The sequence below is a fragment of the Chlorocebus sabaeus genome, chromosome 20 (assembly GCF_047675955.1).
Source record: "Chlorocebus sabaeus isolate Y175 chromosome 20, mChlSab1.0.hap1, whole genome shotgun sequence".
In the NCBI taxonomy this organism is placed as follows: domain Eukaryota; kingdom Metazoa; phylum Chordata; class Mammalia; order Primates; family Cercopithecidae; genus Chlorocebus; species Chlorocebus sabaeus.
In genome coordinates this window covers 15,591,430-15,835,222 of record NC_132923.1, presented here as the reverse complement: position 1 = coordinate 15,835,222, position 243,793 = coordinate 15,591,430, and the positions used below count along the sequence as shown (strand labels likewise).

At 44.6% G+C, this 243,793-nt stretch overlaps 11 protein-coding genes and 2 pseudogenes across 22 annotated transcripts; 5 read left to right on the top strand and 8 right to left on the bottom strand.

Moving 5' to 3' along the window:
- Positions 1 to 2,440: 2,440 nt before the first annotated feature.
- RNF115 (ring finger protein 115) lies at positions 2,441 to 83,795 on the bottom strand. 2 transcript variants are annotated; one of them, XM_007977299.3, is made up of 10 exons: positions 83,684 to 83,743; positions 48,142 to 48,200; positions 46,200 to 46,251; positions 43,734 to 43,791; positions 30,167 to 30,375; positions 9,022 to 9,093; positions 7,481 to 7,553; positions 6,448 to 6,541; positions 4,055 to 4,170; positions 2,441 to 3,045 (listed from the first exon to the last, which is right to left on the bottom strand). In XM_007977299.3, exons 2-10 carry the CDS (start codon positions 48,149 to 48,151, stop codon positions 2,914 to 2,916), a joined length of 816 nt encoding a protein of 271 aa, XP_007975490.1. In that variant the 5' UTR covers positions 48,152 to 48,200; positions 83,684 to 83,743; the 3' UTR covers positions 2,441 to 2,913. The 2 variants fall into 2 exon arrangements, with proteins under 2 accessions (XP_007975490.1, XP_007975489.1); XM_007977298.3 differs by lacking the exon at positions 46,200 to 46,251 and having other exon boundaries at positions 83,684 to 83,795.
- On the top strand, positions 23,853 to 24,777 carry LOC103224065 (ribosome biogenesis protein NSA2 homolog pseudogene; annotated as a pseudogene).
- Positions 83,796 to 84,166: 371 nt separating the features above from the next.
- POLR3C (RNA polymerase III subunit C) lies at positions 84,167 to 104,134 on the top strand. 4 transcript variants are annotated; one of them, XM_007977300.3, is made up of 15 exons: positions 84,167 to 84,275; positions 85,637 to 85,803; positions 86,324 to 86,579; positions 86,690 to 86,875; positions 89,008 to 89,096; positions 93,547 to 93,651; positions 93,777 to 93,869; positions 96,771 to 96,851; positions 97,092 to 97,143; positions 97,832 to 97,892; positions 98,348 to 98,498; positions 100,144 to 100,245; positions 100,345 to 100,394; positions 101,149 to 101,298; positions 102,048 to 104,134. In XM_007977300.3, exons 2-15 carry the CDS (start codon positions 85,657 to 85,659, stop codon positions 102,127 to 102,129), a joined length of 1,605 nt encoding a protein of 534 aa, XP_007975491.1. In that variant the 5' UTR covers positions 84,167 to 84,275; positions 85,637 to 85,656; the 3' UTR covers positions 102,130 to 104,134. The 4 variants fall into 4 exon arrangements, with proteins under 4 accessions (XP_007975491.1, XP_072864179.1, XP_007975493.1 ...); XM_073008078.1 differs by having other exon boundaries at positions 84,242 to 84,349; XM_007977302.3 differs by lacking the exon at positions 84,167 to 84,275 and adding an exon at positions 84,282 to 84,385.
- A 109-nt stretch (positions 104,135 to 104,243) lies between these two features.
- Positions 104,244 to 108,763, top strand: NUDT17 (nudix hydrolase 17). Its single transcript, XM_007977306.3, has 8 exons — positions 104,244 to 105,579; positions 105,769 to 105,952; positions 106,186 to 106,211; positions 106,351 to 106,443; positions 107,048 to 107,146; positions 107,392 to 107,528; positions 107,919 to 108,070; positions 108,183 to 108,763. The coding sequence occupies exons 1-8, from the start codon at positions 105,388 to 105,390 to the stop codon at positions 108,284 to 108,286; spliced, it is 987 nt and encodes a 328-aa protein (XP_007975497.2). The 5' UTR covers positions 104,244 to 105,387; the 3' UTR covers positions 108,287 to 108,763.
- PIAS3 (protein inhibitor of activated STAT 3) lies at positions 108,329 to 119,529 on the bottom strand. Of its 2 annotated transcripts, none has more exons than XM_007977308.3 (14): positions 119,365 to 119,529; positions 116,249 to 116,666; positions 116,007 to 116,091; positions 115,714 to 115,764; positions 115,388 to 115,478; positions 114,411 to 114,545; positions 114,121 to 114,226; positions 113,465 to 113,538; positions 113,156 to 113,316; positions 110,826 to 110,959; positions 110,577 to 110,745; positions 110,259 to 110,392; positions 110,038 to 110,075; positions 108,329 to 109,523 (listed from the first exon to the last, which is right to left on the bottom strand). In XM_007977308.3, the coding sequence occupies exons 2-14, from the start codon at positions 116,661 to 116,663 to the stop codon at positions 109,257 to 109,259; spliced, it is 1,860 nt and encodes a 619-aa protein (XP_007975499.2). In that variant the 5' UTR covers positions 116,664 to 116,666; positions 119,365 to 119,529; the 3' UTR covers positions 108,329 to 109,256. The 2 variants fall into 2 exon arrangements, with proteins under 2 accessions (XP_007975499.2, XP_007975498.2); XM_007977307.3 differs by lacking the exon at positions 119,365 to 119,529 and adding an exon at positions 118,650 to 118,766.
- A 6,721-nt stretch (positions 119,530 to 126,250) lies between these two features.
- ANKRD35 (ankyrin repeat domain 35) lies at positions 126,251 to 135,180 on the bottom strand. The gene is made up of 8 exons (XM_007977297.3): positions 135,074 to 135,180; positions 134,153 to 134,337; positions 133,477 to 133,514; positions 131,305 to 133,308; positions 127,854 to 127,943; positions 127,562 to 127,627; positions 126,976 to 127,081; positions 126,251 to 126,451 (listed from the first exon to the last, which is right to left on the bottom strand). Exons 1-7 carry the CDS (start codon positions 135,160 to 135,162, stop codon positions 127,019 to 127,021), a joined length of 2,535 nt encoding a protein of 844 aa, XP_007975488.3. The 5' UTR covers positions 135,163 to 135,180; the 3' UTR covers positions 126,251 to 126,451; positions 126,976 to 127,018.
- Positions 135,181 to 150,218: 15,038 nt separating this feature from the next.
- Positions 150,219 to 168,600, bottom strand: ITGA10 (integrin subunit alpha 10). Of its 2 annotated transcripts, XM_007977289.3 has the most exons (30): positions 168,345 to 168,600; positions 166,325 to 166,436; positions 166,021 to 166,130; positions 165,716 to 165,807; positions 165,379 to 165,493; positions 163,660 to 163,787; positions 163,031 to 163,179; positions 161,814 to 161,964; positions 161,457 to 161,622; positions 161,249 to 161,322; positions 160,881 to 161,025; positions 160,525 to 160,673; positions 160,144 to 160,287; positions 159,800 to 160,003; positions 159,028 to 159,158; positions 158,144 to 158,310; positions 157,905 to 158,047; positions 157,427 to 157,540; positions 157,136 to 157,221; positions 156,828 to 156,969; positions 156,562 to 156,654; positions 156,326 to 156,402; positions 156,085 to 156,174; positions 155,581 to 155,665; positions 155,296 to 155,409; positions 154,941 to 155,021; positions 154,592 to 154,705; positions 152,867 to 152,962; positions 152,173 to 152,286; positions 150,219 to 151,875 (listed from the first exon to the last, which is right to left on the bottom strand). In XM_007977289.3, the coding sequence occupies exons 1-30, from the start codon at positions 168,583 to 168,585 to the stop codon at positions 151,810 to 151,812; spliced, it is 3,693 nt and encodes a 1,230-aa protein (XP_007975480.3). In that variant the 5' UTR covers positions 168,586 to 168,600; the 3' UTR covers positions 150,219 to 151,809. The 2 variants fall into 2 exon arrangements, with proteins under 2 accessions (XP_007975480.3, XP_037853310.2); XM_037997382.2 differs by lacking the exons at positions 166,021 to 166,130; positions 166,325 to 166,436; positions 168,345 to 168,600 and having other exon boundaries at positions 159,800 to 160,000; positions 165,716 to 165,803.
- A 1,142-nt stretch (positions 168,601 to 169,742) lies between these two features.
- Positions 169,743 to 176,816, bottom strand: PEX11B (peroxisomal biogenesis factor 11 beta). Of its 2 annotated transcripts, none has more exons than XM_073008083.1 (4): positions 176,695 to 176,816; positions 175,765 to 175,880; positions 174,879 to 175,080; positions 169,743 to 170,936 (listed from the first exon to the last, which is right to left on the bottom strand). In XM_073008083.1, exons 1-4 carry the CDS (start codon positions 176,748 to 176,750, stop codon positions 170,531 to 170,533), a joined length of 780 nt encoding a protein of 259 aa, XP_072864184.1. In that variant the 5' UTR covers positions 176,751 to 176,816; the 3' UTR covers positions 169,743 to 170,530. The 2 variants fall into 2 exon arrangements, with proteins under 2 accessions (XP_072864184.1, XP_007975479.1); XM_007977288.3 differs by having other exon boundaries at positions 176,699 to 176,785.
- LOC140709285 (gonadotropin-releasing hormone II receptor-like) lies at positions 176,749 to 182,818 on the top strand (annotated as a pseudogene).
- A 96-nt stretch (positions 182,819 to 182,914) lies between these two features.
- Positions 182,915 to 184,670, bottom strand: RBM8A (RNA binding motif protein 8A). 2 transcript variants are annotated; one of them, XM_007977282.3, is made up of 6 exons: positions 184,542 to 184,670; positions 184,201 to 184,260; positions 183,992 to 184,069; positions 183,665 to 183,801; positions 183,229 to 183,365; positions 182,915 to 183,119 (listed from the first exon to the last, which is right to left on the bottom strand). In XM_007977282.3, exons 1-6 carry the CDS (start codon positions 184,606 to 184,608, stop codon positions 183,074 to 183,076), a joined length of 525 nt encoding a protein of 174 aa, XP_007975473.1. In that variant the 5' UTR covers positions 184,609 to 184,670; the 3' UTR covers positions 182,915 to 183,073. The 2 variants fall into 2 exon arrangements, with proteins under 2 accessions (XP_007975473.1, XP_007975474.1); XM_007977283.3 differs by having other exon boundaries at positions 183,992 to 184,066.
- Positions 184,671 to 189,958: 5,288 nt separating this feature from the next.
- On the bottom strand, positions 189,959 to 214,152 carry LIX1L (limb and CNS expressed 1 like). The gene is made up of 6 exons (XM_007977284.3): positions 213,754 to 214,152; positions 203,705 to 203,868; positions 198,573 to 198,713; positions 193,786 to 193,881; positions 193,116 to 193,193; positions 189,959 to 192,761 (listed from the first exon to the last, which is right to left on the bottom strand). The coding sequence occupies exons 1-6, from the start codon at positions 214,043 to 214,045 to the stop codon at positions 192,519 to 192,521; spliced, it is 1,014 nt and encodes a 337-aa protein (XP_007975475.1). The 5' UTR covers positions 214,046 to 214,152; the 3' UTR covers positions 189,959 to 192,518.
- Positions 214,153 to 215,542: 1,390 nt separating this feature from the next.
- On the bottom strand, positions 215,543 to 219,641 carry ANKRD34A (ankyrin repeat domain 34A). The gene is made up of 2 exons (XM_073008080.1): positions 218,536 to 219,641; positions 215,543 to 217,994 (listed from the first exon to the last, which is right to left on the bottom strand). The coding sequence occupies exon 2, from the start codon at positions 217,866 to 217,868 to the stop codon at positions 216,378 to 216,380; it is 1,491 nt and encodes a 496-aa protein (XP_072864181.1). The 5' UTR covers positions 217,869 to 217,994; positions 218,536 to 219,641; the 3' UTR covers positions 215,543 to 216,377.
- On the top strand, positions 218,525 to 232,458 carry POLR3GL (RNA polymerase III subunit GL). 4 transcript variants are annotated; one of them, XM_073008081.1, is made up of 9 exons: positions 219,745 to 219,769; positions 220,137 to 220,241; positions 220,701 to 220,864; positions 228,845 to 228,974; positions 230,663 to 230,731; positions 231,073 to 231,129; positions 231,367 to 231,440; positions 231,572 to 231,685; positions 231,975 to 232,458. In XM_073008081.1, exons 1-9 carry the CDS (start codon positions 219,760 to 219,762, stop codon positions 232,059 to 232,061), a joined length of 810 nt encoding a protein of 269 aa, XP_072864182.1. In that variant the 5' UTR covers positions 219,745 to 219,759; the 3' UTR covers positions 232,062 to 232,458. The 4 variants fall into 4 exon arrangements, with proteins under 4 accessions (XP_037853320.1, XP_072864182.1, XP_072864183.1 ...); XM_037997392.2 differs by lacking the exons at positions 219,745 to 219,769; positions 220,137 to 220,241 and adding an exon at positions 218,525 to 218,609; XM_073008082.1 differs by lacking the exon at positions 220,137 to 220,241.
- The last annotated feature ends 11,335 nt before the right edge of the window (positions 232,459 to 243,793 follow it).

Sequence of the window (243,793 nt, the reverse complement as noted above, 5' to 3'; positions counted from 1 at the left end):
TCAGAGCAAAAAAAGTGAAGAAAATTTCATATAACTTAGTCTGATGCTGTTTGCTATACTGTGTAAAAAAGGCAGACCCCTATCCAGCACTTTGTTTCCACCCTTTGTAAAGCTGCTCAGATCCTCTAGTTCTCTAGGCATTGGTTCTCTAGCTGTAAGTAAAACTACAACTGCCTTTCCTGGCATCTCCAGACACTGACAAGCAGATAAATATGTCCAGGCTGTCATAATTTTTCTGAGATAACTGATATTGTGTACTTGAAAACTGCAACGTGTCCCAAGTTCAACACAGCCTTCCTCCATCTAAGTAGTGGCCAAATATTCATAATACACCTCTAATTTCCTTCCATCGTCCTCCCCAATTCAAAACCAATGTGTATTCTCAAGCTACATTTCAGGGGCTACACACAGTAAGTAGGTCTCATTCCCCAAACAATAATCACTACAGAGGTGTAATACAGGAGGTATATGAAAAAACATATTTTATTCCCTCTGGGCCCAAATGAATCATACTTTCTGGTCACAACTTTTAGATGCAGGCTATTATTTCAGCAGGCCGCTCTCTCTCTTTTTCTTTTCCCTCTCTGACTCCTTCATCCTCTACCAAAGTACAGAAAAAAGTATCCCTAGCCCCCTTCTGTCACCCACAAATCAGTGTATGATAGTCAACAAAAACTGAGGAAAGACTCCTAGCCAAGAAAGAGACCCACTAAAGAGTGGTGTTTTTGTTCTGATCATTCTAAACTATACAAGGCTGATGTGACAATACAAATGGTGCCCCTCTGTACCTTTCTTTTTGGTACACCAACAGTTGTTCTATGTCCCCATAATTTCCTTTTGAGACCTTGAAGTTTCAATAACATTCTTGACCTTACTGTATTCAATGTTAAACACTTGAATGCTACAAAGAGCATGTGCATGGGACGCTGCTAGGCTGAAAAAATAAGGCCTACCTCTCCCAGGCCAAGCTGTTTTGGACATGATCACACTGATCAGTTTGAGTCCAAGTATAGCCAGAGAACAAAGCAGAAAAGGAAAGTTTCAGAGATGAAAAATAGGCTTAAAAATTAAAATGTGGCAATGTAAAATCTTAACTCCTGAAGACCAATGAATTACCAAAAACAGTGAACTGGCTGCAGACGCTCACTGCCTCTATTTCTGTGAGGCAAATTATTTTACGATTACTAGGAAAAAAGACAGTAAACAATGAGTTGAGCACTTTGAGAGGTTGAGGCAGACAGATCACTTGAGCCCAGGAGTTTGAGACCAGCCTGGGCAACAAGGCAAAACCCTATCTCTACAAAAATACAAAAATTACCCAGGCATGGTACCCAGGCATGGTGGCAACATGCCTGTAGTCCCAGCTACTTGGGAGGCTGAGGTGGGAGGATCACTAGAGCCTGGGAGGTCTAGGCTGTGGTGAGCTGAGATTGTGCCACTGTGCTCCAGCCTAGGCGACAGAAAAAAAAAAAAATCAGTGAGTTGGGGATTTGTTTTTTCTTTTTTTTTTTTTTTTTGAGATGGAGTTTCATTCTTGCTGCCCCGACTGCAGTGTGATGGTGTGATCCTGGCTCACCGCAACCTCCGCCTCCCGGGTTCAAGTGATTGGTCTGCCTCAGCCTCCCGAGTAGCTGGGACTACAGGCATGCGTCACCACGGCCAGCTAATTTTGTATTTTTAGTAGAGACAGGGTTTCTCCATGTTGGTCAGGCTGGTCTCGATCTCTTGACCTTGTGATCCTCCTGCCTCGACCTCCCAAAGTGCTGAGATTACAGGCGTGAGCCACCATACCTGGCAGGAATCATTTTTTAAAATCTCAGAGGCAAAGATCTCAAACATCTGTCTTTCTGTGCCTGTATGCTGCCCAACTCATTCCCAAAAAGGAATGGGAATTAAAATTCCTACCAACATAAGGCTCCCAATATATGTTATGTAGGTTTCTGTGGAAACTACATCAACTGAAGTAGTCTTTAAAAATTAAAGTAAGACGCCAGGCGCAGTGGCTCACGCCTGTAATCCCAGCACTCTGGGAGGCTGAGGTGGGCAGAGCACAAGGTCAGGAGATTGAGACCATCTTGGCTAACATGGTGAAACCCCAATCTCTACTAAAAATACAAAAAATTAGCTGAGCATGGTGACAAGCGCCTGTAGTCCCAGCTACTCGGTAGGCTGAGGCAGGAGAATCACTTGAACTCGGGAGGCAGAGGTTGCAGTGAGCCGAGATCGCGCCATTGCATTCCAGCCTGGGCAACAGAGCAAGACTCTGTTTCAAAAAAACAAACAAAAATTAAGAAAACCAAAGCACACAATGATGAACCACTTTTCTCTTCTCGCTGTAATTTTTCTTTGATTTGCTCTCTGGGGATCAAGACAAAACAAAATCATTAGTCTTAGATTCCTGAATTTGACCTCGCCTCATAGCTAATGTGAGCAAGAGTAGTTTTTTTTTTTTTTTTTTTTTTTTTTAATACAATTAAGACAAAAGGACTTTATATCAGCAGGACTTTAGGGCTGTGGTTCCACTGTTTTTATAGTAAAATACACTAATGGTGGGGTAGAGGTTGGAGAAGGAGGTGGAAACACCCATTACAAGGCAACATGACAGATAGCAGGACCCTAACTAGACTTTCAGGAATTAATTCTATTCAGGTGGGGGGAGTCCTACATAATTAAGTTTCACACTTATAAAATTATCACTCTGAATTCAGGGATAAGAGCCATTTGGTTGTAGACACAATTCCATCTGTAGATACTAACTTTAAATTTAGAGAAGAAAAACATTCATTGCATTAATATTATGTGTTGAGTTTCTTACATGATTCCTAAATCCATCTACTAATTTTTTGTTTTGATACAATTTACAGCTATGGTAAGATGATTACCACAGCCCAGATTCAGGTGTGGTCTTTAGCTTCAGAAAGTCCATCGGTCATGTAACTGACTGTCATTGCTAAATCTGTTGCTTGCAGAGGCCTCAGAGCTCTGGCTTTGCCGAGTAGAGTCCTCACCATTTAAGCTCTTCCTACATACAGGACATGTGTCATGCTGAAACAGAAAAATATTAGTCTATGTGAAGATCCTGGCCTGAGAAGTTGGGAGTACTGCACACTTAAATAACCCTGAGAACTGTCACATCAAAAATTATGACTTGGAATAGAAAAACAATAGGGAATGCATCCTCATACAGCATGCACTGGCCTCTAAGGTGTGATACCAGGATATCTCCCAAACAGAACTTTAAAGCAGAACTGACAGGCACAATTCTAGGCCAGCACGTTAATAACAGCTAATACATACCACCAAACAGAACCAACCAGAAACAGTGAGTGATCTATGACAAGAGGGTAACTGCCCATTACTTCCCATATGGTCTAGAGCAGAGGTCAGCAAACTTTTTGTTTAAAGGGAATGGAAAATTGGCCGGGTGCACTGGCTCACACCTGTGATCCCAATACTTTGGGAGGCCGAGGCAGGAGGATCACTTGAGGTCAGGAGTTTGAGATCAGCCTGGCCAACATGGCGAAACCCTGTCTCTACTAAAAACACAAAAATTGGCTGGGCATGGTGGTGCATGCCTGTAATCCTAGCTACTCTGAGAGACTGAGGCACAAGAATCACTTGAACCCAGGAGGTGGAGGTTTCAGTGAGTTGAGATCATGCCACTGCACTCCAGTCTGGGTGACAGAGTGAGACTCTATCTCAAAATAAATACATAAAGGGACAGAAAATAAATATTTTAGGCTTTGCAGGCCACACTACGGCTGTTACGACTAATCAACTCTGCTGATGTAGCACAAAAGTTGCCACAATCTATAAACAAATGAACATAGCTGTGTTCCAATAAAATGTTATTTACAGTAACAGGTGGCAGGAAACAATGACCTGTAGAACATAGTTTGCAACCCTTGGTCAGAAAAGTTCCAAACAAATAACAGTACCAGAGTTAGCCAGGGATTTATGGGATAAAATCTGATCTACTTGGATCTCGAGGAACTGTTAACTATATCTTTACTCTGAATCATCCCCCCAAGAAGCCATGACTTGCTGTACTCACCAGTTCCAGCCATGGCACAATACAACTGCTGTGAAAGAAGTGATTGCAAGGTAACTGCCGGACTTCCTCTTCAACTGTGTAATCTTCTTTGCATACTGGACACTCTAAACCCATATCTGTTGAAGAAGGTAATGCCTTTTAAAGTAAACAAGCAAAAGGAAGGAAGAAAAAACTAACCCAATGTCTCTACCAACCCTATGAATGCATAAAGACACAAGAGACAAAAGAAAACGTACACCCAAGTAGCCGGCAGCTAAGAGGCATGACTTTATTTCAAAACGAGGGTAAAGGTATAGTAGACGGAGACATGAAAAGGAAGAATGACGAATGGGGCCTACTCCAAAAAGGCCTACGTAGGAATTATACAAGGCCTATTTTTTGATGTAAAGAGTTGGAAGAAATAAACCGGGGCTTAGATGATCTGTTCAGTAAAACGGAAAAACTTCTTCCTAAATGTGTGACAGCCCCCTGGGCAGTCAGTTTCCACTGTCAATCTGTCCACCATAGCCAAGGGATTCATCTCAGCAACCTTGGCAGTTCAGTGTCTCAAGCCACTTGCCACTTTCACCATGCTCTTTTCAGCATGGGATAAAGCACTCTATTTCAGAGTGGCTGCCCTAAAATCCTCTGTAAAAATTGTTAATGAGGGCGAAGGCGGGTGGATCACGAGGTCAGAAGTTCAAGACCAGCCTGGCCAAGATGGTAAAAACTCTGTCTCTACTAAAAATACATAGATTAGCTGGGAGTGGTGGTGGGCACCTGTAATCCCAGCTACTTGGGAGGCTGAGGCAGAGAATTGCTTGAACCCGGGAGGCAGAGGCTGCAATGAGCCAATTCGCGCCACCGCACTCCAGCCTGGACAACAGAGCAACTCTGTCTCAAAAAAAAACAAAAAAACAAAAAAAATTGTTAATAAAAGCTATACCAGAAAAGAAGCTATACCAGAAGTGGTGCTGCAGAACTGCAAAGTTGAAGTCTAGCTCAGGTCACTAAATCAAGAGACAGAAAACCCTCTTCTCTGAGAAGCATCAGTCACCAACTATATTGGGAATTTCAAGCAGCAAGTTTTGAGTTTCCCAAATTTGGCTAATACTGTCAGCTAGTCTACATGCCTAGTGGCTGGGATATGCTCCATGAACCAACAGCAGATAAGGCATTTGGGGCAGTACTACTACTTAACCGATTTACTCCTTACTCTCCATTCTTACCACCTTAGCCTTAATTATTTTACTTCTCATGCCTAGTCTGCTGCAACAGCCTCCCAGCTAGTATCCCAGATTCCATGATCTTAACCCTCCAAATATATCCTATACTTTGCTACAACTTAATTTTCCCTCAAACCAGCTCCATAGCAATCCCCAGCTCCTCTTCACTTCGATTCTCAGCTGGCACCTCAAAAATCAACGAATTTAAAATGTAAAACATCACCTCATCTCCTTACCCAAACCAGGGCCCATTCACTATTTCCCCAGCTCTTAAGATGTCAGCACCATGTTTACAGTTACAAAGCTGTGAAATCTCAGAATTATCTTTGACTTTCCCCTCCTTCATCCCATTACGCAATCAGTGAGGAAAGCCTCTCTCCAAAATGATTTTCTGAATCTACCCTTTCCTTTCTGTTAGTATTGTCACCATCACCTGAACCTCACCTGGACTGCTGCGACAGACTCTAAAATCCCTGTTTCTGCTATCTCGCTTCCAATGTGCTACACACTGTCCCTAATCTTCCCTAAAGACCACTTTACCTGACTCACACACCACGTATATTAGTTCATACTTTTCCTTAAATAGAATGACCTAAGATGGCCCACCTTGTCTTTGAAATCTCTAACTCTAAACCCAAACTGATGGGAACAGAAACTCCCAGTCCAGAATGTTGTCCCTTGTCACTAAATTCCTCCAGTGCTTACAAATAAAGTAATATCTATGACTAATATACCTAACTGTACCTGACACAAAGTAGATCTGAAACAAATTCCCAGTCTCCTATTTTTTCTCTTCTCCTTTCCCCAATGTCAGTATCATGTGTCCAACACAGTTTTTAATCATTTGATGAGTTTTTCTTCAACTTATTAGAATCAAGTCTTATCTATCTCTGTACCTCTTTATTCCCAATGGCACCTAAAAAAGAGACATAATTGCTTAGGAAATACCTACTGACTAACCTAATAAAGGGGTAGGAACTTTCCAGATTTGGCACCCAGGTAGGAATTTTAGAGGGCCATAGCTTCACTTAAAGGTCCTTAATATAGGAAGGTATTGGGATTTTTTTTCTTATCTATCTTTTTTGTCTTTTTATTTTGTTCGTTTTTTAAACTTTTCACTTGTCAGAAGATACTGGGATTTTGAACAGAGATCAGAAGATGACAGAGTAAGTATAAAAATGAACCTACCAACTTGTTCCTGAGTTACTGTCACTGTTGGAAGAGATGTGATCTTTTCCTTGTCAGCTGGGGGAGGGCCTGTGTTTTCCAGTTGTCCTAAAAGCTACAAAAAAAGAGAAAGAAAAAGATGAAGTGGCAGACATCTCAATACACCTGGAGAGGGAGCTGCTCCAGCTGAGAACCAACAGCGCAGACATTAGGTATGTTAGTTACTCTTACTTCTGCTAGGCTCTGAGAGGCTTGGGTTTCCCCTTTCCTGCTGCCAGAACACTCATAATTGCTTTACAATTTCAGAGTGACATTGCATAAGCCTACAGACAAACCCATGATTGCAAGGCCCACCTCTGGCCATAAAGCAACTTCAGGGGCAGCAAAAGGGTTGTGATGTCATGAATAAAACTACAGCTTAATAAAAAGTTAATATGTAACTGGTCCAAAAGCTTCATTCTGCTGGAATAAGAAAAAAGCGAGAGTATGAAAAGTAGCATAATGTAAGCCAAGAAATAGGTAAATTACCGCCTATAAGAAGACTGAATATAAAGGACATGCTTTCTAGTCTCAGAAATCCACAAGGGAAATGAAAAACCAATCAAATTAAAATGAACATAAACAAGTGGAAGCAATTATACATGGCATGGGAATACCTTTTTCTCTGCTTCCTTCCCCTACTTTGCTCCATCTAGCAGAAATCCCTGCTTCAACATGTGAGGAAATCCTCCTTTTTTTGTCAAATACTTGTCAACAGAATCCTTATAGGACTGAACAAGAAAGACCAAAAATACAAAATACAATTTTTTATAGAAGTCTTTTCTTCCTACGGAGATGAAACCATCTTCTAGAAATTCCCTCGGACCTAGGAAGTGCATGGATGCTGAGCTAACCCCATAAATCATTCATCCCTTTAGTAAAATGGAAACCCCAAAACTCAAAATATTAGAGAAAGCAGAATGACTGCCATTTCAGAAAGTAGCAGAAGGAAAGCAGGAAGCCTATGGAACCATGAGACACACTGAACAGACACCCTCAAAAGGCAGCTCCTCACCTGGGTTACAATGGCATCAAGCCCTGTCTGACCCCAGGCATAGTCCCCAGGGTTGGAGTGCAGCATCCCGCTCCTATACATGAGATGAGACAGACAGCATTAGATGGAGTGACCAGGCTCTGCCTTACACCACAGAAAAAAAGTGGCAGAGGGATCCTGTTCTCTCTCAGAGCTGGAAAGTCACTAGTCCTCCAGGATCAAGAGGCAAAGAATTCTGTATATTTTCAAGATCAAACAAACTATCCAGAGATAGTATCTCATTCTCTAGGAATTTTACTTAACTAGAACATAAAATGTGAAGCTACCTAAAGTACCACATGACATGCCAGAACAAAAAGAGTGACTCATTGCCTGTTGGTTTCAAAAATTTGTCTTTTCTGTGCCCACTTATATTAAACACAGATGGAGCTGCTTTTTAAGGAGAGTTTTCCCTTCATGACTGGTCAAAATCTACAGCAAACATCCCTCATTATAAGAGGCCGCCCACAGTTCTGGACAATGAGGAGCTTTCAAGTAGAGAAGCAGCCATAGCAGTCTCTCTGAATCACAACTTAGAACAATTACAAAAGGGACTTGGCAACACCTTCCTCCCGCCCCACCCCCGCAGAGCTGCTGGTACACTACCAGCAGAGGTCCAGACTAGTGGATGACAGAGGTCCTAAAAGGACTGAGGTTCCTTTGAGCAAAGAAACCTTCTGGGCCACAGTCAGAAGCGGCAAATAATTTCTCTGACAAGAAGAAATTCCATCTTTAATCCCTATCATACATAAGTGTCACTCTGATACTGAATTACAGCCTATTGTTTCTTCTGACAAATCCTCTTACTTTGAAAAAAATAAAGTTCAGCATAATGTTTTCAACTTCAGAAATTCTTAAGGAGTAAAATATTCCTGTGTAGTCTACTGGGGAACCCACAAATCAGATACCAAGCCTGGCAGGGACCATCTCATTCCCTACCTCAACACAACTCTCAGACCTGAATATAAAAGGGATCAAGACATTTCTAGCAACCAAACATTCTGGGGGACCAGGACAGCCTTCCTGAGCCTGAATAATAAAAAAATAAAAGTTCTGATTAAGTTTGGGCTTAGCAGATAATGGCAGTCTAGCAGCCTCCAGTTATAGCTACATACTCACCTATGCAGTTTTTTTGTTTTGTTTTTTGAGATGGAGTCTCGTTTTGTTGCCCAGGCTGGAGTACAGTGGCACGATCTCGGCTCACTGCAACAACTGTGTCCCGGGTTCAAGTGATTCTCCTGCCTCAGCCTCCAAGTAACTGGGACTACAGGCGCGTGCCACCACGCCTGGCTAATTTTTGGTATTTTTGGTAGAGATGGGGTTTCATCATGTTAGCCAGGATGGTCTCGATCTCCTGACCTCGTGATCCACCAGCCTCGGCCTCCCAAAGTGCTGGAATGCGATTATGGGCGTGAGCCACCACGCCTGGCCTATGCAGCTCTTTTTCTCTACTGCACAGAAATGACAGCACCTAAAATGATGTCACTCCAATAGAGTAAGATAGAAAGCAATTAGTTACTTACCAGGAAAAAGGGTGTGGAGATCCAGGAATGGCAGAATTTGCAAAGAATCCTGCAAAGATGTGTTGTAGTATTCTGTTAGAGAAGAAAAAATTAGGTAAGACAACAGACTAATGAAAGTACTCTACAGATATCCATGGCTGCCTAATTACCAACTACTTCCCTAAACCAAAATAGTTTTTCATTGGCTATTACACAAGAGACAGCAACAGAAATCAGCCTGCCACACGGCGGTGTGCTATTTTGCTATTATGGCTATCTTCCTGAACTCTGCTATCTTATAGATTAATAGATTTTTGTGAATTAAGCTGGAAAGGGATCTGATGGTATGGTATAGTTTTTCAAACTATGTTCCTTGTTCCACCAACAAGGAACTATGTTCCACCAACATAAGGAAGGGTTAAAAGGGATGCCGAGCCAGTAGAATTCTGGACCCACCTTCCTTTAACAAGGGTAGTTCCATTTTTGTATGTTGTACACATTGGGTTTCTGAATAAGATATCATTTAATGGGTCCTTCAAAATAAAAGTTCAAGCAATAATTCTATTTTAAGGTTGTTTTAGATGATTATAACACAAACACATATAAACACACACATGCTTAGCATTTGTCACTCTGAATACTTAAGATGGCACAGGTACACAGTTCTTTATACGAATGAGTCTTTGTTACCCAAAGAGATACTGGAGTGATGCCTCAGCAAAAGAAAAACCTGAAGAAATTGTTCCCCTAGATCTTCTGTGCTCTGGATGATACGTAATTTTTTTTTCTTTTTTGAGACAGAGTCTCGCTCTGCCGCCCAGGGTGGAGTGCAATGACGTGATCTCGGCTCACTGCAACCTCTGCCTCCCAGGTTCAGGCAATTCTCCTGCCTTAGCGTCCAGAGCAGCTGGGATTACAGGCACCTGCCACCACACCCGGCTAATTTTTTGTATATTTAGTAGATTTAGTAGAGACGGGGTTTTACCATGTTGACAAAGCTGATCTTGAACTCCTGACCTCGGCCTCCCAAACTGTTGGGATTACAGGTGTGAGCCACTGCGCCCAGCAATGATATGCAATTTTAAGTCCCTGGTTCCCACTTTACTTATTAGGCCAATTAATGTAACAATGGCAGTAGCCAACATTAGACTTTCCCTGCTATTAAAGTTCAACAGCAGCTAACTGCACTATTCCGTTTGTTTGCTTGCCTTTTTGTATTATTTTTCATTATTTATTTTTAACTGACAAAAATTGTATATATTATGGTATAGAACATATTTTGAAATATGTAAGCATTGTGGAATGACTACATCAAACTATCAACATATGCATTACCTCACAAACTTATTTACAACAATAACACTTAAAATCTACTCTCTTAGCAATTTTCAAATGTACAAAACACTGTTTTTTGTTTTTTTTGTTTTTTTTGAGATGAAGTCCTGCTCTGTCACCCAGGCTGGAGTACAGTGGCACCATCTCGGCTCACTGCCAACTCTGTCCCCCAGGTTCAAGCAATTCTTGTGCTTCAGCCTCCCAAGTAGCTGGGATTACAGATGCACACCACTATGCCCAGCTAATTCTTGTATTTTTAGTAGAGATGGGGTTTCACCATATTAGCCGGGCTGTCAAGTAATCTGCCTGCCTTGGCCTCCCAAAGTGCTGGGATGAGCACCTGGCTGAAAACATTGTTATTAACTACAGCCACCATGTTGTACAACACATCTCTTGAACTTTTAACTGAAATTTTGTATCCTTCAACATCTCTCTAATCCACCCCCTCTGCCCCACAGCTCCTGGTAACTACCATTCTACTCTCTGCTTCTATGAATTCACTGGCTTTTTCAAAGAATGCTTCGTGTTGTTTTAAAAATATGTCCAAAAAGTATTTGATAATCTTCCCTTCAGTGTGGGCTTGACTTAGTGACTCACTTAACAATAGAATATGGCAGAACTGATCACCTGTGACTTCCAAGACAAGGTAACAAAGCAGGAGAAATGGCCAGGTGTGGTGGCTCATGCCTGTAATCCCAGCACTTCGAGGTGGGTGGATCACTTGTGGTCAGGAGTTCGAGACCAGCCTGGCCAACATGACTCCATCTCTACTAAAAATATAAAAATTAGCGAGGCATGGCGGCACATGCCTATAGTCTCAGCTACTCAGGAGGATGAGGCAGGAGAATCACTTGAACCCGGGAGGCGGAGGTTGCAGTGAGCCAAGATCATGCCATTGCACTCCAGCATGGGTGACAGAGTGAGACTTTGCCTCAAGAAAAAAAGGTGGTGGGGCGGGCGGGGCGCATAGTGCTTTCTCCTTGTACTTCTGTTGGATCAATCACTTGCTCTGGGAGAGTGCCATATCAAGCAGTCCTATAGAAAGGTCCATGTGATGAGGAACTGAGCACTCCTGCCACCAGCCAGAACAAACCTGCCAGAATATGTGTAAAGCCTAGTCACCCCTATACTGCAGCAGTGGCCAACATCTTGACTGTAAGCTCATGAAATCCTGGGCCAGAATCACTCAGCGACGCTACTCCCAACTGAACCTGTTCCTGACCCAGTGAATCTGTGAGATAATAAATATTTGTTTGTTTTAAGCCACTCAACTCTGAGATAATTTGTTATACGGCAATAGGTAACATACAGATTTTGATATCTGGATACACGTGCTACCATAATAAAGACCTAAAACGTGAGAGTACCTTTGGAACCCAGCAGTGGGGCAGAAGGTAAAAGGACTTTGAGGAGAGCATCAGTAAAGTTTGAAGAGCCTTGAAAAAAAAAAAAAGCACTATGGCCTTTGAGGAAGTTAAAGGTGAGATTAAGAAAAGGCAGAAAAATCTTATTAGAAACTGGAGGGAAAAAGATCCTTGTTATATACTGGCAAAGCTGCTGCCTTACCATAACATGGAAAGTAGATGTTGCGGTCCACAAACTGGTTGATAATCTAGCTAAAGAGATTTCCACTTTTGAAAGTACCTCCTGGCTTCTTGTTGCTTACTTTAAAATGCAAAAGTGGGATAAATTAAAGGAAGGACGAACAGTTAAACAAAAAGGACAGAATTATATAATTCTGAGAATTCCCAGCATCTCCAGATTAGTAAATGACACTAAAATTAAGAAATGGATTTCAAGCAAAGATCAAATCCAAGGCACTGCCAAAAGACTGATTTCAGATGAAGCCAAGGATCAGACTATAACAATTCTTTGTTAAGACCTCAGAAAGGGCCGGGCGCAGTGGCTCACATCTACAATCCCAACACTTTGGGAGGTCAAGGCAGGAGGATCACTTGAGGCCAGGAATTTGAGACCAGCCTGGCCAACATGAAGAAACCCGTCTCTACTAAAAATACAAAAATTAGCTGGGCATGGTGGCGCACACCTCTAATGCCAGCTACTCGGGAGGCCGAAACATGAGAATCACTTGAACCCGGAGGCAGACGTTGCAGTGGGCTGAGACTGTACCACTGCACTCCAGTCTGGGTGACAGAGTGCGACTCTGCCTCAAAAAAAACAAAACAAAACAAACAAAAAAAAACCCACAACCTCAGAAAGATCTAAAATAGTACCTAAAGAATCATTCAGTTAGAAAATTGGACTAAGAAGTTTAAGGGTGTTACTGCTATAACAAACTACCACAAACTGGGTAGCTTAAAACAAAAAGAATTTATTCGCTCACTGATTTGGAGGGTGTCAGTAGGGTTAGTTCTTTCAGAAAGTTCTGAGGGAGATTATTTCCATGACTCTTTCCCGGCTTCTGGTGATGGTTGGCAGCAATCTTTGCCATTCCTTGATTTGTAGACGTTATGTCCCCCCAGTCTCTGTCTCTGTCATCACACGGCTTTCTTCTCTTTGTCTTCTGTGTTCATGTCCAAATTTCTAGCTTCCTCTTTTTTTTTTTTTTTTTTTTTTGAGGCAGAGTCTCACTCTCGCCCAGGCCGTAGTGCAATAGGTGCGATCTTGGCTCACTGCAACCTCTGCCTCAAGGTTTAAGTGATTCTCATGCCTCAGCCTCCTGAGTAGCTGGGATTATAGGCATGGGCCACCACGCCTGGCTAATTTTTGTATTTTTAGTAGACATGGGGTTTTACCACATTGGCCAGGCTGGTCTCGAACTCCTGACCTCAAGTGATCCTCCCACCTCAGCCTTCCAAAGTGCTGAGATTACAGGAGTAAGCCGCCGCACCCAGCAAATTTCTCTCCTTATACGACTATCAACCGTTGGATTAAGGCCCTTCCTGATCCAGTGTGATCTTCTTATAACTTGACTACATCTGTAAAAACCTTATTTCCAAATAAGGTCATATTCACAGTGACCTTATCAGGGTTAGGACTTGAATACAGCTTTCTGGGGGACACAATTCTACCCATTACAAGTGGTATCCCTCAGCAATCCCAGCAGAAACCCAAGGTGGAAAAAGCCTAATTAGAAGAGATTGGTGGACATGGCTTTTGCCTAATTGCATGAATCCCAGTGAGATTCACAGGATATCAAAGTTTAAAAAGAAACACTGACAGCTTAAACTGAAAGGTGGAAAGATAGTACAAAATGAAAACAGGTCTCTGGGCCCTCAAATTTCTACCAGCAAGAAGCATGCTAAGAAAGCTATGCAGCTACAAATATGAACTACTTTTAATGGAAAAGAAAGGATGACTAACAAGGTGGACTCCAGAGTCACAGAGAAGAACTCCTGGGCAGAAACAGAAGTCCTAGTCAAGGAATTTCTGACATTAGTCTAGACAACTATCAGAATTGCTATGAACCAGCAATTTCTTTGTGCCGCCATTTTTCCCTTTTGGAACAGGAAATCTTTATACCTGTTCAGAATCACTGCCTGTCCACATCACTGCATTTTGGGTGTGTGATAGGTAGACAACTTGTGTCTTTAGTTTACAGGTCTTCATATCAAAAGGAACTGTACCTGAGGAACTATACCCAAGAAGCCACACCCACACTTGGACCTACTTAAAGGACAGCTACCTGTATTTCAAGCTGATGCTACAGAAGAAGGAAACTTTTTTTGATAGCTCTTGGGAGGAAGAAGTGTAAATAATTTGTGGCTAGAGGGCAAACTGGTGATTTTAAAATACATCCATGAATTCTTTGGAGGTGGAGCTAATTTTCTTCTCCTTGAATGTGGGCTAGACTTAATGATTCACCTCTTACAGACAAAATGCAGCAGAAATGACAGTGTGTGACTTCCAAAATTAGGATATAAAAAGGCATTATGAGTTTTTTTCCTTCTTCCTCTATCATTCTCTTGGATCAATAACTCCAAGAGAAGCTAGCTGCCAAGTAATAGCGACATTCAAGGAGCCCTATGGAGAGGCCCAGATGGTGAGGAACTAAGGCCTCCTGCCAACAGTCATGTGAGTGAGCCATCTTGGAAGTGGATCTTCCAGGTCCAGTTAAGTGTTCGGATGACTGCAGCCACAGCTGACATGTTGATTATAAATAACCTCATGAAGCCCTTCACCAGAACCACCTAGCTAAACTGCTCCCAAATTCCTGACCCTCAAAAATAGTGAGATAATAAATACTGTCATAAGCTGTTAAATTCTGGGGTAATGTGTTACACAGTGATAGGTAACTAATAGATATCCACCTATTTGCCAGTGACAAGAAGGGCAAATTATCACATGCTTAAACTGATCAATAAGTAAATGGTAATAATCAAGTGTGAGAGATAGCCTAGTTCTTGAAGCTGTTAAAAGTCAATCCTATAGGAATGCTTGGAATTATGAGGAACAATTCACCAGCAGCTGATGAGCTGATGATTCCTCTTTCTTGGCTGCTTACTCTCTGGAAGTCAGATGTTAGTCCCATATTTTTGCAGCAGTAACAGAGACTGCTCAGGGTGGCCCCAATGCATATGAGCTGTTGCTCAGAGAACAATAGTTCATAGAGTATTTACAATGAATTTTGTTTATTTAAAAAAAAAAATCTTTTCTTGTTAAAGCTAAATGTCTGGGAGGATGTGGAGGGAAGAAAGATAGTGTATACATTTAATTTCAGAAACTTACAGAAGAGAAAAACCAACCCACTGGGTCTGGAAGGGAAGTCACGTGCTAAAACCAGGTAAGAGTCTTCACATAGTTTCCAGAGCTGTACTCTCTCTAGGTTTTCCTCGTACTTCCCAGGCTGTTTCTTCTGAGTTTCCTTTGCTTATTCTTATCTTCCAAACTTCTAAGTTTGGAAGGCCCAGGCCTCCATTCTCTGAGCTCTACTATCTCCTATCTTGACTTCTTTGACCATTTTATCCAGCTTTATAATTTTAAATACAATATATAGGCCACAACTTCCAAATTTTATCTCCAGCCAAGACCTCTGCCTACTCAACATTTCCACTTGCGTAATAAGCACCTCAAACTTATTATATCCCAAACTGAATTAACTCTTAAATATTTTCCTCCAAACTTACTCCTCCTAATGTTCCCCATGTCAGCAGATGGTGGCTCCATTTTTCTTGTTTTCAGGCCAAAAACCTTGATGTCATAACTCTTCTTTCTTTTACACCCCATATCCAATCTGTCAGTAAATCCTATCATGAATATTGCCAAACTGCATCTGAAACCAAACCATTTTTCACTACTCTCACCCAAACCACTGGTATCTCTAGCTTATATGAACGCAATAGCCTCTTAAATAGTTTCTCTGCTGTGTCTTTGCCTCGCACACCTTGCAGCCCCCCATTTTATTTTCAGCACAGCAGTTAGAGCAATCATTTCAAGATATAAATGACACCTAACTCTCCACTGGAATAGAAGTTCTTATAATTGCCAACTAGGCTTCATATAATCTAATACCCACCTCCCCATTCCTACTCCCATCAACTTCTCCTACCATTCCCCTCACCTTCTCTGCCCTACATTGGTCTCTCCTTGTTTGTACATCCCTACACTTCCTTGGTGTCTATTCAGATACTTTCTCAATAAGACATTTGCTGACCATGCTCTTTCTGAAACTTCACTTCCACCATACTCCCTATCTCCCATCCCTGCTTTTCTTCCACCATAGCACTTACTACTGCTTAACATTCTGTTTATTTTTATTGTCTATCTCTCCCCATTAGCACTTAAGCTCCACAAGGGCAGTCATTCTTGACTATTTATTGACTACTGTATGCCCAACATCTGGCACATAGTAATACACAATGTCTGTTGAATAAATTAAGAGACCTCTTATGGGGCCAGGCAAACTGGCTCACACCTGTAATCCCAGCACATTGGGAGGCCAAGATGGGAATACAAGACCAGCCTGGACAACATAAGGAGACCCTATCTCTACAAAAAAATTTTAAAATTAGCTGGGCCTAATGCTGCACACCTGTGGTCCCAGATGCTTAAGAAGCTGAGATGGGAGGATCACTTGAGCCCAGGAAAAAATTAATTAATTAAGAAATGTCCCCTAGATGGGCTCTGATATGGTTTGACTGTGTCTCCACCCAAATCTCAACTTGAATTGTATCTCCCAGAATTCCTACATGCTGCGGGGAGGGACCCAGGGGGAGGTAATTGAATCATGGAGGCTGATCTTTCCCATGCTATTCTCATGATAGTGAATAAGTCTCATGAGATCTGATGGGTTTATCAGGGGTTTCTGCTTTTGCTTCTTCCTCATTTCTCTTGCCGCCACCATGTAAGAAGTCCCTTTCGCCTCCCACCATGATTCTGAGGCCTCCCCAGCCATGTGGAACTATAAGTCCAATTAAAGCTCTTTTTCTTCCCAGTCTTGGGTATGTCTTTATCAGCAGCGTGAAAAAGGACCAATACAGTAAATTGGTGCCAGGAGTGGGGCATTGCTAAAAGATACCCAAAAATGTAGAAGTGACTTTGGAACTGGGTAACAGTCAGAAGTTATAACAGTTTGAAGGGCTCAGAAGAAGACAGGAAAATGTGGGAAAGTCTGGAACTTCCTAGAGACTTGCTCAATGGTTTTGCCCAAAATGCTAATAGTGATGTGGACAATAAGGTCCAGGCTGAGGTGGTCTCAGAATGGAGATAAGGAACTTGTTGGGAACTGGAGCAAAGGTGACTCTTGGTATGTTTTAGCAAAGAGACTGGCAGCATTTTGTCCCTGCCCTACAGATTTGTGGAACTTTGAACTTGAGAGAGATAATTTAGGATATCTGGTAGAAGAAATTTCTAGCAGCAAAGCATTCAAGAGGTAACTTGGGTGCTGTCAACCAGTTTTATAAGGGAAGCAGAGCATAAAAATTTGGAAAATTTGCTCCCTGTGTGATAGAAAAGAAAAACCCATTTTTTAAGGGGAAATTGAAGCCAGCTGCAGAAATCTGCATAAGTAGCAAGGTGCCTAATGTTAATACCCAGGACCACAGGGAAAATGTCTCCAGGCCCTGTCAGAGACCTTCACGGCAGCCCCTCCCATCACAGGTCCAGAGGCCCAGGAGGAAAAAGTGGTTTCATGGGCTGGGCCCAGGGTCCCCGTGTTGTATGCAGCCTAGGGACTTGGTGCCCTGTGTCCCAGTTGCTCCAGCCATGGCTGAAAGGGGCCAACATAGAGCTTGGGTTGTGGCTTCAGAGGGTGCAAGCCCAAAGCCTTGGCAGCTTCCCTGTGGTGTTGAGCCTGCGAGTGCACTGAAGACAAGAATTGAGGTTTAGGAACCTCCACCTAGATTTCAGAAGATGTATGGAAACACCTGGATGCCCAGGCAAAAGTTTGCTGCAGGGGCGGGGCCCTCATGGAGAACCTCTGCTAGGGCAGTGCAGAAGGAAAATGTGGGGTGGGAGTCCCCACACAGAGTCCCTACTAGGGAATCGCATAGTGGAGCTGTGAGAAGAGGGCCACCATCTTCCAGATCCCAGAATGGTAGACCCACCGACAGCTTGCACCATGAGCCTAGAAAAGCCATAGACACTCAACACCAGACAGTGAAAAGCAGCAAGGAGGGAGGTTGTATCCTGCAAAGTCACAGGGGTAGAGCTGCCCAAGACCACGGGAACCCAGCTTTTGCATCAGCATGACCTGGATGTGAGACTTGGACTCAAAGATGATTTTGGAGCTTCAAAATTTGACTGCCCCGCTGGATTTCGGACATGCATGGAGCCTGTAACCCCTTTATTTTAGCCAATTTCTCCCATTTGGAATGGCTGTATTTACCAAATACCTGTACCTCCACTGTATCTAGGAAGTAACTAGCTTGCTTTTGATTTTATAGGCTCACAGGCAGAAGGGACTTGCCTTATCTCAGATGAGACTTTGGACTTTGGACCTTTCGGTTAATACCTAAATGAATTAAGACTTGGGGAGACTGCTGGGAATGTATGACTGGTTTTGAAATGTGCGGACATGAGATTTGGAGGGGCCAGGGGCTGAATGACATGGTTAGGCTGCCGCCATGTTACAAGTGCCTTTAGCCTCCCACCATGATTCTGAGGCCTTCTCAGTCATGTGGAACTGTTAAGTCCAAATATACCTCTTTTTCTTCCCAGTCTCAGGTATGTCTTTATCAGTCTTGTGAAAACAGACTAATATAGGCCCCAATCAAATGTATCTTGAAAAATATATACAATCTATTAAGATAAAAAATATTATAAAATATGTGTAGTATAATCAATTCAATTTCAATTATATAGATGTAATTATATATATATATTTAAAAAGGTCTATAAGATTATACATCAAGGCGTTACTATGGCTATTTCTGGATAAGGTTGTCTTTTTATTCCGTACCCAAAAAAAAATTTTTTTTAATAAGGAAAAAAAAAGTTAACCAAAAAAAGTCAGTTCTCAAAATCTGAGATGTGATCAGTGGTCAGAAAACCATGGTCTAAGAATCTAGGGTTAACTTCAGAAGCACATATTCTCTAGGTAGGAAATCTTAAAATATATTCTTTACACAGCCATAAAAAAGAACAAAATCACGTACTTTGCAGCAACATGGATATAGTTGGAGGTCATTAGCCTAATAAGCAAGTTAATGCAGAAAACAGAAATACCACATGTTCTCACTTATACATGGGAACTAAACATTGGTTACACAGGGACACAAAGTAAGGAATAATAAACACTGGGGATCACAAAACAGGAGAGGGAGGGAGAAGGGCAAAGGTTGAGAAACTACCTATAGGTACTATGTTCACTGCTTAGGTTATGGGATCATTATAAGCCCAAACCCCAGCATCACACAATATACCTGTGTAATAAACCTGCTGTTCTGTGAGTTACCAGGAGAGCAAATTTTAAAAAATTTAAAAATTAAAACCAAATCTGTACATGTACCCCCTGAATCGAAAATAAAAATAATAAATTTTAAAAAGAACATATTATTTAGGTGGGACAGCTTCTTAGAAGTAATGTACCCTACAAAGCAAATCGGAAACAGCTTACTGCTAACTAAAATCAAAGAGGCTTCCTTTATATAGCCAGGAAGGAGACTAAACCACCAGGCTAAAATGCAACAAAGAACCAAAAGAGTAAAGCACAACAAAATAAAAATGGGGCTGGGTGCAGTGGCTTATGCCTGTAATCCCAACACCTTGGGAGGCTGAAGCAGGAGGATCACTTGAGGTCAGGAGTTCGAGACCAGCCTGGCCAACATGGCAAAACCCTGTCTTTACTAAAAATACAAAAAAATTAGCCAGGCATTGTGGCTCATGTCTGTAGTCCCAGCACTCAGGAGGCTGAGGCAGGAGAATTGCTTGAATCTGGGAGGCAGAGGTTACAGTGAGCAGAGATCACACCACTGCACTGCAACCTGGGAGACAGAGTGAGACTCCCTCCCAAAAAAACAAAACAAGACAAAACAAAAACAACAAAATAAAATAAAGATGGGTTTCAATGTAATAAGTGCAGACTAGTGGGTGGTAATCTCTATTACTTGTCTGGAAAATATGAATGTGCTGGTGTTGACCTAACACAAAGCAAAAAAACCTAACAAGCATTAACATTTTACCGTCCTAAAAAATTATTTGAAGTGAAATATGAGTAATTCCTTAGCATTTATCACAACCTGAATGGAATTTCTCTTAAAGATCATGCAATTTCCTTGCTGATTCTATATGTACCAAACCACCATCTGATTGCTTTTGATTTCTTGATATCTGAGAAATTCACAGACAACAGTATGCTAACAAATAAATGAGTTTTGGAGTCACTGAAACAGAATACCCTCAGTTATAAATGTATAAATTAATCTTCTGACACAGGTCAGATGCACTTAAAGTCAGATAAGATGAGCTAGTCTATGCAAGACCTAATTAACTATCATTCAAAAGCTGCAATTAGAGGATAAAGCACATACTTTAGGGACACTGAATAAATATTTGCAGAATGAATGAACAATGTGAGATTTCCCTGTCTTTGTGTTAGTAAAAAACTTTTACTCATGCCAATGAAAAAGTCAAAGAAAATGGATCTCATTTCAGGGAAACTTATTAAGTTGGTGTGAGGAACACACTAATAATCCCACAAAGGCTAATCTCTGACACCTGATTTCTTAAATACAAAGTACTTTTTTTCTTGAAATGGAGTCTTGCTCTGTTGCCCAGGCTAGAGTACAGTGGTGCGATCTTAGCTCATTGCAAGTGATTCTCCTGCCTCAGCCTCCTGGGTAGCTGGGATAACAGGCAACCACCACCATGCCTCGTTAATTTTTGGATTTTTAGTAGAGATGGGATTTCATCATGTTGGTCAGGCTGGTCTGGAACTCCTGACCTCAAGTGATCCACCCACCTCAGCCTCCCAAAGTGCTGGGAATACAGGTGTGAGCCACCGCAGCCGGCCATTAAATACTAAGTACTCTGTTTACAGTGAAACCAGTAAAATGAACAGGAAATTGAGATGTAGCCCATGGAAACCATAAATGGAATGCCCATATGTTCCTTCTCAAAGCAAGAGGACAAAACTGTTATCAGGAAGAAGCCATGCTAAAGTTTAATCAATTTTTTAAAATTTGTAAAACATGAAATTGTACTTTCAAAACATACAGTGACATCATAATGACAATTACTGTAAAGTAACAACCATATGGAACAATCTGGGCAGGCCTGCTAAGTAGGTATAGTAATAGGCCCCAAAGATATACTGTGTTTATTTATACTTCTATGAAAGAAAAGAGAAAAGAAACTGAATTAAAACCTTTCAAGTTCTATTTACTGATATACTGGTGCCTTGGAAGGAAAGTTTCTGAGAAAATTAGGGAAATGCTTAATTCTTTGGTTAAAAAATAAGTGAGAAGGCTACTTAATTTTAAATTTTTGACTTATACTAAACAGTTATACTAAAATTTTTCAGTACAAGTAAACAGTTAAAAATCTCACCAAATACAAACACTTCCATTTTTGCACTATCCTGGCTCCAATATTTAACTGCCTTTATACTCTTAGACAATTTACCTAAACGCTCTGTGCCTCAGTTTCTCTGGGAAAATGGAGATATTCACAATACCTTCTTCACAGAGTTATAGTGAGGATTAAACAAATGAATACCTGTAAAGCATTTAGACTAGTTTCTGGCACATACTCTTAGCTATTATTACTACTAATTTATATTTTTTTGTACTTTTTAGAGACATAATTGCAATTATCCACTTATTCAAAACAAACACATTTAGTAGCCACTATAAAACCGATACTGTGCTAGAAGCTGAGAATACAGAGATAAATAAAACATTACCGTACACTATTAACCCCAGAAGTAACTGAAAAGACTGTAACAGATCTAGTTCTCAAAAGATACCAGGTCCAGATGGAATTACAGGTAACTTGTATTAAACCTTTAAATAATAGGTAATTCCTGTGTTATTTAAAGTATTTCCAAGCATAAGATTACAGCAAATTTTCCCAGTTCCTTTTATGCAACTAATATAATCCTGACACCAAAACTTGATAAAGAGACTCACCCTCTTTTGAATAAATGTAAAAATCCTTTAAAAAAAAAAAAAAAAGATAAGGAACAAATCAACTCCAATAATGTATTAAGAGACTCCAGCCTGAGCAACCTAGTCTCTACCAAAAATTGAAAAATTAGCCAGGTGTAGTAGTACATGCCTGTAGTCCTACCTAGTTCGTAGGCTGAAGTGGGAGGATTGCTTGAGCCCACCGAGTTTGAAGTTGTAGTGAAACATGATCTTGCTACTGCATTCTAGCCTGGGCAACAAAGTGAGACCCTATTTCCCCAACCTCCAACCCCTAAAAAAGAGAGATTAGTGCTCCTTGACAAAGCAGCTTGAATAGAAACACTAGAAAACATTAGAAAACATACTTAATAAAATGCATTAACTGTTTAAGGGAGAAAAACTCTAAGGTCATTTTGATAGGACTGCAAAGGGCATGTGACAAAATCATTCATCATTCTTAATTAAAAGCCCCTAATAAATTATGAATAAAATTAAACTTTCTTAGTGTGATAATGCATATACTAGGAACCAAAAGCAAACATGTTTAACAAAGAAACACTAATTCATTCTCACTGAAGTCAGGAAAAACACAATGATGCCTATATTAAACAACTTTGTTTTGGTAGTATAGTCAATATAACAGATAAGAAAAATAACAGGCATAAACATTGGAAAGAGAAACACAATCAATATTTGAGGATGATATGAGTGCTAACTAGAAAACTAAAGAGAATAAAATGAAAAACTATTACAATTAATAAAAGAATTCAATTAAGTAACAAGATGAAGGGTAACAAAAAGTTTGCCAGCAATAATCAGTTAAAAAGTTAAATCGGCCGGGCACGGTGGCTCAAGCCTGTAATCCCAGCACTTTGGGAGGCCGAGATGGGCAGATCACGAGGTCAGGAGATCAAGACCATCCTGGCTATCACAGTGAAACCCCGTCTCTACTAAAAAATACGAGAAACTAGCCAGACGAGGTGGTGGGCATCTGTAGTCCCAGCTACTCGGCAGGCTGAGGCAGGAAAATGGCATAAACCCAGGAGGCGGAGCTTGCAGTGAGCTGAGATCCGGCCACTGCACTCCAGCCTGGGCGACAGAGCAAGACTCCGTCTCAAAAATAAATAAATTAATTAAATACATAACTAAATAAATAAAAAGTTAAATCAAACTATGAAACTTGACTGAATGATGAAAAATGCCCTGTATCTTCTACTCAATTGGCTGTGAACCTAAAACTGCTCTAAAAAAGTCTATTTTTAAAAAGAAAGAAGAAAGGGAGAAGAAGGAAGAAGGAAAAAGAAGGAAGAGGAAGAAAAGAGAAGGAAGAAGATGATGGAAGAGGGAAGGAGAAAGAAGAAAAGGGAGGAAGAAAAAGGAAGGAGGAAAAAGAAAGGAAGGAGGAGGAAGAAGGAAGAGGAAGAAGAATGAGGAAGAATGAGAGAGGAAGGAGGAAGAAGGATGCAGGAGGAAGGAGGAGGAGAAAGGAAGAAGAAGAAGGAAGAAGGAAGAGGAAGACAGAGGAAGAAGAAAAAAGAACCAAATAAACTGAGACCATGAGCCATAGGTCTGAGAAGTTTCAGTATTACTAAAACGTACCGGCTAGGCACAGTGGCTCACGCCTGTAAACCCAGCACTTTGGGAGGCCGAGGCAGGCAGATCACCTGAGGTCAAGAGTTCGAGATCAGTCTGGTCAACAAGGTGAAACCCTGTCTCTATCAAAAATACAAAAATTAGCCAGGTGTAGTGGCAGACGCCTGTAATCCCAGCTACCTGGGAGGCTGAGGCAGGAAGAAATGCTTGAATTGGGAGGCAGAGGTTGCACTGAGCCGAGATCACACCACTGCACTCCAGCCTGGGCAACAGAGCGAGACTTTGTCTCAAAAAAACAAAAAAGCCTTTCCTGTCCCGGCCTGCGTGGTGTGGGCTTGTGGGTCTTTGAGACCTGAAAATTGAGAGCGTTTTCGCACCCCAGGGGCTGCTTCTGGTGGTTCTGCGGCCATCACCATGCCACAGACCAAATATATTGAATTACATCGTAAACGCTATGGATACGGTTTGGATTACCATGAGAAAAAGAGAAAGGAGGAAAGTCGAGAGGCTCATGAACGTTCAAAGAAGGCAAAGAAAATGACTGGTCTGAAGGCTAAGCTTTACCATAAACAGCGCCATGCTGAAAAAATACAAATGAAAAAGACTATCAAGATGCATGAAAAGAGAAACACCAAACAAAAGAATGATGAAAAGACTCCACAGGGAGCAGTACCTGCCTATCTGCTGGACAGAGAGGGACAATCTCAAGCTAAAGTACTTTCCAATATGATTAAACAGAAACGAAAAGAGAAGGCGGGAAATTGGGAAGTCCCTCTGCCTAAAGTATGTGCCCAGGGAAAAACAGAAGTATTAAAAGTTATTCGAACAGGAAAGAGAAAGAAGAAAGCATGGAAGAGGATGGTTACTAAAGTGTGCTTTGTTGGAGATGGCTTTACAAGAAAACCACCTAAATATGAAAGATTTATCAGGCCAATGGGCTTGCGTTTCAAGAAAGCCCATGTAACACATCCTGAACTGAAAGCCACCTTTTGCCTACCAATATTTGGTGTAAAGAAGAATCCCTCATCCCCACTGTATACAACTTTGGGTGTTATTACCAAAGGTACTGTCATTGAGGTAAATGTGAGTGAATTGGGCCTTGTGACACAAGGAGGCAAAGTTATTTGGGGAAAATATGACCAGGTTACCAACAATCCTGAAAATGATGGATGTATAAATGCAGTCTTACTGGTTTGACAGCAATTTCATATATAATTATTGAGGACTACACACCAATTGAAAAAACTGCCATTACTGTGATGTTTCTGAATACTACCAAACAGCCATACATGTCTGCAATGAAGAGATTTATTAAATTGTAAACATTAAAAAGGTCCTGTTTTTAAAAAAGAAAAAGAAAAAGAAAAAGAAAAGAAAAAAAAAACTATAAGTACCAACTGTCCCCAAATTAATATATAAATTCAATGCACTTCCAATCAAAATCCTAATGGGATGGGAAAAGGGGCAGAGATTGAAAAACTGCATCTAAAATCCATTTGGAAGGGTAAACACAAGCAAAGCATTAATAAACTTGCAAACAAACTAAGAACTTTTTTTTTTTTTAAGAAAAGAACAATAATGAGATGGACCTTCCCTACCAGTTTTCAGATCACAGTATAAAATTGTAGTGCGTACACCAGAATGGTACATGAATAGAATACAAAAATAAAGATCTACAGCACATAACAGAGAATCCAGAAAGAGAAAGGTAAGTATGAAAATGTATACATAATAAAGGTGACATTTCAAATCAGATATGCTATATATTATGCTGTAAATAACTGGATACGCATATGGGGGGATTAGATCTTTAACTCAAAAATACATAAAAATACTCCCCACCCACCAAAGATTTGGGCATAACGCCCAATCAGGGCCAGAAACCTTCCACAAAAGTCGATGGATGGGCACGCCTGTAATCTCAGTACTTTGGGAGGCCATGGGTGGATCACTTGAGGTCAGGAGTTCAAGACCAGCCTGGCCAACATGGTGAAACTCTCTCTCTCTTAAAAATACAAAAAAAAATAGCTAGGCATGGTGGCGTGAGACTCTAATTCCAGCTACTCAGGAGGGTGAGGCACAAGAATTGCTTGGATCTGGGAGGCAGAGGTTGCAGTAAGCTGAGGCCACACCACTGCACTTCAGCCTGGGCAACAGAGCAAGGCTGTCTCAAAAAAAAAGAAAAAAAAATTGACAGATGGACATATCCTCTGGATGAAGACAGCCATCATAACACAGGAAAGCAGATTTGAGAGAGAAAGAATGATAGACAGATGAACATAACATATTGACTGACCATCTAGATCCATCTATAGACTTCTAATTTACATCAGTGCTTCTCAATGTTACTCCTAGGAAGTGATTTAGAAATCCAAGGGAGCAGTTTTGCTAGTCACAATAAATGGTAGGTACCATTCACATTTACTAAGCAGGAAAAATGAGTGCTAGCTACCCTGCAATAAACGGGGGGACAGCCAGGCCCAACAAAGAACTGTCCGCCAACCTGCATATTCTGAACATTCTGCCTGGACATTCATTTGGTGACAAACTACCTATATAATTAACTGAAACTAAATCCAGCTCCATTCTACACATAAACACAAATTATTTTCCATTTGGTTTTAATACATACTGAATCTTCCAGGCATGTAACTATTGTGAAAAATGAGGGACGTTTATGCTTCCCCACAAACCCCAGAAACTTCCTAAGAGTTCTTCACCATTTTGAAAAGTCATAACATTGTACCAACAATGCTTGTGGCAGATGAACTGTAAAATATAATCCTCTTGTACTGTTTGCATTTGTAGCTATCATCTTAATGATTCTATATACAGAAGTAAGCACCTAACTTTTCATTTTGTCTCCCATAATAGTTATGGCTAGGGATTTACACATTAAAACACATATATTCATATATTATTTTTATTTCTCCTTTATATTAATTGGAGAACTGTGTGTGTGTATATATATATGCATATGTGTTTTTATTATGTTTTATAGCTTATATTATCAATGAGTTTCTAATCAGAATAGTAGAGGGCATTACAAGACAATTGTTATAATAGGGAGATGTTGGGTCTGATATAGCTAACAACCATTTGAGTTATGTGAACCAACACATTCTAGTTTTTTGGGTTTTTTTGAGACAGAGTTGTGCTCTGTCACCCAGGTTGGAACAATCTCGGCTTACTACAACCTCCACCTCCCAGGTTCAAGCGATTCTCCTGCCTTAGCTTCCCAAGTAGCTGGGATTGCAGGCATGTGCCACCATGCCCAGCTAAATTTTTTTAATTTTTAGTAGAGACGGGGTTTCGCCATGTTGGCCAGGCTGGTCTTAAACTGGCCTCAAGTGATCTGCCCACCTCGGCCTCCTAAAGTGCTGGGATTACAGGCATGAGCTACCGCACCTGGCCGCTGGTTAGTTTATTCTTGTTATATTAAATTGAATTTCTATCACTTGTAACCAAAGAGTTCTAACATAACCATAAAAAGCATTAAGAAAATATAAAAATTAAATGTTAAATCTTGGAGTAAGAAGAGCTTTTTTTTTTTTTTTTTTGAGACAAGACAAGGACTCACTTCTGTTGCCCAGGCTGGAGTGCAATGGTGCAATCACTGCTCAGTGCAGCCACAACCTCCCAGGCTCAAGCGATCCTCACACTCATCCTCCAGAGTAGCTGGGACTACAGGCACATGCCACCATGCTCAGCTGATTTTTCATTTTTTGTAAAGATGAGGTCTTGCCATGTTGCCCAGGGTGATCTTAAATTCCTGGGCTCAAGCAATCGTCCCAGAAGTTTGAGACCAGCCTGGGCAACATAGCGAGACTTCATCTTTACCAAAAAAATTTAAAAGTTGGCCAAGCATTACAGGCATGGTGGTACATGCCTGTAATCCAAGCTACTTGGGAGGCTAAGGCAGGAGGATTGTGTGAGCCCAGAAGTTTGAGGCTCAGTGAGCTACGATCACGCCACTCTACTCCAGCCTGGGCAACAGAGCAAGACTCTATTACAAAATAAAGAAAGAAGAAGAAGAAAAAAAAATAATTTCAAGGGGGAAGAAAAAAGATTAAAAAGGTTGAATTCAGTGAACTAGACCTATACAATAAGGATTTTAAAGTATCCACTGGGTCTGCAATTATTAATAGAAAGTCACCAGGGACTTTAGTGAAAGGAGGGCCAGTCTACAGCAGGTAGAAGAATAATGAAAGATTAAAAAGTAAACATAAACAACTCTTAAGAAATTTTATTGAACAGGAAAGGAAAAAGATTACTAGGCAATAACTGGAACAGTAATTCTCAATTCTGGCTACAATAAGAATAACTTTAGGAGCTTTTTAAAATTACCAATGCCTGGTTTCACCCAGACTAATAAAATCACAGTCCCTGGGGATGGAGTCCAGGTACCAGTTTAAAAGATATCCTCAGTGACAACGATGTACAGCCAGGACTGAAAAACACAGAGCTAAAGAGTAAAACAGTGGCCAAGGGGCATTAACTGGGAAAGAAAGCAGGCAGAAGAAGGTGGATGATACAAAATCCCAGATGAAACAGCTAGAGAATGGGTCAGAACATGGGCTGATAGGCTTGCCTTGAAAAAAAAACAAAGGACACCTCATCTCAGGAGGCTGGAAGGAGAAATGAATGTTGATATAGAGAGCTGGGCACAGCGATTTGGGGAGTTCATGCCCAAGGCCCCAATTTTCATAAAGGAGAATATAAATCAGCTTCTAAGAAATTTGAAGAATGAAATTTAGTGAAAATTAAAATATCTGTTGAGGGAATGCAAAACAAAAGCCTAATCAAAAGCATGAAATCTGGTGGAGATTAAATGCACCTTCTATCTGCAGGGGCACGATTGGGAACATTTATGTGACTTTTCTAAAGCAGTATTGAACCATCCCCTAGTAAAGGAGCAAGGAAAAGTGAATCACAGCACTGCTCCAAAATTGGCCATTTAGTGGGTGGAATGGAGGAAAAAAAAAAAAGATGCATAGGAGGTAAAAGTTTAGACAAACCATTGTTGAGAAACTCAATAATGGGATCTCAAATCTCAAAACAGGTAGAAAAGGGAAAGTAATCTACACACAGTTTAACTGGCACAGGATATAGCAGCTTTAACTCTGGGTGCCATAAGCTATTAAAACAATGTAAGATTTCACTGATTTTTGTCCTAGACAATCTCATTAAATCAGATTTCCCATATCCTGTATTTGTTCCATGAAGTGATGTCTGCAACTAACTTTGAAATGCACAAAATATAAGATGAACTAATGGAGAGCTAGATGGATAGATATGTAATAAAGCAAGTATAGTAAAATGTAATAAAGCCTAGAAGGTGTGTGTTGGGTGAGAGGGGGAGTGTAGGCTCTAGAACAGCACTGTTCGATAGAACTTTCTAAGATAATGGAAATTTTCTATAATATGTTCTGTCAAATACTGTAACTATTAGCTACATGTGGCCAATGGGCCCTCAAAATATAGCTATTTGGGATTGAGGTCTTTGAATTCTGAGTTTTATTAACTTTTGGTTAACTTAAATGTAAACATATAGCTACATGTGGCTAGCAGCTACCATATGAGACAGTGCCACACTAGATTCATAAAGCCCTAAATTCAAGTCTTAGATACACCAATGGCTGTTATCTTATTTCTCTGAGACTCAGTTAATTATTTTATAAAATGAAAACAGCAATAGCACCTATTACTTCACACAAATTAAACAACATAAAGCAGATAAAGCATGAAGCACAGTCCTCTACATATGGTAAACACTTAATAAAATTAACTTTTATTATTCCAACTAAATGAGATCCATGAGCAAAACCATCTATTTGACTCATCATTGTGCTGCTACTGTCCAGTACAGTGCCCCATACAAAAAAGACACTCAACAAACATGTATTACATGAATGTTTTTACAGTCATAAGACTTTATATTTATCCTATTAAATTTGTTTCCTTTCTTCACAAAAAGCAGATACTTGATTCGATTTCATGTTAAGTCCATTGTTCCAATCTGTTGAAATATTTAACCCTAATGCCTATATATTTGATACCCTTTTGAAATTTTGATAAATATACGGCTATAGTTTGAATGTGCCCTCCTCAAAAATTCATGTGTTGGAAACTTAATCCCCAATGGAGCAGTGTTGAAAGGTAGAGACTTTAAGATATGAATCTCCCATGAGTGGATTAAATGCCTTCATCTCGGAAGTGGATTAGTTATTGTGGAGTGAGTTCCTAATAAAAGGATGAGTCTGGCACCTTTCTTTCTTGCTCATGCATGCTCTCTTGCCCTTCTGCCTTCAAACATGGAATGACACAGCAAGAAGGCCCTCGCCAGAGGCAGATCCCTCAATCTTGGCCTTCCCAGCCTCCAGAAATATAAGAAACGAATCTCTGTTCTTTATAAATCACCCAGTCTCAGGCATTCTGTTATAGCTACACAAAATGGACTGAGACACATATCGTCTATATATTAATCTAAGACATTAATAAAAACGTTAATCAGAGACGTATAACATTTCTCACTCTCTAGTTCATCATCAGGTGAGTACTAACATTCAATTTAGCTTCACTTTCATTCTTTCTACTTACATCCATCTTGTCCACAAAGGTAGTAAGTATGAGACACTTATAAAGATTAGATTACACCAATTTGTCCTTCACTGAAACTACCTTAAAAAATAACTTTAAAAACAACAACTCACCCTTCAATAGCTGGAGATCTGTCAGGACGAGAACTTCCTCGAGATCTGTATCTCCGACCCAATGGTAACCGTGGAGGCCTTGCTCCCCAGAAGTCAGTGTGAGTCTGGTGACCCCTTTCATTGGCTCTATTATCTTGGTCCAGTGGATTGCCACTTAGAAATGGTCTAAAATCTTGAAAAAACATTGTGTGATCCAAATGGCCCCAAAGCTAGTAAAGACCAGAAATAAGTCACGTGTTAGAAAAATCAATCAATAAACACCTGGATTGTTTACAGTTTTTTATATTACAAATGGCCACCGTGATTATTACTGGATGTGTCTGCTGCTGCAGAAGTACAAGAGTTTTTATGTTTTTGGTCTGTACAACTATTACATGATCCATACATCTTCAACTTTACTGGGTAGCGACAAATTGTTTTCCAAACTGGTTGTAGCAATTTATACACCCACCAAGTGTTTTAAGAGTTTCTATTGTGCTACATCCTGGCAAGCACTTGATATCACAGGACTTTTTTTAAAAAAAGTTTTTAACAATTTGGTGAATAGAAAATGATCTTCCAATGTGGGATTTTTGGTTTTGCTGTGTAAGAAAAATTACGAATGTTTAATAAAAATACATATGTTTTGGTCCTATGCCAAAAAGAAAATTTAATAGATCTGTGGTGAGCCTGAAGACTCCTTTTAGCATTTCTTACAGGGCAGGTCTATTAATAATGAAGCCCCCTCAGCTATTATCTGGGTATGTCATGATTTCTCCTTAATTCCTGAAAGGTAGTTTTGCCAGATTTAGAATTATTGGTTGGCAGGTCTGTCTTTCATCACCTGAAATATGTCATTCCACTGCTTTCTAGCCTCCATGGTTTCTGCTAAGAAATCAACAGAAATTCATCTTATTTAAGATCTCTTATATGTTACAAGTTGCTTCTCTGCTTCCAAGATTCTTTCTTTATCTCTGGCTTTTGAAATTTTAATTACAATGTGTCTTGTATGGATGTCTTTGAGTTTATCCTTCTTGGGTGTTAGCTTAGCTTCCTGGATGTGTACATTCATGTCTTGTCAAATTTGAAATGGTTTCGGCAATTATTTCTTACACATGTTTTCTGCACCTTCCTCCCTCTCCTTACCATGATACATATGTTGGTATCCCACACATCTCCTGGGCTCTGTTCATTTTTCTTCAATCTTTTAAATGTGTGCTCTTCAAACTGTATAATTTCAGTGGACCTATCTTCAAGTTCACTGATTCTTCTGTCTGCTCATATCTTTTGTTGAACACCCTTAGTGAATTTTCATATCAATTATTGTAATCTTCAGCTCCAAAATTTATTTGCTTACTTGTAAAAACTTCTATTCTCTTTACTGATATTCTCTATTTGTTGAGATATTATTACCTTGAATCCCTTTACTTCTTTGTCCATGGTGTCCTCTAAGCTCTTTGAGTATACTTAAGACAGCTGATTTAAACTTTTTGTCTAGTAATTCTAGTATTAGTGCTTCCTCAGGGTAGTTTCTGTTCATTTCTTTTTTCTTGTGAATGAGGCATATTTTCTAGATTCTTCACATGCTTCGTAATTTAAAAAAAAAAAAAACTGAACATTTATAATTCGTAAAAAATAAAAACAAAAAGAGATGGGTGCAGTGGTGTGTGCCTATAATTCTGGCTACTCATGAAGCTGAGGTGGATCGCTTGAGTCAACGAGTTCAAGATTAACCTGAGCAACATAGAAAGACCACATTTCAAAACAAACAAATAAACCAAAGAGAAAAAAAAAAGAAACAAAAAAAGAAAAAGACGGCCAGGCGCGGTGGCTCACACCTGTAATCCCAGCACTTTGGGAGGCCGAGGCGGGTGGATCACCTGAGGTTGGGAGTTCAAGACCAGCCTGACCACCATGGAGAAACCCTGTCTCTACTAAAAATACAAAATTAGCCAGGCGTGGTGGCACATGCCTATAATCCCAGCTACTAGGGAGGCTGAGGCAGGAGAATCATTTGAACCTGGGAGATGGAGGTGGTGGTGAGCCGAGATCATGCCATTGCACTCCAGCCTGGGCAACAAGAGTGAAACTCCGTTCCAAAAAAAGAAAAAGAAAAGTAAAATGCTCGCCAGGTCTTTGCTGATTAGCTGTTGGGGCACTCCTTCAAAACTTAGCCAGGGCCTTTATAAATCTGCCTTAATACTCACTTCCTGCTTGTGCTGAACCTAAAGACAAGCCAAGGTGAAAGCTAATGGCCTTCTCTTTTCTGAGCATGCACACTGCCCTGAGCTGTGCACTTGGCTTTCCAGTTTCTCATCCACAACAGCTTTTCAAAGCTCCTATTCCTCCACAAAAACTCACTCTACAGCTTTTCCTCTCAGGTTTTCAATATCCTATTGTTTGCCCTGGTTTTTTGTTTGTTTGGTTGGTTAGTTGGTTGGTTGATTTTTGCCCCTAGTGGCAGTCCTTCGGGGAAAGGACAAAACAGAACACATAACCCCTTAGGAGCAAGAGGGTTCACTCTCTGGAATCAGGCACCAGCATGGGGAACACAGGCTCTCATCTTCAAGACTGCAGCCATACCAGGAAGGAAGGTGAGGCTAGGGTAAGCTAAAATGCTACAAAGATCTCTTATCTTGTTTCAGTGCCCTTTCTTCTGGCGAAGTATTTGCTTGGCTGCTGTAAACCTTTGACTATCTTTCCAGAGTTTCGATAAGCTTGATTCTGACTTTTTTGTCAAGGTGTTTGGTGTTTCTGCAGAGGGATGACCCCTAGAAGCTCCTACTCTGCCATTTTCACTGACATCACCCTGTCATTGTGGTTTTAGTTTGCTTTCCCTGATACTAATATACTAATAAGGCTAAACATCCTGTCATGTAATATTTACCAGCCATTCCCATGTCTTCTATTCCCTGCTGCGTCCCCCCACCCTTTTTCTTTCTTTCTTTCTTTTTTTTTTTTTTTTTTTTGATGTTTTAGAAATCTAAAAATTTCTTTCTTTTTTTTTTTTTTCCTTTTTGAGATGGAGTCTTGCTCTGTCACCCAGGCTGGGGTGCAGTGGCACGATCTCGGTTCACTGCAAACTCCACCTCCTAGGTCCAAGCCATTCTCCTGCCTCAGCCTCCCGAGAAGTTGGGATTACAGGCATGTGCCACCATGCCCGGCTAATTTTTCATATTTTCAGTAGAGATGGGTTTCACCATGTTGGCCAGGCTAGTCTCAAACTCCTGACCTCAAGTAATCCGCCCATCTCGGCCTCCCAAAGTGCTGGGATTACAGGCGTGAGCCGTGGCACCCAGCCACATTTATTTCTTAAATTTAAAACATATTCTTGTTAAATCACACAGAGTTTACTTTTTCAGCACTCATCAGTTGTTTCAACTAAATCAGTTTTAAATCTCTATTCCTTCTCTTTTATGTCTTCTCTTCTTTCATGTCTTTTGTCCATTTTCCCATTGAACTGACTTTCTAATTGCCTTAGTATCTTTTTTTAAAATTCTGTATTTTAATAGTTAATTCCTGGTAACAGAAATGCAACTGATTTTTGTATACTGACCTTAGTATACAGAAAATTTGCTGAACTCTTAATAATTCTAATAATTTGTGTACATAGAAAACCCAAAAACAGGCTGGGCACAGTGGCTTATGCCTGTAATCCTAGCACTTTGGCAGGCCAAGGCAGGAGGATCACTTGAGTCCAGGAGTTCAAGAACAGTCTGGGCAACACAGTGAGATCCTGTCTCTACAAAAAATTTAAACATTAGGTGAGTGTGGTAGTATGCACCTGAAGTCCCAGCTACTCAGGAGGCTGAGTGGGGAGGATCACTTGAACCCAGGATCCTGAGCTCAAGATCATGAGGTCGAGGTTACAGTGAGCTATACAGAATCCTAATTATATGCTATGTTTTTTCATATACATACATACCTATGGTAAAGTTTAATTTATAACTTATAACTTAATTTATAACTTAGGCATCGTAAGAAATTAACAATAACTAATAATAGAATAGTTATAACAATATATAATAATAAAAGTTTTGTGAATGTGGTTTTTTGTTTTTTGTTTTTGAGACAAGGTCTCAACTCTGTCGCTCAGGCTGGAGTACAATGGCGTGACCATGGTTCACTGCAGCCTCAATCTCCTAGGCTCAAGTGATACTCCTACCTCAATCCCCCAAGTAGCTAGGACTACAGGGACGTACCATCACACTAAGCTAATTTAAAAGAAAATTTTTTTTAGAGATGAGGTCTAATTTTGTTGCTCAGGCTAGTCTCAAATATCTGGCTTAAAGTAATCCTCCTGCCTCAGCCTCCCAAAGTACTAGGATTGAACTATGAGCCTCTGTGCCCCACTTTAAAATATCTTATTGTAGCTGGGCATAGTAGTTCAAGCCTATAATCCCAGCACTTTGAGAGGCTGAGGTGGGAGGATCACTTGAGGCCAGGAGTTCGAGACCAGCCTGGCCAACATGGTGAAACCTTGTCTCTACTAAAAATATAAAAAAATTAGACGGGCATGGTGGCATACACCTGTAGTCCCAGCTACTCAGGAGGCTGAGGCATAAGAATCGCTCAAACCCAGGAGGCTGAGATTGCAGTGAGCCGAGATCACTCCATGGCACTTCACCGTGGGCAACAGAGCAAGACCCTATCTCAAAAAAATAAAAATAAATAAAATAAAATATCTTATTGTAGTATACGCACCTATTTTCAGGCCCTGGTTGACCACAGGGTAAGGGGGGGGCTACTGTACCAATTTAGACTCCTACCAGAGTATAAAAGCTTACATTTACCACTACTCTGACCAACATTTTTTTTTTTAAGAAGGAGTCTCACTCTGTCGCCCAGGCTAGAGTGCAGTGGCACGATCTTGGCTCACTGCATTCACCGCCTCCCAGGTGCAAGCCATTCTCCTGCCTCAGCCTCCCGAGTAGCTGTGATTACAGGCGTCTGCCACCGTGCCCAACTAATTTTTGTATTTTCAATAGAGACGAGGTTTCACCATGTTGGCCAGGCTAGTCTTGAACTCCTGACCTCAGGTGATGCACCCACCTTGGCCTCCTAGAACACTGCAATTACAGGCATGAGCCACCGCACCCAGCCTGACCAACCTTTTTTAAAAGTTTTAAAAATTCCAATACATAAGCTGAAGAACAAAAAATAATATGCAGAGTAAAAACATCAGTTAGATTTCTCGGCCAGTCACAGTGGCTCACATCTGTAATCCCAGCACTTTGGGAGGCTGAGGCGGGTGGATAACCTGACGTGAGGAGTTCAACACCAGCCTAACACGGTGAAACTCCGTCTCTACTAAAAATACAAAAAGTTAGCTGGGCATGGTGGAGCATGCCTGTAATCCCAGCTACTTGGGAAGCTGAGGCAGAAGAATTGCTTGAACCCGGGAGACAGAGGTTGCAGTGAGCTAAGATCACGCCATTGCACACTCCAGCCTGGGCAACAAGAGTGAAACTCTGTCTCAAAAAAAAAAAAAAAAAAAAAAAAAAAGATTTCTCTAAATACTGGTGACATAAAACACCTTTTCATTTTAACTGCCATTTGCACTTCTTATCAAATCTGCCTTATTTCCCTTTACTTTCTAGTTACAGTCTTCATCTATTAGAGATCACTGGTTTCTAGTCTGAAAAATTGTCTAGAACACAAGAATTCTCTTGACCCAAAATTCCAAAGTAAACGCAAGATTTAAAAACCTAAAACTATACTTGTTTTCAATAAGTGAAAAAGTACGAGCAGACTCTTCCATGTTCTCAATCATCTATCTCACTAAGGTAATTACAAGAAGAAATCTATGATTCCCTTACTATATATGATTCCACAACATTTGCTTACAGAAAATAACTCTCAAAGTAACCATTAGTTTCATTATAATTTAAAAATAAAATATTTAAAATCTTGACTGGAAGAAAAGTCAAGCACCAAGTTCATAATAATCTGCTTTGATACTAACATACTTTTAGATGACTATAAATTGTTACCACACCTAATAATATATAAAATTTCTAAAGGATCCATGCTTAAAAACAGCTTCGGCCAGGCGTGGTGGCTCACACCTGTAATCCCAGCACTTTGGGAGGCTGAGGCGGGTGGATCATGAGGTCAGGAGATCGAGACCATCCTGGCTAACACAGTGAAACCCCGTCTCTACTAAAAATGCAAAAAATTAGCCGGTCGTGGCGGCGGGCGCCTGTAGTCCCAGCTACTCGGGAGGCTGAGGCAGGAAAACGGCGTGAACCCGGGAGGCGGAGCTTGCAGTGAGCCGAGATCACGCCACTGCACTCCAGCCTCCGAGACTGAGCGAGACTCCGTCGCAAAAACAACAACAACAACAACAACAATAAAAAACAGCTTCAACATCATAACGAGGCATTTTTCAACTTGTATAGAAAGTGCAAATTAGTGCAAATTAATAATAACAGTCAATGTATTTGTGGCCTATTTTAATCTCAAAATAATAGTGTACCCTGACCAAAGAACACAGGACAGCAGAGCACACCTCACAAATTTATACCAAATCAGCACTAAGGATTAAAATAGCTTCAGGTCATTTGTCTCTGAGTAGACTTAGATAAGCATAAAAGAAAAAAAAAAAAAAAGCTCATACAACAAAACTGGGTATTTAGGACACAGCTTACGTAAGTAAAAACTCATAGGGAACACTATCATAGAGTTTTGCTAAAACAGTCTAAAGAATCACAGAGACAGATGGACAAGTTTTGCCTTGAAAACCTGAAAACATTACTCTGAATATAAGTACAATGACAGTATTTCTGAAAATATTTGGGGTGAACTACTTACACATTCAAAATAAAAAACAGGATGGACAACATCTTCCATTTAGCAGAACTTGCTCTACACTAACCATGATCACATCAGCACTTCTTAAAATATTATGGTATGGTCCTCAAAAACGTAGTTACCAAATGACCCAGCAATTTCACTCCTAGTTATATAATCAAGAAAATTAAAAACATATGATCACACAAAAACTTGTACAAAAATATTTAGAGCAGCATTATTATTTATAACAGGCAAAAAGTGTAAACAACCTAAATGTCCATCAACTGATGAACAATAAAAAAAATGTGGAATATCCATACAATGTAGTATTATGCAGCCATAAAAACGAATGAAGTACTGATACACGCTACAGCATGGATGAACCTTGAAAAGAGTATGCTAAGTAGAAAAGAGTCGGTCACAAAGGTTCACATATTACGTGATTTCATTTATAACAAATATCCTATATACACAAATCCATAGAGACAGAAAATAGATTGGTGGTTGCCTAGGGCTGAGAGAACTGTGGAGAAGTATGTAGTGACTACTAAGGTGTATGGGGATTTTTTTGGGGATGATGAAAAAGTTCTAAATCAGTGGTAACGGTTGTACAACTCTGTGAATATACTAAAACCACTTAGTTGTATACTTTAACAGGGTGAATTACATAGTATATGAATTATATCTCAAAAAATAATATTAGAGTCTATAAAGATGAGTCAATTAAGGGTAAATAATTTTGTAATTATTAACCTTAGAAACGTAATCTCGAAAAAGTTCACAGGTCATTTTGTGAAAACATTAAAGCAAAGCAAGGAAGATACTCATCACTCCGAAATGTTTCGTGTGCCTTTATAATCCTTCCCTCCTGCTCCTCCCCATCCCCAAGCAACCCCTGATCTTTCTGTGGTATGCATTTTTTAGAATTTTATGTAAAGGGCATCGTATTGTATGTACTCTTCAACAGAGGAATGATGTAGCTGATTAGTGAATGGCAAAGTCTAATCTCTAATGATTTCACATTTCTCCAGCAAGTGAAGTTGCACAAATGCAAAATAAGAAGTTCTGATTATGTGTGCCTGCTCTGCAGACTCTAATTCTCAGGTAGGTCATCCTGTATAAACTTAGGATGTCCATTTGGCCACAGTTCAACTTTGTGTTCCAATTCAGCTGAATAAAAATTTTTATATCCATCTGTCCGGTGTTCTGTTTTATTTCTCAGTATGTTGTAGACTTAGGTAGAAGAAGTATGATCAATGATCAACCATCATATATAACTAGACATGCCTAACACAGGATAATAGTTTAATAAATATAGTGTAGCCATTAAAGAATATGAAGTCCTAAAATTTTTTATTTTATTTTTTTCCCGAGACAGGGTCTCACTCGGACACCCAGGCTGGGGTACAGTGGCACGATCTCAGCTCACTGCAACCTCTGCCTCCCAGGCTCAAGAGACTCTCCCACCTCCGCCTCTCGAATAGCTGGGACTACAAGCATATGCTACTACACCTGGCTAACTTTTTATTTTTATTTTTGTAGAGACAGGGTTTTACCATGTTGCCCAGGCTAGTCTTGAACTCCTGGGGTCAAGCGATACGCCTGCCTCCACCCTCCCAAAGTGCTGGGATTACAGGCGTGAGCCACCACGTCCAGCTATAATTCTATTAACTATAGAGAGACAAGTAAAAGGTTTATGACATAATACCAAGTAAATTTTTAGAGGCAGAAATACGATATACTTTTATGACAGCAACTCTGAACAGTTATGAGGTATGCATATGAGAAATGAGAAGTATGCTAAAAAATGCATAAAGCTATAATCAAGTAATGAGAATATGGGATATTTCTTTTTTTTTTTTTTTTGAGACAGAGTCTTGCTCTGTTGCTCAGGCTAGAGTGCAGTAGTGCGATCTCAACTCATTGCAACCTCCGCCTCCTGGGTTCAAGCGATTCTCCTGCCTCAGCTTCCCGAACAGCTGGGATTACAGGTGCCCACCACCACACCCAGTTATTTTTTTATTTTTAGTAAAGCTGGGGGGGTTTCACCACAGTGATCAGGCTGGTCTGGAACTCCTGACCTCACGTGATCTGCACACCCGGCAGATATTTCTCATTTTTAAAAAAGCTTAGGCCGAGGCACGGTGGCTCATGCCTGTAATCCCAGCACTCTGGGAGGCCAAGACGGGAGGATCACCTGAGGTCAGGAGTTCCAGACGAGCCTGGCCAACTTGGTAAAATACAAAATTACAAAAAATATAAATTATTTTACTTGGTAAAATACTAAAAATACAAAAATTAGTCACGCTAGGTGGTGGGGGCCTGTAATCTAAGCTACTCAGGAGGCTGAGGTGAGAGAATCACTCAAACCCAGGAGGCAGAGGTTGCAGTAAGCCGAGATCATGCCACTGCACTCCAGCCTGGGCAACAGAGCAAGACTCCGTCTCAAAAAAACAAAAACAAAAAAGCTTAAGGTTGTTATTTTTCAGTATCTACGCCTTAGGACAAAATCTGAAAGGAAATGTATGGAAAAAGGGAGCTCTTAGAATAGCGAAACTCGAATGGGCGCAGTGGCTCACACCTGTAATCCCAGCACTTCGGGAGGCCAAGGCGGGCGGATCACGAGGTCAGGAGATTGAAACCATCCTGGCTAACATGGTGAAACCCTGTCTCTACTAAAAGCACAAAAAATTAGCGAGGCGTGGTGACATGCGCCTGTGGCCCCAGCTACTCAGGAGGCTGAGGCAGGAGAATCACTTGAACCCAGAAGGTGGAGGTTGCAGTGAGCCGAGATTGCACCACTGCTCTCCAGCCTGGACAACAGAGTGAGACTCTGTCTTTAAAAAAAAAAAAAAAAAAAAAAAAAAAAAAATTGTGAAACTGAAGATACATATTTTTAATTTTTTTTACTGCCACTATAATGCTGCTTATGTAACAAAAACAAATTTTATTTAAATACATATAAATCAGACAGCTCAGAGCACCCTGCCCTCTTGTGCATACCTGAGAGCTCTTTTTTCCAGAAAGCCATGTATCTTATTTTCTCCTAATCTGAGGCAGCCGCCAGAGCCACTCTTGCACTGAAGTGATCCATTCAGGTAAGCCGAGACTCTAAGATCAGATGACCCACTGGCACCAGGTCATGGTCAGAAGTGCAAGTAATCAATGAAACCTTCAGGTAGCTATGGGGCTCACTTTCCAGATTACCAGCAGGAGCTTAGTACAGCAATGTCTTCTCTCTACAAATTGCTAGCAACATTTTCAGATTCACTCTCCACTGGCCCTTACACATTATTCAAACATTGCTCCCATGTAACTGGCAACCCTCCCCTACCTTCTCTCTATCCCATTAGTCTCTTATCTCCTACCCCAGTCTCATTTTTTTAAAAAAAAGTCAATACCGATTTTGTCAGAAATTTTCTTGGAATGAGCCTCTTCTAATACAGTCAGTATTTTAAGAATTCAGCTATCAGTAAATGTTACTTATAGAAAATAACCACCTCATTGTACAAATAGCTCTGGCTAAAGAAAAATAGAGCAAACCTGAGCATAAGTCTTTGCTGAAATTACCAACTAAAGTGGGGAAAAGAAAAACAACTTTAGTTTCTATATATAATTTTATTTCTGTTTTTTCTTCAGGGACATAAGCATAAAACCTTACAGCTTATGAATACTATTTTGAGATAATTTTCACATCTTTGCTTATCTAAATTCCACCTACTCTTCAAGGCTCCAGTGCAAGTTTTACCTCCTCTATGAGGTCTTAATAATGGCTAAAATGTATCAAGCACTCACTACACGGTAGGCACATTGAGGTCTACACACCTAGCATGTATTAACTCAATTTAATCATCATAACATCCCTATGAGGAAAGGATGATTATTTCCCCCCATTTACAGACAAGGAAACAAGAGAGGCACTGAGAGATTCTAAGTAACTTTGCCCAGGTTACACAGCCAGTAAGTGGCAGACACAGGATTTGAGCTCAGGCAGTTTGGTTCCAGAGGCTGTGTTCTTAATCACTGACTGTTACATGACCTCTCCTCAAGACCATGGCCCACCTTATCTCTTCCTTCTACTATACTTGTTACATATATCCCACAATAAATTTATTATACTCTGTACACTTTTTTTTTTTTTTTTTGGAGACAGAGTTTCATTGCCCAGGCTGGAGTGCAGTGGTGCAATCTCCGCTCACTGCAACCTCCACCTCCTGGGTTCAAGCGATTCTCCTGCCTCAGCCTCCTGAGTAGCTGGAATTACAGGCGCCCACCACCATGCCTGGCTAATTTTTTGTATTTTTTAGTAAAGATGGGGTTTCACCACGTTGGCCAGGCTGGTCTCAAACTCCTTACCTCAGGTGATCCACCCGCCTTGGCCTCCCAAAGTGCTGGGATTACAGGCGTGAGTCACCACGCCCAGCTTTCCCTATTTTCTTAAGTGTTTCACTTGCTCCACAACTAAATTTTAAGTTCCCTTCAGGCAAGGCAACCATGACACTTACTTCCTGGCCCTATTTCTAGGAGAGTGCTATGTATGAAACATTCAATATATACTTTTAGTCAGGCACAGTGACACCTGCCTGTAATTCCAGCTACTAGGGAACCTGAGGTGGGAGGATCACTTAAGCTCAGAAGTTCGAGTCCAGCCTGGGCAACACAGTAAAGCCCCATCTCTTAAACACACACACACACACACAAACACGCACACACACACACATACACTTCTTAGCTAATTTTTTAAAAATCCCTGGCAACATCTAAAGAACACGAAGTTACAAGCTGTGAATCAGCAAAATTACTTTAACACCTGAAGGATAACTCATGCCATCAGTGTCAGATTTAGCATTACTAAAGTTAGGTAACTGACTACATATATTTATTTTTCTTCTTACTCAATGCATCTCTTCCTGGTGAGTCATATCTACAAAATTGGCAGACCAATCTATTTCCATTACCTAAAAGAGAATACTAAAGAAAAATCAAATGAAATTTCTTCTTCTGCATATGCATAATCAGTAAGTGACAATCTGTGTTATCACAAATAGCACACACAAGAGAAAAGAATACTGAAATCACAAAGGCTTCCAGGACTGGCAAACAGAATACATTTTATTTTATTTTATTTTTTTGAGATGGAGTCTCGCTCTGTCACCCAGGCTGGAATGCAGTGGTGCAATCTCAACTCACTGCAACCTCTGCCTCAAGCAATTCTCAGGTTCAAGCAATTCTTGTGTCTCAGCCTCCCATGTAGCTAGGATTACAGGCACATGCCACCATGCCCAGCTAATTTATTGTATTTTTAGTAGAGATGGGGTTTCACCATGTCGACTAGGCTGGTCTCGAACTCCAGCCCTCAGGTGATCTGCTCACCTCAGCCCCTAAGGTGTTGAGATTACAGGCGTGAGTCACCATGCCTGGCCCAGAATACATTTTAAATAACGTTTTTCAGTTCATTAAAATGAGAAAATAAAAATGGAAGTTCAAAACATGATCTGTCTGGAATCACTCTTATCAACCTGGGCAGTTCAGAGTTAACCAAAACTCTTAATACTGGATATTAAGTAGTAGTACAGACCATAAGCAGAAAAACCACCCTAAATAGAACTGGACCATTACCCACACAATGTTGGTAAATCTAACAACATCAAAATGTGGGGGCTACAGGTCTTAAAACAATTTTCAAATAATAAGGGAAAGAAGCTTAGGGTTTTACAGGCTTCTTCTTAAATATGACTTTTCAAATATACTACTAGTACAATTTCAATTTACATACAAAATAGTGAAATATTCTGCTATCTCTCTAGGCACTTCAGCTATCTCTGGAAAAGGTTAATGTGATCCTAAAACAAAGAAATCCTGATTATGGGATTTAACTTATTTCTTAATTTTAGCATCTGTCAGTTTTCTAGAGCTGAACAAGTTGTATGGCAATATAGGGTACACATACAAACAAGCAAAAGAAAAACATCAGTGTTTTTTGTAGGCTGGCAGGTTTGTACCTTCTGGGCTGTAGTCTCTAAGTGATTAAAAACAGAGAGTACTAATGCCACTGAATTATACACTTAAAAATAGTTACAATGGTTTCTTTTTTTAAAAAAAGACAACTAAAGAAACTTTAGGTCAATGGACAAAGTGAAAAAAAAAATTACTCTGGATTTAATATAAAATGGTATTCAAGAATGAAGACTAATACCCCATTTTCAAATCACAGTTAAGATTTTTCCCAAAAAATATGGACACCACATTATAAGAAGACATAGAAATTATTTACAGACCCCATCTTGGGATCTGAAAGGCAAGTAAATGTATCCTTAATCTACACCAAACTACTGTGTTGACTAAAGGTAAGCCCTGGAAACCAGTACCTCTGTACAAGGTTGAAGACTATTTCATTGTGACTTCGACAACTCATCCTGGCCTGCACTTTACCTGGTTGTCACACCACTAAAGCAGAGTCTGCAACACTGTTATTTCAAAAACAGCACAAGCTTTTTATTCTCACACTGTATGTACAATAACAAAGTAGAAAACAAGAATTTAAAACATTACCAGTTTAAAAGAATACAGCTTGAGGCTATTACTTTCTCCTAACCAAGGGTTTATCAAAGGTAACATGCTCAAGTCCCAGTTACTGAAAACACAAACCTTCCCAAGGGTTACTCTGGCCCACATTTTTTCTTATACATTCAGTTAAACTCTGATGTTTTGCCACACTGGAAAATTAGTATCTGCCATGATTTTAACACCTAACCACTTCTTAAAGAATTCCTACAGCTAAAGGAAAACTTACCTCTGCAAAATGTGTTGTTGTGCTATTGTCTATCCGACTGCCGCCACCACCTAAAAAACTAAAGAGAAAAGGAATGAGTGGTGATTCTATTCCCAGGAATAAGCTCCCCTCCCAGAAGCTAAATATAGAATGGCATAATGAGAACAAAGCCCAATAAGGAAAAACAACTCATCCCAACACAACACCTATAAAGGAAATTATGAATAACTGGCATGTAAATTAATCTATGAGAAGAATCATAAACCACAAAATCAAGTGATTTTCAAGGCTAAATCCAGTGAAAATTGGAGAAGTCACCATAGAGAAGGAAGAAGGACCCACAGCCAGCAATGCAATTCAGATTTGACCTATCAAAAGAAAAACATTTATCCTCAAAAAACACTAACAAAACAAAATGTTTCACTAAAAAACCATTCAACCACCAGATGAACAAAACATGTGCAGCTACAATAGTTAATATGTCTTAGGAATGATTAAATGTAGTAACGTAAGGGGCCTGGTACTGTATTTAAAACACTATAAAAGGATTCAATAAATATTTCTCCCCCTACCCACCTTTCAGGACCCATCTCAAATGCTACCTCCTCCATCAAGCCTTTCTGTACTCACCAACCAAATAAGACTCTTCCACAGCTCTCTGCACTCTCACTTTGATTCTAAAACCTACCTTGTATTATAAATATCTAGGATGTGCTGCATCCATTTCAACCCATTTGCCTCCTTCATCAATATAAATTCACGAGGCAAAGACTGCAATTTATTAATGCCTCTCAAATACACGTAGAGTGTTCATTAAGTGTCAGACATTACACAGTACTATCACCTTTAAAAACCCTGCAATGTCAATATTCTATATTGATACTCAAAAATAAAAGTTGTTGAATTAATCACGTGAAAATGATAAAATAACTATCTATTCCCAAAGACCCTGAAGAGTGGAGAGAAATATTAAATCCCATTGTCCTCATGAAATTTGCAAAGAACAAAGAAAACAAGCTAACACATCGAGGAAGGGGGAATGGAAAGAATCACAGGAACTGCTGGATACCACTTTTACCTCAAGAGACACACTTAAGCACACAAACATACAAACACTCACCCCAATTATAAGTTCACAAACTACTACAAATAGTTTTCATCTATAGGATTACAATACCAATGCAGGCATTGTGCTGAGCTCACTCAGGAAACACACACACCCTAGTTAGTCTGAAACCAAAAGTGAAAAAGCAAAGCTAATGCCATTCTTTATGCAATCATTCTCAAGCCTTATTCCATGATTAGAAACCATTTCAGAAAACCACTTTTGTAAAAATCACTCCAAATGTATAACAAGCCCAAAAGTACTTGTACATCTATGCTAAAAAAAGAGCTAATTGAACTACCACATACCATAAAAAACTAAGTTGAGTGGCTATGTATCCATTTGATTGCTTAAGCCCAGACAGGTTTCCAGGACTCTTCCTTCCTGCCTTTACTACACAGTTTCAGGGATTTAAATATCCTTGGTAATTGAAACTGCAACTCTTATCTTCTGGGGTTCTGCTCTCCCTGAAGCTACCTCACTGTCCGCTTTCCTTAAAATTCCTTTACATTTTAAGAGTAATAGAGCTAATCATAGAGAAGGGATAATAGAAAGCACCACATTGTTCTGAGAAATGTTACAAAGCTTAAGAAAACTTACAGTGTGCTCCTCTACATGGAAGTTTAAGAGCAGATGGAGCCCACCATCTAATATTTACATGCGAGGACCTCCTCTTACTGGTTTTTACCCTTCCACTACTTACCACTGCAACTGCTAAATATTTAAATCAGCAAGTATTTATGAACTTTATAGAAGGAAATACCATACTGCCTCTAAAACAAGGATTCTAAGAAAAAGATTTCTTCTTTCATGTAAAACACTAATCTCTTTCAAAACACACAGTCTGTATGAGTAAATTGCTACCAATAGCACCTATATAAGACAACCTTTGATCTACAAAGACACATAAAAGAATTAAGAACAAAAACCACAGAATCCATAGTTCCCTGCTAGGCAAAGATTCATCCTATAGTTATTCATTCTCACTTATAACTGTATTTGCATAAAAGTACTATCTGCCTAAAGAAACCAGGGTTACTACTTGAAAACTTGGCAAAAAATAAGCCCATTAATTGTTCCCCCACAACCAATATATCCTTTATTTAGCACATGCAGAGCATAAGTGCCTGAAATAAGTATTTGATGCAATTATAATGGCACAAACAAAAAGCTATCCCAAGTTAGCATGCCATCCACACAAAACTGCTAATTTTGCAGTCATGCTAATCTTAAAGGTTTAGTGTTGGTATTGTACTATTTAAAACCAAGATGACATTTAACTGTATCAAAATAGATCCCATGCCACAAATTGCCCCAGAAGCTCCAGCATGTTTACACATATAATCACCAATCATTAGTAAAGTAAAACTAATAGTACATACTGTAAAATGTGTAGTTTTTCCTGGTAGTGGAAGGTACCTTCAACTTTAGATTCTGCCAACAGTAACAGTAAAGGAATTACCTACTGCCATTAAAATCTCCAAAGTCACTCCAAGATTAAGATGCTTCAGATTACAGATTCTTTTTGACTAGTCAGCATTTCTTCAATTTTCAGACCAATGTTTAACCAAATAGCCCCAAAAGAACAAACGTGCCATTGTGTTTACCAAAAGAGGCCATCCTATCAATGCTATTTTAAAATTTATTAAAATTTTAGGTTAGGCCAGGTGCAGAGGCTCACACCTGTAATCCCAACACTTTGGGAGGCTGAGGCGGGCAGATCATGAGGTCAGGACTTCAAGACCAGCCTGGCAAACATGGTAAAACCCCATCTCTACTAAAAATACAAAAATTAGCCAAGCGTGGTGGCAGGTGCCTATAATCCCAGCTACTTGGGAGGCTGAGGCAGGAGAATCACTTGAACCTGGGAGGCAGAGGTTGCAGTGAGTCAAGATCGTGCCATTGCACTCTAGCCTAGGCAATAGAGTGAGTGAGACTCCGTCTCAAAAAAAAAAAAAAAAAAAAAAGATTTTAGGTTGGGCACAGTGGCTCATGCCTGTAATCCCACCACTTTGGGAGGCCAAGACAGATGAATCACTTGAGGCCAGGCGTTCGAGATCAGCCTGGCCAACACAGCAAAACTCCGTCTCTACTAAAAATACAAAAAAAATTAGCAGGGCACAGTGGCAGACACCTGTAATCCCAGCTACTGGGCAGACTGAGGCCCAAGAATCATTTGAACCCGGGAGGGAGAGGTTGCAGTGAGCCGAGATCGAACCACTGCACTTCAGCCTGGCAACAGAGCAAGACTCTGTCTCAAAACAAAAAACAAAAAACAAAAAAAAAAAAAACAAGAAAACACATTTTATAGTTTTGTTCACATAAACAAAAAAAGAATATGTAAGTCACTTCCAGAAATATTTCCCCTTTTTATCAGCTGTATACCTTTACTAAGGCCAATAAGAACAAATTCCAAGCATTGCAAACCCATATATTAATATTACACTGGAAAGACGGCCTAAGTTTGACAGCAACAATCTTTTTTTTTTCTTTTTTTTGAGACACAGTTTCGCTCTTGTTGCCCAGGCTGGAGTCTTGGCTCACTGCAACCTCCGCCTCCCAGTTTCAAGTGATTCTCCTGCCTCAGCCTCTCAAGTAGCTGGAATTATAGGCATCCGCCACTATACCCGGCTAATTTTTGTATTTTTAGAGGAGATGGGATCTCACCATGTTGACCAGGCTACCAGGCTACCAGGCTGGTCTCGAGCTCCTGACCTCAGGTGATCCACCTACCTCGACCTCTCAAAGTGTTGGGATTACAAGCATGAGCCACCACACTGGCCAAATAATCTTAATAAGAACAAGAGACTCAAGGCTTCCTCAAAGTAGAGGAACAATCAGCTTCCCTGACTAGAACAGCCTGTTTACCTGATTAGGTATCTATGTCAGAAGTCACTCCCTAACCCACCAAAGAGGTATAACAGCAGTTTACCTTCAGGCATCAGAGTGGTCACTAAAAACCAACTAATAATCTAAGATAAGCCCCCAAGTCTCAGCTAATAAATGAAAACTTACCAGATTTACTCTGACATGCGTACAGTTGTACATGGAACACCACATACAATCAGAAGCAGTGCATATCACCACATCTGCTATCTTATTACTTTCCAAATTTTCCCATTTTTCTTTCTTTTCCTCTCCCATTCTTCTGCCCTCTTTTGTGCAAGCTCATGCACTCACTAACACTCTCTTTCTCTCTCTCTCTCACTCTTGCTCTCTCTGTAGAGTGTAAGTTATAAAACAAATTCAATTTACTCAGTCCATGCTGAGAGAAAATAGTTTTGATAATATAATGTCTGACTTATTCATGAGCTTGTACAATACCTGGAATCATCTGTCACTTCTTCAATAAAGCCTGATTCACATCTGGGACAAATATATTCCTATAAAAGAAAGGAAGAAACAAAAATTTTTCATTAGAAAGCTAAGTGAGATCTGTAGTTTCAGAATAACATGCAGTATACAAGCTGAGGCTCTGAAATGCGGTATGTACTTGCTGACTCGAGTAGTATTTTTTTTCTTTTGTGATCTGTCACCCAGGCTGGACTGCAGTAGTATGATCATGGTTCACTGCAACCTCCATCTCCCAGGTTCAAGAGATCCTCCTACCTCAGCCTTCAGAGTAGCTAGGACCACAGGCATATGCCAACATGCCTAATTTTTTTTATTTTTTGTAGAGGATGAGGTCTTGCTATGTTGCCCAAGCTGATCTCAAACTCCTGAACGGACCTTCCTGCTTCAACCTCCCAAAGTGCTGGAATTATAGGCATAAGCCACTGAGCCCAGCCTAGTTTCTTCTTTTTTCTTTTCTTTTTTTTTTTTTGAGACAGAGTTTCGTTTTTGTTGCCCAGGCTGGAGTGTGCAATGGCATGATCTTGGCTCACGGCAACCTCCACCTTCTGGGTTCAAATGATTCTCCTGCCTCAGCCTCCCGAGTAGCTGGGATTACAGGCATGCACAAACACGCTCGGCTAATTTTGTATTTTTAGTAGAGATGAGGTTTTTCCATGTTGGGTCAGGCTAGTCTCGAACTCCTGACCTCAGCTGATCCACCTGCCTAGGCCTCCCAAAGTGGTGGGGTTACAGGCATGAGCCACCATACTCAGCCTTTTTTTTTTTTTTTGAGATGGAGTCTTGCTCTCTTGCCCAGGACCTCAGGAGCTAGAGTGCAATGCAATGGCATGATCTCGGATCACTGCAACCTCCACCTCCTGGGTTCAAGTGATTCTCCTGCCTCAGCCTCCCGAGTAGCTGGGATTATAAGCTCCTGGCTAATTTTTGTATTTTCAGTAGAGACGGGGTTTCACCATGTCGGTCAGGCTGGTCTCAAGCTCCTGGCTAATTTTTGTATTTTTAGAGGAGATGGGATCTCACCATGTTGACCAGGCTACCAGGCTACCAGGCTGGTCTCGAGCTCCTGACCTCAGGTGATCCACCCACCTCGGCCTCCCAAAGTGCTGGGATTACAGCCATAAGCAACCACGACCAGTCCAGTACCGGCCTAGTTTTTTCTATTATACTCTGGCAAATACAGAATTCCATAAAATATTTGCAGAATTGTTTCATAGTTACCTAAGTGGTTTCCACTGACAGCTGAAAGGTAGAGTGCCAAAGATTTTTTTCTTTATTTTAAAATTTAGGTTATTCATTTATTTATTTTGAGACGGAGTTTCGCTCTTGTTGCCCAGACTGGAGTGCAATGGTGCGATCTTGGCTCACCACAACCTCCGCCTCCCGGGTTCTCCTGCCTCAGCCTTCCAAGTAGCTGGGTTTACAGGCATGCACCACCACGCCCGGCTAATTTTGTATTTTTAGTAGAGACTAGAGACGGGGTTTCTCCATGTTGGTCAAGTTGGTCTTGAACTCCCTACCTCAGGTGATCCCCCCGCCTCAGCCTCCCAAAGTGCTGAGATTATAGGCGTGAGCCACTGCGCCCGGCCTATTTTTTTTTTTTAGACGGAGTTTTGCTCTTGTTGCCCAGGCTGGAGTGCAATGGCACGGTCTTAGCTCACTGCCATCTCTCCCTCCCAGGTTCAAGCCATTCTCCTGCCTCAGCCTCCCAAGTAGCTGGGATTATAGGCACCTGCCACTATGCCAAGCTAATTTTGTATTTTTAGTAGAGACGGGGTTCTACCATGTTGGTCAGGCTGGTCTCGAACTCCTAACCTCAGGTGATCTGCCCACCTTGGCCTCCTAAAGTGGTGGGATTACAGGCGTAAGCCACCACGCCTGGCCTAAAATTTAGGTTGGTTTTAAATTAGAATGAATTCATTGTCTAATTTTCTCTTCAAATCTAACAAAAAAAGCTCCACTATATATATATATATATAGATAGATATATAGATATATAGATATCTCAAAGCAGTAAAATATTATGATAATGACAGGTATAGAAACCACTACTTTTAGGCTGGGCGTGGTGGCTCACACCTGTAATCCTAACACTTTGGGAGGCCAAGGTGGGCGGATCACTTGAGGTCAGGAGTTCAAGACCACCCTGGCCATCAGAGTGAAATTCCATCTCCACTAAAAATGTAAAATTAGCTGGAGTATGGTGGCGTGTGCCTGTAGTTCCAGTTACTTGGAAGGCTGAAGCAGGAAAACTTCCTGAAACGAGGAGGTAGAGGTTACAGTGAGACCAGATAGTGCTGTTGCACTCCAGCCTGGGTGACAGATCCAGACTCTGTCTCAAAAAAAAAAAGTAAGAAACTGCTACTTTTTACTATGTAAAGAAAGAGACGGCTACTTTTTACTATACATACAAGAGACATAAACTGGGCCGGACATGGTGGCTCATGCCTGGAATCCCAGCACTTTGGGAGGCCAGGCAGGTGGATCATCTGAGGTCGGGAATTTGAGATCAGCCTAACCAACATGGAGAAACTCCATCTCTACTTAAAAAAAAAAAAAATTACAAAATTAGCCGTGGTGGCACATGCTTGTAATTCCAGCTATTCAGGAGGCTAAGGCAGGACAATCACTTGAACCTGGGAGGCGGAGGTTGCAGTGAGCCAAGATTGCACCACTGCACTCCAGCCTGGGCAACAAAAGCGAAACTCCACCTCAAAAAAAAAAAGAGAGAGACATAAACTGAGTAACAGCATAAATCAATTTGTAGACTAGGAACAAAGAAGCGGTACAATATTTCTAATCTATCTTCTGTTTATCAATGATTCCAAATAAAACCAAACATTCTCAAATACCCTACAGAAATGACAATTCAAATAACCAAAACAATTCCATGAAGTCAATTTCTATTTCCTTCAATAATAAATCTTTCTTTTAAATAGTATCAAGCGTTGGGGATAAGAATACACTTTAGAGACTACCTTATAGTAATTTTTTAGAGTATATTTTAACTACCTATGAAAATAGATCTGGGAAACATTTTTTTTTAACCTCATCCTGGACTCCAAAGGCACAGGAAAGACATTTTCAACCATTTTCTTTATTTATCTATTTATTTATTTTTGAGACAGGATCTCACTCTGTTGCCCAGGCTGGAGTGCAGTGGCACAATTTCGGCTCACTGCAGCCTTGACTTCCAGGGCTCAGGCAATCCTCCTGGTCTCAGCTGGGACCACAGGCACACACCATGGCCAGCTATTTGTATTTTTGGCAGAGATAAGGTCCCACCATGTTGCCCAGGCTGGTCTGGAAGAACTCCTGAGCTCAAGCAATCTGCCCACCTTGGCCTCCCAAAGTGCTGGAATTACAGGCATGGGATACTGTGCCCAGTTCAACTATTTTCTTATGCCCTATAGTTTCTGACCCTAAATTTTGTTTTACCTGAAGATGATGTAAGCTGTATTCGACTCTTCAAAGAAAGACAGGATGGCAATTCAAACACTCAAATGCTTTTTTTCTAAAGAGATGGGGTCTCATTCTGTCACCAAGAGTGGTGTGCAGTGGCACAATCACGGTTCATGGCAGCCTCAAACTCCTGTGCTCAAGTGATCCTCCCAAAGTGCTGGGATTACAGGCATAACCCACCATGCCTGGCCCTCAAATGCTTTTTAAAAAGGAAAAAAAAAAAAAAAATCCCTCATGTCAGAAAGATTAGTTTCTTGAGGAGACAGTCAAACCAAGAAACAGCGAATCTAATACAATAATTGCTATAATCAATGAACACTGGAAACAGAAACAAATACAGAGTTTGCCTGGGAGAACTAGGGAAAGCTCTGACTGAAACACAGACCTAAAATAATTTGTCCAATGAAAAAGGAAATAATAGGTTTAGGACCATGACGATCGAAAACAGCATGCATGGAGGTTGGGAGTGGTATGAATGTGGATATGCAGACAGACAGATAGGGGTCAGAATGTAGAAAACTTTAGATAACTATTAATATCAACTTTACCTACAGATCAGAAACTCAACTTTTTTTCCCCACTACACACATGAAGGATGAGACATATTCACAACAGGCATACTGTAAACTACTCCAGAAATAAAGTAATCTGAGGACCATATAAATCCCTGAGTCCTCCTCTACTCCTTCATCCCCTACCCTCCCAGAAAGCTGCAACTCCCTCCCTGTCTCTCCCATTAAGAAAACTTATCTGGTCAGGCGTGGTGGCTCACACCTACAATCCTAACACTTTGGGAGGCTGAGGCGGGAGGATTGCTAGAGCTCAGGAGTTTGAGACCAGCCTGGGCAACATAGTGAGACCTCGTCTCTATAAAAATTTAAAAATTAGCCAGGCATGGTGGCACATGCCTGTAGTCCCAGCTACTTAGGAAGCTGAGGCCAAAGGATCGCTTGAGCCCAGGAGGTTGAGGCTGCAGTGAGCTGTGATGGCACAACTACACTATAGTCTGGGTGAGAGTGAGACTCCGTATCAAAAAAAAAATGTGTGTATATATATACACACACACACACATATATACACATACATACATACATACACGAGTGTATCTGAATGCCGAATGCAAATGAGACTGATTTTGGAGAGCTAACCTTATCTATTCTAATGTCTAAGATTAAATTCAAAAAAAGAGTCAATAGTAAAATGAAACCACAGTGCTAGGCCCTCTTCTCTCTCCCTCTCTCACTCATTCCTATTGCTTTAAATATCTCTATATGCCAACTCCCCCCAAATGTATATCTCTATCCCAGGCCAGTCTTCTGAATTCCAGACTCACTCACTCTTATATGTAAGCTCTCTCACACGCTTTTTCTCTCTTACACACACACACCCCCCTCGAGACGTGGCATACCAGTTTGCTCATACTAGAAACCCAGGGGTCATTCCTAACGCCTCTCTTTCACCTCCCACCATCAAATCCTGGTACTCCAAACACAAACACATTTCCCAAATCTACATACTCCTTGTGCTGCTGCCGCTACCTTAACCCAAGCCAGTACTGGCTCTGAGCACTAAATATCTTCCCCTCTTTTTCCTTTTTTTTTTTTTTTTTTGAGATGAAGTCTTGCTCTGTCACTCAGGCTGGAGTGCAGTGGCACCATCTTGGCTCACTGCAATCTTTGCCTCCTGGGTTCAAGCAATTCTCCCACCTTAGCCTCCAGAGTGGCTGGGATTACAGGCATGTGTCACCACACCCGGCTAATTTTTGTATTTTTAATAGAGACGGTGTTTTGCCACGTTGGCCAGGCTGGTCTCGAACTCCTGACCTCAAGTGATCTGCCTGCCTCAGCCTCTCAAAGCGCTGGAATTACAGGCGTGGGCCACCACGCCCAGCCTGAGTATCTTCCCTCTTAAGTCGTGTCAGGCTTCTCATTTAGTCCTTTCCAATCTAAAATCAAAAAAGAACCATCTTTTTTAAAGCATAAAACAGACCACGTCATTACCCAGCTTAAAATCTTTCAATTATTTACAAAAACACTTAAAATTAAATTCTTTAACACGATTTACAAGGCTGGCCTGTGCTCAACTTGACAATCTCATTCTAGACTACCCACCTCTCCCCTCCCTCAGTGTGTTCTAGTCACAAACTAGCCTTCTTTTAATTCTTCAAACTCATCAAGCTTAGCATTGCCCAAAAGCTTCCTGTAACTAGAACACTATTTCCCTAACTTTCTGTATGGCAAGGGGCGTCTAATTTCTTTTTTTTTTTTTTTTGGAGACAGAGTCTCACTCTGTCGCCCAGACTGGAATGCAGTGGTGTCATCTCGGATGGGGATCACATGAAGTCCCCACTTCACATGATCCCAGTCACGGCTCTGTGTCCGGAATGTACTCCTTCCGGTGGGTTCTTGGTCTCACTGACTTCAAGAATGAAGCCGCGGACCCTCGCGGTGAGTGTTACACTTCTTAAAGATGGTGTGTCTGGAGTTTGTTCCTTTAGATGTTCAGATGTGTCCAGCGTTTACTCCTTCCGGTTGGTTCGTGGTCTCGCAGACTTCAGGAGTGAAGTCGCAGACCTTCGCAGGAAATGTCACTGCTCTTAAAGGTTGCGCCTCTGGAGTTGTATCTCCCGGTGGATTCGTGAGTTCGCTGGCTTCAGGAATGAAGCCACAGACCCTCCAGGTGAGTGTTTCAGCTCATAAAGGTAGTGCGGCCCCAAACAGTGAGCAGCAACAAGATTTACTGCCAGGAGCGAAAGAACAAACCTTCCACTACTTGGAAGGCGACCCGAGCGGCTTGCTGAACTGGGCTGAGAATGGCCCGCTTTTATTCCCTTATTTGTCCCCATCCACATCCCGCTTGATTGGTTCATTTTACAGATCGCTGATTGGTCCATTTTACAGAGCGCTGACTGGTCCATTTTATAGAGCGCTGATTGGTACCTTTTTACAGAGTGTTGATTGGTGTGTTTACAATCCTTTAGCTAGACACAGAGCTGCTGACTGGTGCATTTACAATGCTTTCGCTAGACACAAAAGTCCTCCAAGTCCCCACCCAATCCAGAAGCTCAGCTGGCTTCGCCTCCTCAGTTCTAGGAACCAGGCTGTCAACCACTACAGCTCCTTCACAGGAACATGACACTTCAGAGATATAAATCAAACTGTAGAAGTGCTCTATGGTTCTTCCTGTCATTTGGAAGTGACAAGTACTCCTTCCATTTATAAGCAACAATCAAAGCTTTCTAAATAGTTATATTTTGATTTCAGGGAAGAAAAGCCAAAACTCTTCCCAAATGCTCTGTTAATTATTCTTGATAAAAGTAGCTAATTATAAAATAAACATCACAGCCTGGACTATCCTCCTGCAATCAACATTACAGAAACAACAGAGAACTTTTTAGAATATACAAGATCTTCATTCTCTAATTATCAAAGTAAAAAATGCACATTTGTATCTTACATACTTTAGTAGTCTGATTTCAGAACAAAGTCTGGTCTCAGAAAACTATTTCACTTCCATTTCTTTAATCTGCCTCTTAGATACTTGGAAACCCCAAAATGATACTATAAAGATACTGTATTTCCTGTTTCTAGATTTTCCTTATAAAGGCTTCACATCACTCCACTTACTAGTACCACTTTTCTTCTGGATTCACACAAGTCACTAGCTTTCCCATGATTTCCAGCTATGTTAAGGGTCCACCCCTTCACTCTAAGAGCTCAAAAACTCTATCAATTGCTTCAAACTAATCAACAGACAAGGCGTTAGATGAGGACAGAAATGAAATAAGATTGGTTATAACCTGATAATTGTTGAAACTGTATACATATAGATTCGTTATATTATTCTGTCTACACATTTTGTGGTAGAAAATACATAAAAATTTGCCTTTTTTTTTTTTTTTTTCCTGAGACAGGGTCTCCCTCTGTCACCCAAGCTGGAGCGCAGAGGCATCATCTCAACGCATTGTAACTTCCGCTTCCTGAGACTACAGGTGCATGCCACTGCACCCGGCTAATTTTTGTATTTTTTGTAGACATGAGGTTTCACCATGTTGCCCAGGCTGGTCTCGAACTCCTAAGCTCAAGCAATCTGCCTGCCTGAGCCTCCCAAAATACTGGGATTACAGGCATGAGCCACCACACTCGGTCCACATTAACCATTTTTAAGTGTAACAGAAGTGTTAAGTATATTCACATTGCTGTGAAACATCTCCAGAATCTTTTCATCTTGCAAAACTGAAACTCTATACCCATTAAACAACAACAACCCATTTCTCCCCTTCATTCCCTGGTAACCACCATTCTACCTCTGTTTCTATGAATTTGTAATTTTTGATACTGACACCAACAACCCAACTGTCCCACAGAACTGATGATTATAGTTTCTTTTGAAAAAAATAGAAATTGACCCTCCCAGTCTTAAAACGTGAAAAACTTACATTTGTCTTATCTGAGTTCCTTTCTCAGGAAACCATCAGGTCTCCCAGATGGTATCAAGGAACTGAAACTTACCAGATCACTGCATCTAAATAATGAAACCTCAGACCCCTCAACGCATCATGACTGCCTAAGTGACCTCCTGCTTCCTGTTGACCAACTTCTCTTCCTTATCTCTCCCTAATTCCTGTTTTCCTGCATGTAGTTACAGCTCTTCCCTGCTATAGAAGCCCTTAATTTTAGTCAGCCTGGGAGATGGATTTGAGACTGAGTTCCTGTCTCCTCAGCTACAGCACCCAATTAAAACCTCCTTCCCTGGCAATACTCATTGTCTCAGTGACTGGCTTTCTGCGCAGCAAGCCGCATGACCTAGAATACACCCCTGGTGTTTAATTAATAATACCTAATATAAGTGAAAGCATACAGTATTTGTCTTTTTTTGACTGATTTATTTCACTTAATATCTTCAAGGTTCACCCACACTGCAGCATGTGACAGGATTTATTTCCTTTTTAAGGCTAAATAATATTCCATTGTGTGTATATACCATATTTTATTTATTCATCAAGGACATCTGGGTTGTTTTCACCTCACAGCTATCCTGAATGTACTGCTATTAGCATAGGTGTGAAAATATCTCTGAGGCCCTGCATTGAATACTTCTAGATACATATACAGAAGTGAGTTTGCTGGATTACATAGTAATTCTATTTTTAATTTTTTGAGGAACTGCCATGCTGATTTCCATCACAGTTGCACCATTTTACAGTCCCACTAACAGTGCACAAGAACGGTTCCAATTTCTCGTAATCTTCACTAACACTCATAATTCCCTGTTTCTTTTTTAATAGAAGGCATCCTAATGGGTGTGAGGTGATATCTCATTGTGGTTTTGATCTCTCTGATGATTAGTGATGATTAGTGATGTTGATCTCTCTGATGATTAGTGATGTTGAACATCTTTTCAAATGCGTCTTGACCACTGGTTTATTATCTTTGGAGAAATGACTATTCAAGTCATTTGCCTATTTTTTAATCTGTATATTTGATCTTTTGTTGTTGAGTTGTTGTTCTTTCTACTTTCTGGACATTAATACTTTAACAGATACACAATTTACAAACATTTTCTCCCATTCCACAGGTTGCCTTTTCAAGTTGATTGTGTTCATTGATGCACCACAGTTTTTAAGTTTTATACAGTCCCATTTGTCTATTTTTGCTTTTGTTGCCTGTGCTTATGGTGTCATATGCAAGAAATCACTGCCAAATCCAAAATCATAAAGCCTTTCCCCTAAGTTTTCTTTTAGGAGTTTTACAGTTTTAGGTCTTATGTTTAGGTCTTTAATCCACTTTGGGTTTTATATATAGCGTAAAATATGAGTCCAACTTTTTGTTTTGCATGTGGAAGTCCAGTTTTCCCAACACTATTTGTTGAAGAGACTGTCCTTGCTCCACAGAGTGGTCCTGGCACCCCTGTCCAAGATCATCTGACTACATATGCAAGGGTTTATTTCTGGAGTCTCTATTCCATTGTCTATATGTCTGTTGTTATGCCAGTACCACACCAGTTTTATTACCATAGCTTAGTAATATATTTTGAAATCAGAAAGTTTGAGTCCTCCAGCTTTGTTCTTCTTTTTCAAAACTGTTTTGGCTACTAGCGGTACCTTGAGATTCCAAATTAATTTTGGGATGAAACTTTTATTTGCAAAAAAAAAATGCTGTTGGGATTTTGATAGGTATTCTGTTGAATCTATAGACTGCTTTGGGCAGAATTCATATCCTAACAATATTAAGTCTTCCAATCCATGAACACAGGATGTCTTTCTATTTATTTGTAAGCTCTTTAATTCTTTTCAGCAGTATTTATGTTTTGTTTTTCGTCTTTTTTGAGACGGAGTCTCGCTCTGCCACCCAGGTTGGCAGTGCAGTGGCGCGATCTCGGCTCACTGCAAGCTCTGCCTCCCAGGTTCACGCCATTCTCCTGCCTCAGCCTCCCGAGTAGCTGGGACTACAAGTGCCTGCCATCATGCCCAGCTAATTTTTGTATTTTTAGTAAAGACGGAGTTTCACCATGTTGGCCAGGATGTTCTCAATCTCTTGACCTCGTGATCCGCCTGCCTCGGCCTCCCAAAGTGCTGGGATTACAGGCATGAGCCACTGCGGCCAGCCTCAGGGTTTTCAACAAATAAAATCATATCATCTGTGAACAAAGATAATTTTACTTCTTCCTTTCTAATTTGGGTGATTTTAAGTTCTTTTTCTTGCCTAAATTGGCTCTGGTCAGGACTCTTAATACTATTTTGAAATAGTGGTGGCAAGAATGGGCATCTCTGCCATGTTCCTGATATTAGGGGGAAAGCTTTCAGTCTTTTACCACTGAATAAGATGTTCACTGTGGGCTTTTTTTTTTGTCGGGTAGGGGGGTAGGTGAGGGTGGGAAGGGTCTTGCTCTGTTGCCCAGACTGAAGTGCAGTGGTACAATCTTGGCTGACTGCAGGCTCAACCAATCCTCCCACCAAAGCCTCCCAAGTAGCTAGGACTATAGGCGTACATCACCATGCCTGACTAATTATGTTTATTTTTTGCAGAGATTAGGTCTCACTTTGTTGCCCAGGCTGGTCTCAAACTCCTGGACTCAAACGATCCTCCCACCTTGGCCTCCCAGAGTGCTGGAATTACAGGCATAAGCCAACACGCCCAGGCCACTGTGGGCTTTTCATAAATGCACTTCGATATGCTGAGTTTCCTTCTATTCCTAGTTTGTTAAGTGTTTTTATCATGAAAGGGTGCTGGATCTGTCAAATGCTTTTTCTGCATCAATTGAGATGATCATACAGTTTTTTGTCCTTTATTCTGTTAATGTGGTATTCTCTTTACTTTGATGTGTTTGAAATTTTCCATGATAAAGTTTGTTTTGTTGTTAAGTTACAACAGTCTGAGAAACGTAGTTGGGTCAAGAAACAGTTAACCAAACCATATACTGAGCAAACTTGTGGCCATTTAAAGTAGAAGATCAGAAGTAATTTGTTATGTTAGAATTAAGGGGGGAAGTCTACTTATATTTACCAAACACAATTTGTACTTGACACTGTGCTATTCCACTTAACCACTCTGTGAGGTAAATATTGTTACTGCTATTTTACAGACAAAAAAATGAAGGAAAAAATTGTTTGTGCCCAGATGACCTTCCAGAGACAGCCCCAATAAGATCTCTCAGCCCATATATTTTTCTGCAATGTGACCTTCCCACTCCCTTTAAAGACATGGAGTCTATTTCTCAAGCCCCTTGAATCTGGGAGGCCCTGTGACTTCTTTGATACAATACTGTGCCAGTTCCAAAGCCCTTAACTGCCTGGCAACTTCTACTTCCTAACTCTTGGAACCCTGAGCAGTCACATAAGTTTAGGCTACTCTGATGGATAGACAGACCATCTCAAAGAGCACAGAGACATCAGACAAGTAAAAGGAAAAAACCATCTTGGATCCAGCCTAGGGCAGAGTCTTCAGATGGCCCCATCTCCAGGTACCATCTGACCACAACCACATGAAAGACCTTAAGGGGAGAAGTGTCCAGTTGAACCCTGTCAATCCACAGAAACATGAGAGATAATAATAAGTTATTGTGTTAAGCCACTACATTTTGGATAGACTTGTTAGGCAATAATAGAAAACCAGAACATAGCCCAAGGGATGAAAAGGAGCTTTAGGCCGGGCATGGTGGCTCACGCCTATAATCCCAGCCCTTTGGGAGGTTGAGGCGGGCGGATCACAAGGTCAGGAGATTGAGAACATCCTGGCTAACACGGTGAAACCCCATCTCTACTAAAAATACATAAAAATTAACTGGTCGTGGTGGTGGGAGCCTGTAGTCCCAGCTACTTGAGAGGCTGAGGCAGGAGAGTAATGTGAACCCAGGAGGTGGCGCTTTCAGTGAGCCGAGATTGCGCCACTGCACTCCAGCCTGGGCACAGCGCGGAGTGCAGAGCGAGACTCCGTCTCAAAAAAAAAAAGGAAAAGAAAAGGAGCTTTAAACCTTGGTCTTTCTTGAATCCAAAATTCCATCTTCTTTTCATTACACCATGTTGATTGAAAATAACTATGCTTTTAAAAGGCCAGGCACAGTGTCTCACGCCTATTATCTCAGCACTTTGGAAGGCCAAGGAGGGAGGATCACTTGAGGCCAGGAGCCTGAGGCCAGCCCAACATGGCAAAACCCCGTCTCTACTAAAAATACAAAAATTAGCCAGGCATGTGCATGCCTGTAACCCCAGCTACTCTGAAGGCTGAGGCAGGAGAATTGCTTGAACCCAGGAGGCAGAGGTTGCCGTGAGCGAAAGAGTGAGACTCCATGTCAAAAAAAAAAAGAAAAAGAAAAAGAAAAGAACTATGCTTTTAAAGGAACACTAAATCAAGAATAATAATGAATCAAATGCCAGTTATATGTCAGGCACTATGGAAATCTATCCTACACTCACATATTAATACGTCAAGTCTTCACAACAAACCTCTCCCCAAAATATTTCCAATGTATACAGTCAAAAAATCTTACCCCTCAAAATTCAGTAACTAATTTCTTTCTTTTTTTTTTTAACTGAGACAGGGTCTCACTCTGTTGCCCAGGCTGGAGTGCAATGGCACGATCTCGGCTCACTGCAACCTCTGCCTCCTAGGCTCCAAAAATTCTCCCACCTCAGCCCCCAAGTAGCTGGGACTACAGGTATGTACCACTATGCCCAGCTAACTTTTGTAATTTTTTGTAGAGATGTTTTGCCACGTTGCCCAAGCTAGTCTCGAACTCCTGAGCTCAAGCAATCCTCCCATGTCAGCCTCCCAAAGTGCTGGGATTACAGGCGAGAGCCACCACACCCGGCCGAGTCATTTCTATCATCCCATCTGTAAAAGAAAAGTATAACAAAAAACCTAAGTTACTTACCTAGAATCATTGGAAACAGGAACCCAATTGTTTCCAGCAAACTAAGTTGCTTTCCCCTAGGATCTAAAAGATTACTGTAAACAACTCTAGTGAAGATACTCAGTAGCAGGTTGTGAATCAAGAACAACTCCTTAAGCATAGCTTAGTCCTGATGCTGACCCACATAAAAGAACAGGCCGGCCCGGCGCAGTGGCTCACACCTGTAATCCCAGCACTTTGGGAGGCCGAAGCGGGAGGATCACGGGGTCAGGCAATCGAGACCATCCTGGCTAACACGGTGAAACCCCTTCTCTACTAAAAATACAAAAAAAAAAAAATTAGCCAGGCATGGTGGCAGGCGCCTGTAGTCCCAGCTACTCGGGAGGCTAGGGCAGGAGAATGGCGTGAACCTGGGAGGCGGAGCTTGCAGTGAGCTGAGATGGCACCACTGCACTGCAGCCTGGGCGACAGAGCAAGACTCTGTCTCAACAAAAAACAACAACAACAAAAAGAACAGGCCAAGAGGACACAAAGCACTAGAAATATAGGAAGGAAAGGGAAAGGGTGGTTTTAATGCATTATTTTCTTTTGCCTCCAGTATTTCAAAGGATTAGTTATCACAATATGTGACATCTTAGAGGACAAGGAGCTACAAATTCAGACCTATTTATATCAGGTTACATAATGTGAAATTTACATATTCTTGAACCCTATACAAGTTTGTATCCAATACATATTCAGTGCATCAAATGTAATATAAAGACTTACTACTTATTTCCTAATTTCACAGTTATGTTTTTCTACCTCTTCATTATCAACTCAAAGTGTTTATTTTATCTAAAACAGAAGTTCCAATGGTGATTAAAGTGTCAAAACAAACAAACAAAAAAAGCCCATTTTCTGTCTAGTCTGACTTACAATATTGTTAGTCACATTCTATTGTTCATATTCTCTTTGAGTATCACATGGCAAGACAGTCAGAAATTCCTAATGAGAAGAATTAAGAACACAAAATTTTTGCTACACATCACAGCTTCTAGGCCAGTACCCAAAATACTTTTAATCTGAAGCTAAGTCTCATCACTAGGTCAAACACCCTGCTTTTTTCTAGAGACTGGTTCCCTTTTGAAGCCAGGTTATACGTCCTCCTCCCTTTTCAAAAGCATCAAATGAACCCCAAAATAAAGACAACAGAACTTCTGAGTTCTGTTCCCAGTTCCACCATTATCTCAAGGTCTCTGTGAAAATCTGTTTCTAAAGTACAAATACTGTCCTCACTGACTTCTTTCTCTCACCTCTCCTTCAAGAAAATAAGGAAGACATACCTCTCATTCATTACAAGAAAGAGAAAGTTTCCAGTCTAAACATTTTGAAATTAGTTCTCTGAGCTCAAGGAGTTGTAAGCAATTGTTCTCTTGGCTATTAATAAGGAAAAGCAGTTTACTAAAAAGGAAAACAACAGGCCACAGTTTCAGTGTTACACAAGGATACCTATACAATTTAAATACTGTTTGAAGAGCTGTGATTCAGTTCCAGGCCAATAAAACTACCTTGATTTATTTATGGTCTCACCCCTAAGAATAGTAACATTCACATTCACAACCTTTATCTTCTGTTTTTTTTGTGTTTTTTTTTGTTTTTTGTTTTTTGTTTTGAGACGGAGTCTCACTCTATTGCCCAGGCTGGAATGCAGTGGCGCGATCTCAGTTCACTGCAACCTCCGCCTCCCAGGCTGAAGCAATTCTCCCACCTCAGCTTCCCAGTAGGTGGGAATACAGGTGCCCGCCATCATGCCCAGCTAATTTTTATATTTTTAGTAGACCAATGGGTTTCACCACATTGGCCAGGCTGGTGTTGAAATCCTGACCTCAAGTGATCCACTTGCCTCAGCCTCCCAAAGTGTTGGGATTACAGGCGTGAGCCAGCGCACCCAGCCACCTTTATCATTTTGTTCCTTAATTCAGGCCATGATTGAACACTGACATTACAGATTCCAAACAGGAGTGCATAATCAACCAAGCTTCTTTAGCTCATTGTGTACCAAAGCAGAAAATCAGGTCACAAGACAAAGTGTTACTTGATACAAGCTTGATCAGATAGTCAAGAAGCCAAATTTTCTATGGAAAAAACACACGGGACTACAAGAATTACCAGAGAAAATGTTAACCTCAGACAACATAATATAGCAGAAAAGATTTATAGTGTTTTTGGCTTGCTCACACTAAAGGCAGTAAGAAAGGAAACAACCCAGTGGCATAAATATAAAATGATAAATTGAGCCAAAAAGTATAGATGATTAGCTCTGATGTGTACCACAATCGTTTAGAAAATGTATTTTCTTGCTTTTAGCTTAGGCTGACAGAATCTTCTTTCACAAAGTGACAACATTCATTCACTCAGCAAAAATTCTAAGCTGTATATTCCAAGCATTATGTAGAAAGAAAAATAACCTGGAATTAAAAGTCACTAAAATCACCTACACAGTGTATGCTCTGATAAAATCATACTTCCCTTAACCATATTCTAGTAGTTAGGGAAGTCAAAAGGCATATAAAATGAACTTCTGAATATCCTAGTCTTAGGTACTTAGCCTCGAAATGAGAACTGAGCAATGCTTCACAACAGCATAAGTGGTTAGAGTAATGAATGTGAAGCAAAAACAAAGCTGGACTGGTAATCATTTCAATTATGTAAGTGCACTTCAAAACATCATTAATGTTTTGTCTATCTTAAATGCATGCATGCATGCACACACACACACACACACAATTGGACTGGAAACACAGAATAACCAACCAGTTGTGTGATATTGGGTTGCTCACTTCATCTAAATGAGATAGTACCTGGAATATACTAAATTCTCAACCAACTGTAGGTTCTAATAAATTATTCTGAGTGATTTGGATATGGAATATTTCTCAAACCATGTTTCACAAGATATTAACCAGTGGTTAAGGGGGGAAAAAAAACTAGATTTAGAAAAGCCTGAACTAAATATCAAACATGCTGCTTTAATGAATGATTTTTCAGAACCATTAATATGCCATTCTGTGTCACAAAAGGGGAAGTGGAGGGACGGAGACAGGGAAACAATTTGGTATGCAATATTTTACCATAATTCTGAACTCCTATTAAATCTCCTGGCACACAGTTTAAGAAACACTGATCTAGACTACTGATTCCCACACTTTTGGTTCCCATAAAGCAGTTCGATTTTTAAATTAAAAAATTGGAAACTCGCACATATTGCCAGCTTTTTTATTTTGCCAAGTATAAATTTTTTTTTAAATAACCATCTACTATCACCATCATTTCATTTTAAAAAGTACTATTTTACCATGTACCCACAGAGCAATCAGAGCTGCTGACTGAGAACTCTTAATCAAAATAAAAGTAATACTTGGAATTCTAGCACTGACTTTCCATCAATGATATAAGAGAACTTCACAAGTATGATCTAATTCAATTCACGGCAGGAACATTCAGGTCAGGAAAGATCACATACAAACTGGTTGTTAACAGTAGCCACTGACTATTGGATTAAGAAAACAATTAGTTAACTGAACAGAACTTTAAGAACAAAAGCAACGTAAATGCAACCTCAAAGCAAAACAAAGAATATTCATAAAACAGTTCTAAGAAAAAAAATTATCCCAGGCCAAGTTTACCTGTTACTGAATCCCAAGTCTTCAAAAAAAAAAGAAGTTTTAATTTATTTAGTCAACATTATCAGCATTATTGCTTTTTTTGATTTATAAAAGGAAAACTTTGACATTGCTTTGCATTATGTCCTCCATCCTAACATTTTCAAGACTGTTCATCATTATAAGATAAAATATGTATTAATAGTTTATAACTCATGAAGCAGATTATTTCAGGGGTAAAATCTAAATCCTAGTATGTTAGTGGCTACCACATGATCTATGTGGAAAAACTACAGAAGAAAATTTCCTTACAAAAAATCCAAAAATACTCCAAAGCTCAAATCACGAAACCGTAGCTAGCAGGAATAAACACAACTATCTCATTTTACAGACAAGGAAAATGAAGACCCTGAAAGGTTCAGTAATTTAACAGCTAAGATAAAACATTTTTTCCCATAGTACTATAATATTATTTATATATAATTAAAATAAATAAAATCAGCTATAAAAAGGGCTGACAACAGTTGCAAAATGAGGGCTAGTTGTTAGTTCTACAGCTTACAACAACAGTATCTCAGACCTGAAATGGGCAAAAAGGCATTTGCTCTAACCAGAGATAGCTACATTAATATGTTTAAATGAAATATGAAATTTAAGTCCAGGCGCAGTGGCTCACGACTATAATCCCAGCACTTTGGGAGGCCGAGACGGATGGATCACTTGAGGTCAGGAGTTCAAGACAGGGTGAAACCCCATCTCTACTAAAAATACAAAAATTAGCTGGGCATTGTGGCTCATGCCTGTAGTCCCAGCGGCTCAGGAAGCTGAAGCAGGAGAATCTTTGAACCCGGGAGGCAGAGGTTTCAGTGAGCTGAGATCGTGCCACTGCACTCCAGTCTGGGCAACACAGAGAGACTCCATCTCAAAAAAATAAAATAGATAAATAAATATCAAATTTAAAGAAAGCCAAAGGAGGAGAAAATATTTAAATCCTCATTTTACTACCCATTTTTCTCAACATTTTATTAATCTCCTTACTTCTTCCTGAATATAGCTGATACAGTTTGGATATGTGTCCCCTCTAAATCTCATGTTGAAATTTGATCCCCAATGTTGGAGGTAGGGCCTAGTAAGAGGTATTTAGGTCATGGATGCAGATCTCTCATGAATATCTTGGTGCAGTCCTTATAGGAATGAGTGATGTAGTTATTTAAGAGTGTGGTACCCGTCCCCTTTCTCTCTTGCTTGCTCTCTTGCCTTGTGGAACACCTGCTTCCCCTTGGCCTTCCACTATGACTGGAAGCTTCCTGAGGTCCCACCAGAAGCAGATGCTGGTGCAAAGCTTCTTGTACTGTCTGCAGAGTTAATTAGCTAAGTAAACTTCTTTTATTTGTTTATTTTTTGTTGAGACAGAGTCTCCTTCTGTTGCCCAGGCTGGAGTGCAGTGGCAGGATCTCAGCTCATGGCAACCTCCACCTCCTGGGTTCAAGCAATTCTCCTGCCTCAGTCTCCTGAGCGGCTGGGATTACAGTGATGCGCCACTGCGCCCAGCCGTGAACCTCTTTTAAGTTACCCAGCTTCAGTTATTCCTTTATAAGCAACACAAAATGGACTAATACAACAGCCTAAGTACCTAGAACAGCTCCTGGAATACAGAAGGTACCAATACAGTTACTGAATAAATAAAAATGGACTGCTGTTACTGTTGCATAATCTAGTGCCTGTTATTTTAATGTTATTATCAAATACAAACTAAATTCAAAGTGCTGTACTTCACAAATAGAGTATATGTGTGTGTCTTCAAAGAAAATATCCAGAATCAATCACTCAGGAATAGAAATAGACATACTTCTGGAAACCTTTTACAGTACTAGTGTTACAGGACGAGATAGACCTATATTATACTGCTAATCTTATTAGAAACCTTAGGAACTCTGAATCTGTCCATCTAATACTAACTGCATATTAAAATAGGATGCTAATATAATATTAAAACAACTTCTCCCTATCCATTCAATCAGCACCTGCACTTGATAGAGAATAATAAACCAACAATTTTAGTGATTAGTAAACTAAGGTTGAAAAATTCAGGAAATTAAACATTTTTATGATTCTCACTTATTAATATTACTTTCAACCACTTTTTTATTGCTACAGGTATCTGTAAATATTCATGGGGTACACGTGATATTTTGGTACATGCATATCAAGTCAGGGTATTTAGGGCATCCATCACCTTGAATATTTATCATTTCTATGTGCTGGGAACATCTGAAATCCTCTCATCTAGCTATTTTGAAATATACATTGTTGTTAACTTTAGTCATTCTACTCTGCTATCAAACATCAGAACTTATTCCTTCTATCTAATTTTATGTTTATACCCATTAATCAACCTCTCTTTATCCACATGCCTCACACCCTCTACCTTCACACACCCTTCCAGCCTTAGATATCATTCCATTCTCTACCTGCGGGAAATCAACTTTTTCAGCTCCCACATATGAGTGAGAATATGCAATATCTGTCTTTCTGTGCCTGGTTTATTTCACTTAACATAATAACCTCCAGTTCCATCCATGTTGCTACAAATGGCATGACTTCATCCTTTCTTATGGCCAAATAGTATTCTGTTGCATATATATACACACCACATTTTCTTTATCCATTCATCCATTGATGGATACTCTGATTCCATCTTTGCTACTGTGAATAGTACTACAATGAACACAGAAGTGCAAGTATCCCTTTGATACACTGATTTCTTCTCTTCTGGATAAATACCCAGTAGTGGGATTGCTGGATTGTATGGTAGTTTTTAGTTTTTTTGAAAAATATCCACTCTGTTTTCCACAATGACTACACTAATTTACATTCTCATCAACAGTGTTTAAGAGTTCCCTTTCTTCCACATTCTCATCAGCATCTGTTATTTTTGTCTTTTTAATAATGGCCATTCTAACTGGGGTATAATGGTATCTCATTCTGGTTTTGGTTTGCACTTCTCTGATGACCAGTGATGTTGAGCACTGTTTCATATACCTGCTGGCCATTTATATGCCTTCTATTGAGAAATGTCTATTCATGTCCTTTGCCCAACCATTATTTGGTTTTTTATTATAATTTCAACAACTCTTTAATCTAAAACATACAAATCAAGACTAGCAGTGAAAATTAATTTGCTGTTTGCCTTTTACATGTTATTAAAAAGTAAATGTACCATTTATAAATAGTTTTTGCACTATATCAGCAATCCAAATAACTACTTTTTTTTCAAACCAATGAAGCTAAGATATAAAAATTTATATTCCTCAACCTAACTTTTCTTAACTAGGTACACTAATACCTGTAAACATTTAGCAGTGACCATATTACAAGATCAGGATGTAATAATTGGCACCATAAATTCAAAATCAGGGAACCAACAGTTTAATAAGTTTAAGAGTAAAAGTACCTCACATTAGTACTTAGAGAAGATCCTCTAAAGAAACTTTCATTCAGCAAATTCAGCTATTAATGACTAATGAAGTAGCTCCGCCTACAAAGCCCATCAGCTGTTTATCTGAAAGGCATGCAATTATGGGATGACTCCTCTACTTATAAGCTCTCATATGCAGAAATAAAGCCATATTCCACAAGAGGCTCCACTCTACTGGCCACTAACAAATGGCAAGTGGTCCATCAAACTGCTGCTTTGAGCCAACCCTTCAGTCATTAGTCTACAGGTCTGTGCTTTGTTGCTTTGTTTTCAAGGGTTGGTTTTTTGTTTGTTTTGTTTTGTTTTGTTTTTGAGACAGAGTCTCACTCTGTTGCCCAGGCTGGAGTACAGTGGTACGATCTCAGCTCACTGCAACCTCCACCTCCTGAGTTCAAGCAATCATCCTCCCTCAGCCTCCCGAGTAGCTGGGATTACAGGCGTGTGCCACCACACTCAGCTAATTTTTGTATTTTTAGTAGAGACAGGTTTCACTATGTTGGCCAGGCTGGTCTCAAACTCCTGACCTCAGGTGATCTGCCCCCGTCAGCCTCCCAAAGTGCTGGTATTACAGGTGTGAGCGACTGCACCTAGACCCAGCTAATTTTTTTTATTTTTTTATTTTATTTTATTTTATTTTATTTTATTTTATTTTATTTTATTTATTTTGGAGACAGTTTCGCTCTTGTTGCCCAGGCTGGAGTGCAGTAGTACGATCTTGGCTCACTGCAACCTCGGCTCACTGCAACCTCCACCTCCCAGGTTCAAGCAATTCTCCTGCCTCAGCCTCCCACGTAGCTGAGATTACAGGCATGCACCACCACGCCCGGCTAATTTTGTATTTTTAGTAGAGACAGGGGTTTCACCATGTTGGTCAGGCTGGTCTTGAACTCCTGACCTCAAGTGATCCATCTGCCTCAACCTCCCAAAGGACTTGGATTACAGGTGTGAGCCACGGCGCCCAGCCTGTTTTCAAGGTTTTTATGAACACTAGTACCTCCATCATTTTCAACAGGTACAAAAAGAAGAAAGCTGCAAGAAGAAAAAGCCTACAATTAAGTTTCCTTCATTCAACCAATACTAGTTGAGTATCTACTACGTACGAAGGCACTGTCCTAACACTGATGAAAAAGAAAACATCAATAATAAGAGTGATGAGGAAATAAGAAATTTGAAGACATACAGGAATTGTCTAAAGGCCAAGTAAACCTTTGTCTTTTAGACTAAAAGACTGTGCTAAAGTAGTGAATAATAAGCAAGAAAAAAAGACCAGAGTGAATGATAAAACAGAAAAACGTTTTCCTGTATGATTAGAGGTCATTCTTAAAGAGGACAATACAATCATCTAGGGGATATTTGGGACATCTATGGAAGTGCTTTGGTTGTCACAGCAGTTAAGAAGTGCTTCTCACTATTCACAATAGCAGAGACATGGAATCAATCCAAATGCCTATCAATGAGAGGCTGGATAAAGAAAATGTGGTACATATACACCATGGAATACTATGCAGCCATAAAAAGGAACGAGTGATTACTTTGCAGGGATGTGGATGGAGCTGGAAGCCATTATCCTCAGCAAACTAACATAGGAACAGAAAACCACACATCACACATTCTCATTTGTAAGTAGGAGCTAAATGATGAGAACACATGGACATATGGTGGGGAACAACACACACTGGGACCTGTGAGGGGAGCCTCAGGAAGAACAGCTAATGGATGCTGGGCTTCATACCTAGGTGATGAGTTGATCTGTGCAGCCAACCACCATGGCACACATTTACCTACACAACAAAACCTGCACATTCTGCACATGTGCCCTGGGACTTAAAATAAAAGTTGAAGAAAAAAAAAGTGTTACTGACATTCAATTGGCAGAGGTCAGGAAAGCATAGGCAAGTCTGGCACAAAGAAAAAATGTCTTTATTCTCAAACTTCCTTATGAATAGTTAACTGGATTTTTAAAATTTGTATAATTACCAAAGCCTAGAACCTACACATAAGCACCAAATCCTTCTGCATAATTTTACTGATTTATTTATTTTTTGAGACAGGGTCTCACTCTGTCACCCAGGCTGGAGTGCAGCGGTGTGATCACGGTTCACTACAGCCTTGACCTCCTGGGCTCAGGTAATCCTCCCACCTCAGTCTCCCAGGTAGCTGGGACTTCAGGCACGTGCCACCACGTCCGGCTAATTTTTTAAAAATTTTTTTGAAGAGACAGAGTTTTACCATGTTGCTCAGGCTAGTCTCCAACTCCTGGGCTCAAGTGATCCATCTGCCTTGGCATCCCAAAGTGTTGGGATTACACACGTAAGCCACCATGCCCAGTCCATAATTTTAATATGTACTGAATGTCCAGAAAAGCAACTGCTGAATAAAGTAAGAGAAAACTGTACTTTGGGGCAGATACAGTGGCTCACGTTTGTAATCACAGCACTTTGGGAGGCCAAGGAGGAGGACAGCTTGAGCCTAATTCAAAACCAGCCTGGGTAACTAAGTGAGATCCCATCTCTACCAAAAAAAAAAAAGGGGGGGGAAGAAGAAGAAGAGGAAGAGGAAGAGGAAGAGGAGGAGGAGGAGGAGGAGGAGGAGGAGGAGGAGGAGGAAGAAGAAGAAGAAGAAGAAGAAGAAGAAGAAGAAGAAGAAGAAGAAGAAGAAGAAGAAGAAGAAGAAAGAAGCTGTATTTGAGTTTTATTTATACATTTGCAAAGAACTGTTCACTGTACTGGTTTGCTTCTCCTGGTATTTAAGTTGCAAATACCCTTACAGCAGTCTATTCAGGCAGCTGTTATGTCAAGCGAATCTGTCAGAAATGTTTTCTATTTATCCTTCATCTTACTGCAAGATAATTTTTTAAATTATATATGTAGGGCCGGGCGTGGTGGCTCACGCCTGTAACCCCAATAGTTTGGGTGGCCGAGGTGGGCAGATCACTTGAAGCCAGGAGTTCGAGACCAGCCTGGCCAACATGGTGAAACCCTGCCTCTACAAAGAACAAATAATAATACAAAAAAATTAGTCAGGTTTGGTGATGCATGCTTGTAATCTCAGCTACTTGGAAGGCTAAGGCAGGAGCATCACTTGAAGCACCCTGGAGGCAGAGGATGCAGTGAGCCAAGATCACACCACTGCAGCGCGGCCTGGTTGACAGAGATTCTGTCTCAAAAATATATATATACATATATATATATGTATGTATGTAGAAAAGTTGTATTACCTGTGGATTTCATTTCATTAAAGAGAGTATTTCAAAATACTTATAAAAAGAGGGAACTGGATCTGAGAGGTTTGAGAACTAACGGGCTAGAAGATCAGCATCACTGTAGGATGCCTGCAGGTCTCAGTTAATCCAGCAAAAGGTAAGAAAGAGCATGTAACTATAATTGTTTTTTCTTTTGAGAATGTAAATTCTAAGCATGGTGAAAGGTAAGCAAAATGAAACTTCTGGAAGATGGTACTATGGTTTAAAAGCCTATTCAAATCTATACAACATCAAAGTAAGCGGCAACGAGGTAAACATTACCTTGTCTACTAAGAAGTTTCCTGTGACACATCCTCAAATTGTCAAGGAGAGAGATTAATCTGTCTTAACAGATTTTCAAGGAAGATAAAACTAACTGGTCTGGCCAGGCGTGGTGGCTCACGCCTGTAATCCCAGCACTTTGGAAGGCCAAGGCAGGCAGATCACTTGAGGTCAGGAGTTTGAGACCAGCCTGGCCAACATGGTGAAACCCTGCCTTTACTAAAAATACAAAATTAGCCAGGTGTGGTGGTACACACCCATAATCCCAGCTACTCGGGAGGCTGAGGCACCAGAATTGCTTGAACATGGGAGGCGGAGGTTGCAGTGAGCCAAGATTGCACCACTGTACTCCAGCCTGGGTGACAGAGTGACGCTCTAGGTCTCAAAAAAAAAAAAACTGGTCTGTTTTGGGGAAAGAGTCACCAACAGTCTACTTATCATATAAGAAAAGTATGCCTGGTTTAAAAATCACTAGAGCCAACTCACTTCTGTCTTTTTCTTCAAGAGATGGGGTTTTGCCATATCACCCAGGCTAGTCTCAAACTCCTGAGCTCAAGTGATCCATCCACCTCAGCCTCCCAAAGTGCTGGGATTACAGGTATGAGCCACCATACCTGGCCTACTTCTAACTGATATACATGCATCTGGGGACCTCTGAGAAACTCCGAACTGCAAACAATTGAAAAAAGAAATTTTTAAAAAAGAAAAATTTTTCAGCACCTAAACTTCTGTGTGAAACTACAACCACCAAAATGTTTCCAATACAGTAATGGCCCTATTTCTCTGCAAATAAGGATTGCTCATCATTCTTACACTGCCTTTCAATTAGGATTATACAGATACATTCCTCATTCAAGCTTTCAATACGTGCACCTAAGTATTATTTTACAGTGGGATATACTTAGGTAAACTGAGAGGGTCAGATGACTCAGAAGTCGCCTGAAGAATTTTAGAACAAAGATTAATAACTCCAATATACCCCCTCAACCAAGAATTTGAAGAAACTAAGAGGTTAAACACAAAATTTCCAGAGCTCATGAAACTTCTGAGAAGTGTAAGAGAAACACAGAAAGTAAAACTAAAAGTAAGGCTTGTTGTCTGTTTTCACCTTGTTTTCAAACTGGGATTTCCAGCTGTCTTACTAAATTACATGCAGTGTTACTATCTCAATTAATTCTCAACTGACAAAACATGTGGATAGTTTTCTTTTAGAAGTCACCCTTACAGTATGTAACTTGAGAGGAGTAATCCAATTCCTCTGGTCTCAGTAACTCCAAAGACAGAAAGTGACTCCAACAGATATAGCTATAATGGAATCGCAGCCACTAACTGAGCCCTAGTTCCTGTTCTAAACAATCTCTCCCATCAGTGCTTTGCCTAAAATTATACGGTCTCAATTATCTTACTGAAAATTCACTGGGATCCCAAAATTAAAAATCAAACCTACACCAAAACAAACCTTAAACACCAATAGCACAAGATGACACTGACTATCCCTCTAGCTATCCCAGGGTTTCTCAACCTCAGTCCTCTTAACTTTTTGGGCCCAATATAATTCTTTGAGGGGGCTATCCTGTGCACTGTAGCATGTTCAGCAGCATCTCTGGCCTCTACCCACTGGACGACAGTAGCAGCCCTCCTCACAACCCCCAGTTATGAAAATCAAAAATGTCTACAGGCTGGGTGTGGTGGCTCACGCCTACAATCCCAATACTCTGGGAGGCCCAGGCAGGACTGCTTGAGGCCAGGAGTTTGACATCAGCCTAGGCAACACAGTAAGACTCTTGTCTCTACAAAAAATTTAAAAATTAGCCAGGTGTGGTGGTATGGTGGTACAGCTACTTGGGAGGCTGAGGTGGGAGGACTGCTTGAGCCCAGGAAGTAGAAGTTGCAACGAGCCAGTGATCACACCACCGCACTCCAACCTGGGCAACAAAGTGAGAAAAAAAAATTGTCTACAGATTTTGCCAAATGTTCCCTGGGAAACAAAACTACCCGAAATTGAAAACCACTGCTCTAGGCTATCTCCTTTATTACTCATTAGGCTGTGAAGAGATCCAGCCTGGCCAACATGGTGAAACCCCCATCTCTACTAAAAATACAAAAATTAGCTGAGCGCGGTGCCAGGCACCTGTAATCCCAGCTACTTGGGAGGCTGAGGCAGGAGAATTGCTTGAAACTGTAAGGTGCAGGATGCAGTGAGCCGAGATCGCGCCACTGCACTCCAGTCAGGGTGAAAGAGGGAAACTCCATTTAAAAAAAAAAAAAAAAGAGGCAACTAAACATAAAGAAATACAAAGTGTTAGCACATCTAGTTGGTACTTCCCCCAAAAATTCAAAAAATTCATCTGCAGTGAGTTCAATTTTCAGATTTTTTTCTTCCTTATACTGAAAAAGTCCCACACAAATTTCCCCAATATATACATTTATATTTATCAGTAGAATTTCAAGGATAAACTAGCCTCTACCTATAAGAATGCATATTTATTTCCAGATATTGCAGTGAATATATGTACTGACACTGTACATTCCAATTTCATATGGCAGCACCTGCATTTTGTACCACTGTAGCCTTTTAAAGACCTCAAAACACTGAAGTCATTACTTTTTAAATATAACTACTGGGTGTTCAACTCATCAATCATTCAATCAAAAAATATTTAATTAGCAACTGCTATATAACACCAGATAGATACCTCTCTGGGACCTTTCCAAGAATCGTGCAACTTAGAAAGGTCAGTGAGCTTAAAGGGTCACAAAGTCTTTAAGAAATCTGCTTTTTAGCTACTTTTATTATGGGTGGTTTGAACATTTTCCTGTATTAGAGTTACTACAAGTACAATTCAATGATGAATGCCTTCTGTAGCACCTGGTAGAGCCAAACTAGATAACATTACTTATTGATAAGGAAAACATTTTATTAGATCACAGATGATGATAAAAGAAGAAGATAGAGGGAGAGAAGCCTACTACATAGTTTCTTCAGGTGGAGTCTGAAGGTGAGCAGGCCTTAACCTGATCTCTTCATCTGGATTTAGGAAGATACCCTGATCTCCATAAAATACTTAAAGAACCACCCTAGTCTCATCAGTACCAAACGTAGGTTACTCTGCATATGATTTATCTCACCTGTTTAATGATGACTCTACCAAATTTAATCTCATAAGGTTACATTCCCTGACCTTGATTTAATGGGGAAAGACGGATGGTAGGGTGTAGGGACGGAACACCTTTACACTCCATGACACTGCCCTCTGTGGTGTACTACCCAGTCATTCATAATCAACGTAGCATACTAACTCCATTAGTCATGGCTTCACATTGTCTCTCAATAAGATAGGTCGAGTTTCTGCTATGGTTTTGAAAATAATACTCCGAAGTTACTTTAAGTATTTATTCTATCATCTGATGACCAAAAAATCTACAATGGCATTTTACCCAATCCTACAGAAACTTGAAATCCTGAGGCTCCAGACTATAGAATCGAAATCTGATTTTAAAATCCAAGTTTAGGCCGGGCGCAGTGGCTCTAGCCTGTAATCCCAGCACTTTGGGAGGCCGAGACGGGCGGATCACGAGGTCAGGAGATCGAGACCATCCTGGCTGACACAGTGAAACCCCGTTTCTACTAAAAAATACAAAAAACTAGCCGGGCGAGGTGGCGGGCGCCTGTAGTCCCAGCTACTTGGGAGGCTGAGGTGGGAGAATGGCGTGAACCCGGGAGGCGGAGCTTGCAGTGAGCTGAGATCCGGCCACTGCACTCCAGCCTGGGCGGCAGAGCCAGACTCCCATCTCAAAAAAAAAAAAAAAAAAATCCAAGTTTAGTACTCACAAAATTCTACTAAAGTTATTTTCACTGTAAACAGGAAAACACTTTCAATAAGAAGAAGAAATTCCTAAACAATACTCACTTGGAATGGAGACTTTTTGAAGCCTAACAGAAAACAATGCTACAAAATATGTCTTCATTTTTAAATTCCCTTCATGATTTCTCCTTATTTCTTAATATCTTCTTTCCAAATGAACCTTTTGTCCTCTTTTTGAATGGGTTTTTTTTTTTTTTTTTTTTGAGACAGAGCCTCCCTCTTGTTGCGAGTACAATGGTGTGATCTCGGCTCACTGCAACCTCTGCCTCCTAGGTTTTCAAGCAATTCTCCTGCCTCTGTCTCCCGAGCCCAGCTTAAATCACTAAATTGTTTAGATTAGAGGCGCCCACCACCACACAAGGCTAAGTTTTGTATTTTTAGTAGAGACGGGATTTCACCATGTTGGCCAGGCTGATCTCGAACTCCTGACCTCAGGTGATCTGCCCACCTTGGCCTCCCAAAATGCTGGGATTACAGGCGCTAGTCACCATGCCCTGCCCTCTTTTGTCCTCTTATCTGGGTAGATCCAACCCAAAGACACACAAAGCTAGAATTGATCAGGATTAGCAGTAAGGAGTGTTATTTTATCAAATTAAATGAATTCAGTCTACATGTGGCTTTAAAAAAAAAAAAAGATGAAATAATAAAATAATAAAATTTTTAAAAGAAGAGAAGAGTGATTAAACCTTGCAACCTAGTCCCATTGAACACAATCATGGCTCTGAAACAGTCCTTCCCATTGAATGGGTGAAGAAACCTAGTAATAGCTCATTAAAAGCTGATGTAAACTCAATACCCAGCCTCTGGTGTTCAGTGAGGACAGCACTCATAGGTGACGGGTTCTTTCTTTCTCTTTCTTTTCTTTTTTCTCTCCTCTCTCCCCTCTCTTCTCTCTCCTCCAGACTGGGTCTCTGCTGCCCAGGCTGGAGTACAGTGGCACAACCATAGCTCACTGTAACCTCGAATATCCTGGGCTCAAGCAATTCTTCCACCTCAGCCTCCCAAGTAGCTAGGACTACAAGCACATGCCACCATGCCCAGCTAAGTTTTATTTTTTATTTTTGTTGAGACAGGGTCTTGCTATGTTGTCCAGACTGGGAGAACATTTTAAACAAAGGGAGACAGAGGTCTAAAAATAGGTAACACATAGAATGGTGAGGTAAATGCTATGGCCAAGGCACAGGGCGTGTGGAGGGATGAGATGAGTTTCTGAAGCTGATTAGATTATATCATGGAGTCTTTTTCTTTTTGAGATAAGCTCGCTCTGTCACCCAGACTGGAGTGTACTGGCACAATCACAGCTCACTGCAGCCTTGACCTCCCGGGCTTGAGCGATCTTCCCCACCTCAGCCTCCTGAGTAGCTAGGACCACAGGCACACACCACCACCCCTGGCTAATTTTTTTTATTTTTGTAGAGATAGGGTCTCACTTTGTTGCCCAGGCTAGTCCCAAACTCCAGGGCTCAAGTAATCCTCTCCTGCCTTGGGTTCCCAAAGTGCTGGTATAACAGGTATGAGCCACAGCATGCCCCACTAAGTGATGGTTCTTGGTATCCAACTATCACAAGAGTCAGTACCTTCTTTGTTTACTTTGTTTTTATACAATTTATCCATATCTGATTTTGACTGGGGTATTAAGCCTTTTTATATATTGACTATAAATGGTTTTTAGGTTTTATGTCCTTCATTTTGCTCTTTGTTTTCTATACATCTTTCTTAGATTTTAGGTTTGGGGGTACATATGTACATTTGTTACATGGACAAACTACGTCAGTGGAATTTGGTGTACAGATTTCGTCACCCAGCAACTGAGCATAGTACAAGACAGTTTTTTGACCCTCATCCTCCTCTTACCCTCACCACCTCAAGTAAGCCCTCGTGTCCATGTTTGTGCCCATGTGTACTCAATGTTAGCTCCCACTTATAAGTGAGAACACGTGATACTTGGCTTTCTGTTCCTGCTTTAATTCACTTAGGATAATGACCTCCAGCTGCATCCATGTTGCTGCAAAGGTCACGATTTCGGTTTTGGGTTTTTTTTTTTTAAATAGCTGCATAGTATCCCATGGTGTATGTGTACTACATTTTCTTTATTAAGTCCACCACTGATGGGCATCTAGGTTGATTCCACGTCTTTGCTCTTGTGAATAGTGCCACAATAAACATACAAGTGCATGTGCCGTTTTGGTAAAACGATTTATATTCCTTTGGGTATATAACCCAGTAACGGATTGCTGGGCAGAATGGTAGTTCTGTTTTAAGTTCTTTGGGAAATCAAACAGCCTTCCACAGTGGCTGAACTAATTTACATTCTCACCCGCAGTGTATAAGCATTCCCTTTACCCCACAACCTTGCCAACAACTGTTATTTTTGGCTTTCTAATAATAGCTATTCTGACTGGTGTGAGATGGCATCTCACTGTGGTTTTGGTTTGCATTTGTCTGATGATTAGCGATGTTGCGCATTTTTTCATATGCTTATTGGGCCACATATATGTCTTCTTTTGAGAAGTGCGTAGACAAAAAAAAAACCAAAATCATACCAACCACACTCTTGGACCACAGCACAATTAAAATAGAAATCAATACTAAAAAAGTCTCTCAAAACTATACAATTACATGGAAATGAAACAACTTGCTCCTGAATGACTTTTGAGTAAAAACTGAAATTAAGGGAGAAATCAGAAAGTTCTCTGAAACTAATGAAAACACAGATACAGCATACCAGAATCACTAGGACACGGTTAAAGCAGTATTAAGAGGAAAGTTTATAGCACTAAACACATCAAAAAACTAGAAAGATCTCAAATTAACAACCTAACATCACATCTAGAGAAACTAGAAAAACAAGAACCAACCAACCCCAAAGCCAGCAGAATAACCAAAATCAGTGCTGAACTGAATGAAATTGAGATGCGAAAATCCATACAAATAAATGATAAACGAAACCAAAAGTTGGTTCTTTCAAAGAATAAACAAAACTGATAGATCCCTAGCTAGATTAATAAAGAAAAAAAGAGAGAAGATCTAAATAAACACAATAAGAAATGACAAAACTGACATTACCACCAATCCCACAGAAATACAAAAAACCCTCAGAGACTATTACAAACACCTCTATGCACACAAACTAGAAAACCTAAAATTCCAGATAAATTCCTGCAAACATACAACCCCACAAGACTGAACCAGGAAGAAACTGAAATTCTGAACAGACCAATGATGAGTTCCAAAATTGAATCAGTAATAAAAAACCTGGCCACGGCCATGGCTCATGCCTACAATCCCAGCACTTTGGGAGACAAAGGCAGGCAGATCACTTGAGCCCAGGAGAGACCAGTCTGGGCAACATGAAGAAACCTTATCTCTCAAAAACAAAACAAAACAAAACAAAAGAGAAAATGAGCCACGTGTGGTAGCACATACCTGTAGGCCCAGCTACTCAGGAGGGTAAGGTGGGAGGATCACCTGAGTTTGGGAAGTCAAGGCTGCAGTGAGCCGTGATCATGCCACTGAACTCCAGTATGGGCAACACAGTGAGACCCTGTCTCAAAAAATAATGAAAAGTAAAAACTTACCAACCAGAAAAGGCCCTGGACCAGATGGACTCACAGCCAAATTCTACCAGACACATGAAGAAGAGCTGGTACCAATTCTACTGAAATTATTCCAAAAAATCGAGGAGGGACTCTTCCCTAACCCATTTTATGAGGCCAGCAGCATTCTGATACCAAAACCTGGCAAAGACACAACGAAAAAAGAAAACTCCAGGCCAATATCCCTGATGAACACAGACACAAAAATCCTAAATAAAATACTAACAAACCAAACCAGCAGCACATTAAAAAGCTAATGCAGGCCAGTGTGGTGGCTCACATCTGTTATCGCAGCACTTTGGGGAGCCAAGTCAGGCAGATCACTTGAGGTTAGGATTTCAAGGCCAACCCAGCCAACATGGGGAAACCCCGTCTCTACTGAAAGTACAAAAATTAGCCAGGTCTAGTGGTGCAAACCTGTAATCCCAGGTACCTGGGAGGCTGAGGCACGAGAATCATCTGAACTCACAAGACAGAGGTTGCAGTCAGCTGAGCTAGTTCCACTACACTCCAGCCTGGACAACAGAGCGAGACTCCGTCTCAAATAAATATATAAATAAATAGCGGCCGGGCGCGGTGGCTCACGCCTGTAATCCCAGCATTTTGGGAGGCCGAGACGGGCAGATCACATGGTCAGGAGATTGAGACCATCCTGGCTAACACGGTGAAACCCCGTCTCTACTAAAAATACAAAAAATTAGCCAGGCGTGGTGGCAGGTGCCTGTAGTCCCAGCTACTCAGGAGGCTGAGGCAGGAGAATGGCGTGAACCTGGGAGGCGGAGCTTGCAGTAAGCCGAGATAGCTCCACTGCACTCCAGCCTGGGCGACAGAGTGAGACTCCGTCTCAAAAAAAAAAAAAATTAAAAAAATTAAAATAAAAAGCGAATCCACCACAATCAAGTAGTCTTTACTCCTGGGGTGCAAGGTTAGTTCAACATACGTAAATCAATAAATGCGATTCATCACATAAACAGAATTAAAAACAAAAACCACATATCAGGTCAGCCGCAATGGCTCATGCCTGTAACCCCAGCACTTTGGGAGGCTGAGGCAGGCAGATTGCTTAAGCCCAGGAATTTGAGACCAGCCAGGGCAACGTGGCAGAATCCCATCTCTACAAAAAAGAAAAAAAATTAGCCGCGCATGGTGGAACCCACCTATCTACTAATACTCAGGAGGCTATAGTGGGAGGACAGATTAAGCCCATGAATTCAAGAACAGCCTGGGCAACAAGACAGAATAAATTCTGTCTCTATTTAAAAATAAAAAAGGAGGCTGGGTGCGATGGCTCACGCCTGTAATCCCACCACTTTGGGAGGCCGAGGTGGGCGTATCACGAGGTCGAGATGGAGACCATCCTGGTCAACATGGTGAAACCCCGTCTCTACTAAAAATACAAAAATTAGCTGGGCATGGTGGCACGTGCCTGTAGTCTCCACTACTCGGGAGGCTGAGGCAGGAGAATTGCTTGAACCCAGGAGGCAGAGGTTGCAGTGAGCCGAGATCGCACCACTGCACTCCAGCCTGGCGACAGAGCAAGACTCCGTCTCAAAAACAAACAAAAAAAAAGAGAACATACTGTATAATTGAAAATTACTAAGACAGTAGATTTTAAGTGTTCTCACCACATAAAAATAAATATGTGAGGTAATGCTTGTTAAATAGCTTGATTTAACCATTCCGTGTATACATATATCAAATCATGCTGTACACTATAAAAAATACAGTATACAACTTTTAGTTGTGAAAAAAACATGATTTATTAAATGCTTCTCCCCTCTTCATCACCCTCCCCTTCCTTTTGCTACCTCACAGTCTTTGGAATTCTCAATCTGAAATGTACCTATCCTTCAAAACTCAATTTAAATCCCACTGGCCGCATCAATGCTACGAAATTCCCCTCTCTGTATCCTAAAGCACACATCCTCACCCCTTTATGCTGTTACTTTTTCCATGTTTGCCTTGTTTTTCCCCAAAAGCTGTAAGATCCTTAAGGTCAGGAACCACATATCGCTCCATATCACCTCCAGGACACTCAGCAGAGAACCTTGGATATATTTAGGAAGAATCTGGTTATATTCAATTGTGTTAGGCCTCAATTTACAAATCAGACATGACAAATAACATATCAGACCAAAAGGATCAAGAAACTTCTCTAGGCATTAAGTAAGGCTTAGAAAAACACCTACTCAGCCTTTAAAAATATCCCTTTGAAATAAGGACTTAAAGGTGAGAAGAAAATATATAATCAACTGTGGAAATTTAGACTGTCTTCTCACTCTTTTTTTTTTTTTTTTTTTTTTTTTTGAGATAGGGTCTCACTCTGTTGCCCAGGCTGGAGTGCAATGGTGTAATCACAGCTCATTGCAACTTCCGCCTCCTGGGGTCAGGCAATCCTCCTACCTCAGCCTCCTGAATAGCTGGGACTACAGGTGCATGCCACCACACACGGCAGATTTTATTATTTTTTGGTACAGATGGGGTTTCTCCATGTTGCCCAGGCTAGTCTCAAACTCCTGAGCTCAAGCAATCTGCCTGCCTTGGACTCCCGAAGTGTTGGGATTACAGGCGTGAGCCACCACGCCTGGCCAACTTCTCACTCTTAAAGGCAAAATAGTGAACAGCAAGTTAAAGATCAAAAAAGCTAAGGTTGCAATATTCAACAAGGCATCACATTCAATAACACACCCCTGGTCGGTTACACACATAATGGCTGAATTCCAGACCCCCTCTCTATGGTAAAAGAGTTCTGCAGGCTCTGATGTTGGCTGGAAAAAAACTAGGCACCTGCTCTTCCCAGCACTGAAATATGGCCAAAAAAGAAAAAAAAAAACCATAAACACACAGCAAAATCAGCAAGCAAAGCTAGCATTTAGGCGGGGAGTGGTGGCTCACGCCTGTAATCTCAGTGCTTTGGAAGCCCGAGTCGGGCGGATCACTTGAGGTCAAGGGTTCGAGACCAGCTTGGCCAACAAGGTGAAACTCTGTTTCTACTAAAAATACAAAAATTAGCCAGGGTGTGGTGGTCGCGTGCCTATAGTCCCAGCTACTTGGAGGCTGAGGCAGGAGACTCGCTTGAACCCGGCAGGTGGAGGTTGCAGTCAGCCAAAATCATGCTCCTGGGTGATAGACGGAGACTGTCTCAAAGGGAGGAAAAAAAAAAAGCTAAGTAGCATTTATACGAAACTATGACTCCGATGTTGGGGGTGAGGCAAGTAGAGAGGACAGAATATATCATAATGCCTTAAACAAAACTTTTGAGAGAGAGAAGACTATAAAACACCCTTTAAGCACTTACTCACTGGACTCCATTTGTTTCTAAGAAATAAGATATACAGACTCACTTTAGAAGGCTTCCTCCTACACTGTATCTGAGACACCATAAATATAAACATACATTATGTTGCCACTCTATGGTTAGGCTGAACCTGGACACTTCTAAGGAATGGAACAACCATGAAGGCAGTTGGCCAAAGATAGGACTGACATTCACCCTGGGGGAACTCCTCGTAGTAGCTACAACCCAAGCCAAAACAGCTTCTGGGTTTGTGATGCTGGTGCTGGCTAATAAGCTGCGTAAGTGTTGTTTGTTTTTTGTAGAGAGGAGTCTCACTGTGTTGCCCAGGCTGGTCTCAAACTCCTGGCCTCAAGCAATCCTCCTGCCTCGTCCTCCCAAAGTACTGGAATTACAGACCTGAGCCACTGCGCCTGACCTACAAAAGTGCTTTTTTCACAACCACAGCACTGCCTCTCAAGGAGCTAACAGTCTGGCAGAAACTCGTGAAAACCAATTTCATGTCAGAGGAAGCAACCCCAACATTCTATCCCGGCTCTTTTTCTTAAGTGAAGAAAGGGACAGGGCGGGGGGGCGGAACAATGGTATTAAAGACACTGGCAACATGACAACCAAAATAAACGAAGTTGAAACAGTACTGCCTTCCTCCTAAAGCCATTTCCTTCAATAGTGATAGGAGTGCAGGCCGTCTGCAAGTCATTAGTACGCTGCTATTTTCACTTTCACAAGGACCCTGGAAACCTCTGAAGAGCAAAATCCTCCTTTTCGCCTCACAGATACCATCCAACCCCTTTTCTGTGCTTCCTTCCTTCCCCAGAGAAAACCGAATAGGGACAATCCTCAGCAATCCGCTATTTTGCTTCACTGACAAGGGAGGTGGCGGGGGCGGGGGGAGTGAAAAGTGGAAAAGAACGTAGAGGAAGGTGAGAAGACACAGCGGAAGGAGTATGGGGGGAGGTCATCGTGGGGAAAAGACCAGGTATAAAAGAATGCAAGAAAATTGAGGGGAGAGTTATCAGAGGGAAACTTGCTAAGAAAAAAATAATAATAATGACAGGAGAGGTAAAGAGGTGAGATCAGGTGGAGCAGCCCAGGATGAATTAAGAGGTGGGCAGGAGGTACGGGGTCGGAGCCGTGACGCCCAGGGTCTAGGGCCAGTGGCTGGAAAAGTGGGCAGCAGGTATTCGGCGGACCAATGTCCTGGGAGTCAAGGGTGTGCGGAAAGCTCCAGACCCAGTTCCGGGACATCAGGGCCAGGAATCTATGAGGTTCCCAAGTACAGAGAACACGGGGCTCTTACCGGTAGTTTGGGGCTGACCTCGCCCTTGCAAAAGTGGCAGAAAAACCGGTGGGCGGCTACAGCGGCGCCCGAGTCCGCCCCGGCCGCCGAAGCCTCCGCCATTTTTGTCCTCCGCCGCGGCCGTCCGAGAGGGCAGCCGGCCCGTCCCTCGCCAGGCCGCTACCTCCCGGGCTGCAGTAGCCACCGCCGCCTCGGTGCGGCCCACCGCTTCAGAGCCCGCGTCGGTCACGTGAGTCGGCCAGACCCAGAGAGGCGGCGGCGCCAACAGCAACCCTACGGCCCGCCTCCCAGCACCAAACAGGCGCAGGAAGGAGAGGCAAACCGCCAGCCCGCCGGCTCTACAAACAGCCCCTCGCTGGTCCTCCAGCCTTCCAGCGAGAAAAAAGAAAGAGCGTCCCCGGAAGCCGCCGAAACTCTAGGGTAGAGCGGCACGCGCTTTTTGCCTTTCCGCGTCCTCTTCGGTGGCCGTCCTCTTCCTTGAAAGGGCGGTGGGCTCCACTTCCGCTCAGAAGGCCAGCGGGAGCCGCAGGAAGCCGTCGCGGGAAGTTCAGCAGCATTGGGGTTGGTGCCTCTGAACTGCGCTGATCCTGAGGTTAGTGGAAAATGCTGTCTGAACGTGGCAGCACTTGACTGGACCAAGAGACCAAATCCGGAATGGGAACCTGTGTAAAGGGAGTGTAGGAGCTAGGAGCCAAGCGTCTTGTAAGTCCTTTCCGAGGATGGCAAGGGATCTGGGAATGCTTCTCCAAAGACACGCGGATAGACGAAATAGGTCTCTGGTGATACTGAGGCTTCTTAGGAATTGGAAGAAATAAGTAATGTTTGGTAGCAATTTGTAATAAGGAAGTAATCGTATAATAAACTACGTCCGTTTCTGATTGTGTCCACTTTGTCAAGGAGTAGAAGTTTAAGAATTGAATGCTGTCCTGCAAACAACGTAACCTCATCTCCTATTTGACACGCCCTGTTGAGAAGCAGTCCTTTACCGCCTAAACTTCTTTTTCGAAATTATCATTTCTTTTATGAACTAAGAATAACACTGCCTGCTCACTTCCACCGGGCTGTGAACAGTGACCTTAATTCTTCCAAGCAACGAAGTGTAGAAACTAAGGTCTGTGACAGACTGCAAAATCATCTACTCCCAATCTTTAAAGAAAATCAGAATCATGCATAATCCCATAGAGGTATATTTGATGCACAGTCTTTTTCTATGCATACATTTTTCCTTTTTTTACAATAATTGAATTTTTATATTTTTTCAGCTTCTGTCACTTAATATATTATGAATAATTTTCTTCTTTTTGTTTTTTGTTTTTTTTTTTGAGACAGAGTCTCGCACTGTCGCCCGGGTTGGAGTGCAGTGGCGCGATCTCAGCTCACTGCAACCTCCCTCTCCTCACTTCAAGCAATTCTCCTGCCTCAGCCTCCCAAGTAGCTGGGATTACAGGCGCCCGCCACCACGCCAAGCTAAATTTTTTTTGTATTTTTAGTATAGAAGGGGTTCACTATGTTGGCCAGGCTGTTCTCAAACTCCTGACCTCGTGATACGCCCACCTCGGCCTCCCAAAGTGCTGGGATTGCAGGCATGAGCCACAGCGCCGGCCTATTATGAATAATTTTCTTCTACACGAATACACATGGTACTAAATAACTTTGTTGGCATAGTATGCCATTGTATGGGTATGCCATCATTTATTGTTAGACGTTAGATTGTTTCCAGTAAGTCTGTATTATAGAGAGAACTAATGACTTCATTATTATTAGCTTTTTATTCTTTCCTTGGATACAATATCCAAAAAGAAATTGTTGTTTCAAACATATGCAAGATTTTTAAGGCTTTTTGATATGTATTGTCAAATTGCCCTCCAGAAAGAATACATGAATTTACACTCAGCAGCTCTGCTTCCAGCATGAAAGACTTTCCATTGTACCGTTTTGGTGTTTTTTCCCTAGCTCTCAGACTCCTCAGTACCATGACTCAAGCAGAAATTAAGCTCTGTTCTTTGTTGCTGCAAGAGCATTTTGGAGAGATTGTAGAAAAAATTGGAGTCCATCTGATAAGAACTGGCAGCCAGCCACTAAGAGTAATTGCCCATGACACAGGAACATCACTGGATCAGGTATGTCTAAATGACATTAATTTTCTCTCATTTCACTAATTTATCTCACCCATCTTTGAATATTGTTCTTCTCACCCCAGAAAGGGAAAAATGAAGAAAACCTGCCCTGGGAGCAGAACAATGTTATTTGGGGAAGAAAAGGATGGGACTTAGGCATCAACATTTTGTTTCTCAAAGTGTTCCTAGTTCATGACAGCTTTTAAGCAAATCTTTGCTCTTCCCATGCCATACCTCATTTATTCACAATAGGTCTATTAATTTCAGTACTGCCTTTAAGGAATGAGAATGATGAAAGTAAATTGTGTTTTGAAAGATAAGGATCAGAGTAAATATAGCAAGGAATCTTCCTGATTTATTGTATTGATGTCTGATTCTTATTAGCTACTCCAATGGAGAGAAAATAAGTGCAGAAATTATCTAGCCATTTTCTGATGCTTAGTAAGTTGTTGGACAAAAAATTTCCAGCAGTAATGAGCTATATCTTCAGGTCTTTCCTCTCTTCTCTTTATGTCCCATCTAGGTGAAAAAAGCCCTGTGTGTCCTCATCCAACATAACCTGGTGAGTTATCAAGTGCACAAACGCGGTGTGGTGGAGTATGAAGCCCAGTGCAGCCGGGTATTGCGAATGCTTAGATATCCCCGGTACATCTATACTACCAAAACTCTGTACAGTGACACTGGAGAACTGATCGTTGAGGAGCTTCTGTTGAATGGCAAACTGACAATGTCAGCTGTTGTGAAGAAAGTGGCAGACCGGCTCACAGAGACCATGGAGGGTTAGTACTGTATCCATAGTTGTTAACAGAAGCATAGATCAGCTGGCTACAGGAATGGACCCTGAGCTATCTTAGGCCGTCTCATCTGCCTTTTTCCTCCTCTTATATAGATGGCAAGACCATGGACTATGCTGAAGTATCAAACACATTTGTACGACTGGCAGACACACACTTTGTACAACGCTGCCCCTCAGTACCTACCACTGAGAATTCAGACCCTGGGCCACCACCACCTGCCCCCACACTTGTCATTAATGAAAAGGACATGTACCTGGTTCCTAAGCTGAGCTTGATAGGTAAGGAATTTTAACCCCTGGAACTGTGACTTGCCTTAATTGTGGATTCTTCTTGATTGATTATCAAATGTATGAATCAGTTGAACATTTACCATTGGTAAATCAGACTGATTTACCAATCAGTCTGAACATTTGCTATGTGTCAAACATCGTGGTGTATAACAATGAAAAAATCATGGTCTCTGTCATGGGGCTTTAGGAGACATACATTAATCAGAAAATCACATCGATATATCATTAAACGGTGATAAGTACTATGAAGGAAATATTCCTATGAAGGAACTGTCATAGTATTATGACACATACATTAATCAGAAAATCACATCGATATATAATTAAACCGTGATAAGTACCATGAAGGTAAAGTATGAGGTGTTATGAAAATATATAATGGAGGCCGGGCGCGGTGGCTCAAGCCTGTAATCCCAGCACTTTGGGAGGCCGAGACGGGCGGATCACGAGGTCAGGAGATCGAGACCATCCTGGCTAATACGGTGAAACCCCGTCTCTACTAAAAAATACAAAAATCTAGCTGGGCGAGGTGGCGGGCGCCTGTAGTCCCAGCTACTTGGGAGGCTGAGGCAGGAGAATAGCATAAACCCGGGAGGCGGAGCCTGCAGTGAGCTGAGATCTGGCCACTGCACTCCAGCCTGGGCGACAGAGTGAGACTCCATCTAAAAAAAAAGAAAAAGAAAATATATAATGGAGACTTTGGGAGACTGAGGCAGGCGAATTGCATAAGGCCAGGAGTTCCAGACCAGCCTGGGCAACAAGGTGAAACCCCATCTCTACTAAAATTACAAAAATTAGCCAGGTATGGTGGTGTACACCTGTAATCCCAGCTACTCGGGAGGCTGGGGCAGGAGAATTACTTGAACCCAGGAGACAGAGGTTGCAGTGAGCCAAGACTGCGCCACTGCACTCCAGCCTGGGCGACAGAGTGAGACTGTCTCAGAAAAAAAGAAGAAAATATATAATGAGGGATGGTATTCATCTGGGAGTTTAGGCCTCATGTTTCTTTGAGAAGGTGACATTTGAGCTGAGATTTAAAGTGGAAGCTAACAGTGAGGTAACAGAGGAAAAGCATTTTTGGCAAAGGGAATAGTATGTGGTAAAAAAAAAAAAAAAAAAAACAACAACAAAAAAAAAAAACACAGCATTTGTAGACCAGGCACGGTGGCTCACGCCTGTAATCCGAGCACTTTGGGAGGCCGGGGCGGGCGGGTCACAAGGTCAGGAGATCAAGACCATCCTGGCTGACACGGTGAAACCCTGTCTCTAAAAAAAAAAAAATACAAAAATTAGCCGGGCATGGTGGCGGGTGCTGTAGTCCCAGCTACTCTGGAGGCTGAGGCAGGAGAATGGCATGAACCTGGGAGGCAGAGCTTGCAGTGAGCCAAGATCTGAGATCATGCCATTGCACTCCAGCTCTGTCACACTCCAGCCTGGGTAACAGAGCAAGACTCCATCTCAAAAAAAACAAAAAGCATTTGAGGAAATGAGAGAGTGTCAGTATAGCTAAAGCATGGTAAGCAAAGCAAAGAGGCATGAGATAAGGTTAGAGACATAGATAGGCAGGGGTCTGATATCAGAAGCTAATCAGGATCGACCTGCTTAGTACTTGGATGGGAAACAGGCAGGGACTAAATCAAGTAAGACCTTATAGAGCATTTGTTCTTTATGCTAAGAGCAAAGGAAAACCACTAAAGGATTTTTTAGGAAATGACATGATCTAATTTATACTTTTAAAAGATTTTTTGTCTACAGAAAGGATGGGAGAATGGGGCAAAGGTAAATGTTGACAGACTGGTGGGAAATGAAACAGAGGGTAAAGGAGACAAGTATTAAGAATGACATTTGTGTGTCTGACTTGCACATGTGGGAGAATGGTGATATCATTGGCCATGAAAGAGAGTATTGGAGGAGAAAGACTATAAGCTTCTTTCTGAACATGTTGAGTTTCAGATCATTTCATCCTTTACTTGAATTTCTTATAACTCTTCAGCCCCCTAAGCAACTCTGATCTAGAGGCAGCTACAGATGCCTTTGGAATGAAAGACACCTGCTCTCATGTTTGGTCATTTGCTGTCATACAGTCATACAGTCTAAGTGTTCAATTATTTGTTTGGCAGGAAAAGGTAAAAGGCGCAGATCATCTGATGAAGATGCTGCTGGGGAACCCAAGGCCAAGAGACCAAAACATACTACAGATAACAAGGAGGTAATGGGGCTTCTTGATTAGAAGTCCTCACCCGGAAGCAGGCCAGAAAGAGCACTCAGATAACAAGCCCCAAGAGAGCTTAAAGCTTCCTGAGCTAAGAAGCAGTAGGATTATGAACCTCATTAAATATTAGAAACAGAATGAACCATTCTATTCATTCACAAAGAATGAACCATTACTGTCTCCCTTCTGAGCCTTACTTCTTTCATTGAACAGAGATAACAGCTTATGTAAAAAGGGGCCTAGAAAAAGTTTAGATTGCTCAATATGGCAAGAACCTAAAAACAGTGGTGAAAAATGGGTCTAAAAACTATACATAGGCCTGAACTCATATTCAGTGCCTTCTTAGCATGCCTATAAAGATGTCAGTAAGCATCTCAAACTTAGTGTGGCCAAAACAGAATAATTGATGCCTCCTCTTAGTAAAAGACACTACCACCTAGGCCAGCCACCTAGGACACCACCGTTTCTGCTTAGGCCAAAATCCTTGGAACCCTCTAATCTCACAGTAAAACATATCAGCCCAGTTTCCAAAATTACCTCAAATCCAACCATTTCTCATCTTTTAACTGCCGTCTCTCATCAACTCTTTCCTAACCCTTTCGTTAATGGTCTCCCTAGCTGCATTCTTACCTACTTAGTAGCCAAAATGACTTTCTAAGTTCAAAACAAAACAGTACATCCACTGATTAGACTCCTTTAATAGCTTTCCTTTACTCTTAGAAGAAATCCAAGATACGGGCTAGGAAGCCTTACATGATCTAGGTCTTCATATGATCTGTTGGAGACAGGGCTCTTCAACCTCACCTCTGCCCCATCTCCGTCTTGCTCACTGTGTTCCCCCTACTGACTTTCTATCTCTTAAACATGTCAAACTCTTTCTAGTCTTTAGACTTTGGCCCTTATCATGCCTGTGGCTTCAAATGTTTGTCCCCAGATCTTCATGTAGTGGTCTCTGTTTTTATCATTTCTGTCTTAAATGCTCTTTTCATAGACTTCAAGCACCATTGTCCTCTCCTACACTAGTCCCTACCACATTTCTCATTTCATATACTTCACAGCATTTATATTTATAACTGGAATTATTTATTATTTGTGTACATGTTTGTCTAAGAGGTGTGGACTTTATCCTGAAGATAAGGGAGAGCCATTGATGGATTTTAAGCAGAGAAATGAAGTAACTGGATTTATATGTTAGAAAGATTATTATAGCATAGCAGTTCCTAACCTGTACTACTCCATGGATGGATTTCAGAGAGTCTGCTTGTACTTATGTACATTTTTCAGTGAAGCTCTCCATACCATTCATTACATTCTTCAAAGGAACTGTGACCCAAAACAGTTAAAAAAAAAAAAAAAAAAAGCACTACTCTAAGAAATGGGAAGAATGATGCAAAACAAAATTAGAAGGAGAAAACCCAGTTATTCCTTTTATAGTGTCTGCTATGTTTTAAAGGGGAAAAAAAAGAAAAAAGAAAAACTAGTTAGGAGGTTATTGTAGTAATCCAGATGGGCCAAGATTTAGAGTCTGAAATAAGGTAATGATAGGAGAGAGAAAAGTAGACATCTGATAACTATGAAGAATAGATAGAACTTGGTAATGGGATGGTAGATTATGGACAGCAAGGGACTAGGGGTGATACCCAAGTTTGTAGCTTAAGAAATTGGGTTGGCCAGCCAAACACGGTGACTCACGTCTGTAATCCCAGCACTTTGGGAGGCCGAGGCAGGTGGATCACCTGAGGTCAGAGTTCAAGACCAGCCTGGTCAACATGGTGAAACCCCGTCTCTACTAAAAATACAAAAATTAGCCGGCCATGGTGGTGGGTGCCTGTAATCACAGCTACTTGGGAGGCTGCAGCAGGATAATGGCCTGAACCGGGGAGGCAGAGGTTGCAGTGAACCAAGATTGCGCCACTGAACTCCATCCTGGGTGACAGAGCGAGACTCTATCTCCAAAAAAAAAAAAAGAGAGAGAGAGAAAGAAAGAAATTGGGTTGTCTAGGCACAGTGGCTCTCGCCTGTAATCCCAGCATTTTGGGAGGCTGACACAGAAGAATCACTTGAGCCCAGGAGTTTGAGACCAGCCTGGACAACATAGACCCTATCTCTACCAAAAAAAAAAATCCACCAGACCTGGTGGCACATGCTTGTAGTCCCAGCTACTCAGGGGCTGAGGTGGGAGGATCACTTGAGCCTAGGAAGTCAAGGCTGCAGTGAGCCACAATTGTGCCACTGCACTACAGCTTGGGCAACAGAGCAAGACCCTGTCTCAAAAAAAAAAAAAAAAAGAAAAGAAAAAAACTGGGATGGTTATAGTGCAGTTACCTGAAAACTTACAAAACAGAACAGTTTGGAGAACAAGTGAAAGTGTCAAATAGGCAGCTGAGTCTATGCATCTGAAGCCTAATAGAGGGTTCTAGGATAGGCCGGGTGCGGTGGCTCATGCCTGTAATCCTAGCACTTTGGGAGGCCGAGGCGGGTGATCACCTGAGGTGAGGAATTCGAGACCAGCCTAGCCAACATGGCGAAACCCCATCTCTACTAAAAATACAAAAACTAGCCAGGCATGGTGGCACAGGCCTGTAATCCCAGCCACTCAGGAAGCTGAGGCAGGAGAATCGCTTGAACCTGGAGGGTGGAGGTTGCAGTGAGCCGAGGTTGTGCCACTTCACTCCAGCCTGGGCGAAAGAGCAAAACTCCGTCTCAAAAAAAGAGAGGGTTCTAGGATAGAGTGACATATTTGGAAATGCACCAATAGTTGAAGCCTGGAGAGCAGATAAAATTACCCAAGTAGAGCATGTAGAATAAAAAGAAAGGAAAGGTATGGACAGAACCCTGACAAAACACCAGTATTATAGGTGGGATCTGAAAGAGGAGTCGGTGGAGACTGAGGAAAGGTGGCCAGAAAGGTTCAAAGTAGCACCAAGAAAAAATAGTGTCAGCCAGGCCCAGTGGCTCACACCTATAATCCTAACACTTTGGAAGGGCAAGGCTGGCGGATCACTTGAGCCTAGGAGTTTGAGACCATCCTGAGCAACATGGTGAGACCCTGTCTCTACAAAAAATACAAAAATTACCCAAGCGTGGTGGCACACACCTGTGGTCCCAGCTACTTGGGAGGCTGAGGTGAGAGGATCACCTGAGCCCAAGGAGGTCAAGGCTGCAGTGAGCTACGATCACACCACTGCTCTCCAGCCTGGGTGACAAAGACCCTGTCTTTAAAAAGAAAAAAAAAAATGGTGTCATAAAATCCAAGGAGCCACATAAAGTTTTAAGAAGGAAAAAATGTCCAACCATGTCATATGCTTCCAAAAGGTTAAATAAGATCAGAAGTGGAAAGTATTATTTGAACTTAACAACATAGAGTCCTCAGGGACAATTGTGGAATTTCACTGGAATGCAAGTGACAATTGACATTTCAGTACAATGGTGGAAACGGGTTAAGTAAATCTAGATAGAGATAACAGCTGGGATGGCCAACTGTTTGAGAAGCTTGGCTGTGACAGTAAGGAAAAGAAGAGAAGGCATAGGGTTGAAGGAGAATTCTAGAGTAAAAGAGATTTGGACAGGGTAAAGGCTGATAAGAAGGCGGTAGAGAAGGAAAGGCTGAAGATGTTAGAGGACAGGGTAAAATAGAGCTGGATCCCCAAGAATGAATGAGAGAGTAAGATCTGGAATACCAATATGGGCATTAACCTTAGGTAAAAGGAACATTTTTCAGCTGTGATAAAAGTAAGTGAAAATATGAGTTAAGAACAAAAAGGAAAGAAATGTGGTGAGGATGTGCACAGAGCTGAGTAAGTTCTGGCTTAGTGGCTTCTATTTTCTCTGTGAAATCAGAGGCAAAGTCATCTGCCAAGAGTGAGAAGGAAGAAGGGTCAGGTTGGAGACTTGAGGGTAATGGAGAAGAGTTAAAATAGGGAGAGAAAGGGCGGTCATGGTGGCTCACGCCTGTAATCCCAGCACTTCGGGAGTCCGAGGCAGGCAGATCACCTAGGGTCAGGAGTTCGAGACCAGCCTAGCCAACACTGTAAAACCCCAACTCCACTAAAAATACAAAAATTAGCCTAGCTCAGTGGTGGTTGCCTGTAATCCCAGCTACTCGGTAGGCTGAGGCAGGAGAATCGCTTGAACCCGAGAGGCAGAGGTTCCAGTGAGCCGAGATCACGCCACTGCACTCCAGTCTGGGTGACAAGAGCAAAACTCCATCTCAAAAAAAAAGTAAAATAATAAAATAGGGAGAGAAAGATTGGAGATGAGCTTAGAGAACCTGTTTGAAGTTGGGATTTGTCTAGACACCAATCTACATGACTGAATGATTTTTCTCCAACCAATTTAGTTGTTACTGTGTAGGAAAAGAAATGGTGAACCATTAAATCCAAGCTCCTCACCAGAAAACTTTACATTATATCTAAATGTTTCTCTCTAAATCTTTTCTCTTCCTCAGCCCATTCCAGATGACGGGATTTATTGGCAGGTCAACCTTGACAGATTCCACCAACACTTCCGTGACCAAGCCATTGTGAGTGCAGTCGCTAACAGGATGGACCAGGTAATACCTAAGTGGGTCTGTCATTGGTCATCAGGGACATTTACTTATTTGTCAGATCTGGCCATTGGCACAGAGAGCCGGTGGCAGCACTGTGATTTCTGAATTCTAGTTTACTTTTCAAACAGACGAGCAGCGAGATTGTACGAACCATGCTCCGAATGAGTGAGATTACCACTTCCTCTAGTGCTCCCTTCACCCAACCATTGTCTTCCAATGAGGTGAGTTTCGTGTTCTTGCGCTAACTTTCTGACAGATTCTTGGGTATTAACAACGTTTATTATACACAGATCCTGGGTTTGGGTTGAGGTCTGAGCCTTGATAGAGAAGGGTGTGTGTTTGATGTGGAGCAGGGATTATCTTCAAGTGGTGAGCACTGAAATGTTTGGTCTCTTAGGATCCAGCTTTTAAAAATCTACACTATTCACTTAGTCAAAGTATCTGTTTGTCAAGTACAGCCTATTCCTAATTATTTTAAGAATCCACGATTTGGACTCTGAGAGCCTTGGCATTCAGGATATTATTTGACCCCTTGTATTTAAAATACTGATATCTAATATATCCAATATGTGTTATTTATATTACTTTTGTAGTAATACAGTCATGCACCACTTAACAACAGGATACATTCTGAGAAATGTGTCGTCAGGCGATTTCATCATTGTGTGAACATCGTAGGGTGTACTTACATGAACCTAGACGGTGTAGCCTACAGCACACCTAGACCATACGGGATAGCCTATGGCTTCTAGGCTGTAAACCTGTACAGCATGTTACTGTACTGAATACTGTAGGCTGTTGTAATGCAGTGGCATCTGTGTATCTAAACATCTAAACCACAGAAAAGGTACAGTAAAAATATGGTATGAAAAATTAAAAACTACACCTTTTTAGTGCACTTAACATGAATGGAGCTTTCAGGACTAAAAGTTGCCCTGCGGGAGTCAGTGAATGAATGGCAAATGTGAATGTGAAGGTCTACATACTTAGGCTACACTGTATTTATTAAAAACAGTAACAGGCTGGGCAGGGTGGCTCACGCCTGTAATCCTAGCACTTTGGGAGGCCAAGGCTGGTGGATTGCTTGAGCTCAGGAGTTCGAGACCAGCCTGGGCAACATGGTGAAACCCGTATACTAAAATACAAAAGAAAAAAAAAATTAGCCAGGCATGGTGGCGTGCACCTGTGGTCCCAGCTGCTCGGGAGGCTGAGGCAGGAGTATCACTTGAACCCAGGAGGCAGAGGTTGCAGTGAGCCAAGATCATGCCACTGCACTCCAGCCTCACCACAAACGTGAGTAATGTGTTTCACGGCGGCACTGTGCTATGATGTTACAACAGCAAGAAATCACAAAACAGTAGGAATTTTTCAGCTCCAGTATAATCTTATGGGACCACAGCTGCACACGGTCCATTGTTGACTAAAATGTTATGTGGTGCATGACTATATTTACTTAAATATTCCTACATTTTTATATTGTTTATTTTAAAGTTCTACAGTCAGGTGCAATAACTCACACTTGTAATCCTAGAACTTTGGGAGGTTGAGGCAGAAGGATCCCTTGAGACCAGGAGTTCAAGACCAACCTGGGCAACATGGCAAGACCCCCATCTCTACAAAAAATGTTTTAAAAAAATTAGTTGGGTGTGGTGCCACATGCCTATAGTCACAGCTACTCGAGAGGCTGAGGCAGGAGGATTGCTTGAGCCCAGGAGTTTGAGGTTGCAGTGAACTGTGATCATGCCACTGCACTACAGCTTAAACAACAGAGCAAAACCCTATTTCAAAAAAAAAAAAAAAAGGCCGGATGCAGCGCCTCACACGTATAATTCCAGCACTTTGGGAGGCTGAGATGGGCAGATCACCTGAGGAGTTCAAGACCAGCGTAGTCCAACATGGTGAAACTTCATCTCTACTAAAAATACAGAAATTAGCCAGGCATGGTGGTGGGCGCCTGTAGTCCCAGCTACTTGGGAGGCTGAGGCTGGAGAATCGCTTGAACCCAGGAGTGGGAGGTTGCAGAGAGCTGAGATCGCACCACTGCATTCCAGCTTGGGAGACAGAGTGAGACTCTGTCTCAAAAAAAAAAAAAAAAAGGTTTGGTATGTATCTTTATTCAGACCTTGCATACTCTAACATATGTGTGGGTGTATGTATTTTTTAACCCCAAAATGGGACTATTCATGCTGGCTTGGCTTTTTTTTTTTTTTTTTTTTTTTTTTTCATTTTTTTGTGACAGAGTCTCACTCTTTCACCCAGGCCAGAGTGCAATAGCATGATCTCAGCTCACTGCAACCTCCGGCTCCTGGGTTCAAGGCATTCTCCTGCTCATCCTCCGAAGTAGCTGGGATCACAGGCCCATGTCACCACACCAGGCTAAATTTTGTATTTTTAGTAGAGACAGGGTTTCACTATGTTGGCCAGGCTGGTCTTGAACTCCTGACCTCAAGTGATCCGCCCACCTTGGCCTCTCAAAGTGCTGGGGTTACAAAGGCGTGATCTACCACACCCGACCTATTCATATTGTTCTATAACTTGTTTTTTTATATGACAGTGTATGTAAAACTTTTCATGTCAGTTTCTATAGATTTGTCTCACTCTTCATAATGACTGTATCATATTCCACTTAATGGCCATGCTATATTTTAGTGTACTCCTCAGTACTGGTCATTTGGGTGTTTCTAGTTTTTTACTCTTACAAACAATCCTGCTATGAATATTTTTGGACAGTTTTGTGATAAAACTAAAATTGAAACATTTTTTTTTTTTGAGACGGAGTTTCGCCCTTGTAGCCCAGGCTGGAGTGCAATGGCACAATCTCGGCTCACTGCAACCTCTGCCTTCCAGGTTCAAGCGATTATCCTGCCTCAGCCTCCCAAATAGCTGGGATTACCGGCATGCGCCACCATGTCCAGTTAATTCTGTATTTTTACTAGAGACGGGGTTTCACCATGTTGGTCAGGCTGTCCAACTCTTGACCCAAAGTGATCCACCTGCCGCAGCCTCCCAAAGTGCTGGTATTATAGGCGTTAGCCACTGCGCCCAGCCTAAAACATCTTTATTTCAGTAAAGTTAGGAGTTCTAAGTTCCCAAACCCATTTTAAGTGTCTTTTGCTCCATAGATCTTCAGATCCCTACCTGTTGGCTATAACATCTCTAAGCAAGTTCTTGATCAGTATCTCACTCTGCTGGCAGATGATCCGGTAAGTCTATTTTTGCTTTTTTTCTTTTTTCTTTAGTCTGTACTGTTGATAATTTACTTCTGCACTGATACCTAGTATCATTCTCCTGTAGAGTTATTCTCTACCTAGCCAACCCAGACAATTTCTCCACATCATTTGATGGGAGGGCTACCTGCTGCAGACTTTTGGTCAGATTTGTTCCATTGGAAACAGAATCACTGGACTTCCCATTCAGTTAACACTCTCTCTTTTTCTTAATAGCTAGAGTTTGTTGGAAAGTCTGGCGACAGTGGTGGAGGAATGTATGTCATCAGTATCCTTACCAGTTATTTCCTTAGAGTCAGGCAGCCTGACCTATAAATCAGAATGGTGCTTTAGGAAAGGAAGATTTGATAATGTTTATTACACTACATAAGTTAGAAAATTGAAATAATTGTTAAATAAATTTTTCTATGAATTTCCAGTGAACTGCATTGATGATAAAGAAGTAAAAAGAAGCCAGGCATGGTGGCTCACACCTGTAATCCTAGGACTTTGGGAGGCTGAGGCAGGTGAATTGCATGAACCCAGGAGTTCAAGATCAGCTAAGCAACATGGCAAAACCCCATCTCTACAAAAAATACAAAAACTAGCCAGATGTAATGATGCATGCTTGTAGTCCAGCTCCTCAGGAGGCTGAAGTGGGAGGATCGCTTGAGCCCAGGAGACAGGGGTTGCAGTAAGCTGAGATGAAGCCACTGTACTCCAACCTGGGTGACAGAGTGAGACCCTGTCTCAAAAAAAAGAAGTAAAAAGGACTTTTAATCAGCCAAATTGTAGTTAAGCAAAACCCTTACTTAAACACTTGTATTAAAGTTTTGGAATATTTATGTACCATAACTGAAACCATAAATTATAACATGAAAAGCAAAATAGCTTTAAAATAGAAACTTAGGAGTAAAACTCAGATCATAATAACTAGGCCAAAACATTACTGAGTGACCTTAATTCTCTACATAAAGACCTCCATAAGGCATTAGCATCCCTAGCCACAGCCACTCTGGAGTCTGTCGTACAGGAGAGGTAAGGGGGACACTGGCTTTGGGTCACATACTTCCTATCCCCAATGAAGTAATTTGATCATTATGTAAGCAACCAATATAACCACACCCTGGCACACTTTGCCCCATTTTTTCACTGGACTCCTATGGATCGCATTAATACTGCTCTTTACCCTAAAATAACCTACTGTTTAATTCCAGTTAACCAGCCTCCCTAAAGCCTTTGCTTACAAATGTAGGAACTGTGGCACTCAAATGAGTCAGCAGTTGGTGACTGCCTTATGATTAACATCAGTTGGTGATGCCTTACCATCACCAGCCTGTGGAGCTGTAGAATAATTTTCTGATCACTGTTCCTTTCTGGTCCTGGCTCGACACATGGAATAGAAGCACCCCCCCCCCCCCCCAATCTATGACTGGGAACTAAAGCTAATCTTCTATGTTAGCATGCCATTTGCTTTCTTCATTCCTTTCCAGATTTGGGTCTCGCTGTGCTAGAATATTCCGTCTAGTTTTGCAGAAGAAACACCTAGAGCAGAAGCAAGTGGAAGACTTTGCAATGATTCCTGCCAAGGAGGCAAAGGATATGCTATATAAGATGCTCTCAGAAAATTTCATGTCACTCCAGGTAACCAACGAAGGGTGTAATAATTGCCAACCAGCAATGCTGGCCTAGGGTGAGAGAAACTTCTTAGGGAAACATACTGAACCCCCAAGCAAACTCTATATCCAACTCTGAGACAGAAAAACATGATTCACAAGCACTTGGAGGATAATGTGGGGCCTTAACTGCCCTAGTAAGAAAGAGGCAGCCGGGCACAGTGACTCACACCTGTAATCCCAGCACTTTGGGAGGCCAAGGTGGGCAGATCACTTGAGGTCAGGAGTTTGAGACCAGCCTGGCCAACATGGTGTAACTCCGTCTCTACTAAAATACAAAACCATTAGCTAGGCCTGGTGGCACGCGCCTATAATCCCAGCTACTTGGGAGGCTGAGGCAGGAAGGAGAATCTCTTGAACCCGAGAGGGGGAGGTTGCAGTGAGCCGAGATCAAGCCACTGCACTCCAGCCTGAGCGACAGAGTGAGACTCTGTCTCAAAAAAAAAAAAAAAAAAAAGAGGCACAGCCAGGACATCACCCCAAACCCATCCTGTCTTTTTTCTCTTCTATTTCTGTCCTTCCTTAAGCCTTAATTCTGTAATAGTTTAAATTTATCAACACATCTGAGTCTGCAGGGCTATGTAGTAGACCCTATGAGTAAATAGAATGGATTTTGGAGTCAGATTAGAGCTCTGCCTTACCGAGTTACATTAAGCAAGTTACATTTTTCCCATCTATAAAACAGTGATGAATGGTGATAATAAAAATAATATGGTTGCCAGGCGCGGTGGCTTATGCCTGTAATCCCAGCACTTTGGGAGGCCTCGGCGGACAGATCACTTGAGGTCAGGAGTTCGAGACCAGCCTAGCCAACCTGGTGAAACCCTGTCTCTACTAAAAATACAAAAATTAGCTGGGTGTAGTGGCGTGTGTCTGTAATCCCAGCTACTCAGGAGACAGGAAGGAGAATTGCTTGAACCCGGGAGGCAGAGGTTACAGTGAGCCGAGATTGCACCACTGCATTCCAGCCTGGGCAAAAGAGCAAGACTCCGTCTCAAAAATAATAATAATATGGTTTTCTGTGAAGATCAAATAGAATTTACCTGGCACATAGAGTTGCTCAGTAAATGTTAGTTGCCTTCCCTTTCTTCCCCAGCTCAGGATGCTGACAGTCATATAAAAAAACAGGGAAGCCCAGCTCTCCGTTTGACTAAGTATGACATAAACCACAGAGACTGGGTCGAGCACAACTGTAATCTCAGCACTTTGGGAAGCCAAGGCAGGATGCTCATTTGAGCCCAGGAATTCAAGACCAGCCTGGGCAATATAGTGAGACCATGTCTCCCCCACCCCCAAAAAAGTAAAAAATTAGCCGAGCATGGTGGTGCATGCCTGTAGTTCTGGCTACTCAGGAGGCTGAGGTGGGAGGATTGCTTGAGCCGGAGGTAGAAGTTGCAGTGAGCCAATATCATGCCACCGCACTCCATCCTAGGTAACAGAGCAAGACCCAGTCTCTAAATAAATAAATAAATAAACACTGGTACTGAATGACTAGGAAACAGGAAAGTGTAAGTAAAAAAGAGGGCTGAGTAACTCCAGGTGGAATTAGTGTGTACTTTGCCAGTTCTAAAACAGTATAATTTCTGTTATTTTTCTTTCTATTGGACAAATAGGAAATTCCCAAAACACCAGACCATGCCCCATCCAGGACCTTCTATTTATATACTGTGAACATCCTGTCAGCTGCCCGAATGTTGTTGCACAGGTGCTATAAGGTAACTCCACACGGACAAGTCCCCCTCATATGCCCACTTCGCCCTGAGCTGCTGAAATAGAACTATGTACATTCCTTGGTCTGTCTTCTCTTTCCTCAGAGCATAGCCAACTTGATAGAAAGGAGGCAATTTGAAACCAAAGAGAATAAGTAAGTAACATTTTCAGTTGAGTTATTTACATTTTTCAAAGTCAAGGGCCTAAGGGGGAAATTTCCTCTAGAAATAGGAACTAACAGATGCTGGGCCTGGCAGGGTGGCTCATGCCTGTAATCCCAGCACTTTGGGAGGCTGAGGCAGGTGGATCAGTTGAAGTCAGGAGTTCGAGACCAACCTGGCCAACATGGTGAAACCCTGTCTTCACTAAAAATACAAAAATTAGCTGGGCGTGGTGGCGGGCACCTATAGTCCCAGCTACTTGGGAGGCTAAGGCAGGAGAATCACTTAAACCCAGTGAGTGGAACTTGCAGTGAGCCAAGATCATGCCACTGCACTCCAGCCTGGGCAACAGAGTGACACTCCATCTCAAAAAAAAATTTTTTTTTGAGAAATAGGAACCAATAGAGAGAGCAACCAGTCTACTTGCATTGAATCATTGGCTTAGATTAGTATAAATCATGCATTAGTCTACACTTTTCTAACATGCTCCCAGTGAAGTAATTTTTCAGATTAAATTTATGAGAAACGTACAAACGCACCAAACTTTAAGTGCAAATGAGAGGCAGTAAGAATTTCAGGATTAAAGTTATATTTCCCAGTAAGTTTGTAGAAAATGTCCTTAGAAGGTAACATTATCTACTTTGACCAGGAAAATGGTAAAAGGGTGGTGGGCTGTGCCTCAGACATACGTGGTAAGAGAATCTCCCAGGTTAGGGAACATGTTTCAGAGTTGTGTTTGTTTGACAGGCGTCTACTAGAAAAATCTCAGAGGGTAGAAGCCATCATTGCATCTATGCAGGCTACAGGTGCAGAGGAAGCACAGTTACAAGAAATAGAGGAGATGATCACAGCTCCTGAACGTCAGCAGCTAGAGACCCTGAAACGTAATGTCAACAAGTAAGCATCACAAACTTCAGACCTACATTTCAAAATACTATCCAGAAAATCCATTTTGACATCTGTAATCCTCCAACTTAGCATGAGCAAACCTAAACTCACTGTCTTCTCCAGCTAACTGAACAGAATTTAATCCACCTATTTTTGTAAACTAGCAGTTCTGAAGATGTTCTCAGCTTCTTCTCCATCACCATATACACTCTCTTATTCATCAAGTACTAGTAAATTTTTTTTAAGAGGGGATTTTGGCTGTGTTGCCCAGATTGGCCTTGAACGCCTAGGTTCAAACAATCTTCCTGCTCAGCCTCCCAAGTAGCTGGGACTACAGACAAGTGCCACTGCACTGGCTTACTTTTACTTCAGTAATGCGTCTCAAATCTGGCCTTTCTAAGTATTTTTTTGGATGCTAGGTTAGTGGTTGCTTATTTCATTTTTGGATTGTTCATTGCTAGTGTTATACAAAAACAACCAACTTTTGTGTTGTGATTTTGTATCCCACAACAATTAAGACTACCCTCCCCCAGGACAGAGGCTCAGTATTTTGCATTCTTAGCAGTTTCCATGGTGTCTGGCACATAAAAGATGCTTGGTAAATGGCAGAATGGTCTACTGGTTCTCCTGCCTTCTTGCCATCCACTCTAAGGGGTAACCAAGCAGTTACCCATGGCCACACCACCCTAGCCTCTAATCTTAAATGTGCTAATGAACATTCAGTCTAGGCAAATAAATGCTTTTACTTTTTCACTCAGGTTGGATGCCAGTGAGATCCAGGTGGACGAAACCATCTTCCTGCTGGAGTCTTACATTGAGTGCACCATGAAGAGACAGTGATCCAGAAGCATCTTCCTCAAAAGATCTGGGGGGGTGGGGGGGATGGAAAGCAAAATAAAGGAAGTACCTGGATGCATTATTTGCAGTGGGATAAGTTGCAGATTCTTCAACTAAACCCCCCTGTCTATCCCCTGCAGCCCAGGATACACCTAAAAGAATTTGGCATATTTAGATCCATTGCTATAATCTCCCCTCATCAAATCTTGGCACTGGGTAGAACCTTAAATCAACAGGATTAATCATCCATCAGATGTATCTGTATCCATAAAGAAGTTACCCACACCTATGGTTACCTACATCTCTGGCAGTAGGAAACTTCTTCCTAAGAAGTTAATTTTATTTTCAAATGTCTATGCCTGTTCTTTATTTTGTTGAGATAGATAGATAGATAAGATAAGATAGATAAGACAGAAAATTTGTTGTTGAGACAGGATCTCACTCTGTCACCCAGACTGGGGTATAATAGTGCAATCACAGCTCCCTGCAACCTTGACCTCCTGAGCTCAAGCATCCTTGCACGTCAGCCTCTAGAGCAGCTGGGACTACAGGCATGCACCACACATACCTGGCTAATGTTTTCTTTTTTTTTTTTTTTTTTTTTTGTAGAGACGGAGCCTCCCTGTGTTTCCCAGGCTGATGAACTAATTTCTAACACACACATAGTGTAGGGAATGTGAAAGACTATCACAGAGTAGAAGAAAAAGTTATTTTGAGGGTTAGCAGGTAGATTGTCCCAAGCAGTCACACTGGAATCTGTGGACTGAAGCCACATTTGCCAGCTCCAGGCTTCTAACGCATCTGAAACTACGTAGAACAGCTAGCCCAATGCCTGGCATATGATAAGCATACAGTAAATGAGTACCTTCCTCTTCTCCATGGTTCCTTAAAACTGGCAATGCTAAATTGTCTCTCTCAGTATCATGGATATAATTTGTCCCAGCAGCTTTAATTCATTTAAAGCAGTTAAATGTTGTTTTATAATATCTTCAGTTTGGTCTCACCAATGTGTTTTCTAATTCTTTAAACACTTGAGTGCCAAACAATTGCCAGCCACCATACTAAACACAACATACAAAGATAAGTAAGACACCATCCCTACCTTCAGACCAGTCACCATCATTTACTAAGCACCTGTTTTGTGCTAAGTACTGGGGTAAGCCTTGGAGATATAAAGATTAATAAATTTTGAGCATACAGTCTAGTAGGAGGAGACAAATAAGTACATAAGTACCAGGAAGTACTGGAGGTGCTACAGTAGAAGAGTAACTCCGTATGGAGAGGCCAGAAAGGGAAAAGGGTCAGGCAGGAAAGGGAACACAGAGAAAGTGACAATGTATAGTTTGAAAGATGAGGATGTTTTATTTGCAAACTATCTTAACAAGGGATTAATAACCAGAATACACAAGGAGCTCAAGCAATAGCAAAAAGAACAAATAATCCAACTTAAAAATAGCCAAAAGATCTGAATAGGTAGTTTTCAAAAGAAGATATACAAATGGACAACAGATATATCAAAAAATGTTCAACATCACTAATCAGAGAAATGGAAATCAAAATCACACAGATATGATCTCACCCCAATTAGTTACTTTTACCAAAAAGAAACAATGAATGCTAGTGAGGATGTGGAAAAAGGAAAGCCCTGCCTGGTACACTATTGGGAATGTACATTGGTACAGCCACCATGGAAGACTACAGAGGTTCCTCAAAAAACTAAAAATCTGTATGCTCCAGCAGTTCCACTACTGGGTATATATCTCTCTCTCTCTCCAAAAGGAAAGAAATCAATATATCAAAAAGATACCTGCACTCCCATGTTTATTGCAGCACTATTCATGATAGCCAAAACATGGAATCAACCTAAGTGCCCATCAATAGATGAAAGGCTAAAGAAAATGTATATATTATTCAGCCGGAAGAATGAATGAAATCCTGTCATTAGCAGCAACATGGATGGAATTAGAGGTCACTATGTTAAGTAAAATAAACCAAGCACAGAAACAAATATTGCATGTTCTCTCTCACATGGGAGCTAAAAAAGTGGATCTCAAGAAAATAGAGACTAGATTGGTATTACCAGAAGCTAGGAAGGATGGGGAGGATGAAGAGAGGTTGATTAGTGGGCACAGATAATACAGTTTGAAGAAATAAGACCTAGTGTTGGATAGATCAGCAGGGTAGCATAGTTATTAATTTACTGTACATTTCAAAACAGCTAAAAGAGAATAATTTTGATGGTGGCTCAATCCTATAATCCCAACACACTGGGAGGATCAGTTGAAGCCAGGAGTTCAAGAACAGCCTGGGCAATATAGTGAGATTTCATCTTTACAAAAAATTTAAAAATTAGCCAGGTGTGGTAGTGCGCACCTGTAATCCCAGCTACTCAGGAGTCTGAGGCAGGAGAATCGCTTGAACCAGGGAGGTGGAGGTTGCAGTGAGCCGAGATCGCGCCACTGCACTCTAGCCTGGGTGACAGAGCAAGACTCCCTCTCAAAAAAAGAAAAAAAGCCAGGCGTTGTGGTGGGCGCCCTGTAATCCCAGCTACTTGGGAAGCTAAAGCACGAGAATCGAGACTCGCTTCAACCTGGGAGATGGAGGTTGCAGTGAGCTGGGATCACGCCAGTGCACTCCAGTCTGGGTGGTGGTGCAAGACTCTCAAAACGAAACATCACTCTGGCAGCACTGTAGAGGATGAACTGGTAGGGGCAAGACTATTTGGAGACTTGCAATAATATTTCAGGCAAAATATGAGGAAGGCTTAAACTAGGGCAATGAATGAAGGCTGGAGAGAACATGGGTTTGAGGAAGTTTAAGGAGATAGCATCTGCATACTTGGTTGCCATTTGGGTGAAGTGAAAGAAGGAGAAGTGGTATCGAAAATGTTATCTGGCGTGTTTCGCTTGGAGATAATGAATTCAAAGTGATGCCTGCTGTAACAGGTGTGCACAGTGCTGTAGAGGGTGCTTACAGTTCAGCTTAGGGCTGGTAGGAAGTAACATGTGAGTCCTGAAGTCAGTCGGTCTGGGGGTCATTGTCCTAAACAGAGAAGATAGGAAGGAAATAGGAGCTGAGCATTTAGAGGTATTCTTTGTGGTTTAATATTGTACCCATGGGTCATCCTCAAAAGATGTGCCCGGATTTCCCGGGGACTTTCGGAAACCCCGCTACCTTCCGACCCCGCGGAACGCTCCCAGGGGAAGCGTCGCTAGGCCACCAGAGGGCGCCAGGCGGACCCAGCGACCTCAGAGTCGCGTTATGGCCGCGGCGCGGGTACAGCTGCTCCTGTCCGGGCGTCCGGAGTTGGTGAGCTTCGCACGGAGTGTGTGTGGCCTCCTGGGAGCCGGGCCAGGGCTCGGGCCGTGGCCCATTCACTGCAGCTTGAAGCGAGGACGGATTGTCCTCTCGAGTAGGCCCTTCCCAGGCGCCTCCGCTAGGCTTCCGCTCCAGGTCAGCAGAAAGGGGCCTCAGAGCGGGGGTGGGGGCAGTGAAGGGCCGAAGGCGGGGACTGACATCGGGTGGGAACTGGCGGCGAGGACCCCGCCTCCAACGCGCGGGGTAGCCCCATTTTTGAAAGTCACGCCCACCCAGTGCCGCCCCACTTCTGAAGCCTTAACCCAGCTGGCTTCCTTCTGCCAGCGACCCCCTTTCTGCCCTTTTGCGGCCCTGGACGAGCAGCCCAGGGTTCCTGGGGCTGAGCTGCCCACAGATCGAGGTGTGGACCTGGGTGTGGCCGTCATTCTGCAGTCCAGCGACAAGACTGTCTTGCTGACCAGAAGGGCACGCACCCTCAGCGTTTCCCCCAACCTCTGGGTACCCCCGGGTGAGTATTCTGGGGACGAGGCCCCACGTACAGAAAAGAAATTTGCCCTTTCCCCGCAACAGTGTTTTCCCCAGTCTCAAAAGGATAAAGTGGGCCCCAAAATGTGGCATCTTCAAAGCCACAAGTGACTGCAACTCCCGTGTCCACTGGAGGGGAGAGAAATGTCAACAGTGAGTGGGCGGTCCCTGGTCAAGACCACCACCATTCACCTGTTGGCCCCGCTGTTGTTGCAGGTGGGCACGTGGAACTTGAGGAGGAGGTAACCAGTCAGCTGATCCAACCTGAGCCAAGAGACTCATGCCTAGGACCACCTTGGGTGTGGGCTGAGGGAGGGGCAAGCAGGAGGACTCGGAGGAATCAGGCACTGGCCAATCTGATGTGTCCTCTCTGACTCCCAGCTGCTGGACGGAGGGCTTCGAGAACTTTGGGAAGAGTGTGGACTACACCTGCCCCAGGGCCAGTTCTCTTGGGTCCCTCTGGGTTTATGGGAGGTGAGACAAGGAGCTGGGAGAGGCCCCTTCATATTTAACCCACAGACCTCAACAACTACCCACCAAAGTCCATAGATCAGCCCCTACCTGCCTTGGCTACAAGGGAAACAATAGCACATAAGTGGGCTGGAGTCCCCAAATCCATAACCCTCACCCATGTCCCTGCTGTGTCATCTATACCATCCATGCCCTCAGCTTTTGGCCACCATTTTGTTTCACCCTAAAGCTGTATTAACAAAGTCTCAAAAAGTGACAGAAAGGGCCGGGTATGGTGGCTCATGCCTATAATCCCAGCACTTTGGGAGGCCAAGGTGGGCGGATCACGTGAGGTCAGAAGTTCGAGACCAGCCTGGACAACATGGCAAAACCGCGTCTCTACTAAAAATACAAAAATTAGCTGGGCGTGGTGGCAGGCACCTGTAATCCCAGCTACTCTGGAGGCTGAGGCTGGAGAATCGCTTGAACCCAAGAGGCAGAGGTTGCAGTGAGCCAAGATCGCGCCACTGCACGCCAGCCTGGGTGACAAGAGCGAAACTCCATCTGAAAAAAAAAAAAAGAAAAAAAGTGACAGAAAGTTCTCACTTTTGCTGTTTTCTTTTCCTAGTCTGCCTACCCTCCTAGGCTGAGCTGGGGTTTACCCAAGTACCATCACATTGTTCTGTATCTACTGGTGATCTCCCAGGAATCACAGCAGCAGCTGCAGGTAGGGCTGGCAGTGAGGGAAGAAAACAGGGCTCAGGGGAGCCCAAGCAACCTGGTTCTGCCTGTGATTGGAAGCTGGGCGGCAGGGGTGGGGGGAATGGGGCGGTGGTCAGAGATAACCATGAATGTGCAATACCCTTTCCCGTTGCGCCTGCCTTTCTCCTTGAAAAGTGCAGGTAGGTTTTGATCACAAACAGGCATCCCAGGGAGAGGCAATGACTGAGGGGACACCATGTCTGACCCCAGGCCCGGATCCAACCAAACCCAAGTGAGGTGAGCGCCCTTATGTGGCTGACACCAGATGTAGCTGCTGCAGTGGCTGCCACAGAGGATGGGACAGAGACACCCAGACTTCTCCCCCAGGACCTACCACCCTCTGTCCTGTAAGTAAGAGCTTCTCCCTCAGCCTCTAATACACCAGCATATTCATGTTGAGAAGTACAGCGTCTATCCTCTTCTCAGGATGGAATTTGGTGGTGTGGGGAGATTTAAAGAGAGTGGGTCAGGTGATCATTAAGAAGGTCCATGAGATCTAAGACACTGACCATCAAACCCCAAGGATTCGTGCTCTAACTGGCTAGCATTGAAGGTCTAAGTGTCAGTTCTAACAGAGGGGCAAGTCATTTAACCCTCCTTGAACCTGTTTCCTTTCTGCAAAAGAGATCAACACCCACCACCTCCTATGCTAGTTGGGAGGATTCGGGGACCTCACATACATGTAAGTTCTTTGTAAGCTACAAGGCACAGCCCCAACAGGAGTTGTCACTATGCAGTGCACTGGAACTAGAAGAGGATGGAAAAGCCCGACCTCTGGTCCTGCCCATGTCCACCCTGCTGCGGATGATCCCAACCATGGCAGAGGGCAAAGAGAGAGTCAGCACTGGAAGCAAGTTTGCCCTCAGGCTCTGGCTGCAACATCTGGGCAGGGAAAAGTGAAAAGGGACTGGAGAGCTCCACAGTACTGGGCTGGAATGGTCTAGTTTTTACAGGCATGGGGGAAAGGAAGGAAGGACAACCTCTCTGGGAATTCCTCCATGGAACACCCCCACCGTGTAAAAGTGCAGCTCACCTGGACCCAGGGCCAGCAAAGGAAGAATGGAACATGGACCCTCTTCCCCCAAACCAGGGGTCTGGAAAGTGAAGTGTAAAATCCCCTCCCTAGCCCACCTCCGTGACACTCACAGAACATTCACAACCTTTATTATGGGTGAGAGCTTCACTACAACTTTAGGAATAAAAAGTGAAATTACAACATAGGTCCCAGGCCTTGGAGGAGCCTGAAAAAGAGGATTGGGAAGGAGGGCACAGGGTCCTCCCACCTCCCTGGAAAGGTGCAGAATGAGCCAGGCCTAACCACAGGGCCATGAGCCTCTAGAAGCTTAGGGCGGAATAAGAAACACTGTGAACTTAAATATATAAATAGAGAGAGACCCAGGCAATAGGCCGGGCCTGACTCCCAAACCACTGGGGGATCATGGCTAAGGCCTTACATCCTCCTCTGTCATACTGGAGTAGGAGGCAGGGGAAGTCATCTTTGGAGTATTTTGGTTTTTCTTATTTATGTACAAAAAATTCCACATCCACAATCCAAAATAAAGTTCTCTGTCCATCTCTGAAACTGCCTGTCTCAGTTTTTCCACCTGTCTGTGGCCGAAGGGAAGGGAATGGAATGGACATGAAGAGACAATGGATGTGAAGAAGAAATAGAGCCATGGGTTTGGGGGATAAGAAGAGAGAGCATTTGGGGTTCAAGAGAGGTGCCCCTTTCCCAAGAGGCTCTAGACACAGTTGAGGCTGAGGGTTCAGCCCTTCTCCCAGCTCACATCCCATCCCATTTACCTTCCACTGCCTAGGTTAACATACCCAAAGGAATGTGCCACCATCTAAAGAACATTTCCAAAAACAAACCCCAATGTCCTTAAAAAGAGGTTAAATATTAACCCTTTGGGTGCTGGCCTTGTCAGGCAGAGATGAGGCCAAAAGTAGGCATCTGTGAAGGTCTGTCTGGCCTTGGCCAGAGCCAGCAGAGGGATCAGAGTAGCTGGGGTTGGGACTCCACAGCATACTTGCTCAGTGTTGGGGGACAGTGAAGTTTCCATACTCCAAGGAACTCAGTCCAGGGAAATGATGTCTGACCGACAGCCAGTCAAAGGAGGACCTGAGGGTAGGGGTCCTCCATGCCCCTCCCTCAAGGCTCCCCCAGGGGCCACAATGCTGCTGACACGGCCAGGAGGGGGCACCGGAGTGGCACTGCGGTGGGAGCTCCCCAACGTGGGGGCCAGTGGGCCCAGAAAGTGAGAAGGGGTCCCTCGGTACTGGAAGAAGTGGCCAAGGGCATCCTGTTCATCTAGTGAGGTGATGACGGAGGGGCCATAGTGCTAGGAATAATCAAGGACATAGTTTAAGATCTCATCCTGACTTCCCCACCTCCCAGTCACTCATCTCAGAAATGCCGTATGGGGGCAATCAACCCCTGTGGATCCCAAGGTATTCTCTGAGAAAAGGGAGAGCCTCTCCCTCTTTCCCCTACTTCCCCACACCCTTCCCCTTTCCCTGCCTTGAGAGCTCCTCCAACTTGCTAGGTTCTTGGCGTTGTGGGTGTCTGAAATGTGTGGAATGTCCGGTTAGGGCAGGCATGGTGCTCTAAGTGCACACGGGGGTGGGGGTGAGTAGGCTGGGGCAGAATAGTAACAGGGGATCTATGAAGGAGGCCTAAGTAGGAATCTCAGGAACTACCAGTGGGGCTGAGGAGGGTAATAAGCTACCTACACCCCACTGCCCTCACAGAAAAGCAGATTTACACCCCCAGAGATCATAAGAGAGGGAGGGGTCCCATCAGTGCCTAAAGGACACTTCAGAGATCTGAGACCTTCTGAAGAAAGAACCACTTACCTGACTCTCTGTCTGAAGAAATGAAAATAAATCTAAACCTGGCAAGAAAAGAAAAATCAAAATCAACCTCCTATCTGACCCCTTTACCACCAAAAGACAAAGCACTTTGGACTGTGGCCCCTTGCAGGAGAAGCAGGAAGCTTTGAGAAGGAACAGGGGTTCTGATGTAGCTCTGGGGAGGGTGTGGCAGTGCAGGGTCCATCTTATGATCCATGTCATACCTTGGATATCGGCTCCCAGTGGGAAGGCAGGTGGGTACTCATGTAGTGGGAGACTGGACAGGAAATCCCCACCCAACGCGCCCATGGCAGGGCTCCTTAGCACCGAGGATGGCTGGTGGCCAGACGTCAGGACTCTGTGGGTAGAGAAGAGCTGAGGCAGCCAGCAAACTACAGATGTCCTCACCCAGCTCAGGTCCCCAGGTTCCCTCTCTGTCCCCTCCACATTTCTCTTGCCCCAGGCTTTGTCCAATGATCAGAAAGCATTCCTGACTTCTTCCCCTGTCCCTTTTGCCGTAGATTCAGCCTATTTTCTCATACCCTTTGCTTCCAGGTAGGGCCGGGATGGCAGCTGAGGTGACAGAACAGTGCTTCTTGGTAGGGGGCAGATCCTCCTCATCTGATGAGCTTTCTATTGTCAAGTCAATAACTTCAACCTTCTTCTTATTCTCTGATGGATTTCCCTCCTGGACTGGGCTGTACTGGAGGCCTACAGATATTACGAAGACTATGTCTCAGAGAAGAGGCCATCCAAGATTTAGCTTAGCTGGGGAACAGGGGGTCACTCACCATCCAGCCCATACCCTGGCGGGGGGCAAACCTCAGATGCCTCCTTCTTGGGTTTCATTGGGCACCAGGATCCATCTTCCATGAATTGGATCTCATCACAATCTGAACAGGAACTAAGAATCTCCATAAATAAACTGGGGGAGGAGAGAGATGAAAATTCATGGGGCTGGGAGATGAGCGGAACAGTAGCCAGAGAGTTCTATAACTCGCCTTCCTGTACCTCAGTTTCCTCATCTGTAAAATAAGGACATTATCCATCCTACTGGACCTCTCTGAGTTGTTGGAATCAAGTAACAGAAGGTATGTAAAAGAGCTTTGCAAACTAAGTAACAGGTTTTAAAATAAATACAATCGGAGGCCGGGTGAAGTGGCTCACGCCTGTAATCCCAGCACTTTGGGAGGTAGAGACAGGTGAATCACTTGAGGCTTGGAGTTCAAGACCAGCCTGGCCAACATGGTGAAACCTCATCTCTACTAAAAATACAAAAATTAGCCAGGTGTGGTGGCACATGCCTATAATCCCAGCTACTTGGGAGGCTGAGGCACGAGAATCGCTTGAACCCGGGAGGCAGAGGTTGCAGTGAGGCTAGATCACGCCACTGTTCTCCACCTTGGGCAACAGAGCAAGGCTCTGCCTCAAAAAAAAAAAAAAAAAAAAAAAAAAAAAGACAGGCCGGCACTGTGGCTCACACCTGTAATCACACTTTCAAAGGTCGAGGCGGGTGGATCACCTGAGGTCAGGAGTTCGAGACCAGCCTGGCCAACATGGTGAAACCTCATCTCTACCAAAAATACAAAATTAGCCGGATGTGGCAGCACATGCCTGTAATCCCACCTACTTGGGAGGCTGAGGCAGGAGAATTGCTTGAACCCGGAAGGCAGAGGTTGCAGTGAGTCGAAATCATAAGACTGTGCCATACCACTCCAGCCTAGGCCAGGCATGGTAGCTCATGCCTGCAATCCCAGCACTTTGGGAGGCCAAGGTGGGAGGATCACTTGGGGCCAGGAGGTCGAGGCTGCAGTCAGCTATGACTGTGCTACTATACTCCAGTCTGGGCAACAGAACAAGACCCTGTCTCAAAAACAGACAAATAAACAAACACAAAAAAAACGTCGGGGGGGACTGGGAACAAGAACCATAATGTAGATGCCAAAAAGGGGTTAAGACTAGCAAGATCAAAAGATCAGAACTTCCAGGCCCTCAAAAGAACCTTACTGCAATGCTCAGTGGGAAGTCAGATAGTTGTTATAGGTGATATACTATGACAGTTCAGTACCGGCTCTGCCACTTAACAATGTAACCTTGAGCAAGATTCAATCTCTCTCGGCCTCAGTTTCCTCATGTGTAACGATACTACCTATCTCATAGGGTTATTGTTTTCTTTTTTTTTTTTTTTCTGGGTGAGTGTCACTAGCCAATCATAGGATTATTTCTTTTTTTGAGACAGGGTCTCAATCTGTTGCCCAGGCTGGGGTGCAGTAATGCAGTCATAGCTCACTACAGCCTCAAACTCCTGGGTTCAAACCTTCCTCCCCACTCAGCCTCCTGAGCAGCTAAGACTACAGTCATGAGCTATTATACCATGCCTGGCTAACTTTCTTAATTTTTTATAGAGAGAGGGTCTTACTCTGTTGACCAGGCTGGTCTCAGACTCCTAGCCTCAAATGATCTTCCCATGTCGGCCTTCCAGTGTTGGAATTACAGATGTGAGCCACTGCACCCAGTCCATAGGCTTATTGTGAGGATTCAATGAGATAACTCATTAAAAGTACTCAGCAAGATGCCTTGTATACACTAAGTTCTTAATATTGCCCTCCCACTCCACATACACGCACATACACACACACACACAAATTGGCAAAAGGGATAGATAAGGTGAGAAGTGGGGTTCATGTGACTAGAAGTAAGCCACATAAATTAAAAACCCTGAAGGAGGTGGTGGCTAAAAAAGAAATATAGACTGGGTATGGTGTCTCACGCCTGTAATCCCAGCACTTTGGGAGCCCGAGGTGGGCGGATCACCTCAGGTCAGGAGTTCAAGACCAGCCTGGCCAACATGGTGAAACCCCATCTCTACTAAAGATACAAAAATTAGCCAGGCGTGGTGGCACGGACCTGTAATCCCAGCTACTCAGGAGGCTGAGGCAGGAGAATCGCCTGAACCCAGGAGGCGGAGGTTGCAGTGAGCCAAGATTGCACCACTGCACTCCAGCCTGGGCAACAGAGTAAGACTCCATCTCAAAAAAAAAAAAAGAAAAAGAAAAAGAAATAACAAAGAAAAGAGGGTCCTAGTAGATGTCCTAGGTAAGAGGAAGCAAAATGGCCCTACCCATCAATGATAAGAGATTCATAGGGAGCCTTCTTGTCACACACAGGACATGTCCACGTAGGCTTCTTCTCATTCATCTGGAGATAAAGGGCAGCATCGAAGCTCTGCAGGTGGGCGCAGGTGAGGGCACGACAAGGGACAGTGAGGCGCATCTTCCCTAGCTGAGGAGAAGCAGTTTCTCTTGTCAGAGGCTCCAGTCTGGTTTCATCCCAGAAAACTTCACTCCAGTATTCCTAGGAACCCTCATCAAAGTCCACAGGCTAAACCCAACTCCCTTCCCACCCTGTTCCCTTCTCCCCTTTTACCCACCGGGCACATGAGTGACACCCGGAGACTCGTAGTGGCCACCTCACTGTCAGGGTCAGCAGTCAATTTCTCCTTGACTGAAACAAAAGTGAGGCCAGAGCCATGGGGTCAGCAAGGCTGGAGGCAGCCCAGGAGCTGGTAAGGCCAGGAACGGATGGCTCTGGCTGAGAGGGTGCTGGGTGGAGCGTCTTTGGGGGCCAGTGGGACGTCACATGGAGTGGTCTGGGATATGAATGATAAAGGCTGGGTGTGGAGGATTTTCCCATCCCTAAAGATGCTTAAACATAGCTGGGTGACACTCTGGCTATGTTAGAGATGATGTGGAGGAGTTGAAGCATCATGTGAGGGTTAGATTAGAGGACCCCTAAGATTCTTTCCAGTCCAGAGAGCCCATATTCTAGCACGGCTGGAGTTAGGGACTATGAGGTGCAAAGCAGATACATAAATGGAAATGCAAGGGTGTCACTCACTGCCTGGGAGTGGTCCAACTTCAACTATAAAGACTGGAAGACTGGTCGGGGTAGAGGGGGAGGGATGCGGTTCATGTGAGAAGGGAAGTAAGTTGTCAGAAAAGAGGTACGGGTTTAATTATGAAGACGGGAGGGCCAGGAAGACATGGATCCAGATCAGGTGGGGAAGAGAGGAAAGACGTTACTCACTCAGTGCCCGCGAGTGGTCTGGGTTCCGGATACCCTTTGCTCTAAGTTTTTGTAGAAGGGTTCCTGCGGTCAACTGCCTCACCAGGTACACAGACAAGGAGTAATTCTACTTGGAGGTAGGGGGGTAGACAATTAGCCTCTGCTTCTCATACCACCACTGCCCCCTTTTGTTCCATGAGGACCAGAGACAGACCCATAAAGAGAAAAGTGCTTCCCCAACCCAGGACACTGGATGGTTCCCCTTCACCCTCAGCAGGCTTTTCCCGGCACCCTGCTTTAGCTGTGCTCACCCGTCCGAACTCAGATGACCAATTAACCACAATGGTGTTGGGAACAGTGGCTGAGAGTCGAGCCAGAGGTGTGATGTTGATGGGGCGGCTGGGCCTCTTGGGCTCAGCCCCATTCTTGGTTGGGGGAAGGTAACCCTGGAGAAGGGAGGGACCGGTCAGTGGAGAAGTGGCTCTGGGAAGGGGCTCTGCTCTTTCAACAAAGGATATCTTGTCTCGGGTTATTCACTCCCTGGAGGGAAGGCCAACTCCCTCACTCACTGACCAAGGGGATGGAGGCCCATTCAGTGGCTCACAAAACTGGAGCACTGTCTCGGGCTGTGTGTGGGGTTCACTCCTGGGGAGAAAAAAGGAACGCACTCACTGAGTCCCTGAGGAGGAGGAATAAGGATGCCTCACCTTTTCCAACTCTCAGCTCTGGGGTCATGACTTATAAGCCTTTCTGGCCAGGTGCGGTGGCTCACGCCTGTAATCCCAGCACTTTAGGAAGCTGAGGTGGGCAGATCACCTAAGGTCAGGAGTTCGAGACCAGCCTGGCTAACATGGTAAAACCCTGTCTCTAATAAAAATACAAAAATTAGCCGGGCAGGGTGGTGGGCACCTGTAATCCCAGCTACTTGGGAGGCTGAGGCGAGAGAATCGCTTGAACTTGGGAGGCAGCGGTTGCAGTGAGCCGAGATCCCGCCACTGCACTCCAGCCTGGGTGACAGAGCAAGGACTCTGTTTCAAAAAAAAAAAAAAAAAAAAGAAGTCTTTCTTAAATCTCGGGTTGAACTAATGTCCTCCTCCGAGTTCTGACAGAACCTTTGTTCAGCCCTATCTTAATACTCTTGAGATGATATTGATTCAGTCAGTAAACTGAGCACCTACTATGTGCCACACACTGTGCTAGGCATACCTCTTTCAGAACAGGTTTGTAGTTAATATTTATGAACTGAAACGGTAAGGGATAACTGACAGAAGAAGGGGAGAGCATTTACCGGCAGGGGGCACAGTTTCCCATTGACCTTGACAAAGAGGTTGGGGGGAAAATAATCTTCCTGGGGGCAGCTGGTCTCACAGAGACAGAACCTGGTAAGAGATGAGAAAGGAAGAAAGACTGGGAAGAAATTTCTTTAGCTGAATCTGGCAGAGACAGGGAACCCCAGAAAATCAGTCATAGATGTCCGTAGCCCTCAGCATCCAACAAAAGTCCCAGGGCTGCAGTAGGCAGTGGCAGAGCAGGGACATCTTGTAAGGGTATCTGTCATACTCCTACTTCACTCCTACCCCTAATGCGTACCCAGCATAGAGAGGATGAACTCACCTTAGCTGCACCTGTATGGTATAATCACATTTGGCTCCTGGCAGAACCTCTCTGTAACAAGGAGGGAGACGAAGAGATGTCAACATGTAGCCCCCAGAGGGCAGGGGTGAAGGCACAGAGAGGCTGAAAGTTAGATGTCCGGAGGATAGAGAAGAGACACACAAAAGAACGAGAGACAAGTAGGTACAAGAGGATGGATAGGGAAAAGCGCAGGGCAGAAGAGAAGAAAGTCAGAAAGCAGAGTCCAGGGGTAACCCCCCAGGGATGAGGGAGGGAGACTGGAAGAGATGTACCTGGATGTAAGAATCTGCTGCACTTGCTGGGGTGTGAGGGCAAAGGTAAAGTGCGCTTCCTCAAACCGCTGGCTAGAAGTGGATGCTGAGGATACAAAGGGGCAGTTATTCCAAGCCCATGCACAGGCAGCCACAGAAATCACCCCCATCCCAGGTCACTGATCCCATAGGACTAAAGCCTAAGAAATGTTTGGGGAACAGGTAGGGAGTCCAGAAGACTAAGGGACCACAAAGAGCCATACCAAGGGTGGTGGGCCGGATGAGCTCCCCGTAGACTTCATAGAAGGGCAATGGTTTCATGGTGACATCAGGGTGCACAGGCTGGGCCAGAGAGGGGTGCATGTCCACCTCACGCTTGGGGCCCAGCAGGGTGCCAGGGGCCAAGAGGGTTGGGGGAATGGGAGCTAGAGGACCAGGGGAGCCTACAGGAGAGGTGCCAGGAGGCAAAGAGAGAAGGGAGAGATCAGAGGGCCCCAGGGTCTTCCGGGGAAAGCGTCGTCGGTAAAGCTCTTTGATCTTCATCTGGACGCTAGGGGCACAGCTGGACTTCAGGAGGTGCAGGGCCTTGGCCAGGAGCTCGTGCTTCCGCCCACTCTTGTTCCGGCCAGCAAAGCCAAGAAGCACCTGGAGCTCAGACACCCGGAAACTCATCACCATGTGCTGTGGAGAAGAACAGAGAAGTCTGAGACTCCTCCCTTGCACAGGCCTGCTCTGCCATGACATGGGCTGAGCTACCAGGTGGGCAGTGCCTTTTTCCCTCCAGCACTGATGGGAAAGATGATGCTTCGCAGCTAGTGGATTACTGCCAGGTAGTCAACCTATCCAAAGGGACATCTCAGTCCCACTTTAGCAACCATCAGGTCAGCATCGTCACCACCCCCCGCCCACCCCAAGCCTGAGCAACACTGTCTCCCCAGGCCTGGAAGTGGCCAGAGTGGGGCAGGGAATGGCAGACAGCAAGCCACCCTCAGACACACCTCCAAGTCTATACAGCCTCCCGCCTCCATCCCTGCCTCTAGTCTGGACTCTCCTTTAAGCTGCTTATCTCCTCTCTTGCCCTTTCTCAGACACTCAAACTCATCCCAGCCTCCTGGGAAGAGGATAGGAGACAGGGAGAAGGAGGGAGAGACAAGAGGATTCAAGCCAGACAGCCCCACGGGGAAGAAAGGGGCCAGGTGGCTGGAGGATTGTGCCCTTCAGCCCACCCCTCCAAACCACCTTAATTCCTCGGCTATTTCCCCCAAGCCTCTGAAGCTTCTGTGGGCCGGGGTTTTCAGGTCAGGGTTCAATGCTCATTACTCCCCCAGATCCTTTCTTGGAATCATTAATATAACCGCCCTCTCCCCACAACTTAGTCCTGTTTTTCTAGAAGGGAAACAGGACCAAAACTTAGGTTGAGGAGATTAACAGTGATTCACTGAGTCCAAGTATCCTGCCTGTTTACTCTATCTGCCAGGAACCATTATCTGGCGTCCTTGCTACATAGAGAAAATAATACTCCTGTACAACCTACAGCCCCCCTACAGGGGTGGAAGAGGAGAGGGCAGACCTCTAAACAGAGGCCCTGGGTGGATGAAGGAAAAGTCTCTGAGTCAGGGCACAGAATCGCAAATTCCCTGAAGGTAGCTGGGCCCAGTAGCTAGACTCCAGACTGCCCAGGACCATAGCTCCATTTCAAAGGGCAGAAGAAAACCAGGAGGCATGGGGATGAACTCGGTGGTTTAAGGTTCTATGAGATGTCCTCAGACGTGGTCACCCTCCAAACTCTGTGTGGCAGAAGGAGGGGAGCGCTCTCCTTAGAGGGAGGACTCCCTTCTGTGAATCTCTAGGAGATCCTGTCATGGGCAGGGCTTGCTAGCCCTACACAATTCTTCTCACAGGAGGCTTTGTCTTGGACCCCTTTTGTGGAATGTGATGAGAAACTTGCTCCTCTTTCTCCCCATCTTTATCTCCTCTGTCCTGTCTTATTTTTTCCATTAGCTTTCCCTATAACTTCCCTCCTTTCTATCCCATAGTTTCACATGCCTCTGCCTCTGCCCAAACATCGCGATTCACTAAGGCAGGACCTTCCTCTGAGCCTCCAGGATGCTTCTGCCCCACCCCTCGAGGTATCGGCCCGCACAGCCCCGCCCCCTGCATCTCAGCCGCCTACTGGTATTTCCCAAAGCTCGGATCCCAAGAGTAGCCCCAAAGACCCTACCCTTTCAGCTGCCTTTCCCCCGGAGCCTCCCCTACATCTGCCCCGCGGTCCCATCCCTGCATCTGCCCCCTACTGTCGCATCTCTTGGCCTCGATCGACTCGCCCCCGGTGCCTCTACAGCAGCTTTTCCCCCTGGCCCTACCCCAACAACTGCCCCTACTACTAAATCCGACTTCTACCCTTCGTCCCCGCCCCCTGCGCCTCAGCCCCCAACAGCTGCAATTCCCCTCGGCCCCACCCCTACATCTGCCCCGCAGCCCCGCCCCCGGAGCCCCGCCGCAGCCCCTTCCTCGCTCTCAACCACTTCTTTCCCATCCTCAGCAGCCCGTGCCTGCCACGTCGTCGGCGCCCACCCAAGCCCCCGGCACCCAGTCTCGGTCGCTTCCCGGACACGGCGTACCGCCGGAATCAGTCCAGATGGGGATGGGGGAGGGGGCCGGTACCTTTAATTCGCCCAGCTCCGCCATCTTGAGACATCGCAGGCGCCCTAGCCGGAGCCGGAGCTCAGGCCCAGGGACCGGCGCACAACTCTCCACCCCGGCGCCGGCCGCAAATGCCGCCTGCTCCGCCCCGTCCGGCCCCCTATACCTCCCCTTCCCGGCCCCGCCCGCCTGGCTTCGGACTAGCCCCAGCTTGAGCCCCTCCCTCCACAGCGGACCCAGCAGCTACACGTCTGCGGCCGGTTGGCAGGACGCGTAGCCCCGGAGGGAGTTTATGGCCCCCAAGATCGCGGGGTCCCCTAGGGCAACGAAGAGGAGGCGGGCCCGAAGTGCCTGGTGGAGGGGGGCTTTGCCACGGCAGAGTTGGGAGGGGACAAGCTTTTAGGGAGCCAAAGATACTTGAAAGATGGAGGGAAAGTATCGGGAACTGCTAGAGCTCAGAGAAATGGGGGAGGGGGTAGCGAAGTTGGAGCGCAAACCCTCATCTCCATCTCTACATAAGTTTAAGCAACTAAAATCGAGAGGTCTTCCAACTCGGGAAATGGGCGAGCGCTGATCCGTCTTAGGGAAGCCGTGGAGTCGGCATTCAGTTCAAGACAGCTATGCTCAATTCACCCTCTTCTCCTCCCCCCAACACGAACTACAATGCAGCTCGTGGTCCGATCGCAGGACTCAAACTCAGCAGCAAAAAAAGTTTGGTGCGGGGAGCGGGACTTACCAGCACAGTTGTGGGAAATGGAGAGAGGGTTCGGGAGGCTCAGAGGGCGGGCTGGAGAGGTGGGGGCATGGGGCTCGGCGCCGCTCCTGCTGTCCGCACGGCAGAAGTTCGGTCCAGCAGCCGGACGCGGCGGCCGCGGCTCCGCCCGGGCCGGAGCTCCGCCCGGCCTAGCGCTCGGGCTGGGGCCGCCCCCTCCACGGGAAGCCCGCCAGGACCGCCGAGAGGGAAGGGGGGCGGAGCTCGGGCGAGAGAAGGAGGGACTCAGAGCCCGGCGCTGGAGCGATTAACTCCTGGTATGAGTGAATCTGGAGAGATGAGCTTCTTGGATCCCATCATTCTCACTACCTCTGTGACCCCTCACGCTTATGTGAGGATTGGATTGGAGTGGTGGCACGCTGCTGCTAAGGCTGTGTGAACCAAGTATCTGACCGTATAAAGCAGTTTTCCTTGAAATGACAACTGTCTCTCCCTAGAGCAAAGCCTGGGCTACTGAATCCAAAGTGTACCTAACAGTAACTACTCCAGATACCCATGCGCAGTACCTGCACCAGAGCCCCCATACCTTTGGTGTAGCTGAAGATGAACAGAGGCGTTTTCTTGCCAACAAAAGGGATTTTTCTGTCCCTCTCTGAACTGCCTACTCACTCTCCTTCCTCCAAAGCCTTGGACCCTCCAGAGGCCCCATCCCAACCAAGCTGATCACTCACATGCAGGCCCCAGATTAAATCTGTTTCTGTATCCATGGAAATACCTATTTATTTATTTATGTTTGAGACGGAGTCTTACTCTGTCACCCAGGTTGCGGTGCAGTGGCGCAACTTGGCTCACTCTAATCTCCGCCTCCCGGGTTCAAGCAATTCTCCTGCCTCAGCCTCCCGAATAGCTGAGATTACAGGCCTGCGTCACCACGCCCGGCTAATTTTGTATTTTTAGTGGAGACAGGGTTTCACCATATTGGTCAGGCTGGTCTCAAACTCCTGACCTTGTGATCCGTCCGCCTTGCCTCGGCCTCCCAAAGTACTGGGATTACAGGCGTGAGCCGCCACGCCTGGCCCAGAAAATACCAACTTAAGGGAAATGTACCCTTACTACATACTGAGAAACTCACAGGATTTTATAGTTGGCTGCATATTTGTTCAATAAATATTTGAGTGCTTATCAGGGATCATTAGGTGCTGAGGACATAAAAGCCTTGCAGGAGTTCACAGTCTAGCAGCAGGGACAAGACATGTTAAACCTATAATCAGCATACCAAAAAAAGTGCTTTGATAAATTGGAAGAAGCCTTTTATTTAGCTTAAGCCTTCAGTATAATCCTCCTCCTAAGACCCTACCCAGGCCAAAGATTGAAGGTACCAGCCTACCAATATTCCCAGGCACCTGTTGAACTGGAACTAGGCCCAATGACTTTGTGGTTTTTGTCCCTAGGGAAGATACCACTCTCTCCTAACACTCAGGTTCTTTCCTTGCTGCTTTGCTACTCAAATTGGTGAGCGCTTCAGGCTAAACTTAGACTCAACTAATTCTAAATTCCAGCTGCTCCACTCCAACACCTGAGTCTTCATCAGGTCCTGAGATCTTTTTTGCTGTTGTTCTGTTTAGTCCTCTAGATCAAAAGTTACTATAGTTTGTATTTCTGAGAATTTTCAGTAGTTGCGGGGTAAGGAAGGTAGGGAGGATTATTAAAAAGAGACAAAGCGGGGACCTTTGGGAAGTGATGGATATGTTCATTATCTTGATTGTGTAATGGTTTTACGGGTGTATATACATATGAAAACATCAAATTGTATACTTCAAATATATGCATTTTACATGGAGAGACATATCGGCATATATCAATTGTACATCAATAAAGCTGTAAATGCTGGGCGCGGTGGCTCATGCCTGTAATCCCAGCACTTTGGGAGGCTGAGGTGGGCGGATCACCTGAGGTCAGGAGTTCGAGACTAGCCTGACCAACATGGAGAAACCCTGTCTCTACTAAAAATACAAAAAAATTAGCTGGGTGTGGTGGCACATGCCTGTAATTTCAGCTACTCAGGAGGCTGAGGCAGGAGAATCGCTTGAACCCAGGAGGCGGAGGTTGCAGTGAGCCAAGATTGCACCACTGCACTCCAGCCTGGTGACAAACCAAGACTCCGTCTCTAAATAAATAAATAAAATAAAGCTGTAAACATTTAAGAGAAAACCTCTCCTTGAGTTCTAGTGATTTCATGAAGGAGGAATCTCCTTTAAAAGTTAATTTGGGCCGGGTGCGGTGGCTCATGCCTATAATCCCAGCACTTTGGGAGGCCAAGGCGGGCGGATCACGAGGCTGGGAGATCAAGACCATTTTGGCCAACATGGTGAAACCCTGTCTCTACTAAAATACAATAGGCCGGGCGTGGTGGCACGCGCCTGTAATCCCAGCTACTTGGGAGGCTGAGGCAGGGGAATCACTTGAACCCGGGAGGCGGAGGTTGCAGTGAGCTGAGATCGCATCACTACACTCCAGCCTGGCAACAGAGCAAGACTCTGTCAAAAAACAACCAACCAAACAAACAAACAAAAAAGTTAATTTGAAGGCCAGGCATGGTGACTCAGGCCTGTAATCCCAACACTTTGGGAAGCCAAGGCAGGCGGATCACTTGAGGTTAGGAGTTCAAGACCAGCCTGGCCAACATGGTGAAACCCCATCTCTACTAAAAATACAAAACTTAGCCAGGCGTGGTGGCGCATGCCTGTAATCCCAGCTATGTGGGAGGCTAAGGTGGGACAATCACTTGAGCCAGGGAGGCAGAGGTCACAGTAAGCCGAGATCACACCACTGCACTCCAGCCTGGGTGACAGAGCAAGAATTCACCTAAAAAAAAAAAAAAAAAAAAAAAAATTTAGTTAATTTGAGGTTAGCAAAGTTATTGAAAGAGAGAAAAAATAAATTGGAAAAAAGTTAATTTGAGGTTATAAGTTCTAGCATCCCTACAGGATGATGGAACTGGGGCACCTGAATCTTATCCTGCATGCAAGCTCCAAAAGGGTAAGAAAGTTTTCTGTGCTGCCTCTACACTATTCCCAGTGCCTGACAAATAGTAGACTCCTTAAATATCTGTTTAATAAGTTAATGTCACCAAAGGAGGGAAACTGTGAATCAGAAGCAAAGTTCCAGATTGAAGGCATTCAAAAACATAGTCTGAACCCAATCATGGTCCACCAGGTTTCACCTACTTTCACCCACATACTCCTACATCTGAAGCCTTGGGAATGGGGTGGGGAGATGAAGCAGGAATCATAAGTCCCTACTAACTCCTGTTAGAGAGCCCAGGAGGAATAAAGAGAACATTAGGATTAGAGCTACTTTGGGGAAAAAAAATTATGAACTCAAGAAAAATTTTAAGACTAGGGCTGTTGAGGTAACAGTTTGTGGAGTTTTAGGAAGGGAGATTGGGAAAACCAGGGGCTAAGGAAGTTTCTACTTCTGTGTTAACATTAACATCACTCACCACTCCCATAGCTCAGCCCATCCTGGGATCAGTTTCCAGGAGCCCCAGAGGAAGCCAAAGGCCTGGCTTCCATTACCAAAGCTGCTTCCTGACTCATTCTTGAGTTTAGCCCAATGATCTCCCCCTTTCTGGACCCTTCTCTCTACAGTTTCTTAATTCTCCCCACCCTACACATCATGTATAACAAGAAATGTAATAGTCCTTTAATATGCGTGGGTAATTGAGAGCAGGAAGGCAAGGAGAGGTTCTATTCCCCTTAATAGAAATGACTGAGACCCTTTTGATGATCTTTCTTTGATAGCTGCACCTCTTCTCCCTTTCTCCATCAATCCCTCCTTTTTCCATTTTCCTAGCCTTAAAGCAGTCCCGCGCTTATCCACATAAAACCTCTGCACCTTCTTTAGGATCTGATCCGGATATCTCAGATGCTCTTTTTCACCCTTGGCCAAACTCTGGAGCCGCCTCTGCAACCCTGTCTTCCATGGCAGCCCCTCCCCACTCTTTTTCCTCAACCCAGCCTCTTTACTGCCAAAACTGCTGCTGTCTGACCCAGTGTAACCCAGCAGAGGGTGGACTGAGAGAAGGAATGGGGAGGGATCAGTGTGTGGGCCACCAAACTGCAATTCCAGATTTTAGAGGAATTCACTGCCTCATTTTCACCTAGCAGCCTGGCTGGTGGAAGGGCAGGAAGGGGAGGAGACCCGGGGAAGTGACCAAGAGAGATATATATATTTTTTTCAGTCTGAGAATGGAATCACAGGCAAAAATGAAACTTGGGTATCCCTTCATTCTCTACCCAGGAATCAGACTTTTCATCCCTTTTGTCACCTGGGACACAGAACAGTGAGACCATGTGTGTCAAATATAGACACATTGTTTAACACTTGGTAAAATATTTTAGATAGCATATCTTGAAGAAAATCCAGGTCTCTCAATCTCCCCTTTAAAAAAAAAAAAAAAGTCATGGATTCAGCAGTCCTAAGGCAAAGAAAAAAGATTAGAATTGTGGCAGATTTGAGAAAGAGGAAAGGAAGAGTGTCAAACCCCATTTTCACTGAGGGCTATTTTTCAAACTGTGGGTCTTCATCCATTAGTGGATGCATTTTGATGGAGTGTATTAGCAAAGAATAGAAGAGAAATAGTAAAGTATTATTTGAGGTATGTCTACACAAGATACAAAGTGTATTTCTTGGCCAGATGCAGTGGCTCATACCTGTAATTCCAATACTTAGGGAGGAGGATTACTTGAGGCCAGGAGTTTGAGACTAGCCTGGCCAACATGGGAAAACCCTGTGTCTTCAAAAAGTACAAAAATTAGTCACGCATGGTGGTGCACACCTATAATTCCAGCTACTCAGGAGGCTGAGGCATGAGAATATCTTGAACCTAGGAGGCAAAGGATGCCGTGAACTGAGATCATGCCACTGCACTCCAGCCTGGGCGACAGATTGAGACTCTGTCTCAAAAATTTTTTTTTTATTTCTTACTAGGGATCAAAAAGTTTAAAAGTTGCTGACTTATAGGGCCATTTGTGAATTTCACTCAAAAACAAATACTTGCCAAGGCCAGGCATGGTGGCTCAAGCCTGTAATCCTAGCGTTTTGGGAGGCAGAGGTGGGTGATCACCTGAGATCAGGAGTTCGAGAACAGCTTGGCCAACATGGTGAAACCCCGTCTCTGCTAAAAATACAAAAAAATTAGCTGGGTGTGGTGGCATGCACTTGTAATCCCAGCTACTCAGGAGGCTGAGGCATGAGAATCGCATGAACCCAGGAGGCGGAGGTTGCAGTGAGCTGAGACCGTGCTACTGCACTCCAGCCTGGGTGATAGAGTGAGACTCTGCCAAAAAAAAAAAAAATTACCAAAGCTGGGAAACAATCAAGATGTCCTTCAGTAGGTGAATGGATAAATAAATTGTGAAGGCCGGGTGCGGTGGCTCAAGCCTGTAATCCCAGCACTTTGGGAGGCCGAGACGGGCGGATCACGAGGTCAGGAGATCGAGACCATCCTGGCTAACACGGTGAAACCCCGTCTCTACTAAAAAAACACAAAAAACTAGCCGGGCGAGGTGGCGGGCGCCTGTAGTCCCCGCTACTCGGGAGGCTGAGGCAGGAGAATGGCGTAAACCCGGGAGGCGGAGCTTGCAGTGAGCTGAGATCCGGCCACTGCACTCCAGCCCGGGTGACAGAGCAAGACTCCGTCTCAAAAAAAAAAAAAAAAAAAAATTGTGACACATTCAGACAATGGAATATTATTCAGTACCAAAAATAAGTGAGTTATCAAGCCATGGAAAGACATGGAGGAAATTTAAATGTATATTACTAAGTCAAAGAAACCCATCTGAAAAGGATACATACTGTATAATTCCAACTAATCACAACTGGAGATGGGAAAAAGATCAGTGGTTGCCAGGGGTTAGCAGGGATGGGGAGATGAGCAGACAGAACACAGAGGATTCTTACAGCAGCGAAACTACTCTGTGTGATAATATAGAGGTGACCAGGCACAATGGCTCATGCCTGTAATCCCCAGCACTTTGGGAAGCTGGGGCAGGTGGATCGCTTGAACCCAGGAGTTTGAGACCAGCCTGGGCAACATGGCAAAACTTGGCCTCTATTAAATGTACAAAAAAATCAGCCAGGTGTGGTGGTGCTCGCCTGTAGTCCCAGCTGCTTGGGAGGCTGAAGTTGAAGGATTATTGGAGCCCAGGAAGTTGAGGCTGCAGTGAGCTATGATCATGCCACTGCACTCCAGCCTGGGCAACAGAGTGAGACCCTGCCTCAGAAAAAAACAAACAAAAACAAAAAAAGATAATATAATGATGGATACATTTCAATATAAATGTGTCCAAACCAACAGACTCTATAACACCAAGAGTGAACCCTAATGCAAACTATGAACTCTGAATGATAATAATGTGTCAATGTAGGTTCATCAATTATAACAAATACACCACTCTAGTGAGGGATGTTGATAATGGGGGAGGCAGTGCCTGTATGGGGACAGAGGATATATGAACATCTCTGTACCTTCTGCTTAATTTTGTTGTGAACCTAAAACTGCTCTAAAAAATAAAGTCTGTTTGTAAAATAAAAAACAAAATCTACCTGTATCCCGGGCATGGTGGCACACGCCTGTAATCCCAGCTACTTGGGAGGCTGAGGCACAAGAATCACTTGAGCCCAGGAGGCAGAGGTTGTAGTGAGCTGAGATCGTGCCACTGCACTCCAGCCTGGGCAACAGAGCAAGTCTCTGCCTCAAAAATATATCTACTTGTAAAAAAATGTTTTTAAGAATAAAGACATACTGTTAATATTTTTTCCAGGAAAAAAAAAAGAATAAAGGGATGAAAGGTATTCCTTTCCCCACTCCCCTTTAGAAAAAAAAAAAAAATTACACTCAGCCCCATTCCCTCCTCATGCTTTATTTTCCATACAGCTTGTTTCCATCCACACCTCCTCTGGTCTCATCCATGCTGATTCCAGGGTCCAGGTTCAGATCTGAGGTCTGTAATGGCAGGTGAAGCCCTGCCCATACCATTTCCTAGTGGCCAACACCCCCACCCACCACAGCCTGATGAAGCATCTGTCAAGCAGCGTTTCTTATTCCCTGAAAGAAGAAATTAAAGGATGAAATACACACACTTCCATATCCTCAGTCTCCTCCCATTCATGTCAATATGCTAAAAGGGACCCTCATCTATCTGGACTGGAGAAGGGGACTATCTGCATTGGGGTGGGGGGAGGTTTGGGGGATGACTGCTCTTTGAATGAATGGTATCAAAGTGAAGAGATTCTGGATTTTGTAGAGTTCTGCCCTAAGGAACAACTTTGTACCACTATCCAACCATCACTCATCTTTTACTGGCATCTCCCTAATCCAGACCCAACCCCTCTTTTCAGTCTCCATCTCATAAGTCAGCCCCCTTAGTCCACCTGCTCACTGATTCCTGACTCCACCCAGTGATTCTCCATGTTCTGTCTTCTCAGTCACCTCAAATGCTCTATGGCCCAAAGGGCTCCCCAGTGTCAGCTACCACAGGGGCAAAAGGGACCAATTTCATTCCATACACCTCCTTTCCCAAGCCCTTTCTCCCAAGCTCCTTCCCTCGTCACCCTTAACCCACAACTCACAACAGAGAATCTCGTATCCCTGAGGGCACACAGTAAGGCTGCCTCACTCCTCTTGCATGCTAAGGATTCGCAGCAGGATATTGTACACTTCATGTTCCATGTAGCCCTGTAGATGGCAGGAAAGGAAGAAAAGGAGATGAAGAACAGAAAAGGAAGATAATGATGTCTACTTTTCAGGATTGCTGTGAGGGCTACAACCATGAACATGAAGCAAAGCACCAGGTACACAATAGGTGTTCCATTCTTTGTAGTTATTATTCTTAACAAGGGAGCAAGACACCAACCTCTTCTTCCCTGTTTAGGACTAAGTGGCTCCAGAAGGAGACTGAGACAGGGTATTGGGGACAGGAAAAGTCCTTACTATAGGCCAGGGAATTGAAATGGAGGGGGAAACACCTCTCCTTCTCACATTCATGCACAACCTCTCTTGATCTACCAAATGAGATCAGAGACCTGGCACTGGATCTGGCTTTCTGAGAAATGGCAAGTATGTACAGGGATCCTGGAGAAGAGAGAGGGACCCTAAATGCAATACCCTGTACTCAGCTTTATGTCTATATGTCCCTCAAAACTCCACCATGCTCACCCGAGCAGCATTCAGTAGATGATTCCTGTAGGTGGAGATGATCTCTTCATTGTTCTTTTGGGAATCCTGGGAATGAACATCAATGGGAAGTCACATGTCCACCCTCACCCAAGCATGAGGAACAACACAATGAAGTGGTCAGCAGTACCAGGTGGGCTCCTTGGCCCATCACTGGCCTATCCTGGACCACTGCCTAGCCAGGCCTCTGTAATTCCTAGAATGTCTCCCACATATACATCACTTTCACTGCCGACATTCTTCTCCAGCACCATCCCTGACCGCCAAAACATACCTGCAGCTGCAGGGCAAGGCGAGCATTTTCTCCCCGAATTGCTAGAACCTCTTCTGAAAGCTGCTCCAGCTTCTTCAACAACTCCTTGATCTGAGGCCAAGAGGAAAGAGGCAACTAATGAGGCTCAAGGCATTTCTCCCACAAACACCACCCAGGGTCAAGGTCAGCTTCCTTTTACTGAGTATTTAATATGTGCCAATTTTACACAAATTGTCTCATTTAACACTCAAAACAGCTTTTCTTCTGCATGGTGTTCACTAAAAGTAGGAATAACAATGTAAAAGCTAATTAAGGTCACAAACTTCAGTGAAACCCTTAAAAGTCCAAATCTTCTTCATATTGTGAACTGTACACCTTCCAGTTTAGTTTCTTCTGGACTTTCCTCACTTAATTGACAGTTACCTTTTACAATTTGCAGACATTATGATTAAAATTGGGCCTCTGCTATGATGATTCCTATTTCCTCTCATGTTTTCAAGTGCAGACTAACATTTAAGTGAAAATTAGCATCAAGTAGTGCAGATATTTGTATGCATTTCCTTGATTCAATTTGTGACCTTACCAGTTTTGAATTGGAATTGAACCATTTCTTAGATAAAGGAAACTAAGTATATTGCTGCACTTTTAAGTTTTCAAAACAGTGTTTAAAAATTGCATTGTTTTTATTTTTATTTTTTAACTCAGTTTAAAAAGACTAAAACGTTCTTTCAAAAGAGGCATCTAAATGCTTTCCTAATTTTGTATATGGGCTTAGGTTTTGTAACTAATAAAAAAGGCTGCTATCAAATATGATAAAACATTGAAAACTTAAAAAAAAAATAAAACAACTTTTCTTCTGAGAGGAGCAATACTTCTCTGAAGGAAGTTTGGGTTTTTTTGGGGGGGGATTTGTTTGTTTGTTTTGTTTTTTTGTTTTTTAGACTGAGTCTTGCTCTGTCACCCAGGCTAGAGTGCAGTGATACCATCTCTGCTCGCTGCAACCTCCGCCTCCAGGTTCAAGTGATTCTCCTGCCTCAGCCTCCCAAGTAGCTGGGATTACAGGCATGTGCCACCACGCTCGGATAATTTTTTGTATTTTTAGTACAGACGGGGTTTTGCTATGCTGGCCAGGCTGGTCTTGAACTCCTGACCTCAGGTGATCCACCCACCTCAGCCTCCTAAAGTGCTGGGATTACAGGCGTGAGCCACTGCACCCAGTCTGTTTTGTGTTTGGAGGCACAGTCTCACTCTGTCACCCAGGCTGGAGTGCAGTGATGTGATCTCAGCTCACTGCAACCTCTAAATCTGGGCTCAAGCCAACCTCAGCCTCCTGAGTAGCACAGGCACAGGCACGTGCCACCACACTCAGCTAATTTTTGTATTTTTTTGTAGAGTTGGGGTTTTGCCATGTTGCCCGGACTGATGTCAAACTCCTGGGCTTAGGCGATCCATCCACCTTGGCCTCCCAGAGTGCTGGGATTATGGGCATGAGCCACCGTGCTCCGCCTGAGGGAAGTATTATTATCTACATTTTGTAGATAAAGAGACTGAATTAAGTAATTTGTCAAAATCACACAGCTAATAAGTGATGAAGTCATTATTTAAACCACAATCTCTTTGACTCCTTGGCCCATGCTCTTAACTTGGTACTGGATCCTAACCTACTTCTGGCTACTGACCACTAAGGGAAATGGAGATGAGTCCTTGTGGCTTATTGAGGCAGAGGCACAAACACGGTTAATGGTAACTAGCAGTAATAGGAATAGTGGTAGTAGGAATAATGATAGCTACCTTTTATTGAGTACTTACCATGGGCCAAGAGTTCCAAATCTTTTAAATAAATATAATTTCTTATTTAATGTAATCTTCACAACCATTTTATTATCCTCATTTTATAGATAAGAAAACTGAGGACTAGAGATGTTAAATAACTTGCCCAAGATCAAACAACCTCGGTCCAGAGAACACATTCTTAACCATGACACTATATTTGCTTTTACTCAATTGTCTACTTTCATCTTCTCCTTCAGTGCAGCATAAAAATACTTTCTTTAATTAACCTCAGCCTGCACTTATTCCTATTCTGGATAATATTCCTTCTATTTTTATGGACTCCACACTATAGAAAACATATATTCTTTTATATATATATAATTTTTTTTTAAGGAAGAGGAGTCTCACTCTGTTGCCCAGACTGGACTGCAGTGGTGTGATCTTGGCTCACTGCAACCTCCATCTCCCAGGTTCCAGTGATCCTCCTGCCTCAGCCTCCTAGGTAGCTGGGATTACAGGCACATGCCACCACACCCAGCTAATTTTTGTATTTTTAGTAGAGATGGGGTTTCACCATGTTAGCCAGGCTGGTCTCGAACTCCTGACCTCAGGTGATCCACCCACCTCGTATGGCTCACATATGTGAGCCACCATGCCCGGTCTCTTTATATTTTTTAATCATTCTAAATTTGACCATGTATCCAAGTTTTAATAAGAAGTCTGAAATCATTCATTTCACAGGTAAGTCTGGAACTACTGAATCCATGTGTAAATTGATATTTAGAGTTCATAAAACATGTCTCACAGAAACATGTAGACTCACATTTAGAGCAAGCGTTAGGAAACTCTGGTATCTAATAGTGGTTTTCAAGCTTTTTTTCTTTCTTTCTTTCTTTTTTGAGACGGAGTCTCGCTCTGTCACCCAGGCTGGAATGCAGTGGTGCAGTCTCGGCTGACTGCTACCTCCGCGTCTCTGGTTCAAGTGATTCTCCTGCCTCAGCCTCTTGAGTAGCTGCGATTACAGGTGCGTACCACCACGCCCAGCTAAGTTTTGCATTTTTAGTAGAGACAGGGTTTTACCATGTTGGTCAGGCTGGTCTCGAACTCCTGACCTCAGGTAATCCACCCGCCTCGGCATCCAGAGTGCTGGGATTACAGGCGTGAGCCACCAGGCTCGGCCTCAAGCTTTTTTTCTTTGCGTTGGTGTCCTCTTTGCCAATGAACATCGTTTTGTAGAACCCACTCTGAAGTGGAGGGGAGAAGAGCAGCTATCACTGGGTCTACTTTTCTTAACTCAGTAGTTCCTGAGTCACCTCCTCAGAACCTCAGTGAAACCACAGCAACCCATCATGCTATTAGGCCTCTTCCCAGGCTAATATGTAATTCAAGTCCAAATGCTAATAAACGATGGTGCTGCCCTGGTGGCAGCCCTAAGCACACTGCTTCTGAATCTGGGTGCCAAATTTTAGTACCTAAGCCCCCTTCTCTCTTCCACTTATACCTTACCTCACCTCCAATCTCACCAACCCCCTCCGACCCACCAGAACATAGCAGTGTGGTCCCTGCAAAGGACTGGTGCTCCGTTTGGGGTATTGATCTGACCCACTGCTGCAACAAAGGTAGCTGGATTCAGGTTAGCAAAGTCCCAAATACACAGAAACTTTCCCCAGTGCTCCCCAGGGCTACCTCAGCTCCTCACCTTGCCCTCCTTGTCTCGGCAAGCCCCAATGAGATGTTCCATCTTCTCTTTCAGCAGCTCTGCTGTTTTCTCAAACTGCTCGGAGCGCCCCCGCATCTCGCTGGCCTGGCGCTCTTGTTCGGCTGCCTTAGCGGCCAGGTCCCCGCTCCGGCGGCGCTCCTCGGCCACCGCCTCCCGCAGCCGACCCATTTCCCGGCAGGCCGTGTTATACTTTTCCAGCAGGGCCTTTAGCTCCTGGCCCCAAGCCTGGGCCTGGGCCACCAGCGAACCCCGAGTTTTCTCGTGTTGCCGTAGGCTGGCTGCCTCCCGGGCCCTTAGCTCAGCCACTTCCTCTGTGGCTTGGTAGAGCAGCTGCTTCAGCTTTCCGATCTCCTGGCTCTTCCCGCTCATCGTGGCCTGAACTGCCCGCAGCTCTTCCTCCAGCTTTCCCAAGTCTTGCTCCAGAGCGGCCACTTGGGGGGATGCTGGGGCCTTTAAGGAGGTGCCTGGCTCCCGACATGGGGACAAGGACCCCCGCAACTGCCGGTTTTCTTCTTGCAGCCGAGCCAGCACCTGCTGGGCCTCCCGGTGCCGATCTACCAGGGTGGTGATGCAGGCCCGCAGCTCCTCCAGCGGCTCCGCTGCTTTGCTTTGTGCACTCCTCTTGCCCACTAGGTCTGGAGGCAGGCAGTCCCACAGCCCTCGGAGACCGCTGCTCTGGGCGGCCAGGAGCTTCCTCAGCTTCTCTGTGGCCTCCTTCTCCACCGCCAGTTCATCTGTCAGCAGCCCCACACTCTGCCGCAACTGCTGTAGCTGGACCTGCGCCTCTGGCTTGGGCACAAATTCCCGCTGCAGCCGCTGGCTCAGGGACTGCAGCTCCCTCTGCAACCTCTGCCGCTCCCGCCCCAACTCCCCTAACTCCTCCACCAAGTTACTGTTGCTCAGTCTCAGTGCTGACACCTCCTTCTCCAGCTGTCCCTTTGCCAGGCCTCCTAGGGCCTTTTCCCCTCCAGGGGCGCCTAGAGGCTCTCCGCGAGCCCCAGGAACCCTTTTCTCCTTCTCTTCATCCTCTTTGATGCTCCCTGGGGCTGCCTTTAGGGCTCCCTCTCTGGACTCCTGGGAAGGAACCTCAGGTTTCACCTGTAGTCCCGCCTTTGCCCGTTCCAGCCTTGCCAGCACACACTCCAGTCGGGCCTCCATCTTCTCCCAGGCAGCTGCTGCTGCCTCAGCACGGGGAGTCCCCAGGGCTCCCTCCATGACTGGTCTTGACAAAGCCCCCCGGGCAGCATCCTTTTCTCGCCACACTGCAGCAAGCTCCTCCCTTAGTTGTAGCAGAAGCTGGTTCATGGCTGCTGGGCCCACTGGTTCAGCCACTGTGCCTCCTGGTTCAACTCCTAGAACCTGGGAACTCTCCTTCTGGCCAGCAGGCAGCTGGTCAGCATCATCAGGGCCAAAGGTCTGTGCACCACTGGTAGTCAGTTGCTGTCCTGTGGTTTTCCTGATGGTCTCAGACTCTGGGCTCTGGGGTGGCCCCTGTTCTTCTTGTTGGGACCTTCCATGGACTTCATACTGGATCTCTCCTGGGGCTGAGTCCTCAGCCTTCTTCAGAGCTGATACTGGATTTACTGTGGCTGCTGCCTGCTGCTGCTTCTTTAGCTCTTGTATACGCTCAGCCAGCAGGTCCATAGGACAACCCTGCTCCATGCCATCCCCTCCAGGCCGGAGACTAGAGCCTTGCCTTCCTGAAGCTCTGGGCTCCCAGGATAGGAGGAGCCCTAGCTCCTGCACCTGCTCTTGAATCTGGTTCTCAAGTCTCAGACAGGCTGCAGCTTGAGTCTTACACTCTTCTGTCTTTTGCACCAACTCCTGCTCCAACTGAACAACTTTCCTCTGCTCCTCTTCATACTTCCACCTCCACTCCTCCGAGCATGGGTCTTCGTCCTCCTCTTCCTCTTGCTCCTCTTCAGGCTCTGCTCTCCATGGCCTCTTAGGTGGAGAATCTGCCTGGGGCTCAGATGGAGAGGCCTATGGTGGAAACAGAATAGTAAAGTGTGGCCACTAGGCAACAAACTGAGCCCCAGGAGTGCCTTTTTTCTCTTAAATGTCTTGACACCCCAAGAACCTCTGGGAGTAGTCATAGTGGGATAGCCTGGGGTGTGTCAAAAGCAAAAGGGGAGGCACTTAGGTTCTTACCTGGGATGCAAGATCTGGGTGCTGGACTAGCCTCTGATCTATAAGAAAAGATATGAGGAAAATGAGAGAGAAGACAGGTTCCATGTACTTCTAGCCCACATTCTTATCTTCAGACTTTTTCTCAGAGAAGTGGCCTCTCTGTGATCAATCTCACCACACATCTTCCTGGTGCCAGAAGCCAGTCTTGTTTCGTGGATCCCTAACTATCCAGCAACTTTGGTGTCCTCTCCCAGAAATGAGTCTCCTCATTCATTTTGTTCACTCATTTATTTATTGGTCACTGTGTCCAGCACTTTAATAAGCACTAGAACTTCAATGGTGAGCAAAACAGAAATGGCCTGTCACCTAAGCAGATTACAGTCTGGTAGAGGAAAGAGAGAGTGACCAAAAAATCACACAAATAGACGTACAATTACAACTCATAAATGCTAGAAACAACACTAGCCAGAGTTGTCCTCAGTGAGAGACCAGGCTGCATTGAAGAATTTTGTGATTATACTTTTGGGATGGGAATTTGGGGTCCTCTCACAGTAGCAGCAATAAATACGTAAATTCTCAACTCAGGTGACAATTATTTGTCAGATAGATTACTTCCATGGAAATAAATGGGACTCTAAGAAACTTCTCTGATTCTAGGGCTATCAAGGAGAACCTGGAAGTTACAAAAGGGCTTTACCGCCCCGCCGTCGCCGGTTCAGGGCCTGCTGTAGCAGCCTCCATAGTGACTTGTCTTGCGTGTGCAGAGCATAGTGCAGAGCATCATGACCTGTGCTGTCCACAGCCCCCGCATCTGCTCCGTGGCTCAGGAGCAGTTCAGCCACCTCGGCACTGCCTTTCTCACAGGCCAGGATCAAAGCCGATCTGTGGGTTGAGACAAATCTGAGCATAGACTTTCCCCCATGGAATCCAGAAGTCCTGGTTCCAGACATTCCACTCATAGGGTAAGCTCTCACTCAGTGGGATCAGGAGAACAACAGACCAACATTAGACCAGACTAGTTTCTTTTTTTTTTTTTTTTTTTTTGAGACGGAGTTTTGCTCTTGTTGCCCAGGCTAGAGTGTAATGGCGCGATCTCGGCTCACCACAACCTCTGCCTCACCACAACCTCTGCTTCCCAGGTTCAAGCGATTATCCTGCCTCAGCCTCCCAAGTAGCTGGGATTACAGGCATATGCCACCACAGCTGGCTAATTTTGTATTTTTAGTAAAGACTGGGTTGGTCAGGCTGGTCTTGAACTCCCAACCTCAGGTGATCTGCCCGCCTCGGCCTCCCAAAGTGCTGGGATTACAGGGATTCTACATACAATTTTTATTGGAAAAAAGGATCCTCTTGCTTAAAAGATAATTTGAAAACCAGTAAATTCAGCCAATGGGTCCAGAGCATGGATTCTACTTCCGGGGTCATCTATCTATGAAGGCAGTGGTGGCAGCAGGCAGAGTTCTTCAGAACCTCCACTGGGAAGGAATGAGGTTCCCAAGAACACAAAGACCAACCTAACTTCTTCCCCAACACACATACACACACACACGTTGCCCACTGGCTTCTTTCTAAATTGGTCAAGCATGGGAATTGGGGTGGGTAAACGAGGAGAGCTCACTTGTCATTCTTGTCTGTAACATTAACTCGGGCGCCTCTCTGCAGCAGCTGTGAGCAGATAGCTGTGTGCCCACCCAGCGATGCGATCATCAGGGGTGTACGTCCATCCTGCACAGATCGTAGGAAGGGGTTCATGAGGAGCCAGGGACTGCCAGAGGCTTGACACAATCCTAACGGCTCCCCTCCCCTCACACCACTCCAGAAAAAATAAAAGCCCAGATCTTGGGTCTAAACACTCCCTTTTGGAGGGTCAGAAGCTCTCCAGAAGATAAGGCTTAACCTCTCTGTGAGGAAGAAGAGGAGAAGCAGGAGGAGAAGGAAGAGAAGGGTGGTGCTAACACAACCCTAGGTCATGGAAGTTGGCCAATCAAGCTCAGAGAGAGCAGCAGCTTGCCTGTGTAGGACACTGCCCACTTGCCCATCTGACACTCACATTATCCAACACGTCCAGGAAGGCTTCGTGGTCACACAGCAGGAGTACACTTGAGGCACAGCCAGAGGAGGCTGGGAAGGAGATGATTGGGTTGAGAGGAAGCATGAACAAAGCCTGCTCAGACTATAACCCAACATCCCTTCCAACCATTTCATTGGTTGGCCCTGGCTGCCCTTCCCTCCTCACACCTCCCATTTCCCACCCTGTAGTCCCTGCAGCCCTGTTCCCATGAGTCCCCTGCACACACCTGCCCAGTGCAATGGACTACGGTTTTCTGCATCCACAGCATCTTCATTAGCACCATGCTGCAAATGGCCACAAAGGGAAGTAGCATGGAGCTTGGTGTTAACATCCTCATCCCATACCCCCATTGGGTTACCAATTTCCATGGTAATATGAGGAGGGGCAGGAAGGCCACTTTGGAGAAGGCTGTCTACTAGGCAAGCCCAGTTCATTCATTGCTGATGATAGGCAGCGTTGATTATCAGCCCTGGTTTCTAAACCAAGGGGCTAAGAAAAATCAGATGGTAGATAAGTAAACGTGTTAAAAATCAGATGGTAGATAAGTAAAAGTGTTAGGGAAAATGACACCCAATGTTCCCATGGCTGGTAATTTAGAAACATAATTGTGAAACTTGGAAAGGATTAGGAAGAACAAAAGCAGAACATTCATTTGCCTGATGGTTGGTTAAGATATCTGCTTTTTATTGTTGTTGAGAGGAGTCTTGCTCTGCTGCCCAGGCTGGAGTGCAGTGGTGCAATCTTGGATCACTGCAAGCTCCGCCTCCCAGGTTCAAGCGATTCTCCTGCCTCAGTCTCCCAAGTAGCTGGGACTACAGGCACGTGCCACCACACCCAGTTAATGTTTTGTATTTTTAGTAGAGATGGGGTTTCACTGTGTTAGCCAGGATGGTCTTGACCTCTTGATCTTATGATCTGTCCGCCTCAGTCTCCCAAAGTCTGGGATTACAGGCATGAACCACCATGCCCGGCTGGTAACTGCCTTTTGTACTTTTGGAAACTCATTTATAAATTATCCACATGTCATTGTACATGTATATTTCTCTTTATACTACTAGACTATAAACTCTTCAGAAACAGACAGTAGGGCTTTGGTTTAATTTGAACATCTCTGTCCTCCTTCCTCTTGCCCCTCATCATAGCAGGAAGTCTCTGCAGTGGCTCTGCTAATGACAAAATCGATAGTTCCTGGCAACTCTGCTTTATAACCTGCCCTCAAAGGCAATATCAAACATGGTGCCTGTACATAGTAGGTGTTAAATAAATGTTTGCAAACAAATGATTATCAGCCCTCCTATTGGGTATGAGGCGAGTACATTTGGCCAATGATTCCTTATAAGTATGAAATGAAGTTAGAAAACTCTGGGACCACTTCTTCCCTTCTCAAGAGTAGTATCAAGGGGCTGCTCTTACCTGAAGCAGGACCTTAACACACTGTGGCTGGCAGGAGATGGTGGCCAAGTGCAGGGCAGTGCTTCCTGGAAACAGAAAGAAGGGGAGAAGGAGGGTAGGTGGCCCCATGCATGCTGATGACTCACAGGGAGGGAAGGCAAGAGACGCACAGATAATCAGGAGATTAGGGAGAGAAGCTTTCAGCCACACAGGGCCAGAAATTCCTGTTCCCCAAGTGCCTGGTACCTGTGATGAAGGTGGGAGTGGGGGTGAGGTGTGCCCAGCTGACAGGGAGGGGACCTCCTGGAGGGATGATGACCAGAACTTACTGAGGAGAGAAGCAAGGGACCAGAGTAGGAATGTCCAGCAGGGCCCAGCACCGCCGCCGACTGCTGCCGTACCAGGGGCAAGCAAGCAGCGTGGCCCGGGCTCCGGCTCACTCACCGTCCTCATTCTTGCTGTTGATATCAGCCCCATTTGCAAGCAGTAGAGTCAGACATTCTGTCAGTCCTTTAGAGGCTGCCAGATGAAACCTACCAGAATCAAGGCCGAGAGGCAGAAGGATAAAGGGACCAGGGATGAGGAATGGGAGAATCTTGATAAGCCCTTCTTGCTATGCTCCCTACCCCAAAGCCAATCCTAAAAGCAGAAAAAGAAGCTCCCCTAGCTTGAATTTCTGAGAAAGAGAAGTCTATACGCCCTCCAATCATAAAAGGTGCTAAAAGCAAGAAAGAAATAAGAGCTGCAGGTCCCAAGGAATCTCAGACTATTGCAGGGATGTCTAGGGAACACATAATTACCTGCCTTTCTGAGCACAGAACCCTTAGCAGAAGTGGAAGAATCACAGAAAGAGTCAGTCAGAGCAGAGCAGAAGGCTGGATGTTTGAAGGCTTTGGGTAGAGACCAGGGATAACATTTCCCTTGACTTAATCACTACTCCCTCTAGCCATGTGACTCCTATGCTACCACTTCATTTCTAATTTCCCAAGCATACACACCCTCCTACCTGTGCAATGAAGAAATACTCTACTTAGTGTATATATTCATTTTCTGTTTGTTTAATGGGCTTTATGTACTTTACAAGTCAGTGGTGTCAATCTGGGTTGTGAGATGGATGGAGCTCAGGAACAATATTTTCTTTCCTCACTTTGTGTAGAACTTATATGTAGCAAAAAGCTATTGATATACTTGCTGATTAAGACAACGAAAAGAGCTCTGAAGCTGTAGGCATTCCCTGGTCCTATGTTATATTGGATTTGGGGGCCTCAAAAGGGAGCCACATGTAAGGGGCAGGGGCAGGAGGACTTACTTACGGGGACTGGCCGTTTGAGTCTAGCTTGGTGGGTCGGGCAGATTTCCTGGAGGCCAGGGCAGCCACGCGTCCCACATCTCCCCGCTGCACTGCCTCCAGCAGCTTCTGATCACGGCGGTTCCATCTCTCCACCTGGTCCAGAGCCACATGTTGTGTGAATATAGGGGATGGGGGTAGCATGGAGAAAAAAAAAGAGGCAAATGGTTAGGATGCCAAACGAGAGAAAAGGAACATCCCTGAGGTCCTTTTTCTTTTCCACAAGTCACGCATCCTAGATCATTTAGTCCTCCTTAGGTGGGCCTAGCTAAATCTTAACCAGCTAATATGCCACCAAGAACTATTGCTCATTATTTCAGCCCTGAGCCAGAAGGACCCTGGACCACTGAATTAAAAATCATTTGAGTGAATGCATAGTATTTTAAGCTGAATGCATAGTATTTCAAGTGTCCTTTTATCATCATTACAATTCGAGTTGTTGTTGGGTGCCCAACCTGAAAGCAATCCTTTCCCTTTTGCTCTCTAGGTCTTGCTGGAGCAAATGGAACCAACCTGACCACTCTTGAGGGCTCACATTGCCTCTCACCGCGGCCTCCATCCCTGAACCCCTGCTGCTCTGCTTTTTGTCATCAGTTGTTTGAGAAGTACATCAAGGCACCGAGCTTCAGGTTACGTTAGGAGTCCCAATACCTAACCATTCCATCTCTTTTCATTGGCTTTGGGCCCCAAAATTAAAAGAAGAAACTGGAGTTTCTGTTTTCCCATATCATATCTAGGCCCTTTTGAGTGTCTTTCCCCTTTCCATGGCAACAACAACCAAAAGGCAAAGAGGTTTCTAGCTATGCTTGAGGAAGCAGCAAGAGGCAGCTCCCCTTCTCCTCCCTCCCAGTTTCCCTGGCAGGGAGCAGCTGTCTAGACAAGAGCCACACCTGGGCATGCATTGTTCTATCATTCCAGCTTGGGTTTTGCGGGCGGTGGGGTAATTACAATAATTGAAGTGCTACAGGGCGTGAAAGAGATAGCTAGGTAAAAACACCCAGGGCCAAAAGTACAGAAAAGCCTGGTTTTGTCCAGAGAAGGGAATGAAAAGGAAGAGATAGATGTAAAGATCTGTGGTCTGATGTAAAGTGTGCCAGACGAGCATTTCATTGACTGGCCTGAGTTTGGGACCTAGTTCAGCTACATTCTCGGCTATGTGACCTAGAGTAAGCCATTAAACACCTTTAACCTGTTTCCTCTTCTATAAAATATGACTAATAACAACTACCTCATCATGCTGTGACTATTAAACAAGCTAATATACACAAAATCTCTTTATAAACTGTAAAGAGCCATACAAATGTGTGGCACCCTTGTAACAAAACAGGAAGTAGTGGGGGGTTGGTGGTGGCACATAGCATTTTATAAGGTATAATCTTAACAAGAGGCTATAGAAGGGGGTGAAGAAAAATAGGGTCTGTGGAAGCCCAATAACTCATTTTCAAGCACTGTTTATGTAGCCAGGGCAAATTGTGAATCAACCACAGGAAAGCTTTAAATGTCCAAACCATAAAATTATCTAAGGTAGATGGATTCTGAGGTAACGCTCCTGTACGGAAGTTGTAACTTCTCACAATCCTTTCACGTGCTATTTCAATTAGTTTCTCAACATCCCTGGAAAGTAGTTAGGGCTATTATTCCATCTCTTTGACAGAAGAAACGGAAGTATACCGAGATTAGATAACCATTCAAGATCATGAAAAAGAGTGGCAAAACTGGAATTAGAATCCAGGCCACGGCTGGGAGTGGTGGCTCACGCCTGTAATCCCAACACTTTGGGAGGCCGAGGTGGGTGGAATCACCTGAGGTCAGGAGTTCAAGACCAGCTTGGCCAACATGGTGAAACCCCGTCTCTACTAAAAATCCAAAAAATTAGCTGGGGGTGGTGGCTGGCACCTGTAATCCCAGCTACTCAGGAGGCTAAGGCAGGAGAATCGCTTGAACCTGGGAAGTGGAGGTTGCAGTGACCCGAGATCACGCCATTGTACTCCAGCCTGGGTGACAAGAGCAAGACTCTGTCTCAAACAAATAAACAAAAAAAGAACCCAGGCCACCTGATGCCAAATCCTAGCTCTCACCACCAGACTACACTACTACAAGCTATAGAAAAAGGTTTACTTATTTCCAGATAAACAGTCTCACATTCCCTCCAGGGCAAAGACACCCACCCTTAGACTCTACTGCCTGCACGGAGTCTCCAAACAGGTTAACTCTCAAAGGACAAAATAAGCAAAATGACTCCTTCACATACTAACAGACTCTGACATGTAAGAACGCATTTCCTAATGCCCTTTGGAGACCAGGTCACCCCCAGGAAAGCAGAAAGCTAGAAGTATACCACACGACAGGGTGCTGCCATCAGCTGACCTGAACCTTCAGTTCTCTGTTTAAAGTCTTGACTTTAACACTGCCTGGCTCTGTGAATTTAGGCATGTAACAACATCTCTGAACCTCAATTTCCTAATACTATAACAACCTATAAGGCCTCTAGCTCTGTGTCTGTCACATAGTAGATGCACAATAAATGTTATTTCCAATCCCCATCCTTCCTGGGCACATTTTAGATGTTCCTGGGCTCAGAATTCTCCAGCCAGGGGAGTGGAAGGGATCTTGCTGATATTATCCAGTAAATAACAGCCAAGCTATATAGATGGTAAAGATGTTTCTTAGCAATATAGATACTTTTCTTTCCACTTCTTTTGATTTCTTTTTTCTTTTTTTGACAGAGTCTTGCTTTGTTGCCCAGGCTGAAGTGCAGTGGCATGATCATAGCTCACTGCAGCCTGGACCTCTGGGCTCAGGTGATCCTTCCACCTCAGTCTTCTGAGTAGTTGGGACTACAGGCATGCTCCACCACACCCAGATAATATTTTTTTTCAGAGATGGGGTCTCACTGCATTGCCCAGGCTGCAGTGCCTCACTGCAGATGGGGTCTTTTAGAGATGGGGTCTCACTGCATTGCCCAAACTCCTGGGCTCAAGTGATCCTCCACACCTCAGCCTCCCAAACTGCTGGGATTATAGGCATGAGCCACCACACCTGGCCTGGATACTTTTCTTTCCAGCTAGATAGTTCTAAATCCACCCAATTTACTTCCTATATAATACTATATAATACTTAGTATTCTCATTATACTAAGTAGAGTTTAGAATGGGTGGAAATTTTTCATGGCCAAGCCTCTGCAGAGCTGGAGTAAAGGACAGAGAGATGCTTTCAAATGTTAAGACAGACACTAATGTCTTAAATGTACAGACATTTCAAATGTCTGTAGCTTACCCCAGCACGTTGGAAAGGAGGCACTAGATTACCATCACAGCCTCAAGGGAGCAATCACCAAATTAATCAGCAGACTCAATAAGTATAAGCTTTGTATTTCTATAGGTGAGATTAGAGGACTTTTGTAGAAGTAATCGTACCTTCTCCTTATCTCTCTGACAGTGTACCTATAAGCATCCTATAACATGGAAGCACACCAGCAAGTAGAGAGAGAAGGCATGACTTCTGCTGTAGGTCAGGTGAGTGGAAACAGAAAGCCTATCCTGGGGGAACCAAGACCTAATTCTCAATGTTTTAATTGCAGTAGACAGTGCTAATTTTTTTGTTTGTTTGTTTGTTTTTTGAGATGGAGTCTTGCTCTTGTTACCCAGGCTGGAGTGCAATGGCACCATTTTGGCTCACTGCAACTTCCACCTCCCGGGTTCAAGCAATTTTCTTGCCTCAGCCTACCAAGTAGCTGGGATTAGAGGTGCCTGCCACCACACCCAGCTAATTTTTGTATTTTTAGTAGAGACAGGGTTTTGCCATGTTGGCCAGGCTAGTCCCAAACTCCTGACCTCAGGTGATTACACCCACCTTCAGCCTCCCAAAGTGCTGGGATTACAGGCTTGAGCCACTGCGCCCAGACAATCCAGTGCCAATTATTTAAAGCTCTCTTCTAGTCTACTTCTGGTCTACCTAGGCAGAGTAAGCTCGTATGTAAGATACCCTCAAGGATATCCTCTACTTGACTAAAATAAAATGGGATTATAGGAGTTGGGTTTTTGTTTGTGGATTTTCCTATATACTGGATAACTTAGATTAGCTTTAAAATGATCACTGCTTTTTCAGTCCTTACTCAGACTGAAGGTGCAGAGCTCTGGCCCTGGACCTAAGTGTGTGAGTGGAGATGGGTAGAGGCAGTCTTCCAGCGTGACTGGGAAGCCAGGCTTTTAGAGTGGCCAGAAAGACTGCCACACTACTTCTCTGACAAATGGTTCCAGAGTAGTTTGCTATCCAAAACAGTGGAGGAATTTCTCATGAGAAGTATGGGGAAATTTCATGAGGAACAAATTTACAGCTGAAACTGGCCAATTTACAAGCTTTCTATGACTCCAATCTATCTGAAGAAACAGTTTTCTTTCCAGCTAGATAATTCTAAATCCATCCAACTTACTTCCCATAATCTCATTATAGTAAGATCTTGTTATACTAAAAGTTTAGAATGGGTGGTCATTCTTTATGGCCAAACCTCTGTACAGCTGGAGTCAAGGAGGACAGAGGGATGGTTCCAAAATCCAAAAGCCAGTCCACTCACTCCAGCACCTTGGAAAGGAGGTACTGCCCAAGGTTTGGGGGATCAGAAAGAATGAAATAGTTTCCCCATTCCTAAGGAGCAGGCAGACTGCACAAACCTGTAAGGGAAAGGCAACATTGAATACTTTCAGTAACTAAGGAAGAGGCCATATGAATTTCTAAAAAGTCATTATGAGTTAAGACTGAGTCTGGGCAGCCTCAGTTTCTGGGGTGTAGAATAGTAAATACCTTTTGATTGGTTGATCAATGTGTGGAAACTAAGTAGAGATGCAAATGTAAGTGGGACAAGGACAGGCCTCAACAGAATTCATACTCTTGCCTCATAGCTTGCTTCCAGGACTCTGTAACCTGCCCATGCAGAATGAGCTAATTGAACGTTTCTCATATTTGCTTATGAACGATACCACTAAGTCAAGTTAGCAAAGCAATATTGCTACAAGTAGCTGGCTAATTTGCTTCTAAATTAGCCATAACCCCAACCTCTACAGAAAATTCCACTTCTAGATAAGGGGGCTCTCTGTAAGAGATCTTTAGAGAAGCAGCAGCAATATCCTCCCTAAGCCACCACCTTCTATAATCTTATGGTTTTTTTTTTTTTTTCTGGGAGAACATGGGGAATAGAGTGACTTCTACTGGGAACTCTGAGCCTGCTCTACCCTCTTCTCTCATCATCACTTTCCTCCAACTCAACCAAAGGAAACAGAGAGTATCATTCCTAAACAACTGGGCAAGGGTTCAGGAAATGAATAATCTGGGGAAAAGCAGGAAGAAAGGCCTTGAGCCTTGACTGGCCCAAGAACCAGTCTAATGATCAGATACTGCAGTGAACTGGCTTGGGTGGATTCTGCAGGCAACTCATCCAGTCCCTTGGGGAGCAGTCAGGCAACTGTGCATCCTCTGGCAGTGCCTGTGAGGCTGACAAGACTGCAATATTAACTCACAGCAAGCAGACAGGAGGAAAAGTGGGACCTGCGACCATTGGGCAGAGTAGGGCAGAGGTTGGAGGGGAGAGCAGAAGGTTGCTCTTGTGGGAGCATCAATTGGAAAAAGGTTTGGAGTGATGTCTAAGGAACAGCAGTGCTGGTGAGAGATGGGAATGAAAGTGGCATGGGGCAGGAGGGAAGCAATGACAGAGGAGATTGTGAAAAAGGGTTAACAGAAGGCACAGGGCTGGGAGTGCTTGTTGAACTAACAGTAAACAGCAAGGACAGAGCTACGTGGGAAGGCAAGATTGTGGAGATAGGACAGGGATGAAATATGGGGCTCTGGGACATAACTTGGTGGTGTAGAATGGAGCTTGGGGCCAGGCAGGGGCCGGGGAAGATGCTTGGGGGAGGTTTGGTACTGGGAGATGGAGCAGAAGTAGGGCCAGCGCCATGGGAAGGAGACAGAGCTGTAGAAAACGTACCAGAAATCGAGGGTGTAGATGCTAGGAGGACAAGAAAGGGGCCAGGGGAAAGGACCCTGGGGAGGGCAGAGGTGAGGAAGGCAAGTCAGAAGCTGCATTGAGATGGGACTAAGGACTTCTGTCACCACAGAGCTGGGACCCCAGCCCCATCCTCCCACACATTTTGGCACCTACCGCCACCTGTGAGCTGGAGCAGGAGAAGATACGCTTCATGGCCGGGGTCGAGGCCACGGGGGACGGGGACGCGCAGAGAGCCGGGCCACAGGTTCCCGAACCCACCGGACTTGGCAGCGGCTGTGCAAGAGACAGCTGTCAAAAAGCAGAGCGGGCCCCGCCCCAAGATACGCCTCAGAACCCGCACTGCCCAATCAGAGGCAAGAACCCAAGGGCTGGGCTCAAAACTCCGCCCCTGGCCCTGCCCTACCCCGCCCCTGCAGAGGCGAAAAGCCCGCAGTCTTAGGCTGCGACGGGGGCTTGGCCTCAAACCTCGCCCTTCAAATCTGAACCCGCCCTGCGATCCGACCTGCTCAATCAGGAAAGGAACCAGGTGGGCTACGGCTGAGACTTCTCCCGGGCCCGGCCCCCGCCCACCCGCAGTTCGAGGCGGGGCCTCCGCCCCAAGCCCCGCCTCAGCCCTGCCCCTTGGAGAGCTGTAGCTAGAGGCAGGAGGGTCCCAGCTTCTACCGTGGGCTTCGGTCTCACGGACTGTCGTATTTGCATTTAATCACCGGCGAAGTTACCTCTGCCCCCTCCAACTCCCCCTGCCCCACCCTGCCCCATTCCGCTGCCAAAAACCCAAGCAAAAAAGAGCATTTGAAGAGAGCAATTCGAAAATAGGAGATTGTAGTGCTAAGCAGATCACGGATAATGCGCGGCCCGCGGTAACCTGGGGGACAAAACCTAAGGAAAGGGGATCAGGTTCAATTTTATTTTTTGTTTCTTTTTTTCTGAGACAGAGTCTCACTGTGTCGCTCTGTCGGCCAGGCTGGAGTGCATGGTGCCAGCATAGCTCACCATAACCTCCAACTCGTGGGCTTAAGGGATCCTCTCACTCCAGCCTCCCTAGTAGCTGAGACTACAGACATGCGCCACCACGCCTGGCTTTTTTTTTTTTTTTTTTTTTTTTAAAGAGATGGAGTGTCGCTTTGTTATCCAGTCTGGTCTTCAACTCCAGGCCTCAAGCGATTCTCCTCACTGTAGCCTCCCAAAGCGCTGGGATTATAGGCATGAGCCGCCACTGTCCCTGGCCCAGGCTCAATTTTTAAACGCAGTACTGAATTGGAAAAGAGCAGAGAGCGAGGAGAGCACTTTTATTTTAAACCGCCCCCCGCCCCGCCCCCGCCTCAGCATAGAAACAGAAAATAACCAAACAAAAAACTGTCTTCATTATTTCCACTGCCCTTGAAGTTCAGGCTCTTGGTAATTCTTGAAATCAGTCTCCGCCCATCGGTCTTCCTGTCTCTCTTTTCTCCTATCCCCGCCAGAGAGAGCTCACTAAAATGCATATGAAAACTTACAGGGTAAAGCCCAAAGTTCTTAAGCGGTTTACAAGGCTCTTTAGGAGTCATATGCTGCTGCCCTCTTTTCCAGTCCCATCTCTCATTACTTTCACACAAAAGAGCCACTCAAGCTGTTTCTTTTTTTTTTTTTGAGACAGAGCCTCACCCTCCCACCCGGACTGAAGTGCAGTGGCACGATCTCGGCTCACTCACTGCAGCCTCTGCCTTCCTGGTCCAAGCAATTCTCCTGCCTCAGCCTCCTAAGTAGCTGGGATTACAGGCACGTGCCATCACGCCCGGTTAAGTTTTGTGTTTTTAGTAGAGACAGGGTTTTGCCATGTTGGCCAGACTGGTCTCAAACTCCTGACCTTAAGTGATCCACCCTTGGCCTCCCAAAGTACTGGGATTACAGGCGTGAGCCACTATGCCTGGCCTTGTTTTATTTGTTTTGAGGCAGGGTCTCGCTGTCACCCAGGCTGGAGTGTGATAGCATGATCACGGTTCACTGCAGCAGCCTTGACTTCTTAGGCTCAAGAGATCCTCCCACTTCAGCCTTCTGAGTAGCTGGGACTACAGGTGCATGTCACCATGCCCAGCTAATTTTCATATATTTGGTAGAGACAGGGTTTCACCATGTTGCCCAGATGGGTTTTGAACTCCCGGGCTCAAGCAATTCTCCTCGCCTCAACTCCCAGAGCACCAGGCCTCAAACTGTTCTAATTTATAATTCCCTTTGAAGCTGGTGATTAATCCTCCCAAAAATGCCTCCTGTCACATTTGATCCCTGTGGTGGAAAAGTTAAATATTAAATTTGAACTCAATTGAACGTGGACAGAAACAATGGTCACCGAGTCCCAGAACAGGTTGTGTGAGCCCTTTTGAGGTGTTCATCCAGCACTGTTTTGGAGAAATCTCTATTTCAATCTATTCTTATACGTTAGTTATTGAAAAACAATAGGCCGGGCGCGGTGGCTCAAGCCTGTAATCCCAGCACTTTGGGAGGCCGAGACGGGCGGATCACGAGGTCAGGAGATCGAGACCATCCTGGCTAACACAGTGAAACTCCGTCTCTACTAAAAACACAAAAAACTAGCCGGGCGAGGTGGCGGGCGCCTGTAGTCCCCGCTACTCGGGAGGCTGAGGCAGGAGAATGGCGTAAACCCGGGAGGCGGAGCTTGCAGTGAGCTGAGATCCGGCCACTGCACTCCAGCCCGGGCAACAGAGCAAGACTCCGTCTCAAAAAAAAAAAAAAAAGAAAAAAAAAAAGAAAAACAATAGACAATTACAAAAATAAGTTGAACATTTTGTGTTTCTTGAGCCCAGTTGCCAAGGGCCTTGTGACTGGGCCTCATGCCAAACAACTCGTTACAAAAAGAGGTAGGGTCCCAGACTGCGCCAAAACTTCGTGAGACCTCTTCTCATCTGTGCATGGACCAGTGGCCAACTCTGGAGCCCAGGCTCTTGCTTCTCAGTCTGGTGGTGAATCCTCCATAGTCTGGTGAGTGTAAATATCTTTTCCCTTCTCCCCTTCCCATTGCAATTTGCTTATTATATCAATCTGTTTATTATATCATTTGCTTATTATATCATTTGCTTATTATATCAATTTGCTTATTAATTTGCTTATGCCATTTGCTTATTATATCTGCATTGCCATTTACGTGGATAAAGCTTGTTTACCCTTAAAGGTATTGTGTGTGTGTCTTTTCTTCTCCCTTTGCGTGTTTCCTGCACAGAACAACCCCCAGGCCAAATTTCTTTTTTCTATAAAGTTTTCCCTTACAACCCTGTCACCCCCACTGCCCAAGAAAGTGTGCCTCTTATATGACATACTCCTAGTACTTGTTGATATATAGCAACCACCTCTTTGCATTTGCCTTTTTTTTTTTTTTTTTTTTTTTTTGCTTTTGTTTTTGAGATGGTGTCGTACTCTGTCACCTAGGCTGGAGTGTGGTGGGGTGATCTCGGCTCACTGTAACCTCCACTTCCTGGGCTCACGCCATCCTCCCACCTCAGCCTCCCAAGTAGATGGGACTACAGGTGCGCACCACCGTGCCCAGCTAATTGTTTTTGTATTTTTGTTAAGGACGGGGTTTCACTGTGTTGTCCAAGATGGTCTCGAACTCCTGAACTCAAGTGATCCGACTGCCACGACCTCCCAAAGTGCTGGGATCACAGGCGTGAGCCACTGCGTCCAGCCTGTATTTGCCACTATTTGTTTACATGTTTGTTTCTGCTACTAGATTGGACTCTTTGATGGTAGTTGTGTTTTATATTATTGCCATTGCCAAGCACATATTATGAGCTTGATATCTGATGGATAAATGAATGAAAAAATTAATGAAGAAGCAAAGGACTAATACTATTGCAAATAAAGGGATAACAAGATTGGGGTTAGAGAAAGTCCCAGTCTGGTGCTGAGGATGGATAGGAGGGGTATCTCTAGGTGGAAAAATACATTAAAAATGCTCTCTTAATCATATGGATAAAGAATTACATGAGGTCAGGCACAGTGGCTCACACCTATAATCCCAGCATGTGGATAGGCCAAGACAGGAGGATTGCTTGAGGCCAGGAGTTGGAGACCAGCCTAGGCAACATAGTGAGACCCCCTCTCTAAAAAAAATTTTAAATATACACATATATATGCATATATGTGTAAGAATTAGATGAACCAGTCCTCAAGGAAACCCACCTCCATTTGGGGGCTGACTGAGGGTAAAGAGGAGAGGAGAGTCTGTCAACATAATACGGTTGCAGTCTCAGCCCTAGAAACTCTGTGCTCCATAAAGGCTGATAACGTTACAGCCTGTATGAAGTGCACTGAGGGTCATGATGGAAACTCTTTCCTGTCACAAAACAACTCAGCAGGTTGACAGAGAATGGTGTTCATGCCAAATAGGCCAGACAGGCCACAATTCTCAGGGTTAGGCAACAGAGGCAGAGACTGGGTCTCTAGAAGGCCATTGCTTAAGTGCACGTGTTCCCTCAGGGTACTGGAAAAACTCTGGGTGTTTCAAGAGGAGCCTAGAAGATACTTGCTTAATAGAATCAAATAGATTTGATCCCTACCATTAGAACCTTAAATTCTTCAGCTAATTATCACCTTAAAGAGCTCAAAGAGGCCGGGCGCGGTGGCTCAAGCCTGTAATGCCAGCACTTTGGGAGGCCGAGACGGGCGGATCACGAGGTCAGGAGATCGAGACCATCTTGGCTAACACGGTGAAACCCTGTCTCTACTAAAAAATACAAAAAACTAGCCGGGCGAGGTGGCGGGCGCCTGTAGTCCCAGCTACTCGGGAGGCTGAGGTAGGAGAATGGCATAAACCCGGGAGGCAGAGCTTGCAGTGAGCTGAGATCCGGCCACTGCACTCCAGTCTGGGCGACAGAGCAAGACTCCATCTAAAAAAAAAAAAAAAAAAAAAAAAAAAAAAAAGAGCTCAAAGAGCTTATTTCAAAAGGGATGAGGCAGGCCAGGCACAGTGGCTCACGCCTGTAATCCTAGCACTTTGGGAGGCTGAGGCAGGCAGATCATGTGAGGTCAGGAGTTCAAAACCAGCCTGGTCAACAAGGTGAAACCCTGTCTCCAAAAATTAGCTTGGCATGGTGGTGCACACCTGTAGTCCCAGCTACTCAGGAGGCCTGAGGCAGGAGAATCACTTGAACCCAGGAGGCGGAGGTTGCAGTGAGCTGAGATCACGCCACTGTACTCCAGCCTAGGAGAAGAGAGCGAGACTCCAACTCAAAAAAAAAAAAAAAAAAAAAAAAAAAAGGTGATGAGGCATAGGACAAGATTTAGTGGATGAGACAATAGCACATAGAAGAAACACACCTTCACGATCTGGGAGATGGGTCAGAGAGCAGGAACGCCACCACCTGGTGCTCCAGTATACTTTCTCCCTTAATCCTCACAAGGCATGATACGGTAGATTATTTTATGACAAAATAGTTTTATAATCATAGTTACCATTTACTGAGCATTTACTAAATGCTCACTTTTCTTGGATTATTTCATTTTGTCTTCATGACCCTAATAGGTTTAAAGATGAGAAAGCCAAGACTTAGAGAAGTTAAGTGTGTCCTAGGTGAAACGGACTTTTTAAGTTGTATAGCCTAGATTTAAACCCAAATCTGCCTTCATTGTTAACCAGTGTAATACACAGCCTCTTATTATTATCTGAGCCTCAGGGAAGTTATGACTTGCTGAAGGCCATACAGTTAATAAATGGCAGACAGGATTTCAATCCAAGCCTCTGTGCTTCCCAGACCTTTATACTTTCTGGTCACTTAAGCAGGTGAGAATTACAGGAGGCTAGAATACATCTCCTGTGGGAGAGCCATAGAAAACATTTAAAATATTTCTTAACTTTGCCTTCCAGGGACTCCACTCTGTAAAGTCCCAGGCAAAACAAGTATCTACCTCTCACTATTACTGAGCAGTCTATATCCTAGGGAACACATATAGAGCCAAAGGTCATTTGACACTGAACTTTATTTGTTCTGACCATCTGATATACTGTCCACCCTGCTGGGAAACAGAGACAATGACCATGAGGGTGGGCCTCTGCAGAAGGCCAGAGACATGCCAAAATAGACACTGTGGTCAGGCCTCAGGAACAGCCTGGGAGGACAGGTTCTGTGACTGCTAGTCAACCACCCAATCAGGTCTTCTCTCTTCTCAGCTCTAAATGAGTGCTGATTCTTCAAAAGGCTCTCAGAGCTGCACTCTGGAGATCAATAACTGACTTCGATATCTCAAGTCTTGATTACAAAGAAATATAAGTTACCCAGTTGTCTATGAGACTCCAACTGCCTTTACTGGCCATGACCCAAATATGGAGTGGGTTGGGGAGGGGTCAGAGATAGAAATTAACCTGGAGATTTCCGCTAAACATCAAGCAAGGGCTGGCAAACTGATTCCACCAGAGAAACCCTGCAAAATATGACCAAGGTTCTATAGGGTTGCCCCAGAAACATTTTCCTAGGAGCTATTTGTGCTACATAACCAGTGCTGAGCAAGTAAGGGCTTGCTCCCCACAGTCCCACGCCACCCTCGAAGGCTTCTTAATGCAGACCCCTCACGTTAGATCCCATGGGGCTGCTGCTTCCCAAAGCTGGTAAAGTGAAAGCATTTCCCATCATCAAGCAGCAGGACTCTCTCTCCTGTCTGCTTTCTAAGCAGGCCCTAAGTAGGGCTCAAGAGTGAGTATAAGACTTGAGGGAAGTAGAGAAAATACTGCCTACGTACACCCAGTCCTCCCTGCTATTCCAGCTCCAGCCACCTGAGGGCTCCTGGCTATAGAAAATCAGGCACTAGGCCCTGGCTTTGCTCCCAGAAAAGGCTTGGAATCAGGAAGCCTATGCCCAGCGAGCCTGGGGGCAGCTCTGTTTCACCAACACCTGAGGGCGGGCGAGTGCACCACAGGTCTCAGGTTTCAGGGGGGATGGCAGTTGCCTGTCTAAGGCTTCTCTGTTCCTTGGAATTGTACAGAATGTCTCTTGTGGCTTTTCCTCCTCCCTCTTTTTTTCCTGTTGACTCTCCCCATCCGGCACTATGAATCACCAGAGTCCACAGGAAAGCAGCAGATGTTGACTTTACTCCTTTCGAGCCAACGTCAGCTCCCTCCTGTGGAGTGGGGAACAGGCAGGAAGGTGAGAGGGTGGAAGAATGGAGGAAGATAACTCTTATCCTTTCCAAACTGTGAGGGAAGATTAAGAGGGAATCTGAATGGAGTCAGGCACCTAGGCAAAAAAATGATTGGTTCCTGGGGATAAAAGGACCCCAAACAAAGGCCCCAGTGTTGGCTATGGAACCAGGATCATGAAGAGGAGGGAAGCAGAGGGTGGGAGCATGGCTAGTTTTGGTGCCAGCTCTTCTTGTCTGAGGTAAAGCCTCTTCTCTAGCCAACAGCATCCCTAGGACTCAAAAGTCAAGTCAGGCTGCTGGTCTGGGGCGATAGTCCAGAGGCGGCTTCTTGTCCCATCTGAGCCCCCAAACCTCCGCTTTTATGCAAGTGTCTTGAAGAAGCTGCCAGGGAGGACTTTCTAGACCCTTATTCTACATTCATTGTTCCAACTTCTCTTCTCTTTTTTCTTCCTCAGGGATTTTCTTATGGGCAAAGAAGCCAAGCTGTAGAGGAAAAGATAAGCGTCATCGCCAAATGCCTAGACTGGGAACCCTGCCAGTAGCTCTCAGACTTATCTGAGATCTTCACTTTTGTTCTGTTTCCAAAAATGGAATTCAAATTTATTTTATTTGGCTTAGAAGAATTTAACCAACATTTGTGGGGTACAGTGAAGGAGACCTGGGCATGACATCCACAGCCTGCTTAGCTGCCCAGCACAAATCCTGTTCTCTCTGCTATAATCAAGGATTCTTCAACTCATGGGCAGCATGCTCCACACTCCCCACTAAAGCAGTGCTTACCTTCCACAGGCAGAAGACAAGGAGAGCAAGCAGGAGCAACCCTCCCAGGACACTGCCTATGAGGATCCACAGGGAGATGAGGATAGGCCGGGTCTGAACCACCTCCAGAAGGCTCTGTATGGAGAGAAGAGTAGTTTTCTTTTTTTTTTTTTTTGAGACGGAGTCCCGCTCTGTTGCCCAGGCTGGAGTGCAGTGGCCGGATCTCAGCTCAATGCAAGCTCCGCCTCCCGGGTTCACGCCATTCTCCTGCCTCAGCCTCCGGAGTAGCTGGGACTACAGGGGCCCGCCACCTCGACCGGCTAGCTTTTTGTATTTTTTTAGTAGAGACGGGGTTTCACCGTGTTAGCCAGGATGGTCTCAATCTCCTGACCTCGTGATCCGCCCGTCTCAGCCTCCCAAAGTGCTGGCATTACAGGCTTGAGCCACCGCGCCCGGCCTGAGAAGAGTAGTTTTCTACATGCATTCTGTAACCCAGCTAGTTTCATCTCACACTGTACCAAAGCCAGCCCCTAAATAGAATAAATAACCTCCTTCTACTTAAAGGAAAGAAACTGAGGCAGGAATGGCGGCAGTGGAACACTAGGATCCTGCTACCTGATGGAGATGCCTTCGTTCTGGAAAAGCCCACGGGTGGCCCTATCCCATGCCCATCATCATTATTTTCACAGCTTTCAAACTCGGTCTCTGGCCCCACCTCACTCCAACGGGAGGCTTCAGTCAGCTGTAGGACACTGCCCTCCTCGGTTCCCAGCTCAAAGGTGCTGACCACCATCAGGGACTTGAACTTGGCCTGTGGAACAAGTGGATAGGAAGACATTTAAAATGAGCCATCACCAGGTGATGTAGTTCTTTAGAATCCCAATAGCAAAGTTGAGGCCGAGATACATAACCTCAAGGGCTCTCAAGACTAGAAGAAAAGGCTGAAGACCAATGGGAAAAGAGAGGAAGGATAATAGCTGGAAAACCCCTGGTCACATCTGCTGCTGCTGTTTGTTTTCCAAGGACAGTCAGTACATCTGGTACTTTACCTGAAATGCATTCTACTTCTCTTTCCTTTGGCTGACCTCTACCCCTCCTTTAGATTGAAGTTTGGAAGTCAGCCCCTCTGGGATTTAGGGAAATCATTCCTCCTAACCCCCACCAACCCTGGTGTTTACTTCTGTCTTTCACTCCTGAACTATAAGATCCTCCAGGTTAAAGGCTGTGCCTTACTAACTTTTGTGTCCTTGGTGCCTAGTAGATAGCACAGTGCCAAGTATGTAGCAGTTTCTTTTTTTTTTTTTTTTTTTTTTTTTTGAGATGGAGTCTCTCTCTGTCACCCAGGCTGGAGTGCAGTGGCGCGATCTCTGCTCACTGCAAACTCCGCCTCCCGGGTTCACGCCATTCTTCTGCCTCAGCCTCCCAAGGAGCTGGGACTACAGGCGCCCACCACTACACCCAGCTAATTTTTTGTATTTTTAGTAGAGACGGGGTTTCACTGTGTTAGCCAGGATGGTCTTGATCTCCTGACATCATGATCCGCCCGCCTCGGCCTCCCAAAGTGCAGGGATTACAGGCGTGAGCCACCGCGCCCAGCCATGTAGTGGCTTCTTAATAAATCTTTGTTGAAAGCATGAATAGATTAATGAAAAAAAGATACCAAAGAAGGACAAAGAGACTTGGAGAAGGATGGTTTATTGGACTTAACTTCCCTAAAACATATGATGACATCCCAGGGATCTTGTGTTATTCCAGGTAGATATGGGAAAGCACAACATCAACCTTAGTGCCAAATGCCATTACAATTAAGATGCCATTTCCCTGCCCAGGAGGAACTCACACTGACTCCTCACTACCTGTCATATTAAGTTCAATTTCTCCCTGGATTCAAAGGCCTTTCATAATCTAGATCCCTCTCGCCTATACAATCTTACTTCCCACTGCTCCCCAATACAAATCCTGCATGTAATATCAATTATTCATTCATTTAGCAAAAATATATTAAGCACCTACAATGAGTTAGGCATGGGGGCTAAATGTTGGAGATATTCTCCTCAGTGTCAGCCTAATACAGGGCCTTTTACGTAATAGGCACTTGATGGATTATTAACTGATTAAATGTAGGTATCCTGTAAATGTTGATTGATACAGCACTAAGGAATGGTCAGTGGAGGAAAATACAAGGATAATAACTTGTGTTCACCATATGTCCAGCTCATTATTCATTTATTCTTTATAACAACACCATGAAATTGGTATTATCTTCCCCTTTTAGAGATTAGGAAAAAGAGGCTTAGGGAGATGAAATAACTTGCTCATGGTCAAATAGCTAGTAAGAGGCAAAAGTGAAACTTGAACATGGGTCTGTCTACCTCTAAAACCTATGCTAAAGTTCCAGAAAGGAGCAAAAGAGGGGAGTAGTAGAAAAGGAAAGGCTTACTCTTCGGAAAAATTCATTGTGAACCAGCCTCAATAGTCCAACAGAGACCTCGGTCCCCTTTGCCAGCTGCCCAAGGTGGCACCTTACCACCTGACACTGAGTATTGCTCCCATTCTAACAGAAGAGAGAGAGACAGACAGATCAGGACTCTGTGGTGGAAAGATCCTCTTTCCCCACCTCTAGTTCACACAGTCTTGTCCCAAAGCACCTGACTCCATTTTCATTCCCACTCCAGATCAGACCCTGGGGTGGAAAGATCCCTTCCTCCCCGCTCCAGTTCCTACCCCCTTTTCCAGGGCACCCAACTCCACTTGCATTCCCACTCCGGACACCCCCTTGTGACTCATACCAGTCTGTTTGTGTGATGAAGCTCCTCTGGATGCACGGGGGGTGCTGGGGGTTCAGTCAGATTCTGCACTGTGCAGCTTGCCTAGGGGAAGATCCAACTTGAAAGACCCTCCTGATGGGGTGGGGCTAGCCACTCAAGGCTGAGCTGGAACATACCCACACCTTGCAGTTCTTCCCCTTATAATCCCTTTTTCTTCTCCCAAATAAGCCACATGTGTGAAAAGAAAGCCCCCCCCCCAGAGAGAGGAGCCCCAAGAGTAGCAGCCCAACAGATAGGGAGCTGGTCTGGTGTCCAGCTTCAGTGAGTCCACCAGCTCAAGGGGGCAGGACTCCATGCCCTCCTAGACCAGACTCACATTGTTAGCGATGACTTGAGACAGTGATAGGAAGTAATTGCCCCCATGGGCCACAGCTGGAAGGAGGGCTGAGATGATGAGGCCACTGACCACATAGCAGCCTAGGTTCTGAACCTAAGAGGAAGGTTGGGAATAGTAAGAAGTGGGAGACGGAAGGCCCTTCCTCATCTGTTCCCCTTCACCCTAGATACCATTAAAATCCAAGAGAGACCCTTCCAATCCTTTTCCCACAAAGCTGCTGTTCTCCCACCTCCCCTTCATGCCAAGACCCCTCCAGCTTCTCACCCTAAGAGTGGTTTTGAATTCTGGGCCAGGACCCACTGGGAGGGTCCCATATGGGTGAACCTCATAGCGGTGCAGGGTAGACTCACTGTGTGAACACCAAGTCAGGAAGTACATGGTCACAGCCATGACACAGACACAGGGGCACATGATCAGCACACAGACATGGATTCAGAGGAGGCAGGGCCAGCACATGCATGGATAAAGAGATGGGGGTACACGCAGAAGACAGAAGTAGAACATGACACAGACAATGCAAGCTTTGTGGCTACATCCCACATCCCCTCATCCCAGCTCCAGTGCCCAAGGCCTGGCAAAACCTTATACCTAGGAAAGTAAGATGCTTAAAAGGGAAGGTTCAGCATGAATAGGATTAAGGGCAAAAAGACTGAGCAGCCGCAAGGGCTTGGGTTTTGGGAAACACCGAGGCACATGGAAAGGGAGGGAAGCAGCATAAGGGTATGAGTGTGAAGTGAGAACTGGGTCCCACCTAGAAGCTGGGCATACCTAGAGAAGAGGAGATGGGGCTCATATTGGATGTGGGCTGAGGTCTGGGCTGTGTTATCTTGAAGGGTTCCATCTCTCTCCAGGCTGTCACTGTAGGGTCAGAGGGGAGAGGCTCACATCTCAACCCCTCCTCAGAAGACACCGTTCTCTGCTAATAGAGGAATCAGTGTTGTTCCTCCCCACCCCTCCAGTCAAGACTCAGTAGGAAGAGAGGTCTAGAAGAAAGTTCCCTCATTCTCACCTGCTGGCAGTCAGCTTCACGAAGACTTGGCTCAGAAGAGAGGAGCAGCTAAACTCGAACTCTAGCAGAAAGGTCACCTAGGGGCAGGGGACACAGGGTAATGGTAGAGTCTTTCTCATGGAACAACTACAGAGGAACAGGAGCCCTTGTGTGCCTCCTTCCCTGAAGTCCCAGGACCCTCAGATCCCAGCCTTTGCCCTCCTAGAGCCTCCTTTTCATCCTAGACCCCAACTCACCTTGGCTCCAGTCTGGAAGACAGGATGCCCCACAATGCAGAGCCTGGCATGAGTAGAAGGGGCTGCACATTCCACCTTTATTGGGCTATCTCTCTGAGGGCAGGGGGAATGGAGATGGAAGCTGGAGCTGAGGCTGCAACTGCTGTCCTACCCACAGCCTCTAAACACTGAGCCATTCTCTAGAACACCTCACAGCTGAGGCCAGTACCCCAACCTTCTTTCTCCTCCTTTCTTTCCTTCTCCTACACCCCCTCCTCCAAGGGCACCTGAGGAGTGAGACTGGCCAGGTGGAGGTTTCTAGAGAAGATGAGACTCAGGCTAGTATTGTAAGCATTTTCCTTTCTGTTCTCCAGAGTTGCAGATACCAGCACTTTCCGCCGGCCACCTCGAACCACAAATGGGGCCTTCCTGGGAATGATGAATGAGGGAGAGACCAGAAGTTGAAGGAGGGGAGTGCCAAAAGTCTCACTTTCGTTATTATGGGTAAGAAACAACCCCCTACCCCCAGTTCCCTTCGAGTCCCTTCCAGTCTGTCTCAGGTCACCCTGGTTTGCCCAGTACATGTCCATCCAACCTGGAGCCTCTGATGTCCATATTCACTTGAAGCACCAGGTCTGTGACACATTCATTGTCAGGGCCACAATCCTTTGAGAAGGGGACCTGGAAGAAAGGGAAGGGCCTAAGGGTTGAGAGGGAAGCAAGGAGGAAAGGAATAGAATAGGGGAAAAGTGAAAAGACAAAAGTGGGCATATTTTTATTAGAGGATCCCAGGTCAGATTTCACCATGATCTCATGTCTTCTCCCTCCCTTTTCTCTTGAAAGAGGGCAGTGTTGGGGGCAAGGGGCAGGGCATGGCACTGCTGACCAGCTTTTGTATAGAGGTGGGTGAGCCCTCATCCAGCACAGGCCCTGGCTTTGTGGTATTGTCCAAGGCAAAGGTCACAGTAAAGGCCACAGGCCGGAGGTAATCTGACGTATCCTGAAGGAAAACAGAGTCACAGAGTCAAGGATCATGTGATAATTGTAGTGATCATTTATGAAGCATTTTCTGTGTGCTGGGCACTGTCCTAAGATCTTAACTGTATTACTAAATTTAATTTTAATACAACTGCTATGATATAGTTATTATTATTATCACCCTTTTGCAGACAAGAAAACTGAGGGTTGGACTTGCCAGAATTCATAGGTGGTAAATGGCACAGCTAGGATTCAAACCCAGCTCAGCCCTGACTCCAAAGTCTGAATCATCTCATTTTCCTGGATTTGGCTTTCTTGCTGATCCAGCTGAAATTCCTCCTCTGACCCAGACTTCTCCTCATTCTCAGTTCCTGCCCTCTCCTTACCAGCACATGGAAGTGTAGCTGCTCACAAGTGACATTCCCCACACTGAGCCGGAGCCTCCGAGGGGACAGCCTCTGGCCAGAGCCATCAAATGCTGCACGTGCCCCAGCCGTCCATTCATCCAGTGATGCTGTGAACCTCATGTCTGCATGAAGGAGGCAAGAGTGAGGGTGGAAAGGGGTCTAGTGAGGAAGGCAGGCAAGGAATTGAGAGTTGCCTGTGATGCGCTTTAGTCACTCACAGAATCGGCGATCCCAGCGACCAGGAGTACGGGAGGTCACTTGGAAGCAGAGGGCTGCAGTCAGACAGACTGCCTCCTGGCCTCGCCGCCTACAGTCCCTCTGAACCACACTGATGGCCTGTGGGGTCACCTCCAGTGATGGGGCCAGATGGACAATGGGTCGGGAGCTGGGAACAGTGTGGAAAAGAAATTCTATCAGTAGGAGGTAAGCCCTTGAGAAGCGCAAGCCCAGTGTTTGCTTCTCCATGGTCAAAACAAAGAAGGAGCGGCTGAATGCATATGTCACCCTCCCCAGGAGCCCTCTGACAGAAGTAATATAATAGATTTATGTCATTGATCTTTTTTTTTCTTTTTTTGAGATGGAGCTCACTCTGTGGCCCAGGCTGGAGTGCAGTGGGGCGATCTCAGCTCACTGCAACCTCTGCCTCCTGGGTTCAAGTGATTCTCCTGCCTCAGCCTCCCGAGTAGCTGGGATTACTGGTGCCCACCACCATGCTCAGATAATTTTTTGTATTTTTAGTAGAGACAGGGTTTCACCATGTTGGCCAGGCTGGTCTTGAACTCCTGGCCTCAAATGATCCTCTTACCTTGGCCTCCCAAAGTGCTGGGATTACAGGTGTGAGCCACTGTACCCGGCCCTAGATTCACGTCAATAGGCACTTATATGCTAGGCACTGTGTTAAAATCATTATATGGATTATCTCATTTAACCCTCACAAGAAACCTATAAGGTAGGTACTATTACTATTGTCATTTTTTAAACTAGGAATGGAGGCACAGAGTAAGTTGACCAAGAAACCCAAATCTCAGTCTGTGACTTTAAGGCCCTTGCCTTTAACAGCTATGCTATGCTGTCCACTGCTACCTGAGCTGGGACCCCTCACCTGAGCAGAATGGCTGCCCCCTGGGCACCCACAGCCACATCGACCAGATCATCTCCATCCAGATCTAGCCGGCCATCCACACTTCGGCCAAAGTAGCTGAGGGCATGTGGCATGGAGGCAGCAGCAATCCTCTGAGAGGAAGAGAGAGGAGACTAAGGCAGGGACCCATTCACCTAGTTTCTCAGGCCTCCTGCCTTGCTCTTTCTTTATTTTTACTTTATTTTATTTGTTTATTTATTTATTTTTATTTTTTAGTTTTGAGATGGAGTTTCACTCTTGTTGCCCAGGCTGGAGTGCAATGGTGTGATCTTGGCTCACTGCAACCTCCGCCTCCCAGGTTCAAGCGATTCTCCTGCCCCAGCCTTCCAAGTAGCTGGGATTACAGGCGTGCGCCACCAGGCCCGGCTAACTTTTTGTATTTTTAGTAGAGTTTCATCATGTTGGCCAGGCTGGTCTCCAACTCCCGACCTCAGGTGATCCGCCTGCCTCGGCCTCCCAAAGTGCTGGGATTACAGACGTGAGCCACCGCGCCCAGCCATGCCTTGCTCTTTATAATCCTCCCATCAGTCCTGGGAATAAGAGAAACTTGCCTGTGTTCAGGAGTTCTTAGTTCAGCAACCTGTATTCTACCCCGCTGCCTTATGTTTTTGCCTACTAATAAAAGCACTTGTTCAGTTTGGGTCTCAAGCCAAGGGGACTATTGACAAGCAAAGAACATCCCCCTACTCCTCTTCCTACAACCATGCCCCTGCTTTATTTGGGTACTCCTGACCTGGGCAGGATGGGGCCTGACTCCACTCTGGGTTCCATGGTACAGGTACAGTGCTCCCTGGTGCCCATCCTCCAGAGGTGCCCCCACAGCCACATCAGCAAAACCATCTTGGTTCAGATCAGGAAGAGCACCCATGGCAAAGCCAAACCGAGCATCCTGGGGGGGTTCTGGCTGAAGTGTTCCTTGGAGGGTCAGCAAGGACTGCTGGTGGAGGAGAGAAGATAGAAGATGCTAATCCAGCAGCCCCAACCTCTCAGCAAACCCTCAAATATGTGCACCCTCCCTCCTTTCCTCCCCCATCCCCACAACGCAAGTCCAGGGCAGGGGGTCCCAGCAAGTCTCACCTGGCCCACCAGATACACATAAACACGTCCTGTTTCCTTGTTCTGGGGTCCCAGAAACATGGGGGCAGCCACAAGTAAGACATCAGTTGTTCCATCCCTATCTGTATCCAATGGGCAGAGCTCACTGCCAAAGTATGAACCAATCTGGGGAATGGTGGGTGATGATGACCCCAGAGAAAAGGGAAGGTGACTGTAGACAAGTGGACTCAGTGGGAAGCACTCACCAGCCTGCCAGTCTGCTCCTTACATCCCTGACAGACTCTGCCAACCAGAATTCCGCACAGACTTTGCAGGCCTCTCTCTTACCCACTTCACACTCCTCCCCAACAGCCCGGAGGTCCCTGGGAATCCAAAGGTCCCACCCTTCCTTGGATGCCCTACCTGCTCCCCCTGGAGGCTCTGGGCAACCCTCACAGCCCCATCTTTCTTAAGCTGGAAGGCGATGACTTTTCCTCGATGTCTAAATCGAGGAGCCCCAGAAAGAAACAGGCGGCGTCCACCCCGCAAAAGCATGGAAGAAACAGAGTAACCTAGAAGTGAGCAAAGTAACAGAGGTAAAAGAAAAGAAGATGGGGTCCAGAGTAGGGGGTTCCCTAAAGGCACAGCGGGAGATCCCAAGGGACGTAGCAAGAGGTCAGTGAGAAACCTCATGAGTTAAGAGGGAGTATTGCATACCCCGCAACTAGGGATGTATTTCCTCCCCTACCCTGCAAGTCCTCTGCAACTCTGCTACTCACCCAGGTAGGCTGCATGGTTCTGCAATGCAGAGGGGAACTCGTCTTCCAGAGCCATTCGTGGGGGGAAAAGGTGGTGACCTCCTTCAAGCCATAGCACAGAGCCCCCCCAGTCATAGGCCCCCACCATCCCAAAGAGAATCCCATCCTGTGGGACAGAAGCAGATGGAGTCACTGAGAAGACAGTGGGGAATAAAGGGAAAAAAACATTCCAGGAGTGAAAAGATCACTGAGGGTCTGCTGGGCTCAGTTGGAAAGGCATGGGAAGGTCAGCATGGAGGCTGGTTAAAGGAGGAATCTGGAGGGCCCTGTGGTTGAAGTTATCTGAGTCAGAGAATGGGAGAAGTCATGAAGGGGTCAATCTGTCCAACCTTTAGCCGATGAGTGGAGAAACCAATCTGAGACATTTCCAGCCCAAAGGAGCTTTCATTTTCTGCATGGGACCCTTAGTCGTGAGAAAATATTGAGACAATATCAGGGGAAGACAGTTTCCCCTTTGACCTACTGAACTCACTCCAGAGCCCCACCTACACTTCAGAACTTCTCCTGCCCTGTCCATTTCTCCAGAGTAATCCTCACCTTCGAGGCCAAAAATCCGATCTCCTAGTGCATCCACAATGTCAGTCAGAGCAGCCTCATCTGTGACATTGAAGAAGAATCGCTCATCTGGATCACTGGCAATAGTTCTAATTTCTCTCAGGAAAGAGCTGGGATCTCGCTGCCGCCGGAGGTAGTGACCAAGGACCTAAGAGGTCATAAGATCAAGGAATGAGGTGCTAGAGTTGGCACAGAACACAGCCGACTAACATGATGTGGCTGAAGTCTGGGAAGTAGTTAATGCTGTTGTTTTCCTTAAGTTCCCAGTCCTTGGACAGTTCACAAGACACTGCCCCCCTGCCACCCCCCAACTCTTCCAGATCCAGGGTGAATTCTCACTGCAATCCCATAGCGTGTCACTCTTCCAGCCTCACAGGTCTTTAGTGCTGCAGGAAGCTCCTCTCCATCATGGGACTCTCCATCAGTGACAACCACCAGTAGCCTGGCAGCCTCGGGTCGGCCCCCATGGGACTGACTGAACCCTTCTGTGCTGAGAAGAGAAAGGAGTGAGGTGTGATCAGATGTGTGCAGACACACACACACACACACACAGGATGTAACATCAGCACTTCACTGAGGTCAGGCATCTTGCCTTTTAGGCCATTTCTTGAGTATTTAACATGGAGATGGCATGGAATGAGAGCTCAAATGTTTGAATGTCATAGAACATACAGAGTAGCTTATCAATCTAAATAAGTACAACATTCATACACTCAGATTCATTCAACAAATATTGTACTTGGGAGGACAAATATTAAGGAAATATAGAACAGAAGAGAATGGTCTGGGCACGGACTCCTCCCAGAGATGAGTTGTTTTGTTTTGTTTCAATTTTACCACTGTGCCCCTAGAGATGAGTTTTGGATCATGTTTGGAACGTGGGCTAGGACATCAGAAGTGGAGAACCTGTGGGCCAGGATCACTGTTGGAGTGGAGGGATAGAAAGATACTTCTGTCTGTGAAATATGGAAAGACACAGACATAGACACTTTGTAGAAATGTAGTGAGAGGGAGTGCAGTGACAGCCCACTTAGCCTTCCTCTGTGTACCCTTAGTGTACATACAAAGAAAGTATGCAAGACATCTTGGGATATACACACTGCACTCCAAACCTGCCCTAACTTCTCCTTCTTCTTTTTTTTCTTTTTTTTTTTTTTTTAAGGGAAAGTTTTATTTTATTTCTTATTTTATTTTATTTTATTTTATTTTTGAGATGGAGTTTTGCTTTTATTGCCCAGGCTGGAGTGCAATGGCATGATCTCGGCTCACCGCAACCTCCACCTCCCGGGTTCAAGAGAGTCTCCTGCCTCAGCCTCCTGAGTAGCTGGGATTACAGGCATGTGCCACCATGCCTGGCTAATTTTGTATTTTTAGTAGAGATGGGGTTTCTCCATGTTGGTCAGGCTGGTCTCAAACTCCCGACCTCAGGTGATCTGCCCGCCTCGGCCTCCCAAAATGCTGGGATTACAGGCGGGAGCCACTGTGCCCAGCCTTGCCCTAACTCTTCTAAGGCTTCATTGCTCTAGCCTCCCACGCCTCTCTTCCCAGTGCCTCACCAGGCCACCATTATTGCTTGGGCAGTCTTTGTTTCTCGTCCCTCCCGCCGACTGAGGTTCTTTGCTGCTCTCACCACTTCTTCCTTCGTTCGAAAATCTCCCAGGGACCACTCATGTACAGGGCTCTCCCCATACTGTACCAGTCCCACCTGGAAATAAAGCGCATTCAAAAGAAATGTATGTATGTGAGATCGGGGGAGAGGAGGAAGAAGAAAGTATGTAAGAAGAGGAGAGATGAACACCTGGATACTACTGAAGATAACACCTACATTTATCCCCCCTCTCTCTCTCTCTCCCCTTCCAAGTCCATCCATATTGCTTTTCTCTCTCTAAGAAATGGGGTCTCACTCTTTCACCCAGGCTAGAGTGCAGCTGTGTGATCAAAGCTCACTGCAGCCTCAAACTCATGGGCTCAATTGATCTCTTACCTCAGCCTCCTGAGTAGCTGGGACTGCAGGTGCATGCCACCATGCCTGGCTAATTTTTTTTTTTTTCATATTTTTAGAGATGAGGTCTCACTATATTGCCCAGGCTAGTCTTGAACTCCTGGCCTCAAGGGATCCTCCCACCTCCACCTCTTGAGTAGGTGCCACAAGCAACTGCGCCCAGCTCATATTGCCTTCTCTTACCTGTATCTGTTCCGGGTCAATAAACAGTTTCCCTACCAGTCTTCGTAGGAAGGTCTGAACTTCAGACCAGGGGTAGATACTGTTGGAGCCATCCAAGACGATGACAACATCCATGTATGTTGGGCAGCCTAGAAGGAAGGGGAAAACTGAGGTAGAAGACACTGAGCTGGGGGCAACAAAGGAAAGAGGTCACAGGAGGACACGTTCAATTTAGACATTTATAAGGCACTTCTTACATGCAAAAAAGGTACTGTGCCAGGCTCTGTGTAAGTGTAGAAATTAATAAAAGATTCCTTTAGTAATCTTTAGTAATTGTGTGTATGTAAGTATATATATAAATGTATATATGTGTGTATATATGTATATATAGGTATATAAACACACAAATATACACATTTATATATATATATAATTTATATATACAATGCTCTAAAAAACAAGAAGGAATTAAATGCTAGGTAGGAACATAGCATGACTCTGTACAGTGGGGGAACAAAAGCAGATTGGTTCTGATGGTGGGAAATGAAACATGGTAGCAACTAAGAAGATAGTAAAGACTGAAAATATTTAAGGAGAAGAGAATATTAGGAAAGGCATTTGGGTAGAGAACATTTTGTTTGTTTTTGAGATAGAGTCTCACTCTGTTGCCCAGGCTGGAGTGTAGTGGCATAATCATGGCTCACTGCAGCCTCGACCTCCTGGGCTCAAACGATCTTACCACTTTGGCCTCCTGAGTAGCTGGGACCACAGGCATGCACCACCATGCCTGGCTAATTTTTTTATTTTTTATTTTTGTAGAGATGGGGTCTATGTTGCCCAGGCTGGTCTCAAACCTCCAGACCTCAAGCAATCCTCCTGCCTTGGCCTCCCAAAATGTTGGGATTATAGGCATGAGCCATTGTGCCAGGCCAGATCATGGACTCCTGATAAGGAGTCCGAGTTATTATTATTATTATTTTTGAGATGGTGTCTTGCTTACTCTGTCACCCAGGCTAGAGTGCAGTGGCACAATCTTGGCTCACTGCAACCTCCACCTCCTGGGTTGAAGCGAGATTCTCCTGCCTTAGCCTCCCGAGTAGCTGAGATTGCAGCATGCACCACCACGATCGGCTAACTTTTGTGGTTTTTTTCCGAGACGGAGTCTCACTCTGTCACCAGAACTGGAGTGCAGTGGCACGATCTCGGCTCACTGCAACCTCCGCCTCCCTAGATCAAGCGATTCTCTTGCCTCCGCTTCCCGAATAGCTGGAACTACAGGCGCTCGCCACTATGCCCAGCTAATTTTTGTATTTTTAGTAGAGATGGGGTTTCACCATATTGGCCAGTATGGTCTCGATCTCTTGACCTTATGATCTGCCCGCCTCGGCCTCCCAAAGTGCTGGGATTACAGGCATGAGCCACCATACCTGGCAATTTTTGTATTTTTTTAGTAGAGATGGGATTTCACCATGTTGGCCAGGCTGGTCTTGAACTCCTGACCTCAAGTGATATGCCCACCTTGGCCTCCCAAAGTGCTGGGATTACAGGTGTGAGCCACCATACCTGGGCAGGAGTCTGAATTCTAATCTGTCAGGAAACATGGAGCTTTTGCAAGCATATTAGGTAGCAATGAGGACAGCCATGCAGGCCCTCTGCCAGGCATCATACCCCTTTGCCCCATCTTTTTCCCACCCAGTATCCCCTTCTGGGAACCAAGTACTCAGCCTTCCTCTGGCTCACGTTGGGCAGTGGGTGCCAGGCTTCCCTGAGGCCGGAATGAAGCATCCACACGGGCACATATCCCAGAACTGAAGACAGAGCTGCCACAAGCACGAGACCAGAGAGGGGCACAGGCCTGGGGATGGGGAAAAATAGTTACTCCCAGGCTTGGGAGGGCACCCTCAGAACATGCTCCCAGTTGAAGGAGGCATGAAGACCACTCCCTGACATTACCTACCTTGCTTTCTAGGTTTTTAACTCCTTGGCCCCTCCACACAGACCATTTTCCCTTACCACACTGCTCTTTTTTCTGTTATGGACCTTCAGAGACACTGCCACCACCCTTTCCTTAGCTCACCATGAATCCCCCATCACCATCTGTCTCTAACAGAGACATCCCCAGGTGCATATTCACAGCAGGATGAGATGAATTTCCCAGTTGGTAGTCACCTGGTTGGAAGGAGGTAGAAGAGAATGAGATCATGGTGTCATAGATGGGGTGCTTGAATTCATGTGATTTTGGAGGAGAATGAGCAGGGATTGGTATCAGATTGGGGACAGGGAGTATGTGGATTTTAGGGGTGAAAAAGCTGAGGTATAGGGAGTTGAAGCTTCTAGATCATCAAGGTCAGGGGTTAGGAGAAGGGTCAGGCATCTTCTTACCTAAGTGGCTCTTGGCACATGGGGAATCGTGGGCCCCCCCTACAGGGCAGCGATAAACGTCCCCCCTCCGGTCGCCTGAAGGCCCATCCCAGGGGGCGCCCACCAGCATCCTGGGAAGAGGACGTGAATATAAGCATAGGGCAAACATGACCCTTGACATAGGCCAAAGGGAAAAAGCATGGAGGTGGCAAGTTTAGAGCCCCAGCCACTTTCAAAAGGCCAGATTAGAGTCCCATCTATCTTGCCTCCCCTTTGTTAGCACTACTGCAGTCCCAGTCCCCTGGCACTCCAGTTTCTTCCTCACCATCGCTGTCCACCCCCAATATGTTGTAAGACACTGTATCCAAATTCAGCTTCTGGTGGCCCTGGGAATAGGCGTGGGTGATGTTCATCCAGGTTAAAGGGGGAGCAGAGACCTGTGGGGCCAGGATCATAAGGTTAGCATGAAGCAGTGAATGGCTAGAGGCATAGCCAGAGAGAAGCTGTGAGGGAGCATCTTAATCTCTGTCTGCCTGCTTTTTCACTCATAAGCTTTTCTGGCCTCTCTCAGTGTCTTGTGCTCAGAGCCCCAGGCAAAGATGATCCCCTTCCTGTGTTTGTGTCCAGATGCCTAACCTGTGGCCCTCTGCCATGCTGATGTACAGCTGTATTTCCATTCCCACCTCTGAAATTTCATTCACAGACATGTCTGAAAAGGTCAAGTTACTCTTTTCCACAACATTCCTCCCACACACACTTCTCAACAAACTGTGAGGGTCAAAAGAGGGAGAGGGCCTTTCTGTATCCCCAGAACAACCATTGCTTCCAATTCTCCCCAAGATAGGGGGAATGAAAGGAAGCTAAGCAGCACCGCACGTCTGGCTCTCTCCTTCTCTATCTCTTCCTGACTCCCAGGGTCATTGTCACACTCGCACTGTCTTTTTCCAATGTCTAGGTCTCTGGTTGATTCCAGCCTTGGCAATCTCAGTGGTAATTAACTGGGTGGAGCCACCCGCCTGCCCACACACATAGTTTGCCATCCATCCTTGCCAAGGGTCCCATCACCCTGAAGTTTCCCACAACCTGCCTCCTTTTTAACTCATCCACTCTCCCAACTGCTCCCCCCTCCCCCACTGCCAACCTCCATGGTTTCCTCAGTCTTCAGCCCACTCTAAAGGTGCCCGACCCTGGGTGATCTTCCCTTTTGACCCCAATGCCTTTAAAAATCAGAGCTGGTATTTTAGGAAACAATGATTACAGGGCACTAGCAAGGAAAAATTCCAGGCCTCTTGTCCTTCCCATGGTCCTTTCCCCAACTATGTCTTGCTCTGTACTTCTAAGCAACCCCTCTCAGGCTACCCCCCACCATTACCAATGGCTGTAGCTTTATCCCAAACCATGCTCATTTTCAGAAAGGTGTTTTGTATGTGAGCAGTTCTGCATCCAGAAAACTGGCAGGGCTGTATGACTAGAAACTGCAGCTCATTGGTTAGATAAACCCAGAGTTCTGACCACATAGTTAGTCAGTTATTCCTCAGGCCCCAGGGACCACCAAGGGTAAGAAGTTAGGGAGGGGATAATAGGAATCAGACTAGCAAGGGAAGGTCACATCACATTTCTTTTTTGTCTCCTTACTCCTATAGGGCTTAGGATGAAGATTTTATATATTTAGATACAAATCTCAGCCAAGCATGCTGGCTCATGCCTATAATCCCAGCACTCTCGGTGGCTGTGGAGGGCGGATTGCTTGAGTCCAGGAGTTAAAGACCAGCCTGGCCAACATGGCAAAACTCTGTCTCTACCAAAAAAAAAAAATTAGCCAGGCGTGGTAGCACATGCCTATAGTCTCAGCTACTCAGGAGGCCAAGGTGGGAGGATCACCTCAGTCTGGGAGGTTGAGGCTAGAGTGAGCCATGATCATGCCACTGCACTCCAGCTTGAGTGACAGAGTGAGACCCTGTCTCAAAAAAAAAAAAAAAAAATTAGCTGGGTGTGGTGGCATGCACCTAGTGGTCCCGACTACTGAGCTATGGTTGCACCACTGCAGTCCAGCCTAGGCAACAAAGTAAGACTCTATCATTAAAAAATAATAATTATAATGATTATTATTAGATACAAATCTTACACAAGGTCCTAGGCAGCTTTAGCCCCTGCCAGTCTCAATATTGAAACAGTCTCATGTGAGGGCATAAAAATGCACAAGGACACAGACACACATAACAAGAAATGTAGAACCAGTGTTCGCTTCCTAAATCCCAAAGAAATTTTAACTCTAATGGTCCCAATTCCAAAAAATCTATGTATCTTCCATTCCCACCAGAAACCAAGAAGTTAACTTCCCTCACCTGTCAGGAACACCAGGGGCAAGAACAGGTGAGTGATGAGGGGGAGTTCCATGCCTGATCGGTTTCTGTCCGGTATGAGAAGTTCTCTGGCCTCTGTCTGTCCCTCTCCTTTTCTGTTTTCTTTACTTTCCCTCCCATCCTGCCCCCTCCCAATGGCAGCTAAAAATAAAGTTGGAAGGAATGGGAGGAGTGACGGTGGGGAACTGTGGGGAGCCCCAGACCAAGGAAAGGACTGAGCCATCTTAGTCTATTTCTCTGCCTTGGTGCTGCCCCCTGGAGGACTCATCTCTGTATCCAGAGAACATATTTTTTTGTTCATTTCTGCTATTTCTTTTTTTCTACTGTTTGTTGTTGCCAGGTCAATAATGCTTTCCTCAAATTTGGAACAGGAGTGGGAGATAGATTCTTTTTTATAACAAAAGAATCTTAAACTTTTATCTAAAAGCTTTAGACAAATTATTTATATTGAGAATACAGACAGGGTTTCACTATGTTACCCGGGCTGGTCTTGAACTCCTGAACTCAAGGAATCCTCCCACCTCAGTCTCCCAAAGTGAGCCACTGCACCCAGCCGGGGGATAGGAGATAGGTTCAGATTCTTTTTTTTTTTTTTTTTCTTTGTTAAGGCAGAGTCTCACTCTATCACCCAGGCTGGAGTGCAGTGGTGCAATCTTGACTCACTGCAACCTCTGTCTCCTGGGTTCAAGCATTTCTCATGCCTCAGCCTCCCAGGTAGCTAGGACTACAGGCACATGCCACCGTGCCTGGCTAATTTTTGTATTTTTAGTAGAGGCAGGGTTTCACCATGTTGGCCAGGCTGGTCTTGAACTCCTGACCTTAAGTGATCCACCTGCCTCGGCCTCCCAAAGTGCTGGGATTACCGGCGTGAGCCACCACACCTGGCCGATAGATTCTTTTTACTTCCTAACCTTATTTATCTCAACCTGGAATATGGAAAATGAAAGAGCTGACAGCAGTGGTATCATTTTCTCTACCCACCCAGGGGAGTCCCAACATGTGAAGATACAGCTCCAAATCCTTACCAGCCCCACACCACTGAGTTCTGTTCTTGGCTCTTAGCCTATGCTGTCATATGGCATTCTACTTCTTAGAAGGATTATATATCAACTGGTATGAGATGTGTTTTGTGGAGCCAGGACAATAACTTTAATATTAGACCACCCCTCTGCCACCCCAACTCCTCAGCTAGGTTATAAACTTCTTAAAGTTGGGAGTGTGGAGCTTCTTGATGCCCACTAAGTATTTTGCTTTACATACTGTAGGTGCTCAATAAAAATAATGTGGGTGACATTAGTGGCTAATCCCAAGAAAAACCCAAACCACAGTGACAGGAATAGGGGCCTCAAATGACCAAAAAATGAGGGACCAGACTAAATGTTGATGAGCAAACTGAACTTTAATTTGCTTACCTGAAAGGCTTGCTCTTCATTATTGGCATAGGCCACAGCTATTTACACAGAATTATTGTACAAGATTTACAGCAAGATACTACACTAGGGAACTGACTAGGGAATAAAGCTCTGAAATCAAAGTATAAGCAGAAATCTGAAGGTATGTGTACAAGGAAGGATAAGGGCCAAATCATGAGTGAGGCTGGTGAGGTAGACATGAGGGAGGAAGAGGAAACATCCAACCACTTGTGGTACAGAGATATGAGGGAAGAGTCCACTGGCACATAGTATTAAAAATTATGTTTGGAGTTTGAAGGAGGAAAAATCTGCCATAAGCCACCTCTGTGAGAAAAAAGAAGGCAGTTAAAACCTTACAGACCAAACCTTATACCTCCCCTACCAAAAAGTAATTCTGCTGATAAATCCCTGGATAGAAGAATGAGAAGGTTAAAAAAAGAAGGAGAGAGAGAGATGCATAGACACAGAACCTTAAATAGACTTAACAGACACAAAGTAAATACATTCAAGAGAGACACAGACAAAGACAGAGGAAAAGAACAGAAGCTCAGGCACATCTAGAAATTAGAGACATCCTATTAACTTCACGAGTCACCTTTCCTTACCTCATCTTCCCCAAAGCTCTTCCTCCACCCCTAAATCTCTGAATTTCTAACTTTAACCAAAGAGTAGAATTCGAATGAGGCTGGTACATGGGGGACGATCTAAGATTCCATCTCACCAATTCAGGTCCCCTCCTTATCCTGTACCAGAAGGTCAGGGCTTGAGTCGTAGCCAGGGATAGATTAGGGTGAGAATAGACAGGATGGAGGACACGAGGCCACAAAGCCCCACAATCCCAGGGCCACAGCGCCAGAGGCCTAGTTTGTCCAGTGGAATGAAGAGATCACAGGCATTTCTGACCACATCTAGCAGAAGTGGGGGATGACCTCTAAGGACTCGAGCCAGGAGCAGGACTTGCAGCCGAAGTTTCAGAGCCAGCTGGGGCAGACCTCCTCCTGGAGTCCCTGGTCCCCCAAGTCCCCCAGTTTCACTTCCTCCGGGGACTCCTCCTCCGGAACCTTTCAGTCGCCGGCTACAAGCTGAAGACTCTTGCTCCATCAGTAGGCGAATCTCATAAGCATCACGGCTCAAATTCATGATGAGGGAAAACAAATAGTACCTGATACACAGAGCAAAAGGGTCAGTAAGGGCATGGATACCTACTTAACATATCCAACATCACATTTTCACATTTTCTTTTCCTGTAGCACAAAGAGATGACACATTAGATCATCAGAAGTAAAGTGAATGCTATTATCCCTATCAGAAATGTCCTCCCTTGAGGACACTATGCTAAGCAAAATAAGCCAGACACAGAAAGACAAATACTGCATAATCTCACTTATAGGTGGAAGCTAAAATAAGGCCGGGCATGGTGGCTCATGCCTGTAATCCCAGCACTTTGGGAGGCCGATGCAGGTGGATTACCTGAGGTCAGGAGTTTGAGACTAGCCTGGTCAACATGGCAAAACCCGGTCCCTAATAAAAATACAAAAATTGGCCAGGTGTGGTGGCCAGTGCCTGTAATCCCAGTTACTCAGGAGGCTGAGGTGTGAGAATTGCTTGAACCCAGGAAGCAGAGGTTACAGTAAGCCAAGATCTCACCACTGCACTTAGGCCTGGGCAACAAAGAAAGATTCTGTATCGAAAAAAAAAGGGCTAACTCATAGAGGCACAGAATAGAATGGGGGTTGCCAGGGGTTGGGGAGTGGAGGAAATGGGAAGATATTGGTCAAAGTGTACAAGTTTCAGTTATGCAAGATGAATAAGTTCTGGAGATCTAATGTACAACATTGTGACCATAGTTAACAATACTGTATTGTATACTTGAAATTTGCCAGGAGGGTAGATCTTAAGTGTTCTTACCATAAAAGAAAAAAGGTAATTATGTGAGGTGATGGATATGTTAATTAGCTTGACTGTGGTGATCACGTCATAACATACATGTACAAACATCGAGCTATAACTCCTTAAATATATATAATTTATATTTGTCAATTATGTCCCAATAAAAATGAAGAAACAAAGTCCTCCCACCATTCTATAACTAGTACATGTTTATGTGCACCTTAAGATCCTGTTTTAAACTTCATGAGCATCATGAAATCTTCCAAGGTCAATCTCAAACTTCATTTTCCACTTGGCAACACACACACACACACACACTCACACACACACACACACTCTCTCTCTCTCTCTCTCTACTTGACCTATAACAAGGCAAACTTGTTTTGAAAGAACAAATTTCAGTTGTTTCAGAGACTCAAACATATTAAAGGTGATCTAAATCCAATCCCTATTTCTTTAAAAAAAAAAAACAAAGGGGGGCCAGAGGTTTAGGTAATTGCCAAATGTGTTAAATTATAAATTTCTTCAGTAAAAAAATCCATGTTTTTTATTTGCGATCCAATCTGACAATGGTGGTCTGTACTCAATAACTTCGTCTACCTTCAAAGTATATCCTGAATCCAACCACATCTCTCTATCACACCCCACCGCCATACTCTAAGCCACTAACATCTCTTCTCTGGACTTTTGCTTTAGTGTTTTAACTGGTCTCACTGTGGCCATTCTTGCCCCACCTCCAACAATCTATTTTCATATAGTAGCTAGCATAAACATAAATCACATCATTACTTCCCTTCTTAAAACGCTCCATGGTTGGCCAGGCGCGGTGGCTCATGCCTATAATTCCAGCACTTTGGGAGGCCGAGGCAGGCGGACCATGAGGTCAGGAGTTTGAGACCAGCCTGACCAACGTGGTGAAACCCTGTCTCTACCAAAAATACAAACATCAGCCGGGCATGGTGGCACGTGCCTGTAATCCCAGCTACTCAGGAGGCTGAGGCAGGAGAATTGCTTGAACCTGGGAGGTGGAGGTTGCAGTGAGCTGAGATTGCACCATTGCACTCCAGCCTGGGCAACAGAGCAAGACTCCATCTCAAAAAAAAAAAAAAAGAAAAACAAATACACAAACAAACAAAAAAACACAGCTCATCATGGTTTTCTTCCTATCACGTTCATAATAAAATATAAATACCTTAGAGAGGCTTACAGGACTCAACATCTGGTCCCTACCCCTCTAACTTTACCTTGTATCATTCTTTCCTTCAATCATTATGCTCTAACCATGTTGGTTTCTTTATACATTTTAATTTCATCATGCTTGTTCTTGCCTTAGGACCTTTGCACTACCTATTCCCTCTACCTGGAATATTCTCCCTCCAAAATCCTCACATAGCTAGTTCTTTCTTGCTTTTCAGGTATGAGCTTAAATATCACCTCTTCGGAGAGGCCTTCCCTTATCCCTAAATCTAAAGCACTGAATTAGTTACTCTCTACTCCATAACCCTGTTTTAATTTCCTGCATAACACATGCCAGTATCTGATATTTTAATTTATTGTTTATTTATGTTTATCTCATCCCATTACAAGGTAAGTTCCAGAGGAGCAGAGGCCTTGTTTGTCTTTAACCACTGTACCCCTGTATGTAGACTGATGCCTACCATACGGTAAGAGCTCAGTAAGTATCTGTTGGATGAAATGAATAAATATAACATATAGACTCCTTTAGGGAGTTGCTTTTCCATACTGCTCCAGCCATGCCTCTGCTCCCATCCCTCATACATCATAAGCCATGTTATAGTTGTAAATCACTGAGAAAGATGAAGGGAAAAGCAAGGTTAATATAACGAAAAAGTACAATCATAGGAAAACAAAAAACAAATACAGATAGTATGTTAGGGAATTTTACTCCCACATCGTATTTCTCTCTACCTTCATTGTCAGCTACCTCCTTTGTCCAAGCCAACGTCATCTCTTGCTCATATTAGGGCATCTCCTCCTCTCTTGTCCCACTGCAATCCATTTTCTTTTCTTTTCTTTTTTTTTTTTTTTTGAGATGGAGTCTTGCTTTTGTCACCTAGGCTGGAGTGCAATAGCACCATCACAGCTCACTGCAACCTCTGCCTCCCGGGTTCAAGCAAGTCTCCTGCATCAGCTTCCCAAGTAGCTGGGATTACAGGTGCCCGCCGCCACATCTGGGTAATTTTTGTAATTTTAGTACAGACGGGGTTTTGCCATGTTGGCCAGGTTGGTCTTGAACTCCTGACCTCGTGATCCCCCAACCTCGGCTTCCCAAAGTGCTGGGATTACAGGTGTGAGCCATTGCGCCTGGCCTGCAATCCATTTTCAACATCTCAGAAAGAGATGTCCTTTAAACACAATTTGAATCATGTCATTTCCCTGCTCAGAATCCTTCAATAATGTTCCATTGTAGGATAAAATAAAACAAGCATTAACTAAAAGGCCCTGTATGAAAGGTCTGGTGTCTGTCTACCTCTCAAATTTGAACTGATGGATTCAATACTGTCAATCACACTGGCTTTCTATTTCTCTAATTTCCTGAAGTCTTAGTTCAAAGCCTTATTTAGAATGTGCTATTTTCTCTGTTTGGAAATGTCTTTTCTGCTACTGTTGGCTTTGTCTAACTCCTCCTACTCAGACATCAGGTCTGAACTAAAATATTGCTTTCTCAAAGAGTTTTTTCCCGATTTTTCAATCTAAATTAGCTCCCCTTGTGATATTCTTTCATAATACCGCATACTTTCCCACAAATATATATGAGAAGTTATTCATTGTAGTATCTAACTCCCCCACTAAACTGGAAGCTTCATGGGAGCAGGCACATAGGCACATTACCTGTTTAGCTCTTTGTTTTATCCCCTGCCCCACAGTAAGCATCTAATAAATATTTTTGGAATGAATGAGTAAGCAGGTAGTGAGGGGGAATAACCTGTGGTATAGAAGCACAATTAAAGTGATATAATATCTTACCTTGCACAATATTAGTCATTCATTATGGAAGATCATCTGTCTTCCATCTCCCCCCATTTGATATTCTCCAATAGTTTAAGATCTAAGTGAAGACTGGAAGCCAAGTGACTGATCAAGACTTGAGTGGAAAGATCCTAAGAGATCTTTCCCTCATATAAGACAAGCTATGCAATATACAGACTACAAAAAAAAAAAAAAAATCTTGAAGGAGAAAAGGATATCAAACCTGAATGAACGCTGGGCCCACTTCTCCTGATCCACACGGGGAGCCAGTCCAGACTTTCCAGCCCACAGGACATTGTCACAGGCAAAGTACAAGGCTCGATTGAGGTGACTAACAGTGATGCAGAATCTCAGGACAACATCTGATAGGTGAACAGCTCTTTTGGCTGACTCAAGGGCATCTGCTGAGTTACCCAGGCGTAGAACTTGTGAAGATTAGAAAGGGAAAGCAAGGATTTGTAAGTAGAGAGGCAGATAGCAAGAAACAGAAACAGAGAAAGCAAGAAGGCAAAAGTTGAGCAATAATAATAACAATTTTTTTGAAGCACAGAAACAGGCTGGACGCGGTGGTTCAAGCCTGTAATTCCAGCACTTTGGGAGGCCGAGGTGGCTGGATCACCTGAGGTCAGGAGTTTGAGACCAGCCTGGCCAACATGGTGAAACCCCATCTCCACTAAAAATACAAAAATTAGCCAGGCATGGTGGTGGGCACCTGTAGTCCCAGCTGCTCAGGAGGCTGAGACAGGAGAATTGCCTGAACCTGGGAGGCAGACGTTGCAGTGAGCCGAGATTGGGCCACTGCACTCCAACCTGGATGAGAGACTCTGTCTCAAAAAAAAAAGATAAAGAGCAGAAACACTTCATTTTTCAATTTCAAATTTAATTTTTGTGCCAGTTTAGTTTTCTCAAACTTGCCCCATTCTCTCCAGTCCTCCTAATTACTTCCATACCCCTGCTCTCTTATCTCAACTTGACGCATGCAGAGGGTAAGTGCAGAGCCAAATGAGAAGGAAGAACAGGCAGAGAGGGTACAGGAAGGAGGGACCAAGGAAGGAGAGCTGGGGATGGAGGAAGGGTTGGGGGATAAAAGGAAAGACAGAGTTACTTACGCTTTCTTCCAAGGCTCAGGTGGCCCTCCAGCTGTCGAATCTGTTTCTGTAACTCAGGACTGGCTCCGTGCCTTTGCAGCGCATGGCCAAGAAGAGAGCAAGCATACTGGGCGGCCCTAGAGGAGAGGGCAGGCAAGGTAAGGTGGAGACCTCCCTTACCTTCCGCTCAAAATTATCCTCCAAAAGGCACAGACTTCCCCCTTTCCCAGTTTGAGACCACTCCCCTTCCTCCTCCATGCCCATATCTCACCATTTCTCCAGGTCAGAGGAAGGAAAAGGCATAAGGAGAAAAAAGAGTCTAGAAAGGGGTAGGGAGCACTACTGAATGCTGAGCAAATAAGAGATTTGACAATGATGAGGCCTGAAGGGGCCAGTGCAGGCCGCAGGGGTCCATCACAAGCACATCAGCGTGAGCATGTATGTGATCGATGAGGGGAGGCAGACAGTTGGAGGGCATTTTATTCCTCAGAATAGGTGAACTAAGAGATTTCAAGGCCCTCTAGCTGAATGGAGACCAAACGCCAGGACGGACGCAGAGGAGTTCCCGAATGACAGCACGGCGGGGGGACATGGAAACTGGGAGTGCCTCCTCAGCTCTGGGGGCAGAGTCCAGGGCTATCCACCGTGGGGTGAATGCTCCTCATTCCATCACCGCTCAGTGAGAACACTGTCGGTCTTATGTGGACACAGCAACCCTGAGTGGCCTCCCCGCTGACCCACTCATGCCTCAGTTTCCCCATCTCTTCCGCGAGCGGAAAGGAATCATCTCCTCAACAGCGGCTCAAATCTGCGCCTCACGGTCCGTTCGGGCCCCCGTAGCCAGAGTTGACCCTTCTTGACCCCCCTATAGCCTGAACTGACTTCGCCTCACTAGAGTCTTCCTCTGCCCATCCCTCCCCCGCCCCACCCCCATTCCTATTCGGGCCGCACCTACATAGCCGCTCCCGGGCTTGGCTCTGAGCACTGAAGCGGACCCAGGCGTCCATGACAGCGGTAGCCCAGGCTCCGCGGCCCCGCTCCCGCCCCACTTCCCGCCCCTAGTCACGCCTCCTGCGCGACCCAACGGTGCCTCGCGAGGGACAAACAATATCAGAAAAGAAAGCGAGTGGAGCTGGCCCTCGAAGCGGAATTTCAGGACGCGAAACGCGTGTCTTTTGCGCCTACATCTGCGTATTATTGTGTGTGTCTCTGTCAGAGGGTCTCCTTATCAGACGATCACCACTCCCCAGCACGCCTCCAGCGGCACATTCTGCTTTAAATATTCAGGACCAAGGGCGGGGCCTGCAGGGGTCGGGGCGGGGCGAGAAAGCGCCGCAGTGAACTCCACGCCTTGGAGGCCGGAATAGGTGTGCGCCCGGCAGAACATCCCAAATACACATGCACTCAGGCTCGGACTGAATCCAGGGCTGTAAGGGCTAAAGAGGTCTAGGGCAGTAGAGACCCGAAGCCCAGGCTGGTCTTTCCAAGGAAAAAGGAGCGTGACTGGTACCAGATCTTCGTTCCCTGCAGAACCTTGACAGTTGGACAAGTGACCTCCTCCAGAACAGACGGAGAGTCTCCAGAAGCAGAGGCTTTAGTGAACGAAATTCGCAATAATCAGCTCCAGATCCTGAAAAGGTGGGCGAAGAATCAGTGGCCAAAGCTAACCGCTTCATACCCACACTGCCTCCTCCTCAGTTTCTCTCCAGGCCACCACGTCTGTAGGCAACGGCACCCCTTGGGGGTCAGCAGTGGGGGAGGAGGCCTGGGCTGGATCAGGAGTGGCGGTGGAGGGCTCAGAGCTGCCCACCTTCTCGACAGCAGCCAAGGTCCGAGTGGGAGTGACCATTGTGCTGTTTGTTTCTTCGGCTGGAGGGAACCTGGCCGTCCTGTGGTCAGTGACACGGCCGCAACCCAGCCAGCTCCGCCCCTCTCCGGTCAGGACACTCTTCGCCCATTTAGCAGCTGCCGACTTACTAGTCACTTTTGTGGTTATGCCCCTAGATGCCACCTGGAATATCACTGTTCAATGGCTGGCCGGGGACATCGCATGTCGGACACTCATGTTCCTGAAACTAATGGCCATGTATTCTGCAGCTTGCCTGCCTGTGGTCATTGGACTGGACCGCCAGGCAGCAGTACTCAACCCGCTTGGATCCCGTTCAGGTGTAAGGAAACTTCTGGGGGCAGCCTGGGGACTTAGTTTCCTGCTTGCCTTGCCCCAGGTGAGTGACCTAGGACTCAGGACTGGGCAGGACAGGGATTTGGGTCCGTAGCATGAGTTAAAGGGCGCGCTTGGGGGCCATTAGCCATTAATTCTCGGAGAGTAAGCCCCTGCCTTTTTTTTTTTTTGCCGGCTCACTGCAACCTCCGCCTCCCGGGTTCAAGCAAGTCTTCTGCCTCAGCCTCCCGAGAAGCTACAGGCGCCCGCTACCACGCCCGGCTAATTTTTGTATTTTTAGTAGAGACGAGGTTTCACCATGTTGGCCAGGTGATCTCCATCTCTTGACCTCGTGATCCGCCCGCCTCAGCCTCCCAAAGTGCTGAGATTACAGGCGTGAGGCACCCTGCCCGGCTACCTCTGCTCTCTTCTGTAAGATTATTTGCATGTTAATTTACATCTGTTAAGAGCCTGCCTTTTATAAGCAGTATCCTCTATTTGTGCCTCCTCCATTAGATCTGTTTTACTACACTTGGCTTCTGCATCTTTGCATCCTCCCAATCTCACCTCCTTCAGATTGGGGCAGGGAAGAAGAACAGAAAAACATACATGGGGTCTATGAAGAGAGTGAGGTCAGTGGTTTGGGTAAAACTTTGTGGTACACTCATTTATCCATTCAAAAAGTAATATGCATCTCCAGGGCCACTCAAATTTTGCTAAGGATAGGGCAGCAAAATTCTGCCTTCAGGAAATGTATTGACTAGCGCAGGAAACAAAGAAATTAGGCACTTACAATATAGTATACTCAAAAGTGTTATGCTAAAGGAGCTAAAGAAGACAATGGGGGTGGGGAGCAGAGAAGGGTGTCTGACACAGCTGTGCAGTCAGGAACAGCTTTCCAGATGTTAACGTTTGATTCTTCACAGATAGGTGTTAGACCAATTAAAATAGGAGAAATGCTAGGGAAGATGGAGGATAGAGGATCTCAATGCTGCTAAAGCTGAGGAGTAGTTAATGGTCAGTAATGAGCTGAGAGGGGAAGAGCCAGCCAGATCACAAATAATAAAATTGTACTTTATCCTGAGTGCAGTGGAGAGACACTAAAGTAAAAAGAGTGACATAACCAAATTTGTGTTTTTTACTGACTTTATTGTCAAATGAGTGTTAAAATTGGAAAGAGGCGAGCATCTCAACCTGAGTACTAGGTTAATCAAATCTCAAAGCAAATCCAATACTGAAAAGGAACTAGAAATCTAGGTGGGGAAAAAAGCTAAATACAAAGCAATTCCTTCAAGGCAAACACCACTATCACTATCATGGGATTGGGGGGCAGCTCTGAGACTGTAGGATTAGAATTATGTCTAGAAGGAGGCCAAGAAGGGTCTAGGATTTGTTTCTGGAATGATAATATATTATACTGATTTAAGATTTGATCCTTACTTACATCCTCAATTATTAGAAATATAACTACTAGAAGTTAGTCTGACTATACTTCTAAGAACAAAGAAAGGCCTGGTGGCTCAAGCCTGTAATCCCAGCATTTTGGAAGGCCAAGGCGGGTGGATCACTTAAGGTCAGGAGTTCAAGACCAACCTGGCCAACAAGATGAAACCCCATCTTTACTAAAAATACAAAAATTAGCCTGGTGTAGTGGTGAGCACCTGTAATCTCAACTATTCAGGAGGCTGAGGCACGAGAATTTCTTGAACCTGGGAGGTGGAGGCTGCAGTGAGCCAAGACTGCACTGCACTCTGGCGTGGGCGACAGAGCCAGACTCTGTCGGCGGGGGATAAAAAGAGAAAAATAATACTTCTAATATGTTGCAAACAAGACCTTTACCAATCCAAGTGTTAAAAAGAAGCCTGTTGCTACAGTGCCATTTACAATTAGGTTTGTTTATATAAAGCAAATTTTACATGTGGACTGGAAATTAGAAGACTTTTTGTTTCAGTTTGCCTGTTTTACTTTGTTTTTTTTCTGAGTCTCGGGCTCTACTGCTAACTAGCTATATGATTTTGGCTAAGGCACTTGAAATCCATGGGCCACAAGATGATGCAATGGGAAATGAATTTCATCCTTTCTTATGGCCTGACAATCTGACAATATTTGCAATCTCTATTTGTTTCAATGGCAAACTGATTGTGACACGCATGATACTTGTACAAAAGGTGAAATTTTTTGGTTCCAAATTAGTATCCTTGTGGGTAAATTCTGCCTTGCCCATATGCTGCAATTGTAGTTAAAATATTAGTGTTAATAAAATAAAAAATTTAATGTCACATTAGTGTGGTAAGGGCTTAGGAGTCCTTAGGGACTATTGGGTTGGTTAGAAATTACTTATTTTTGTAGGCTTTGACTTTTTTTTTTTTTTTTTGGAGAGAGTCTCGCTCTGTCACCCAGGCTGGAGTACAATGGCACAATCTCAGCTCACTGCAAGCTCCGCCTCCTGGGTTCACGCCATTCTCCTGCCTCAGCCTCCTGGAATTCCCCAGTAGCTAGGACGACAGGCGCCTGCCACCACGCCCGGCTAATTTTTTTATCTTTAGTACAGACAGGGTTTCACCGTATTAGCCAGGATGGTCTCGATCTCCTGACCTCGTGATTAACCCCCCTCAGCCTCCCAAAGTGCTGGGATTACAGGCATGAGCCACCGCGCCCAGCCAGCTTTGACTATTTTTTATACTCCTCACGATTCTCACGTACTTCTTAGGCATAGCACAAAAACAAAAACAAATTATAAATATATGAATGCAAGAGATGGGAAGAGGAAAGAACATTTTCCAACTAGCTCAGAGTAGCCTGATCGTAACTCCAAACAGTTCTCAAAATTCTGTCTTATGCTGAAACTATTCATCTTTCCTAAATGTCCCTCATGTCTGCTAAAATCACTGTCCCAAATGCCTTGTATCTAGGAATCTGATACCTACTGAGCTTACCTTTTATCAAATTAATAGTGACAATCTGCATTACTGGAACCCAGGCACTTTAACCTTGTAGCTCTAAACGGAAATAGTTTTTACTGATTCAGTTGGAAAACCCAGCAATTTAACAAAAAGGGGGAAGGGCAGCCCAACAGCATTTGGAAAATGTTACATTTTATTATTTAACATTCTTTACCATTATAGTTACTGCACATAAGACTATTACTACTAAAGGTCACTTCAGAGTCACTGCAAAATGGCCTGGAATTTTGGCAGCACCCACTTTACACAATTTTTTTTTTCCACAAAACCGACATACCAGGAAAATCATTTCAGCTAAAAATATGAGTGAGGTGGTAGAAATATCATCCCTTACAAAGCGCAGTGTTAGAATAGTACTTGAGAAGGTGGGATTAAGTTCCAAGATTTAACAAACTTACTGCTCAGCATCATATTCAAGCCTAAAAGGAAGACAGGATTTTCAAGACATATTTCCAACCTCTTTAACATGGCACCATGGATGAACTGTTTTTCAGCACTGTGCTGCTTCACTTGGAATTAAGGATGAATTGGGAGGAGACAGTATGACATAGGTGGGTAGGCTGGGTGGTGAGGGGAACCAGTTCTAATAGTCCTGAACTCCACTCCAGCTGTTCCTGTTCCATACCGTCCACCGAGCTGGCCCAGTCCCTTTCACTCAGTGTGTCACCAAAGGCAGCTTCAAGGCTCGATGGCAAGCGACCACCTATAACCTCTTCACCTTCTGCTGCCTCTTTCTGCTGCCACTGATTGCCATGGCCATCTGCTATAGCCGCATTGTCCTCAGTGTGTCCAGCCCTCAGACAAGGAAGGGGAGCCATGGTGAGACTCCAATTCCCAGGCCTTAATCCTTAACCCTAGACCTGTTGCCTCTAGCATCATTTATCTACCTACCTAATAGCTATCTACCAGTCACTCAACTGTGGTGAGATCCTAACCATATGTCTAGCACCTGATGCTAATTTTGTTGAATCCTTTCAATTATAAACAGCTGAGTTAGCTGGACAGGGACTAGGGAGGCAATCAGTATTATTTATTCTTATACACCATCAAGTCTTAAAGTAGACTGGGTGGCTTCACATTCCTATCATAATCCCTGGGGGTAAGAGATCATATAGTCCTAGGGTGGGAAGGGGAAAAGGGTTTGCAGCATTCTCCTCCTTGTAGGAGGCAAGCTCTGTGTCACTAGCTATGCTCCTCCATCAGTTCACCCTATACTCAGTTCAGAAGCTTAGACTCTGAATTACAGTATATTTGCTAAATTCCTAGCCCCTGCTGGTGAATTTGCCCTCCGCCGCTCCTTTGACAATCGTCCCCGTGTTTGTCTCCGGGCCCTGAGACTGGCCCTGCTTATCTTGCTGACCTTCATCCTCTGCTGGACACCTTATTACCTACTGGGTCTGTGGTACTGGTTCTCTCCCACCATGCTAACTGAAGTCCCTCCCAGCCTGAGCCACATCCTTTTCCTTTTTGGCCTCCTCAATGCTCCTCTGGATCCTCTCCTCTATGGGGCCTTCACCTTTGGCTGCCGAAGAGGGCACCAAGAACTTAGTATAGACTCTTCTAAAGAAGGGTCTGGGAGAATGCTCCAACAGGAGATTCATGCCCTTAGACAGCAGGAAGTACAAAAAACTGTGACATCAAGAAGTGCAGGAGAAACAAAAGACATTTCTATAACATCTATCTGATCCTAACAGAGTATACAGGAACAAAATAATATAGTATAGAAATTCACATAACCAACCCAGGCAACACAGCAAGACCCCATCTCTACAAAAATATTAAAAATTTAGCCGGGCATGGTGGCATGTGCCTGTAATCCCAACTACTAGGGAGGGTGAGGCAGAAGGATGGCTTGAGCCCAGGAATTTGAAGCTGCAGTGAGCTATGATCACGCAGCTGCACTCCAGCCTGGGGAACACAGCAAGACTCTATCTCAAAAAAAAAAAAGAAATAGAGTTCAGTCCCTAGAATTATCTTCACAATGATCCATACAGCCTTACTATGCTTTAGAACTTTCAATTTTACGATAGGAAAGTAATATTAAATGTAGAAAACAAAAATGGAACATTTATTCGCAACTCAAATAGTATGCATATAGGGTAAGAGATTAAATATAAACACAGCAAGTTCCACCCCAGTCCTATTTGTCCAAGGCTGCATGGTCAAATGGAATCTTGAAGAGAACACCTGGACAACAGAGGACCTGTCAGCGACGTCTCCGGTCTGGACTTCTGCTGCGTCTTCGGCCTCCTCTAGGGAAAAAGAAGCAGGGAGAAGAGTCCATTAGAGGGACATAATACTACGTCCTCATTCTGTTTTGTTCATATTCCCTTCACCCAGTGTTTGCCCTCTTCATTTTACCTCCTCTTGCCTTTTGGTGGACCCCGAACAAAACACCAGTCAACGCTGATGGGCTGTCCCATCAAATCCTGGCCATTGAGTCCCTCCATAGCAGCCTGGGCCTCCTTGTATGTTTCATACTCAACTAGAGTATACCCCTGGGGAAAGTAAAAAGACAGATATGAAAACCCTCCTATTTCCCCAAGCAGCACTGAGTATCTTTTTCCTCAAATCTAAACTCAGAAAAATCTATAAAATTTAAGCAATGAATGTACATCATGTATCTCTGTATATATACAACATGTCTGTCTCTTTGGCGTGTCTGACAAAACATATCCATGTTTTAAATGTCATTTTATTTTAACTTTGCTCTTGGCCAACCACAGCAAACACAGAACTACCAATGCTGTCTAAGGGTTATGAAAGAAAGGAGGCAATAAAGTGTCACTTAGGATACCTTCAGATATCCTGTTCGCCTGTCGAGGTTGAGGTGAATGTTTTTAATTTCCCCATATTCTGCGAATTTGTCGTGTATGTCTTCTTCAGTGGCTTCCTCATGGACTCCAGTGACAAAAAGAATCCAGCCTTCAACAGCTGTTGGGGGACGGGGGGAAGTTGTATTAGTACATGAGAGAAACGCTTCAAGCAGGCTCACAGGAGTAGAGTGAGTGCGGACTCAGATTGTTTAAGCTATCTCTGAACCCATTCCTACTGCTTAACTATTTTATCGCTTTCTAACTACTACCACAGACACGGATACCTCACAGGTTCCATTATTACTCACAGCGTTGTGGTCCGGGTTCATCGCCATCCTGCTCCACGCTGTCATAATCCTCACGCATCCGCGCTCGGGACCCCTCTTCTATAAGGGACACACACGAGATCACCGAAAACTCCCCCTTTCTCCCATTGTTCCTATGAGTTGGGTGGGGACTCCAAAACCCGGGGCTCCTGCCCTACTAGGCCACTCTACCCCATTTTCCCCACACTCACCGGAGCCAAAGCCGCGACCCTTCCGTTTCTTCGCTTTTTCTTTCAGTTTGTGAATGCTCTCTGGAGCCCCAGAAGATAAAAGAGTAAGTAACCATGACAGTCATTTGTAACAATCGTTTCTTTCCCAAGACACTGTCTGCAAGCCGACCCAAACCGCCTCCAGTCTCAGTGCCTTCCCGGTCACGCCCTCCCTTCTCCTAAAGGGGGCGGAATCTCTAATCCTCCCAACACCCGGTTCCCCGATTCCCATCCTCACGACCCGGGAGAAAAGAGTAAATTTTCCTATTATAGCCTTCTCTCGCACCTTTCCCGCTTCCCCCAGCCGCCTCCACTGTCCTCACCGTCCCCATCCTCATCCATGGCGAAATCTTCGCCCCCGGCCTCGTGAAGATCTAGCACGTCCGCCATCTCGCCTTCGATCGAGATCTCGTCTGTGCCGCTCCGACACTAGGTACCTCGGGAAACTGTCGCAGAGGGGAAAGGTCGCCAGTCAAGCTGACCAATCAAAGGCTAACTCTAAATCCCTCCCTCTGCACGGTAAAAATACGCAAATTGGGGCGGGCCTAGTTCGGAAAGACGCCGGAAGTGTTTCTGTGGCCATCTTGAGCAGGTCGCGAGCTAAATGCTGCCATGTTGGGAGGTGCAGACTACAGGAGTCAGTGGATTCCTCTTAACCGCGGCAGCTGCTGAGAGATACTGTACTATTAACAGTGAGGCCCGGCGTAATTTCCTTATTAGAGGGCTTCTTTATGTCTCTTCATCCCAAACTGGGAAATGGGCACTGAAGACACCTTTTTCTATCAAAAAATCCCAGGCCTGTACCCTGTTCCGAGGCAAGGTGATGTATGATAGGAACGTTTTTAAAAAATAGTTTGATCAGCAATACGGGCATAAAGAGCTGCTTCTGGAACGTACTGCAGCACCTAATTTCTCTTCAGGAAACTAACAGACCTGGTTGCAATATGATTGGTGAGACAGATATCAATTTTTTATTTTTAAGATAAAACTCCCTGCCTGTAATCCCAGCTACTCGGGAGGCTGAGGCAGGAGAATCGCTTGAACCCGAGACGGAGGTTGATTAGCTGGGCGTGGTGGAGTGCGCCTGTAATCCCAGCTACTGGGGAGGCTGAGGCTGGAGAATCACTTGAACCCGGGAGACAGAGGTTGCAGCGAGCCGAGATCTTGCCACTGCACTCCAATCTGGGGGACAAGAGCGAGAATCCATCTCAAAAAAAAAAAAAGTGAAAAAGAGTAAAACGAAAAATAAACTTTCAAAGCGATTAGGAGACACTAATTTATTCTCCACGTAGGTAGTGTGATCATTTTAAAAATCAGTTGGTTACATATCTACTAAAAACCCTTTTTGTTGTTTTGAGACGGAGTCTTGCTCTATCACCCAGCCTGAGTGCAGTGGCGGTCTCAGCTCACTGCAACCTCCGCCTCCGGGGTTGAAGCGATTCTCCTGCCTCAGCCTCCTAAGTAGCTGGGACTACAGGCGCCCGCCCCCACACCCGGCTAATTTTTTTTATTTTTAGTAGAGACGGGATTTCACCGTGTTGGCCAGGCTGCTCTTGAACTCCTGACCTCAGGTGATCCACCAGCCTCTGCCTCCCAAAGTGCTGGAATTACAGGCATGAGCCACAGTGCCCGGCCTAAAAACCCTTTTTGTTAGAGGGATCTGGCTATACTACCCAGGCTGGCCTGAAACTCCTGGGCACAAGGGATCCTCTGGCCTCCCAAGCAGCTGGGACTACAGGCGTGTAACCCTGCACCCGGTTCTTTCCTTGGCTTTTTGCTGCACTTAAAATAAAATTTTAAACTCACACAGCCTGCTCTGCCTATGTTTTCAACCTGTTCAACCACCATTCTTCTCCGTCACCCATGAAGCTCTCCTTGCACTTTCGCCCAACGGTGGTGTGCTTTTTCTCATCCCAGGGCTTTTGCAACTTGTTTGTTTTTTTGTTTGTTTTTGTTTTCAAGACGGGAGTCTCTGTCGCTCAGGCTGGAGTGCAGTGATGCGGTCTTGGCTCACTGCAACCTCCCTCTCCTGGGTTCAAGTCTTCTCCTGCCTCAGCCTCCTGAGTAGCTGGGACTACAGGCGTGCGGCATCACACCTAGCTAATTTTTGTATTTTTAGTGGATATGGGGTTTCGCCATGTTGGCCAGCCTGGTTTCTAACTCCTGACTTCCGGTCATCCGCCCTTCTCAGCCTCCCAAAGTGCTTGGATTACAAGCATGAGCCACTGCTCCCCGCAGCTTTCTGTTCCTGGTGCTCTTCCTCTAGCTTTTCACATATTGGGTTCGACCTCATTCTTTTTTTTTTTTTTTTTTTCTTTGAGATGGAGTCTCGCTCTATCACCCAGGCTGGAGTGCAGTGGCGCGATCTCGGCCCACTGCAACCTCCACTTCTGGGTTCAAGTGATTCTCCTGCCTCAGCCTCCCAAGTAGCTGGGACTTCAGGCACGTGCCACAACTCCCAGCTTTTTAAAATTTTTTTAGTAGAGACGGGGTTTCACCATATTGGCCAGGCTGATCTTGAACTCGTTACCTTGTGATCCACCCACCTCGGCCTCCCAAAGTGCTGGGATTACAGGTGTGAGTCACTGTGCCGGCCGAGTTCGACCTCATTCTTAAGGTCTCAATAGTACTGTCACCCAAAGGGGTCTTCTGTACCCTCCTATCTTTCACTGTGTATTTCCTTTGCAGAACTTAAATCAGAATCTTCTTTCTTTCTTTTATTTATTTATTTATTTATTTTGAGACAGGGTCTCACTCTGTCAACCAGGCTGAGTGCAGTGGTGCAATTATGGCTCACAGCGGCCAATCTCCCAGGCACAAGTGATTCTCCTGCCTCAGCCTCCTGAGCATCTGGGACTACAGGCACACGCCACTACAGGTGGCTAAATTTTTAAAAATCTTTTGTAGAGACAGAGTCTTGCCATGTTGCTTAGGCCAGTCAGAATCTTTAATTACCTTGTTTACTTTCTTTTTTTTTTTTTTTTTTTTTTTTTTGGAGACGGAGTCTCGCTCTGTCACCCAGGCTGGAGTGCAGTGGCTTGATCTTAGCTCACTGCAAGCTCCGCCTCCCAGGTTCACGCCATTCTCCTGCCTCAGCCTCCCGAGTAGCTGGGACTACAGGCGCCCGCCACCACGCCCGGTTAATTTTTTTATATTTTTAGTAGAGACGGGGGTTCACTGTGTTAGCCGGGATGGTCTCGATCTCCTGACCTCGTGATCCGCCCGTCTTGGCCTCCCAAAGTGCTGGGATTACAGGCATGAGCCACTGTGCCCGGCCTACCTTGTTTACTTTCTAACTTTATTGTCTGTTTTTCCCATTAGAATGTAATCCTTATGGCAGAGATAGTTATTTACAACTAAAATCCCTAAAGTTTAGCCCAATGTCTGGCTCATGGTAGACATCTGATAGATACTTATCGAATGAATGAATATTAGAATGGCAGGATATTCTGTCTGCCCAATGCTATGTGACTGGAAAATAAAGCTGGAAATACAGTTTAGGGTCTGCTATGCTAAGGATTTTGGAATTTATCCTATAAGCAAGAAATTTACCTACTTCAAATATTTGAGTATTCATGGTTTTTAATATTTGCAAATAGTCCCCATACTAGTTTTTGCTTATTATTTTTCCTTAGACTGACTTTAAACATAAATGTATACTGAAAGGAAAATCAATATTTTTCTACTACAAATTCAGATAAAAGCACAACTATTAAAAACTGTTTGCCCATCTATCATCTAAAATCATCTCAGGAACACATATAAAACTGGGAAATGGTAGGCCAGGCATGGTAGCTCACACCTGTAATCCCAGCACTTTGGGAGGCCGAGGCAGGTGGATAGTTTGAGTTCAGGAGTTCAAGACCAGCCTGGGCAATACAGCAAGACCCATCTCTACAAAAAATTTAAAAACAAGTACTTGGGTGTGGTGGTGTGTGCCTATAGTCCTAGCTACTCTGGAGGTTGAGGTGGGAGGATTCCTTGAGCCTGGGAGGTGGGGTTGCAGTGAGCCAAAATCACACCACTGCATTCCGGCCTGCTCATTAGAGTGAGACTCTGTCTCAAAAAAAATTTTTTTTTAAACTCTGGGAAATGCTGCTAAAGGTAAAGATAGTTCAGTGATGGCTTAAGCAAGGGAGCATCACAGTCATAAGTATTTTATAAAGAAATATGACAGTAGTATGGAGGATGTTAAGAATGGAGGTGAAGACCAGCCAGGAAGCTATTGTAGTGATCCAGTCTGGAGATGAGAAAGGACCAAACCTAAACTAAGGCAGTAAATATGGACAAAACATATTAGGAGGTAGGCCAGGCACAGTGGCTCATACCTGTAATTCCAGCACTTTGGGAGGGCGGATTACCTGAGGTCAGGTATTTGAGACCAGCCTGGCCAACATGGTGAAACCCCATCTCTACTAAAAATTTAAAAATTCGCCAGGTGTGGTAGTGGGTGCCTGTAATCCCAGCTACTTGGGAGGCTGAGGCAGGAGAATCTCTTGAACTCGAGAGGCAGAGGATGCAGTGAGCTGATACTGCACCATTGTACTGGGCGACAAGAGCAAAACTCTGTCTCAAAAAAAAAACAACTTATTAGGAGGTAGACTCAACAGTAGTGACTGATTAGATTATGGTAGAGAAGAGTTGAGGGCAGATCTGAGGTGTGTGGCTTAGGTAACAGCATAGATAATAATTCTAATAATAGATCGGCAGGGCGTGGTGGCTCACGCCTGTAATCCCAGCACTTTGGGAGGCAGAGGCAGTCGGATCACCTGAGGTCAGGAGCTCGAGACCAGCCTGGCCAACATGGTGAAACCTGGTCTCTACTAAAAATACAAAAATTAGCCGGGCGTAGTGGTGGGCGCCTGTAGTCCCAGCTACTTGGGAGGCTGAGGCAGGAGAATCACTTGAACCCGGGAGGCAGAGGTTGCAGTGAGCTAAGGTCATGCCATTGCACTCCAGCCTGGGGGACAAGAGCGAGACTTTGTCTCACTAATAATAATAATAATAATAATAATAATTTGAATAATAGATCTAGAGAGTCAAAGAGGAATCAGTAGGGAGAAACGTATTTTATTTTGGATATGTTTCAAAGTGCTTTTGTCATATTTAGGTGGTCATGTCCAGTATGTGGAAAGTAAATGTAAAAGCTTAAAACAGGTTGGGGAGGAAGAAATAGATTTGAGAGTCATGTGTATAGTGGAGTTCAAGCCACCATAATGGGTGAGATTGCCAGTGGGAGTAGGTAGAGTTGAGCAGAAAGGGCCAAGGACAAAGTCCAGGTTAAATGTCTGCAGAAAGGGAGGCAGGCTGCCTTGTGCAATCATTTCTACCACCCCAAAAATGCTAATAAAAATTCTTTTTCTTTTTGAGACGAAGTCTCGCCCTGATGTCCCAGGCTGAAGTGCAATCACTCAATCTCGGTCTACTGCAACCTCCGCCTCCCAGGTTCAAGCGATTCTCCTGCTTCAGCCTCCCAAGTAGCTGGGATTACAGGCGCCCACCACCACGCCCAGTTAATTATTTATTTTTTTTAGTAGAGATGGGGGTTTCACCATGTTGGCCAGGCTGGTCTTGAACTCCTGACCCCGTGATCCACCCACCTCGGCCTCCCAAAGTGCTGAGCTTACAGGCATGAGACACTGCGCCCGGCCTAAAAATTCTTATTTAGTATACATGTAAAAGAATAGGGACGTTTTAGAGCTTCTCTAATATATAGGTCTCAAGAAAGAGTCAGTCTGGCTCACTAGACAAAAATCTATTTTTAATTGTATAAAATTATACATATAAAATACATAGAATGTACTAAGAAGATGAGTAAAATCTTTGACACCAGAAGTGGACAGATCAGGAAACAGTTTTTCTCAAGTTATTTGGGATCTTACTGGTTGGTATTTGAGAAACATAATAAATCCAGGAGGTACGAGGACAATTCTTCCCACAACTCACACCCCTTAACCCACACTTCTTCCCAGAGAAGGGAGCACAGGAGAAACAGGAGTGTTGATGAGTGCCAGCTTATAAATATCAATACAGACAGACACACCTGGTATGTCTAGCTGTTTTTGCCTTTACTCCAACCCAGCGTGTTTCATGGAATACAAAGATGGGGCTTCTAACCCAGCTCTCTTCTGATTAGTAAGAAAAAAAAAAAATGATAGGGCCTGGAGAATTCAAGGAAGCCCGTTTCAAGCACTAATAAAATTGCAGCTGGATTCCTTACCTCTTATCCAACATGATTTCAAAAGCAAGAAAGTTGCCTTTCATCTTGCCCCTACCAAATCCAAAAGAGCAAATTATGGCCTATTTCCTAATCTATTTATTCTTATTGTTATTGTTACGCTTGAACTTTCTGTTTGGAACCTAATCTATTTCTAAAAGGAAAGTCTGTATAACTGTCAAGTGCAAAGTCCAATTGCAGGAATACTAAATGTCCCAAGCTCACTTTAGAAAGTACATGGGACAATAATATAGTATAAAAGAGATCACAGAAACAAGGGGGAAATATATATTAGAGACCTCCAAAAAAATTCTCTGAAAGGAGAATACTTTAGCTGCTATACTACCGGTTATTTCTCTCTTATGTCACCCAGGAAAGAGGTGGGGGAGAATGGTGTTAAAAACACAAATAGTTTGGGAGGCCGAAGCGGGTGGATCACGAAGTCAGAAGATCGAGACCATCCCGGCTAACACAGTGAAACCCCGTCTCTACTAAAAATACAAAAAATTAGCCGGGCGTGGTGGCGGGCACCTGTAGTCCCAGCTACTCGGGAGGCTGAGACAGGAGAATGGCGTGAACCTGGGAGGCGGAGGTTGCAGTGAGCCGAGATCGCACCACTGCACTCCAGCCTGGGCAACAGAGTGAGACTCTGTCTCAAAAAACACCACCACCCACAAATAGGCCAGGCGCAGTGGCTCACGCCTGTAATCCCAGCACTTTGGGAGGCTGAGGCGGGTAGATTACCTGATGTCAGGAGTTCACGAACAGCCTGGCCAACATGGTAAAACCCCGTCTCTATCAAAAATACAAAAATTAGCCAGGCGTGGTGGTGTGTGCCTGTAATCCCAGCTACTGGGGAGGCTGAGGCAAAAGAATCCCTTGAACCCTGGAGGCACAGGTTGCAGTGAGTCGAGATTGCCCCATTGCACTCCAGCCTGGGCAACAGTGTGAGACTCCATCTCCAAAAAAAAAAAAAAAAAAAAACCACACACACACAAGTAACTGCAGTCTCCCAAGGTGTCAATTAGGAAGTGCCAAAAACTAAAGTCTCATTTAATTTTCCTGATCAACTCATGTTCTAATAATTAATGTGGAAGAAGAGGAAAGAAAGAGAAAACAAATGAGAGTCTAAGGTAGTAAACAGCAGCAACTTAGCGGGAATAAGGGAACATGGTTCTCACTAACCAAATAGGACTGATAATGCTTCCAAAAAATAAAATATTGTGTGAAGGGAAATATGGAAATATGTTTTACCTTCTACTAATAGCTGCAGGCAGGAAGTTCTAAACACAGGGTTTAACTAAGCTGGGTGAGCAGGGGAGATGTGTAGAGGGAATACTGAAAGATAATCAGTTTCAACCATAACCCCCATCTACTGTAGAGTATATCCAGAAATCTAGACTACTAGTATGGTATACATATGCCCTAGAAGCAACTTAGGTAGTAAAGTCCCATGAATTGTTTGTAATTTAACTTGTCCCTGGGCAGTTTCTTAGGAGTGGCTTCAGAAGCAAGCTCTCTACTTCTTTCAGAATAATAAGGTAGGGAAGGAAGCCTCAAAACAAAGTGGAAATTTGGAGGCAGAGAAGGAATAAGGTACTGGTGGGGAGGAAAGGGATAGCAAGCAGGTTCAGTTCAAGAACTAAAGGCAAAATCTTCATACTCATACCCTGTTTGAGTCCAAGAGGAAGCAGGAATGAGAGTAAGAGTGGGGCATATAATCCTTATTCAAGCTACTGATATTTGAAAAGAAGGAGACATGAACACTTGAGTTAATCTTTTAGTGCTACTGAAATGACTACACAGTTAATCTGGAAGTTTAAGAGCTAACAAAGCTTCAAAGACAACCTGCTCTTTCTTGTAAAGTGGACTGAAGATGTTTCAAATAAAACTACATCCAAAAACTGGAAGTAAGAAAAGGGATCTCTTAGCAAATAGGAATCTAGGTGTAGAATCTATACACATATATATATATTTTTAAAGTATAAAATTGAGAAAGTATGTACAAAAAATCATCCTAAATCTTAGAAAGGAAACATACAAAAAAGGCTGTGGAAAGGCTGGGGAGTATGTGGGTGGATGCCTAGCAGTTGGAAGAATGCATATTGCCCAACTGCCCAGCAGCCAGCACGAGAATATCTTTCTTCTCCTTGTGGAAGCGCAGCTCCTTGCCTGCCAGTCGGGCTTCATCCAGCTCCCGCTCAGTAGAGGCCAGCTCTCTAGACAGTGCCCCTGGCACACTCTGCTCCCGGCTCACCCAGTCCAAGGCCATTTGGTGGCGAATATCATCATCCAGGGCCCGGTGCGAGTAATGAGCCAACACCTCCTAGTAGGGGAGGGGAATGTGAACAGCATTGAGAAGGTAAAGGTTCATATCATACCACACTGACCCAACTGGGACTAAGAACTCAGTTTTAGAGACCTAACTGAGGTCAGCACCTAAATCCTTCAAGGAGATTCTTAAAGGAAACTTCCTGGTAGGGGAAGCAAGATAGACAAAAGAATCACAGCTAATATTTAAATAGGAAAGATTACAGGGATGAAGAGGGTACTTAGGTAAGGCTTTCAATATTCACAACCATAGGTCACAATAGACCTTATTTCTAACATAGTAACCACCTCAAAAGAGTCCGCTGACAGATTGTGCTCCCCTCATTCGCCCCCACTCATAAACTCTTACCTGCCGAGAGCATTGTCGTTCCCTCATGGCCTTAAGGCTGCCATTCCAGTGTAGCAGTTGAAAAACTGTCATTAGCTCCTGGGGGAAGAATAGGAAGTACTGGGACAGTGATTTTATATTGGGAGGTTACATCAGAATTACATGGGAAACCTTTTACCAAATGGATTTGTAGAAGCAACTTTCATCACTAACTCTGATAGGCCTTTGGGGAAGGAAAATATTTATTTATTTACTTATCTATTTGAGACAGAGTCTTGCTCTGTCACCCAGGCTGGAGTGTAGTGGCGCAATCTCAGCTCACTGCAACCTCTGCTTCCTGGGTTCAAGCAATTCTCATGCCTCAGCCTCCCAAGTAGCTGGGATTACAGGCATGTGCCATCATACCCAGCTAGTTTTTGTATTTTTAGTAGAAACGGGGCTTTGCCATGTTGGCCAGGCTGGTCTCAAACTCCCGGCCTCAAGTGATCCACCTGCCTCAGCCTCCCAAAGTACTGGGATTACAGGCATGAGCCACCACGCCTGGCCAGGAAGGTTTTTATTTTTGAAAAACAGTGTAACAATCTTCTTTCCTTTCCAGTATCAATGAGTTAGGAATTAGTAGGAGCCATTATATATTATAGGAGCAGGCTGACCCATGTTATTAGAGCCAGGGAAGTACATGGGAAAGTACCTGGAACTCCAACATTGATTTGCCCTTGTTGGATTCCAGCATGAATCGGAAGGCACCAATCCCGGTATTTGGGTTGTCAGCTTCCTCCCTGTTGCCCTGGTAGTAGAGGAACAGAAAAGACAAATAGATTTTCAACCAGGATTATCATCTCAAGCAGCACTGTCCAGTAGAAATATAATGCAAGCCACATATTTAATTTAAAATTTCCTCTCTGCCACATTAAAGTAAAAATAAAGAGGTAAGTCCAGGTGCAGTGGCTCATGCCTGTAATCCCAGCACTGTGGGAGGCCAAGACGGGCAGATCACTTGAGGTCAGGAGTTTTGAGACCAGCCTGGCCAACATGGTGAAACCCTGTCTCTACTAAAAATACAAAAATTAGCCGGGCGTGGTAGTGGGTGACTGTAAATCCCAGCTACTCAGGAGGCTGAGGCAGGAGAATCACTTGAACCTGGGAGGTGGAGATTGCAGAAATCGGGCCACTGCACTCCAGCCTGGACAACAGAGTAAGACTCTGTCTCAAAAAAAAAAAAAGTAAAAATTTTAATAATATATCTTATTTAGCCCAATATGTTCAAAATAATACTTTTCAACTGTAGTCAGTATAAACATTATTAATAAAATATTTTACATTCTTGTACTGAGTTTCTGAAATGTGGTATAAGTGTGGGAAATTCTGGCTAGCAGTGTGGTCTCCTGGGCATTGGCCTATTGTGTCTTCTATTGGTTATGTAACCCTGCAGGGTTAGAATTAAGACACACTGTCCTGCATTCAAGCCTAGTATGTATAAAAACCAATACAGCACAGAAGTTAAGAGCATGGACTGGAACTCCTACAAATAGTGTGGCCTTGGTAAAGTCATTTAACCTCTCTGTTCTGCAGTTTCCTCTTCTGTAAGATGGGAATAATCATAGACCTACCTTAAATGATTGTTTTGAGAATTAAATAAAATTTTAAATTAAAAATAAAAATTTAATTTTTTTTTTTCTTTCAGACGGAGTCTGACTCTGTTGCTCTGTCCCCCAGGATGGAGTGCAGTGGTGCAATCTCGGCTCACTGCAACCTCTGCCTACTGGGTTAAGTGATTCTCCTGCCTCAGCCTGCAGAGTAGCTAGGACTATAGGCATGCGCTACCACACCCGGCTGATTTTTATATTTTTAGTAGAGACGGGGTTTCACCATGTTGGCCAGGCTGGTCTTGAACTCCTGACCTCGGGTGATCCACCAGCCTCCACCTCCCAAAGTGCTGGGATTACAGGCGCGAGTCACCATGCCCGGCCCAGCATTTACACTGTATTAGGTATTATAAGTGCTCTAGAGACAATTTAGAGCATTCATTTGGGAGGATGTGCATAGGTTATATGCAAATATTATACTTTTTTTTTTTGAGACTGTGTCTCATTCTGTGTGTCACCCTGGCTGGAGTGCAGTGGATGGTCACTGCAGCCTCAACCTCCCCAGGATCAAGTGATCCTCTTGCCTAAGCCTCCCAAGTAGCTGGGATCACAGTCAAGTGCCTCCATACCCAGCTAATTATTTTATTATTTTTTTGTAGAGATGGAGTCTCCTTATGTTGCCCAGGCTGTACTCTGCTATTTTATATGAAGGACTTGAGCATCCTTGGGTTTAGGTGTCCTCGAGAGATCCTGGAACCAATCCCACATAGATCCCAAAGGAAGACTATAGAACCATACTTTTTTTTTTTTTTTGAGATGAAGTCTCACTCTGTTGCCCAGGCTGGAGTGCAGTGGTGCAATCTCAGTTCACTGCAACCTCTGCCTCCTGGGTTTAAGCAATTTTCCTACCTCAGCCTCCTAAGTAGCTGGGACTACAGGTGTGTACCACCATGCCTGGCTAATTTTTGTATTTTTTAGTGGAGATGGGGTTTTGCCACGTTGGCCAGTCTGATCTTGAACTCCTGACCTCAGGTGATCTGCTCACCTCAGCCTTCCAAAGTGCTGGAATTACAGGCATGAGCCACTATGCCCAGCTAGGAACCATAACTGCTTTCTTTCTTTTTTTTTTTTTTTTGAGACAGGGTCTCACTTTGTCACCCAGGCTGGAGTACAGTAGTACAATCTTGGCTCACTGCAGCCTTGACCTCCTCACTTAAGTGATATTCCTGCCTCAGACCCCCAAGTAGCTGGGACTACAGGCGCGTGCCCCCATACCCAGGTAACTGTTTGTGTTTTTTGTAGAGATGGAGTTTCACCATGTTGCCCAGGCTGGTCTCCAACTCCTGAGCTCAAGTGATCTGCCTGCCTCAGCCCCGCAAAATGCTAGGATTACAGGTGTGAGCCACCACACCTGGCGTAGAACCATAATTTCAATAACAGTGAATTTAGTTATTTATTTTTTGAGACAAAATTTTGCTTTTGTCACCCAAGCTGGAGTGCAATAGCACAATGTCGGCTCACTTCAACCTCTGCCTCCTGGTTCAAGTGATTCTCCTGCCTCAGCCTCCCAAATAGCTGGGATTACAGGTGCCCACCACACCCAGCTAATTTTTATATTTTTAGTAGAGGTGGCGTTTCACTGTGTTGGCCAGGCTGGTCTTGAACTCCTGACCTCAGGCAATCCGCTCGCCTCAGCCTCCCAAAGTGCTGGGATTACAGGCATGAGCCACTGCGCCTGGCCAACAATGAATTTAGAGCCTATGATCATATAAATACTGCACATCCTACTTTCTATAATCCACAGTTTCTTTTTTTCTTTTTTTTCCTTTTCTTTTTTTTTTTTTTTTTTGAGACAGAGTTTCACTTTGTTGCCCAGGATGGAGTGCAATGGAATGATCTCACTGCACCTCCATCTCCCAGGTTCAAGCGAATCTCATCCTTCAGCCTCCTGAGTAGCTGGCATTACAGGCGTGTGCCACAACACCCAGCTAATTTTTGCATTTTTTCTTTTTTCTTTTCTTTTTTTTTTTTTTTGAGACAGAGTCTCGCTCTGTCACCAGGCTGGAGTGCAATGGTGCGATCTCGGCTCAGTATAACCTCTGCCTTCCAGGTTCAAGTGATTTTCCTTCCTCAGCCTCCTGAGTAGCTGGGACTACAGGCGCGCCCGGCTACCACCACACCCGGCTAATTTTTTGTTTGTTTGTTTTTAAGTAGAGACGGGGTTTCACCATGTCAGCCCGATGGTCTCAATCTCTTGACCTCGTGATCTGCCCACCTCAGCCTCCCAAAGTGCTGGGATTACAGGCATGAGCCACCGTGCCCAGCCAATTTTTCTATTTTTAGTAGAAAGGGGGTTTTGCCATGTTGGCCAGGCTGGTCTCGAACTCCTGACCTCAAGTGATCTGCTGTCATCTGCCCCACAATGTGCTGGGATTACAAGCGTGAGCCATTGTGCCTGGCCCTGTTTTCTTTCACAATACCATTAGGTGACCTAAAAATAGCAAATGTACTTCCCAAAAAATTTTAGCTGGTTTCTTCTTTTTTTATTTGGTTTGGATTAATATGAAAATGTTTTCATTCCCTGCAGATGCTGTTGACTGGGGCAAAGAATAATGGGAGAAAAACAGCTGGGTCCTAAATAACAGAGGGAAACCAACTTTCAATAAAGTGTTCAACAACTAATCCACAAAGCAGATAACTGAACTAATTTAGTATATGTAATTACATCTTTTTTATTTTATTTTTGTTTTTATTTTTTTGAGACGGAATCTCGCTCTGTCACCCAGGCTGGAGTGCAGTGGCATGATCTCAGCTCACTGCAATCTCCGCCTCCCAGGTTCAAGCTTTTTCCCCTGCCTCAGCCTCCTAAGTAGCTGGGATTACAGGCGCCCACCACTGCGCCCAGCTAACTTTTGTATTTTTAGTAGAGATGAGGTTTCACTATTTTAGCCAGGCTGATTTCGACCTCCTAAAACCTCAGGTGATCTGCCTGCCTCAGCCTCCCAAAGTGCTGGGATTACAGGCATGAGCCACTGCACCAGCCTGTAATTACATCTTAATTAAATGCAAATAGAACAGATACTTGGTCTGAGTATCAATGAATTTGTGGAGAGGAAGGAAGATGGCAGTGTTAATTTCTAAGATGTAACTAAATTAAGTCAACTCGGGTTCTAATCTTGGCATGACCACTTACGAGCTATATCATGTTGACACTTCACTTCTGTGTTTTTAGTCTCCTCATCTGTAAAATAGGAGTAATAATAGTACTTATACCTCCTAGGATTGTTGTGATGAGGTAAAATACATATAAATCCCCTAGAACAGTCCCTGCCACAAGGTAAATACTCAATTAGGATTAATTATGGTTATTCTTATCATCATCATTTGAAAGAACAGTTGTAAATAAAGAGAGTAAATAAATTATCCTCCTTGTTCCTAAAATAGATAAAAAGACATTTTATTATAAAAGGGTTATTTATCAATAAGATGAAGTAATGGAGGCAGGAGACAAGTGACAATAAAAAACAGTCTTATAAAAAAAGAACAGCAGAAACTAAGGTCTTAACCCAAATTAGCAAAAGCAAAATTCAAGCTCAATTTTCATTTTGGAATAGCTCTACAATTCCATAAATATGCAATTAAAGGTTTCTAGATACCAAAGAGATAAAATGAAAGAGACAAAACAACAAAAAAACACATAAACACAGATATAGAATTAGAGACTGAGACATGTGGAACACATGACACAAGACTGACAGAGAATAAATCAAAAGAACAGAGAGGTAGACCAGAAAGAAAACAGGAATTCATGCTGTGTTTCACAGTAATTTATGAATTCCCAAGCAGCCGGTTCTCCCATCTCCCACTCTCCTTCCAGCTCCATATAACTTACATTGAAAGATGCCAGGGCCTCAGAGACACTCTTCTCGATGAACTCATCAGTGATTCTTCGGGAAGGATGTTCATTAAACACAGAATTCATTAGCGCAATCTTTGCAGCACTCCTCCGGGCCTCAGCTTTTGTGGGGCAAAACTAGGCAGGGGAGAATGAGTGAGAATATGTGTATTTGTGCATATGAGAGAGAGGAAGGAACAGTGGGAGGGAAACACTTCAGATAGAAAACACTTGGATGCTCTTTGGAGAAATCAGTTGTGTTCAACACACTCTCCAAGGTTTTTATGGTAAAGTGGTCGGGATGTTTGGAAATGTAATTTTGATTCAACATCCTGAAGTCATTAAGGTACTGGAGAGTGCTGTAGCTCATACCAAACTGAATGCAGAATGAGGAAGGCTGCTTAAGTCAGCATATAATCACTGGACATGAAAAATACCCCTGTTAAAACTGTCGACAGAATTAATTACTCAAAAGTCAGATTCTGGCCAGCTTAATAGAAATCTGTATCTTGTTCTGTGGACAGGCAAGGTTTTTTGGATTCCTCTAGATAACCCAAGATTAGAACCGAAGCTGTGTCTAGGCTGCTTCTACAGAGAAGGCCACTGGTCTCTATCAGAAGCACCCATCTTGGAATCTTGGACTTCATTTTTAGCTGTGAACAGGCATTTTCTCAATGTAGTGAGCCAAAGGAGCTATCCCTGAGAAGGGTTTAAGTCTGAAGAAGGAATTTGTAGACTTCTTTTTTCCCCCGCAGTGGAAACAAAGAGAAAAGGAGTAATTAAGGGAAGGAAAGCTGACTTAAGAAGGAAAAAAATAAAAATTAATTCATGTTTTTATATTATATCCAACATAGGTATCACAGAACAAGTCTGATCTGCAGAAGTCTCAAAATTATTCAATTTCAGATCTCTAGCCACCATAGTATTCCTTTATAATTCATCTTTATTGGCTGTCTCAAAGGCCTCTTTGCCCTATGTCATTTATGAGTAATTAGAGGAAAGGAAGAAAATTATGTTGCAGTTTTTAAAAGTAAACCAAGGCTGGGCTTGGTGGCTCACACTTGTAATCCCAGCACTTTGGGAGTCCAAGGCAGGAGGATGGTTTGAGCCCAGGAATTCAAGACTAACCTGGGGAACATAGCAAGACCCCTGTCTCTACAAAAAAAAAAAAAAAATTAGCCAGGCATGGTGACACGTGCCTGTAGTCCCAGCTACTTAGAGGCTGAGGCAGAAGGATCACTTGAGCCAGGAGTTCCAGGCTGCAATGAGTTATGATCACACCATTACACTTCAGCCTGGGTGACAGAGTGAGACTCTGTTTCTAAAAGAAAACTTAAAATAAAAAGTAGAACAGAGGTTGGGCATGGTGGCTCATGCCTGTAATCCCAGCACTTTGGGAGGCCAAGGCAGGAGGATCATTTGAGGCCAGGAGTTTGAGACCAGCCTGGCCAAAATAGTGAAATGCTGTCTCTACAAAAAATTCTAAAATGAGCTGGGCATGGTTGTGGTGCACACCCGTGGTCCCAGCTAATCAAGAGGTTGAGGTGGAAGGATCACTTGAGCCCAGGAGTCAAGCCTGTAGTGAGCTATAATTGTGCCACTACACTCCAGCCTGGGCAACAGAGCACAACTCTGTCTTAAAAAAACCATAAATAACGGGCGCGGTGGCTCACGCCTGTAATCCCAGCACTTTGGGACGCTGAGGTGGGCGGATTACGAGGTCAGGAGTTCAAGACCAGCCTGGCCAAGATGGTGAAACCCCATCTCTACTAAAAATACAAAAAAAAAAAAATTAGTTGGGCATGGTGGCAGGTGACTGTAATCTCAGCTACTTGAGAGGCGGAGGCAGAGAACTGCTTGAACCCAGGAGGCGGAGGTTGCAGTGAGCCAAGACCGCGCCACTGCACTCTAGCCTGGGCAACAGAGTGAGACTGTCTCAAAAAAATAAAGAATAAAAAAATAAATAAGTAGACCAGGATGTGTTTAGTACTTAAACATCCCTACTATCAATAATTCCTAATTTCTATTAACTGACAGGCTCTCTGAGACAGCATATGAAGTTTGGTAAATAAGTCTGAAGTCTTCCCAATGCTTCAATTTGTCTGTTTCCATTTGTCTATTACTAGCCTGCTGGCCTGCTCTATAGTGCTGTTGCTTAAAAAGTCATCTGTGAAGAAAACCAGCGAGAGAAATTTCACCTGCCAAAGTGGATAAAGAGGTATAAACTCAAACCCATCTTGAATTTGAGCAGTTGTGGATTATGCCCTTGCTCAGTATATCAGACTACCAACACCCAGCCCATGTTCTGATCTAGCTTCAGTTATTGCACCCTGCCCCTGGCTGGGTGACTCACACCTGTAATCCCAGCACTTTGGGAGGCTGAGATGAAAGGATTGCTTGAGCTCAGGAGTTTGCAACCAGCCTGGGAAACATGGCAAAACTCCGTTTCTACCAAAAATACAAAAACTAGCCAGGCATGGTGGCATATGCCTGCGGTCCCAGCTATTCGGGAGGCTGAGGTGGGAGGATCACTTGAGCCCACGAAGTCAAGGCTGCAGTGAGCCATGATTGTGCCACTGTACTTCAGTCTGGGTGACAGAAAGAGGCCCTGTCTCAAGGGAAAAAAAAAAAAAAAAGGCTGGGTGAGGTGGCTCATACCTGTAATCCCAGCACTTTGGGAGGCTGAGGCAGGCAGATCACCTGAGGTCAGGAGTTCAAGACCAACCTGGCCAACATGGCGAAATAATACAAAAATACAAAAATTAGCTGGGCGTGGTGGCAGGGCCTATAATCCCAGCTACTCGGGAGGTGGAGGCAGGGAGAATTGCTTGAACCTGGGAGGTGGAGGTTACAGTGAGCCGAGATCATGCCACTGCACTCCAGCCCAGGTGACACAGCAAGACTCCGTCTCAAAAAAAAAAGTTTAGGCTAAAAGGCCAAGAAAGATAATTCTACCCTTTCCAAAAATGACAGAAATCTAATTACTACAATGTTTCAGTTATGGGCATCCATCATAAAATGTTCAAGTCATTCAACAATGTAATGAGGTGGGAAGAAGAAGGAAAGATCAGCCAGGCACGGTGGCTCACGCCTGTAATTCCAGCACTTTGGGAGGCCGAGGTGGGCGGACTGCTTGAGGTCAGGAGTTCGAGACCAGCCTGGCCAACATGCGAAACCCCGCCTCTACTAAAAATACAAAAAAGTAGCTGGGCATGGTGGCTGGTGCCTGTATTCCCAGCTACTTGGGAGGCTGAGGCAGGGAGAATCACTTGAACCCGGGAGGCAGAGGTTGCAGTGAGCTGAGATCGAGCTGTTGTACTCCAGCCTGGGCAACAGAGCGAGACTCTATCTCAAAAAAAAAAAAAAAAAAAAAAAAGAAGAAGGAAAGATCTTATTCTCTTAGAAGTGAAAGCATAGGCTGGACGCGGTAGCTCACACCTGTAATCCCAGCATTTTGGGAGGCCAACGTGGGCGGATCACGAGGTCAGGAGATTGAGACCATCCTGGCTAACATGGTGAAACCCTGTCTCTACTAAAAATACAAAAAAAAAAAAAAGAAAAAAGAAAAAAATTAGCCAGGCCTGGTGGCACGCACCTGTAGTCCTAGCTACTGGGGAGGCTGAGGCAGGAGAATCACTTGAACCCAGGAGGTGGAGGTTGCAGTGAGCCAGGATCATACCACTGCACTGCAGCCTGGGCAACAGGGTGAGACTCCATCTCAAAAAAACAAGTGGAAGCATAAACATTCGTCATCGTGGGTATATACTTATTTCTCTGAAATGACTGAAGTTCTTTTCACTGCAACCTCCGGCTCCTGAGTTCAAGCAATTCTCCAGCCTCAGCCTCCTAAGTAGCTGGGATTACAGGCGTGCGCCATCACGCCCAGCTAATTTTTGCATTTTTAGTAGGGACGGGGTTTCACCATGTTGGTCAGGCTGGTCTCAAACTCCTGACCTTGCGATCTGCCCGCCTCGGCCTCCCAAAGTGCTGGGATTACAGGTGTGAGCCATCGCACCAGGCCTGAAATGACTGCAGTTCTAAGGGAAAAAATTTCATCACCTGATGTGAAATGAAGTTTCCTTAGGACTGCTTTGTTTGAGGCAGAAACTAAGCTGCAATGGCACTCATTCATGCAACAGACATATTTGCCTACTATCTGGTAGGCACTAAAATAGGTGGTAGGGATTTAACAAGAAGACAGACACAATCTTTGTCTCTATGGAACAAAGCCCACTAGGAGAGACAAACAATTATGATATGTTGTAATAAGTGATATGATAGGGGAAGTTCAAGGTGCTATGCAGACACACAGCAGGGCTTTTAACCTTGTCTAAGGGTTATACAAACCATATGGAAAGCAGAACAAAAGTGTTTATTATTTTCTCTAAATTCCATTTCAGAGTTTTAAACTGACATTTCAGAAGGCTGCCTCCCTGTCTGCAATGTAAAAAATCCATCTTTGATAAGAATATTCATACTAGTCCATAATTTCTCACTACCTCATAATGGCAACCATTCTTTTCATCATCATAGGTATTTCACATAATTGTAGAATGTTAGTAGAAAAGACTTCAGAAATCATCTAATCTATCTCCTTCATGTTATAGATGGGAAAAGTGAGGCCCAGAGATTTGCCCCATTGATATTCAGAGGAATGTGAATTTAGATCTCCTAACTCTTAGATGAGTACTGTTCCCACCATACATAGTCCCTCCGATTTGACCTCTTAGAGAACTCCAACATTGCTTTCTTTAGTAATTGCCTATGAAAAAGTACTGGAGGCAAGGAATATTGTTCTATATCCTCAACAAGAGATGGAAAATAGTTGGAATGCAATAACTGAAGCCAGATTGGAACACGGTTTGGATGCTGGTAGTCAGATATACTGAGCAAGGGGATGTTCATAACTGCTCAAATTCAAAATGGGTTTGAGTTCTTGAAAGGAAAGCATGCTACTGAGGTTCTATTATGGTCAAATTAGCCTCAGATGCTTGCCAGAATAATTTTCCCAGAATTGCTTTAGGTCCTCAAATATATGATTTCAGGCAGTTTAATGGCCAAAGTGATGGAGAAAGCCGTTACTAACATCTAAGCATTTACCTTTGCTACTGCCACCTCACAACTCTTACCTGGAAACTCCCAAAGCAACTTCCCCCAGGCAGCGTGACATAGCAGACATAAGGAGGGCTGTTGGAGGGAACCATCTCATAAACCACTAGAGCCCCATTCTTTAAGTCAGCACCACGGGACTGCTTCATCTGCCAGAATTCCTGAAGTGCCTCCACCACATTCACTACAAAAGAGAAATAGTTAAGTTCAGCAATGAGAACACCTCCAAGTGGTGCTATACTTCAATACAGTATCTGTAACCTGTACCTACATTAAGAGTCAGCCCCTTAGCTCCCTACCTATTGCCATTGAAAAGCATTTAAATTAATAAACCTAGACTGTGATTAAGTTAATTTGCCTAGAAATACCAGAGTATGCCTGCCCTCCTCCACCACTTTTCTGGTTCACATTTTATTTTATTTAAATTTTTTTTCACTCTCACCTCCAATCTGAATAGTTCACATTTTAACTTAGTCCTAGAATAACTTAAATATTGGAGGCAGAGTTCCCAGTGTCAGCAGACCATTATCACTGCCTGATGAAATACAAGTAGATTACTCCACAATTGTTAGCTGGCCCAGGATGATAATAACCACCACAATAAGTGCTAACATGTATTGAACACATTGTATGTCAGGCATTTCTGTAACTGCTTTACGTGTTTAATCACAGCAACTTTATGAAGCAGATATTTTTACTATCCATATGTTACAGATGAGGGAAATGAGGTATAGAGAGGTTAAATAACTTGCCCAAGGTTATGCCAGGAGAAAGTAGCAGTTTGAGTATTCAAACTCAAGCAGTCTTGGTTCCAATGAGTATTCTTTTATGCAATACTGCTGGCTCAAGGAAATATAGCCCTAATAACCATTCTCAAGCCTGTGCTTCTAGTGAGCACATCCATTGCCAGATTCCTTTTCCAACCCAGAATACTATGTATATACTATGAGTGAGAGAAGCCAGGGCATGGAGGTGGGAGATAACTTTTTTGAGGCTTTACCTGGGTATAAATGATTTTTGGAGGAACTATATGGTGAGATGTGAAGCAACAAAATGGGAAGCAATTGGAGGACTTTAAAAAGAAGCACTCCTCCATGGGCCGGTCTCTTATGCTTCTTCACATCTTGCTAGGTATGGCAAGATTGCAAAACCCTGACTGTTCTTTACTTGGGCTATTTTTCAGGACTGTGCTTGCAGCAAGAAATATTGAGGGATGAGGTACTATCTTCACTCAGATAAGAACATGCTTGCTTCTGCTTGTTGTAAAATGGCAAGTTCCCCAAGCTGCGGATTCTGTAAGTGTTCCTCTGTTGTGAAGCAACCCATGGCCTATGCAAATATCTACCTGAGTCCTCTGCATTGGATTTGGGAGGAGGCAAGGAGAACTAATATAAACATGATGCTCATGCTACTTGCTGTGCTATGAGTAATAAATTCCTTTGTCTCTAATCTCAAAGTCTCTTGACTTCTGCCAGCATCCATGAAACAGTAAATGGCTAATTTATTAGTTGTAAGTAGGCTAAAATCAAACTCCAGACCTGACATTGTATTCTAGAACACTTCCTCTCATCCCCTACGTTTTCCTTATGTAGCCTACAGTGTAAAGAGGGAAAGAGATATTAACCAGATCTCAAACAAATGTAAAATTGCAGCTGTGATCAAGTTCTATAAAGGAGTGATAGATGTCGGAATATCTGACCTAGTTAAGAAGGTCAAAGAAAGCTACCTTGAGGAGGCAATATCTAAGTTCAGGTATGACTAGGAATTCACTAGGCAAGAGGTGAGAGGACAGTGTTCTGAGTATAAAGAACAGCATGTTCAAAGGCTCGTGACAGCAGGGAACATGATGAATAACGGGAGTTAAGACCATGTGGCTATGAAAGAGTGAGTGAGGGGAAGTGTAATGCAAGATGAGGTTGCAAGAGAAGGCAGGGACCAGACCAAGTAGGGCCTTTTAGGCCATGTTAGAGTATTGGCTTTATCCTAAAGCAGTAGGAAGCAATTGGAGGACTTTAAAAAGAAGGAGGGATTCTTTTGAATTCAGCTCCAAGGAAAAATAATTAATTAAAAAAAAAAAAAAAAGAGGGATGAGATCAGTTTGCTTTTAGAAAGGATCACATTGACTCTAGGGTTCCAAACATTTCAAATAGTTTTAGCTAAAGCCTCATAATAAAAAATTATCACAGGTGCTCTCCAATATCTTGCAACATATTGACCACTCTCCTTTTTTTTTTTTTTTTTTTTTTTTTTTTTTTTTTTTTTGAGACAGGATCTCACTCTGTTGCCCAGGCTGGAATGCAGTGGAGCAATCTCAGCTCACTGCAACCTCCACCTCCCAGGCCCAAGCGATCCTCCAACCTTAGCCTCCGAGTAGCTGGGACCACAGGTGCATGTCACCACACCCGGCTAATTTTTGTAATTTTTGTAGAAACAGGGTTTCACTATGTTACCCAGGCTGGACTCAAACTCCTGAGCTCAAGCGGCCTCCCAAAGAGCTCCCCCTCCACCTCGGCCTCCCAAAGTGCTGGGATTACAGATATGAGCCACCATGCCTGGCCTCTCCTCTCCTACTCTTAATCGCAACAAAGGCTCATTCATTCTTTCATATTTCCTTAGTTCAGATGTGCCAAGAAGACACCAAGATGGGATAGGAAATTGCAAGAGACTTATTGGGGAGGAAGTAGGAGAAGACAGGGAGAGCCTTCCGAGCACAGCAAAGATCTGATGACCGTGGAAGAGAGGCAAAGAAGGAGGTCTAGATATGACAGTCTCAGACTGTAGTACAGTTGTTGTTATTGTTGTTGTTTTTTAGACAGAGCCTCACTCTGTCACCCAGGCTGGAGTGCAGTGACACAATCTTGGCTCACTGCAAGCTCTGCCTCCCAGGTTCACGCCATTCTCCTGCCTCAGTCTCCCGAGTAGCTGGGACTACCGGCGCCCGCCACCACACTCGGCTAATTTTTTGTATGTTTAGTAGAGACAGGGTTTCACCATGTTAGCCAGGATGGTCTCGATCTCCTGAGCACATGATCCACCTGCCTCGGCCTCCCAAAGTGCTGGGATTACAGGCGTGAGCCACCATGCCCAGCTGTAGTACAGTTTTAAGAAAGATTTGGCTAAGCCAGTGAGAAGTCCTCATCCCAAAGGAATCCCATACCTCACAAGGATCTGCCTGTGTTAATACCCCTGATGTGCTCGGTCACTGGTTGGGAGTAGCCTACAGGAAGCGTGGTTCCTTCAAATGTGGTTATAGATGCAAATGTGCAACTTTGGGGTGCAAATGTGATTATGGATGACCCAGAGTGGGCAGTGGCTGAGGCTGTTAGTTATGCTCCCTGCAGCAGGCAATCTGAACTGCACATTTTCATGGCTGTCATACACACATTAGCAAAAGTTTGAGCATTTAATAGGTACATGGCATTATTCTAAGCATTGGGCATGAAAAGAATAACACACAGTTCCTGAAGCAAAGAATTTATTTTATATTTGAGTTGGAGTCTCACTCTGTTGCCCAGGCTGCAGTGCAGTGGTGCGATCTCGGCTCACTGCAACCTCTACCTCCCAGATTCCAGCAATTCTTCTGTCTCAGCCTCTTGAGTAGCTGGGATTACAGGCACATGCCGCCATGCCTGGCTAATTTTCGTATTTTTAGTAGAGACAGGGTTTCACCATATTGGTCAGGCTGGTCTCAAACTCCTGACCTTAGGTGATCCACCTGCCTCGGCCTCCCAAAGTGCCGGGATTACAGGCGTGAGCCACCGCGCCCAGCGAGCGAGGAATTTAAAATCAGTGGCCAATAATAAATTATCTCGCCTGCTCTGTGACTGAAACAAACACCCATGTACTAGCCTGAGTTTGAGAAGCAGCATAAACTCTTTTTAATAACCTACATTTAACTGACTTTTAAGAATGCTAATTCTTCTATTAAAAGACAGCATGAGGGCACGTCATTAGGACCTCCTAACCTTGCCATAAGGCTCTGTCATGGGCAAAAAAAATTAAAATTAAAATTAAAAATTAAAAAAAAAGATCTAGCATGAAAAGAAAACTCTCTTTCCCTCCATTGGTTTTGGCAGGGCTCTTCAAAGGTCAATACTGACCAGAAAGCTCAGCCATCTTTGTTCTCTCCATGAGATCTTTTCAGCTCCAGTTCCCTCTTTGAGACAGTTTAGCACAATGCACGGGGTGACAGCTCTCCTGACATGCACACAACAGGGAGAATACTGGAATAAAGAGGAAGAGGAGGAGACCACCATAATTGGGAAGGTCCTATTAAAAAGCATATGTTCAGTCTCTATCCAGTTAAACATTTCTTCGCACAGACCAGAGAACCATTTTTTAATGATTACTCAAAGCCAAGGGGCATGGGGAGTCTTGATTTTAGAAAAGTGAGTATGAAATGATAATTGGGCAAAGTGGTCAAGAAAAAAGCAACTAATTGTGATCCGCATTTGAAAATGCTTCTAGACTTATTCATGTTTAGAACTGGAAGGAACTTTAGAGATCATATAGTCCAACACTGGCTAAGAAAGAACAGAAGACTTGTTTGAGGTCACATGGCTATGGCAGAGTTGGGGCATAAATCTAGATTTCCGGGGGCCGATATTCTTTCCAATTTGGGAATCTTAACCCAGGCTCCAAGGTCCAGTCCATAGCTGAGCTTCCTGGAGGTTCACAAGCTTCCTAAAGTAAAATTATGTGTGTGTCCGTGTGCATATGAGTATTTGTGCATGTGTACGTGTGGAGCACCCACATTTTTTATCATATTTTCAGTGAGGAACCATGGATAGAATGGTTTACATAAAGATGGCTAAAGAACAGTGAGGTGGGAGGGTAGGAATAACTGAGATATACACCTCTGACAATTGTTTTCTCAAAGTCCTTCATAAGAAAGACCAAGATAGGAATATCTCAGTGCTTATACGCTGCTGTTGAATAACAAAAAAGAGAATAATTTAGTTTTTGCCTTTAGGAGATAAAATATACGAACGTCTAAGTGGACAGGATGGGAATGAGAGGTAGTGATCATTGTCAGCCAAAATAAAAACTTTTTTGTTGTTATTGTTTTTGTTTTTGGGACAAAGTCTTGCTCTGTCACCCTGGCTGGAGTGCAGTAGCATGATCTTGGCTCACAGCAACCTCCACCTCCAAGGTTCAAGCAATTTTCCTGGCTCAGCCTCCCAAGTAGCTGGGATTACAGATGCATGCCACCACACCCAGCTAATTTTTGTATTTTTAGTAGAGACGGGGTTTTGCCATGTTGGCTAGGCTGGTCTTGAACTCCTGACTTCAGACGATCCTCCCACCTCGGCCTCCCAAAGTGCTGGGATTACAGGTGTGAGCCACTGCCCCTAACCTAAAACTTTTTTTTTTTTTTTTGAGGCAAAGTCTCGCTCTATCACTGAGCCTAGAATTCAGTGGCACAATCACACCTCACTGCAGCCTTGACTTCCTGGGTTCAAGTGATCCTCCCACCTCAGCTCCCTGAGTGGCTGGGGCTACAAGATGCATGCCACCATGCCTGGATAATTTTTAAAAATTTTTTGTAGAGATGGTATCTCACTATGTTGCTCAAACCCTGAGGTTCAAGCAGTCCTCCTGCGTTGGCCTCAAAATGTTAGGATTACAGGCATGAGCCATTGTGCCTGGCCAGGATAAAAATATTAAAACAATATATGAAACTACAGTAAAAATTTTATATCATAAGGATAAATACAACCTTGCCAGAAAGGTAATTAACAAAAATAAAAGAAAAAATAATAATAAATACACCTTTGTGGTGGGGAAGCAGGAATAAAGAGAGAATGAAATTAAGAGGTGAGTAAAAAGAGTCTCCTTGATCATATAGGATGGAGAAAATAGACTGACCCTATTCACATTATTATGGAAGATAGGGAAGGTGGTTAACAATATTTCATCTATTTCCTATTTCAATGTTTAGAAGGTACATCTGCCCCTAAATAGCCTACAGTGCACAGTCTCTTTGGAAGGAGAGATTGCAAAGTAACAGTGACTTTGGGAGGGGACTCTGGTAGACTGAATGATGCCACCTTCCAAAATGTCCATGTCCTAATCCTTGGAACCTGTGAATGTCACTTTATCTGGCAAAGACTTTGCAGATGGGTTTAAACGATTTGAGATGGGGAAATTACCTAGATTATATAGGTGGGCCCTAAGTGCATTCACAAGTGTCCTTGTAAGAGGGAGGCAGGATGGGCACATTGACTCATGCCTATAATTCCAGCACTTTGGGAGGCCAAAGCAGGATGATCACTTGAGGCCAGGAGTTCAAGACCAGCCTGGGCAATATTGTGGGATCTTGTTTCTACAAAACATTTTTAAAAATCAGCCAGGTGTGGTGACATGCACCTGTAGTCCTAGCTACTTGGGAGGCTGAGGCAGGTGGGAGGATCACTGGAGCCCAGCAGTTCCAGGCTGCAGTGAGCTATGATTGCACCACTGAAGTCCAGCCTAGGCAACACAGCGAGATCCCATCTCTTTAAAAAAAAAAAAAAAAAAAAAAAAAGGAGGCATATTTGATGAAGAGGAGGAGTCACAGAAGTAGAGATTACAGTGATACAGCAATAAACCAAGTAATAAACCAATGTCAGCAGCCACCAGAAGCTGGAAGAGGCAAAGAATGAATTCTCCCCTAGAGCTTCTGGAGGGAACACGGCCCTGCCAACACCTTGATTTTGGCCCAGTAATACTGATTTTGGACTTCTGGCCTCCAGAACTATGAGAGAACAAATTTCTGTTGGTTTAAGCCACTAAAGTTGTGATAATTTGTTACAGCAGCCACAGGAAACTAATATAGGGACTAATCCAGCATTTCCAAAAATTGGAAATATTCGGCCCAACCCATTTAACTCCAGTCTTACAGAAAAGAAGCTGTCTGTGATTCTGAGGAAAAGGAACAACTAAATAGAAAACACTACACAAGATTCATTTGTTCAACTTGGTGAAATAGCAGGGCAAAATCTCCAATCATGCAGCCATATTGTAACATAAAAGGATAGCAATACTTCCAAAACAACAGGTTTGAATAGGGAAATGTAGCAGTTACAGAGCAAGGCAAGTGAGTTACTCGATCCTGCCAGTTTAGAGATTGCCAGATGTCAAACATGAGAAAGAGACTATATGCCACAGAAAAAAGGGGGCAAAGGATATGGCAATGCAGAACAATACGTATCATTTGCAGTTTCCAAAGCATTTCCAAATGCACAATATTAGCAACCACACTAAGTACTATGTGCTGCATGCTTTATATTCGTTGTCTGATTTAATCCACACAAAACTATCAGGATAAGTATTATAATACCCATTTTACAAAAAGTAAGCAAGTTAAGGAACAGGCCAGAAGTGGCAGAACCAGGATTTAGAAACAATGTTTGTTTGGCTCCAAAGTCAACCCTCTTTGTATTGGGCTGGCCTGCTTTATTACACCATTAATCTTTATACATGCTCTGTAATGTGAACTGTGAGTTCCATCAAGATAGGGACTAAATATCTGCCTTGCCCACCACTGCATCTGGTGATCAATAAATATTTGTTAAATGAATGAAGAGAACAGATGAGGCATAGAGAGATTAAGCAACTTCTCCAAGATCATACAGCCAACTTTTTAACAGGGCTAGGTCCTCTGATTACAAATCCCATGCACTACAAACTTATCAAGATCCTACAGAATACTGAGCTATGTGTGTATCCTGGGTAAGTGGGTGAGGGAGGCAGATAAAGGACAAGAAAGTTTTTAAAAATACATACATACATACATACTGATATTCCACATGAGTGAAGGTAGATCTAAAGACTGGCTGGAAAAGGTGAATTTGGAGCATTCAGGAAGAAGATGAAGGATGTTAATTGAAGATGATGCGGTAAAGCATTGCTGGATGAGGGAATTAATTGTCTAGGCAGAGGCTAAAGTAAATTGTATTCAGGGGAATACATCCATTCCCCCAAATACCATGCCATCAGTCACAAGGGTATGTGAGTACATGCCAGTGGCAGCTTTGTCTAAGAATTGAAGCAGAATAAGTGATTCCATGTGGTAAAGGACTTCTGAGCCAAATGGGCAGAGATTCTGCTTGCCTGAAGCTGAACTATCTGCCAGATTCTCCTAAAGTACTGGCTGGACACCCAGACTGGAAATGAGAAACTCAAGAATAATGAGAAAGACTGCGATGGGAGGTGGGGAGATAGGAAAGAAAATCACTGCAGAGTCTGAAGCCTGACTAATTGCCCTTTGTCAGCACAATCCCCTTGTTCCCTCATCCTTGCTAAGGAAATGAAAGTTTTTACAGGATGCCCAGTTTAGAAGCCAAAGCAGAGGCTCTCCAGGTAACACAGACAAGAAAAAGGGTGTACTCCTCTACAATTTTAATAAATGCCTATGTTTCCAAGAGGAAGGCTTCAGATTTAGTGTGACCACTCTAGGCTACTCCTGTGCCCAGAGGCAAAGACCTTCCCTTGATCTTGACTTAGAGACTTGAAGCAGCAGGATAGTAGCTAACAGCAGTTCCATCACATAGCCTTGTTAAATCTTGGGATTACACTGGAAAAATAATATGTCCTTATGAGTTTCGGATTCATCCATTTGTATCCCCAGCACCTAGCAGAGTTCCTGTCTTATAACAGGAGTTCAAATTGTATGAAGAACAAAGGGAAATTGAAGATAAATGAATCATAGGCACATATAGCAAAATGGCTCTAAAAATCTCTTTTCATAGGAATTTTTGGGTTTACATTATCAGGATTTAAGAGTGGGAAAAAGTGAAGCATGTTCTACTTGAGGAACTATGAACCAACACATTTGAGATAATAATCATTTTTAGGTTACATGTCATTTGCAATGTCTCAGTTAATCCATATTGTAATCCTTGAAGAAACTGAAGCTCAGTGAAATTAAGTCCCTTTCCCAAAGATCTGGCTGGTAAGTGACAAAGATCTCCAAACCCTGTGTGTGCTCTTTTCACTAAACTTTCTTAAAAAAAGAAAATCTACAGAAAAGCCCTGTAACTTTTCTCTGCATTATTGTTAAACCAGAAAGTTAAAAATATAGTCACTTCCAGGTCAAGCAGGACCTGGCCAAGGAGACAGAAGGGATGTCTTGTAAATTCCAGGCTTAAATTCTGTATTCCACACCCTTCACTATATATTCCTTATTACTTACACTATAAATCTGGAACTCAAATTCAGATAGGAAACTACACTAGTTAAACAAAAACAACAAAGAAAACCCTCACATCCCTCTTTAAAGAAATTAGACATCTTTAAGACGAAGTTTTCTAACTGAAATAGAGTTTCTAACCTGGCTCATTTCCACAGAATTTAACATTGAAAGAGCCAAGGCCTGGGATTTATCCTCAGTTTCTGGGCAAGGGCCAGGAAAACAGAGCCAGACAGAAAGGCTGGAGCTGTGAGTCTCCATACTAAACAAGATACCAAAGTAAGGTGCTAAGCCACAGGAAGCTGGTGTGAGCTCAGTGGTACAGGTCCGGATTTAAATGCACAATTACTATAAGTGACTTGTGAAGGCACTACCTAGTTCCCCAGTAAATCTGAAGTTGCACTGAAATTTCAGAGTGAAGGTAAGTAAAGAATTTAAAAATCAAGGTTAAGGAGCTGGAGCAAATTAACAGGAGAGTCCAGAATTGCAGAGATCACAGAGGAAAGATTGAGAGGGTGTGGATGAGAAATTGGATCTGAAATAAAAGACAGGATCTCACACAATGGGGACTGGTTCTCAAAGGCAGAGAGATGTTAAGGTATTAAGCTGGAGGAGGAATTCCATTTCTAAAGGAGAAAAGTTTAGGAAGAAAAGAGGATTGTATCTGAAAAAGGGTCCCTGGAGAATATATTAATAACTCAATAAAGGGAAGGAGAGGTAGGAGGCTTAAACGTGTGTATGAGTGTGTGCGTCTGTGCGTGTGCGTAGCCCAGAAGGAAACTCCCCAAAAGGAAATGCAAGTGAGGGCTCCACGCCAGGAAAAGCGATCCGGAGGACTGTGGGAGCAAGGCTCCCTTTCAGAGGGTGTCGCACAGGAGGCCAGACCCGCAGACTCACCTCGGCCATAGCCCTGCGTGTGCTTGGCGAAGCTCCTCACTACGGCCTCCACGGCCTCTCGCAGCACTGCCGGGCTGCCGGCGGCGCCGGGGGGCAGGGGCAGTCCTGGGGCCCCAGACATGAGCAGCGGCGGCGGGGGCGGTGCGGGAGGCGGCGGGGCAGGCGGGGGGCCCGCAGGGGGTGTGGCGGCTGCAGCCGCAGCCCCAGTCACTCCGGGCCGCAGTGCTCGGAGAGTGCCCCTCCCGCTGGTGCCCACACCAGGCTGCAGCCGCTGCGCTCGCATCGTCTCCATCCCGGCCGCCAATGGAGTAGCGCCCCGGAGCCTGCCAGCCTGCCGAGCTAACGGTCCCAACCACCCCAGTCAGCTAGCGCCTGGGGACTGAGGGCGGCGCCAGGGCCGAACCTTCAGTCAAGTGGGGGCGGGAACGAGCTAGGTCCCATGCCAATCACCAGTGACGGGGCGGGAGCTAGAGGGCTACTACTCCGCCATAGGCAAATTGTTGAGGAGGGTGGAGATTCTGAGAACCAATTGCAAAGAGAAAAAGCGCATCCTCTGAAAGGCAGACGCGTAGCTTGGGCGCGTCTTTGGGAGTCCTGTGGCAAGCACTAGAAAGCGGGCCAGAATCCTGGGGCGGGGCTTGAAGGAAAAAATGGGCCTAGATGCAAGACTGGGGAGAATTGCAGACAGAGTAGAGATCATTTTGTCCTACCATTTCATTTTACAGATTGTAGGTGAGGAAATTGTGGCTCAGAGAAGTAATTTGACTTGTCCAACATCACATGCAATTGGTGGTGGAGCTAAGGCAAGAAAGATACTGACATTTAATGAACATAAACTATGCAATGTACTGTAATGCATGTCTTATTTACAATCACAATCACTAGATTTTATTATTTTAGGGATAAGGAAACAGATGCTGAGGGAGGCTAGATAAATTGCCCAAAATTAAATAGCTAAGAGATGGCAAAGTGGAATTCAGAGTTTAAGCCTAGGTGTTCTGATTCCCAATATTTTTTATCTTTTTACTATGCCACATTGTTGGGTAAATTTCTGATTTCACTTATTCTAAGTAGGGGAAGGGAATAAGAGAGAGTGGGATGGGCAAGTCTTTTTGCCTTCCATTAGAGTGAGAAAGAGTTAGGATACATGCAAAAAATTAGAAAACTGAGAAGTCCAGTTGGGGGAATTAAGAAAATTACCCTTGTTGGTATAACATGTCAGACTGGGTTCCTCTGATTACTTTGCACACACACACACATGCACACACACACACTCTACATACCCTTTATCATGTGGTCACTGGGCCATTTTTACTTAGGTGAGATTATATTAACTGCTTCCCACCATCTCTCCTACAGTGGCTCAGAAATCAAAGATAGGGAAATAGAGGCCAAAAGTAGAAGAAAATAGAAGAAACACACTTGGTGAAATGAAAATTAGACCCTGACTAAAAACTGTGAGTGGTCAAGAAATAGGAAGTTTGAAAAAGAGACAGTTAATCTACTGGGATATATCTGCTGATAATGGAGGGAGGAACTCTTTGTAGGAATCTTTATTCAAGGTTGGACATAGAGGAAACTGGAGGAAATGAAATCCTGTCGAATGCCTTAAAACCTTTAGGATACAGGACACTTGCCTTTTCTCTATAGAAAAGTTGGTTTCTTGGAAAGAAGGTGGCTGGAACGGCTAAGTATCCCTTGGATAATTATAGCTATAAGTTAGTATTACCCTCCCTCCCCATTCCTCATTCCCCATACCCACACCTCCAGGCAGAAGTGACAAAACAGAGACTTCTGAACACATTTATTTGATATGTCAAGTGGAGAGAGGAGTGATTTAGGGTTTCTCCCCACTTCTACCCGTGGGGGTGTTCATAAGCTCAGACAGACAGAAGAGCAGTTTAGAGCCCATGACCCACCCCCTGGGAAAATGAGACAATCTGTTGTAGTTGTTGGAGGAACAGGGTGGGAATAAAAAGCAGGAAGTTGAGAAGTGAAGTTGAGAGCAGTAAAGACAGCAGCAGAACATAGGCTGGGGGTTGCTGCAGGAACCCCCAAGAAGAGTGAAAAAGATATCCTGAAAAGTGGTTGGGGTTGGAAGCGGGGTGTGAATAAGGAGCCAGGCCTGGAGAAAGAAGCAAGACCTGGAGAATGGGCTGGGATGTTCATGGAGAGAGTAGAGTATGCAAAATCATGATAGGCTGTGTTGCAGGGCATACATGGAAAGCAAGGGATTGCTTCTGCAGGAGGGCAAAGACATGGGAGACTGCCCATAAGTAAGGGTTCCCTACTGCTTCTGCTTCTGAACAAATGCAAGAGAGTTTGGGACCCTAGCCCTGTTTATTGATGTGCTGTGCCCGCAGGTACACAAGTAATCCCATATGCACGTGAAATGACCAGGGCATGAATACATGTGTCTAAATACCCAGTAAATAGAGTACTTATTCTTTCTTGTTAATAAGAGTACTGTGCTTATGGACACATGTTTAACCATGTGTGGGTGCACTGTGCACCCATGAGCACATGCAAGAGATCCCTATGTTCGTGGTGTGTGTGTGAGCTGGTTCTCCCACCTATCCCATTAAGGTCCTAATCCCCACCCTCCTTGGCTCCTCTCACTTCTCTCAGCGCCCTGGCTCCCCAGGCCCACCTAGACTCTGGAAGCCCCCTAGCAGGCGGATCTGCTCAGTCTGCATGGAGTGGCGTCTCACCAATTTGCGCTTGGTCCTGGGAGAGCCTGGCGCCCCGGCATAAGGAGGGGCAGGCAACGAAGGCGCCCGACCTCCGGGTTGAGGGCGAATGTCAGGGATGGGAGGGTGGGGACTGACGTTGAGAGGGGGCAGGAAACCCGGCCGCGTTTGTGAGATGTGGTCCAGGAGCAACGTCCCCGAGCCCCTCCGCTCCAGCAGCCCCGGACTCCGCCTCCGTCCGCTTAGCGGAGATACTGCCCCTGGCAGACTCTCCTGGGACTGGCGCGGAGAGGGAGCGGAGCCGGCTGGAGGGAGGGTCAACGGGGAGGCGCTGTATCGGCGGCGCTCCAGGGACAGGCGGCTGGACTCAGGCGAGTCAGGGCAAAGGTGTCCGGGGGTGTCGAGCTCCACTGGCTCCATGCGGCTCAGTTTCTGCCTCAGCCCTGAAGGGGGACCAGACTCCTGAGCTTCTGGTGCTGTGTTTCGGCGAGAGAGAGGACCCCCGCTAGTCACTTTCTCCGCCCATGGGGGCGGGTCCTCAGGGCCTTCGGTGCTGTGACGTCGGGAAAGACGGGGTCGACCGGTCAGGGTCAGGCCATTGAATTCGGCAGTCAAGCGCTCTATCCCCAGTCTTCCTTCGGTGGGTGGGACTGGTTGAGGAGGGGCCACTAGGCCCCAGGGCTCGGAGTTGAGCCTTTTGAGTGGTTTAGGGGGGTGGCGTGGTGGTTTGGGGAGCGGCTCGGAAGGGGATGGGTCATCGGGGGGCTTAGGAAGAGGAAATTCAAATACGTCCCGCTTCTCCTCTTCTTCCTGGGCGCGAGGGGATAACATCCCACGCCCTCCTCCTCCTGCGGTCTGCAGTTGGATTTCCGAAGGCGATGTGCAGATCCCCGGGCTAGGAGGAGCGGGTGCAGGGTCCTCCACCCCTGGGGATGGTGGAGAATTGAGATACTGCCGGGTCTTCTTGGTGCCCGAGGGCGAGGTATCGGTGGTGATGATGATGACCTCCGTGCCCTTGGCCTTGCAGGCATCCAGCAGTGTGGCAAGGGTCTCGCGGTCCCCGCGGTCCAGGGCGTGGACAAGAGCCGAGGCGCCCGCATGATCTCGGACTGAGGGGTCTGCGCCGTGGGCAAGGAGCAGCGAGGCCACCGCGGCGCCCCCACCCCCGGCGCAAGCGTGCATGAGCGCCGTGCGCCCTAAGCGGTCTGCGATGTTGGGGTCCGCGCCTTGCTCCAGGAGGTAGCGTACCATGCGTGCCTTGTTCTGGGGGTCGTCGTAGCGAGCCCGACAGGCTGCCATTAGCGCAGTCTCCCCCTGCGCATCACCCTCATTCACGTAGGCGCCTCCCTCCAGAAGCAAACGGGCCAAGCGTAGCTTACCCTGACCCACCGCCCGAAGAAGAGCGTGGCCCTCGGTGTGCAACATAGCTGCGGCTGGGGCGAGGGCACAGATGGAGCCGGGACTGAGACCTGCCGAGGACGGCTAGGGGTATGGGGTAGGGGGTGGGGGGTGGCTGGCAGAGGCCTGAGGTCTCAGTGACGAAGCCGATCCCTGCAAGAGAGACATCTTATTGATAGATTCGGCAGGGAAACTGAGGCACCGATGCAGGAACCCAGCGTGGGGTGGGGGAGATCTTCACGGCATACAGTCCTTCCTCTAACTCATGCCTTTGAGCCGGCCCTTCCCCCGCAGCGCATGCCTGAGGAGGTGGGAAGGGTGCACCCGCACTGAAGGACTAGCGCGCGTGCAAATGCGTTCGTGCACGCGCAGGAATGTCCGCACCCCCACCCTCACCCCATGGCTTATCAGACCTTTCCTCTATCCCCCTTTTCTTATCCACACTTGGGATCCCCCTTTCTAGGATGCTGAACGCCACCCACCCACATACACGCACCCTACAGTCACACATGTATTCTCATTCCTAACCTCTTTTAGCTTGCCACAACCCCAAAAATTGAGTGGGGGGAGGGAAGGAGCCTGCATTTGAGACCTAAAACGGGTGGAGGGAGAATTGGGGGGTTCTTTTGCCCCTGCGATGTTCCCCATCACTCCTTGCTCTTTCCCCTCCCAGGCTGTGCGCCCAGATAGATACCTGAATGTCCGCAGAATCTCCTCCTGGCCAAGATTGGGGCCGTGGCCACGGGGCAGCCGAGGTGGCGGAGCCAGGTTCCTGGGGGCCCGCATGGTGTGGAGGGGGGGCACCCGGATTCCCTTGGTGTCAGTATCTGCGCCCCAGCGCCGGATCGTCGTCCCTCCTCCCGGAGCGCCCCGGGCACAGCGCCGGCTCGGGAGGAGAGAAGCTGGTGGGGGGGGCGGGGGGGGCGGAGCTCTGCTGTGCTATTTATAGCCTAGTCTCTGCGGGTGGGGGCGTCGGGCACCAAACTGCTCCCCCACTCATGCACACATAAACCCTCAAAAACCTAGAGGCTCCAATCCTGACTTCCTTTTCTTAGCCGACCTCCCCTCAGCCCCAACAAACCTAAGTGTTCCTTAGGGAACTCCTCCGCGATCCAGACAGGGACCATCATCATCCAGATTCTTCGCTGAGCTTCAGCAGATCCCCATTCTCTGTACTTGGTGTGTTTATGCGCTCCTGTGCGCCAGACCTGACCTACCACGCACGGCACATGGCACACTGTGCAAGGAAGGTGTAGACAGGCTTTTTGGATGCACAGCCGGTGTCCATACTGTGCAAAGAGAGGCAAGAGATGTGGCTTTCTTCCTGTAGTTTAATTGTGAAGGAGACACGGTCTAGCCTGGAGTCAGACACAGATACACCCCCGCCCCATCTCTCAAAAACGGAACACCCATCGCAGAGAAACTTGGACCTCAGCTCCCTTATATAGACCTAGATAAATATGAGGAAGGTGGATATGGGGGCACTTTTAGACGGGGCAAGGGACATTCCCAGGTGCCTCCACCCCGTATTATTGTGGGCAGGGAGATAGGAAAGGGGCAGGAAGAAGAGCGAACCTTGTGATACACTCTGTCACACTGCACCTCTTTAATGTCAGTCTTGCTTAGTTGTCTTATTTTTTCCATCTTGCTTGAAGATCTCTGTCTGAAATGCTCCTTATGTCTTCTCTCTTCCTATCTATTGGTCTCTCACACTGTCTCTGCCTCTCCTTGCCACCTGCCCTGTCTCCATGGTTACCATAGCTTCCATCCACATATTTTAGGAATGAGTTTGTGTCCAGCTGGAAGGCACCAAGGAAAGTGGGAGAAGAAGAAAAATCCTAAGGATTTAAAAAGTTCACTCAGGGTCCTGAGCTAATTCGGAGGCTGGAGGCCCCCCAGATGCAAGATACTGAAAATAATGTTCCCAGGTATGGGAGAGAGATAAATATTTGCGGGAAGCTACCCATTTTTGCTAGTTATTTCTTGGACACGTGTCAACTATGTGCCATGTGCTTTACATACACTATTTTCAATCCTCACAACTCTGTAAGATAGGAACTATCATCTTCTTGTTACAGATGAGGAAACAGACTTCAAAAGTTTAAGTAAATTCTCCAAAGTTTCACAGCTATATTTCTGTTCTATGGCAAAGACTGGGCGCTTGCCGCTACACCTATAGCCTCCCAGTTTACAGGTCATTTTCTCTTACATCTGGGATGTTCTTCTTGACTAACTCCTAGACTTCATCTCCATTCTGAACCCTTTCTCCCTTGTTTCTGTTTTCTGCGAAAACAGGACTCCTCCTTCCACGCTGCTCGCCTTCCCAAGGAGCTCGCAGGAAGTGGAAAGTAGTGGAAAATGCAGAAAAAGCTGGGCTTCTGCCCTGTCTCCCCAACTCTGGTACTCTGATCCCAGATCCTTCCTTTCTCAAACCTTCTGCCCACCTTCTCACAGACACGGCAGCAACCCACAGAAAAACATTTTTAGAAAAGAAGTATCCATTGGTGGTGCTGGAGAGAGGCAGTGTATGATTGAAAGGAAGGCTGGAGTAATGGAGAGACCAAGCTGTGAAGCTAGAGTCACAAAGAGACTGATCCCTAAAGAGCAGCTTTCACAGGGGTTCATTTCTCCGTAGGCCCTCTCCTCTTTTGGCCTTTCTGTAGGGGCTCCCTCAACACGGTCCCTCGATGAGTGTCACGTTCCCTTGGTGAACTCTTGCCGGCCAGTGGCTCCTTCCATCTGGAGTGAGACCGGAAATAAGTGACCCTAAATGATTCTGCAACCCCCATCTCTCTCTGCGACCCGCTTCGCAAGCTTCGGTTCCGGGCTTACTTGCTCCCTCCCTCCTTCTCTTCCTAGGCTTCAAGAGGGCGGACTTCCATCCTCAGCTTCTCCTGCATTGGCCGAGAAAACTCACCAATAGGGAGCTCCGGGAGGCGGGCCTAGAACGCCACCGACTTGAGGAAGCCCAGTACATTTCAAGTTGGCCGCGGCGTGGGCTCCGCGTGGGGGAGGGGCAGCAGGTAAGGCTCCGACCTGGTAGCTCTGACCTGGTTCGGTCCCACAGTTGCCGAACTTGTTCATCCCGGCCAGGCTGCGAAATAGATAACGCTTTCCGTCAGGTTGTTGGATCAGCCCCCTTCTGGCTCCCTACCCTTTCTCCCCTGGGCTCCCATTTCTGTATTGATTGTATACTAGAGAATGGTAGTTTTCTATCGCGCACGGGGAGAGACATTAAAGCAGAAAACGAGACAGCCTCTTGTACCTCTCTTTGCTATAGCATCAACTTCCTCCCAATCTATTAATATTATCCCAAGAGCCGGGCGCGGTGGCTCAAGCCTGTAATCCCAGCACTTTGGGAGGCCGAGACGGGCGGATCACGAGGTCAGGAGATCGAGACCATCCTGGCTAACACGGTGAAACCCCGTCTCTACTAAAAATACAAAAAACTAGCCGGGCGAGGTGGCGGGCGCCTGTAGTCCCAGCTACTCCGGAGGCTGAGGCAGGAGAATGGCGTAAACCCGGGTGGTGGAGCTTGCAGTGAGCTGAGATCCGGCCACTGCACTCCAGTCCGGGCTACAGAGCAAGACTCCGTCTCAAAAAAAAAAAAAAAAAAATATTATCCCAAGAGCCTGACAAACTCCTGTTATCTATGAAGACTAGCTGAAATGCTACCTGTAGTTTTCCTGGGCTGCCTTTCTTGCAAAATGAATTGTTCCCCCGTCTGACGATAGCATTTTGTGTATACCTTTATTGGGACACTTAGTGCACTCTCTCTCTTTAATGACTCTATGCCTTTTAGAATAGAAGGTTTTGTAGGACAGGTGCTAGTAGTTAATATATAGTGCCCAATAAACGTTAGTTAAATAGAATTGATTTTTGGCAACTAGCACTCTTTTTGGGGAGGCAGAATTTAAATTCCTAACATAAAAAAAAATAAAAATAAAAACTAACATAACTAGGGAACAATAAAAGACAATACAGTATGTAATTAAGAGCCATTACATTAGTGGTTCATAATATTAGTGTTTCATAATTGTTTCTGCAATCTAGAGAAGGAAGAAAGCAAGGAGAACTGGAATGGTGAGGGGAAGCTTTATGGATCACAAGGTCTCAAGTTTGGAAAGGCCCATAGAAATAATGTATTTATTCATTCATTCAACAAATATTTATTGAGCACCTACTATATGCAAGACACAATGCTAAATCATGCTGATCACAGGGAATCCTCTACTAGAGCCATGCATCCTTCTTACAAACCCTATTTAGTAAATTGTTGCCCAGCTTCTATGTAAACATCTTTAGTAAGGAAACTCTGTTGTCTCTCTTGTAGGTCATTCCATGTTTTGATATCTGTTCTTTAGTCAATATCCAACAAATATTCTAAATAAGAACTATATAGCTAAAGGAAATGCATTCCACACTTCTACTGTAAACAGGGGAAATCTGGCTGGGAGCTGTGGCTCACGCCTGTAATCCCAGCACTTTGGGAGGCTGAGGCGGGTAGATCACCTGAGGTCGGGAGTTGGAGACCAGCCTGACCAACATGGAGAAACTCCGTCTGTACTAAAAATACAAAAATTAGCTGGGCGTGTTGGTTCATGGCTGTAATCACAGCTACTGGGGAGGCTGAGGCAGGAGAATCATTTGAACCCGGGAGGCAGAGGTTGCAGTGAGCTGAGATCGCAGCATTGCACTCCAGCCTGGGCAACAAGAGCAAAACTCCGTTTCAAAAAAAAAAAAAAGGACGGAAATCTGTCCTTTTACAGTGGAATTGGTAGCATTCTTAAAAGCAAGCCATTTCTAGCTGGGCGTGGTGACTCATGCCTGTAATTCCAGCACTTTGGGAGGCTGAGGTGGGCAGTTCACTTTAGCCCAGGAGTTCAAGACCAGCCTAGGCAACATGACAAAACCCTGTCTCTACAAAAACTACCAAAAATAAAGAAAAAAATAGCCAAGCATTGTGGCTCAGGCCTGTAGTTCCAGCTGCTCAGGAGGCTGAGGTGGGGGGTTGCTTCAGCTGGGGACGTCGACACTGCAGTGAGCCAAGATTGCCACTGCACTTCAGCCTAAGTGACAGAACAAGAACCTGTCTCAAAAAAAAAAAAAAAAAAAAAAAGGCCAGGTGTGATGGCTTACACCTGTAATCCCAGCACTTTGGGAGGCTGAGGCAGGTGGATCACGAGGTCAGGAGTTTGAGACCAGCCTGGCCAACATGGCAAAAACCCGTCTCTACTAAAAATACAAAAATTAGCCAAGCGTGATGGTGGGTGCCTGTAATCCCAGCTACTCGGGAGGCTGAGGCAGGAGAATTGCCTGAACCCGTAAGGTGGAGGCTGTGGTGAGCCGAAATCACACCACTACACTCCAGGCTGGGTGACAGAGCAAGACGCTGTCCCCCCCCCCCCCAAAAAAAAGGTACACAACTCTCTGCACTAAAAAAATTTCCAAAAAACCTCATCCCTCAAATTAACCATTGTTAATTTTTGGTACATAATCTTTCTTTAACAGCTTTTTAATTCATATGTGTGTATGTATTTCTGACAGAAGATTACCTTCTACATATATTTAATATTTTTTTCACCAACTAATCTCTTGTGAATTTTGAAGTGCTACTTGATTTTTGTTTTAGCTTTTTGTTTTGAGACAGGGTCTCTTTCTGTCACCCAGGGTGAGTGCAGTGGCATGATCATGGCTCACTGAATCCTCTATCTCCTGGGCTGAAGCGATCCTTCTACCTCAGTCTCCCAGGTAGCTGAGACTATTTTTCGTAGTCTATTTTTTTATTTTTTGTAGAGATGGGGTCTCACTGTGTTGCCCAGGTTGGACTCAAACTCCTGGACTTAAGTAGTCATCCCATCTCAGCCTCCCAGAGTGCTGGGATTGCACACAGGTGTGAACCACCACACCCAGCCTCCAGGTTTTTTTTTTTGTTTTTGTTTTAATTAATAGATTATATATTTTAGAACAGTTTCAGACTTACAGAAAAATTTAGCAGATAGTGCCAAGAGTTCCCATTTGTCCCAGTGCACAGTTTCCCCTATTAACATTGTAGATTGGCCGACCGTGGTGGCTAACGCCTGTAATCCCAGCTCTTTGGGAGGCTGAGGCGGGTGGATCACGAGGTCAGGAGTTCGAGACCAACCTGGCCAAGACGGTGAAACCCCGTCTCTACTAAAAATACAAAAACAAATTAGCTGGGCCCGGTGGCGGGCTCGTGTAATCCCAGCTACTCGGGAGGCTGAGGCAGTAGAATCACTTGAACCCGGGAGGCGGAGGTTGCAGTAAGCCGCGATTGCGCCACTGCACTCCAGCCTGCACGACAGAGCAAGACTCTGTCTCAAAAAAAAAAAAAAAAAAAAAGGCCGGGCGCAGTGGCTCACGCCTGTAATCCAGCTCTTTGGGAGGCCGAGGCGGACAGATCACCTGGTCAGGAGGTGGGGACCAGCCTGACCAACGTGGAGAAACCCCCTCTCTACTAAAAAAAGTTTAAAATTAGCCGGGCGTGGTGGCGCATGCCTGTAATCCCAGCTACTCAGGAGGCTGAGGCAGGAGAATCACTTGAACCCGGGAGGCGGAGGTTGCAGTGAGCCAAGATCGCGCCATTGCACTCCAGCCTGGGCAACAAGAGTGAAACTCCATTTCCAAAAAAATAAATAAATAAAGTAGATTAGTATATTTGTTACAATTGATGAATGAATACTGATACATTATTAACTAAGGTTCATACTTGATTGACATTTCTTTGGTTTTTAGCTATTGCTCTTTTTCTGTACATGGATCCTATTTAGGATTCCACATTATATTTAGTTGTCACATCTCCTTACACTCCTCTTAAGTGTGACGGGTTTCTCAGACTTTACTGTTTTTGATGACTGACAGTTTTGAGGAGTTGGATATATTGTAGGATGCCTTTCTGCTTGAATTTGTCTGATGTTTTTCTCTTTATTAGCCTGAGGTTATGGGTTTTTAGGAGGAGGATCACAGAGGTGAAGTACCATTGTATTGTATAATATTAAGGGCACATACCGAAAACATGATTTATGAGTATTGATGCTGACCTTGGTCATCTGGTTGAAGTAGTGTTTTTCTGGTCTCTCCACTGTAAAGATATTCCTCTTGATTTCCTAAATTATACTGAATGAGGGCTGGGCGCAGTGGCTCATGCCTGTAATCCCAGCACTTTGGGAGGCCGAGGCGGGTGGATCACGAGATCAGGAGTTCAAGACCAGACTGACCAACATGGTGAAACCCCATCTCTACTAAAAGTACAAAAATTAGCCGGACATAGTGGCATACGCCTGTAATCCCAGCTACTCAGGAGGCTGAGGCAGGAGAATCACTTGCACCCGGGAGGCAGAGGTTGCAGTGAGCTGAGATTGTGCCACCGCACTCCAGCCTGGGTGACAGAGCAAGACTCTGTCACAAAAACAAAAAACAAAAAACATATATATATATATATATTCCCTATACACAGTCCACACGTAAGAAGTGGGAAGTTATAGCCAGTGCAGTGACTCACGCCTTAATCCGAGCACTTTGGGAGGCCAAGGCGGGTGGATCACCTGAGGTCAGGAGTTCGAGACCAGCCTGACCAACATGGAGAAACCCCATCTCTACCAAAAATACAAAATTAGCCAGGTGTAGTGGCACATGCCTGTAATCCCAGCTACTTGGGAGGCTGAGGCAGGAGAATCGCTTGAACTCGGGAGGTGGAGGTTGCAGTTAGCCGAGATCGCGCCATTGTACTCCAGCCTGGGCAATAAGAGCGAAACTCCGTCTCAAAAAAAGAAAAAAAGTGGGCCAGGCGCGGTGGCTCAAGCCTGTAATCCCAGCACTTTGGGAGGCCGAGACGGGCGGATCACGAGGTCAGGAGATCGAAACCATCCTGGCTAAGTCGGTGAAACCCCGTCTCTACTAAAAAATACAAAAAACTGGCCGGGCGAGGTGGCGGGCGCCTGTAGTCCCAGCTACTCGGGAGGCTGAGGCAGGAGAATGGCGAGAACCCGGGAGGCGGAGCTTGCAGTGAGCTGAGATCCGGCCACTGCACTCCAGCCTGGGCGACAGAGCGAGACTCCGTCTCAAAAAAAAAAAAAAGAAAAAAAGTGGAGAGTTATGCTGCCCTTCTCCCTTTTAGGATGGTGTGTCTACATATTTTATTTGGAATTCTACATGAGAGATTTGTCTTTTCTCCTCCATTTAAATAAGTTCAGTCATTTATTTATATCACTATGGACTCACAGATGTTTATCTTATACTTTGGGGTTATAATCTAATACTTACTTTGTTCCTCAAATTGTTTCAGCTTTGACCATTGGGAGCTTTTTCAGTTGGCTCTTATTTCCCTTTGACATAACCTCATCAATATGTTTATTTTTTTTCTTTTTTTCTGCTTTTTGTTTGTTTTTTGTTTGTTTGAGACAGAGTCTCTACTCTGTCTCCCAGGCTGGAGTACAGTGGCACAATTATGAGTCACTGCAGCATCAACCTGCCCGGCTCAAGCGACCCTTCCCAGTAGCTGTGACCACAGGTGCATGCCACCATGCCTGGCTAATTTTTGTATTTTTCGTAAAGACGGGGTTTTGCCCTGTTGTCCAGACTGGTCTCAAACTCCTACGGCTCAAGTGATCTGCCCACTCCAGCCTCTCAGAGTGCTGGGATTATAGGAATGAGCCACTGCACCCAGCTAACCCCATCAATATGTGAGTGTGGTTGTTGTTTTGAGCACTTCCTTACTTTTTGACACCTCAAGATGCTCTAGACTCATCCTGTGTGTTTCCTACCCTGTCCTAGAATCAGCTAGTAGTCCAGGGAGCCCTGGTTCCTTTTATTGGAAAATTGTATTAGAAACCAAGATCTGGGTGCTAGGTGTGCTCATTGCTACTGGGATATCATTTCTCTCAAGTTTTCTTTTCATCTGGTGATTTTATTCCCCCATCCTAGCTGCCTCTGACTGGTTCCTCAGGATTGATGATAAGAGACAGAGTGAAAATTCAGTAGAAGGAGAAACTTTGGATTCATCAGTGTTGATCACAGTAGAATATACTGTCTTGGGGGAGGCATCTCTTTAGGGAAATGCCACCAAAAGCTGAATAACAATTCACAAAGTAGGGTCAGGGGTGGTGACTCACACCTGTAATCCCAGCACTTTGGGAAGCCCAAGCAGGTAGATCACTTGTGTCCAGGAGTTCAAGACCAGCCTGGGTGACATGGCGAAACCCCGTCTCTACAAACAATACAAAAATTAGCCGGGCTTGGTGGCACATGCCTGTAGTTCCAGCTACTCAGGAGACTGAGGCAGGAGGATCACTTGAACCTTGGAGGCGTAGGTTGCAGCGAGCCAAGATTGCACCACTGCACTCCAGCTGGGGCAACAGAGTGAGACTCTGTCTCAAAAAAAAAAAAAAAAAAAAAAAGACACACATACACCAAACAACAACAAAACAATTTACAGAGTGAAGTCCTGCACTGGGAGGGATTTAGACTAGATGACCTCTAAGGGTCCTCCGAATTCTAAGATTCTGTGCTTCCAAGTGGTGTTTAAAAAGATCAATCTGGCCTCTCGTGGTGGCTCATGCCTGTAATCCCAGCACTTTGGGAGGCCGAGATATTTGGATCACTTGACGTAATGAAATCCCATCTCTTAAAACAAAACAAAACAAAATACAAAGAGCCAGGCATGGTGGCACACACCTGTAGCTCCAGCTGCTTGGGAGGCTAAAGCAGGAGGATCACCTGAGCCCAGGAGGTTGAGGCTGCAGTGAGCCATGATCACACCACTGCACTCCAGCCTGGGTGACAGAAAGAGACCTTGTCTAAAATAAAATAGAATATAAAATAAAATAAAATTTGATTGTAATGTCTCTTTTTCCCTGGTTGACAATGAAATTGATGACTCATCCCTCTGCTGCCACAGTGCCTGACACTATCTTTTTCATGGTAGACGATTAATAAATGTTTCGCTGAATGCATTTCTTTGGATTGAATTGGGGCCTGGTCAGGTTTGGAAGGCCAGAGATAGAAAGAATTCAAAGGTTATACGTATAAATGCAGTTAGTGACTGGGCATAGTGGCTCATGCCTGTAATTCCAGCACTTTGGGAGGCTGAGGCAGGAGGATCACTTGAGCCCAGGGGTTCGAGGCTAGAGTGAGCTGTGATTGCACCATTGCACTCAAGCCTGGGTGACAGAGTATCTCTAAAAATAAAAATAAATAAATGCAGATAGGAATAAACATCAAATTGTCTTAGGGATGTAGAGTTTTGTCCGAGGGTCTAAGCACTTTCTCCTTTGTGCTAAACTATATTGTAAATTATCTGATCTGTTTGGGGGACCATGTCTCATTCATGTTTATGTTTCCAGAAATTCTCTCTCTGACACTGTGCCTTCTCAGTCAAAATTTGTTGAATGACATTGACTTTTTATGTCCCAGCGATAAAAGATTGAATGTCTTGTAGCTCCTTGGCTTCCTGTCCATTCTACTACATTTCTTTTTCTCTTTGTTTTTGTCTTTATCAGGTTTTTTCACTGGATCTCTGAATACCCAGGCCCCCTCCACCATGGCCAGCCGGGGTGGGGGCCGGGGTCGTGGCCGGGGCCAGTTGACCTTCAACATGGAGGCCGTGGGCATTGGGAAAGGGGATACTTTGCCCCCACCCACCCTGCAGCCTTCTCCACTCTTCCCTGTGAGTCTCTCCACTTCCTTCCCAGACTCTCATGTGCCCCTGGCTGACTGTACATGATTCTGAATTCCTCCTGGACCATCATAAAACCATCCTCACTTTGGCCCTCTCTGTCTCTATACTCCCAATGCACAAGGGATGTTTTGCAGTCAAAGAAGTGTCCACCTTTACTTCTCCCCAGCTTTCAAAATGATATGTTACTCTCCCCATTCTCTTTCAGCCCTCTGCTCAGTGGAATATTAGATTAAATTGGGAGGAGGGGTCTTCCTAAATTTGTACTAGCATTTTCTCCCTGAACAGACCACTGCCCCTGCTTCTTTAGCCTTTGGAGTTCCGCCCAGTACCTTTGCCCTCAGGAGAGGAAGGGGAATATGTCCTGGCACTGAAGCAGGAGCTACGAGGAGCCATGAGGCAGCTCCCCTACTTCATCCGGCCAGCTGTCCCCAAGAGAGGTCAGTTGGAATGCTAGCATCATATTCTGAGTGCCTTCCATGGGGAGTGCCCTGTGCTCAGCACCACTGGGGGCTGGAGAGGCACAGGAAGCATACTGTCTAACTGGGGATATCATAATAGTTACTCCTGCATCTGAAATGCATTATAGTATTCATGGTTTGTTTTGAGTCTCATGATAGTTTTGGGACAGCGGGAGGTTAAATATTAAAATCCCATTTCTTGTGTGTAGGTGGGGGGATGTATTTTCTAAAAATTTATATATTTTTTATTTTTTTGTAAAATAGAGATGGGGTGTTCTTATATTGCCCAGGCTGGTCTTGAACTTCTGGGCTCAAGAGATTCTTCTGCCTTGGCCTCCCAAAGTGCTGGAATTACAGGCATGAGCCACTGTGCCCAGCAAAAATTTTAACAATCTGGATATTAAAAGCACCAACCAACAACAGAATACTGAAATCCTGGTTTCTTATTCCCTAGCATACTTTCCACTGCACCACACTATTTCTTAATACAGCCGTGCCTTTGAACTAAGGGACAGAAAAAAAAAAAAAGTCATCATGGCCGGGTGCGGTGGCTCACGCCTATAATGGCCAGCACTTTGGGAGGCTGACATGGGTGGATCACTTGAGGCCAGGAGTTTGAGGCCAGCCTAACCAGTATGGCGAAACCCTGTCTCTACTAAAAATATAAAAATTAGCCAGGCACAGTGGTGTGAGCCTGTGGTCTCAGCTACTCAGGAGGCTGAGGCACGAGAATTGCTTGAACCTGGGAGGTAGAGGTTGCAGTGAGCTGAGATCTCGCCACTGTACTCTAGCCTGGTTGACACAACAAGGCTCTGTCTCAAAAAAAAAAACCCAAAAACAAAACAAAACAAAAAAAACACCGGCCAGGTGTGGTGGCTCACACCTATAATCCCAGCACTTTGGGAGGCTGAGGTGGGCAGATCACGAGGTCAGGAGTTCGAGACCATCTTGGCCAACATAGTGAAATCCTGTCTGTACAAAAAAAAAATACAAAAAATTAGCCAGACCTGGTGGCAGGTGCCTGTAATCCCAGCTACTTGGGAAGCTGAGGCAAGGAGAATTGCTTGAATCTGGGAAGTGGAGGTTGAAGTGGACCGAGATTGCGCCACCACACTCCAACCCTGGGCGACAGTGTGAGACTCCATCTGAAAAAAAAAAAAATAATAATAATTCATAATTTTAGGTGGAAAAGAAACAGGTTAGAAGAGTGATAAGGGGCCAGGCACAGTGGCTCACGCCTGTAATCCCAGCACTTTGGGAGGGCAAGTTGGGTGGATCCCGAGGTCAGGAGATTGAGACCATCCTGGCCAACATGGTGAAACCCTGTCTCTACTAAAAATACAAAAATTAGCTGGGCGTGGTGATGTGCGCCTGTAGTCCCAGCTACTCAGGAGGCTGAAGCAGGAGAATCACTTGAACCTGGGAGGTGGAGGTTGCAGTAAGCTGAGATTGTACCACTGCACTCCAGCCTGAGTGACAGAGCAGGACTCTGTCTCAAAAAAAAAAAAAAAAAAAAAAGGGATAAGGTCCTCACTGAAGCTGACCCCCTGGGCTCTGAGTTTGGGGTAAGGAAACAGATAATTCCTGAGTATTGAGAGGGTTAGACTCTCAGGAACAGTCCTGTTCTGGGTCTCAAGGGATAAAACTTTGACCCTTCCACCCCTCAGATGTGGAGCGTTATTCAGACAAATATCAGATGTCAGGTCCGATTGACAATGCCATCGATTGGAACCCTGGTAGGTGATGGGCCCTTTCATTGACTGCCTTTCTTTCAAATGCATGAGATGCTTCAAGCCATTTCCACCACGCCCACGTCCCCACCCCATTCCCTGATCCAACATCTGCAAGCTAGAGCCTTAGTTATGTACCAAAACACTCTCAGATTTTACCTGAAAAAGCTATTAAATAGTTCCCACTACTCAGGAGATATCTAAGCCACAGTTTTGTTCTGAACAACTTTGACCCAGCCCCTTCCTTCCTCTCCTTTAAAACCCTCAATCCCCCTTTAAAACTAGTCATTATTCACTGGAGACCCCAGGCAGGGTCCTATTGACATTTACATTCCCACTATTCCCAGATTGGCGGCGTCTACCCCGGGAGCTAAAGATCCGAGTGCGGAAGCTACAGAAGGAACGTAAGTGTATCTGGAAAAAGGAGGGAGAAGAGAGGTTTCCTTCATCAGGCTCAGGGCCAAGGCTACTGCGGGTCTCACCTTCCATCCCGGTTCCTATACCCAATCTACCAAGTGTTGTTGCTAGATGTCATAGTGGCCACATGAGGGCAGCAGAGTGACATGTTCTTTGCATGAGGATGAGCTATAAAGCTGGCAAAATTTGCTCTCTGATGGTTCACCTTTTGATCCCCCCACCAGGGATTACAATTCTGCTCCCCAAGAGGCCCCCTAAGACCACAGAAGATAAGGAGGAAACAATACAGAAACTAGAGGTGAGGAGGAAGTGTGCATAGAGACCTTCTGAGCCCTGAATCCATTCCCTCTCTCTTGACCCATGTGTGCCTCAATTTTTCCCTTCTATGAACTGAACCTGAGTTTCTATTCCTATTCATCCCCACATGAGACCCTGGAGAAGAAGGAAGAAGAAGTAACTTCAGAGGAGGATGAGGAGAAGGAAGAAGAAGAAGAGAAGGAAGAGGAGGAAGAAGAAGAGTATGATGAAGAAGAACATGAAGAGGTGAAGGGGACTCCTTCCACCTTAGTCCCCCTCCCTTTACCCCAGAAACTCTGGGGATCTCAACTCTTTATACTAGGGATGCTTTCCTCAGAGGGTTGGCATGCCAACAGAGATAGTGCCCCCCAGGGTAGGGGCTTCCCTCTACTCCCTCTGCCCACTTCTCCAAACTACAGCTGGAAGAGCTGTCTCAGGCCTGGAATGGTGTGACTGGGAGGAAAGGGGTCTGGTACACAGGAAGGAAGGTGAATGCCAAATTGACTTTTACTTTTTTTTTTTTTTTCCATTTCAGGAAACTGATTACATCATGTCATATTTTGACAATGGCGAGGACTTTGGGGGTGACAGTGATGACAATATGGACGAGGCTATATACTGAAGAAGGTCTCTGGACCCTTGTGTCTTTCTTGAGGCTACAGAGAGTAACTGTCCCTGTTATTTGTTTTTTCGGACAAGCAAATCATTTGGTCAGAGTTCACATAACCTGTCTGGTCCCTGGAGATGGGAATGGAGGATGATGACAGTTTATTTTCTACGCTTCCCCTCCTTCCACGTTTGTATCACCTCTGCTATCTTGGGGAAAGTGCAAAGGACAAATATCTCAATTGTATGAAGGGAGAAAGGAGAATTGAAAGAACTGGGGTTGTTAGAGCTGAGATAACTGTACACATACCCCTGCCCAATTTGTATAGCTCTTTGTGGAGATAATAGGGGTGGGAGCAGTTTGAAGGAGTAAGCCTGGTTTTATACTTTTAAATAAAGTGTTTTTATCTGTCTCTGTTATGGGTGAGGCCTGGTGATAGAGGGCTGGAGGAATGAAGGAAATGATTAAGCAGGGTCTGGAGTGACACACTGGAGGGTTACAGCCCGCTTGTCCTTTGTCCCTTCCCTTCTACCCCCATGGTGGGATACATATTCACAATCTAACCCTGCCAAGGAATATTCAAGGCCTCATCTGTAGGGCAATGCAGAGTAAGTTGTAGAGATGAACGGTCTGTGCCCCCTGCAGACCAGCTGACTTCTGAGCCTCTGGTCCTCAGGCCACAAGGACATGATTGTGTCTGTTCACAGATGTTCACAAGGACACAGACCCTGTCTTTCCCACACTTGACCTTGATCTTGTCCTTATTTACAAAAAATGGTTGCAGCAATTTTTGTGGGAAAAGTCAAGAAAACCAGGTATGAGGAGGGAGGAGGAGCTGACTTATCCACCATACTCCCTCCTCTTCCAGACCCTGGAGATGCCACTTTGAAAGGTATGTCTGTGCAGAGTGAGCCCCCTAAATATCCTATTCTCCAGTTACAGAAACCAGTGTGTGACTGAGTTGCAGTTTCTCTTTTGGTTCTTCCCTTTGTGGAATTTAGTTAGCCTTTCTCACTCCCTTTCTTTGGGGGAAGGGAGGTAGGCGGTGTTATTTTACAGGAAGTAAGGAGGGTGGGGAGGAAGGGAGTGACTTAGGGACACTCACAGATCTGAGAGATGCTTTCTCGCCCACAGAGCTCTCCCTTGGGTGAGGTCACTTTTCGAGGCTCTGATTGGTTTCTGAGGAAGCCTTAGATGAGCTGATTGGTTCCAGCCACTTGACATGCAACAGTCACGGGCAAGCTGCGTGTCCAGAATAGGAACTGAATAAGGAGGCATGCTATCATAGCAACCCTACTGAGCATTTGAAAGCTGTAAGATGGGATATAGAAGACCCTTCAAAGCATTCCCCAACTGCATTCAGGCAGGCCGACTGAATTCCCTACAGCATCAAGTGATGGAGAATGGCAATCTAAGGTTGAATATGTTTGACCCCATTGTAAAGAACGAAGAAAGAGTGTGACTCCATTGAGAGAAAGCACCTTAAAAGCCTAGTTTGGGTGTGTTAGTTAGTGTTTACATAGAAGCAGTGGCAGGCGCCATGGCTCAAACTTGTAATCCCAGAAGTTTGGAAGACTGAGGCAGGAGGATTGCTTGAAGCCAGGAGTTTGAGACCAGTCTAGGCAACAAAGTGAGTCCCTGTCTCTACAACAAAAATATTTTAAAATCTTTCAAATAGCTGAGCGTGGTGGCACTCCCTAGTAGTCCCAGCTACTAGGGAGGCTGAGGCAGGAGGATCCCTTGAGCCCTGTAGTTTGAGGCTGTGGTGAGCTATGTGATTGCACCACTGTGCTGCAGCCTGGGCAACAAAGCAAGAACCCGTCTCGAAGAAAAGAAGAAAAGTAGAAGCAGCGAAGGAAACAGGAATAGAAGCAGAACGTTCCAGAGTCATTGAGCAATTATGATGATTGACGTGTTTCTTTTTTAGTCCTCGTGAGGTGTTGTGTTGAGTGGCAGGAAGGAGATAGGGGACCTGTAACTGGGATTTCCCATAGCTGTACTTCAGCCTGTGATTATAGCTAGGGAGAGATCAGCAAAAACAAAAGTAAAAGCTATTGAAAATTTTCCTTTTGCATTGTTCCCTACATACACACACCAAGTCCTAACCTGGTCAATTATGTGTCTATGTTGGGAGCACAGCCACCCCATAAAGCCCACCAAATGTCAACCTGGGAACTTAAAAGAGTAGGAACAAAGAAGATTCTGGAAAAGCAGCACACATCCTATACACACACATCCTTTTCCCATGAAACTGGGGAAATGAGGACAAAGGTTGGAGTGATCACTTGAGATCAGTTGTATTACTTCAAAGTGTCAGAATGATCAGACTATTCTTGGACTCTGCCCTGTCTGCAGGTGACCTTGCTGGACAAAGCCAGGGACACAGAACCCAGCAGCTTTCCCAGATTCTGAAGTGGTTCCAAGAATGAGCTAGACTTGTTTCCACTGACCTTTCCCCTACTTTCCATAGGTACTATCAGGCAGGCCTGAAGCCCAAGGCCTAGTAAACAGGGTCATGGCTCCTATTCACTTTGGAGGAACCCCTGAGAGGTTAGGAGTTGAGGCCATACTTGCAAACATTATTTTGTTTTGTTTTGTTTTGTTTTTTGAAATGGAGTCTCACTCTGTTGCCCAGGCTGGAGTGCAGCGGCACAGTCTCAGCTCACTGCAACCTCCACCTCCTGGATTCAAGTGATTCTGCTGCCCAGCCTCCTGAGTAGCTGGGATTACAGGCGCATGCCACCATGCCCGGCTAATTTTTGTATTTTTAGTAAAGACGGAGTTTCACCATGTTGGTCAGGCTGGTCTCGAACTCCTGACCTTGTGATCCACCTGCCTTGGCCTCCCAAAGTGCTGGGATTACAGGAATGAGCCACCATGCCCGGCCCCTGCTTGCAAACATTTACAGAGGACCTACACAGAGCTGCTCAGCCCAGTACTACTCGCCCGATAGGGCTTATGTTGAACAGATTGCTGCCATGTCCACAGCCTGGGCTGCACTGGCCCCAGGCAGGGTAGGTTCTCTGTCAAGAATCCTGTCCTGGGCATGGTGGCTCCCACCTGTAATCCCACCACTTTGGGAGGCTGAGGTGGGAGGTTGCTTGAGGCGAGGAGCTCAAGACCAGCTTGGGGCAACATAGTCTTCCCTAAGTCTGCCTCTACAAAGAAAAAAAAAAAAGGAAAGAATCCTATTTTTCTCTATGCTATGTTCCATCCCTAGCCTCATGATTTCCTCCCATCTCAGGTGGGCAATTTAAGAGGGGTCTGCAAACAGACTCAGTGACTCAAGTGGTTTGAGGAAGGCTAAAAGGCAGACCTGAAAGCAACATGTAGTTTAGATTGGGAGTGGAGACCAAAGAAAATTGGAGGGTCAGATGAATAAGGTAATTGGGCACCTATAATTTGGTAAGGAAAAGACAGCTCTTTTCCTCCATTCATTTTTTTTAAGAGACAGGGTTTCACAATATTTTATGGTCCTAGTTTCACCACTCCATAACTTTGTGCCCTTCAGAAAGTCATGTACGTCTCCAAGCCTCAGTATTCCTCATGTGTGAAATATAAATTTGGACTAGATGTGTCCAATGGGAGCCCTTCTAGCTCTCACAGAGTAGGGCTTATGCTGATCCATCTGTAAGAATTCAAATGGGCCTGAGAACAAAGGCAGGATGTGCCTAGCTTTGGCTGAACATATTCCATTCGCTGGATTTCCCCACTTTATTTTCAGCCTAGGCAGACTAAAGATACCTCAGGCATCTGGCCAGTCGTTTCCAAGAACCCGCTTCAGCTCGGGTAGCAAGAAGATCAGCAATTCCATCAACTAGCAAGAAAAGGACACCACTTACAGCAGAGTTCAAGGTCACAATCGGCAAGCCAGGACTCAAATCAAACAGGCCACCAGTAGATTTCTGACTGAAGAAGGGGTTGGTGGGCAGGTCCTCTTCATCTCCCCTCATATGTCATGTCCAGCCAGAGGATAGGTAAGAGAAACGAGCTCAATGAGAATAGCTCCACTAACTAATCTGGCCAAACCAGTAGTGACCTCTTCTCCACTGACCTTTCCCCTTCTGGGGCTCCCGTTTCCTCAAGGTCATTTGGGACCACAAAACTGGAAATAAGTTCTAGTTTCCTGCTATCACCTCAGAAAGGCCTTTGGCTCATCCCCAACAGACTTTAATTTGCCTCTTTGTATCTAGGAAAGAAGGGAGGTCCCCCTCATAACCTTAATGGGGGAGTCAGTGGGAAGACACTGATCCAACTTAACTGCAGGATCTTAATGGCTAGGTGCTCTCACCTTGGGAATCCAAGATGTTGGGGAAGGAGTCCAGAGATTCCTCAGGCCTGATCCCAACAAATGCAGGAAGGGGCTAGGTCCCCATGACCTCAGAGTCTGAGATTATTCTCCAGTCTCAAACCTCTCCTCCTCCCAGGATCCTCAGTTTTGGACTGTGCTCCCAGCCCTTTCCTGAATAGTTCTCATCCTTGTGATTCCTCATTGATCTTGGTTTACATTAGAGAAAGGGGGAAAATATCCAAATCCTGTCTCTGATATTCTTTGGTACACTCAGGGTAGTGTTGATAATATTAGGTTAGGAGGGAGGGGGTTAGACCTATTTTTGTCTTACCAAAAGGGGTAGGTGGAAGAAACTCACCTAAGTTAGGGATGCGGATTTGAGGTATTTCCTGTCTTGGAGAGAATAGGTAGAGTCCCATTTGGACAGGGAAAGAAGCCCTGGTACTCATCCTCCTTAGGCTCTGGTGCGATCAGAGATATAGCCATTTTGGAGAAGAAATTCCCTCTTCAAAGGAGGACAATTTAATGCTTGTACTTCATTTTTCTTAGGCAGAGTGATAAGAGGAAGTGACACAAAATGGGCTCAGTGGGAGAAAGGGCAAATGCTGATCAAACCTTTTCTAAGTCTTCCATTTCCTTTCCAAGCCTCTTTCCTGGCACCTAGACACTCTTTCTCATCTGACCATACTTGGCTGCTCTGGATCCCTCACCTCTCCCTTACTTGGCTTGGCTCCTGTTTTTGGGTCTTGCTTTCTACCCTGAGCCGCCACACTAACACCTGTCCAGAGATATCAGGGATGTTTATATACTTCTCAGTGGCTGAACTGGGCCAGGCCTGGAGGGTTGGCTGAGGATCAGACAGAGAGCTTATTACTCAGACTCATTCTTGTTGTCTTTCAAATTATTTTCCTCTCTTTGACTCTTTCTCCGTGTCTCTCTTTACCTCATGCCTTTATACGGTGCTGTTTAAATTGGATTATTCCTGGGGTGATATGGTGAGGACTATTTGGAGCCACAGAATACACATGGCACATCTTCCAGAGTGTTAATTTTACTTTTAAGATTTGGTGGGGGAAGAGAAATCATTTTTATGCTAAAACCAACACAAATATATTATGCAGTGTAAATCAAAATTTGCATTTTTTAAAGATAAAATAGGTACTTCAAAGACATTTCTGGCTTATGACAGGCTCCTTTAGACTGCTTTGGGAGTCCTGGGGGAAAATGGTTCACTCTCTTGTATCTTAGGGGTCCTGCAGAGGAAATATTTGAGAAGCTCTACTTAGAGCAGAGGTAACAAGTTAAGAGAAACCTAAACACTAAACAGGAGTCAGGCAGATATAAAAGATCGAAGCATGCGAGTGTAATGCAATAGAGAGTGGTGAGAACTGGCAAACCAGAGCCTGCCTAGCCCCTTCAGCTCCAGCCGATTAATGCCATGAAAGAAAGTGACTCAGTGTTACCAAATATGATTGCTTTTTAAGAAACCCCAGAATGGTAGATGTTAGTGAAATCTGATTTTTACATGTTTACAACTGATTCAAATGTTTAGGAAAGGAAATACAGGTTTATTTATTTATTATTTTTTTTGAGACGAAGTTTCACTCTTGTTGCCCAGGCTGGAGTGCAATGGCACGATCTTGGCTAACTGCAACCTCCGCCTCCCGAGTTCAAGCAATTCCCCTGCCTCAGTCTCCTGACTAGCTGGGATTACAGACATGCACCACCACACCCGGCTAATTTGTATTTTTAGTAGAGACGGGGTTTCGCCGTGTTGGTCAGGCTGGTCTCGAACTCCTGACCTCAAGTGATTTGCCTGCCTCAGACTCCCAAACTGCTGAGATTACAGGCGTGAGTCACAGCACCCAGCTGGCAATATGGGTTTCAAAATGTCTGCAAGCTGGTTTGGCCTATGGGCCTCTGATTTGCTGCCTCTGGCTTAGTGTTTCCTCCAGCTTTGCTTAGGTTCATCACCAGCTAAAATCAAGACAAAAGAAGAGAAACACGAATCACAGTGTGATCTCCCTTCCCTAAGTCCATCTCCCCACCAGCTTCCCATCAATCTTGGAGCACTTATGTCAGGGATTTTCTCCTCCACCCACTAAGCAGGGTGGGCAGTATCAGAAATGGTGTTGAGATACAGGAAAGAACAAGAGGAAAGAAGGAAGCAGTCTTTGGATATAGAAGGTTATTCAGTTTAAAGGGTATTCACCAACGGAAGATGAAACCCCAAATAGGGAATTATCATAATTTTTGTCTCTCCTTCCTCACTTTTCATTCCTAACCTCTAGGCCTCCCTCACAGTCAAAAAGATATTCTGAACTTGCTAATGATCAACCTCTCTCCAAGCCCTCCCACCTCCCAGGTGACCTAATTTTCCCAAACCAGAGATAGCAGATCTTGCCTTGTCAGACTTGGTCGCCATTTCCAACCTCTCTGACCTTCACGATCATTTCTCCTACTTTCCAAAATTACATGAAGCATAGGCCTGGGATTCCATGGTGTCAAATTCTGTTCCCAAGAGTTGGGGGCAGTGGGATGCACGAGGTTGCAGGAGAGTTTGGAGCTGTCCTGCGGGACAGCTTGAGGAGGTAGAACTGCAAAGAAGCCTCGAGAGTACCACTGGCAGAGGTACACCTATGTCCAGGGGAAACAAAGGAGCTATCGGCCCTGCCCAACCACCCTCTTCCTGATCTACAGGAATCGAGAGGTAAAACAGAAACTAGAGTTTCCTCAGAGTTGGCAGGTGAAGCAAGTATGAAAGACAGGGAATAAACAGAAATGGGAGAGCAGGAGGCAAAGGATTAACCCTGAGTCTGGCTAGATGAAGGAGGAAGCCAGAATCTGGAGAAGTGGAGAGGGAGGGATCTTTAGCCACAGAACCATATAAGGGAAGCACAAATGTTGGCCAGGCGCGGTGGCTCACGCCTGAGATCCCAGCACTTTGGGTGGCCGAGGCAGGCGGATCTATAGTGAAACCCCGTATCTACTAAAAATACAAAAATTAGCCAGGCATGGGGGTGGGCACCTATAATCCCAGCTACTCAGGAGGCTGAGACAGGAGAATCACTTGAACCTGGGAGGCGGAGGTGCAGTGAGCCGAGATCGCGCCATTGCACTCCAGCCTGGTGACAGAGTGCGACTTGTCTCTTAAAAAAAAAAAAAAAAGGGAAGCACAGTTCTCATGCCCCTGAATACCTCCTCCCCTCTCAGCAGCTGAAATCCTTGCTGTATCCATCTGTCCAATATGTTAAAAATATCCAAGCTGGGAACCTAGCCAGACATTTCCAAGAACCTGTTTACTGACCATTTGATTAACTTTGATTGTCAGCAACTTCATAGCCCAAGAGACTGAGAATGGACCTTGCCTAACATCTCAGGACTCAGGGAACATGGAATTCACAATCCTGTCCCTTTGTTTTCCCTGTCTTCTTTCTCCCATCACTCTGTTGCCTGGAGATGACCAGTCAATTGATAGTCAGAGTCTGTTCATTCTTTTCTCTTTACATAACAGGCCCAGCAGAGAGTAGGGAAGGGTCAAGCAAAGGGAAAGGTCAGGACAGAACAGGAATAGCCTAAATAGGCTAAACTGGGCCTCATCCGTGGGGTCACCTCCACTGACATTTGTGCTACTCAGTCTAGTCCACCTCATGGAAAAACATCAAATGGAATGCAATACCTTGAAAGAAAAAGTCTGCAAGTCCTGTGACATTACATTGTATATCCAGCACTCTCTGTTCCTCAGTTTATCACTCCAAATGGTGGGAAGCTTTTCTTTGGAGTTGTATACTGAAAAGTTAAGAAAGTTCAAATAATTTTTAGAAGGTTACGGGGTTTCATCCACAGGCTTGGGAAGCACACTGGGAGTGTGAAAAAGAAAACCCTGAGGCCAAGTGGGTACTGTGGCTCACTCCTGTAATCCAAGCACTTTGGGAGGCCGAGGCAGGCAGATAGCTTGAGTCAAGCTATCTGGAGTTTGAGACCAGCCTGGGCAACATGGTGAAACCTCATCTCAGCTAAAAATAAAAAAAATTAGCCAGACATAGTGGTGCATGCCTGTAATCCCAGCTACTTGGGTGACTGAAGCAAGAGAATTGCTTGAACCCAGGAGGAGGAGGTTGCAGAGACTGCCCCACTCCACACTAGCCCGGGTGATAGAGTGAGACTGTCTCAAAAAAAAAAAAAAAAAAGTAAATTATTCAAGGGGGTGATGAGGGATATGTCTCTTCTTTTATTTTAGGTAACAATCACTTGTGTGGCATTGTTCTAACTTTTTATATATATTTTAAAATTTCTCACAATCTTCTGAGGTAGGCATTATTATTATCTCTCATTTTATAAATGAACTAACTGTGACATAGAGAGGTTAAACAAGTTGCCCAAGGTCACACAACTGGTTAAATGGTAGAAGAAAGGTCTTAATTTAGATAGTTTGGCTTCAGGGTCCACATGCTTAACTACTATACTATACTTTCTTCCTTTCTCTTTTCTTTTCTTTTTTTTTTTTTTTTTTGAGACAGAGTCTCGCTGTGTCACCCAGGTGCTGGAGTGCAGTGGCGTGATCTCTGCTCACTGCAACCTCCCTCTCTGGGGTTCAAGCAATTCCTCTGCCTCAGCCTCCCAAGTAGTTGGGACTACAGGTGCACACCACCTCACTTGGCTAATTTTTTGTATTTTTAGTAGAGATGGGGTTTCACCATGTTGGCCAGGCTGGTCTCAAACTCCTGATGTCAGGTGATCCGCCCACCTTGGCTCTCAAAGTGCTGGGATTATAGGCGTGAGCCACCATTCCTGGCCAATTTTTTCTTAATAGTATAGGAAGACTAATCTTTGGACTTTTTCTGGGTTCTAGACTTACCTATTGAGCCAGGACCTGCAGCCCTGGATCTTTAGCTCTCTGAAAAGGAGTGTTTCAGCTTATGAAATAGAGGTGGATGTGAGGTCATAACAGAGAAAGGACAAAAAACTTCCCATCCCCCATGCCCAAACTATTGAGGCCAGGATGCCTGGGGCAGGGACTTCTGATCATTGGAAGGTCAGTAAAATATTTTCCTTACTCACCTTATGCATTTTATCACCTAGAGGTAGCCCAAGAAAATAATTCTAAGAGGGATCTGTGGTCTTTTGAAAGAATTGGGCCAAGGTTGCATGTGCCTGTCTCTCAGCTACATGGGAGGCTGAGTAGGGGGAATCCCTCGAGGCTATGAGTTCAAGGTCAGAGTTTGCTATAATTGTGCCTAGGAACAGCCACTGCACTCCAACCTGGGCAACATAGTGAGACCCTGTCTCAAAAAGAGAAAAAAGAATTGTGCAAAGGTTACTCCTTGACTCCACTTCATGCCCTTCAGCTCTTGTGTGATTGTTTTTTTGCTGAACATGTGCTTTGTCCAGATCCTCGCCTCCACATTTTTCCCTCCCAGTACCTCAACCCAAGTTAGATCCTTGTGTTTCCAGTCTGTTCAGAGGTATCAATCAAGGCAGCCAACGACTCTGGTTGTTGAAGTACCTGTTTTTTGTTTTGTTTTGTTTTGTTTTGAGAAGGAGTCTCTCTCTGTCTCCCAGGCTGGAGTGCAGTGGCCCAATCTTGGCTCACTGCAAGCTCTGCCTCCCGGGCTCAAGCGATTCTCCTGCCTCAGCCTCCCAAGTAGCTGGGACTACAGGTGCCTGCCATGCCCGGCTAATTTTTATATTTTTAGTAGAGGCAGGGTTTCACCATGTTGGCCAGGCTGGTCTCAAACTTCTGATCTCAAATGATCCACCCACTTCGGCCTCCCAAAGTGCTGAGATCACAGGCATGAGCCATTGCGCCCAGCCCCTTTTTCTTGTTAATTTTATTGTCTTGCTCTTTTCTCTCTTTAGGTAGTTTTCTTTTTTATTTCTCTCAGATCTCCCTATACCAGATTGAACCTATTGAATAAATGATACTCAGAACCACATCTCCTCTAATGATTGTACCTGTAGGTCATAGCTCTTTAAAAATTAAAAGGCACATGAGAAGAGGATAAGCAAAGAAGACCCAAAATATTCACACACTTAAGTGGGGAAATAGCTAGGCCACTATCCAAGGAAGTGTACTAAAGCAAGCCTGTACACAGAAAATGTCCTGGGGTGAGGTAGAAATTGTATACAGAAGGCAAAAAGAAGTATAGTGGAGTTTTTGTGCTGTAAGAGAAGGATAGGTTTCCTCTGGGGGAACAGCTCTAGCTGCTTACTCCTTTAGATTTTGATGTGGTATTCAGTATGGCAGTCACTAGTCACACAAAGCTGAAGTTTAATTGAATTAAACAAAATTGGGCCGGGCATGGTGGCTCACGCCTGTAATCCCAGCACTATGGGAGGCTGAGATGGGCAGATCACCTGAGGTGGGGAGTTCGAGACCAGCCTTACCAACATGGAGAAACCCTATCTCTACTAAAAATACAAAATTAGCCAGGTGTGGTAACGCATGCCTGTAATCCCAGCTACTTGGGAGGCTGAGGCAGGAGAATCACTTGAACCCAGGAGGTGGAGGTTGCGGTGAGCCGAGATCGTGCCATTGCACTCCAGCCTGGGCAACAAGAGAGAAACTCCGTTTCAAAAAAAAAAAAAAGAATTAAACAAAATTAAACATTCAGTTACAGACTGGGCACAGTGGCTCACACCTGTAATCCTAGCACTTTGGGAGGCTGAGGCGGGAGGATTGCTTGAGCTCAGGAGTTTGAGACCAGCCTGGGCAACATGGCAAAACCCCATCTCTATGAAAAATACGAAAATTAGTTGGGCTTGGTGGCATGCACCTGTAGTCTCAGCTGCTAGGGGGCTGAGGTGGGAAATCACTTGACCCTGAGAGGTGGAGGCTGCAGTGAGCAGAGATCATGCCCCTGCACTCCAGCCTGGGAGACAGAGCAAGACCCTGTTTAAAAAAAAAAAAAAAAAAATTCGTGCACAGCACTTTGGGAGGCTGAAGCAGGCAGATTGCTTGAGCCTAGGAGTTCAAGACCAGACTGGGCAACATGGTGAAACCCTGTCTCTACAAAAAATACAAAAAATTAGCTGGGCATGGTGGCGTGTGCCTGTAGTTCTAGCTACTTGGGAGGCTGAGGTGAGAGAATGACCTGAGCTTGGGAGGTCAAAGCTGCAGTGAGCCGAGATTGTGCCACTGCACTCCAGCCTGGGGGACAGAATGAGATCCTATCTCAAAAAAAAAAAAAAAAAAAAAAGATGAGAAAAAAATCAGTTTATCTGTCACAGTAGCCACATTTCAGGGCTAGTGGCTAGTCTATTGAATTTTTCCATCATCATAGAAAATTCTATTTGGACAGCTGGATAAAGGATATTAAGGGTATCTGGAGGGAATGCCCGTGTTCCGGCCCTTCCAGGATCAGATCTCTTTTTCTTTGAGACGGAGTCTTGCTTTGTTGCCCAGGCTCGAGTGCAATGGTGCAGTCTCGGCTCACTGCAACCTCCGCCTCCTGGG

Excerpts from the sequence above, each read along its gene's own strand:
- RNF115 (XM_007977298.3), bottom strand. The coding sequence starts at position 83,785 with ATGGCGGAGGCTTCGGCGGCCGGGGCGGACTCGGGCGCCGCTGTAGCC. Across the intron at positions 43,792-48,141 it reads GAAGTGACAGATGATTCCAG|TTTTTTAGGTGGTGGCGGCA; the intron begins GTATTGTACAAG and ends TTTTCTCTTTAG. Across the intron at positions 7,554-9,021 it reads TCTCCACACCCTTTTTCCTG|GAGCGGGATGCTGCACTCCA; the intron begins GTAAGTAACTAA and ends TCTCATGTATAG.
- POLR3C (XM_007977300.3), top strand. The coding sequence starts at position 85,657 with ATGACTCAAGCAGAAATTAAGCTCTGTTCTTTGTTGCTGCAAGAGCAT. Across the intron at positions 93,870-96,770 it reads AACCATTGTCTTCCAATGAG|ATCTTCAGATCCCTACCTGT; the intron begins GTGAGTTTCGTG and ends TTTGCTCCATAG. Across the intron at positions 100,246-100,344 it reads TGTTGCACAGGTGCTATAAG|AGCATAGCCAACTTGATAGA; the intron begins GTAACTCCACAC and ends CTCTTTCCTCAG.
- NUDT17 (XM_007977306.3), top strand. The coding sequence starts at position 105,388 with ATGGCCGCGGCGCGGGTACAGCTGCTCCTGTCCGGGCGTCCGGAGTTG. Across the intron at positions 106,212-106,350 it reads ACGTGGAACTTGAGGAGGAG|CTGCTGGACGGAGGGCTTCG; the intron begins GTAACCAGTCAG and ends TCTGACTCCCAG. Across the intron at positions 107,147-107,391 it reads AATCACAGCAGCAGCTGCAG|GCCCGGATCCAACCAAACCC; the intron begins GTAGGGCTGGCA and ends GTCTGACCCCAG.
- PIAS3 (XM_007977307.3), bottom strand. The coding sequence starts at position 118,673 with ATGGCGGAGCTGGGCGAATTAAAG. Across the intron at positions 116,092-116,248 it reads CATCCGGCCCACCACCCTTG|CATCCACTTCTAGCCAGCGG; the intron begins GTATGGCTCTTT and ends TTGTATCCTCAG. Across the intron at positions 114,227-114,410 it reads GGTCATCTGAGTTCGGACGG|AATTACTCCTTGTCTGTGTA; the intron begins GTGAGCACAGCT and ends ACCTCCAAGTAG.
- ANKRD35 (XM_007977297.3), bottom strand. The coding sequence starts at position 135,162 with ATGATCGCATCGCTGGGTGGGCACACAGCTATCTGCTCACAGCTGCTG. Across the intron at positions 133,515-134,152 it reads GAACCGGCGACGGCGGGGCG|ATCAGAGGCTAGTCCAGCAC; the intron begins GTAAAGCCCTTT and ends CTTTTCTTATAG. Across the intron at positions 127,628-127,853 it reads GCCTTGCCCTGCAGCTGCAG|GATTCCCAAAAGAACAATGA; the intron begins GTATGTTTTGGC and ends GTTCATTCCCAG.
- ITGA10 (XM_007977289.3), bottom strand. The coding sequence starts at position 168,585 with ATGGCTCAGTCCTTTCCTTGGTCTGGGGCTCCCCACAGTTCCCCACCG. Across the intron at positions 159,159-159,799 it reads TCAGGCCCCATCCTGCCCAG|AGGATTGCTGCTGCCTCCAT; the intron begins GTCAGGAGTACC and ends TCTTCCTCTCAG. Across the intron at positions 151,876-152,172 it reads TTGTCTTCTGCCTGTGGAAG|CTTGGCTTCTTTGCCCATAA; the intron begins GTAAGCACTGCT and ends TTTCCTCTACAG.
- PEX11B (XM_073008083.1), bottom strand. The coding sequence starts at position 176,750 with ATGGACGCCTGGGTCCGCTTCAGTGCTCAGAGCCAAGCCCGGGAGCGG. Across the intron at positions 175,081-175,764 it reads CCTGAGCCTTGGAAGAAAGC|TTCTACGCCTGGGTAACTCA; the intron begins GTAAGTAACTCT and ends AATCTTCACAAG. Across the intron at positions 170,937-174,878 it reads TGGGCCCAGCGTTCATTCAG|GTACTATTTGTTTTCCCTCA; the intron begins GTTTGATATCCT and ends TCTGTGTATCAG.
- RBM8A (XM_007977282.3), bottom strand. The coding sequence starts at position 184,608 with ATGGCGGACGTGCTAGATCTTCACGAGGCCGGGGGCGAAGATTTCGCC. Across the intron at positions 184,070-184,200 it reads GGGTCGCGGCTTTGGCTCCG|AAGAGGGGTCCCGAGCGCGG; the intron begins GTGAGTGTGGGG and ends TGTCCCTTATAG. Across the intron at positions 183,366-183,664 it reads GGCGAACAGGATATCTGAAG|GGGTATACTCTAGTTGAGTA; the intron begins GTATCCTAAGTG and ends TACTTTCCCCAG.
- LIX1L (XM_007977284.3), bottom strand. The coding sequence starts at position 214,045 with ATGGAGACGATGCGAGCGCAGCGGCTGCAGCCTGGTGTGGGCACCAGC. Across the intron at positions 203,869-213,753 it reads CACGCAGGGCTATGGCCGAG|TGAATGTGGTGGAGGCACTT; the intron begins GTGAGTCTGCGG and ends TCTCTTTTGTAG. Across the intron at positions 193,882-198,572 it reads AGGCCCTGGCATCTTTCAAT|GGCAACAGGGAGGAAGCTGA; the intron begins GTAAGTTATATG and ends CTCTACTACCAG.
- ANKRD34A (XM_073008080.1), bottom strand. The coding sequence starts at position 217,868 with ATGTTGCACACCGAGGGCCACGCTCTTCTTCGGGCGGTGGGTCAGGGT.
- POLR3GL (XM_073008081.1), top strand. Across the intron at positions 220,242-220,700 it reads GCCCTGTCTCCCCAACTCTG|GCTTCAAGAGGGCGGACTTC; the intron begins GTACTCTGATCC and ends TTCTCTTCCTAG. Across the intron at positions 220,865-228,844 it reads GCGTGGGGGAGGGGCAGCAG|CCTTTGGAGTTCCGCCCAGT; the intron begins GTAAGGCTCCGA and ends CTGCTTCTTTAG.